Source organism: Cheilinus undulatus, linkage group 13 (genome assembly GCF_018320785.1).
Source record: "Cheilinus undulatus linkage group 13, ASM1832078v1, whole genome shotgun sequence".
Taxonomy (NCBI): Eukaryota; Metazoa; Chordata; class Actinopteri; order Labriformes; family Labridae; genus Cheilinus; species Cheilinus undulatus.
The window spans coordinates 49,637,982-49,892,981 of NC_054877.1; the positions used below are offsets into that span (position 1 = coordinate 49,637,982).

A 255,000-nucleotide genomic window follows, 5' to 3' on the forward strand; every position below is an offset into this window, starting at 1 on the left:
GTTGGATGTTAAAGGGCTGGATGTTGGGGGTGTTGGAGGCAGAAAACAAGTCTACATACAAATATGTTTGGTCCAGGAGCAGTGCTAAGAGGGCCGGCCAAAGCCTGGAAGAAATCAGGAGGCTTAGTAAAGACCAGCTCCTCCTCCTCCTCAAAATCTGCTAGACTTTTTAACAGGTCAGGAGGGAGAAGAGGCGAGCTCTTGTTGTCCTAGTGAGAGATGAAGCAAGAGGAAGAAGAAGAAGAAGAGAGCGGGAAAAAGAAGAGAAAAAGACAGAAGGCAAGCTGGTAAGACCAAGGTAGAAAAAGGAGAGTTGTGCTTAAATCTTGAGAGCTGAACAGATTTCATCCACACAGGTCCTGTTGTCCTGTCCGTGCCTACAATCATTTCTAATCCTACGTACAAACATCTCTGTGCACACTATAACCTGGAGTCAGTAACCAAAACTGTAAATAAACATCAGACTGTTGAGATCGGCATTCACAGCTTGTATTTTATCTGCTGTAGGGATGTGGGATACTGGATTAGTGCAGATATCCAGGCTTATTTTTGCTCATGAAGAAAGGTTCTGCCTCTGACTTCATGCTCACCTCATCAATCAAAACAAAGGATTTGACCAGCAACAATCATTTAATAAAAGATAAAACTTTCCAGGAGACATTCATCTTAATTTTACACTAAATTTTTTCCAGTATATATCACATCTATTGCAGGACTACCACTGGATAGTGGTTATAGAGCATCTTTCAGTTGTTTTATAACTAGAGGTGTTCATACCAGTATCAGAAATACTGGTTAAAATGCAGGTATACACAAGTTTATGCACTGATCAGATACTTTTTAACTTTATATTTTGCTTCGTTTAGCCGTGCTAACAGTTAGCGCCATAAACCAAAATCATTTCTTCTTCACTGCTAGAAACCACGTCATGCACAGGCTACCATTTTTAAAGCAGTGAAGAAGAACTAAAGGACCCTCAAGGACTGCAGCAGCAAAGAATGGTGAGTTTTTCTCTGAATATAATCGTTAAAACACCTTCCAGACCGGCGCTGTCGTTAACGACAGGAAGTGACAGTTTATCTAAAGTTAAACAACTTCTGAACTCTTACTTGTTTTTCCTCTTGAAGCTGTTGTTCCTTCCCATTTACGCTATCGGTGCCTTTGAATCCTTACAGCAGCATTTTCAGCAAGCCCGGAGTTCGTGTGACTTTTGGGGACTTAATGATTAAATCCACACCAGTAGACCTGATACTGAACGTCTTTTTATCCACTTTAATCCAATTATGATCATTTATTACCACTAGCTTGAATGCCAGTGTTGATTTTGTTGACTAAAACTATCTGTCGACAGCCTTTTTTTCCATGACTAAAACTAAAAAGGAAAGAAATGACTAAAAAGTGACTAAAACAAAAACACATTTCATTTAAAGACAAGCTAAAATTACCACTGATGAATGCTAACCGTCATATTGTTTACCCTTTGTGAGGGTATATGAATCAGGAACGAACATTGGCATGGCCTATCAGACGGCCTATCTGAGGCGGTGCAAGTTTCTTCATTTTCTAAATTCCCTCCAATTGGGCCTGCCAGCCACGGGACCTCATGGGCGGGACAGGCAAACTGTTTGCTATTTGCTAACTAGCCAGGAAAAATCAAAATGGACAGGAAGAAAAAAAACGCCCGGGTGGCGCTGAGAAACAGCGGACCAAAGAGCTAAAGCATTTCTTTATCACTTTTTTTTGCCTAAATTGAACAGTTCCAGTGGACTATAATATTGTTATGCACAGCTCTATCCAAAGGTTGTATTTTTCTTTTGCACAATGCTGTGAAGAAATTAAAATTGTAAAGAGCATTAGGCAGTAAAAACTTGAATCATATGTATTCAGTGTCTTGTACTCACCTCAGTAAATGCAGTAATTTGACATTTTTACTGTAGTTTTCAAATGGCTGTGCAAATAGAGCTGTCTTAAGCATTTTCAGGTAGTGTCACAAAGATCTGACTTTCTTGCTTTGGAAAACACTCGTAGATTGCATGAGAGAAGACGCTGTGAGATTTGTGAACTTCTAAGTGGTGCCCGCTGATAATGTAGTGGGCTGGTCTGGACAGAAAATGCCAGGGCTGAGTTTTGTCCCAGTCCACCCCTGCATCTATTTCTAACCGGGGCAGGGCCACTCAGGAAATGTTCTTGGAGACAGAATTCAGAGATTTAAGCCCTTTATGTTGATGTGTACAGCTGGTAAATCAGCTTAAATATCAGCTGACATGTCCATATCAGCGAAGCTGTTATTATACCAGCATTAACTTTCATCTCTGATATCTTAGGACACCAGAGAAGAGGTGAGAATCAGGATTCAAGTGTCAGATTGTTCATAAATTTAAAGTGTAATTTAGCACTTAGGATCAGGAGGTATCTGATTTTTAATACTTCTAAAGCTAACCCAGCTTTTCCACTGGTACACAGGAGTTAGAGTCATTTCATTAAAAGTCACCTCAGCACATGAGCTCTTCTGTCCTCTCAGTCAGATTTTTAAAGAATAATAATCAGAAACTATTATCAGACAGGATCTGATCACGTGAATAGATGTTTCCTGTGCTTTGGATCAGATCCAGATAAGCAGGTCTACTCCTGGAGAGGAGGACTCCAGCATTTTTGCGTTGCCTGTCTGAGGCTGAGTTGCAGTTCACTGGCTCCCTGCTTTGACTTTAAGATCATGCAGTGATGGGATAATCAACCAGCGGTCTGAGCATGTGTTTTATTTTGAAACTGACCAGATGCTATGAATATTCCCACATCTGACTTCCTGTTTGGGTCGATGCGCTCTGTTTAGATAGCTGCTGCTCAGCTGAAACAGCTCTTCTAGCACACAGACAGACCCTGTGGAATATTCCTGAAACTTCCATCCCTATCAGACGTTTCTAACAGAACAGAGACACTGAAGAGGAAAAGGCGGCAGAAGGAAAAGAAGCAGAGACAGAGAAGCAACACACACTAAAATACCCTCTCCTTTCAGAGCTCACCTCAAACGGGGGTCCCCGGGGCCCGGCAGAGGGGTCCTGGTCCGGACAGATTCCTCCTGGAGGAGGCCTCTTCATCCTGTCGGCCATGACGGCCAGCCCGTCTCCTAACCTGTAGGAGGGCTCCCAGTAGAAGTCCTGCATCTTGACGTTGGGGTACTTGATCTTCTTGTCCATGTTGGGGAGCTGCTGCTGGGTGGGGGGCTGCAGCTGGGACTCGTACAGTTTGAGAGGGTCCTGAGCTGCCATGTAGAAGGCCTGCTGCTGCTGCTGCGTCTGAGGCTGCTTCATGGACATCTGCAGAGTGGGAACTTTCTGCAGGGCGGCCTGAGCCTGGTTCCACATCTGAGCCGGCTGGTCCTGGACCTGCATGTACTGTTGGGACAGAAACACAAAAACATCACTGACTACTCTGAGGATCTCTCTTCTGTCTCTGTCTGAGGTTTTAAAAAGGTCAGGCTGTAAAATAACCTGTTTTACGCCTTTTACATGCTAAGAGGAGGATGTTTTAGAGACTAACCCCCCGAGTTTCAGCTCAGATCTATCCTGGAACTTCAAAAAGAGAAGAAGTTGGCACCACATGTCAGCTAGGACAACATTTAGCTGCAACAGCCGGGTTTTAACCTGTAGAGGGCAGTCACTGAGCACATTTTTAACATATGTAGAATTTAAATAACTGTACTCAGGTGTGGAGGTCTGGACCAAGACTCAACAGGACTATGAAATACCCGTACACATGCAGGTGGGTTTAGAGCTGAATAAAGGGGCTCTGAGGGTCTAGTTCCTCCTCTAGAGATCTAATGAACTGACCTGCTGCAGACCCGGGTGGTGAGGTGGACTCTTCCCCATCCCGACCTGCTGCCCCGGTTTAGTGGGAGACTGCTGCTGCTGGCTCATGGCCTGAACCTGCAGCTGGACCGTCTGCTGCAAAGCCTGCTGGGAGGGCGTCTGGCTCTGCGGCTGCTGATTCTGAGAGGCGCTCTGGGTCATTGCCCCCGGGACTTGGCCCGCGGTCCCCGGCCCCTGACCCGGACCGGGACCGGAGGGCCTCTGCTGGCTGTAGGGAATGTGGGACTGCTTCCCCGCCTGGCTGCCAGCCTGAGTGTGGACGCCCGGCTGGAGGAAGGGGGCGGGGACAGACACGCCGGTGGAGAAGGTGAAGCCTGGATTCACCTGGAGGCCAGGGAACGCCACTGGGGGAGGGATCACGTAGGGAGGGAACCCTGCGGAGGAACCAATCAGGAGTGAGATTTTAACGGACAGACAAAACTTTTAGGAGGAGGAGCATTTTAAAGTTTGTATACGCTCATGTTTGAGCTTTTATCCAAGTCTGTGACGACCAGTTTAAGGTTTCAGGAAAATGTTTTAGCTCTTTTTGAATGTTTGAAATGGCAACCTTGATCAAGACTTCATAAAAGCAGCTTTTCTACCTGATAATAGTCATTACAGTCCAGCGTGTCAAACTCGAGGCCAAGGGGCCAAATCTGGGCCCTCAAGCGGTTCTATCTGGCCCACAAGATCATATCAGGTTTGTATTCTACCTGTCCCACCAGTCTGAGGCCTGCAGATTTACTCCAGTATAAAATATAAACTTAACCATGATTATTTAAAATTTACTTGTTAAGCCATAAAAATCTGAAAAAATAAAGATAAAAAACAGATAAAAAGTCAAGAATGTGGGAAAAGAAATTAATTTGTGTTTTTATTTCATATTTTCAATTTTGCAACTCAAGATTATGACTCAAACTTATGATTTTGACTTTGCATTTCATACTTCGACCTTTTCAACTCAGAATTTGGACTTTATATGTCATATTTTTATCTATTAGATTCATACGTTTAAATTTAAGTCATACTATTACGTTTTCCACTCATTATTTTAAATTTTATATCAAATTTTGACATTTTTAACCCCTACCTTTGGCTTTCTAATCCCATATTTTGACTTTTAAACTCATGATTTCAATTTTTTTCTCATATTTTGACATTTTCAATTAATAGTTCTTACTTATCCTATTTTTACATTTTGAACCACAACTTTAAATTTTACTCATTTTCTTTTTTAACTTTTTAAGTAATCATTTGGAATTTTAGCTCAAATTTTGACATTTTTAACCCCTAACTTTGGCTTTTAAATCCCATATTTTGACTTTTAATCTCATTATTTCATTTTTTTCACATATTTTGACATTTTCAATTCATAATTCTTTCTTATTATATCATATATATTTGAACATTTTAAATTCACAATTTTAAATTTAAGTCATTTTTTTTACCTTTTTAAGTCCTTACATTGGCTTTTTAATCCCATATTTTGACTTTTAAACTCATCTTCAATGTGTTTTTCATATTTTGACATTTTATGCTCACAATTTTCAATTTAAGTCATGTTTTTTTAACTTTTAGTTAATCATTTTGGCATTTAGCTCATATTTTGACATTTTCAACCCTAACTATGTTTTTTAAATCCCATATTTTGACTTGTGAGACTCACAGTTTAAAATTTAAAGTCATATTTTGACATTTCAAACTTATGTTTTTAACTTTCTACTCACATATTTGCTTTTTAAAACATTAGTTTTTTATTTTTAATATCGCGTTCTAAAGTAATAAGTTAGACTTTCTCAGATTTTGAGCTTTTAAATTAATCATTTTTACTTTGTTGAATTTCCAAATGATTTATCACTAGTGGGTTTTTTTGTGTGTGTGTGCTGTGTTGGCCCTAGTAGGCTCTCACCTTAGACCTAAGTCCAGAATCTGGCCCCTGTTGTGACTGATCCCCCCCACTCCACCCCTGTTCTAGTCAATCTAACAGATCAGTAACTTTCCATAGGGAGAGTGGCATCTATCCCACAGAGTGCCCTGGTTGCTTTCAGCACTGTGACCTTAACAGCAGGCCAGGAGAAGTGAGTACAGCTTTACAGCATTAGTTCATACACCTTCAGCTAAAAAGAAGCCAGTTAGTACAGTTATATAAGGCTAAGAGACAGAAGAGGACGGTGACAATGAGCGAGGAAGAAGCCAGGAACCTCACTACAGGTATTAATCAGACTGTGACGTCCTGTTTTAAGGGTATATGGTGGTGGCGTGTTTGAGGAGAGAGACAACAGTCGTTCATGGTCATAGGATCATCTTTAACAGGTTCTATCTCTACAGAGGCTGGTCTGTAGAGGCGTTACTGTGTGGGGTGTGTACGTACCGGGTCTGCTGGGTAGCGGTGGGAAGGCTCCAGGATGGTGGATGGGGATGAACTGGGAGGAGCAGGTGGTTTGAGTTTGGGTCCCAGGAGTCTTCTTGGTCTCAGACACCGGAGTCTTCCTCAGCTCCGTCTGCGCTTTCACCTGAAGGAGAGGAGAAAAAGAGCGACACTTCTGGTAAAACTGGACTAATAAAGGAGCCACCACATCAGCCAATCACAGACCAAACCCTGAGCTTCTTACCTGTTTAACGGCGTCAGGCGTCTTCTCATGAGCAGCCTTCTTCAGCTCGCTCTTCCTCTTCCCGTCCCTCTTCAGCTCTCCTTTCCCAGCAGCCCCGTTTCCTTTGCTGAAGTCTCGCCGCTCCTTCCCGCTGTCCTTCAGGTGGTGGTTTCGTGTCGGCTCACGGCTCTGCTCCCGCGGTTTGATGTTCTCCTTAAAGGTGACGACGGGACGGTCGCCGCCGTCCGGCCACGAGCTCTGCGTCTTCCCCGCCGACAGCACCGACTTCAGACCGGAGTTCAGACCGTCGTTGGCCGTCTGCTCGCCGTTCGACGACTCCTGCAGCACCGGCGCCTCCTTCTCCTGCGGCTCCTCGATGGCCTGCTCTGGAATGTCGGTGAAGAAGACGAGGAGGCCGTCCTCGCTCACTCTGCACTGGATCAGCCTGCAGAGAGGAGACGGGAACGTATGGATGTGCTGTCAGGGTGCTCGATACCTGAGGTGATTTTACTTTTAATCTCTGATGTTGACTCTGGGTCCTAGTTTCCACAGTGAGACTTTAGTTATTCTAATACTGATAATGAATGTTTATAAAAGGATTTTATCACCTTTATTCTAAAGATCAATGAAGTACCAAGGCTTTAAAATCTTCAGCCTTGTTTTTATCCTAAAGCTGCTACAAGAAAAATGTCAAAAACATGCCAAAGAAATGATACCCAAAACTATCTAGGGTTTATTTAATCTTTCCGTCTGTAAATGCAGAAAGTCCAGATCTTTTATGGATAATAGAGGATATGTGCTGCACATATTGGTGATTAATCAGATGAACAGCAGTCCGATGTAAATGTGAAGCTGGACTCACCCTGGCTGGTTGTCGGCGACCCACTTCCCCAGACTGATGAGTCTCTGATGTCGGGTGTGGACAGGCAGACCGTCTCTGTCCACCAGAATCCCCTGGTGACCTTTAGTGAAGTCCAGAGCCCTGAAACAAGAACCACCGTTAACACACCAAACACATAAAACACCAAAACCTTCATCTCAGGTCTGATGAAGGAGACGAGTTCAATTTAAGCCTTAGAACCAAAAATAGGTAACTAATCACCCATCAATAGAAATAAACCTGATAATGATTAATGTTATTGAAGAGCAGCCCTAAAGCCCGGCTCCAGCCCTTCAGGTGGATTTATGGAAAAGGTGAGTTTACCTGAGCGCGGGCCGCAGTGCCAAGAAACCCTGCAGCTCAAACTCCTCTGGCAGGGGCATCACTGCAGAGAAAACAAACGCACCTTCAGCCGTAGAACAAACATCCTAGAGCTACACTGATTACAGTCATATCATCAGATATCAACAGGAACAGATCTGCTCTGGGATCATCCATGTTAACCGTACAAAGACTCGGCAGGGACAGATCCCTACATCTGAGTTTGTCCTAGGGCGGGGCTAATCTACTAAAATTAAGAGGTCCAGTCAGAGAAAATGTATTAACCCTATGGTCTGGAACATCATGTTTAACTTAAGTGAGTGTGAAATGTGGATCTGGGTGAGATTTCAAGGACTTGTTGAGCTGATAAAATATGAAAATTTGCTTTCCTTTAAAGCTGTTAATTCTATTTGAAACACACGTTTTTATTCAAACAAATCTGATTGTCATTTTAAAGCTAATTTACAAAAATTATTACTCCATAAATAAAAATAATAAATAAAATAAAGTGCTATAACTCTATCAACCAACTTAACATATTAAATTCAACAAATCTTAACACATAATAAATTGAACACACACATTCTGAACTTTTCTTTTCTCTTTCTGTCTTCCTGTCGTCTGTCTCTCGTATGAATGCAGCGGTTCAATGTCTACCACCTGGAAGCAAACACTCTATTGGCCGAGTGGCGTCACGTGAGATAGCTTAACTCCCATGCAACTGGTCTGTGCATTTCCTGATCTGCAAAACCAGTACCGTAAATCCTAGAATAGCTGTGCCAGTAAAATAGAAGGGCCTCGTCATATTTAAAGTTCCTTTTTAATCTAATGATCGTAGGTCCAGGTCCAGGTCCATATTGGATGGTGTCTTGGTTCGGACCCGGACCGCAGTCTGCCAGTTAGTGACCCCTGTCCCAGAGCAGTGGTTCTCAACTGGTGGGTCAGGACCCAAAAGTGGGTCACAGAGCAGTCTTCAGTGGGTCGCGACTAGGTGTCTGGAAAAAAAAAGGTGGCAAAAGTCCTGAAGTCCTTATTGGACATGCATCGATACCTTTAATTTTATCCTGTTTTACTGTGAAATTGGGTAAATTTAAATGTTTGATCAATATTTCAACAAATGTATCTCCTGTTCGTGCAATACATGGCTACTCTTCCCATGACAATGAAGTAATTTTACATGTTTTCTGAAAAACTGACAAAAATTGACACATAATGATGGGGGAAAGGGGTATAAAATATTTCGGTTTTGTTCCTTTTATTTTTTTAATATCAAGTGTTTTGGTCGAATTATGTTCCCAACTGCAACATATTCAATTAACTAAATATGCGTTGTTGAACATTTTTTGGAAACTTGGGTCGCGATCTGTCATAGGGCTGGGCGAAAATCAAAATCATGATTAACTGAACTTTTTACCTTGATTATGATTAATGAATGATTATTCCACCCACAACCTCTGGTTGTTCTGTAAATATTTACATAATTTTAAAACAAACAACTGAAAGGAATAGGCACAGACTAACAATTTATGTTTATCTATTGAAACATTTAAAATCAAAACACACATCAACTGAAATGAAAACGTTTTTTGTAAAATGTCAAAGTTTTCCAAGAAAAGGGGAAAAAATTGAAATAATTGACCTGCCAGGTTTTCCTCGCTTTCGATTATTTTTTGATTAATTGCAGTTGAGCAGAAACAATAAAGTAGGATGGCAGGATATATACTGATTTTGAATAACAGACGTCTTACAGCAGCTGATCATTGTAGTAGAAATATGGTACAGGAGAGATGCAGTGACTGTAAAGGAATCTTATCTGACAATGGCAGCAGCTGCAGACCTGAAAACCACCCTCTAAAGGAGACGAGGAAGGACGAGTCAGATCGGTTTCTCTTACGCCATGACCAGAAGTCCCGCCCCTTCTTGATTTTGATTGGATAGTGAGGGAGAAGGGACACTGTTGAGCACAGCGCTGTTCCAGTTGTTCCTGCAGTTAATCTGGGAATCTGAGGCTTTATTACACCAACATCTTTTAACTGAATACAGACGTCCCAAAGCTTTAAAAAAACATGGGAGTCTGGAACACAGAGCAATAATGAGCCTTAAATCGGTCTGATTAAGTCACAAATCTTTGGTCTGAGCTGGAATAATCCTCTCACAGAGCTGCTATCTCAGCCCAAAACTAAAAAATGATTCATCTTTTCTCTAAACCTGCTGAAAGCTGAAAAAAGCATTATGGGTAATAAAACTACCAAAGCAGAAGGCTTCTTCAGTGAAGGATCTATATATCAGGATATGACGTCCACATGCTGACCTCCAGCTCTGATAAAACAGCATCATCATAAACCAGATTTATTTAGTCCTGCTCCCTTGAACCAGACTAGCAGAAACCTGAGGAGGATCACGGCCCTGATTGATTAGATGAGCTAAAAATAGAATCAGAAGCAGCTGACTCCTACCTGAAGAACACGACACGTCGTCCTCTTTGGGCTGGAAACTGTTGAGGATGGAGACCAGCCAGGGCCAGATACTGAGAGAAAGAGAGACGGGGAGGGATTACACTTCATGTTCAGAGCCAATCAAAGAGTACGGAGTCTGTATCAGGACTTACTGCTGCCTCTGATCCACGGCTGCCTCACGGAAGACGCTGGGCCTCAGTCTGAGCCAGTCCAGGGACACTTTGATGGCAGGAAGAGGACACTCTCCCATGATCTCCTCCCCACGGCTCTTATTGAGCAGAGCACGGCTGAACATGACGCCCAGGAAGGACACTGAGGGGACACAAGGTCAAACAAGGTCAACAGTGAAGCGACAGACACCCTAACCCTTCATCTAGCTCCTCCCCGTCAGGTGGGTCCTGAACCTGGCTGAATGGATGGAGGGGTGAAGTGTCATTGACCTCTAAATGTCTGGTTCTAGTAAAGTAACCACAGCAGTAACAGTGTTCTTGTGAAGTAACCAAAGCAGTAACAGAGTTCTAGTGAAGTAACCACAGCAGTAACAGGGTTCTAGTGAAGTATCAACAGCAGTAACAGTGTTCTGTTCTAGTGAAGTAACCACAGCAGTAACAGTGTTCTAGTGAAGTAACCACAGCAGTAACAGTGTTCTAGTGAAGTAACCACAGCAGTAACAAAGTTCTAGTGAAGTAACCACAGCAGTAACAGTGTTCTGGTGAAGTAACCACAGCAGTAACCATTCTAGTGAAGTAACCACAGCAGTTACCAATCTAGTGAAGTAACCACAGCAGTAACAGTGTTCTAGTGAAGTAACCACAGCAGTAACAGAGTTCTAGTGAAGTAACCAAAGCAGTAACAGAGTTCTAGTGAAGTAACCACAGCAGTAACAGAGTTCTAGTGAAGTAACCACAGCAGTAACCATTCTAGTGAAGTAACCACAGCAGTAACCATTCTAGTGAAGTAACAACAGCAGTAACCATTCTAGAGAAGTAACCACAGCAGTAACAGTGTTCTAGTAAAGTAACCACAGCAGTAACCATTCTAGTGAAGTAACCACAGCAGTAACAGTGTTCTTGTGAAGTAACCATAGCAGTAACAGTGTTCTAGTGAAGTAACCACAGCTGTAACAGAGTTCTAGTAAAGTAACCACAGCAGTAACAGTGTTCTAGTGAAGTAACCACAGCAGTAACAGAGTTCTAGTAAAGTAACCACAGCAGTAACAGTGTTCTAGTGAAGTAACCACAGTAGTAACAGTGTTCTAGTAAAGTAACCACAGCAGTAACAGTGTTCTAGTGAAGTAACCACAGCAGTAACAGAGTTCTAGTGAAGTAACCACAGCAGTAACAGAGTTCTAGTAAAGTAACCACAGCAGTAACCATTCTAGTGAAGTAACCACAGCAGTAACAGAGTTCTAGTGAAGTAACCACAGCAGTAACAGTGTTCTAGTGAAGTAACCACAGCAGTAACAGTGTTCTAGTAAAGTAACCACAGCAGTAACAGTGTTCTAGTGAAGTAACCACAGCAGTAACAGAGTTCTAGTGAAGTAACCACAGCAGTAACAGAGTTCTAGTGAAGTAACCACAGCAGTAACAGTGTTCTAATGAAGTAAACACAGCAGTAACAGTGTTTTAGTGAAGTAACCACAGCAGTAACAGAGTTCTAGTGAAGTAAACACAGCAGTAACAGTTCTAGTGAAGTAACCACAGCAGTAACAGTGTTCTACTGAAGTAACCACAGCAGTAACAGTGTTCTAGTGAAGTAACCACAGCAGTAACAGTGTTCTAGTGAAGTAACCACAGCAGTAACAAAGTTCTAGTGAAGTAACCACAGCAGTAACAGTGTTCTGGTGAAGTTACCACAGCAGTAACAATTCTAGTGAAGTAACCACAGCAGTAACCATTCTAGTGAAGTAACCACAGCAGTTACCAATCTAGTGAAGTAACCACAGCAGTAACAGAGTTCTAGTGAAGTAACCACAGCAGTAACAGAGTTCTAGTGAAGTAACCACAGCAGTAACCATTCTAGTGAAGTAAACACAGCAGTAACCATTCTAGTGAAGTAACCACAGCAGTAACCATTCTAGAGAAGTAACCACAGCAGTAACAGTGTTCTAGTAAAGTAACCACAGCAGTAACCATTCTAGTGAAGTAACCACAGCAGTAACAGTGTTCTTGTGAAGTAACCATAGCAGTAACAGTGTTCTAGTGAAGTAACCACAGCAGTAACAGAGTTCTAGTAAAGTAACCACAGCAGTAACAGTGTTCTAGTGAAGTAACCACAACAGTAACAGTGTTCTAGTAAAGTAACCACAGCAGTAACAGTGTTCTAGTGAAGTAACCACAGCAGTAACAGTGTTCTAATGAAGTAAACACAGCAGTAACAGAGTTCTAGTAAAGTAACCACAGCAGTAACCATTCTAGTGAAGTAACCACAGCAGTAACAGAGTTCTAGTGAAGTAACCACAGCAGTAACAGTGTTCTAGTGAAGTAACCACAGCAGTAACAGTGTTCTAGTAAAGTAACCACAGCAGTAACAGTGTTCTAGTGAAGTAACCACAGCAGTAACAGAGTTCTAGTGAAGTAACCACAGCAGTAACAGAGTTCTAGTGAAGTAACCACAGCAGTAACAGTGTTCTAATGAAGTAAACACAGCAGTAACAGTGTTTTAGTGAAGTAACCACAGCAGTAACAGAGTTCTAGTGAAGTAAACACAGCAGTAACAAAGTTCTAGTGAAGTAACCACAGCAGTAACAGTGTTCTAATGAAGTAAACACAGCAGTAACAGTGTTTTAGTGAAGTAACCACAGCAGTAACAGAGTTCTAGTGAAGTAACCACAGCAGTAACAAAGTTCTAGTGAAGTAACCACAGCAGTAACAGTGTTCTGGTGAAGTTACCACAGCAGTAACAATTCTAGTGAAGTAACCACAGCAGTAACCATTCTAGTGAAGTAACCACAGCAGTTACCAATCTAGTGAAGTAACCACAGCAGTAACAGAGTTCTAGTGAAGTAACCACAGCAGTAACAGAGTTCTAGTGAAGTAACCACAGCAGTAACCATTCTAGTGAAGTAACCACAGCAGTAACCATTCTAGTGAAGTAACAACAGCAGTAACCATTCTAGAGAAGTAACCACAGCAGTAACAGTGTTCTAGTAAAGTAACCACAGCAGTAACCATTCTAGTGAAGTAACCACAGCAGTAACAGTGTTCTTGTGAAGTAACCATAGCAGTAACAGTGTTCTAGTGAAGTAACCACAGCAGTAACAGAGTTCTAGTAAAGTAACCACAGCAGTAACAGTGTTCTAGTGAAGTAACCACAGCAGTAACAGAGTTCTAGTAAAGTAACCACAGCAGTAACAGTGTTCTAGTGAAGTAACCACAGTAGTAACAGTGTTCTAGTAAAGTAACCACAGCAGTAACAGTGTTCTAGTGAAGTAACCACAGCAGTAACAGAGTTCTAGTGAAGCAACCACAGCAGTAACAGAGTTCTAGTAAAGTAACCACAGCAGTAACCATTCTAGTGAAGTAACCACAGCAGTAACAGAGTTCTAGTAAAGTAACCACAGCAGTAACAGTGTTCTAGTGAAGTAACCACAACAGTAACAGTGTTCTAGTAAAGTAACCACAGCAGTAACAGTGTTCTAGTGAAGTAACCACAGCAGTAACAGTGTTCTAATGAAGTAAACACAGCAGTAACAGTGTTCTAGTGAAGCAACCACAGCAGTAACAGAGTTCTAGTAAAGTAACCACAGCAGTAACCATTCTAGTGAAGTAACCACAGCAGTAACAGAGTTCTAGTAAAGTAACCACAGCAGTAACAGTGTTCTAATGAAGTAAACACAGCAGTAACAGTGTTCTAGTGAAGTAACCACAGCAGTAACAGAGTTCTAGTGAAGTAACCACAGCAGTAACAAAGTTCTAGTGAAGTAACCACAGCAGTAACAGTGTTCTGGTGAAGTTACCACAGCAGTAACAATTCTAGTGAAGTAACCACAGCAGTAACCATTCTAGTGAAGTAACCACAGCAGTAACCATTCTAGTGAAGTAACAACAGCAGTAACCATTCTAGAGAAGTAACCACAGCAGTAACAGTGTTCTAGTGAAGTAACCACAGCAGTAACCATTCTAGTGAAGTAACCACAGCAGTAACAGTGTTTTAGTGAAGTAACCACAGCAGTAACAGAGTTCTAGTGAAGTAAACACAGCAGTAACAAAGTTCTAGTGAAGTAACCACAGCAGTAACAGAGTTCTAGTGAAGTAACCACAGCAGTAACCATTCTAGTGAAGTAACCACAGCAGTAACCATTCTAGTGAAGTAACAACAGCAGTAACCATTCTAGAGAAGTAACCACAGCAGTAACAGTGTTCTAGTAAAGTAACCACAGCAGTAACCATTCTAGTGAAGTAACCACAGCAGTAACAGTGTTCTTGTGAAGTAACCATAGCAGTAACAGTGTTCTAGTGAAGTAACCACAGCAGTAACAGAGTTCTAGTAAAGTAACCACAGCAGTAACAGTGTTCTAGTGAAGTAACCAAAGCAGTAACAGAGTTCTAGTAAAGTAACCACAGCAGTAACAGTGTTCTAGTGAAGTAACCACAGTAGTAACAGTGTTCTAGTAAAGTAACCACAGCAGTAACAGTGTTCTAGCGAAGTAACCACAGCAGTAACAGAGTTCTAGTGAAGTAACCACAGCAGTAACAGAGTTCTAGTAAAGTAACCACAGCAGTAACCATTCTAGTGAAGTAACCACAGCAGTAACAGAGTTCTAGTGAAGTAACCACAGCAGTAACAGTGTTCTAGTGAAGTAACCACAGCAGTAACAGTGTTCTAGTAAAGTAACCACAGCAGTAACAGTGTTCTAGTGAAGTAACCACAGCAGTAACAGAGTTCTAGTAAAGTAACCACAGCAGTAACAGAGTTCTAGTGAAGTAACCACAGCAGTAACAGTGTTCTAATGAAGTAAACACAGCAGTAACAGTGTTTTAGTGAAGTAACCACAGCAGTAACAGAGTTCTAGTGAAGTAAACACAGCAGTAACAGTGTTTTAGTGAAGTAACCACAGCAGTAACAGAGTTCTAGTAAAGTAACCACAGCAGTAACAGAGTTCTAGTGAAGTAACCACAGCAGTAACAGTGTTCTAATGAAGTAAACACAGCAGTAACAGTGTTTTAGTGAAGTAACCACAGCAGTAACAGTGTTCTAGTGAAGTAAACACAGCAGTAACAGTGTTTTAGTGAAGTAACCACAGCAGTAACAGAGTTCTAGTAAAGTAATCACAGCAGTAACAGTGCTCTAATGAAGTAAACACAGCAGTAACAGAGTTCTCAGTGATTCTTACTGAAGAGTCCCAGCAGCTGGAACCAGCTGATCTGCTGCTCGCTGCTGTAGCTCTGCTCGCTGCTGTCGGCCGTCAGGTCTCTGAGGTGATGGAGCTCAAACAGGTTGATGACGGTGATGTGGACGAGCTGCTGAGAGCTGAAGGCTTTCTGTAGGATCAGCCTCTGTAAGAACAAACACACATAAAGGTTTTAATAACACTGTTTTAATCCAACCGTACTGAGTGAGCTCTGTTAAAGTTGTTTCACCTGAAACTGCTCCTCCAGTTTCTCTCTCAGAGTGTCCAGTTTGTCCAGACTCTTACTCAGGTACACGTGGCCGTGAAACTTGATGAAGGCCCGGATGAAATCTGACACGCTCCACTTGGTTTTCACCTCGTCACGGCTGCAGAGGAATGGCAGAAAAGTTCAAACAGAAGGTAAACTGAGTCACATATTCCTCACCGCTGTTGTCCCTGACAAGAAACCTGGAACTGCTAGGAACTATTTTATCGTGTTATTAAATAAGCAGCATCCTGGGTTGTTAACGTGTTTTCCATTTTTATTCCTGAGGTTTTACCCCCCATAATAGCACAGTTATAAAATTCTACTGATAAAGGATTTTAGTCAGAAATAAAAACTTTTTGTCCCTTATATCATTATGTAGAGATGCACCAGTTGTCAAACTGGGACAAATACTGATACTTTCCACTGGTCTGAGACTCCCATCAACATTTACTCTCATGTTTGACCATGAGAACAGATGAGAGTTTGTGCAACAGCCGAATTCCCAGTAAAACCTTTTGACTCTAGATAGATGAACCAGAACCCTTCATTAAACTGACTGGAGTTAAATCTATGATACCTAATATCAGTCATACTCAACCTGTGACTCTCTTCTGTCTTCATTTAAAATATTATTCCCCCAGAAAACCTTAAAAAAGGAGAACCTTGCCCTCAGAAATTATCCATTACTAGTCACTTTAATCAGTTTGTTTCCCACAGTTACACAGTCAGCTTTAATTGTCAAACTTAACTGTCAACCTTTATCTTTTGTCTGTACATTTTCATTGCCCTTATTTGCAATTTTTGCCACTTATAGAACATTTCTATTGCTTTTAGCCCATTTCTGACACTTCAAACCTTCTTTTTTGCAACTTTTTGCCCCCTTTCTGGCCCCTTTTCACCAATTTAATTTGCCTTATTCAAATAAAATCCACTTTTATCTCATTTCGCCACCCTTTGCTGGTTTTTGCCAATTTTTCTCACCTTTCTACCAATTTTTGCCCATTTTACTCAAATCTCACTTTTAGTTTTTTTGCCGGTTTTTGATGAATTTTTATCACTGTGATGCTCTTTTTTGACCCTTTTCACCCATTTTTGCCAATTAATTCCATTTCTATTGCTTTCAGTCCGTTTTTGACACTTCTTTTTTACATTTTTTTTTCCCATTTTTGACACTTTAATCCTATTTTTTGCAACCCCCCCTCGCTCCCTTTTTTTCCAGCCCCTCTTTTCTCATATAATTTGCCTTTTTCAAATAAGATCCACCTTTTTCTCATTTAGCCACCCTTTGCTGTTTTTTGCCAATTTTGCTCATCTTTCTGCTGGCTTTTGCCCATATTATTCACTTTTCACTAATTCTTTCACCATGTTTTTGCTGCTTTATGACCATTTTTTGCTACTGTGATCCTCTTTTTTTACCACTTTTTGCCCTTTTCTGACACCCCCCCATGTTTCTTTTCTCCCAGTTTTTGCCATTTGATGCATAGTTTGACCCTTTTCATACATTTTTGCCACTTTTATTCCATTTCTAAAGCTTTCAGCCCATTTTTGCCACTTTAATCCTGCTTTATGCTATTTATGCCCTTTTTTGCCACTTTTTGCCCATTTAAACAGCATTTAAAATTAAAATCTACTTTTTCCCATTCAGCCACTCTTAGCTGTTTTTTGCCAATTTTTCTCACCTTTCTGCTCGTTTTTGCCCATTTTACTCACTTTTCACTCTTTTTTTAACCATGTTTTTGCTGCTTTATGACCATTTTTGCCACTGTGATCCTCTTTCATGCCCTTTTCTGACACTTTTCTCCCCCTTTTTGCCACTTTTCTCCCAGTTCTTTTAGACACATTTGACACTTGAATTCTGTTTTTTGCCATTTTTTGCTCCTTTTCACCCATGTTTGCTTTTTGCAATTGAATTCCACTTTTTTCCCCCGTTTACCCACTCTTTGTGATTTTGGACCATTTTTCTCACTTTTCTGTTGGTTTTTGCTCATTTTTGCCACTTTTTGCCCTTTTCTGACACTTTTTCTCACAGTTTTTGCTACTATTTTTGCCACCTTTACCTTATTTTTATTGCCACTCTAACCCATGTTTGCCACTTTTTCGTCACTTAGATTGTGGCTCTTGCAAATGTATTTTTCAACACTTTGCCTCTTTGGTTGAGGAGGGTTGAGGAGCACTGGATTATATCATTACAATCATCCATAAGGCTCATGATGCTCCACACATACTGATACCAATGGGCGGTCTCTCCATACATGTCTGTATTTCTACACGTTTTCTAGAAGCTTACAGATAAGGACCAAACATTGTAACATCACCTGTTATCATGGTGGCAATTTAAAACAAAGTTCAGGCCAGAGCAGAAAAACACAAGACAAAAGAGAGCTGAGAGAAACTAAAACAGAACAGCAGGGCGGGGGACTGAGCAACCAAGCAGAGGTGGAGGTCTGAAGAGACAGCGACCTCTAGTGGACTCATTTCTTTAACATCCAACAAAACAAAATGATGCAGGCATATTGTTTAAAATAAATGCATCCATTTTCCTCCACACAGAGAGCAGAAATGAGCCTCTAAAGAGGAAATGAAAGCTCGTTTTCATGTTGATGGCTGCCGTTCATTTGTTTGGAAACACAGAAATAAGAACTCTAACGTCACTCTGCCAGCAGAACCTGAGAGGTTTGATTTCTGCTCAAAGACACAGATTTAAACACAGGGAGTTTAAGATAATCGTGCATCATAAATGGTTTTCCGTTACCTCTCCAGAGCCTTGGACAGCGCCTTCTGCAGGTTGGTGGAGGCTGCTGGGAAGGGGAACTTGACAGCGATGCTGCGGCAGTAGTAGAAGATGGTGGTGAGGTGATCTCCCTTAGAGGAGGCCAGGATGGCCAGCTGGTTGTAGGGCTGGCCTGCAGGAGGCACACAGGAGAATCAGCAAGAGTAAGGAGGAAGAAACTACAGACACTTCTCTACACCTGAACCTGTTAGAGGCAGAGTATCCCGGTTTAAAAAGAAGGGAAATAACAAGTCAGAGCGCCACTCTCACCGTTTGAAGGGACCAGCTGAGCTGCATGTCGGTAGTACGACTCCGCCTGGCTGGTCTGATTCCGGTAACGAGCTGAAACACAGAGACGCCATGTTTGTAGAGATGAAACCTGATTCTCCACTATAGTTAGCTCTGGTATCGCTGAGCTGGAATAAAAACGGTGCGTGCGTTCTCTCACCGATGTCTCCCAGGTGGACGAGGCAGTGCTGGCAGATGTAGGAGCAGGAGCTGGGCTGCGGCGTGACGATGGCGCTGCTGCTGCTCTGTTTATTGCTGATGATGCCGAGCTGGGACGACTTGACGCGACACGGCAGGTCCACATTGAACACGGTGCAGAGCTCCTGCAGCAGCTGGAGACCACAGAGCAGGTAAAGGTTACTGCACGAGTCAGTGAAGAGGACAGACGCACGGGTCTACTGACAGAACACGGGTACCTGTGTGTAGAAGCCGCTGGCGGCCTCCAGGAACAGCGACAGGTTGGCCTGGACCTCGCTGCGGTTGGGGTTGGCTCTGTTCTTGGCCTGGCTCTGCAGGGTGGTGATCTGGTTCTTAAAAGCATGATTCCACCTGTAGAGGACAGAAGGATGGATTGATTCCTCACAGCTCTCATATCAAACACGTATGTGCTCTCTGACAGCGGTGGGGGCGGAGCCACTTACAGGTCCTGCTCCACCTTCTTGTCCAGGGCGTACTCCAGGTCCGTGACCAGCATCTTCTGGTACAGATCCTGCAGAGCCTGCCGAGACGTCCAGACCTCTGCCGCCCCCAGCTTTGAATCTGACAGACAGAGAGGAAACAGACCAGGATCAGCTGATTGATGAGGAGGAGCATCAAAAGACTGTTCACCCTCTAGCTGACTATATCTGACCTCAAACGTGACATAAGAGAGGGCTTTATGACAGAAACACGCCTGATTCAGTCCTGTGTTTCTGCTTACCCTGCTCTAACTTCATCAGATGACCCTACCTGCTCACTGACCTGGCTTTGAGAGATCATACTAACACACTGACTCTGGTCCTCCCTGCTCTCTTGATCCCTCCTAGTAGGCTAAACTTCTGGACCGTGTGATCTCTGATCATGAAAATATCCTGGTAAGTACCCTGGTAATCAAGACCCCTGCCTCATGGTTCAGCCTCTGTGCTGTACAGGTGTAAAGAGGAACACATGGTGCAGACGTACCTGTCATGTCAGCCTTCAGGGCCTCTGCCTGTCTGCTCGGAGAGAAACAGAGAAGAGGAGGTTAGACAGCAAGCATGCTAATGACACGACACACAACACTTCCTCATAGCAGACAGAGAACAGAGCCAACAGGAGAGAATAACACTGAAGCACTGAGGCTTTTAAAGGTTAAGACTTGGCCATATCATGTGTTTAAACAGGCATCAAAAACTCCAGAAGCTTCTAGAAACAAAAGGAATGATTTGATCAGAAAACAGCCGGCAAACTCCAACAACAGCCGTCATTCCTATCTGCGCAGGTTAGACACGTGAAGGAGTTTTTCAGAATAAAAACAAGAAATGACCTGATACCAGGATACTAGGGGAAAAATAATAACCATGATAAAAGTTACTGATATTGATTTCACAAGCTGTGATCTACTACAATTAAAAACAACTACCTACTGATATTAAACATCTGCTTCTCATGTGTGTTTATAAAACTTTAAACCATGACACCCCTCTGACAACACTGAAAAATGAGCATTAGATAAAACAAACAATATTACAGCTGCACAGGATCATAATCAGGCTTCTCCTGTATTAATCTGCTCCACAGCTTAAATGACTTCTGCCTATCAAACAGCAGGCGTGTGCGGCGCTTAGACAATAAAAGGAGACAAAAACACATTTATGTCAAGTAGTAGTTCAGACCTCAAACTTCAGTCCTTGAAACACCTGAATACACAGCTGAATTATCTAAAGGTCTAAGGTCATGTCTGCTGACCCCATGTACAGAGTCCTGGAGGGCAGTCTGGGTCCAGGTCTGCCCTGTGGCTCCATCCTACATGTCCAGCCCCTGTGTTCTGACTCTATCCACTGATCTGTCTCTACAATAAGCCCAAAAAATCCCAAAACTGCACCTAAAAACATCCGTGTTTCTGTGGGAGCGGGGACCAACACTGACACTTGAACCACACGTGAGTATCGAGCACAACCCAGCACAGGACAATAAAGGGTTAATCTCCTTTATGGTGTTTTTATGACGAGTGAAGACGAAATGAGAAGTGAAACTGAAACTCAAACACCCAGCACTCCTGTCTAGGGCTTTCATTTCTGTTTCCATGGTAACTCTAACTAGAATCAAGTCACATTTAAACCACGACCCTGATAGACCGACACTGAAACTTTGAACAGCTCAGATTAAATCTGCCGTTGGTATGAAGATAACACAGACCTCCGAGCAGCCACTGGATCCTGTGATGAAAACACACCTGTGTCATTCACCTGTCAGTCCCCTGAGGCCTGAAACCACCCACCTCTGAATACCACAGCGCCAGCCTGTAACTACAGATCAGGGTTATCATAGGGATGTACCTACAGATCAGGACTGACATTATGATAGGGATGTACCTACAGATCAGAGCTGACATTATGATAGGGATGTACCTACAGATCAGGACTGACATTATGATAGGGATGTACCTACAGATCAGGACTGACATTATGATAGGGATGTACCTACAGATCAGGACTGACATTATGATAGGGATGTACCTACAGATCAGGACTGACATTATGATAGGGATGTACCTACAGATCAGAGCTGACATTATGATAGGGATGTACCTACAGATCAGGACTGACATTATGATAGGGATGTACCTACAGATCAGGACTGACATTATGATAGGGATGTACCTACAGATCAGAGCTGACATTATGATAGGGATGTACCTACAGATCAGAGCTGACATTATGATAGGGATGTACCTACAGATCAGGACTGACATTATGATAGGGATGTACCTACAGATCAGGACTGACATTATGATAGGGATGTACCTACAGATCAGGACTGACATTATGATAGGGATGTACCTACAGATCAGGACTGACATTATGATAGGGATGTACCTACAGATCAGGACTGACATTATGATAGGGATGTACCTATAGATCAGGACTGACATTATGATAGGGATGTACCTACAGATCAGGACTGACATTATGATAGGGATGTACCTACAGATCAGGACTGACATTATGATAGGGATGTACCTACAGATCAGGACTGACATTATGATAGGGATGTACCTACAGATCAGGACTGACATTATGATAGGGATGTACCTACAGATCAGAGCTGACATTATGATAGGGATGTACCTACAGATCAGGACTGACATTATGATAGGGATGTACCTACAGATCAGGACTGAGATTATGATAGGGATGTACCTACAGATCAGGACTGAGATTATGATAGGGATGTACCTACAGATCAGGACTGACATTATGATAGGGATGTACCTACAGATCAGGACTGACATTATGATAGGGATGTACCTACAGATCAGGACTGACATTATGATAGGGATGTACCTACAGATCAGGACTGAGATTATGATAGGGATGTACCTACAGATCAGGACTGACATTATGATAGGGATGTACCTACAGATCAAATCTCAGATTATGATAGGGATGTACCTACAGATCAAATCTTAGATTATGATAGGGATGTACCTACAGATCAGGACTGACATTATGATAGGGATGTACCTACAGATCAGGACTGACATTATGATAGGGATGTACCTACAGATCAGGACTGACATTATGATAGGGATGTACCTACAGATCAAATCTCAGATTATGATAGGGATGTACCTACAGATCAAATCTTAGATTATGATAGGGATGTACCTACAGATCAGGACTGACATTATGATAGGGATGTACCTACGGATCAGGACTGACATTATGATAGGGATGTACCTGCCGATCAGGACTGAGATTATGATAGTGATGTACCTACAGATCAGGACTGACATTATGATAGGGATGTACCTACAGATCAGGACTGACATTATGATAGGGATGTACCTACAGATCAGGACTGACATTATGATAGGGATGTACCTACAGATCAGGACTGACATTATGATAGGGATGTACCTACAGATCAGGACTGACATTATGATAGGGATGTACCTACAGATCAGAGCTGACATCATGATAGGGATGTACCTACAGATCAGGACTGAGATTATGATAGGGATGTACCTACAGATCAGAGCTGACATTATGATAGGGATGTACCTACAGATCAGGACTGACATTATGATAGGGATGTACCTACAGATCAGGACTGAGATTATGATAGGGATGTACCTACAGATCAGGACTGACATTATGATAGGGATGTACCTACAGATCAAATCTCAGATTATGATAGGGATGTACCTACAGATCAAATCTTAGATTATGATAGGGATGTACCTACAGATCAGGACTGACATTATGATAGGGATGTACCTACGGATCAGGACTGACATTATGATAGGGATGTACCTGCCGATCAGGACTGAGATTATGATAGTGATGTACCTACAGATCAGGACTGACATTATGATAGGGATGTACCTACAGATCAGGACTGACATTATGATAGGGATGTACCTACAGATCAGGACTGACATTATGACAGGGATGTACCTACAGATCAGGACTGACATTATGATAGGGATGTACCTACAGATCAGGACTGACATTATGATAGGGATGTACCTACAGATCAGGACTGACATTATGATAGGGATGTACCTACAGATCAGGACTGACATTATGATAGGGATGTACCTACAGATCAGGACTGACATTATGATAGGGATGTACCTACAGATCAAATCTCAGATTATGATAGGGATGTACCTACAGATCAGGACTGACATTATGATAGGGATGTACCTACAGATCAAATCTCAGATTATGATAGGGATGTACCTACAGATCAGGACTGACATTATGATAGGGATGTACCTACAGATCAAATCTTAGATTATGATAGGGATGTAACGTCTCCCAAAGGTCCGTTTACCCCCCACTCTCATCTCCACGCAGCTCCTGCTTGAAAGTGAAATTATTCAGAAAAAAACGAAACTTACTAAAACGATTGACTGGAACTGTGAATAAACGCCAAATTTAAATAACAGTCAATCAAGATGCTGCAGAAGTGTCAAAGACTCTGCAGTCCCTGTAGGAGATTGTCTGATGCTGGTGAATGTACAGCTGCATCATGAGGAGGAGGAGGAGACAGAGCAGCAGAGGCTGGTGTGTGACAGCAGAGCAGAGGTTAGTGAATGAGCTCTGTAGAGTATCAGAATAGAAGCTGAAAGCATTATTAGACTGTGGCTCTCCTTTATTTAGGAAGAAAAAATGGTTTTAGATTAAATCTGTAGCTCTTCTATGATCTGAAGAATGAAGAGATGGTTCAGTCCTCTTACTACACCTTAAAAGTTCTCCACTCAGACTTTTTAAATAATTTTTTCATGAGTTTTGAAAAGAGGCTTCACATGTGTGTTTATTGACATCATTCCAGTAAATCTACTGGACTGATGACACTCATTTCTGACTGTCAGCATTTATTTTACATTTGGACTACATTTTTTAGTTTGAAAGTAAAAATCTGATAAATAATAGCAGACATTTTTAAGTAATGACTTGCTTTTTGTCTTGAGCAGGGCAGATGTGTCCACCTTACTCACATCAGAACAGTGAAACAGCATTAGATGTGTCTGTGCCTTACTGCTGAGCTCTCAGCAGAGACTTGACTTCTTTATGTCCATGTGTGATGATGAGATCTGTTGTTCTGTGTTCAGCTGCTGAGAACAGAGGAGGAGGAGGTCTAGAAGTCTAAAGTTTGACTCTACATTATGGTATTATTCAGTAATGTTTAGGGGTGCACCAATCGATCGGCCAAAATTGGTATTGGTGCCGATTTCCTTAATTATAGAAGATCTGCGATCGGCCGATCCTTGTAAATAAGATCGGTTTCATATGCCTCTACCTACTAAAATGTGGAAAATGAAAGACTAAAGGAACTGATATCATTTAGTAGTTTGGACAGCAATGCTCTAAACTTTTCATTAATATTTGAGAGAAGTATCTCATGTGCACCTAAAACAAAAAGTTTGTATTGTTTCACAGATATTGTTCAATGTTATTCAATAAAATAAGATTGGAACATTAAAGGTGTGTGCTGTCAGTTATTAAAAAAATCGGTATCGGCCAAAATCGGAATCGGTAGGTCAGGCTTTTTAAAGTTCGGTGATCGGCCAGAAAATTGCAATCGGTGCACCCCTAGTAATGTTACATTAAGGTCAGTGTCTCCATCTGTTGGTCTTGAGTTTACCATGTTATGCTCTCAGCAGATTTTTGCAGCGGTCAGTATCTCTGAGCTCAGACTAGAGAATGTTCTGGACTTTATCTGTTGTTGTTTTGGGTTGTTGACAAACAAACATTTTCATAAAGAAAGCTTTTTGTCCACTTGTGTTGATAAGGGTATTTAAATCTTGAGAAATAGTACTGTAAGGTACATTGAGAACAGACAAATAGGTGTGATTAATTTACGATTAATCGCAAGTTAACTATGGAATTTGTGAGATTAATCACAATAAAAAATTTTAATCTATTGACAGCCCTAATATATATATATATATTTAAATGCCCATGTATGTATGTTTTTATACATACGTGACGATTAATAAATTAATTGATCGTTAACATTGTACCATGTTGTTAAAACAGGAGGAGGGACGGTGAGTTCTCTGATTGATAATGCAGAGTATGGACACAGACTACAGGGACATCCCTGGTATCTGAATGACCAAAATCTACCGACAGATGATCCAAATGATCATCATTATTCATCCTGTTATTATGTTAATAAGGAATGTACCCACACAATAATGTTCAGCTATGACGTGTTTCTGGTAAAACACTGGATATATACTCTGATACTACAGGATCAAACTAAAGCAGACACTGACAGTCAACACTGGACAGTTTCTGTTTTTCACTTGTCAATAAAACAAAGCAGAGAGCTGAATACTGTCTACTCACACAGACATGACTATGAGCATGTGTATAACTGTGACAGTGTCTGGAAGTTTAATGATGATCTGGTATGTCTGGTATCTCTATGATGATAAATCCTTTCAGACACCTGAACTATAAAGCAGAGGCAGCTGCGGTACTTTCGATATTATCGATTATCAAATCACATATCGTATTATAATGAACGCTAGTTGGGTAAACGTTATGATAAACACACAATTTTGACTATCTTTGTGTTGATTTCAACCTAAACAGCGTTAAATAAGTTCTAGCATCCCAGTGCTAACGCTAACTGACATACGCAGGAAGACGGTAGCATGCTAAAGCTAACTAGCAATAACACACTGAGTAAACATGTCTGTCTGTGGCGGGTAAAGGCTAAAATCTCCGAAATTCACCTCAACGACTGACAGAAAACACAAAGCCCGCTTAAATGTGGTCTTTCTTAGTTAAACGGCCAGGAGACTTGGCTGAATCCCAGCATCAGGCGTCGGCATCGATTGTTTGTTGATATGTGAAGCTAATAGCTAGGTGCTAACGGCTAGCTTAGCTAAGGGGGTGGTCCCCGAGACAGCTAGCTTTAGCATTAGCATTAGAACAAAACAATCCACCTCCGGGGTTTACATTAACGTCCCGGACCACATCAGAACCGCCGGGTGGAAATACAGAGGATCCCGAACACTACTCACCGCAGATACTGGGCGCAGAGGTTCATCCTGTCGGCTCTCCAGTCTCTCAGACAACAAGGAGGACCGGAGCAGAGGCTAACGCTGCTGCTAGCGCTGCTACCGCCGCCATCTTGTTCCTGTCTGACCCACACGGAGCCGGAGAGGAGGGAGGAGGAGGAGGAGGAGGGAGGAAGAGTGGGGAGAGGAGGGAGGAGGAGGAGGAGGGAGGAAGAGTGGGGAGAGGAGGGAGGAGGAGGAGGAGGGAGGAAGAGTGGTGTTTCACTGAAATAAGGAAATAATAAAGGGTATGTGTTACATCAGGAACATAAATTAGGTTTAAAAATATAATGAGACAGTATGAGACAGACTGTGACCAGCTAGACAAAAATAATATTCCAAAAATATTTGGAATACTAATGTTTAACCCCAGAATTCTGACATTCATCCACATTTCTGACTTTGATCACAGAATTCTGACTTTGATCCCAGAATTCTGACTTTTATTTTAGAATTATAACTTTGATCTCAGAATTCTGACTTTTATTTTAGAATTCTGACTTTGATCTCAGAATTCTGACTTTTATTTTAGAATTCTGACTTTGATCTCAGAATTCTGACTTTTATTTTAGAATTATAACTTTGATCTCAGAATTCTGACTTTTATTTTAGAATTCTGACTTTGATCTCAGAATTCTGACTTTTATTTTAGAATTCTGACTTTGATCTCAGAATTCTGACTTTTATTTTAGAATTCTGACTTTGATCTCAGAATTCTGACTTTTATTTTAGAATTATAACTTTGATCTCAGAATTCTGACTTTTATTTTAGAATTATAACTTTGATCTCAGAATTCTGACTTTTATTTTAGAATTCTGACTTTGATCTCAGAATTCTGACTTTTATTTTAGAATTCTGACTTTGATCTCAGAATTCTGACTTTTATTTTAGAATTATAACTTTGATCTCAGAATTCTGACTTTTATTTTAGAATTATAACTTTGATCTCAGAATTCTGACTTTTATTTTAGAATTCTGAATTTGATCTCAGAATTCTGACTTTTATTTTAGAATTCTGACTTTGATCTCAGAATTCTGACTTTTATTTTAGAATTATAACTTTGATCTCAGAATTCTGACTTTTATTTTAGAATTCTGACTTTGATCTCAGAATTCTGACTTTTATTTTAGAATTCTGACTTTGATCTCAGAATTCTGACTTTTATTTTAGAATTCTGACTTTGATCTCAGAATTCTGACTTTTATTTTAGAATTATAACTTTGATCTCAGAATTCTGACTTTTATTTTAGAATTCTGACTTTGATCTCAGAATTCTGACTTTTATTTTAGAATTATAACTTTGATCTCAGAATTCTGACTTTTATTTTAGAATTCTGAATTTGATCTCAGAATTCTGACTTTTATTTTAGAATTCTGACTTTGATCTCAGAATTCTGACTTTTATTTTAGAATTCTGACTTTGATCTCAGAATTCTGACTTTGATCTCAGAATTCTGACTTTTATTTTAGAATTCTGACTTTGATCTCAGAATTCTGACTTTGATCTCAGAATTCTGACTTTTATTTTAGAATTATAACTTTGATCTCAGAATTCTGACTTTTATTTTAGAATTCTGACTTTGATCTCAGAATTCTGACTTTTATTTTAGAATTCTGACTTTGATCTCAGAATTCTGACTTTGATCTCAGAATTCTGACTTTTATTTTAGAATTATAACTTTGATCTCAGAATTCTGACTTTTATTTTAGAACTCTGACTTTGATCTCAGAATTCTGACTTTTATTTTAGAATTCTGACTTTGATCTCAGAATTCTGACTTTGATCTCAGAATTCTGACTTTTATTTTAGAATTATAACTTTGATCTCAGAATTCTGACTTTTATTTTAGAATTCTGACTTTGATCTCAGAATTCTGACTTTTATTTTAGAATTCTGACTTTGATCTCAGAATTCTGACTTTTATTTTAGAATTCTGACTTTGATCCCAGAATTCTGACTTTGATCACAGATTTCAGACTTTGATCCAGAATTCTTACTTTGATCTCAGAATTCTGACTTTGATCTCAGAATTCTGACTTTGATCTCAGAATTCTGACTTTGATCTCAGAATACTGACTTTGATCTCAGAATTCTGACTTTGATCTCAGAATTCTGACTTTGATCCCAGAACTGGGAAAAGGTTGTGATATCAGGAACATAAATTAGGTTTAATGATATAATGAGACAGTATCTAAACCAACAAAAAAGGAAATAATAGAGGGTGTGATATTTACAAAAAGTAAAGTTTAAAGATATGTTGTGACTGACTGTGACCAGCTAAACAAAAATGAAGTGGGAAAAATATTTGGAATATTAATGTTTAACCCCAGAATTCTGACATTCATCCACATTTCTGACTTTGATCCCAGAATTCTGACTTTGATCACAGATTTCAGACTTTGATCCAGAATTCTGACTTTGATCTCAGAATTCTGACTTTGATCTCAGAATTCTGACTTTTCATTTAGAATTCTGACTTTGATCCCAGAATTGGGAAAAGGGTGTGATATCAGGAACATAAATTAGGTTTAATGATATAATGAGACAGTATCTAAACCAACAAAAAAGGAAATAATAGAGGGTGTGATATTTACAAAAAGTAAAGTTTAAAAATATGTTGTGACTGACTGTGACCAGCTAAACAAAAATGAAGTGGGAAAAATATTTGGAATATTAATGTTTAACCCCAGAATTCTGACATTCATCCACATTTCTGACTTTGATCCCAAAATTCTGACTTTGATCCTAGAATTCTGACTTTGATCTCAGAATTCTGACTTTGATCTCAGAATTCTGACATTTATTTTAGTATTCTGACTTTGATCCCAGAATTCTGACTTTTATCTCAGAATTCTGACTTTGATCCCAGAATCCTGACTTTTATCTCAGAATTCTGACTTTGATCTCAGAATTCTGACATTTATTTTAGAATTCTGACTTTGATCACAGATTTTTGACTTTGATCCCTAAGTTCTGACTTTGATCCCAGAATTCTGACTTTGATCTCAGAATTCTGACTTTGATCCCAGAATTCTGACTTTGATCCCATAATCCTGACTTTTATCTCAGAATTCTGACTTTGATCCCAGAATTCTGACTTTGATCTCAGAATTCTGACATTTATTTTAGAATTCTGACTTTGATCTCAGAATTCTCATTTTGATCCAGAATTCTCCTAAAAAGCTTTCAAATATTAAACTTTGTGACAGAAGTTAGATGTTGAGATCCCTTTGTTGCCCCCTTGTGGTCATGTAGCACACATTAATGCACACCCACTGAGACCTGAAATGACATCAAAATATTTATTTTTAAATAAACTGATTGCTTTTAGTCACAGTGTCAATGTACTTTTCCTTTTTTTACATTCTTTTTGATGACATCATTTTTGTGTCTTTGTTAAGAATATTTTTCTCATAAAGTAGTCTTTGGATCCCCCAGCTGTAAACAGCAACAGGAAAAATGCTTTCTGCCAAAGGGGGGCGCTGTTGACTCTTACACAAATATAGACGAAACAGAAAGTAGATTAACTGAAAAAGTTAAACTATACTTGAAAACAATTCCTATAGTTTCTGTTCAACTAAAAACAAATGCATTTACCTTGCTTTAAATAGTATACTGTCACATGAAATGCCTCAGAATTCTGGGAATTTAAGATAAAAAAATGCAGATAGCTTATTTAATTTGTTTTCCTTGTATTATTTTATCCCTCAGAATGGAGCATTAAAACAAGAATTTTCAAGAAAACTAACCATTCTTTTTACAAAGGAAAATGTTTTTACTAAAATCATTATTTTTATTATTAGTAGTAGTAGTAGTTGTTGTTGTTGTAGTAGTAGTGTCAAAATATTCTTCCCATGACAGAAATATCCAGTCAAATTTATTTATTAAGCACTTTAAAATATAAGACAAAATGGTCAAAAGTGCTATACAATGAAAATGAAAAACAATACAAACATAATGAAACATAAGGGTACTTAAAAAAAAGGTTAGTACAGACTTCTCCCACCACACAGCAAACTGACTCCTGTCTGATGACTGTCATCATCATGAGGCTCATGACTGATGGAGAAGAGAGCGACTACAGAGGACTGGACCAAGAGTTCATAGACTGCTAGATTCAGCCTCCAGATCAGTTATGGTTAAAACCAAAGAACTAGTGGCAGGTTTTAGCTCCACCCACTTTTCATAAGGTTGTTAACTATGGCCTACTAATGGCAAAAAAAAGGAGGAATTCCACCCGTACCTTTAAACATGATGTCATCAAAAGTAATAAAACATTCCATCTTTACCTTTAAACATGATGTCATCAAAGGTAAAAAAATTCAACCCTTACCTTAAACATAATTTCATCAAAGTTTATAAAACATTCCATCGTTACATTTCAACATGATGTCATCAAAAGTAATAAAACATTCCATCTTTACCTTTATACATGATGTCATCAAAGTTTATAAAACATTCCATCGTTACATTTCAACATGATGTCATCAAAAGTAATAAAACATTCCATCTTTACCTTTATACATGATGTCATCAAAGTTTATAAAACATTCCATCGTTACATTTCAACATGATGTCATCAAAAGTAATAAAACATTCCATTGTTGCCTTTAAACATGATGTCATCAAAGCTATTACACATTCCATCTTTACCTGAAACATGATGTCACCAAAGTTTACCAACATTTAATCTTGCTTTTATACACAACGTCATCAAAGTTCATAAAACATTCCTTCTTTACCTTTATTCATGATGTCATCAAAAATAAAAAACAAAAAAACATTCCATCTTTACCTTTAAACATGATGTCATCAAAGTTCATAAAACATTCCTTTTTTACCTTTATTCATGATGTCATCAAATGTAAAAAAAAAAACATTCCACCCATACCTTTAAACATGATGTCATCAAAAGTAATAAAACATTCCATTGTTGCCTTTAAACATGATGTCATCAGAGTTTATAAACATTTCATCTTTGCTTTTATACACAATGTCATCAAAGTCCACAAAACATTCCACCTTCACCTTAAGCATGATGTCATCAAAGATCAAACATTCCATCCTTGCCTTTCTCATCCAGGCCAGTCTGGAAGAGCATCAGAAGTCAAACCCCCTCTGTCTAGTCCAGCTGGAACTTAGAAAGATAAAAACAGATTCCCACTACTGGTCTCAGACTTAAGGATTTATTGATCCACTTTTCCACACAGTAATCCACTATCTGGTTCAGTATGTCAGTGGATCTACTGTTCTATCATTAGACTGGTATGAAGACATTATGGGGCCTTTTAGGGTTCGGGGCTTAAACCTTAAAGGTGGACCCAGGAGTCCTCTAAAGGGACTTTTTTTGAGGATCAAACATTATTTTGATGAGGGTTTTTGTTTTTCACTTTCAGCCTCCTACTAATGATTTTAGACCCATATATTCCTCATTTTTTCATGTAGGCCTAAAATGACTGTATGTTTGAAGCCCCTTGTATCTCGTCTCTTATCTTATCTTGTCTTGTCTTGTCTTATCTTATTTTTTCTTGTCTTATCTTAAACTCTAATGTTTGATGGTGTCTGACTGATTTGTGTTGGTCCATTATAGTCTGGATTGATCACTGAAAGCCATCCGTGTGTTCCTCTTTAACACAGTGACGTAGCTTCCTGCCGCAGACACACACCTCCCTCCCTCTCTCTCTCTCCCTCTCTCTCTCTTTCTGCGGCTCCCTGCTAAAAACAACACATCACCGGGACACAGACCCACGGAGCACCGGGACCGAGCAGAACCGGGACGGAGGACACCAGAGGGGACAGAAAGATGACGGAGAGCTCAAAGACTCATGTGATCCTGCTGTCCTGCGGCAGCTTCAACCCCATCACGAAGGGACACATCCATATGTTCGGTGAGCAGCTGTCTCAGCATCTTTATATGTCTGTTTTAACATGGGTGGTCTCACCTGGACCCTCCAGAATAACAGCATAGTCTCACCTTTGAGGCTAATTATCCGGAAACGATGGCCGAGCTCTGTGACGTTGACTGTCGCTGTCCAGCAGGGTGGTGCTGAAATGGGCGAGGGCTCCTGTTCCTCAGTATAGGAGCTAACGCAGAGAAATGAACGAATAATCCCCGTTAGAGATAAAAATGAGCCCCGTTAATCACAGTGTGAGCTGGTTTGGAGCTGTTTAAGACGTCAGTGTTCCGTTAAGGACGTAAATGTTCCGTTAAAGGCGAGCAGGCCTCGTGGCGCAGCCCACAAATGACGCCTCTGTGTCGGATCCTCCTGAGGGCTGCTCGGCCTCTCTGTGGGACAGAGTGGAGAAATGTTACTCACATGTATGTTCCTGTTATCAGCATTTATATGTGTTACTGCAGAGACGTTTTCATGAGCATGGGCCTCTAAAGGACTGCTGGGCTCCATAACAGGCCTTCTTGTTGCTTCTTCAATAATGATTTTCCTCTTCCATGATCTTAAATGTTGGATTATGTTTTAATCATCATCCTAAGTAAATAAACTATGAATTCACAGACAGTAAATAATCCCTGATGTTATTACATAAAATTAAAGGTGCAGAGTGTTTAATCCGAATTTTTATTTAAAACACTCTCTAAGCCTTTTATTCCAACACCAGGTAAACTACATTATTTCTGACCAATCCTTAAAATAAATACCATTTAATAGGAGTGAATGTTTGAACAATGTTTATTTATTTATAAGTGTTTCTTTCCTTTATTTTTAATATCAGGAAATGCAAACAGTTATTCAGAAGAGCTAAAACCAAACAAGCAAAAATACACATCCAGAAGTCTAAGGCAGTGATTCTCAAACTTTCCAGCCTGTGACCCCCAAAATTAAGGTCCCAAAGACCTGGGACCCCCAAAATTAAGGTCCCAAAGACCTGGGACCCCCAAAATTAAGGTGCCAGAGACCAGGGACCCCAAAAATTCAGGTGCCAGAGACCAGGGACCCCCAAAATAAAGGTGCCAGAGACCAGGGACCCCAAAAATTAAGGTCCCAGGGACCAGGGACCCCCAAAATACAGGTGCCAGAGACCAGGGACCCCCAAAATTAAGGTCCCAAAGACCTGGGACCCCCAAAATTAAGGTGCCAGAGACCAGGGACCCCAAAAATTCAGGTGCCAGAGACCAGGGACCCCCAAAATTAAGGTCCCAAAGACCAGGAACCCCTGAAATAAAGGTCCCAAAGACCAGGGAACCCCAAAATTAAGGTGCCAGAGACCAGGGACCCCAAAAATTCAGGTGCCAGAGACCAGGGACCCCCAAAATAGAGGTGCCAGAGACCAGGGACCCCCAAAATACAGGTGCCAGAGACCAGGGACCCCCAAAATACAGGTGCCAGAGACCAGGGACCCCCAAAATAAAGGTGCCAGAGACCAGGGACCCCCAAAATAAAGGTGCCAGAGAGAAGGGACCCCCAAAATAAAGGTGCCAGAGACCAGGGACCCCCAAAATAAAGGTGCCAGAGACCGGGGACCCCAAAAAAAAACTTGCCCGAGACCGGGGACCCCCAAAATAAAGGTGCCAGAGACCAGGGACCCCCAAAATAAAGGTGCCAGAGACCGGGGACCGCAAAATAAAGATGCCAGAGACCGGGGACCCCCCCCCAAAATAAAGGTGCCAGAGACCGGGGACCCCCAAAATTAAGGTCCCAAAGACCAGGGACCCCTGAAATAAAGGTCCCAAAGACCAGGGACCTGGAAAATAGAGGTGCCAGAGACCAGGGACCCCCAAAACAAAGGGGCCAGAGACCAGGGACCCCGAAAATAGAGGTGCCAGAGACCAGGGACCCCCAAGATAAAGGTGCCAGAGACCGGGGACCCCAAAATAAAGATGCCAGAGACCAGGGACCCCGAAAATAGAGGTTCTAGAAATAATTTCTAACCTGGCACTGGCAATGTCACATACCAGGGATGTTTATTTTGGAAGGAGGAAGCAAATACATTTCATATTTTGAGCCATCAATGGTTTTTAATGTGTTGCCAGCAGTTTTTAAACATGGTGCTAAAAATCTCTGTACCTTGTGCTGGCAATGGTACATCCTAGTGGCCAACAATGTTTAATATATGGCAGAGGCAATGCTTGTGAATTATGCTGGCAAGGTCACATACAGAAGGGAAAAAATCTAAACAGGAAGAAACAGCTAGGATTTATAATTGGAACCAATAATGTTTAACCTGTGGTACCAGTGAAGATTTACCCGGCACTGGCAATGTTACATAACAGGATGTTTATTTTAATAGGTGGAAGCAAATATGTTGGAGCCAATATTGCTTTTATTGAGGAGCTGGTAGTGTTTTTTGTATGGTACCAGTAACACTTCCTATGATGAGCCAGCAATGTCACTAACTAGAGGCCAGCAAGGGTTTGTATGTGTTGCTGGCAATGTTGAACACCAGGGGATGGTCATTTCTGTTAGACAGGGCCAGCTTTGTTTCAGATTTAAAGCCAAAAATGTTTTATTTGGGTATCTGCAATATTTTAGGTGTTGAGGACAAAGTCTGACGTAAGGTGCCAGCAATGACCAGGAGCCTTGCAAACTTGAATAGGTGTTGAGTGTCGTGCTTCAAATTCGGAGCCAATTCTGTTTTTTATTGAGATCCTGTCAGGGTTTTGCTGGTGTTGATAGCAATGTTTTATGCATGGTACCAGTAACACTTTGTATGATGGGCCAGCAATGTCATTAACTAGCGGCCAGCAATGTGTTTTATGTGGCGCTTACAATGTTTTATTGGCCATACTTGGCATTTTGACAAGTGAAGCTAGCTTTGTTTAACATCTTGTGCCAATAATGTTATGGAGCCAGCAATGTTTCATAGGTGTTGACCAAAGTGTTAAATGCATAGGACCAGTAACCTTGCAAAGCAGATGGATACGCCCATTTCCTTGTTTTTCACTGGCGAATCCATCTTACAAAGCTCCTGTCTGAACCGTTTGGGCCCGGTTAGAAAGTGACAGGACCAATCGGCGATGAGGGGCAGTGCTGTCAGGCGCGGCAGAGTCGTGACGTAAACAAGCAGCAGCAAGAGGGGGAACAATAATGGTGGAAGAGCTTAGCGTGGATGCTGCTAAAGCACCAGTTTTATCAGAACTTGACAACAATTCTTCTTTAAAAGAAGAACAAAGAAGAGCAGTGAGTTTTCTTTTCAAAGTGGAGTACTTACATGTCTATAGTCACCATGTTTTGCGTTTTTCCCCATAGCTGCGTACGCACAGCTCGGTAGCTGCTACGTCAGGTTTGTTGCTCTGATTGGCCTGTAGAGATGTGACAGACAGAACGTTCATCCAATCACACTCCAAGTTTTTTTCAAAGCTTCTGCCTTTTCTCAAACGTGTCCTATTGAAGCTTTCCCAGATGGATGTGTGAAGCAAATCCATCTGGCACGTCAGGTTATAGGACCAGGGATGGTTTCGATGTTCCACCGGCAATGTTGCACACCAGGGAATGGTAAGTTCGGTTAGCAGGATAGTCTAATGTAAGGTGCCAGCAATGACCAGGGAGCATGCAAACTTCATAGGTGCTGAGTGTCATGTTTCATATTTGGAGCCAATTCTGTTTTTACTGAGGTCCTGTCAGGGTTTTGCTGGTGTTGATAGCAATGTTTTATGCATGGTACCAGTAGCACTTCTAATGTTGTGCCAGCAATGTCTGATGTTGGGTGCTGGCACTGTTGTGTTGATTCTGCTTGTAAAGTCACAAAATACCAAACTTTGGTTGCTGGAACCAGCTTTGTCTGATATTTTGAGCAAATAGTGCTGTTATTATGGAATGCTGATGGTAGTGTGTTATGCACGGTTCCAGCAATGTGTTCATGTGGTGCAATGTTGCATGCTAGGGTAGAACACATTTAAATAGGTGGGCCCAGCTGTGTTTCACATTTAAAGCCAAACATGCTTTTATTTTGGAGTTGGCAATGACCAAATGGCATACAAGTTTCCATTAGAGATGCATGGGTGTTTCATTTTTAAAGCTGACAATGCTTCTGTTAAGGTGATGGCAATGTTACACCATTGCACCATTAATATTCTTATTCCAGCAGCGTCACTGAATAGTGGCCAGCAATGTTTTAAATGGGGTGCTGGCAATGTTTAATTGGCCCCACATAGAACACAGCATATAATATTTGGTGCTAATAATTCTGATATTGTGGAGCCAGCAATGTCTTTTAGGGTATTGATAGGAATGCTGTGAGCATGATGCTGGCAATGTACCACACCAGAGGTCAGCAGACTATGGGCCAATCATTTTTGAAAGCAATTATTTGAAGGCTGGGCTAGCAATGTTTCACTCCTGATTTCAGTGGTATAAAATACAAGGAGCTGGCAATGTTCTTCAGTAGCAGCCATGTTAAACACACAGTTCTTATGAATTAGAGTCAGTTTTTCTTCATGTTTTAGTACTTTTAAACACTGTTAGTCATTGAAATCAAAGCCTTTGTCAGCTTTAAAGCGTGCATACCGAGTCGTTTATGTGATGAAGACGTGGTTAGAGTGATATCTACATGTCAGCTGGAGCTGGGCTGGTTCAATATGACCTCTCTAAAGGGGCCCGTGAATCCTGGAGATGACACTCTTTCTAGGGACTGTTTTCTGTCAGTCAGCCTGCAGGGACGTCTACTGCTGACTCATGATGACCTTTAGGATTGCAGAGACAGAAACAAACGCATTAAAACCAAAGAATGAAAGTAAAACAATCAGGAGTCCTCCACTGTGGATGTGATGGCGTACTCTCTTTCTGTTTCAGACATTTCTAACCTTGTCTGTGCTGAAAACATGAGCGTGTGCTGCATTCAGATTCCGTCTCTGTTTTTATAGAGATCAGATCAAACGTCAAACCCAGCAGGTAGCGAGCATGTCAGATAAATGCAGAGCTGTTTAAAGTGATGTGTTTCCCTCTGGAGCACGGTGAAAGTTGCATGAATTCACTGACAAAGCGAGCAGAGCGAAAGTACTCTGCTGGGTGTGATGATGCAGCTGCAGCACAGCAGCCATGTTCCCATCATGACCTATTTTCACCAGCAGCTCCTTCATCGCCGCGTCTTCCTCCAGGCCATGAAAGCTTTATGAAGCTTCTCTCCTCACATGGAGAACACCAGGTGGAAAAAGAGGAAATAGACAACAACACAGAGTCAATTCTACGTTTATGCACATTTAAATATTCACTATAGAAAATAAATAACCTCAGATGCTGAAACTGAGACATTTTACCATTTTATTAAATATCGGCTCATTTTGAATTTAATGACAATAACACATCTCAAAATAGTAGGGACAGGGAAATGTTTACTATTGTGTGTCATCCCCTCTTCTTTGACACGAGTCTGTAAATGTCTGGAAAATGAATAGACCAGCTGATGGTAGAGGAATGTTTTTCCATTCTGAGTAACCCTGACGACCACTCAACAGTCACAGAGTTACCCTGACGACCACTCAACAGTCACAGAATTACCCTGACGACCACTCAACAGTCACAGAGTCACTCTGACGACCAATCAACAGTCACAGAGTTACCCTGAAAACCACTCAACAGTCACAGAGTTACCCTGACGACCACTCAACAGTCACAGTTACCCTGACGACCACTCAACAGTCACAGTCACTCTGACAACCACTCAACAGTCAAAAAGTTACCCTGACGACCACTCAATAGTCACAGAGTTACCCTGAAAACCACTCAACAGTCACAGTTACTCTGATGACCACTCAACAGTCACAGAGTCACTCTGACGACCACTCAGCAGTCACAGAGTTACCCTGATGACCACTCAACAGTCACAGAGTCACTCTGACGACCAATCAACAGTCACAGAGTTACCTTGACGACCACTCAACAGTCACAGAGTAACTCTGATGACCTGTCAACAGTTACAGAGTTACCCTGAGGACCACTTAACAGTCACAGAGTTACCCTGACGACCACTTAACAGTGACAGAGTTACCCTGACAACTACTTTACAGTCACAGAGTTACTCTGACAACTACTTAACAGTCACAGAGTCACTCTGGCGACCACTCAACCGTCACAGAGTTACCCTGACGACCACTCAACAGTCACAGTTACCCTGACGACCACTCAACAGTCACAGTTACCCTGACGACCACTCAACAGTCACAGAGTTACCCTGACGACCACTCAACAGTCACAGAGTTACCCTGACGACCACTCAACAGTCACAGTTACCCTGACGACCACTCAACAGTCACAGAGTTACCCTGACGACCACTCAACAGTCACAGAGTTACCCTGACGACCACTCAACAGTCACAGAGTTACCTTGACAACCACTCAACAGTCACAGAGTTACCCTGACAACCACTCAACAGTCACAGTTACCCTGACGACCACTCAACAGTCACAGAGTTACCCTGACGACCACTCAACAGTCACAGAGTTACCCTGACAACCACTCAACAGTCACAGAGTTACCTTAACAACCACTCAACAGTCACAGAGTTACCCTGACAACCACTCAACAGTCACAGTTACCCTGACGACCACTCAACAGTCACAGAGTTACCCTGACGACCACTCAACAGTCACAGAGTTACCCTGACGACCACTCAACAGTCACAGTTACCCTGACGACCACTCAACAGTCACAGAGTTACCCTGATGACCACTCAACAGTCACAGAGTTACCCTGACGACCACTCAACAGTCACAGAGTTACCTTGACAACCACTCAACAGTCACAGAGTTACCCTGACAACCACTCAACAGTCACAGTTACCCTGACGACCACTCAACAGTCACAGAGTTACCCTGACGACCACTCAACAGTCACAGAGTTACCTTGACAACCACTCAACAGTCACAGAGTTACTCTGATGACCACTCAACAGTCACAGAGTTACCTAGACAACCACTCAACAGTCACAGAGTTACTCTGATGACCACTCAACAGTCACAGAGTTACTCTGATGACCACTCAACAGTCACAGAGTTACTCTGATGACCACTCAACAGTCACAGAGTTACTCTGATGACCACTCAACAGTCACAGAGTTACTCTGACCACCACTCAACAGTCCCAGAGTCACTCTGATGACCACTCAACAGTCACAGTTACCCTGACGACCACTCAACAGTCACAGAGTTACTCTGACGACCACTCAACAGTCACAGAGTTACTCTGATGACCACTCAACAGTCACAGAGTTACCTTGACAACCACTCAACAGTCACAGAGTTACTCTGATGACCACTCAACAGTCACAGAGTTACCTTGACAACCACTCAACAGTCACAGAGTTACTCTGACGACCACTCAACAGTCACAGAGTTACTCTGATGACCACTCAACAGTCACAGAGTTACTCTGATGACCACTCAACAGTCACAGAGTTACTCTGACAACCACTCAACAGTCACAGAGTTACTCTGATGACCACTCAACAGTCACAGAGTTACCTTGACAACCACTCAACAGTCACAGAGTTACCTTGACAACCACTCAACAGTCACAGAGTTACTCTGATGACCACTCAGCAGTCACAGAGTTACCTTGACAACCACTCAACAGTCACAGAGTTACTCTGACGACCACTCAACAGTCACAGAGTTACTCTGATGACCACTCAACAGTCACAGAGTTACTCTGATGACCACTCAACAGTCACAGAGTTACTCTGACAACCACTCAACAGTCACAGAGTTACTCTGATGACCACTCAACAGTCACAGAGTTACCTTGACAACCACTCAACAGTCACAGAGTTACCTTGACAACCACTCAACAGTCACAGAGTTACTCTGATGACCACTCAGCAGTCACAGATCATCATATTTCTGTTGTGTCAGAATTAATCGACGTTCAGAGACTAGAGAGGGCTAACAGACCAGTGTTTAATGTCTGCAGTGAACAGTTTTATCCTGCAGAAGGCAAACAGGCAACATAAAGATACACTCACACCAGGTGATCTGGGCTGTGCCTGAGTCAGAGTCATGGGTAAAAAGTAGTCGTAGGAGGATCACAGACTCTTTCAGGTACACAGATGTTCACCTGAGCATGAGCATAAACAGATGTCCCGTTGAGTCATCACCACGGCTGTCTCTGCTTCTTCCTTCTTCCTGGTGCTGTTACAAATCAAGGACACCTACAGCGCCCCCTTAGTCTGCCCATGCACAGTACCCTGAAAGGAGACCAGTGGGGGAGGGGGGCAATCATGCCCAGACATAGTACCAAACAATCATTGCTAATGTGAAGCTGTACCCCCAGTGCCAGAAAAGTTGGGTTGCTGTGTAAAATGTAAATTACAACAATATTTGTCAAATCTCATAAACCCATATTTGATTCACTTTAGAACAGCAACAGATGGCAGCAACACATCTCAAAAAAGTAGGGACAGGGCCATGTTTACTATTGTGTAGTATCCTCTCTTTAACAACAGTCTGTAAATGTCTAGGAGTGAGGAGACCAGCTGATGCAGGATCCTAGCTAGGCCTTCTTTGCTGGATTTTTCCTTTTCTGATGTTTTCTGTTGGTGAAAGGTCTGGACTGCAGTCAGACCAGTTCAAGACCCAGACTCTCTTCCTGTGAAGCCATGCTGTTGTGATGGATGTGGTATGTGGTTTAGCATGGTCTTGCTGAAACAGTCAAGGCCTTGCCTGACAGAGACGTTGGCTGGATGGGAGCACATGTGTCTCTAAAAGCTCTCTTTACTGTCCAGCATTGATAGTTCCTCTCCAGATGTTAGAGCTGCCCACGCCATAGGCACTAATGCAACCCCATACCATCAGAGATGCAGGCTTTAGACCTGAGCCAGGAGAACCAGCTGGATGCTCCCTCTCCTCTTTAGTCCACAGGACACGGCGTCTGTGGTTTCCTCTGACCACAGAACAGTTTTCCATGTTTCCTCTGACCACAGAACAGTTTTCCATGTTTCGTCTGTGTTAAATGAGCTTTTTTGCTGAAATTGTTCCACACTTTTAGACTCAGTTTTTCACAGATTGGTGAACCTCCACCCATCTTTACTTCTGAGAGACTCTGTCTCTCTAAAATGCTCCTTTTATACCCAGCCATGTTTCTGACCCGTTAACAATTAACCTAATTAGATTCAAAACACTCCTCCAGCTGTTTTTCATAGCTAACACTTACTTTTCCAGCCTTTTGTTGCCCTGTCCCTACTTTTTTGAGATGTGTTGCTGCCATCAGATTCAAAATGAGCTCATATTTTTCCTGAAATGTTAAAATGTCTCAGTTTAACATCTGATCTGTTGTTTCTGTTGAATTGTGAATCAAATATGTGTTTATGAGATTTGACAGTGATTGACTTCTTCTCTAGGATCGGGGTTGAACTAGAGCCTTGTAGCTGGGCAGAGTTAAAAACTGTCTTCTGTGTCCTGGAGCATACAGCAGGACTAAAATCAGAGTAAGAAGCAGCTTGTGTACTCTATCATGAATGTGTTTCAGATCTGAGTTAAAGCTTCGGTTCAATCCAATCCTGATGGTACATCTGAAAAACAAAAACCAACCTGTCTCCGAGTCTCGGGGACCTTCAGAAAGTTTTTTTCGGCAGACTCTCAGGATGAAACTTTGCCAAGAAGTCAAAGAAAACCTCTCCATCAGTCACAGAGCTGCTCATGGGAACAGACTGTTCAGCAGACGGAGCTTGATTTCAAAATAAGAGCCAACGGCTACAGGCTAAAAAGCTGCTGAGGTGACAGTGGTTTGATTAAAGACGGTGATTTAATCAGATTTAAGTGAGGAGTGAGGGAGGCTCTCAGGGGTTTAAAGAATCTCAGTGAGGCTGATTGAAGACAGACGAGGGATTTACACTCTTAAACTCTGCTTTTATTTCTAAACATCCTCAAACTAGAACATGAAGCTGCTCTTTACAGACGGCACACTGGATCAGTTCAACTACTCTCAGCTTCACGTGGTGACGGGATAACCAGGATAGGACTAATGCATCTGTAATGGTATCAGCATATGTTCATAAGAGGTGCAGTGGTTTCAGACATGTCCGAGCATGCCCTGGCCCCACACACCCCACACACACACACACACACACACCCCAGCCTGAGCTCGTTTGTATGTAGACAGTCTGATATAGCAGGAAGAAGAATGAATGGAGCCGGTTTGAAGGAGGGAATGTTGGGAGCTTTTCCTCCATTTTTGCCATAAAACTTTTACAAAAAATGAGGAAATGAGTGTTTGGTAGATCCTTTCTTTCTCATGCTGTTGTAAATAAATAAATGTTATAAATAAAGTTTGATTGAGTGATTGATTGATTAAAGTCTGTTTATTTCCCTTTAAATGGGGCCACCTCTGTAAGGATCATGCATTTGTGGGATGAGCAGCAGAGCTGAGATTGTGGGTTGCACCCTTGAAAAATCGTCTGAATCTTCTCTAACTATCCTACACACTGAGAACTCTACCTGATTACTAAAACCCCGAGTTAACAGTAGGGGTGTGTGTTGGCAGGAATCTGGCAATACAATACGTATCGCGATACAGGGGTGCAGATATCGATATATTGAGATATTTTTGTAATTTAACATAAATATGTATTTGTGTATGTGTGGGTGTGTATATTTATGTTTATATAAATAAATAACAACTATGTAATTTTAAGTTAACATGGAATATAAAAGAATTAAGCTATTAATAAAGATCCATTAAAATTATATCTGTAGTATGTAAACTAAAAATTATATGGTGTATTATTAAATATACGGTCCTGCATCATCTAGAATTTGACTCTTTTTTTTTGTGCAGTATGTAGATCAGGATTTTTCTTTTCCATTTGTTGTAATGAGTTAAAATGCTTTCAGGATTTTTAGAAGAACAGTGGGAAAATAAATCATTTTAGAGTAAATCTTTTATATTTCATGGTACATCAGACTGATCCTCATGTCAGCTTTAGGACTGATGGGCTGTTGTGAGGAGGGCGTGATGGGACAGTTTTTTATGGTTTTACAGAAGTCGTCATTCTTAACGAGACTACGGCGGCTCAGGTCCTTACAAAAACAAAGTATTGACTGTAATTATGGTGGCATGAGTAAAAACCAGCAGGCTTCTTTCACGTTAGCTGTTAGCCACTAAGCTACCACTATGATGCTTACCAAGTATGTCACTCTGGCGTGACATATCTTACAAATGACTTGACCCCTGTGCCGCCAACTAGCGGTCACCACAAACTACCACACCAACAAAGTAAATTATTACTTCAAAAACTGTTGATACTGAATTTTAAAATATCGATACGGTATTGTGCAGCGAAATATCGCGATATATCAGTGTATCGATATTTTCTAACACCCCTAGTTGGCAGGTTCCAAAAGTTTCCAGTGAAGGAGAGTCGGCATAAGGAAACACTGTTAGGTGGTTTTCACACCTGATAGTCTGGTACAATGTCTGCAATACCACAAATACTGCACCAGTCCACCTGTCCATCTCGCAGTCCCTTTTACCCTCCCTCGTGAACAAGACCCCGAGGTACTTGAACTCCTTCACTTGGGGCAAAGACACTCTCTCCACCTGGACAGAGCAATCCACTGTTTTCTGGCAGAGATCCACGGCCTCGGACTTGACTGTGACCTGTTAATCAGTCATACTGTGTACAGTTCAGTAAAACTGCAGGAGCACCACGCTACGCAGGATGGAACTGTGGTTTTAAGACAGACGGTGTGCAAAGACACTAATGTTAATATTTGTTTGTGTGTTTGCAGAAAAAGCCAGAGAGTATCTGCACAAAACGGGTCGTTTCATCGTGATCGGAGGAATCATCTCTCCTGTGCACGACTCCTACGGCAAACCGGTGAGTGAAAACAGACGCAGGATTGGTTTCTTTAATGACTGAGCCAGTATCAGAGAAAACGTGAGTGCAGACATCAGACGCTGAGTTAAAGCATGAACATTTTACTGATAGCATCATATCTGGTGGTTGTGTTGCTGCTGGAGCTAATGAAGCTCTTGTCCTACTTTTGCTGTGCGGCTGCAGAAACACATGTCATGAATAATAGATGCTGCAGAAACACTTTCACTGCTCTCTGCAGATGTGATTTCAGCCCAGAGCATGACCTGCACTGTAACAAAAGCATGGTATATTAACATAATATAAATCAATAATATATTCATCTGTCAACACAGCTGGAATGAACCCAATGTCCTATCAATGCTGTACTAAGAATGGAACATTCTAGAGGTCAAAATGAACACTGATGAAGAAAAGGTGAAACAAAACAGCTCAAACACCTGACTGCCTAAATTTAGACAGATATTTACAGCTAATGTAGACCGATATTTACAGCTGATATAGACCGATATTTACAGCTGATATAGACTGATATTTACAGCTGATATAGACTGATATTTACAGCTGATATAGACTGATATTTACAGCTGATATAGACTGATATTTACAGCTGATATAGACTGATATTTACAGCTGATATAGACTGATATTTACAGCTGATATAGACTGATATTTACAGCTGATATAGGCTGATATTAACAGCTGATATAGACTGATATTTACAGCTGATATAGACTGATATTTACAGCTGATATAGACTGATATTAACAGCTGATATAGACTGATATTTACAGCTGATATAGACTGATATTTACAGCTGATATAGACTGATATGTACAGCTGATATAGACTGATATTAACAGCTGATATAGACTGATATTTACAGCTGATATAGACTGATATTAACAGCTGATGTAGACCGATATTAACAGCTGATGTAGACTGATATTTACAGCTGATATAGACTGATATTTACAGCTGATATAGACTGATATTTACAGCTGATATAGACTGATATTTACAGCTGATATAGACTGATATTAACAACTGATATAGACTGATATTTACAGCTGATATAGACTGATATTTACAGCTGATATAGACTGATATTTACAGCTGATATAGACTGATATTTACAGCTGATATAGACTGATTTACAGTTGATATAGACTGATATTAACAGCTGATATACACTGATTAACAGCTGATATAGACTGATATTAACAGCTGATATAGACTGATATTTACAGCTGATATAGACTGATATTTACAGCTGATATAGACTGATATTTACAGCTGATATAGACTGATATTAACAGCTGATATAGACTGATATTTACAGCTGATATAGACTGATATTAACAGTTGATATAGACTGATATTAACAGCTGATATAGACTGATATTTACAGCTGATATAGACTGATATTAACAGCTGATATAGACTGATATTTACAGCTGATATAGACTGATATTAACAGCTGATATAGACTGATATTTACAGCTGATATAGACTGATATTTACAGCTGATATAGACTGATATTAACAGCTGATATAGACTGATATTTACAGCTGATATAGACTGATTTTAACAGCTGATATAGACTGATATTTACAGCTGATATAGACTGATATTTACAGCTGATATAGACTGATATTAACAGCTAATATAGACTGATATTTACAGCTGATATAGACTGATATTTACAGCTGATATAGACTGATATTTACAGCTAATATAGACTGATATTTACAGCTGATATAGACTGATATTAACAGCTGATATAGACTGATATTTACAGCTGATATAGACCGATATTAACAGCTAATATAGACTGATATTTACAGCTGATATAGACTGATATTTACAGCTGATATAGACTGATATTTACAGCTGATAGAGACTGATATTTACAGCTGATAGAGACTGATATTTACAGCTGATATAGACTGATATTAACAGCTGATATAGACTGATATTTACAGCTGATATAGACTGATTTTAACAGCTGATATAGACTGATATTTACAGCTGATATAGACTGATATTTACAGCTAATATAGACTGATATTTACAGCTGATATAGACTGATATTAACAGCTGATATAGACTGATATTTACAGCTGATATAGACTGATATTTACAGCTGATATAGACTGATATTTACAGCTGATATAGACTGATATTAACAGCTGATATAGACTGATATTTACAGCTGATATAGACTGATTTTAACAGCTGATATAGACTGATATTTACAGCTGATATAGACTGATATTAACAGCTGATATAGACTGATATTTACAGCTGATATAGACTGATATTTACAGCTGATATAGACTGATATTTACAGCTAATATAGACTGATATTTACAGCTGATGTAGACTGATTTTAACAGCTGATATAGACTGATATTTACAGCTGATATAGACTGATATTAACAGCTGATATAGACTGATATTTACAGCTGATATAGACTGATATTTACAGCTGATATAGACTGATATTTACAGCTGATATAGACTGATATTTACAGCTGATAGAGACTGATATTTACAGCTGATATAGACTGATATTAACAGCTGATATAGACTGATATTAACAGCTGATATAGACTGATATTAACAGCTGATATAGACTGATATTTACAGCTGATATAGACTGATATTTACAGCTGATATAGACTGATATTTACAGCTGATATAGACTGATATTAACAGCTGATATAGACTGATATTTACAGCTGATATAGACTGATATTTACAGCTGATATAGACTGATATTTACAGCTGATATAGACTGATATTTACAGCTGATAGAGACTGATATTTACAGCTGATATAGACTGATATTAACAGCTGATATAGACTGATATTAACAGCTGATATAGACTGATATTAACAGCTGATATAGACTGATATTTACAGCTGATATAGACTGATATTTACAGCTGATATAGACTGATATTTACAGCTGATATAGACTGATATTTACAGCTGATATAGACTGATTTTAACAGCTGATATAGACTGATATTTACAGCTGATAGAGACTGATATTTACAGCTGATATAGACTGATATTAACAGCTGATATAGACTGATATTAACAGCTGATATAGACTGATATTTACAGGTGATAGAGACTGATATTTACAGCTGATATAGACTGATATTAACAGCTAATATAGACTGATATTTACAGCTGATGTAGACTGATTTTAACAGCTGATATAGACTGATATTTACAGCTGATATAGACTGATATTAACAGCTGATATAGACTGATATTTACAGCTGATATAGACTGATATTTACAGCTGATATAGACTGATATTTACAGCTGATATAGACTGATATTTACAGCTGATAGAGACTGATATTTACAGCTGATATAGACTGATATTTACAGCTGATATAGACTGATATTAACAGCTGATATAGACTGATATTAACAGCTGATATAGACTGATTTTAACAGCTGATATAGACTGATATTTACAGCTGATATAGACTGATATTAACAGCTGATATAGACTGATATTTACAGCTGATATAGACTGATATTTACAGCTGATATAGACTGATATTTACAGCTGATATAGACTGATATTTACAGCTGATATAGACTGATTTTTACAGCTGATATAGACTGATATTTACAGCTGATATAGACTGATATTTACAGCTGATATAGACTGATATTTACAGCTGATATAGACTGATATTTACAGCTGATATAGACTGATATTTACAGCTGATGTAGACTGATATTTATAGCTGATATAGACTGATATTTACAGCTGATATAGACTGATATTTACAGCTGATATAGACTGATATTTACAGCTGATATAGACTGATATTTACAGCTGATATAGACTGATATTTACAGCTGATAGAGACTGATATTTACAGCTGATATAGACTGATATTAACAGCTGATATAGACTGATATTAACAGCTGATATAGACTGATATTAACAGCTGATATAGACTGATATTTACAGCTGATATAGACTGATATTTACAGCTGATATAGACTGATATTTACAGCTGATATAGACTGATATTAACAGCTGATATAGACTGATATTTACAGCTGATATAGACTGATATTTACAGCTGATATAGACTGATATTTACAGCTGATAGAGACTGATATTTACAGCTGATATAGACTGATATTAACAGCTGATATAGACTGATATTAACAGCTGATATAGACTGATATTAACAGCTGATATAGACTGATATTTACAGCTGATATAGACTGATATTTACAGCTGATATAGACTGATATTTACAGCTGATATAGACTGATATTTACAGCTGATATAGACTGATTTTAACAGCTGATATAGACTGATATTTACAGCTGATATAGACTGATATTTACAGCTAATATAGACTGATATTTACAGCTGATATAGACTGATATTAACAGCTGATATAGACTGATATTTACAGCTGATATAGACTGATATTAACAGCTGATATAGACTGATATTTACAGCTGATATAGACTGATATTAACAGCTGATATAGACTGATATTTACAGCTGATATAGACTGATTTTAACAGCTGATATAAACTGATATTTACAGATGATATAGACTGATATTAACAGCTGATATAGACTGATATTTACAGGTGATAGAGACTGATATTTACAGCTGATATAGACTGATATTAACAGCTAATATAGACTGATATTTACAGCTGATGTAGACTGATTTTAACAGCTGATATAGACTGATATTTACAGCTGATATAGACTGATATTAACAGCTGATATAGACTGATATTTACAGCTGATATAGACTGATATTTACAGCTGATATAGACTGATATTTACAGCTGATATAGACTGATATTTACAGCTGATATAGACTGATATTAACAGCTGATATAGACTGATATTTACAGCTGATATAGACTGATATTTACAGCTGATATAGACTGATATTTACAGCTGATAGAGACTGATATTTACAGCTGATATAGACTGATATTTACAGCTGATATAGACTGATATTAACAGCTGATATAGACTGATATTAACAGCTGATATAGACTGATATTTACAGCTGATATAGACTGATATTTACAGCTGATATAGACTGATATTTACAGCTGATATAGACTGATATTTACAGCTGATATAGACTGATATTTACAGCTGATATAGACTGATATTTACAGCTGATATAGTGAAATGCATCCTGGGAGTCATAGATGTTGCTTATTTGTAAACCATGATCACAGAGAAAGAATTTTGTTGAGGTGGGCTGTGAACTCTCTCCTATCTTTCTGTGTCTCTCTCCCTCTGACCCTGTTTACTTCCTGCATTAACGATGCATTGTGGGTATTTAGATAGCAAGTAAATCCTCTTCTATATTCATCCATTCTCCCTCAGCTGTTAACATCTCGTCCAGATGAGAGTTTAACATCCTCCCACCTTTAACACACATCCACTGTGTCTATGAAGGAATCACCACCCTGTTGCTGATCACAGCTACAACCATCTGTTCAGACAGGTGGAGGTGAGCATGCAGGTCACATTTAGATCTCAGAGGGGGCTGGTTTACTCCTATTAGGGTGAACATAACATCACAGAGACTGTAAATAGCAGTCATCCCTGGATGTTTTACTCTTTTGTTGATTTTATAAATCAGTCATGGTCAAGATAATTTGACTTTTTTACTAAAAACATCCCCCAGAGTTCAGTTAAATCCATCATGAAGAAATGAAAGAATATTGTCACATGTGTAAATCTGCCTAGATCAGACCATCCTCACAAACTGAGTGGGCGTGCAAGAAGGAGACTAGTGAGAGAGGACACCAAGACACCTATGACTACTCTGAAGGAGCTCCAAGCTTCAGCTTCATCTTAGACTTATCTAGTTTGAGTCCATCTCTGTTCTCTGATTGGCTACCTCTCTGTTTTCTCTCCAGGGTTTAGTCCCCAGCAGACATCGCCTCACCATGTGTCAGCTGGCGGTCCAGTCCTCTGATTGGATCAGGTGAGACGTCTTCATGTTTTATCTGTGAAACTAAAGCTGTGAAGGTGTCAGACTCACCTGTGCTCTCTCCTCTGGAACATTCTCTGAATCAGGATGTTGTCTTTATCTTTCAGGGTGGACCCCTGGGAGTGTTATCAGGACACCTGGCAGACCACCTGCAGCGTTCTGGAGCACCACCGAGACCTGATGAAGGTGGGACATACCTGTCTCCGTCTTACCTGCAGCTAAAGTCACATTATTGTGTTAGTCAGTGTAAAACTAGTCTTTAAAGCCCATAAACATTGAAGTTGGTCTGCAGTCATTCTAAACGTCAGCACTAAAGGATGACATCAGAGGAGGAGGGGGCAGTGTTGGTGAAGCTGGGGATGTTGGGGCTTTTTCCTTATATCTTTGCCAAATAGTACGCCATAGTTGACAACCGTTGAAAAGTTGAAAAGGATGCTGCTGGGGCAGGAACAGGTATGTGGGGGGAATTTCAAAATAAAAGCGAAGCTTGAAGGTGACAGTGTAGATCGATGATTTGACTTTCTATCGATCTGATTAATCAACCAGTCGGTGTGACAATATACACCGACGTATGATTACAGCTGTGGCTGAGAGTGGCAACAAAAGAGGTAAAAGTAGGTTTAAAAATGGCAAATATAACAGAAATTCATTAAAAGTTGCAAAAAATTGCAAACTGGTCTTTTAAATGGCAATGAAGAGGTAAGAAATGGCTAAAAGTGGCAAAATGTGTTTAAAGTAGCAAAAACCAAAACGGTTGAAGAATGCAGAAATAAACAAAAACAGGTTAAAAGTGGCAAAAATGGCAAATACTGGTTTAAAACTGCAAAAAAAAAGTAGGCAAAAGGGGTTTTAAGAGGCAAAAATGGGTAGAAAAAGTGATGAAAAGATGTTCAAAAGTGGTAGAGTAATTACCACAATTACAAAAAAAAAAAATCAAAACCAGTCAAAAATGTATTTAAGCACAGATTAGTAAATAAAACTGTTAGGCAAGGTGTTAGCACCAATGCTACTGATCCAAAACACCGTCTCTGGGTCTATCAGGGTCCATTCTCTGGGTCTATCAGGGTCCATTCTCTGGGTCTATCAGGGTCCATTCTCTGGGTCTATCAGGGTCCATTCTCTGGTTTATCAGGGTCCATTCTCTGGTTTATCAGGGTCCATTCTCTGGGTCTATCAGGGTCCATTCTCTGGGTCTATCAGGGTCCATTCTCTGGGTCTATCAGGGTCCATTCTCTGGGTTTATCAGGGTCCTTTCTCTGGGTCTATCAGGGTCCATTCTCTGGGTCTATCAGGGTCCATTCTCTGGTTTATCAGGGTCCATTCTCTGGGTCTATCAGGGTCCATTCTCTGGGTCTATCAGGGTCCATTCTCTGGTTTATCAGGGTCCATTCTCTGGGTTTATCAGCGTCCATTCTCTGGGTTTATCAGCGTCCATTCTCTGGGTCTATCAGGGTCCATTCTCTGGTTTATCAGGGTCCATTCTCTGGGTTTATCAGGGTCCATTCTCTAGGTCTCTCAGGGTCCATTCTCTGGGTTTATCAGGGTCCATTCTCTGGGTTTATCAGGGTCCATTCTCTGGGTTTATCAGGGTCCATTCTCTGGGTTTATCAGGGTCCATTCTCTGGGTTTATCAGGGTCCATTCTCTGGGTTTATCAGGGTCCATTCTCTGGGTTTATCAGGGTCCATTCTCTGGGTTTATCAGGGTCCATTCTCTGGGTTTATCAGGGTCCATTCTCTAGGTCTCTCAGGGTCCATTCTCTGGGATTATCGGGTCCATTCTCTGGGTCTATCAGGGTCCATTCTCTGGTTTATCAGGGTCCTTTCTCTGGGTCTATCAGGGTCCATTCTCTGGGTCTATCAGGGTCCATTCTCTGGTTTATCAGGGTCCATTCTCTGGGTCTATCAGGGTCCATTCTCTGGGTCTATCAGGGTCCATTCTCTGGTTTATCAGGGTCCATTCTCTGGGTTTATCAGGGTCCATTCTCTGGGTTTATCAGGGTCCATTCTCTGGGTTTATCAGGGTCCATTCTCTGGGTCTATCAGGGTCCATTCTCTGGGTCTATCAGGGTCCATTCTCTGGTTTATCAGGGTCCATTCTCTGGGTTTATCAGGGTCCATTCTCTAGGTCTCTCAGGGTCCATTCTCTGGGTTTATCAGGGTCCATTCTCTGGGTTTATCAGGGTCCATTCTCTGGGTTTATCAGGGTCCATTCTCTGGGTTTATCAGGGTCCATTCTCTGGGTTTATCAGGGTCCATTCTCTGGGTTTATCAGGGTCCATTCTCTGGGTTTATCAGGGTCCATTCTCTAGGTCTCTCAGGGTCCATTCTCTGGGATTATCGGGTCCATTCTCTGGGTTTATCAGGGTCCATTCTCTGGGATTATCAGGGTCCATTCTCTGGGTTTATCAGGGTCCATTCTCTGGGTTTATCAGGGTCCATTGTCTGGTTTATCAGGGTCCATTGTCTGGTTTATCAGGGTCCATTCTCGGGGTTTATCAGGGTCCATTCTCTGGGTTTATCAGGGTCCATTCTCTGGGTCTATCAGGGTCCATTCTCTGGGTTTATCAGGGTCCATTGTCTGGTTTATCAGGGTCCATTCTCTGGGTTTATCAGGGTCCATTCTCTGGGTTTATCAGGGTCCATTCTCTGGGTTTATCAGGGTCCATTCTCTGGGTTTATCAGGGTCCATTCTCTGGGTTTATCAGGGTCCATTCTCTGGGTTTATCAGGGTCCATTGTCTGGTTTATCAGGGTCCATTCTCTGGGTTTATCAGGGTCCATTCTCTGGGTTTATCAGGGTCCATTCTCTGGTTTATCAGGGTCCATTGTCTGGGTCTATCAGGGTCCATTCTCTGGGTCTATCAGGGTCCATTGTCTGGGTCTATCAGGGTCCATTCTCTGGGATTATCGGGTCCATTCTCTGGGTTTATCAGGGTCCATTCTCTGGGATTATCAGGGTCCATTCTCTGGGATTATCAGGGTCCATTGTCTGGGTCTATCAGGGTCCATTGTCTGGGTCTATCAGGGTCCATTCTCTGGGATTATCGGGTCCATTCTCTGGGTTTATCAGGGTCCATTCTCTGGGATTATCAGGGTCCATTCTCTGGGTTTATCAGGGTCCATTCTCTGGGTTTATCAGGGTCCATTCTCTGGGTTTATCAGGGTCCATTCTCTGGGTTTATCAGGGTCCATTCTCTGGGTTTATCAGGGTCCATTCTCTGGGTTTATCAGGGTCCATTCTCTAGGTCTCTCAGGGTCCATTCTCTGGGTTTATCAGGGTCCATTCTCTGGGTTTATCAGGGTCCATTCTCTGGGTTTATCAGGGTCCATTCTCTGGGTTTATCAGGGTCCATTCTCTGGGTTTATCAGGGTCCATTGTCTGGTTTATCAGGGTCCATTCTCTGGGTTTATCAGGGTCCATTCTCTGGGTTTATCAGGGTCCATTGTCTGGGTCTATCAGGGTCCATTGTCTGGGTCTATCAGGGTCCATTCTCTGGGTCTATCAGGGTCCATTGTCTGGGTCTATCAGGGTCCATTCTCTGGGTCTATCAGGGTCCATTCTCTTGGTTTATCAGGGTCCATTCTCTGGGTTTATCGGGTCCATTCTCTGGGTTTTACAGTCCTCATATTTATGAACTGTCCGTCTCTATCAGCTGGTTCAGCAGTGAATTAGAATGTCTCTGTTGATGATGATTTTGGTGTTGATGATAATGATGATGATGATGATGATGATGATGTTTTCACTCCTCAGAGAGTCACCGGCTGTATTTTGTCCAATGTCAACACGCCATCAACGACTCCTGTGATTGGTCAGCCACAGAACCAGACCCCTCCCATCTACCAGAACCACAGCAACATGAACCACAAGCCGACAGCCAGTGAGTCATTATCCTGCATGATCATCATTAACCCACCAATCAGGGGCCTGATCTTAGAAACAGTGATGGAGGACTGTGACTTTTTATTCTTTAATGAAGGAAGATAATCCCTCTCTCTCTGTGTCTCTGCTCAGTCAAACTGTGGGGGAAAGTCAGTGAGAGTTTGGGGAGGATCTGCTGCGTCCGCCCTCACATGGAGAGATTCACCTTCGTCGGTAAGTCAGCACAACATCAGGGATATGGAGAGAGACGTTCACAATCACTTACAGATGAAAACACATCAGTCATCAGCTAAAGAAGTTAGAGAGGGTATATAAACCAGAACAACCATCACATGGTTCCCTGGAGTCGGCCTTGTACAGCAAAGATCCAGACTGAGGGTCAGGAGGTGACCTTTAATGGTCGTAGGCATTACTACAGGAGGACAGGAGGAGGGCGCTGATGTATGAAGATGGAGACGGTCTGTTTGGGAGGATGTTTGGGGGAGTAGGACAGGTCAAACCACATCCAGATTTTGGAAGGCTGCTAATAAGGGTCCCATGTGGGTTTACCTGTGAGTTCCATGGTGGCCCTTCCTGTGACTGTGGGGTCTACATGGGGTCTCTGGAGATGGGCCTTTATGGGTCTCATAGAAATAGTCCAGAAGGGTCCCATCCAAAACCCCGGTTGACTGGTCTTCAAGTCCACATGGTCAGAGTCAGCTGGGGCCACATAGACAGGCTGGTTCTGTCCAGACCTGTAGCAGGAGGTCTGGAGGACTAAGTCATCAGAGATCTGGATCACCTCCTCTCCAGGTAAACCAGGTAACCTGTGGTAAAAAATCACTTTGTGTAGCGCCACCTAGAGCTTTAACGGACTGATTTTACTGCATTACTATGGATTCAGATTCTCACTGAGTTTTGCACGCCGCCCGATCACATGACTCTAAAGAACCAATACCAGAGTGGAGGCTCAGGCGTAGCTAATAATGGACTCCTAGCTTTACTGACATGCAGATGTGTGTTTGTAGATGAACTGTGTTGGTAGCTGGTGTGTCACTGATGTAGATAACCTGCCTGCTGATTGGTCAGTTCACCTTAAATGTACCACAGACAGAAACCTGCTGAGAAGTCCTCATTATTAATCAATAATAGAGATTTGTTTTGGTCTCAGAATCTGCTCTGAAAGTGACAGTCAGCCTGTAAACATGTTTCTAATAAATATTCATTTCTAACTAAATATGCATCTTATTTGAATGTACATTGAATTAAAAATGAATTCTTTGACTGTTTCAGATGAAAATGCAAACCTTGGGACGGCAGTGAGGTACGAGGAGATCGGTGAGTCCTGACTTTGAACTCTATCCTTGAATTTGTCTGTTGTATGCTCTGGTTTCCTTCCTGCTCTGACTAACACCCAGTTTACACAACGCATCAACACGCATTTATGTTGGTTTTAGGCATTTTGATAATAAGAGGCGTTTCTGCCTCACAGGGACAACGTTCCTGGATTCAGTCCCTGTTGGTCAGGGCTTTTTCCTCTCTAGACTCTAGCGTCCTCCTACAGCTCAAAGAGCTGCTTCTGAGGTTCAGTAGAGACTGGAGGCCAGTCTGAGGAGCAGCCCTACCTCTTACCCAATGACAGCTGGGACCAGCTCCAGGCCCTCTGCAGACCCAGGCTTTAACCTTTAGATAACAGCTGGATGAACAGATGAGCAAAAACTGGATCTTTGTTTGGTACAGTTTTGCTTTTTTCTGTCTCTGAGACAACAATGCTGATAGCGGAGTGGAAAAAAGGAACTGACTCTAAAATCAGAGCCAGGTAATCTGTGAATGACACACCACGAGTCAATCATTTATTCTTTCATTTCAGTCTAACCTGTTCTTCATCTCTCTGTCATTAGTAGATCACAGATAAAACTTTTTCCCTTATGTTGACTGTCCTCTGTTGGCAATTTTTGGAAAAGTGGGTGGAATGGGTGTGGAGTTCCAGTTCAACCTACTTTCTCAAAAGTCACCTACTAAGGCCTACTATTTGGCAACAATGTAGGGAGTGGACCCAACATCCCCGGCTTCACCAACATTCTGCCATCTGCCTTTCATGATGTCATCCTGTGAAGTCTTTAAAATGGTTTAAGACATATGTTGTCCTTTGAAGTATATAAAACATTCCAACCTTGCCTTTAAAGATGATGTCATTATTTATAGTTTATAAAATATTCAATCTTTGCCTTTAAAGATGATGTCATCCTTTGAAGTGAATAAAACATTCCATCCTTGCTCTTTGAAGATGATGTCATCCTTTGAAGTTTATAAAATATTCCATCTTTGCCTTTAAAGATGATGTCGTGCTTTGAAGTTTATAAAACATTCCATCTTTGCCTTTAAAGATGATGTCGTGCTTTGAAGTTTATAAAATATTCCATCTTTGCCTTTAAAGATGATGTCGTGCTTTGAAGTTTATAAAACATTCCATCTTTGCCTTTAAAGATGATGTCGTGCTTTGAAGTTTATAAAACATTCCATCTTTGCCTTTAAAGATGATGTCGTGCTTTGAAGTTTATAAAACATTCCATCTTTGCCTTTAAAGATGATGTCGTGCTTTGAAGTTTATATAACATTCCATCCTTGCTCTTTGAAGATGATGATATGCTTTGAAGTTAATAAAATATTCCATCCTTGCCATTTGAAGATGATGTCATCATTTAAAGTTTATAAAACATTCCATCCTTGCCTTAAAGATGATGTCCTCCTTTGAAGTGAATAAAACATTCCATCCTTGCCATTTGCATCTATGCCAGTCTAGGCCTCCAGTTTTCATTCCAGTCTTACCAGTACCTCACTAGGTTTATTTTCTGAATGGTATATCAGCATGTCCTTTTAAGGGATGTTTGTGACAACACGAGGGAGAAAAGCTGTTAAAGAATCACTGCTAGCCTCTTAGCTGGTGGCTAATTGGCCTTCGTTCATTCCTATCAGCACGTAGAGAGACGTAGCCACAGAGGTGATGTAGGTGCTGTTGTTAGAATCAGAGGAGGGAGGGTGAGTCCTGAAGAAGACAGACTAGTCTGTACGTACGGACCAAAGGGACATGACTGGTATCTGAATGCCTAAAACACATTGTTAATGCAGAATGTAAACCAGGCCTCAATCCTTCTCCTTTGTTGTTATCCAGTAAACAGGTCGTTTACCAAGCAAACATGTTGTTTACTGAGTAAACAGGTCGTTTACCAAGCAAACATGTTGTTTACTGAGTAAACAGGTCGTTTACCAAGCAAACATGTTGTTTACTGAGTAAACAGGTTGTTTACTGAGGCCGTGTCTCTTTCCTCCTGCCTGTTTGTCGTCTGTAGAGTTACGCATCTTGCTCCTGTGTGGCAGTGATCTCCTGGAGTCCTTCTGCATCCCTGGCCTGTGGAAGGACAGTGATGTAAGCACACCGTAACCCTGCACCCACCCTAAATAGACCCCCCTATTTACCGTACAACCCCACCCTTAAATTATACTCCAGACACCGTCATAGCTGATAATTCATGTAGATGTCTTCAACAACAGAAACATCTACAACTGAAGAAGTTTCCCTGAAGCATGCAGTGTTTTAACTCTCTGGAAGTGCTGGTTGTTTTAGTAAGAACTCGAGTTATGTACCCCGTCATCTGTGGGTAACTGCTGGTTTGGCTGTACACTAGACAGTGTTAGGCCTGATTCTGGACCTGCTTGTCCCTCTGTCAAAATAAATTCGTCTTCATATTCTCAAGTGTGTGGTGTCTACTAGGAGGAGCTGCAGCACCAAACATAACTGTGGAAAACTATTAGCCTCTTCCACATTTCTTTTTGGCATATTTGACGGTACTAGGACTCCAAATAGCTAAAGCTTGGTTTTCACTTGGTTCTGTGGAGCACCTATTTAAAGTTGCCCTATCACAAGTTATCCTAAAGCCAATCAGTGCCCTGAGCTGAGTGGACCACCGAAGAAGTAGACCAGCCTCTGGAGTTATGGCTACAACAGGAGTGCTGAGCAGGCTGAGGATTTCATTCTCCCTCCACGTTTGTTTTTCTCACGAAGTCTCATTTGATCCTGAGTTCCTGTGTGATCTCAGATCAGTGGAATCTACACTGTAAAAATCACCACTCCAAACAGCAGCTGTGTGGTCTCACCGGGCGTTTCTGAAAGTATTCCCTCCACCCTGCAACTACACACTTCCAATCTTTCTGTCTGTGTTCTCATGGAGGGTCATGATCTGTTAAAGACTTCGATCTACCCCTGAAAGCTTGTCTGTATACAAACAGGAAGTCAGTTTCTGAACGTCGTGTTTCTGAACGTCGTGTTTCTGAACGTCGTGTTTCTGAACGTCGTGTTTCTGAACGTCGTGTTTCTGAACGTCGTGTTTCTGAACGTCTGAATGTCATGTTTTTTGAACGCTGTGTTTCTTAACCTCATGTTTCCGTGGTTACAGATGGAGGTGATTGTTGGTGATTTTGGCATCGTGGTTGTTCCTCGTGATGGAGCCGACACAGAGAGGATCATGAATCACTCCTCCATTCTCCGCAAGTTTAAGGTCAGACCTCTGAAATATCTCGCTCCTATCTGAGGGTATATGAATGTACAGTGGATTCCCCCTGGGTTACATGTCCGCCATCTTGGAGAGGGGTCCTGAAATTAATCCAAGTTTAAGTTAAGTTTATCCAATCCAATCCACTTTATTTATGCAGCACATCTCACAAAACATTTCAAGTTTACAACAGTAGGAGGCCATAAAAAATACATATTTAATAGTAGCTGAAATGTGAATCTTTCTGAGCTGCTGCACCCCTCTCCAAGATGGCGGCCTCCTGGATGCCTCTCAGAGCCTGAAAGCTGCATCTGCATGTACATATCTATGGTTGCTCACAAAGTGGCATGAACATTATGTGTTCTAAACGGTCAATCTCATCTGATTTTTTTTCTGGATTCAGGACAACATCGTCGTGGTCAAAGACGCCACGAGTCATCCGATGTCAATCGTCAGCTCAACCAAGAGCAGGTGGGAATTTTACTGCATTTACCTGCTTTAAATATCACGCATAAAGAACATCAGCCAGGTTTGACGTGAGATATCACCGACGTGACACACTGAAAGACTCTAACATCTCCATGGTGTAGGTAGATTCATTATCCATCTGGGTAACAGTCCATATATGGGCAGGGCAGAATGTTAAAGGAACCACAGGGTGATTGGACAAACCCTCTGTCCGTCACATTCATCACAGGCCAATCAGAGGAACACGGCACTAGAGCTGCATCCATGCTTTTCTCTTTACCGGCCGCCATTGTTTACAGGATTGCAGTCATCTTAACTAAACCATGCCCACGCCCACCGCCACTTTATACTCTAATGATGCTGATTGGTCAGGTCACTCCCCCTTTTATCACATTTGCTCTCTCAGTCAAGAAGCTGATGTTAGTTTGTTTCGTTAAGTTGCTGATCGGTGATGAGGTGGTTGCAGGTGTGTGTCCACTTCCTGTTTATGATGTCCCACCCTTTCTAACTAACTGTGGTCCTGATGAAGGTCTAGTACCAAACCTGGTTCATTTTTATCAGGATAAAACTTTTAGAAAATCCAGCCCTGGTTGTTACAGCAGTGGTTCCCAACCTGGGGTCCGGAGACCCCTGGGGGGAGCGCTTAAGATTTCAGGGGGACGGCGCGGGACCTGGTCTGCTCTGACGTTGTCAAAATGAGCTGTTCATTAAACAAAAATCACGATTACAAACTTAATGTACAATAGAGTATAGGGGCCAACCTGAAAGATTAAAATGTCAGGAGAAGCTGTAGATTTCTACGGTGGCGTATTGCATTCACTTAAAAATTAAAAAAAAATATCCTCCTGTTTTTATGACATAACTATCTCATATAAACAGGATTTTTTTAAATGTATTTTCATAAAAACAGGATTTTTTTTAATTTATTTTCATAAAAACTGGATTTTTTTAAACTTGTTTTCATAAAAACAGGATTTTTAAAAATTTATTTTCATTAAAACAGGATTTTTTTTATTTATTTTCATAAAACAGGATTTTTTTTCATTTATTTTCATAAAAACAGGATTTTTAAAAATTTATATTCATAAAAACAGGATTTTTTAAAATGTATTTTCATAAAAAAAGGGATTTTTTTTAGAGTTTATTTTCATAAAAACAGGATTTTTCAAAAATTTATTTTCATTAAAAACAGGATTTTTTTAAATTTATTTTCATAAAAACAGGATTTTTTTTTATTTATTTTAGATTTTCCTGTTTTTATGAGATACTATTTCATAAAAACAGGAAAATCAAAAATTTAAAAAAAATCCTGTTAGTACGAAATACTATCTCGTAAAAACAGGATTTTTTTTTTTATTATTATTTTCAAGTGAATGCATTACGCCTGCGTAGATTTCTAATCAAAAAGGTAAAAAAAAATTTGTTTCAAAAAAAAATCCACATTTTTGAGATTATGAAGTCTTAACCAACATTCAGAGTTTCAACAGTCTGGAATTTACAAGAAAAATCAAATTACAGAATTTAAAAAGTCCTAAATTGACATTAGAAACTTTAAAAGTTTTTTAAATCCTAATTTTACAACAGTGTAAAGTCAAAAATTTACAAGAAACCAAACTGAAAACAGTGGTCAGATTTTGGCTTTTGGGCTTTATAATCTTAAAAATTCTTATCCAGGCCTCAGGGACATTTATTGCTTTTAAAGTCATAAAAATGCATTTTTTTAAATGAAGTAATTTTTTTTAAACTCGATTTTTTTTCTTGAAATTAGTTTTCATTTTTTCCAAGAGTGGTCCTAATGCACCGTGATAATAATGGCTAGTTTGGACATAGATCTTTAGTTAAGAACGAGTCTATTTGGTCTGTAATGTTGGGATTCTGTCAGTGAAAACTATTTCCTATGATGTTGACTTTTTTCCGAGGGGGTCCGAGGGGGCTCAGCTTTCTTCGATGGGAGTGGGGGGGGGGCTCTGAGGGAAAAAGGCCGGGAACCACTGAGTTACAGGACAGTTTATGAGCTTTAAAATGAACTGAAGAAGTAGAGGCTGATACGTCTGCTCTCTCTCCGTCAGACTGGCCCTGCAGCACGGCGACGGCCACGTTGTGGACTACCTGTGTCAGCCCGTCATCGACTACATCCTGCAGAGTCAGCTGTACATCAACGCCTCGGGATAGAGACCGCCGTCTGCACGCATGAGAGCAGGGCGGAGCAGCAGGGAGCGGGGGGGTGTTGCCTAGAACCGCCATCATCTATCTAAACACCCCACCACCCTCCAAAAAAAATCAAAAATATCGTCCTTCTCTGTCTTCTGTGTCAAACATATACTCTTCTTTGAACTTTCCAACCGGGGCATTCGTGTCCCGCCTTCTGTCTGTGTCATGTGACCTTACCATCAGGGACTGCTGGGGGGAGGGGGGCATTCTGGGATGAGCTGGGGTCATCTCTAAGGGCTGCAGAGGTGTCATTGTGCATATATTTCCACTGCAGCGATGACGGCAGTGTTTAATCACTCTTTATTCAACTTTGGGAATGCATGACACAGCCGGGCATGCTCAGTACCGACGGCAGACCGGAGTAAACTCCTCTACTGTATCAGGGCGGCCGTTAGCTGAAGGAGACACATTTGGGCCTCATGCAAGAACCCTTCATAGTGACGAGTGGTGACAGCGGCACGGATGAATGGAAGCTTTCTCACAGCCGTCAGAGGGCTGCAGGAGAAAACCAGAGCGCTGAGAATGAGAGAGCAGAGGGTTGGCACACTGCAGGATAGATAAAGTCCACCAGAAACAGGATTATACAGAAGTTTCAGTCCTCAATTTAAACCGTCCCTCCTTAAAAACAACCGTTTTCTCAGGTTTAATCTTAGAATGAAACTAGACCCTAGAGCAGTGATTTTCAAACTTTTTCACCCAAGGCACACCGCATTCATATCAATACAAAATAGACTTGGTAAATAAAGTTACAGTCAAGGTGGCCTATAAGAGGAGATAAAGGGGAGAGCTTTCTGGGGCCAAGACAACCGGGGGATCATGGAGATGGAAAAAGTGGGCAAAAGGTGGCAAAAATGGGTTAAAAGTGATGGAAAAACATGGCAAAATCAGGCAAAACAAAGTCAGGAATGGGCAAAAATTGGTCGAAAAAAGTGGCAAAACATTGGACTGAAACTGTCAAAAACTTGTTGAAAGTGTCAAAAAGGTGGCAAAAATGGGTTACCACTGGTCTAAGAGGGTTAGATGGTGTAAAAATGGGTTAAAAATGGGTTAAAAGTGATATAAAAGGGCAAAATTGGTCAAACAAAGGCAGAAGTGGGCAAAACTCAGCAAAAGGTGTCAAAATAGATCACAATTGGCAGATAAGTGGGTTACAGTTGCTAAAAGGTGTAAAAAAGGGGTTACATGTGATGAAATAATGGCAACAAATTGCCAAAAACTTAGCAAAAATTGGTTAAATCTGGCAAAAAGCTGGGGTTAGGGTGGAAATGTTGCAAAAATGTCCAGATAAGGTGCTGAAAAAGGGTTGTAGAGTGGCACAAAGGGACAAAAATTGGCTGGAAAAGGGGTGAAAAGAGGTTAAAATGAGGCAAAAATTGGTAAAAGAGGTATAAAAGGGTAATAATTATCCAAAATGGGTTAAAAGTGACAAAATAAATGAAAAGTGGCAAAAATTGATTAAAAAAAAGTAGCACAAAGGGGATAAAACATGAAGGAAAAGTGGTAAAAAGGATAAAAGAATGGCAAAAAAATGATCTAAAAGTGGCAAAAATATACCAAAAATAGCCTGGCAAAGTGGAGAAAAGTGGTTAAAAGTGGCAAACAGGGGCAATAATTAGCAGGCAAGGCTAAAATGGTTTAAAGAGTAGTCAGATGGGCAAAAAGTGTAAAAAATGATCAAAATGGGTGAAGAATGGCAAAAAATGTTGCAGAAATGGCCGAATGAAGTGGTGAAAGGGATTAAAAGTGTTAATATCGGTGCTAAATCACAACTGGGGAGGTCCATTCTGTAGGAGTCAAAAGAAAATACTCAAACTAACACCATATTATGTCAATTAGCCCAAAATATGTATTGAATTGTTGTTTGTTTGAAAGTCTCTGTCAAAACTAAATCTGGCCCTTCTAATTTACTTGATGACCCTTGATCTAGACATTTGTGTCCCTGTGAAGATAGCTCTGAGACCCATTTTTGGGCCCTGACCCACTGGTTGAATTCAGCTGAGTTTGATGACAATTCTGCAAAACATGCAACTGTAGATGTAATCCAATACTGTAGCTGTAAACAGCACCGTTTATAAACCTTAAACAGACCTAAAACCACTTTAACAATAAGTCTGTCTTAGAAAGGCTGCTGCATCACATGACTGCTTCTGTTTTCACTGGTCTTCCTGTAGGTACAGATAACCTTCATCACCTGGCTGCTGGGTAACAGGAAGTTATGTTGAAGATTCAGAGACGTTCCTGCATGAGGCCCGCCGTTTCCTCTGACGTCTGAAGGAACATTAAAGCTGTCTGCTGTAGCTAAAACTGTACATACGACACATCCATCATAGTTCAGGTCAACTGTGTAACCTCCATGCTAACGGCATATTAACCTAAGGGTAACCATGGCAACACTATTGATGCTCTAGGATGTGGTAGCGACTGGAACAGAGCACCTTTCAAACGGTTCATCATATTCAGTCGGCGGCTGGTTTCCTCTGAGATCTCCAGGGTGTGGCGCTGACGCGCTGACGTAGACTAACCGCATTAAAACAGGTAGATGAAGGTTAGAGTGGCCATGAGGGTCAGACAGAGACAGAACAGACACAATCAGGTCATGGTCTACAGTTCAACTGGTTTCAGCAGCTCAAGGTAAAGTTCACTTTCTTTAAGTAGAAGTTCAGAACAGTTTCAGAACTAAAGAGTTATTCATCTAGAGTTTGGTTTTTAAACGCGGAGTATTTCAGGTGAAAGGAGGTCCTTCATTAAAGGCATGAAAAACAAAAATGACTAAAAGACCGTCAAAAATAATCCAGGCCCTCTTGCCTCTCCTTCAGACACCCTGAAGGAGGCGCTAACGGTGATCTGTACGGCCTTATTTTACCGTCACATGGTTGATTACTAGTTAGCTACTGATGAATCTTTGCAGATGACGCCACGTAGCAGATGGGGGACACGTAGAGAGTTCTGCATAGAGAAGCTCTACCAAAAGGACATGTTTGATCTCTCTACGTCTATGTTAAGCATTAAAAAGGTGAAAATATAAACATGATTTATTTCTAGGCATTTTGTGTCCTAAAGTAGTGAAATACTCAGGCAAGAAAAACAATCTGGAAAACTGCAGTTAAACAGCAGCAAGCAGAATTTAGAAAAATCCTGTCTAAAGCCTGAACGAGCGCTAACACGACAGTCAAGTATGGTCTGTCTCCCCAAAGTGGTCCGGTTTGGTCCAGTCCAGACCCTTGTCTTACCACTGTTTCCTCAGCTGGTGTCAGTCCAGTCTCTCTGACGGGAAATCCGTCTCTTTTGAGCCAGATCATGTGACTCAGCTCAGTAGAGCTGGTTCTACATCTGGTTCCAGTTTGTCTTTTTAAATGTGGATTAAATAATGCCAAAGGATGGAGGAAATGAAACTGGCCCTCAGACAGGAGCTAGCTACAGTGGCTCACATTAAAGAGTCGTTTAGTAGAACAGACTCATTCACTAATGGCTCGCATTAAAGAGTCGTTTAGTAGAACAGGATCGTTCATGAATGGCTCACATTAAAGAGTCGTTTAATAGAACAGGATCGTTCATGAATGGCTCACATTAAAGAGTCGTTTAGTAGAACAGACTCGTTCATGAACGGCTCACGTTAAAGAGTCGTTTAGTAGAACAGACTCGTTCATGAACGGCTCACGTTAAAGAGTCGTTTAGTAGAACAGACTCGTTCATGAATGGCTCACATTAAAGAGTCATTAAGAAGAACAGACTCGTTCATGAACAGCTCACATTAAAGAGTCATTTAGTAGAACAGACTCGTTCATAAACCGCTCACATTAAAGAGTCATTTAATAGAACCAACTCGTTCATAAACCGTTCACATTAAAGAGTCATTTAGTAGAACAGGCTCGTCCATGGACGGCTCACATTAAAGAGTCGTTTAGTAGAACAGACTCGTTCATAAACCGCTCACATTAAAGAGTCATTAAGAAGAACAGACTCGTTCATGAACGGCTCACATTAAAGAGTCATTTAGTAAAACAGACTCGTTTATAAACCGCTCACATTAAAGAGTCATTAAGAAGAACAGGCTCGTTCATGAATGGCTCACATTCAAGAGTCGTTTAGTAGAACAGACTCATTTATGAACGGCTCACCTTAAAGAGTCATTAAGAAGAACAGGCTCGTTCATAAACGGCTCACATTCAAGAGTCGTTTAGTAGAACAGACTCATTTATGAACCGCTCACATTAAAGAGTCATTAAGAAGAACAGACTCGTTCATGAACAGCTCACATTAAAGAGTCATTTAGTAGAACAGACTCGTTCATAAACCGCTCACATTAAAGAGTCATTTAATAGAACCGACTCGTTCATTACCAGCTCATCAGTCCTCGCTCTCTCAGCCCTCAAGGCTAATTCTGTTGAGGACGTCAGCATTTACATTAAAGACTGTTTGAGACTAAAGGAGGATTTTAGATGTTAAAGGCTCAGCTAGACTCTTAGCTCAGGACTAGACTCCTCTAGACTCTGGTCTACCTTAGTCTGGATAGATGACACTAGAAGGTCTACAGGACTGACTATTAGGGATCTGGATCACCTCCTGTTCAGGTGAATCCGTTAAACTGTGGGATCCTACTCCAGTATGTAGAAATGTTCTGATGATAATTTCAGGTCCAGTTAGAGCTGTAAAGTACTAACCCTCCATTCATGTCCTCTACTTCCTGTCCCCCCAATCAGGCTTTCCTGTGTCACTGAGATCATGTGATTGCAAAAAACCTATAGACAACAGCCAATGCAATCTGAGCACTTCCTGAGTTACGTTAGCTGCTAACGTTAGCTTGCATGGCTTCAGCTGGTTTAGCAGTTCTTGTGCTAAGCTAACAGTGATGCTTGAACTGTTCCTGCTGTTTTGTAGAGTCAGCTGTTTAACTTAAACTACGACCTGCTTCATGTTGAGGTGAACTTCAGTTATCCTGACAGTTACTGACTGATCTGGGCCACAGCAGTACATTTTAACACCATGAATCAGAGGAAAACCGCCTTCTGAATGTGATCAACAGACAAGTGAATGAGGTTTTGAGGCTATGAGGGTCCTGAAGGGTCCTGGAGGGTCCTGGAGGGTTCTGAGACTAATCCTCAGCAGCAGTGTCGTTGTTGTGGGTGTATGGGGTTGTTTTTTCTTCTTTGTGTGCTGCTGTTAGCTCTTCTTAGACTGCATGCTTAGACAGTTTGGTTCTGGCATGAACGTTCATCACTCGGTAGAAAACAATCTGTTGTGAATGTGTTTGCATAAAGAGAAACAACACAAAAAGTGAATATAAATAAAGAATCATCTACTAAAGAGTGGCGGCCATCGCTACTGATGTCCATCCATTTTTTATTCACTGTAAATGTACAGATCAACGCCTCAGCCACGTGACATGAACATTTGTTTGCAGAGATTTCTACATTGACTTGTTTTTATTTTATGTGTGAGTGTATTCTCAGTTCCTTAAGTTGACTTTATGTTGTACTACGTAGCTCAAATGTTGGTTTGAATCTGCCTTCTGTTGCTCTGACTTCATTTGATTGTAAACTGTAACGCACTCTTAAAAATGACGTGTCAATTTTAATGTGGATGAGTGTGATTACAGATCAGGGTGTATATTTGATTCAATGTTCTTGATTAATAAACTTCATTTATCAAACTGAGATGTGAAGATAAAAGTGCACATATTCTTATGATTTCGGGTTCTGTCCAATTTTTAAACACAACATGGGGGGGGGGGGGTAAAGTGGTAAAGTACCCTCTAGGGTTCCTCAAGTGTAAAAAATTGTGGTAAAGTGCCCTTTAGGGTTCCTCAAGTGTAAAAAATTGTGGTAAAGTGCCCTCTTGGGTTCCTCAACTGGTGAGGGACCCCATGTGCCCCAATGTTCCAAAAACACAAAGCTAAAGTGCTCTCATTGATGCCTCTATGACTCACAAAAAGTGAAAAAAATCCAATCCAAGGTGTTATTCTGCTTGACAGAAATTGATGAAGTGCCCTCTAAGGTTCCTCTAGTGTAAAAGAAATTGTGGTCAAGTTCCCTCTAGGGTTTCTTAAGTGTAAAAAATTGTGGTAAAGTGCCCTCTAGGGTTCCTCAAGTGTCAAAAAAATTGTGGTAAAGTTCTCTCTAGGGTTTCTCAAGTGTGAAAAATTGTGGTAAAGTTCCCTCTAGGGTTTCTTAAGTTTTAAAAAATTGTGGTAAAGTGCCCTCTAGGGTACCTTAAGTTTAAAAATTTGTGGTAACGTGCCCTCTAGGGTTCCTCAAGTGTAAAAAATTTTGGTAAAGTGCCCTCTAGGGTACCTTAAGTGTAAAAAAATGTGATAAAGTGCCCTCTAGGGTTCCTTACGTGTAAAAAAAATTGTGGTAAAGTGCCCTCTAGGGTACCTTAAGTGTAAAAAAAAGTGATAAAGTGCCCTCTAGGGTTCCTTACGTGTAAAAAAAATATGGTAAAGTGCCCTCTAGGGTTCCTCAAGTGTAAAAAATGTGGTAAAGTGCCCTCTAGGGTTCCTTAAGTGTAAAAAATTGTGTAAAAGTGGCCTTTAGGGTTCCTCAAGTGTAAAAAAATGTGGTAAAGTGCCCTCTAGGGTTCCTCAAGTGTAAAGAAAATGTGGTAAAGTGCCCTCTAGGGTTCCTTAAGTGTAAAAATTGTGGTAGAGTGCCCTCTAGGGTGGCCTTCAAGAGGAAAAATGTCAGAAAGTGCCCTCTAGGGTTTCTTAAGTGTAAAATATAGGATAAATATCAATCTAGGGTGCTCCCTGGCAGAGCCAACAAATTTTCTTGGCAATTTTTACGTACTTCTCGTTAATCTATGCAAATATAGCGTTCCCATCTACAGCCATTATGTGGCAGATCTCTCTGAGCTCTTTATAACCACAGGAGTAACTTACACAGAAATCACTGGAGGCTAATGCCACTACTATTATAGCCTAGTACCTCAGTCAACCCAACTTCAAAAATCCTGAACTATGCCTTTACGCCTACATTGAAACTATCACAGCTGGTGCAGCACCTCAGTTGTTAGCAGAGTGTAAACTCTGTCAAAAGTAAGAATCCAATCCAAGGTGTTATTCTGCCTGACAGAAATTGATGAAGTGCCCTCTAAGGTTCCTCAAGTGTAAAAAATTGTGGTAAAGTGCCCTCTAGGGTTCCTCAAGTGTCAAAAAAATTGTGGTAAAGTGCCCTCTAGGGTTCCTCAAGTGTAAAAATTTCTGGTAAAGTGCCCTCTAGGGTTTCTCAAGTGTCAAAAAAATGTGGTAAAGTGCCCTCTCGGGTTCCTCAAGTGTCAGAAAAATTGTGGTAAAGTGCCCTCTAGGGTTCCTCAACGGTAAAAAATGTGGTAAAGTGCCCTCTAGGATTCCTCAAGTGTCAAAAAAATAGTGGTAAAGTGCCCTCTAGGGTTTCTAAAGTGTCAAAAAAATGTGGTAAAGTGCCCTCTAGGGTTCCTCAAGTGTAAAAATTTGTGGTAAAGTGCCCTCTAGGGTTTCTTAAGTGTCAAAAAAATGTGGTAAAGTGCCCTCTAGGGTTCCTCAAGTGTCAGAAAAATTGTGGTAAAGTGCCCTCTAGGGTTCCTCAAGTGTAAAAAATTGTGGTAAAGTGCTCCTAGGGTTCCTCAAGTGTCAAAAAAATTGTGGTAAAGTGCCCTCTAGGGTTTCTTAAGTTTTAAAAAATTGTGGTAAAGTGCCCTCTAGGGTACCTTAAGTTTAAAAATTTGTGGTAACGTGCCCTCTAGGGTTCCTCAAGTGTAAAAAATTGTGGTAAAGTGCCCTCTAGGGTTCCTCAAGTGTAAAAAAATGTGATAAAGTTCCCTCTAGGGTTCCTTACGTGTAAAAAAAATTGTGGTAAAGTGCCCTCTAGGGTTCCTCAAGTGTAAAAAATGTGGTAAAGTGCCCTCTAGGGTACCTTAAGTGTAAAAAAATGTGATAAAGTGCCCTCTAGGGTTCCTTACGTGTTAAAAAAAATATGGTAAAGTGCCCTCTAGGGTTCCTCAAGTGTAAGAAATGTGGTAAAGTGCCCTCTAGGGTTCCTTAAGTGTAAAAATTGTGGTAAAGTGGCCTTTAGGGTTCCTCAAGTGTAAAAAAATGTGGTAAAGTGCCCTCTAGGGTTCCTCAAGTGTAAAAAAATGTGGTAAAGTGCCCTCTAGGGTTCTTTAAGTGTAGAAATTGTGGTAGAGTGCCCTCTAGGGTGGCCTTCAAGAGGAAAAATGTCAGAAAGTGCCCTCTAGGGTTTCTTAAGTGTAAAATATAGGATAAATTGCAATCTAGGGTGCTCCCTGGCAGAGCCAACAAATTTTCTTGGCCCATTTTTACATACTTCTTGTTAATCTATGCAAATAAAGCGTTCCCATCTACAGCCATTATGTGGCAGATCTCTCTGAGCTCTTTATAACCACAGGAGTAACTTACACAGAAATCACTGGAGGCTAATGCCACTACTATTATAGCCTAGTACCTCAGTCAACCCAACTTCAAAAATCCTGAACTATGCCTTTACGCCTACATTGAAACTATCACAGCTGGTGCAGCACCTCAGTTGTTAGCAGAGTGTAAACTCTGTCAAAAGTAAGAATCCAATCCAAGGTGTTATTCTGCTTGACAGAAATTGATGAAGTGCCCTCTAAGGTTCCTCAAGTGTAAAAAATTGTGGTAAAGTGCCCTCTAGGGTTCCTCAAGTGTCAAAAAAATTGTGGTAAAGTGCCCTCTAGGGTTCCTCAAGTGTAAAAATTTCTGGTAAAGTGCCCTCTAGGGTTTCTCAAGTGTCAAAAAAATGTGGTAAAGTGCCCTCTCGGGTTCCTCAAGTGTCAGAAAAATTGTGGTAAAGTGCCCTCTAGGGTTCCTCAACGGTAAAAAATGTGGTAAAGTGCCCTCTAGGGTTCCTCAAGTGTCAAAAAAATGTGGTAAAGTGCCCTCTAGGGCTCCTCAAGTGTAAAAAATGTGGTAAAGTGCCCTCTAGGGTTCCTCAAGTGTAAAAAATTGTGGTAAAGTGCCCTCTAGGGTTCCTCAAGTGTCAAAAAAATGTGGTAAAGTGCCCTCTGGGGTTCCTCAAGTGTAAAAAAATTGTGGTAAAGTGCCCTCTAGGGTTCCTCAAGTGTAAAAAATTGTGGTAAAGTGCCCTCTAGGGTTCCTCAAGTGTAAAAAATTGTGGTAAAGATCCCTCTAGGGTTTCTTAAGTTTTAAAAAATTGTGGTAAAGTGCCCTCTAGGGTACCTTAAGTTTAAAAATTTGTGGTAACGTGCCCTCTAGGGTTCCTCAAGTGTAAAAAATTTTGGTAAAGTGCCCTCTAGGGTACCTTAAGTGTAAAAAAATGTGATAAAGTGCCCTCTAGGGTTCCTTACGTGTAAAAAAAATATGGTAAAGTGCCCTCTAGGGCTCCTCAAGTGTAAAAAATGTGGTAAAGTGCCCTCTAGGGTTTCTCAAGTGTCAAAAAAATGTGGTAAAGTGCCCTCTCGGGTTCCTCAAGTGTCAGAAAAATTTTGGTAAAGTGCCCTCTAGGGTTCCTCAACGGTAAAAAATGTGGTAAAGTGCCCTCTAGGGTTCCTCAAGTGTCAAAAAAATGTGGTAAAGTGCCCTCTAGGGCTCCTCAAGTGTAAAAAATGTGGTAAAGTGCCCTCTAGGGTTCCTCAAGTGTAAAAAATTGTGGTAAAGTGCCCTCTAGGGTTCCTCAAGTGTCAAAAAAATGTGGTAAAGTGCCCTCTGGGGTTCCTCAAGTGTAAAAAAATTGTGGTAAAGTGCCCTCTAGGGTTCCTCAAGTGTAAAAAATTGTGGTAAAGTGCCCTCTAGGGTTCCTCAAGTGTAAAAAATTGTGGTAAAGTTCCCTCTAGGGTTTCTTAAGTTTTAAAAAATTGTGGTAAAGTGCCCTCTAGGGTACCTTAAGTTTAAAAATTTGTGGTAACGTGCCCTCTAGGGTTCCTCAAGTGTAAAAAATGTGGTAAAGTGCCCTCTAGGATTCCTTAAGTGTAAAAAAATGTGATAAAGTGCCCTCTAGGGTTCCTTACGTGTAAAAAAAATATGGTAAAGTGCCCTCTAGGGCTCCTCAAGTGTAAAAAATGTGGTAAAGTGCCCTCTAGGATTCCTTAAGTGTAAAAAATTGTGTAAAAGTGCCCTTTAGGGTTCCTCAAGTGTAAAAAAATGTGGTAAAGTGCCCTCTAGGGTTCCTTAAGTGTAAAAATTGTGGTAAAGTGCCCTCTAGGGTACCTTTAGTTTAAAAATTTGTGGTAAAGTGCCCTCTAGGGTTCCTCAAGTGTAAAAAAATGTGGTAAAGTGCCCTCTAGGGTTCTTTAAGTGTAGAAATTGTGGTAGAGTGCCCTCTAGGGTGGCCTTCAAGAGGAAAAATGTCAGAAAGTGCCCTCTAGGGTTTCTTAAGTGTAAAATATAGGATAAATTGCAATCTAGGGTGCTCCCTGGCAGAGCCAACAAATTTTCTTGGCCCATTTTTACGTACTTCTCATTAAACTATGCAAATATAGCGTTCCCATCTACAGCCATTATGTGGCAGATCTCTCTGAGCTCTTTATAACCACAGGAGTAACTTACACAGAAATCACTGGAGGCTAATGCCACTACTATTATAGCCTAGTACCTCAGTCAACCCAACTTCAAAAATCCTGGACTATCCCTTTATGCCTACGTTGAAACTATCACAGCTGGTGCAGCACCTCAGTTGTTAGCAGAGTGTAAACTCTGTCAAAAGTAAGACCTTGCGTTCAAACTAGGCTACGTTTGAACTCACGCACAGCTGGTGCAGCCCATAGCTGGGCCACTACTACTCTAGCACAGATATGTCTATGTGGCTGCCATCTTGGAGAGGGGGAATGAATGGAGATGAACATGAATGTAAGTCTGTGACAACAGGAGGTCCATCCATGATCAACACATTTTAACTGTGTAATTGAGCTCAAACTTGGGAGTAAAGAAGGGAAAGAATGGCTCTTTATTCCCTTAAATGTTTCATTTGTTCTCATCGCTCTATTTTACAAATCAAACTACTTCATCAGGTCTAACAGCTTTGAATGTGTGAACAGAGCCAAACCTGAATAAAGAGTGTCAGACAGTAATCAGTGTCAGAGGTCAAGTCCAGCTAGTCCTGTGTGTTTGTGAGACTCTCTGTGTCTCTGATTAAAAAGCTGCTCTTCATGAACGCAGCAGAACCTGAAAATCCACTTCTACCTCCAAAACTGAAGACTCCACCTCATCCAAATATTTCTCTGTTCCCTCCCTCATCTGCAGGTATGAGGATGCACCAACATGTCACTCAACACTAACTACCAATCAGAATGACTACTGTGTTCCTGCTCTGAACAAGCTCCGCCCCCTCACCTGCCTCACCTGAGACAGAGCAGGAAACTTTTGATTATTTCACCTCAGACAGAAGAGACACAGAGACCTGCAGACAAGACCCAGGAGAACTACAACTGAGAGAGGACAGACGGAGGGAATACTGGGAACACTGGGAATACTGGAATACTGGAAATACTTCCACTTTAACCAGGCACTGAATCTGAATTTAAAAGTATCAAGAACCAAATTGTCAGAACAGGGAAGACAGGGAGTAACTTCTTTACCATCTGCCAGGGCTTCAGGAAACAAAATGGCGTCCAAGCTAGAGGAGGATCTGAGCTGTCCGGTCTGCCTGGACATCTTTACAGATCCCGTCATCTGTCCTGCTGCCACAGCTTCTGTAGAGCGTGTGTGGAGAAGAGCTGGAAGGAGAAGGAGGACAAGGAGTGTCCTGTTAGTAAGAGGAGAAACTCTAGGGAATTACCTCCTAACTTTGCTTTAAAGAATCTGTGTGAGACTTTTCTACAGGAGAGAGATCAGAGATCTCCAAAGCCTGAAGTGGCCCGTTGCAGTCTACACTCTAAGAAACTCAGACTCTTCTGTCTGGACCATCAGGTGCCGGTGTGTGTCGTCTGCAGAGACTCAAAAAAACACTCCAACCACAGATTCAGACCCATCGATGAAGCTGCAGAAGAACACAAGGAGAAACTTGAGGAAACTCTGCAGCCCTTAAAGGAGAAGTTAACGGTTTGTGAAAAAGTTCAAGTGGAGTTTGATCAAACTCTGGACCACATGGAGGTCCAGGCCCGACACACAGAGAGGCAGATTAAGGAGCAGTTTAAGAAGCTTCACCAGTTTCTAGCAGAGGAAGAGGAGGCCAGGCTGCGTGCACTGAGGGAGGAAGAGGAGCAGAAGAGACAGAGGATGAAGGAGCAGATGGAGGCTCTGAGAGCACAGATAGCAGATCTTTCACACACAGTCAGAGCCACAGAGGACCAGCTGACGGCCCAAGACGTCTCCTTCCTGAAAAACTACAAGGCTGCAGTGGAGAGAGTCCAGCAGCGCCCCCTGCTGGAGGATCCACAGCTGCCCTCAGGAGCTCTGATAGACCAGGCCAAACACCTGGGCAACCTGGGCTTCAACATCTGGACCAAGATGAAGGACCTGGTCTCCTACACGCCTGTCATTCTAGACCCAAACACTACTTATCCAGAACTCATCCTGTCTGATGATCTGACCGCTGTGAGACGAGGAGAGAGACAGCAGCTTCCTGATAATCCAGAGAGGTTTGATATTTACTACTCTGTCCTGGGCTCTGAGGGCTTTAACTCAGGGACTCACAGCTGGGACGTCCAGGTTGGAGACAGTAAAGACTGGATACTGGGAGTGATGGCAGAGTCTGGACAGAGGAAGGGAGAGGAAGAGTCTGGATTCTGGGGAATATGGTTATATGATGGTAAATACATAGCAGACTCATCATTACATGGATTCACTGATCTCTCAGTGAAGAATCCTCCAAAGAGGATCGGAGTGAATCTGGACTGGAACAGAGGAGAGCTGAGGTTCTCTGATCCTGATACTAACACACACATCTACACCTTTAAACACACTTTCACGGAGACCATGGTTCCACTCATTAATACTGGGGATAAACATCTACTGAAGATTTTACCAGAGAAGATCTCTGAGACTGTGGAACCAAACTAGAACCTGATGATGAAGATCTCTGAGACTGTGGAACCAAACTAAAACCTGATGATGAAGATCTCTGAGACTGTGGAACCAAACTAAAACCTGATGATGAAGATCTCTGAGACTGTGGAACCAAACTAAAACCTGATGATGAAGATCTCTGTGACTGTGGAACCAAACTAAAACCTGATGATGAAGATCTCTGTGACTGTGGAACCAAACTAAAACCTGATGATGAAGATCTCTGTGACTGTGGAACCAAACTAAAACCTGATGATGAAGATCTCTGTGACTGTGGAACCAAACTAAAACCTGATGATGAAGATCTCTGTGACTGTGGAACCAAACTAGAACCTGATGATGAAGATCTCTGTGACTGTGGAACCAAACTAGAACCTGATGATGAAGATCTCTGAGACTGTGGAACCAAACTAAAACCTGATGATGAAGATCTCTGTGACTGTGGAACCAAACTAGAACCTGATGATGAAGATCTCTGAGACTGTGGAACCAAACTAGAACCTGATGATGAAGATCTCTGTGACTGTGGAACCAAACTAAAACCTGATGATGAAGATCTCTGTGACTATGGAACCAAACTAAAACCTGATGATGAAGATCTCTGTGACTGTGGAACCAAACTAAAACCTGATGATGAAGATCTCTGTGGCTGTGGAACCAAACTCAAACCTGATGATGAAGAACATCAGTCAGGTTATTTCCAGATGTTCTGGTTTTAATCTCAGCCTGTGATGAAGGTCACTGTGTTGTCCTGATGTGGCTGCTTGTCGTTAACACAGAGCTGAGATCAACAGAACCAAAAATCATCAGATCTAATCTGAAAGAACTTCCTGTCATTTTTCTCTGTTTGCTTTAAAGCTGAAAATAAATCAGAGAAGAAGCTTTGACTGTTCAACAAATCACATTTATTCCTTTCATGTCATTTTCTTCTGCTTTTTATTTGCTGACTTACTCTCTGTTTAACCTGAACCTTTAAATATGAATCAGTCTGAATGGACAGCTTTGAATAAAGTGACTTCTTTCATTTAAAGGATCAGAGAAATACTTGTCTTTATTCATACAGTTGGTTTGTAGTTTACATCTTTTAGTCTGACTTATTAACGTGTCTTTAATCTTCTGTTTTCTATATAAATGCAGTCTAATTATTATCAGGATATTTTGAGTCTGTTAAAGTCTTTTATATTTACTCAGGTGTCTCTGTTAAATGCTGTGTAAACTTGTCTAAATTCTCTTTTCTGTGCTTTGTTAAACATTTATACTTTCAGTTATTCTGACAGTAAAAATCTTCATTGGGGTTTAGCAGCTTTGTGATCTCTAGGAAAATCAAACCCATAAAAGCATCTGTCCCTGAGTTTCTTTATCAAAGTCTGCTCATCATTAGTCCTTCAGACAGAAACAAGCACTAAAGAAAAACTCTGACATCACATCATTCTTCTTGCTTTGAGTTTGAAAAGTCTTCTAGAAATAAAGATTATTCATATTATTCTATCATTATTAAGGTTATTTGACTGAAAAAAGAACCGTTATTACGAGTGTCCAGCTCTGACTTTTTAAATGACACACTCTTTATGTAAAGGAAATATCATGTTCAAATGTGCATTATTAGACTGAACATGGCCTAACATCAGAGCTATGACATATTACATATTATCACTGTTCTAGCTGTCTGTAATTACAGTCAATTAAAGATAAAAAGACTAAGTTAGTTATTTTGAAGTGTTATGGATGTTTTAATTAAATGAGATTGAAATACAATTTCAGCTATTATTGCATGGGGATGCTGAGAGCTGAACTGAGAAAGAACTGCTATAAAAATAGCTGAAAAGGCAAAAAATAGCTGAAAAAAGCATAAAAATCTCTTTAAAAACATGGATAAAAAAAACTAAATAGCTGAAAAACATAAAAATCTCAGAATAAATGGCATAAAATAGGAAAATACGGTAAAAATAGCTGACAATAGCATTAAAAAATGTCTTAAAAAAGCCTGAAAACTAAATAGCATAAAATAGCTGAAAAAAAGCCTGAAATCTCTAAAAAAAAATAGCATATAACAGCTAAATAGCATAAAACAGCTAAAAAAAAGCATACAAATCTCTAAAAAGAAGCATAAAATAGCTAAATAGCATAAAAATAGCTGAAAAAAGCATGAATATCTCTAAAAACAAGGATAAAAAACTAAATAGCTGAAAAAACTGAAAAGGCATGAAAAATGTCTTTAAAAAAAGCATAAAATATCTAAATAGCTTAAAATAGTATAAAAATAGCATAAACAGCTAATAGAAATAAAAATAGCTAAATAGCATAAAAATAGCTGAAAAAAAATCCATGAAAATCTCAAAAATAGCACACAAAAGCTAAATATCTGAAAAATAGCTGAATTAAAGTCCCCCCAAAAAACATAAAATATCTAAATCATACACAAATAGTTGAAAATAGCATAAAAATCTCTAAAAATAGCATAAATTAGCTGAAAGCATAAAAATAGCTGAAAAAAGCATAAAGATCTCTAAAAAAGCATAAAATAACTAAATAGCATGAAAATAGTTGAAAAAGGCATAAATAAATCTCTGAATATAGCATAAATTATCGAAATGATGTAAAAATAGCTGAAAAAAATCTTTAAAGTTGTCTAAAAACAGCATAAATTAGCTAAAAGCCATGAAAATTGCTGGGAAAAGCATAAAAAATCTCTTAAAATAGCATTAAATACCTATATAGCATTAAAATATGTGAAAATAGCATAAATTAGCTAAATAGCATGAAAATAGCTCAAAATAGAGTAAAAAATCTCTTAATATAGCATAAATTAGCTAAATTCCATAAAAAAAGCTGAAAAAACATTGGATTGTCTAAATATAGCATAAATCAGCTAAAAGCATTAAAAATTGATGGGGGAAAAAAAGCATAAAAATCTCTAATAATAGCATAAAATAGCTAGTTAGTATGAAAAAAGCTGAAAATAGCATACAAAATCTCAAGAAAATAGCATAAAATAGCTTAATAACTTTTAATAACAGCTGAAAATAGCATAAACAGCATAAAGAAATAAAAATAGCTAAATAGCATTAAAATAGCTAAAAAAAATACCTAAATAGAATTAGAATAGCTGACAAAAAGCATAAACAGCTAAAAGAAATAAAAATAACTAAAAAGCATTAAAATGGTTGAAAATGGCATAAAAGCTGAGTGAGAGTACCTGATTAATGAAACATATAAAAAAAAACAACATTTAAAAAGAGGGCCTTTTAGAATGTTATCTGCAGATTTACACTTAAATACATTGTTTTATAATATTGTTCAGATGAGTGCTTTAAAAAGGATAAATTAAAGCCACTTGTTTGTCAGTGACAAAGTTAGAACAGGGACATTCCTAAAAGTAAATGTGTCTTCTATCTGATAGCAGCCTAGCTTCTCTACTCTGTTAGCTTCAATGATGCTATATTCACACAGGCTAACGGTACTCACCTCAGACTGGATCTGACTCCACATTCCCATCAGTCTGACAGTCTGAGCTCCACTTCTACAACTTTCTGTTGGACATAGAAAAACACATGTGAATCATCAATTACTGCCTAAAGAAGCCTCTCTGATTACCCTCAATATCAATGATTATGGAGTTTAAACATCCCGCATGGGTAAACGCTGCGTTTAGGTACCACTACTACTGTCTGATTTATGATCATCAACCACCTGTTCTACATGAAAGGGTTACATCTGAAAGTAAACAGCACTTATTAAAGACTATGCCTGTATACAATAAGAATGTAAGAACAAAGATGATCATTGTATTTTTATAGCAGTGGTTTTCAAAATGTTTTCACCCAAGGCACACCAGATTCATTTCAATGCAAAACAGACTTTTAAAATAATATAACAGTCAAGGGGGCCTATAAGGGGGGGTCAAAGGGAGAGGTTTCTGGGGCCCAGACAACTGGGGGTGGCAAAAACTGGTTACAAGTGATGAAAAAAACATGGCAAAACTAGGCAAAAAGGGGCAAGAACAAGTAAAAAAGGGGTAATAATTGGCACAAGGGGCAAAAAATGGGTTAAAAGTGGCAAAAAAAGGTTAAATGTTGGGGTAAAAGTGATTAAAAATTGGGCAAAGAAGTGGCCAAACAAAGGCAAAATAGAAGGTGGCAAAATAGACCAAGGCTGAGGGGACAGGTGTGTTTTAGAGAGGACAAACATAAAGAGGTGGAAGAAAGTGGCAAAAAAGGGTGAAAGTTGCTAAAAGGTGGTAAAAATTGAAAAAAAAAAAAAAAAAAAAAAAAAAAAAGTTGTAATATTACAAGAAAAAAGTTGTAATATTACAAGAAAAAAAAGTTGTAATATTATGAGAAAAAAAGTTGAAATATTACGAGAAAAAAATTGTAATAATATGAGAATAAAGTCATAATATTACAAGAAAAAAGTTGTAATTTACAAAAATAAAGTCATAGTATTACAAGAAATAAGTTGGTATATTACGAGAAAAAAAAAGTTGTAATATTCCAAGAAAAAAGTTATAATTTACAAGAACAAAGTCAAAATATTACGAGAAAAAATGTCGTGATATTACGAGAAAAAGGTTGTAATATTATGAGAAAAAAACTGTAATTTACGAAAAAAAAAGTTGGACTATTACAAGGAAAAGTTGTAATATTACGAGAATAAAGTCTAAATCTTACGAGAAAAAAGTTGTAATTTATGAGAATAAAGTTGTAATATTACAAGAAAAAATGTGTAATTTACAAGAAAAAAGTCATAATATTACAAGTAAAAAGTTGCAATATTACGAGAAAAAAAGTTGCAATATTACGAGAAAAAAAGTTGTAATATTATGAGATGAAGTCATAACATTATAAGAAAAAAGTTATAATTTACGAGAATAAAATCATAATATTACAAGAAAAAAGTCGTAGTATTATAAGAAATGAGTTGGTATATTACGAGAAAAAAAGTTGTAATATTACGAGAAAAAAAGCTATAATTTATGAGAATAAAGTCGTAATATTACGAGAAAAAAGTTGTAATATTATGACAAAAAGGTTGCAATATTACGAGAATAAAGTCGTAATATTACAAGAAAAAAAATTGTAATTTACGAGAAAAAAGTTGCAATATTACGAGAAAAAAGTCATAATATTACAAGAAAAAAGTTGTAATTTATGAGAATAAAGTCGTAATATTACAAGAAAAAAGTTGTAATTTATGAGAATAAAGTCGTAATATTACGAGAAAAAAGTCGTAATATTACGAGAAAAAAGTCCTAATATTACGAGTTTTTTTCTCTTAATATTTCTACTTAATATTATGACTCTTTTCTCGTAATGTCAAAACATTTTTTTTTATCCTTTTATTGTTTTTTCTGGTGGTGTGGCCCCAATACTCTGTAGTTGTTAATGACATGTTAAACCATCAGAAACTTGAGTGGTAGAGCTTTAGCACCCAAAATTAGAAATTGTAGGTGTAACGTTCGAGAAAAGACTGAGAGAAAATTCTACCACAGGGTGGAAAATTTGACACCAAATTAGCAATAGCTACGTCAGAGAGCAGAGTCATGCTAGCTAACTTTGCACTGATAAACATTTAATACAAATATTGAATCTATTTTTTTTAAGTGAATTTTTTTTCCATTAAAATTGATCCCAACAGGAAGTTAAAGAGTGGCAGAGACAGATTAACAGCATAAAACTTCTGAAAAAGGGGGACAGAAAGTTGATTCTCACCTTTCTTTTCTTCTCCAGATTCCCTCCAGAAAGTCACGTCACTTCCTGAAAGTGGATTCATGGGAAATGTAGGAGTTTTGTACAGTAGGCCAATAACCACTGACTAACAGGGTGGTTTTTGGGGACACACATTTAATTATAAAAAATAATAATAATATAATTTGTTTCTATTATTTTTATGTGTGATTGGAGAGATTATAACCTGATCTACTCAATAATAAAGTTCTATATCTGTTTATTTATTTTTATATTACAATGGTGTCACATTGAAACTGAAAAAAAAATGTTCTGAGGGCATCATAAAAATGAGCATGTGTGTGGAAAAAGGCATCCAAAATAAATGAAAAATACATTTACATAGATTATTGAGAGTAATTATTCTATCGGAGACCTCAGTCTTTAAAAAAGTCTTTTGAAAAATACATTTTATTAACTTTGAGTAAAAAATTAAGAGTTAAACTCTGGGGACAGAAAAGTCACCCATAGCAGAAATGGCCCATATATGAATTGTCCACTTTTATCGATGAAATTAAATTAAACAAATCTTTCTTCGCTACTGTTTCTGTTTAAATAAAGTTTTCCTGTTGACTGTAATGATCCTGTAATTCCACCAGGTGGCGTCATTTGACAGATTAACGGGAAGTTTAGAGATCTGAGTCACAGCTAATCTAGAACTCTGACCCCACTACTCTCTGGAGTAACAGCCTTAGTATGAGGAACCATAGAGAACTATAGAGAACCATAGAGAACTATAGAGAACCATAGAGAACCACACAGAACCATAGACAACCATAGAGAACTATAGAGAACTATAGAGAACCACAGAGAACCATAGAGAACCACACAGAACCATAGACAACCATAGAGAACTATAGAGAACTATAGAGAACTATAGAGAACCATAGAGAACTATAGAGAACCATAGAGAACTATAGAGAACCAAAGAGAACCATAGACAACCACACAGAACCATAGAGAACCCAAGAGAACTATAGAGAACTATAGAGAACCATAGAGAACTATGGAGAACCATAGAGAACCATAGACAACCACACAGAACCATAGAGAACCATGGAGAAACATAGAGAACTATAGAGAACCATAGAGAACCATAGACAAACACACAGAACCATAGAGAACCATGGAGAACCATAGAGAACTATAGAGAACCATAGAGAACTAGAGAGAACCATAGAGAACCATAAAGAACCACACAGAACCATAGATAACCATAGAGAACTATAGAGAACTATAGACAACCATAGAGAACCATAGAGAACTATAGAGAACCATAGAGAACCACACAGAACCATAGAGAACCATAGAGAACCACACAGAACCATAGAGAACTATAGAGAACCATAGACAACCACACAGAACCATAGAGAACCATAGAGAACTATAGAGAACAATAGAGAACAACAGAGAACCATAGAGAACCATAAATAACCACACAGAACCATAGAGAACCATAGAGAACTATAGAGAACCATAGAGAACCACACAGAACCATAGAGAACCATAAATAACCACACAGAACCATAGAGAACCATAGGGAACTATAGAGAACCTTAGAGAACCATAGAGATCCACACAGAACCATAGAGAACCATGGAGAACCATAGAGAACTATAGAGAACTATAGAGAACCACAGAGAACCATAGAGAACCACACAGAACCATAGAGAACCATAGACAACCACACAGAACCACACAGAACCATAGGGAACCACACAGAACCATAGAGAACCATAGAGAACCACACAGAACCATAGAGAACCATAGAGAACTATAGAGAACCTTAGAGAACCATAGAGAACCACACAGAACCATAGAGAACCATAGGGAACCACACAGAACCATAGGGAACCACACAGAACCATAGGGAACCATGGGGAACCATAGAGAACCATAGAGAAACACACAGAACCATAGAGAACCATAGGGAACCACACAGAACCACAGAGAACCTTAGGGAACCACAGAGAACTATAGAGAACCATAGAGAAATATAGAGAACCACACAGAACCACAGAGAACCATAGAGAACCACAGAGAACCATACAGAACCATAGGGAACCACACAGAACCATAGAGAACCATAGGGAACCACACAGAACCATAGAGAACCATAGAGAACTATAGAGAACCATAGAGAACCATAGGGAACCACACAGAACCATAGGGAACCACACAGAACCATAGAGAACCATGGGGAACCATAGAGAACCAAAGAGAAACACACAGAACCATAGAGAACCATAGAGAACTATAGAGAACCATAGAGAACCATAGAGAACTATAGAGAACCATAGAGAACCATAGAGAACTATAGAGAACCATAGAGAACCATAGGGAACCACACAGAACCATAGAGAACCATGGGGAACCATAGAGAACCAAAGAGAAACACACAGAACCATAGAGAACCATAGAGAACCATAGAGAACCATAGAGAACTATAGAGAACCATAGGGAACCATAGAGAAATACACAGAACCATAGAGAACCTTAGGGAATCACAGAGAACTATAGAGAACCATAGAGAACTATAGAGAACCATAGAGAACTATAGAGAACCATAGGGAACCACACAGAACCACAGAGAACCATAAAGAACCATAGGGAACCACACAGAACCACAGAGAACCATAAAGAACCATAGGGAACAACAGAGAACCACACAGAACCACACAGAACCATAGAGAACTATAGAGAAATACACAGAACCATAGAGAAATACACAGAACTATAGAGAACCTTAGGGAATCACAGAGAACATAGAGAACCATAGAGAACTATAGAGAACCATAGAGAACCATAGAGAACCATAGGGAACCACACAGAACCACAGAGAACCATAAAGAACCATAGGGAACCACACAGAACCATAGAGAACCATAAAGAACCATAGGAAACCACACAGAACCATAGAGAACCATAGAGAACCACAGAGAACCACACAGAACCACAGAGAACCATAAAGAACCATAGGGAACCACACAGAACCATAGAGAACCATAGACAACCACACAGAACCACACAGAACCATAGGGAACCACACAGAACCATAGAGAACCATAGAGAACCACACAGAACCATAGAGAACCATAGAGAACTATAGAGAACCTTAGAGAACCATAGAGAACCACACAGAACCATAGAGAACCATAGGGAACCACACAGAACCATAGGGAACCACACAGAACCATAGGGAACCACACAGAACCATAGAGAACCATGGGGAACCATAGAGAACCATAGAGAAACACACAGAACCATAGAGAACCATAGGGAACCACACAGAACCACAGAGAACCTTAGGGAACCACAGAGAACTATAGAGAACCATAGAGAAATATAGAGAACCACACAGAACCACAGAGAACCATAGAGAACCACAGAGAACCATACAGAACCATAGGGAACCACACAGAACCATAGAGAACCATAGGGAACCACACAGAACCATAGAGAACCATAGAGAACTATAGAGAACCATAGAGAACCATAGGGAACCACACAGAACCATAGGGAACCACACAGAACCATAGAGAACCATGGGGAACCATAGAGAACCAAAGAGAAACACACAGAACCATAGAGAACCATAGAGAACTATAGAGAACCATAGAGAACCATAGAGAACTATAGAGAACCATAGAGAACCATAGAGAACTATAGAGAACCATAGAGAACCATAGGGAACCACACAGAACCATAGAGAACCATGGGGAACCATAGAGAACCAAAGAGAAACACACAGAACCATAGAGAACCATAGAGAACCATAGAGAACCATAGAGAACCATAGAGAACTATAGAGAACCATAGGGAACCATAGAGAAATACACAGAACCATAGAGAACCTTAGGGAATCACAGAGAACTATAGAGAACCATAGAGAACTATAGAGAACCATAGAGAACTATAGAGAACCATAGGGAACCACACAGAACCACAGAGAACCATAAAGAACCATAGGGAACCACACAGAACCACAGAGAACCATAAAGAACCATAGGGAACAACAGAGAACCACACAGAACCACACAGAACCATAGAGAACCATAGGGAACCACACAGAACCATAGGGAACCACACAGAACCATAGGGAACCACACAGAACCATAGAGAACCATGGGGAACCATAGAGAAACACACAGAACCATAGAGAACCATAGGGAACCACACAGAACCACAGAGAACCTTAGGGAACCACAGAGAACTATAGAGAACCATAGAGAACCATAGGGAACCACACAGAACCACAGAGAACCATAGAGAACCACAGAGAACCATACAGAACCATAGGGAACCACACAGAACCATAGAGAACCATAGGGAACCACACAGAACCATAGAGAACCATAGAGAACTATAGAGAACCATAGAGAACCATAGGGAACCACACAGAACCATAGGGAACCACACAGAACCATAGAGAACCATGGGGAACCATAGAGAACCAAAGAGAAACACACAGAACCATAGAGAACCATAGAGAACTATAGAGAACCATAGAGAACCATAGAGAACTATAGAGAACCATAGAGAACCATAGAGAACTATAGAGAACCATAGAGAACCATAGGGAACCACACAGAACCATAGAGAACCATGGGGAACCATAGAGAAAACACACAGAACCATAGAGAACCACAGAGAACCATAGAGAACCATAGAGAACTATAGAGAACCATAGAGAACCATAGAGAAATACACAGAACCATAGAGAACCATAAAGAACCACAGAGAACTATAGAGAACCATAGAGAACTATAGAGAACCATAGAGAACTATAGAGAACCATAGAGAACCACACAGAACCACAGAGAACCATAAGAGAACCACACAGAACCACAGAGAACCATAGAGAACCACAGAGAACCATAGGGAACCACAGAGAACCACACAGAACCACACAGAACCATAGAGAACTATAGAGAAATACACAGAACCATAGAGAACCATAGAGAAATACACAGAACTATAGAGAACCTTAGGGAATCACAGAGAACATAGAGAACCATAGAGAACTATAGAGAACCATAGAGAACCATAGAGAACCATAGGGAACCACACAGAACCACAGAGAACCATAAAGAACCATAGGGAACCACACAGAACCATAGAGAACCATAAAGAACCATAGGAAACCACACAGAACCATAGAGAACCATAGAGAACCACAGAGAACCACACAGAACCACAGAGAACCATAAAGAACCATAGGGAACCACACAGAACCACAGAGAACCATAAAGAACCATAGGGAACCACACAGAACCATAGAGAACCATAGAGAACCACAGAGAACCATAGAGAACCATAGGGAACCACACAGAACCATAGAGAACCTTAGGGAATCACAGAGAACCATAGAGAACCATAGGGAACCACACAGAACCACACAGAACCATAGAGAACCATAGAGAACCATAGGAAACCACACAGAACCATAGAGAACCATAAAGAACCATGGGGAACCACATAGAACCACAGAGAACCATAGAGAACCACGGAGAACCATAGGGAACCATAAAGAACCATAGGGAACCACACAGAACCATAGAGAACCATAAAGAACCATACGGAACCACACAGAACCACAGAGAACCATAAAGAACCATAGGGAACCACACAGAACCATAGAGAACCACGGAGAAATACACAGAACCACAGAGAACCATAAAGAACCACAGAGAACCACACAGAACCATAGAGAACCATAGAGAACCATAGAGAACTATAGAGAACCATAGAGAAGCACAGAGAACCACAGAGAACCATAGAGAACCATAAAGAACCACACAGAACCACAGAGAACCATAGAGAACCATAGAGAACCATAGAGAACCACAGAGAACCATAGAGAACCACAGAGAACCATACAGAACCATAGGGAACCACACAGAACCATAGAGAACCATAGGGAACCACACAGAACCATAGAGAACCATAGGGAACCACACAGAACCATAGAGAACCATAGGGAACCACACAGAACCATAGAGAACCATGGGGAACCATAGAGAACCAAAGAGAAACACACAGAACCATAGAGAACCATAGAGAACTATAGAGAACCATAGAGAACCATAGAGAACTATAGAGAACCATAGAGAACCATAGAGAACTATAGAGAACCATAGGGAACCACACAGAACCATAGAGAACCATGGGGAACCATAGAGAACCAAAGAGAAACACACAGAACCATAGAGAACCATAGAGAACTATAGAGAACCATAGAGAACCATAGAGAACTATAGAGAACCATAGGGAACCATAGAGAAATACACAGAACCATAGAGAACCTTAGGGAATCACAGAGAACTATAGAGAACCATAGAGAACTATAGAGAACCATAGAGAACTATAGAGAACCATAGGGAACCACACAGAACCACAGAGAACCATAAAGAACCATAGGGAACCACACAGAACCACAGAGAACCATAAAGAACCATAGGGAACCACAGAGAACCACACAGAACCACACAGAACCATAGAGAACTATAGAGAAATACACAGAACCATAGAGAACCATAGAGAAATACACAGAACTATAGAGAACCTTAGGGAATCACAGAGAACCATAGAGAACTATAGAGAACCATAGAGAACCACAGAGAACCATAGAGAACCATAAAGAACCACACAGAACCACAGAGAACCATAGAGAACTATAGAGAACCACACAGAACCACAGAGAACCATAGAGAACTATAGAGAACCACACAGAACCACAGAGAACCATAGAGAACTATAGAGAACCACACAGAACCACAGAGAACCATAAAGAACCATAGGGAACCACACAGAACCATAGAGAACCATAAAGAACCATAGGGAACCACACAGAACCATAGAGAACCATAGAGAACCACAGAGAACCATAGAGAACCATAGGGAACCACACAGAACCATAGAGAACCTTAGGGAATCACAGAGAACCATAGAGAACCATAGGGAACCACACAGAACCACACAGAACCATAGAGAACCATAAAGAACCATAGGGAACCACATAGAACCACAGAGAACCATAGAGAACTATAGAGAACCACACAGAACCACAGAGAACCATAGAGAACTATAGAGAACCATAGAGAACCACAGAGAACCATAGAGAACTATAGAGAACCACACAGAACCACAGAGAACCATAGAGAACTATAGAGAACCACCCTCGTCACGTGACGTCATTGAGCTGTACGGTGGCTCGCAGGGCTCAATCCTTGCCGCTTCGCCGCTCGTGCTGACGATGGGAGACGTTCTCTGCGAGGAGCTCGAGGATTTAGTTCATTTCTCAGTGACCGACCTGCCAGCGCGAGGCTATGTCGTCATGGAGGAGATCCGACGTCAGGGGAAACTCTGTGACGTCACGCTCAAGGTAAACAGAAGTGTTCCGGAGCTAAAGTTAGCCTGTTAGCTTCTGCCCAGCCTCCACTAGGAAGCTAGCTCGATGCTAACAGCCTGCTAACGTTAGCTGAGGCTGTGTGAGAGCGAACAGAGGACTATTACCACGAGCTAACTACCTGTCCGGACAGGTGAGTGACGTCACACTCGGGTACTATCAACATATCCATAAAAGCTAACTAAGCTAACCTCTGACCTGCTGCAACCCGGAAACTAGCGAGAGCTGCTGCTGCGCTGATTGGCTGTCCTGTTGTCATGGTGATGAGAGAACTACCTGCTCATCCCTGACCCAAACATGGCCTCACCTGGACAGGTAGACCCAGAGACCAGGTCCAGGTCCTTTATTAATCTGGACTGAGTCAGGATTTATGAACCCACCTGGAGAGGTGCACCCAGAGACCAGGTCCAGGTCCTTTATTAATCTGGACTGAGTCAGGATTTACGAACCCACCTGGAGAGGTGGACCCAGAGACCAGGTCCAGGTCCTTTATTAATCAGGACTGAGTCAGGATTTATGAACCCACCTGGACAGGTAGACCCAGAGACCAGGTCCAGGTCCTTTATTAATCTGGACTGAGTCAGGATTTATGAACCCACCTGGAGAGGTGGACCCAGAGACCAGGTCCAGGTCCTTTATTAATCTGGACTGAGTCAGGATTTACGAACCCACCTGGAGAGGTGGACCCAGAGACCAGGTCCAGGTCCTTTATTAATCTGGACTGAGTCAGGATTTATGAACCCACCTGGACAGGTGGACCCAGAGACCAGGTCCAGGTCCTTTATTAATCTGGACTGAGTCAGGATTTACGAACCCACCTGGAGAGGTGGACCCAGAGACCAGGTCCAGGTCCTTTATTAATCAGGACTGAGTCAGGATATATGAACCCACCTGGACAGGTGGACCCAGAGACCAGGTCCAGGTCCTTTATTAATCTGGACTGAGTCAGGATTTATGAACCCACCTGGACAGGTAGACCCAGAGACCAGGTCCAGGTCCTTTATTAATCTGGACTGAGTCAGGATTTATGAACCCACCTGGACAGGTGGACCCAGAGACCAGGTCCAGGTCCTTTATTAATCAGGACTGAGTCAGGATTTATGAACCCACCTGGACAGGTAGACCCAGAGACCAGGTCCAGGTCCTTTATTAATCAGGACTGAGTCAGGATTTATGAACCCACCTGGACAGGTAGACCCAGAGACCAGGTCCAGGTCCTTTATTAATCAGGACTGAGTCAGGATTTATGAACCCACCTGGACAGGTAGTCCCAGAGACCAGGTCCAGGTCCTTTATTAATCTGGACTGAGTCAGGATTTACGAACCCACCTGGAGAGGTGGACCCAGAGACCAGGTCCAGGTCCTTTATTAATCAGGACTGAGTCAGGATTTATGAACCCACCTGGACAGGTAGACCCAGAGACCAGGTCCAGGTCCTTTATTAATCTGGACTGAGTCAGGATTTATGAACCCACCTGGAGAGGTGGACCCAGAGACCAGGTCCAGGTCCTTTATTAATCTGGACTGAGTCAGGATTGCTCATCCCTGAACCCACCTGGAGAGGTGGACCCAGAGACCAGGTCCAGGTCCTTTATTAATCTGGACTGAGTCAGGATTTATGAACCCACCTGGAGAGGTGGACCCAGAGACCAGGTCCAGGTCCTTTATTAATCTGGACTGAGTCAGGATTTATGAACCCACCTGGAGAGGTGGACCCAGAGACCAGGTCCAGGTCCTTTATTAATCAGGACTGAGTCAGGATATATGAACCCACCTGGACAGGTGGACCCAGAGACCAGGTCCAGGTCCTTTATTAATCTGGACTGAGTCAGGATTTATGAACCCACCTGGACAGGTAGACCCAGAGACCAGGTCCAGGTCCTTTATTAATCTGGACTGAGTCAGGATTTATGAACCCACCTGGACAGGTGGACCCAGAGACCAGGTCCAGGTCCTTTATTAATCAGGACTGAGTCAGGATTTATGAACCCACCTGGACAGGTAGACCCAGAGACCAGGTCCAGGTCCTTTATTAATCAGGACTGAGTCAGGATTTATGAACCCACCTGGACAGGTAGACCCAGAGACCAGGTCCAGGTCCTTTATTAATCAGGACTGAGTCAGGATTTATGAACCCACCTGGACAGGTAGTCCCAGAGACCAGGTCCAGGTCCTTTATTAATCTGGACTGAGTCAGGATTTATGAACCCACCTGGACAGGTAGACCCAGAGACCAGGTCCAGGTCCTTTATTAATCAGGACTGAGTCAGGATTTATGAACTCACCTGGACAGGTAGACCCAGAGACCAGGTCCAGGTCCTTTATTAATCTGGATTCAGGTTTGTGGTTCTTAGTGGATCCGCGTTGAGCCTTATTTTTGAACGATGCTGTTGGGAGAGCCTGGATCTGAGAGGGTTAAAGTGGGACATCTGTGACGATGAAGACCTGAGTGAAGGAGGAGCAGCGCCTCAACAGTTCCACGTGGTCTAAAGCAGCATCAGATGAGTGAAGAGTGACTAAAGGGCAAAGTGCTGTAAAAACGGTGGGACAATGGTGGATCGTGGCATTAAATGGCAACAAGAAGCTTAAATGTGCAAAAAAAATGGCGAAAGCGCTGGATAAGAGTGGCTAAAACTTATAAAAAGAGCAAAAATGGGATAAAGTGGTGAAAATGGGTAGAAAACAGGAACAGAATAGGCATACGATGGACAAAACTGGGTGAAAAGTGGGTGTTAACCCCTTAAAGCCTGTTGCATCATATTTGATACTTCTGTCTAATCAATATGATCATAAATGACTAAAAAACTTTTGAATAAAATCTGATAAATGATAAAAACGCCCTTTAGTGGATTATCAGTTACCAAAAACACCTAATGACATGAGACACTAAAAATATTTAGACGTTAAAGTTTATGGAAATGTGATTTTTTTTATTTCAGTTGAAAGTTAAATAATCATTTCAGTCCAAAAAAAAAGTAGACTTTTCTGGCTATAATTTGTGTTTTCAGGGTTTAAGGGGTTAAATAGCAATTGCAATATTGTGTAAAAAACAAATGCAATTCGATGATTTTTCCAGATCATTCAGCCCTGGTTTTAACGACTCAACGACTGGTTTTAAAAGATCAGCACCAAGCTAAATATATCACAGCATGACCTTGGTCTGACCTTCATTACCTGCCCAGGTGTGTAATCTCGCTCTGACCCTGCAGGTGGGGGATCACAAGTTCAGCGCTCATCGGATCGTCCTGGCGGCCTCCATCCCGTACTTTCACGCCATGTTCACTAACGACATGGTGGAGTGTAAGCAGGACGAGATCCTGATGCAGGGCATGGACCCCAGGTGAGCACACGCCTGTCCCCACACACGCCTGTTTTAACCGTGACACCGGTGTGACGGTCCGTGTCGTCCACAGCGCTCTGGAGGCTCTCATCAACTTCGCCTACAGCGGCCACGTGGCCATCGACCAGCAGAACGTGCAGTCTCTTCTGATTGGCTCGAGCTTCCTGCAGCTGCAGAACGTCAAAGACGCCTGCTGCTCCTTCCTGCAGGAGAGGTCAGTGACACGCCACTGCACATGCTCAGTACACTCTGAATCAGCATCCACTTAAGAAGCAGGAAATAATACATCACAGAGAGTAACTCAGATCTTTATTCTAAGGCAGCGTTTCTCAACCAACGGGCCAAACTGTTGAAAATTATATTTACAAGATCCACAATCTAAGAGGTGAAAAGTGGCGATTAAGAGAGGTTAAAGGTGGCAGAAGTGGTCAAAAAGCAGCAAACACTGGGAGAAAACTGGCGAAAAAGGAAGGAATGTGGCAAAAATGGGTGGGAAGTGACCAAAAAATAAATTAAAGGCAGTAAGAAAAATGTTAAAAAGTGGGAAAAATCTAAAATATATAAATAAAAGGTGGGAAAAATGGGCAAAAAATGGCATTTAACTGCAAAAGGCAGCCTTAATGGGCGTGAAGTGGCAAAAATATGTAGAAAGGTGCAAAAATGGGGGACAAAAAGGGCAAGAAGTTGTTTAAAAATAAGTTACAGGTGGCAACAAATGGTCCAAAAAAGGCAAGAACGTGGCAGAAAAATAGGCGAAAAGTGACTAAAATGGGCAAAAATCAGGAAAAAAAGGTAGAGAAATGGGAATTAAGTAGAATTTAACTGCAAAGGGGGGCAGCTAAAATGGGCAAGAAGTGGCAAAAAAAGGCAAAAGGTGGCAAAAAATAGCAATAAGCAGGATCAAAGTGTCCAAAAGGGGAGAAAATTGACAAAAAGAAGTGGCAAAAATGCGCTAACAGCAGCAAACACTGGGAGAAAAGGGGCAACAAAGGGGAGAAAGAAGCAACAATTAGGGATGTCCCAATCAGATTTTTTCACTTCCGATGACATACCGATATTTCAGCCTTGAATATCGTCCGATACGATATCAGCAGCAATCATACACACTTTTATTACTTATTCTGTAGTATGGAATGTTAGAAAAGGCTTGATCAAGTGAAATTACTCAGAGAACAAGTCAGCAACAGTAGGTACGAGAAAAACTGACCCATTTATCATTAACCAATGGGTTACGTTGATTTTGACCTTAAACATAAGCATTCTACAGTTAAATAGAATAAACCAAAAATGAATGAGACAAGCCTGTCTATACTGTGTTTGTTTCTGTGAGCATGAATGTGTGGGGACAGGGTGTGAAAAGCTGAAATGCTTATCTTCTTAAAAAGAATCTCCACATCATGCTGGGACTGCAGACAGTGGAGATGGAGGAGTAGGAAGGGTTTAGTTCACTGACTGATTATTATTTGTGTTCTGCTCTTGTTATTAGAGTGAGATGTTGGAGCTGTGGACTCTTAACTCTGAGCGGTTGGACAGTAGACAACATTGTGTTGTTTTTTCCCTGCCCTCAGTTGTTCCCACCAGATACTGGCAGTAAAAAATAACTGAGGTGAAATTCATTTGTTATTTTGCACTTTAAAAGTCTGATTTGTTTTTACTGGATTTATTGAGGTCATTTTTCAGGCTTGTCTAATTTATGTTTGATGTTTTCTGTTCAGTTGTAGAATGTGCTCATGTTTAAGGTCAAAGTTTATGTAACCCATTGGTTAAAAATCGGCTCGAGGTTCAACCAAGCGTTTAAACCCGACATGACTCACCACTGACAGGGGCTGGTCATGGATCTTTTCTGTTATAGCTAACGCCTTTTTGCCGTCCTGTTGGAGTTTATCACGCTTTCCAAATGTTTGGGACAGCGTTGGTTGTTTGAAGGAGCCAGAGCCTTGTTGTTGTGAAAATCCTCATGCTGGTTTCTGTGATGCTTCTTCAAATGCCCGATGAGGTCGGTCGTATTGAACTTGCGCATGACAAGTTTTGCACTCAGCTGCGACGTCTTTATCTGACTTTAACGAAAAATACTGCGACACGGCCGACATCACTCCTACTCCTTGCTACTGTGTTAGCGGTTAGCACCGGTTAGCACTCAAGCACGCTGTTGTTGTGATCACGTGGGCTCTGCATGCTGGATCCTGCTGGATAGAAGTGCTGGAGCGGAGTCTGGATGGACTGCTTGTATCGGAGTGCTTAAATCAGAGATTTTAGATGTAATCTGATATAATCCGATAGTCGTTTTTTTGCTGATATCGGACCGATATCCAATATCGATATCGGATCGGGACACCTTTAGCAGCAATTGCAAAAAGAAGGATAAAAGTGTCAAAAATGGGTGAAAAGTGACAAAAGACGTGGCTAAAACCAGCAAATACTGAGAGAAAAGTGGCAAAAATAGGCAAACGTGCAAAAAATTGCAAAAAGCAGGATAAAAGTGTCCAAAATGGGTGAAAAGTGTCAAAAAGAAGTGTCAAAAATGAAGACAGAATAGAGGCACATGTGGCTCCAGAGCCACGTGTTGAGTACCACTGCTTTAAAGGTTCAAACCCTGACATGGTTCCTGTTCAGAACAGTGGAGCCTGTAGCTTTAACCTCCTGGTATTTAGCTTTCATCAACAGAAGCTCTAACAGCAGCCAGCACTGAGGTCCATCCTGCAGCAGCTTAACTATCACATGATACTGTCCTGTCTGCTCAGGCTCCATCCAAAGAACTGCCTGGGTGTGCGTCAGTTCGCAGAGACCATGATGTGTACCACGCTCTACGACTCGGCCAACAGTTTCCTGCATCAGCACTTCGTGGACGTCTCTCTGTCCGACGAGTTCCTGAGTCTGAGGACGGACGAGCTGCTGGAGCTGGTGGGCTGTGATGAGCTCAACATCAAGGCTGAGGAGCAGGTGAGGAAACACCTGGAGACTACACACCTGGAGACTACACACCTGGAGACTACACACCTGGAGACTACACACCTGAGCCAGGAGATGCACAGTGCTTAACAAATGTATTAGACCAGCTGTCATATCTGTCTCAGAGACCATCCAGCATCATGAAGTGCTTTAATGCAGACTCTTTCATTTTCAGTCAGCTCTCCACGTTTTACCATTTTGAACAGGAATGAGGAATTTCAAACTGAATTCAGCCAAATTTGAGCCGACTCACTGGGCTTCTCTGAGAAGTCAGAAATGAATCAAGCATAACATTCAAGCACCAAAACTCATTTTTCTCTTCAGGAATGACAGTAAATAACTATAATTTGACAGATTAATCAGAAATATTAATGTGCTTTACTATTTTCTCAGTTTTTTGGAAATCAGTAAATTTGAAAATTCATGGATAACAATAATAATTATATTTTAGCATTAAAGCACCAAAACTCATTTTTCTCTTCAGGAATGACAGTAAATAACTATAATTTGACAGATTAATCAGAAATATTAATGTGCTTTACTATTTTCTCAGTTTTTTGGAAATCAGTAAATTTGAAAATTCATGGATAACAATAATAATTTTATTTTAGCATTAAAAATATCATTTGGGTTAAAGAGCTTCTACATATTGGTGTATTAACCATTGCAGAAACATGAAATTGACTTTGGTAATTACCAATGCTGTTAATTTAGGGCAGCTGTGGCAGAAACCTGACTGTGGTTAGGGTTAGGGTGGTCTGATACATTTGTTAAGCACTGTACCTCTGTCTACAGGTGTCTGACGTGTCTTACCTCTGTCTACAGGTGTCTGACGTGTCTTACCTCTGTCTACAGGTGTCTGACGTGTCTTACCTCTGTCTACAGGTGTCTGACGTGTCTTACCTCTGTCTACAGGTGTCTGACGTGTCTTACCTCTGTCTGCAGGTGTCTGACGTGTCTTACCTCTGTCTGCAGGTGTCTGACGTGTCTTACCTCTGTCTGCAGGTGTCTGACGTGTCTTACCTCTGTCTGCAGGTGTCTGACGTGTCTTACCTCTGTCTGCAGGTGTCTGACGTGTCTTACCTCTGTCTACAGGTGTCTGACGTGTCTTACCTCTGTCTGCAGGTGTCTGACGTGTCTTACCTCTGTCTACAGGTGTCTGATGTGTCTTACCTCTGTCTGCAGGTGTCTGACGTGTCTTACCTCTGTCTACAGGTGTCTGATGTGTCTTACCTCTGTCTGCAGGTGTCTGACGTGTCTTACCTCTGTCTACAGGTGTCTGATGTGTCTTACCTCTGTCTGCAGGTGTCTGACGTGTCTTACCTCTGTCTGCAGGTGTCTGATGTGTCTTACCTCTGTCTGCAGGTGTCTGATGTGTCTTACCTCTGTCTACAGGTGTCTGATGTGTCTTACCTCTGTCTACAGGTGTCTGACGTGTCTTACCTCTGTCTGCAGGTGTCTGATGTGTCTTACCTCTGTCTGCAGGTGTCTGACGTGTCTTACCTCTGTCTGCAGGTGTCTGATGTGTCTTACCTCTGTCTACAGGTGTCTGACGTGTCTTACCTCTGTCTACAGGTGTTTGAGGCGGTGCTGTCCTGGGTTCACCATGACCGGGAGCGGAGGGAGTCGATTCTGCCGGAGCTGCTGTCAAAGATCAGACTTCCTCTTTGTCGACCTCAGTTCCTGTCGGACCGAGTCCAGCAGGACGACCTCATTCGCTGCTGCCATAAATGCAGGTGAGCTCTACAAGCAGCCAGAGGATCTGCAGTCATGGACCAAAGTAGTGACACCCCTGGAATTTTTCCAGAAATTAAACATTTTCTTCTAGAAATTGTTGCAATTACGAATGCTTTTGGTATACATGTGTTTATTTCCTTTATGTGCATTGGAACAACACAAACAAACAGAAGAAAAAAGACAAAATTGACATAATTTTACACAAAATTCAAAAAATAGGCCAGACCACATGATTTTCACCCTTTTAAACATGTGGGTAAATCATTTTATTTCCAGCATGTGATGCTCATTTAAACTCACCTGTGGCAGTAACAGGTGCTGGTAATCTAGAAATCACACCTGAAGCCAGTTAGAATGTCTAAAAGTTGACTCAACCTGAATGAGATGAAGCGCTATGGCAGGAGACCCAGGAGAACCCCACTGCTGACAAAGAGACATAAAAAAGCCAGACTGGCGTTTGCAAAAATGTACCTGAGTAAGCCTCAATCCTTCTGGGAGAACATTTAGTGGACAGATGAGACTAAGGCAGAGCTTTTTGGAAAAGCACGTCATTCTACTGTTTACAGAAAACAGAATGAGGCCTACAAAGAAAAGAACACAGTACCTACAGTCAAACATGGTGGAGCTTCAAGGATGTTTTGGGGTTGTTTTGCTGCCTCTGGCACAGGGTGCCTTGACTGTGTGCAAGGAATCCTGAAATCTGGAGACTATCAAAAGATTTTGGGCCCCAATGTAGGGCCTAGTGTCAGAAAGCTGGGTCTGGGTCAGAGGTCATGGGTGTTCCACCTGGACAATGACCCCAAACATACCTCAGAAAGCACCAAGAAATGGTTGGAGACAAAGCTGGAGAGTTCTGAAGTGGCCAGCAATGAGTCCAGATCTAAATCCCATTGAACACCTATGGAGAGATCTCAGAACTGCTGTTGAAGAAGCACCCTTCAAATCTGAGAGACCTGGAGCAGTTTGGAGAAGAAGAGTGGTCCAAAATTCCAGCTGAGAGGAGTAAGAAGCTTGTTGATGGTTAGAGGAAGTGATTGGTTTCAGTTACTTTTTTCCAAGGGTGTGAAACCAAATATTAAGTTGAGGGTGCCAATAATCTTGTCTGTCCCATTTTTGAGTTTTGTGTAAAATTTTGTCAATTTTGTCTTTTTTCTTCTGATTTTTTGTGTTGTTCCAATGAACATAAAGGAAATAAACACGTGTATACCAAAAACATTTGTGATTGAAACAATTTCTGGGAGAAATGATGTATTTTCTGGAAAAATTCCAGGGTAGTCACTACTTTGGTCCATGACTGTATTTTGGCGTCTTTGCTGATGAACAGGTACTACGGGGGTTTTATCTGACTGACTCTGATGGAGATCTACAGTTCTTCAGTTTTCACCTTAGGGCGGAGCCAAACTTTGACTACTTTGTTGTCCTTTTTTGTAGTTTACCAAACTGAATATTCATTCAGCCCCCACACGCCATTCACCCTAGCTCTATGATTCTCAATCTGCATATGCACCATCATCAGATCTACAAAAAGCCTCATGGACCCATGTCCAGACCCAAACAGGAAGTCCACCAGCTACACCTCTATTTCAAAACAAAGCATGTTTTATGGTGCCTCATCACTTAAACCTGTTGTAACTTTAGTAGGCTTTATTCTGTGTCTTAAACGTTTGGTGGCAGCTCTACAGCATCACACTGAACACAGCCTCCATGCTAACATCTCATCATAGCGCCCCCTCCTGGCAACAGGGACTGACACAAAAGGGTCATTTCTATGCTGGCCCTATCAAGCTCTAATTTTGGTAGAAGCCCTGAATTTTTCCTCCATAACAGACATGTTTCATTTAAGGGCGGTATCGCTGGCAATGGCGAGCATTTCTATATCTCGCCAGTTTCACAGGAAGTTGGTGTAACTTTCATGTGAAGCCTCTGATTGGCTTCAAATTTCACAAGTATGATTAAGGTCTGCTCCTCTACATATTTAAATCTTAATTTTATGTTTTTCTGTAGCGCCACCAACTGTAAGAAGCCAGTAACACCTCTAATATAAGACGTCCCATCTTCTTTTAAGTTTACCTGATAAATATCAGTCCTGCCCTAATCTACGGAGCCCCAACATGACATGGTCAAAAAAATAAATAAACTGTGGCCACAATGTAGCTATAACGTGCAGGAAATACTAAATTATGACCACAAAATACTAATTGATAATATTAATATCATTCCTGGACAGCATGGTGAGGAAATCAAACGTACCTTCTCTAAGGTCTAAGGTTTTTGCCCTTTTTCACCACTTTTCACCCATTTAAGCTACCTATTGCCATTAAATAGCACTTGTTTCCTATCTTTTTTGCCCATTCTTGCCAGTTTTTTGCCAATTTTATCCCATTTTTGCCTTTTTTTTCACATTTTTTTGCCCATTTAAGTTACATTTTGCCATTAATTACCATTTCTTTCCTATTTTTTGTCCATTTTTGCCACCTGTGACTCATTTTTTGTCACTTTTCACCCATTTTTGATATTTTCTGACCCTTCTTCCACTTTTCTCCCCAATTTTTGCACTTAAATTTATTTTTAATGCTACTTAAGCCGTTTTTGCCACCTTTCACCCCTTAGGTTGTGGCTCTTTAGGTATTTTTCAACAGTTTGGCTCTTTGGTTGAGCAGGGTTGAGTAACACTGGTCTGCAGGGTCTCTCGGTCTTGCTGCAGCATACTACAGGGGTTTTTAACACTCAGCTATTCCCACATACTAGCGATAGCAGCACACCCCACATGCTCCGGGTGTGAAGGCCCTTCAGTGCTGCTTTCAGCCCTAGTTAGTGTGTAGCTTTGGGAAAATCTGTTTTCATGTATTTTTAGATCCAAACTTTAACTTGAAGCAGTGCAGAATCTACAGTATGGATTATAATATTTTTATTGTTATTGTTTAATATGGATTATTATGGGATATCCTTCAGTTTATGATGAAAAGGTGAGCCAACCTGATGAATACTGATATCAGATTGAATTGTGCGACCACACCCTGAGAGTCGGTCATGGTTTCTGACTGATCCTGTTGTCTTTCAGAGACCTGGTGGACGAAGCCAAAGATTTCCACCTGATGCCCGAGCGTCGCCCTCACCTGCCGGCCTTTAAGACGAGACAGAGATGCTGCACGTCCATCACCGGGCTGATCTACGCCGTGGGAGGGCTCAACAGTTCAGGTACGGCGCTCACCTGTCTGTGTTTACCAGGGAGGGGTCATGATGTCAGCATATTTATCTTTTAAAGACCAATAGATCGTCTCCTAGGTTCAACAGCTGTTAGTACCAAGCTAACGAATGAAAATTAGCATCACAGTCCATTTGTGACTGCACATGCTGACCAATCACAGCGGGTGTGACGTCACTGCTGATATCTGATCAAAGAGCTGACCAATCACAGCGGGTGTGACGTCACTGCTGATTTTCGATCAAAGAGATGACCAATCACAGCGGGTGTGACGTCGCTGCTGATATCTGATCAAAGAGCTGACCAATCACAGCGGGTGTGACGTCGCTGCTGTTATCTGATTGGTGTTTGGCGACTTCTCCGTCTTTCAGGTGACTCCTTAAACATCGTCGAGGTCTTCGATCCAATTGGGAACTTTTGGGAGCGCTGCCAGCCAATGAGGACGGCGCGCAGCAGAGTGGGCGTGGCTGTTGTTAACGGGCTGCTGTACGCCATTGGGGGATATGACGGCCAATCCCGACTCAGCACAGTGGAAGTTTACAATCCAGAGACGGACAGCTGGACACGAGTGTCGAGTATGAACAGCCAGCGCAGGTATGAACACGATCAGGACACGGGTCAATAACTGGTCGATAATTGGTCAGTAACTAATGGAGGGCGTGGCTCTATATCCTCTCTGTCATCCTCAGCGCCATGGGAACAGTCGTGGTCGATGGTCACATCTACGTGTGCGGCGGCTACGATGGAAAGTCGTCTCTGAACTCTGTGGAGTGTTATTCTCCAGAGACCGACAGGTGAGTCTCACCTGGAGCCTAGACCAGACCCAGAGAACCAGGAACCACTTTAATCACTTTATTTGTTTGTCGTTTTATTTTGGAGGGTTTATTGATATTTGTATTAATTATGGAAACGATGATTATACAGTGAAGATTTAAAAAAGTTTAAAATGTTGATTTAAAGGCATCAGGATGTCAGAAACAGAGGTGTTTAATTAAGATCGGCTTTATTTGAAGTTTCTGGTTTGTACTTTTACAACTGAAGTAATATTTTATCAGTAAATGTCTGAATAATAATAGTAATGATAATAATAGTTATAATGATAATAATAGTAATAATGATGATAATAATAATAATAATAATAATGATGATGATGATAATAATAATGTTAAAATAATAAAAAAAATAATGATAATAATAATCATAATGAAATAATAACAATCATAATTATTATTATAATTAAATAAAGTTAAATAATTTAAATGATAATAATATTAATGTTAAAATAAATAAATAATAATAATCATAATGAAAATAATCATCATCATCATCATTATTATTATAAAAAAATTCAATAATAATAATGATAATAATAATAATAATGTTAAAATAATAATAATAATGATAACAGTAATAATGATAATATTAATAATAATAATTCCAGGTGGACAGTTGTGACGGAGATGAGTGCAAGCCGCAGTGCCGCCGGTGTGACGGTGTTCGATGGACGGATCTTTGTCTCCGGCGGCCATGACGGTTTACAGATCTTTAACACGGTGAGGACGATGAAAAATGTGTGATTTTATCCTGATACGTCTCAGTAAAATTCTGGTTCCACATACACACGGTTTTTAATGATCATTATTTTACACACTTTATTTTTAAACAAGTTTCATACAAAGGAACGTGACACTGCCACGCTCACATACATGAAACATGATGGACAAACTGTCCAGTTTATAGGAACATCCCTCCAGGACAGAAAACATTCAGATAATACAGACGGGGAGAAATTAAAGTACAAGCTCTCTAATCTTCTCAGATGTTGACAGGACAGATCACCTGTAGTAATTCACACTTTCAGTCCAGGTAAACTCTAATTTAGTTCATGAATGGGTCCCAGGTTTTGAGGAATTTGTAGATCCATCTAGGGTGCATCTGATTTTTCCAGTCTGATATTCTGCATTATATCCTTTGTCCATTGGTTGTTTATTTTTAATCTTTGTTTAACCTTAATTTAACCAGGAGAACAAACATCACTGAGATTAAAAATCTCTTTTTCAAGAGTCAGCAGCAGCACAGTCCAAGTTACAGACAAAAAAAATGAGTAAACATGCAAGTAAAATGTCAAACAACAGCACACTGAAAGAGAAAGCAGCAAATAATTATTTAAAACCAGCTACAATCAAACTTATTCAAAACATTTGCAGACAGATCTGACTGCCTCCGAGTTGTGTGATGGAGGATTGCTTGTTTCCATTTAAACAGAATAAAACGTCAAAGCAGAAACCTTCTGACAGTAAGGAGAGTCGACTCCTGCTGGAGCTGGGAAAACTCCAACGATACCAACAGGAGAACTGGGCACGGACTTCCAGCTGGTGTCAGATAAAGAAAGGGACCAGTTCTGAACGTGACCAGAACATACACAGTCACAGGAGTAGGAGTGTGTCACATGTTGGGCTGAAGTTAGGAAATATTCTTACAAGTTTGGCTTTTGAAAAATGCAGCTGATGTAGCACTTTAGTCCCACTCCTGATTGGACAGAGAGACCGCTGCATCATTTTCCCATTGCTCCTGAAAATAAGATACAGAGGGATTATACTTATCCATTATGGAAGAGTCCATCCTTGAAACCTGCCTTACAGTTTTTATCTTTATCTGAGTCCCAGCCTCAGATTAGAGATCTTCTTAACTTTGTGATTGGCAGTGAAGTCGGGGTGCGATGAGATCTTGTACCGCGAGATCTGGCAAGACTGAAACATCAGCAGACTTCTGGTCAGGGTGAGAGGTTTCTGCTGATTCTCAGCTGGTCTATGAAGGAGTCCAGCTGAAGAGGAAAGCTCTCTGCTCCTGGTCCTGGCGCTTAAAAACCCTTTCTGTGTTCCTGTGTCAGTAAAGAAAGCACAGCTCTCTAAAATGCTCCTTTAATGCCCAGTCATGTGACTGACCTGTTGACAGCCTCATTGGCTGATAAATGCTCCTCCAGCTGTTTTCATTAGTAACACTTACTTTTCCAGCCTTTTGTTGCCTCGTCCCTACTTTTTTGAGATGTGTTGCTGCCATCAAATTCAAAATGTGCCAATATTTCTCCTGAAATGGTGACATGCTTATTTTGGACATCTGATTTGTTGTTTCTGTTCTATTATAGATCAAAAATGGGTTTATGAGATTTGATGTAGTTTTTATTTACATTTCACACAGCGACCCAGCTTTTTTGGAATTGAAGTTGTAGTTTTATGTTTTGATTGATCTAATGAATCTGTTCCCCTCCCGTCCTGTAGGTGGAGTACTACAACCACCACACTAATCGCTGGCACCCGGCCGCCGCCATGATGAACAAGCGTTGTCGTCACGGGGCGGCGGCTCTCGGCAGTCACATGTACGTGGCGGGGGGATACGACGGCTCGGGCTTCCTGAGCGGGGCGGAGGTGTTCAGCTCGGGGTCGGGGCAGTGGAGCCTCCTGGTGGCCCTGAACACGCGGCGCAGCAGAGTGTCGCTGGTGTCGACGTCGGGGCGTCTGTACGCCGTGGGCGGGTACGATGGACAGTCCAACCTCAGCTCCGTGGAGATGTACAACCCCGACACAAACCGCTGGACGTTCAGGGCGCCCATGGTCAGCCACGAGGGCGGGGTCGGGGTGGGGTGCATCCCTCTGCAGCCCGCCTAAACCGGCCAATTAGAGGCCAAGAACTGATGTGTTACTGACGGCTGCGGGCGGGGCGGCGCCCTCCGCTAGCATTCACTGAGCTTTCACGGTACGACCGCCAGGCTCAGATCTGCACACTGACGCCAGGCCTGTGGGATTATGGGTAAAAACTGTAGAGCTAGCCTGTGGTGGCTAGCTGCTAGCATGGTGCTAGTTGAGGATGGATTGGTAGATTTTATTCTGAAAGACCAACAGGAAGTGCTTTTATTCCTGAACAAACAAACAAAGCTGCTGAAACAGGAGGATTCACTGGACCATCTGATTGGTCGGCTGTGACCAATGAGAGACAGCGATGGACAGGAAGTGACACTGCGAACACAAACAGGAACAAGAATGAAAAACAGACTTTATTTAAAACCTCGGATTCATGTTCAGCAGCGCCTCCTTCAGGCTGCAGACATTACTACAGCTAATGGAGGAGATCACAGGCTGAAACTGATTGGTCGGTTTATCGTTTACAGCTACAGATGGCCCCACTGTCTCCACTAGCTGCTACTGTTAGCCTGTTAGCAGCTACTGTTAGCCTATTAACAGCTACTGGCAACCTGTCAGCTGCTACTGTTAGCCTGTTAGCAGCCACTGTTAGCCCGTTAGCAGCTACTGTTAGCCTGTAAGCAGCTACTGTTAGCCTGTAAGTAACTACTGGCAACCTGTTAGCTGCTTCTGTTAGCCTGTTAGCAGCTACTGTTAGCCTATAAGCAACTACTGGCAACCTGTTAGCTGCTACTGTTAGCCCGTTAGCAGCTACTGTTAGCCTATTAGCTGCTATTGTTAGCCTGTTAGTAGCTACTGGCAACCTGTTAGCAGCTACTGGCAACCTGTTAGCTGCTACTGTTAGCCCATTTGCAGCTACTGTTAGCCTGTTAGCAGCTACTGTTAGCCTATAAGCAGCTACTGGCAACCTGTTAGCTGCTACTGTTAGCCCGTTAGCAGCTACTGTTAGCCTGTTACCTGCTACTGTGAGCCTGTTAGCAGCTACTGTCAGTCTGTTAGTGGCCACTGTAAGACTGTAAGCAACCACTGGTAACCTATTAGGTGCTACTATTAGCATGTTAGCAGTAATGGGTAACCTGCTAGCAGGTATTGTTAGCGTGCTAGCTGCTACCGTTTGCAGCTACTGGTAACATGCTAACTGCGACTTTCAGCCTATTAGCTGCTACTGTTAGCCTGTTGGTGGCTAATGTTAGCCCTTAGCAGTTACTGGTAACCTGCTAGCTGCTACTGTCAGACTGTTAGCTGCTAGGGTTAGCCTGTTTGTGGCTAATGTTAGCCTGTAGCAGCTACAGGTAACCTGCTAGCTGCTACTGTCAGCCTGTTAGCTGCTAGGGTTAGCCTGTTGGTGGCTAATGTTAGCCCTTAGCAGTTACTGGTAACCTGCTAGCTGCTACTGTCAGCCTGTTAGCTGCTACTGTTAGCCTGTTGGTGGCTAATGTTAGCCCTTAGCAGTTACTGGTAACCTGCTAGCTGCTACTGACTGACTGTTAGCTGATACTGTTAGCCTGTTGGTGGTTAGCAGTCACTGTTATCTGCTACTGTTAGCAACATTGGTAGCTCATGTTAGCAGCAGCTGTTAGCAGCCGTCGGACATAAATAAATGTAGACGCCAGAACTAGCTGACTCATACATCAGCGTTGCCGCCATATTAGTAGAGGCAGATCCACTCTGTAGGTTGATGAACTAGCTGACTCATACGTCAGTGTTGCCACCATATTGGTAGAGGCAGATCCACTCTGTAGGCTGATATAACTAGCTGACTCATACGTCAGCGTTGCCGCCATATTGGTAGAGGCAGATCCACTCTGTAGGTTGATATAACTAGCCGAATCATACATCAGCGTTGCCGCCATATTGGTAGAGGCAGATCCACTCTGTAGGTTGATATAACTAGCCGAATCATACATCAGCGTTGCCGCCATAGTGGTAGAGGCAGATCCACTCTGTAGGTTGATAGAGGTAGAAGATGAAAATGTTAGAATTTTCCAGTCAGAAGAATAAAAATTGACATTAAATTGGTTTAAATAAATGGTTTTATACTCAAAGATCAGTAAACATTTAAATAATAATATCGAGGCTCATTTCTGTCATTTAGAGAGGAACTACAGATGGAAATTAACTCGATAGATAAATCTGGAACAGATCTTCTCTCTTTTCAGACTAATGTTTTTTATTTATCATTCTTCAAACACATAAACTAAAGTAAAACTGGTGATTGTGAGGAGTAGTCAAACAGTAAAATTCTTAAATTGATATAATGGGATCAAAAGGCCAAATTTTGAAACAATAACTTCATTGTCACCGGTGCACACACACAAACACTAGGGATGTAATGGTTCAGAGGTCAGGGTTTGGTTCATGGATTAAAAAGGAGCTTCAAGTCTCAGACCTATAATTCTGGATTTGCCTCTCTAGGTTCTGTTCAGATGGCATCACAGCAGAGAAGTGAGACACTCTACCAAAAGGCCATGGCTGAGCTGTTTATGACGATTTTAAGAGTGAAAATTAAAACCTTCTCTAATCTGGTATATTCATATTATTATATATGCTATATATTATATATTCAGGCAAAAATTAAACACAGTTTTAAAAAGTCCCAGAGAAACAGCAGCAGACAGAGATTAAAAACCTTCCTGGATCCTGGATGAGTGGTCTAACAACACTCCTGTACGGTCTGTTTCCACAAACCGGTCCGGTTTAGTTCAGTCCGGATTCACTCTTCTGTAGGAGAAACAGGAAGCTGATGGACTTTAGCAGCAGGCACTAACTTTTCTTCTTCGTGTGTTTTGTTTTCTGCCTTTCCTCTTTTCTTTGTTGGTTGTTTAAAAGCGGTTAGCATTTATGAACACTGCTCCCACCTAGACTGGCAGGTGAATACTGTGGCCTGTTTTCTTTTCATGCACCGAACCACAACCTAAATGGGGGAACACAAACACCGTTACACCCCTAACTGTCAGCGGTTGTCATCTTTATTATTGACAGTTCAGAAAAGGATCATCAGTATCCGTTCACTGTAAATGTGCGTGCTTTTATTCTGAAATCCCAGTTTCCTCATATTTGTGTATTTAGACCTTCCTCTACCAATATGGCTGACGGCGGTAAACAGAGTCAGTGTGGCGTCTTTGTTTCTGATGTCTGCGTCTGTTTTCAGTCTCAGTCGGGTTCAGGCTACGTTCGCTGGTTTTCTCTGGAGGAAAATTAAAAACTCAAAGACTCTGACAACATCCTGACATTTATTTCTTTAAAACATCGATGATGATGATGATGATGATGATGATGTCTTCCTCTCGGCTCTGCAGCGCCCTCCTCTGCAGAGTTGAACGTGAGCAGGTTGACCTGTAGGGGGCGCTGGAGGAGTCGCGCTGGGTCTGGGTTTGTCTTCAGTGGCGTGTTACAGAATTCCCGAGTGTTCCTGAACGTCACATCAGACCTGCTGACGAGGCTGTAGAGACTCAGCTCAATGATCAGCCATTAATCAGTGATCGATCGATTGATTTTAACGCTGATTCTCTTTAATTATTTAAATGTTTCTGTTGGTCTGAAACAGAGAAGTCTCTGGAAGCGTTCGGTCCTCAGTGAGACGGCTGAAAGGTTCCAGAGCTGGAGAGGGCGGACTAAAAGCTTCCAAAGTTTTTCTTTTTACTGAAAATAAATCTGAAAGTTTGATTCCATGACCTTCTGAATAAATGAAAGGAAAGCACTGATGTTATTGATTTGTCCCTCTGCAGCTTCCATACGTGTTTTTTTATTGATTAATTTATGATTGATTAGTTCTCTTCTGAGAGGTTTGTGATCATTAAAGAGGCTGATGTTCCTGAACGCTCTGTCTCCTCTCTTTGTGATGCAGCTGATGTGGTTTGTAGTTTTTGATCTGTGTTCACAGCTTTAGCCCCGCCCCTAATTATGTTTAACTGGTATCCTTCTTCAAACCAATACAGGCGAGTTTGATTCAGCATACGTCATCTCTCTATCGTCATGAAACCACAGATATACCGACAAGTTTTCGCTCACATTGAGTGCGAGGAGCAAAGGAAACCCTCACCCCTCGCCAGTTTCACCGTTTGCCAACTATGACCTACTATTTGGTATGGAGGGAAAAGGTCCACAACATCCCCGGCTTCATGTACATTTCACTGTCTGCCGTTGATGATGTCATCCTTTAACACTTATACAACATTATATTCCTGCTTTTGAAGACATCACTTAAATTTTATAAAACATTCCATCCTTGCCTTTGAAGATGATGTCATTCTTTAAAGCCTATAGAACATTCCATCCTTGCCTTTAAAGATGATGCCCTTTTAAAGTTTAGAAAACATTCCATCCTTGCCTTTGAAGATGATGTCATTCTTTAAAGCCTATAAAACATTCCATCCTCGCCTTCTGCATGCAGGCCATGCTGTTGTAATTTGTCTAGAATGTGTCTTGTCATTATCTCGCTGCAATAAGACGTTTCCTTGTTCTCCATTATCTCTGTCAGCTTTTTTTAACTTTCTGCAGGCATTAATTTATGCTGTGCTTCTAAAGCAGTGATGCCTGTAGACAATGGTACGGATCTGAAGTATTCCTGCAATGATGTGTTCAGGTCATAGCTTTACTTGTTAATATAGATAAGAAAGTTCAGACTCTGACACAAAACAAAGATGGCCGACAATCATTATATTTTAGGAAAAAATGTTTTATGAAAAATATTTGTAATCATCAAACAGGAAGTGGAGCTCTGATGTCAGAGCTGAGATTCAGACCCAATCAAACGATCACTGAAGCTTTCTGATAAACGCCACCACCATCATTAAGGAGCGTTCACACAGCGTCCACGCACAAACACTCCCATCACTGTCCTGGAGGACCCGGAGGGTCGGTCCTGGAGTCTGGAGAAGCTCCCTCGTACTCGGCCTGCACACCTGGACACCTGCACAGGTGAGAGACATCATCTCATTACAATAGAGCTCAACAGTGCCTGCCCACTTTCTTGGTGGCTCCGGTTCTGGAAGTGAATTTCTCCACTTAAATCCCCCATAGACATTTATGTTAACCCTGGTATCAGCACTTTAAACCTATGAACAGAGCTAACGCTAGCTAGCTGTCAAACATTTGATTCAGATCAAAAACAGGAACAGAAGATTAAGGCAAAGCTACAAAGACTGTGTACATATTTAAATGAGGATGAAGAACTACATATCCCACAATCCATTGTGATTTATTGTTTTCTTACGGACAGCTTTCCATGCTTTTAAACCATAAATGTTCCTCTTTATTTCAGAGTTTATGTTTTAAAGGATAATGTAATAAATGCAAACGCCTGTTCACAACAGCAGCAGACGTTTCCATAGTAACTGAGGAACCCACCAATTACAGACATTGCTGTGGCAGTCTAGGATTGTGGGTATTTTTTTTGACAGAAGCCTGTCAGTGAGAAACTCCCAGCAGCCACTGCTGGGTCTGGTACTTGGGGGGTTTAAGGGTGGTGTTGGTGCTGACTTTGGTCTTGGTGGGGGTTTAGGGGTGATAGTGTTGACTTTGGTCTTGGTGGGGGTTTAGGGGTGATAGTGTTGACTTTGGTCTTGGTGGGGGTTTAGGGGTGGGTGTTGACTTTGGTCTTGGTGGGGGTTTAGGGGTGGGTGTTAACTTTGGGTCTGTTAGAAACTCCCAGATGCCACGGCTGGTTCTGGTACTTGGGTGGTTTATGGGTGGTGTTGGTGCTTTCTTTGGTATTGGTGGGGGTTTAGGGGTGATAGTGTTTAATTTGGTATTGGTGGGGGTTTAGGGGTGATAGTGTTGACTTTGGTCTTGGTGGGGGTTTTGGGGTGGGTGTTGACTTTGGTCTTGGTGGGGGTTTAGGGGTGGGTGTTAACTTTGGTCTTGGTGGGGGTTTAGGGGTGGTGTTGGTGTTGACTTTGGTCTTGGTGGGGGTTTAGGGGTGATAGTGTTGACTTTGGTCTTGGTGGGGGTCTAGCGGTGGTGTTGACTTTGGTCTTGGTGGGGGTTTAGGGGTGGGTGTTGACTTTGGTCTTGGTGGGGGTTTAGGGGTGATAGTGTTGACTTTGGTCTTGGTGGGGGTTCAGGGGTGGTGTTGACTTTGGTCTTGGTGGGGGTTTAGGGGTGGTGCTGACTTTGGTCTTGGTGGGGGTTTAGGGGTGGGTGTTGACTTTGGTCTTGGTTGGGGTTTAGGGGTGATAGTGTTGACTTTGGCCTTGGTGGGGGTTTATGGGTGGGTGTTGACTTTGGTCTTGGTTGGGGTTTAGGGGTGATAGTGTTGACTTTGGTCTTGGTGGGGGTTTAGGGGTGATAGTGTTGACTTTGGTCTTGGTGGGGGTTTAGGGGTGGTGTTGGTGTTGACTTTGGTCTTGGTGGGGTTTTATGGGTGGTTGTTGACTTTGGTCTTGTTGGGGTTTTAGGGGTGGTGCTGACATTGGTCTTGGTGGGGGTTTAGGGGTGGTGTTGGTGTAGACTTTGGTCTTGGTGGGGTTAAGGGGTGGTGTTGACTTTGGTCTTGGTGGGGTTTAGGGGTGGTGCTGGTGTTGACTTTGGTCTTGGTGGGGTTTAGGGGTGGTGCTGACTTTGGTCTTGGTGGGGGTTTAGGGGTGGTGCTGACATTGGTCTTGGTGGGGTTTTATGGGTGGGTGTTGACTTTGGTCTTGGTGGGGGTTTAGGGGTGGTGTTGGTGTTGACTTTGGTCTTGGTGGGGGTTTAGGGGTGGTGCTGACATTGGTCTTGGTGGGGGTTTAGGGGTGGTGTTGGTGTTGACTTTGGTCTTGGTTGGGGTTTAGGGGTGGTGCTGACATTGGTCTTGGTGGGGGTTAAGGGGTGGTGTTGGTGTTGACTTTGGTCTTGGTGGGGGTTTAGGGGTGAATGTTTTGACTTTGGTCTTGGTGGGGGTTTAGGGGTGGTGCTGACATTGGTCTTGGTGGGGGTTTAGGGGTGGTGTTGGTGTTGACTTTGGTCTTGGTGGGGTTTTATGGGTGGGTGTTGACTTTGGTCTCAGTGGGGGTTTAGGGTTGGTGCTGACATTGGTCTTGGTGGGGTTTAGGTGGTGTTGACTTTGGTCTTGGTGGGGTTTAGGGGTGGTGCTGACATTGGTCTTGGTGGGGTTTAGGGTGGTGTTGGTGTTGACTTTGGTCTTGGTGGGGGTTTAGGGGTGAAAGTGTTGACTTTGGTCTTGGTGGGGTTTAGGGGTGGTGTTGGTTGACTTTGGTCTTGGTGGGGTTTAGGGTGGTGTTGACTTTGGTCTTGGTGGGGTTTAGGGGTGGGTGCTGACATTTGGTCTTGGTGGGGGTTTTGGGGTGGTGTTGGTGTTGACTTTGGTCTTGGTGGGGTTTTATGGGTGGGTGTTGACTTTGGTCTTGGTGGGGGTTTAGGGGTGGTGCTGACATTGGTCTTGGTGGGGGTTTAGGGGTGGTGTTGGTGTTGACTTTGGTCTTGGTGGGGGTTTAGGGGTGGTGTTGAATATGGTCTTTGTGGGGGTTTAGGGGTGGTGCTGACTTGGTCTTGGTGGGGTTTAGGGGTGGTGTTGGTGTTGACTTTGGTCTTGGTGGGGTTTAGGGGTGGTGTTGACGTTGGTCTTGGTGGGTGTTTTTGGTTGGTGTTGGTTTTGACGTCGGTCTTTGTGGGGGTTTAGGGGTGAATGTGTTGACTTTGGTCTTGGTGGGGGTTTAGGGGTGGTGCTGACATTGGTCTTGGTGGGGTTTAGGGGTGGTGTTGGTGTTGACTTTGGTCTTGGTGGGGTTTAGGGGTGGTGTTGACTTTGGTCTTGTGGGGTTTAGGGGTGGTGCTGACTTGGTCTTGGTGGGGGTTTAGGGTTGGTGTTGACTTTGGTCTTGGTGGGGGTTTAGGGGTGGTGCTGACATTGGTCTTGGTGGGGGTTTAGGGGTGGTGTTGGTGTTGACGTTGGTCTTGGTGGGGGTTTAGGGTGGTTATGCCTTTGGTCTTTGTGGGGGTTTAGGGGTGGTGCTGACATTGGTCTTGGTGGGGGTTTAGGGGTGGTGTTGGTGTTGACTTTGGTCTTGGTGGGGGTTTAGGGGTGGTGCTGGTGTTGACTTTGGTCTTGGTGGGGGTTTAGGGGTGGTGCTGACTTTGGTCTTGGTGGGGGTTTAGGGGTGGTGCTGACATTGGTCTTGGTGGGGGTTTAGGGGTGGTGTTGGTGTTGACTTTGGTCTTGGTGGGGGTTTAGGGGTGGTGCTGACATTGGTCTTGGTGGGGGTTTAGGGGTGGTGTTGGTGTTGACTTTGGTCTTGGTTGGGTTTTATGGGTGGTGCTGACATTGGTCTTGGTGGGGTTAAGGGGTGGTGTTGTTGACTTTGGTCTTGGTGGGGTTTAGGGGTGAATGTTTTGACTTTGGTCTTGGTGGGGGTTTAGGGGTGGTGCTGACATTGGTCTTGGTGGGGGTTTAGGGGTGGTGTTGGTGTTGACTTTGGTCTTGGTGGGGTTTTATGGGTGGGTGTTGACTTTGGTCTCAGTGGGGGTTTAGGGTTGGTGCTGACATTGGTCTTGGTGGGGGTTTAGGGGTGGTGTTGACTTTGGTCTTGGTGGGGGTTTAGGGGTGGTGCTGACATTGGTCTTGGTGGGGGTTTAGGGGTGGTGTTGGTGTTGACTTTGGTCTTGGTGGGGGTTTAGGGGTGAAAGTGTTGACTTTGGTCTTGGTGGGGGTTTAGGGGTGGTGTTGGTGTTGACTTTGGTCTTGGTGGGGGTTTAGGGTGGTGTTGACTTTGGTCTTGGTGGGGGTTTAGGGGTGGTGCTGACATTGGTCTTGGTGGGGGTTTAGGGGTGGTGTTGGTGTTGACTTTGGTCTTGGTGGGGTTTTATGGGTGGGTGTTGACTTTGGTCTTGGTGGGGGTTTAGGGGTGGTGCTGACATTGGTCTTGGTGGGGGTTTAGGGGTGGTGTTGGTGTTGACTTTGGTCTTGGTGGGGGTTTAGGGGTGGTGTTGACTTTGGTCTTTGTGGGGGTTTAGGGGTGGTGCTGACCGTGGTCTTGGTGGGGTTTAGGGGTGGTGCTGGTGTTGACTTTGGTCTTGGTGGGGGTTTAGGGGTGGTGCTGACATTGGTCTTGGTGGGGGTTTAGGGTTGGTGTTGGTGTTGACTTCGGTCTTGGTGGGGGTTTAGGGGTGAAAGTGTTGACTTTGGTCTTGGTGGGGGTTTAGGGGTGGTGCTGACATTGGTCTTGGTGGGGGTTTAGGGGTGGTGTTGGTGTTGACTTTGGTCTTGGTGGGGGTTTAGGGGTGGTGTTGAATTTGGTCTTTGTGGGGGTTTAGGGGTGGTGCTGACATTGGTCTTGGTGGGGGTTTCGGGGTGGTGTTGACTTTGGTCTTGGTGGGGGTTTAGGGGTGGTGCTGACATTGGTCTTGGTGGGGGTTTAGGGGTGGTGTTGGTGTTGGCTTTGGTTTTGGTGGGGGTTTAGGGGTGGTGCTGACATTGGTCTTGGTGGAGGTTTAGGGGAGGTGTTGTCTTTGGTCTTGGTGGGGGTTTAGGGGTGGTGCTGACATTGGTCTTGGTGGGGGTTTAGGGGTGGTGTTGACTTTGGTCTTGGTGGGGGTTTAGGGGTGGTGTTGACTTTGGTCTTGGTGGGGGTTTAGGGGTGGTGTTGGTGTAGACTTTGGTCTTGGTGGGGGTTTAAGGGTGGTGTTGACTTTGGTCTTGGTGGGGGTTTAGGGGTGGTGCTGACATTGGTCTTGGTGGGGGTTTCGGGGTGGTGTTGACTTTGGTCTTGGTGGGGGTTTAGGGGTGGTGTTGACTTTGGTCTTGGTGGGGGTTTAGGAATGGTGTTGACTTTGGTCTTGGTGGGGGTCTAGGGGTGATAGTGTTGACTTTGCTCTTGGTGGAGGTTTAGGGGTGGTGTTGACTTTGGTCTTGGTGGGGGTTTAGGAATGGTGTTGACTTTGGTCTTGGTTGGGGTTTAGGGGTGATAGTGTTGACTTTGGTCTTGGTGGGGGTTTAGGGGTGAAAGTGTTGACTTTGGTCTTGGTGGGGGTTTAGGGGTGGTGCTGACATTGGTCTTGGTGGGGGTTTTGGGGCTGGTGTTGGTGTTGACTTTGGTCTTGGTGGGGGTTTAGGGGTGGTGCTGACATTGGTCTTGGTGGGGGTTTAGGGGTGGGTGTTGGTGTTGACTTTGGTCTTGGTGGGGGTTTAGGGGTGGTGTTGGCTTTGGTTTTGGTGGGGGTTTAGGGGTGGTGTTGGCTTTGGTTTTGGTGGGGGTTTAGGGGTGGTGCTGACATTGGTCTTGGTGGGGGTTTAGGGGTGGTGTTGACTTTGGTCTTGGTGGGGGTTTAGGGGTGGTGTTGGTGTAGACTTTGGTCTTGGTGGGGGTTTAAGGGTGGTGTTGACTTTGGTCTTGGCGGGGGTCTAGCGATGGAGTTGACTTTGGTCTTGGTGGGGGTTTAGGGGTGATAGTGTTGACTTTGGTCTTGGTGGGGGTTTAGGGGAGGTGTTAATGGTGGCGTTGGACTTAATCTTAGGCTATGCAGCCAATCAGAGACTCACTGGGCCTCGGCGGGCTGGAAGCGTCGCTCCTCTCCGTCCAGGATGCCGTGGTAGATGCCGATCTCCTGCTCCAGGCGCTGTTTGTTGTTTAGCAGCGTGTCGTAGTCACGGCGCTGCTGCTCGATCTCGCTCCGTACATCAGCTAGCTCCGCCTCCAGCTTGGCGACCACAGAGCCCAGGTTCTGAAGCTCCATGTCGTGCCAGTGACGGGCGTCGCCTAGAGAATTCTCCAGACCCCGTTTCTATGGAGACACCACACAGCATGACATCATCACACAGCTGATTGATAGGCATTAGTTTGATCATTGATCAGATTATTGATTAGGCGTTAGTTTGATCATTGATCAGATTATTGATTAGGCGTTAGTTTGATTATTGATCAGATTATTGATTAGGCGTTAGTTTGATTATTGATCAGATTACTGATTAGGCATTAGTTTGATCATTGATCAGATTATTGATTAGGCATTAGTTTGATCATTGATCAGATTATTGATTAGGCATTAGTTTTATTATTGATCAGATTATTGATTAGGCGTTAGTTTGATTATTGATCAGATTACTGATTAGGCATTAGTTTGATCATTGATCAGATTATTGATTAGGCATTAGTTTGATCATTGATCAGATTATTGATTAGGCGTTAGTTTGATTATTGATTAGATTATTGATTAGGCGTTAGTTTGATCATTGATCAGATTATTGATTAGGCGTTAGTTTGATCATTGATCAGATTATTGATTGGGCGTTAGTTTGATTATTGATTAGATTATTGATTAGGCGTTAGTTTGATCATTGATCAGATTATTGATTAGGCGTTAGTTTGATTATTGATCAGATTATTGATTAGGCGTTAGTTTGATTATTGATCAGATTATTGATTAGGCGTTAGTTTGATCATTGATCAGATTATTGATTAGGCGTTAGTTTGATCATTGATCAGATTATTGATTAGGCGTTAGTTTGATCATTGATCAGATTATTGATTAGGCATTAGTTTGATCATTGATTAGATTATTGATTAGGCATTAGTTTGATTATCGAACAGATTATTGATTAGGCATTATTTTGATTATCAAACAGATTATTGATTAGGCACTAGTTTGATTATTGATCAGGTTGTTGATTAGGCACTAGTCTGATTATTGATCAGATTATTGATTAGGCACTAGTCTGATTATTGATCAGATTATTGATTAGGCATTAGTCTGATTATTGATCAGATTATTGATTAGGCATTAGTTTGATTATTGATCAGATTATTGATTAGGCACTAGTCTGATTATTGATCAGATTATTGATTAGGCATTAGTTTGATTATCGATCAGATTATTGATTAGGCACTAGTCTGATTATTGATCAGATTATTGATTAGGCATTAGTTTGATTATTGATTAGTCACTAGTCTCATTATTGATCAGAATATTGATTAGGCATTAGTTTGATTATAGATCAGATTATTGATTAGGCATTAGCTTGGTTATTAATCTGATTATTGATTAGGCATCACAGGGCTCCAGACTGCCCCTAAATGGTCACATTTTGCCCCTTAAATTAGAGACAGTGAGAGTAAATATTCCATCTACTTGTGCATGTGCGACCAGTCAATTTGCAGATTTTTAAAACCATTATTAAATATTTTTTGTTGCTGACAAACTTCCGCTCCACACTTCAGCCCGGTTGTTGGCGATAATGCCAGATGAGCTGATTTGCCAACCGACATTAACGCCAAAAGAAGAAGGCATATTATCTGCCTCAAGGCTTCGCTTAAATCCGTCATGTATCCATATATGCTGTGGTATAAGCTTGACATTGCGCTGTGGTGCACAGCGTGCTGTGTTTCACACGGATGTTTATTTGTGTGGCACGTGTATTTGTTTTTACTGTTATTATAACGTAACATGCAGTAAACATGCACTGCACTGTGTGAAAATCATGAGTGAAGAGAAAGAAGACGATGTATTCATGTTGACAGACACTCATCCTGCTGCGTTTTTACACATTCACTGGCTGTGAAGTAATGGCAGATGTGGCACTATGCTAATGCTGTAACGATATTTTATCGTAAAAAAGTTTTAAATAAAGAAAAACAGTTTCCTACGGAGATTGAAGAGCCTTTAACGGGTGAAAGTGTGCAGAATTCTAAGAGTATGAGTAGCCTGCACCACGCGCTCATATGAGACAGCGGTCAGTTTATGTCTGCAGACTTCAGGGGATTTTATAAACTTCACTGAAGAGACACTTCATTATTCAAGCCTCGCTCAGGTGCTTTCTCCCTCTCTCTCTCTTCTGCATGTGCACGTCATGCATTTAATTACCAATTTAAAACTCAGCGCCCGCACATCTTTGTTTCAGCGTATTTTTTTCAAAATCCTTTGGCACCCTGAAGCATTTCATAAGACCACATTTTGATGATTAGATGCCAGTTAAATAAAAACGTTATTGCTACTAACAATGACTGAGACAGAGAGAGCAAAGAGGTCAGAGTTCACCATCATACAGTCAGGATTCAACAGATCACAGATGCAGCTTTACCCTGAAACCTGTTCCCAGGTCCAGATATGATGTTAAAAAGTCACGGTGGGTCAAACAAAAATGTGGTTGCAGAAATTAAAACTGAACACCTTTGAGAAGTGTCAAAGTCCAGCTTCCAGAAATCATCAGACCATTGTGTGGATAATAAAGATTCATTTCAAGCTAGAACGTGAAATATTACACTAATGCTTGAAGTAGAGGAAGTTAAATAGTGAAGTGTCTCTTTACCTCAATGACAAAGTGAAAAATAAAAGTAAACTACAATATAAGAAATAAAGAATTAGCAGCCAGAATTTCCTGGGAGATGATCCCTAAACCTCAATTATTATATAATCTGGTATTGCTGATAATACTGGCACTACACAATTAAAACACGACACTTTGAGCAAACACAATGCCAGCCGGAAACAGAAAATGTGTTTTTATCAGTAATACAGTGAAAATGAGAGGAAACGTGAATATTTATTTCGCAAGTCGATTTACAGTGTGCGCCCCTAAAATTTTAAATAGTGGCCAGTAAAAAAAGTTAGTCTGGAGCCCTGCTTTAGTTTGCTTATTAATCTGATTATTGATTAGGTATAACTGAGGTTAGGATGCTGTTAAGATAATTGTTGTGAAAACTGTTTAGAGTGAATGACAGGGTTGATTATTGATCAGATTACTGAAGGGATAAATAGTAAGATTATTGATATAGTTATTTGGTAGATCAGTGATGAGTTTAAGGATCTTGATTAATTAGAAGTATTGATAGGATTGTTGATCAGATAATTAATAAATTCATCAACCAGGCTATTGATCAGATTATTGATATGATGATTTGTCAGGTTATTTAAAATAATTGCTATAAGATCACTGATAAAGTTATTGATCAGGTCATTGATCAGATTGATCCAGGCTCTCACCAGCGCTCTGATGGACTCGGTCTCAGCCTGCAGACTCTGGATCTTGCAGCCGGCGTCGTTACACTCGGCCTTCAGCGTTTCCACCTGCTCCTCCTCAGGACTCAGTCTGCTGCTCACACACTGAGCCTCCTGCAGGAACAAACACAGTCAGCTTTAGCCCGGGTCGTACCGCCGTGGTCACCCACGCCATCGAGAGCGTTACAGACGAGTGTGTCCCCAGCGCTTGCAAAACTCCAGCTAAAGGCCAATAGAGGGATTTCTCTTCTCTGAATACCTGTTAGTGTTCAGAGCTATTCTGTTGGAGCCAGAGCTGATGAGTATTGATCAGCAGTCGTCTATACTGCAGTTATCACAGAGACAGGAGAGTTCAGAGGAGATGAGAATTATGGAATAAATCAGCGGAGGCAGAGGACGAGGGATTGTTTAGAGATGAGTGGGTCTGGGTACTAACGCCCTAAGGCTGATGGATTGTCCAGATTCCGTGTCCATCATCCGAGCCCTCAGGGGAACGTGGGCTACGTACATAGACCTCTGTGAAGGGTTCAGGGCTGTAAATCTACGTAAGTCTATTCTAAGGCAGAAGCAGGCGGTCAAGGAGCAGGTAACACACCTGTACAGGTGAGACGTCCTCACCTTACACTCCAGGTAGCTGTCGGTCTCGGCTCGGTTCCTCTCTGTCACCTTCTCCCAGTGGTTCCTGATGTAGTCCAGGATCTGATCCAGACTCGTCTCAATGGGAGCATCAGGTTCATCCACCTCACGCCCCGCCATCTGGCTGTAGAGGACCCGGACGTCCTGTAAGACGCCAACATTAAACGTTAATGAACGGACAGACTGACATAGGAAAACACCACCACACTGATGGATCAGAGTTTCCCTCAGATGACTGAGCTCTAAACCCTAGACCAGGATGCATCACTGCTCTGGTTGAGTGGATTTCCTAACAGAGTCGGGTGAAACCTGCTCATGGTTGTGCTCCAGGTGGCGTAGTTCAGCTTTCATGTTCTCCATCTGCTCCTCCAGCTCCGTCCTCGTCAGGTTGGCCTCATCGATGACTTTGTACAGAGAGCTGATCTCCTCCTCCAGCGCTCGCCTGAACGGCTGCTCGTTCTCAAACCTGCAGGAGGAGAGAGCCCGTTAGCCGTGAACGCCCACTAGAGCTCGCTCTGGTCTGGACGGCCATTTTTAAGGTGGGGGGCCTGAAGCAATGACGGCGGGCTCGGCGAGGCTGAACTAAAACGATGTACGCTGTTTGCCAAATTCTGAGAGGGAGCTTCCAGGTAATCGTGTTTTTGTTGGCACTCGTTATGGGGTAAAACCCTGATATGAGGGTCAGAGAAGATACTAGAGGACCTGTACGTACGTATGCAGTATTCCAGCGTCTGTCAGGGAGAACACGTCTCTGGTGCTGCTTCATAGAGGAAAGCTGATATTAATCATACTGATGAGGGGAATGGATCATCTGTTTCAGCTCAGAGCAGACGTACCCAGTCTGCTAAAAACTCACAAATACTCAAATGAGTGTGTTTATCACCAGCCACCGCCAGAGTTGGAGTAAAAACAGAGTAAACTCTGCTGGAGCAAAACTTTAACCACGCCCACTAACGTTTAAACTCAGCTTCCATCTCTCACCGTTTGATCTGTTGTTGTCTGATAAAGTCCTCTAACCTGACTGACGATGGTCCCGATCGTCTGTTTCCCTATTCAGCTAAACCAGTGATACTCAACCTGCGGCTCCAGGGCCACAGGGGGCTCTTTTGTCTTCATTTTAAATATTAATCCCTCAGAAATCTTTACACGTCACATTAATCAGTTTGTTTCCCACACTTCTACAGTCAGCTTCAACTATCAGCTTTAACTGCCAGCCTTTATTTTTGTCTGTAATTCTCCATTGCCCTTATTTGCAGTTTTTGACCCCCCCCCTTTTTTTAAACCAGTTTTTACACTTTCATACTGATCTTTGCTTTTTGCATTTTTCCCCATGTTTGCCACTTTTTCACCCATTAAAGCTGCCTTTTGCCAGTAAATGCCACTTTTTTCTCATGTTCACCCATTTGTCCCACCTTTATGTTGGTTTTTGCCCATTATAGTCACTTCCCACCCATTTTTGCCACTTTAAACCCCTTTTTTGCCACCTTTAACTAATTTTGATGCCACTTTCATCCATTTTTTGCCTATTTTTCACCAGTTCTGAACACTTTTATTCCTCTTTTTTGCTATTTGCAAATCTTTTATTTAGCTTTTTGACCAATTTTATCCAGTTTATGCCATTTTCACCAGTTCTGAACACTTTTTTCTTCCTTTTTTAAATTTGTAAACCTTCTTTGTTGCCATGTTTCCACTTTTTCACCCATTAAAGCTGCCTTTTGCCAGTAAATGCCACTTTTTTCTCATGTTCACCCATTTGTCCCACCTTCATGTTGTTTATTCGCCCATTATAGTCACTTCCCACCCATTTTTGCCAATTTAAACCCCTTTTTTGCCACCTTCAACTAATTTTAATGCCACTTCTAATCAATTTTTTCCAATTTTATCCAGTTTTTGCCCTTTTTAATCAGTTCTGAACACCTTTTTCCTCCTTTTTTCTATTTGCAAATCTTCTTTCTTGCCATTTTTTCACCCATTAAAGCTGCCTTTTGCCAGTAAACGCCACGTTTTTCTCATGTTTACCAATTTCCCACTCTTTTTTTGTTTTTTTTTTCTTTTGTTTTGTTTTTTGTCCATTTTAGTCACTTCTCACCCATTTTTGCCACTTTTCAAAAAATGTTTGCCATTTTTTGTTGCTTTTTTCCCATTTTCTCACCTTTAACACAGTTCATCCATCCCAAATCATTCAGATCCCAGCCAAAATCATTCAAATCCCAGCTCAAACCATTTAGATCCCAGCCCAAACCATTCAGATCCCAGCCCAAACCATTCAGATCCCAGCCCAAACCATTCAGATCCCAGCCCAAACCATTCAGATCCCAGCCCAAACTATTCAGATCCCAGCCCAAACCATTCAGATCCCAGCCCAAACTATTCAGATCCCAGCCCAAATCATTCAGATCCCAGCCCAAACTATTCAGATCCCAGCCCAAACCATTCAGATCCCAGCCCAAATCATTCAGATCCCAGCCCAAACTATTCAGATCCCAGCCCAAATCATTCAGATCCCAGCCCAAACCATTCAGATCCCAGCCCAAACTATTCAGATCCCAGCCCAAATCATTCAGATCCCAGCCCAAACCATTCAGATCCCAGCCCAAACCATTCAGATCCCAGCCCAAATCATTCAGATCCCAGCCCAAACCATTCAGATCCCAGCCCAAACTGTTCAGATCCCAGCCCAAACCATTCAGATCCCAGCCCAAACTATTCAGATCCCAGCCCAAATCATTCAGATCCCAGCCCAAACCATTCAGATCCCAGCCCAAATCATTCAGATCCCAGCCCAAACCATTCAGATCCCAGCCCAAACTATTCAGATCCCAGCCCAAACCATTCAGATCCCAGCCCAAACCATTCAGATCCCAGCCCAAACCATTCAGATCCCAGCCCAAACCATTCAGATCCCAGCCCAAACTATTCAGATCCCAGCCCAAATCATTCAGATCCCAGCCCAAATCATTCAGATCCCAGCCCAAATCATTCAGATCCCAGCCCAAACCATTCAGATCCCAGCCCAAACCATTCAGATCCCAGCCCAAACTATTCAGATCCCAGCCCAAACTATTCAGATCCCAGCCCAAATCATTCAGATCCCAGCCCAAACCATTCAGATCCCAGCCCAAACTATTCAGATCCCAGCCCAAATCATTCAGATCCCAGCCCAAACTATTCAGATCCCAGCCCAAATCATTCAGATCCCAGCCCAAACCATTCAGATCCCAGCCCAAACTATTCAGATCCCAGCCCAAATCATTCAGATCCCAGCCCAAACCATTCAGATCCCAGCCCAAACTATTCAGATCCCAGCCCAAATCATTCAGATCCCAGCCCAAACTATTCAGATCCCAGCCCAAATCATTCAGATCCCAGCCCAAACTATTCAGATCCCAGCCCAAATCATTCAGATCCCAGCCTTCCCCCGTCACTTCAGGTGTGCCTCCCTACCACTAAGCTATCGCTAAGCTTCTCATTGTTACGTCTGCTGAGGTGGTGGGAAAGCTCTGACAGGAAGGCGGCAGCCATTAACTGAAGCTGCAGCGGCCTAGTTTTACTGAGTCTATGTGGTCTCCTGCTCTGCTCCTGGGTCTTTATCATCACTATGATTTCATTAATATTAGAACACTAACTCTAAAGGTAACGTCAAAATGATGAATGTAGAAGGTCAAAATATGAGATAAAAAGCCAAAATAATGAATGTAAAAGGTCGAAATATGAGATAAAAAGTCAAAATAATGAATGTAAAAGGTCAAAATATGAGATAAAAAGTCAAAATAATGAATGTAAAAGGTCTAAATATGAGATAAAAAATCTAAATATGAATGTAAAAGGTCAAAATATGAGATAAAAGGTCAAAATAATGAATGTAAAAGGTCAAAATATGAGATAAAAAGTCAAAATAATGAATGTAAAAGGTCAAAATATGAGATAAAAAATCAAAATATGAATGTAAAAGGTCAAAATATGAGATAAAAAGTCAAAATAATGAATGTAAAAGGTCAAAATATGAGATAAAAAGTCAAAATAATGAATGTAAAAGGTCAAAATATGAGATAAAAAGTCAAAATAATGAATGTAAAAGGTCAAAATATGAGATAAAAGTCAAAATAATGAATGTAAAAGGTCAAAATATGAGATAAAAGTCAAAATAATAACTGTAAAAGGTCAAAATATGAGATAAAAAGTCAAAATAATGAATGTAAAAGGTCTAAATATGAGATAAAAAATCAAAATATGAATGTAAAAGGTCAAAATATGAGATAAAAAGTCAAAAAATGAATGTAAAAGGTCAAAATATGAGATAAAAAGTCATGATAATGAATGTAAAAGGTCAAAATATGAGATAAAAGTCAAAATAATGAATGTAAAAGGTCAAAATATGAGATAAAAGTCAAAATAATAACTGTAAAAGGTCAAAATATGAGATAATAAGTCAAAATAATAAATGTAAAAGGTCAAAATATGAGATAAAAGTCAAAATAATAACTGTAAAAGGTCAAAATATGAGATAAAAGTCAAAATAATAAATGTAAAAGGTCAAAATATGAGATAAACAGTCAAAATAATAAATGTAAAAGGTCAAAATATGAGATAAAAAGTCAAAATAATGAATGTAAAAGGTCAAAATATGAGATAAAAAGTCAAAATAATGAATGTAAAAGGTCAAAATATGAGATAAAAAGTCAAAATAATGAATGTAAAAGGTCAAAATATGAGATAAAAAGTCAAAATAATGAATGTAAAAGGTCAAAATATGAGATAAAAGTCAAAATAATAAATGTAAAAGGTCAAAATATGAGATAAACAGTCAAAATAATAAATGTAAAAGGTCAAAATATGAGATAAAAAGTCAAAATAATGAATGTAAAAGGTCAAAATATGAGATAATAAGTCAAAATAATAAATGTAAAAGGTCAAAATATGAGATAAAAAGTCAAAATAATGAATGTAAAAGGTCAAAATATGAGATAAACAGTCAAAATAATAAATGTAAAAGGTCAAAATATGAGATAAAAAGTCAAAATAATGAATGTAATAGGTCAAAATATGAGATAAAAAGTCAAAATAATGAATGTAAAAGGTCAAAATATGAGATAAACAGTCAAAATAATAAATGTAAAAGGTCAAAATATGAGATAAAAAGTCAAAATAATGAATGTAAAAGGTCAAAATATGAGATAAAAAGTCAAAATAATGAATGTAAAAGGTCAAAATATGAGATAAAAAATCAAAATAATAACTGTAAAAGGTCAAAATATGAGATAAAAAGTCAAAATAATGAATGTAAAAGGTCAAAATATGAGATAAAAAGTCAAAATAATGAATGTAAAAGGTCAAAATATGAGATAAACAGTCAAAATAATAAATGTAAAAGGTCAAAATATGAGATAAAAAGTCAAAATAATGAATGTAAAAGGTCAAAATATGAGATAAAAAGTCAAAATAATAAATGTAAAAGGTCAAAATATGAGATAATAAGTCAAAATAATAAATGTAAAAGGTCAAAATATGAGATAAAAAGTCAAAATAATGAATGTAAAAGGTCAAAATATGAGATAATAAGTCAAAATAATAAATGTAAAAAGTCAAAATAATGATTGAAGTCATAATTGTGCTATCCTAATTGAAAATATGAAATGAAAACACAAAGTGAATGTAAAAGGTCAAAATATGAGATAAACAGTCAAAATAATGATTGAAGTCATAATTGTGCTATCCTAATTGAAAATATGAAATGAAAACAAAGTTTCTTTTCCCTTAATTCTTTTGATCTAATTATTTTCACTCTTTTTTTTTCATTTTCATGACTTAAAGATATTTGATTTCATCAAGGTTTGGTTTACATTTTTATACTGGAGGAAACCTGCAGACCTCATATTTTAGGGCCAGTTATAATCAGAACAGGATTTATAATGTGATCTTGGGGGCCGAGTCTAACTGTACCACGGGCCAGATTTGGCCCCCGGGCCATGAGTTTGACATCCCTGCTATAAGGAATAAAAACAGCTGTGAAAGGGTTAAATACAATATATAATATAAAATAATATTTATAAATATATAATAAGAGAGCTTTTTGGTCAGTTTTATAACTTTGTTACAGTTTTATTATTTGGTTTATAACAGTTTTTAAATTTCACTATTAGCCTTTTTACGGCCTAAATCCACTTTGACATTCAAAATTTCTGATTTTGTGATGGAATTATAAGGAAAAATAAGAGTTATAAATAGTTTAAAAATGTGTGATTTTAGTGTATTTTTATGACAGCAGAACGGTTTTATTAAACTTAAATGGCATAAATCAGTTTTTATTTTCATGTGAGCTGAAACTCACTGTGATTTGGTATTTAGATTGATTTTAGGTTTCTTATTTAAATAAAAGATTTCCCCTTTCTTCAGTGAGCACCCTTTAAAGGGTTAATGGGGGTTTATTTTTCGTTGTGTGACCTCTGACCTGTCCTTGAAGTCCTCAGCGCTGGCCTGGACGTTCTCCGTCTGCAGCATCAGCCGAGCGTTGTCCAGGATGGCTTCACTGACCTGCAGAGAACACAGGAAGTCAGAGAACTGAGTCCCGCAGCAGCCAGCAGGGGGCAGCACCCTCCCACGGTTGTGTCCATGAGTCCCAGTCTGGAGCTCAGAAGGGTAGAGGGCCTGCACTTAACTTTACCATAACCCCTCTTGTAAAGGCCCCTCCTGGTTTAGGGCCCGGGGCCTGAAATCAGCCTGATGGGCATTTAGATCAGTGATTCTCAACATAGGGGTCGGGACCCCAGCAGGGCACGGAGGGGGTCACAAGATGCTCCTCAAAAACAAACTAAATTTTAATATGAATTTAAAATCTAAATTTCAACCTTTTTATGAGAATTTAAGCATGAAGTTAGTGAATGTTAAAGAAAATCAGATTCATGCTCAAAACAAAGTACTTTTATTTTAGAGGTCCCAAGTCTCTGGGTCTTTAATGTGGGGGTTCCTGGTCTCTGGGTCTTTAATGTGGGGGTTCCTGGTCTCTGGGTCTTTAATGTGGGGGGTTCCTGGTCTCTGGGTCTTTCATTTGGGGGTTCCTGGTCTCTGAGTCTTTAATGTGGGGGTTCCTGGTCTCTGGGTCTTTAATGTGGGGGTCCCTGGTCTCTAGGTCTTTAATTTGGGGGTTCCTGGTCTCTGGGTCTTTAATGTGGGGGTTCCTGGTCTCTGGGTCTCTCATTTGGGGGTTCCTGGTCTCTGGGTCTTTATTGTTGGGGGTTTTTGGTCTCTGGGTCTTCAATATGGGGGTTCCTGGTCTCTGGGTCTTTAATGTGGGGGTTCCTGGTCTCTGGGTCTTTAATGTGGGGGTTCCTGGTCTCTGGGTCTGTCATTTGGGGGTTCCTGGTTTCTGGGTCTTTAATGTGGGTTCCTGGTCTCTGGGTCTTCAATATGGGGGTTCCTGGTCTCTGGGTCTTTAATTTCCTGGTCTCTGGGTCTTTAATGTTTCCTGGTCTCTGGGTCTGTCATTTGGGGGTTCCTGGTTTCTGGGTCTTTAATGTGGGTTCCTGGTCTCTGGGTCTTTAATGTGGGGGTCCCTGGTCTCTTGGTCTTTATTGTTGCGGGTTCCTGATCTCCTGGTCTTGTTTAGTGGGGTCCCTGGTCTCTTGTTCTTTATTGTTGGGGATCCCTGGTCTCTTTGTATTTACTTTGCGGGTTCCTGGTCTCTGGGTCTTTATTAGTATGGTCCCTGGTCTCTTGGTCTTTATTGTTGGGGGTTCCTGGTCTCTTGGTCTTTATTAGTGGGGTCCCTGGACTCTTGTTCTTTATTGTTGGGGGTCCCTGGTCTCTTGGTCTTTATTGTTGGGGGTCCCTGGTCTCTGGGTCTTTACTTTGGGGGTCCCTGGTCTCTGGGTCTTTATTAGTAGGGTCCCTGGTCTCTGGGTCTTTATTAGTGGGGTCCCTGGTCTCTTGGTCTTCATTGTTGGGGGTCCCTGGTCTCTTTGTATTTACTTTGGGGGTCCCTGGTCTCTGGGTCTTTATTAGTGGGGTCCCTGGTCTCTTGGTCTTTATTGTTGGGGGTCCCTGGTCTCTTTGTATTTACTTTGGGGGTCCCTGGTCTCTGGGTCTTTATTAGTAGGGTCCCTGGTCTCTGGGTCTTTATTGTTGGGGGTCCCTGGTCTCTTGGTCTTTATTGTTGGGGGTCCCTGGTCTCTTTGTATTTACTTTGGGGGTCCCTGGTCTCTGGGTCTTTATTAGTAGGGTCCCTGGTCTCTGGGTCTTTATTAGTGGGGTCCCTGGTCTCTTGGTCTTTATTGTTGGGGGTCCCTGGTCTCTTTGTATTTACTTTGGGGGTCCCTGGTCTCTGGGTCTTTATTAGTGGGGTCCCTGGTCTCTTGGTCTTTATTGTTGGGGGTCCCTGGTCTCTTTGTATTTAGTTTGGGGGTCCCTGGTCTCTGGGTCTTTATTAGTGGGGTCCCTGGTCTCTTGGTTTTTACTAGTGGGGTCCCTGGTCTCTCCTGGTTCTTGACTTCTGTATTAGTTGACTTTTTACAGGGCGTCCCAACTTTTTTGGATCTGGTCTTTATTTGATCAGTACTGCAGTAAAGATCTGGGTTGCCTTGCTGTAGTTTGAGAGTTGATGATCAATACTAAATATTATTGATGAGAACCTTCCAACCAGGGCGTGATAGGGGCACATGGGGACGATTGATGTCTGTTTCACAACCTGTGTACAAACCTGATTTGGTTTCCATGGTTACTCACGTGTTACACAATGTGAGTCTGGGGGTTTCCTGAAGCTACAGTGACAGCAGCTCTGACAGGTGCCTGTGTGTTTTGGCGGTTCCTCTTTAGAAAGTGACTGAACCGTAGAGACCGCACACCACAGAGGAGGAGGGGGAGGGGGGGGGCATGTGCTTTTAGAGCAGTTTCAGTCACACGGCACTTGCTCACTGCCTGCTGCTAACTGACGTCACACCTCTGCTAGAGTGTGAAAACAACAAGACTGGGGGCAGAACTTTGTAAAGGACTACAACATCACTGATCAGCCATAGCATCTTCAGTGATCTTATTCTGACCACAGTAATCTCTCTACAGTGATCTGTCTATAGTGTCTATAGTGGTCTGTCTATAGTGTCTATAGTGTCTATAGTGATCTGTCTATAGTGTCTATAGTGATCTGTCTATAGTGTCTATAGTGGTCTGTCTATAGTGTCTATAGTGATCTGTCTATAGTGTCTATAATGGTCTGTCTATAGTGTCTATAGTGGTCTGTCTATAGTGTCTATAGTGGTCTGTCTATAGTGTCTATAGTGATCTGTCTATAGTGTCTATAGTGGTCTGTCTATAGTGTCTATAGTGATCTGTCTATAGTGTCTATAGTGGTCTGTCTATAGTGTCTATAGTGGTCTGTCTAAAGTGTCTATAGTGATCTGTCTATAGTGTCTATAGTGATCTGTCTATAGGGTCTATAGTGGTCTGTCTATAGTGTCTATAGTGATCTGTCTATAGTGTCTATAGGGATCTGTCTATAGTGTCTACAATAAACTGTCTATAGTGTCTATAGTGGTCTGCTATAGTGTCTATAGTGATCTGTCTATAGTGTCTACAATAAACTGTCTATAGTGTCTATAGTGATCTGTCTATAGTGTCTATATTGATCTGTCTATAGTGTCTATAGTGATCTGTCTATAGTGTCTATAGTGATCTGTCTATAGTGTCTACAATAAACTGTCTATAGTGTCTATAGTGATCTGTCTATAGTGTCTATAGTGGTCTGTCTATAGTGTCTATAGTGGTCTGTCTATAGTGTCTATAGTGGTCTGTCTATAGTGTCTATAGGGATCTGTCTATAGTGTCTACAATAAACTGTCTATAGTGTCTATAGTGATCTGTCTATAGTGTCTATAGGGATCTGTCTATAGTGTCTACAATAAACTGTCTATAGTGTCTATAGTGGTCTGTCTATAGTGTCTATAGCAATCTGTCTATAGTGTCTATAGTGATCTGTCTATAGTGTCTACAATAAACTGTCTATAGTGTCTATAGTGGTCTGTCTATAGTGTCTATAGTGATCTGTCTATAGTGTCTACAATAAACTGTCTATAGTGTCTATAGTGATCTGTCTATAGTGTCTATAGTGATCTGTCTATAGTGTCTATAGTGATCTGTCTATAGTGTCTATACTGGTCTGTCTATAGTGTCTATAGTGATCTGTCTATAGTGTCTATAGTGGTCTGTCTATAGTGTCTATAGTGATCTGTCTATAGTGTCTATAGTGATCTGTCTATAGTGTCTATAGGGATCTGTCTATAGTGTCTACAATAAACTGTTTATAGTGTCTATAGTGATCTGTCTATAGTGTCTATAGTGATCTGTCTGTAGTGTCTATAGTGATCTGTCTATAGTGTCTATAGGGATCTGTCTATAGTGTCTACAATAAACTGTCTATAGTGATCTGTCTATAGTGTCTATAGTGATCTGTCTATAGTGTCTATAGTGATCTGTCTATAGTGTCTATAGGGATCTGTCTATAGTGTCAACAATAAACTGTCTATAGTGTCTATAGTGGTCTGCTATAGTGTCTATAGTGATCTGTCTATAGTGTCTACAATAAACTGTCTATAGTGTCTATAGTGATCTGTCTATAGTGTCTATAGTGATCTGTCTATAGTGTCTATAGTGATCTGTCTATAGTGTCTATAGTGGTCTGTCTATAGTGTCTGTAGTGATCTGTCTATAGTGTCTATAGTGATCTGTCTGTAGTGTCTATAGTGATCTGTCTGTAGTGTCTATAGTGATCTGTCTGTAGTGTCTATAGTGATCCGTCTATGGTGTCTATAGTGGTCTGTCTGTAGTGTCTATAGTGATCTGTCTATAGTGTCTATAGTGATCTGTCTATAGTGTCTATAGTGGTCTGTCTATAGTGATCTGTCTATAGTGTCTACAATAAACTGTCTATAGTGTCTATAGTGATCTGTCTATAGTGTCTACAGTGATCTGTCTGTAGTGTCTATAGTGATCTGTCTGTAGTGTCTATAGTGATCTGTCTGTAGTGTCTATAGTGATCCGTCTATGGTGTCTATAGTGGTCTGTCTGTAGTGTCTATAGTCTCTAGTGTCTATAGTGTCTATAGTGGTCTGTCTATAGTGTCTATAGTGATCTGTCTATAGTGTCTATAGTGTCTATAGTGATCTGTCTATAGTGTCTATAGTGATCTGTCTATAGTGTCTATAGTGATCTGTCTATTGTGTCTACAGTGATCTGTCTATAGTGTCTATAGTGATCTGTCTATAGTGTCTATAGTGGTCTGTCTATAGTGTCTATAGTGATTTGTCTATAGTGTCTATAGTGGTCTGTCTATAGTGTCTTTAGTGGTCTGTCTATAGTGTCTATAGCAATCTGTCTATAGTGTCTATAGTGATCTGTCTATAGTGTCTATAGTGGTCTGTCTATAGTGATCTGTCTATAGTGGTCTGTCTATAGTGATCTGTCTATAGTGTCTATAGTGGTCTGTCTATAGTGTCTACAGTGGTCTGTCTATAGTGTCTATAGTGGTCTGTCTATAGTGTCTATAGTGATCTGTCTATAGTGTCTATAGTGATCTGTCTATATTGTCTATAGTGGTCTGTCTATAGTGTCTATAGTGATCTGTCTATAGTGTCTATAGTGTCTATAGTGGTCTGTCTATAGTGTCTATAGTGATCTGTCTATAGTGTCTATAGTGATCTGTCTATAGTGTCTATAGCGATTTGTCTATAGTGTCTATAGTGGTCTGTCTATAGTGTCTATAGTGGTCTGTCTATAGTGATCTGTCTATAGTGTCTATAGTGGTCTGTCTATAGTGTCTATAGTGGTCTGTCTATAGTGTCTATAGTGATCTGTCTATAGTGTCTATAGTGATCTGTCGAAAGTGTCTATAGTGGTCTGTCTATAGTGTCTATAGTGATCTGTCTATAGTGTCTATAGTGGTCTGTCTATAGTGTCTATAGTGGTCTGTCTATAGTGTCTATAGTGATCTGTCTATAGTGTCTATAGTGATCTGTTTATAGTGTCTATAGTGGTCTGTCTATAGTGTCTATAGTGATCTGTCTATAGTGTCTATAGTGATCTGTCTATAGTGTCTATAGTGGTCTGTCTATAGTGTCTATAATGATCTGTCTATAGTGTCTATAGTGATCTGTCTATAGTGTCTATAGTGTCTATAGTGATCTGTCTATAGTGTCTATAGTGATCCGTCTATAGTGTCTATAGTGTCTATAGTGATCTGTCTATAGTGTCTATAGTGATCTGTCTATAGTGTCTATAGTGTCTATAGTGATCTGTCTATAGTGTCTATAGTGGTCTGTCTATAGTGTCTATAGTGGTCTGTCTATAGTGTCTATAGTGGTCTGTCTATAGTGTCTATAGTGATCTGTCTATTGTGTCTATAGTGTCTATAGTGATCTGTCTATAGTGTCTATAGTGGTCTGTCTATAGTGTCTATAGTGGTCTGTCTATAGTGTCTATAGTGGTCTGTCTATAGTTTCTATAGTGGTCTGTCTATAGTGTCTATAGTGATCTGTCTATAGTGTCTATAGTGGTCTGTCTATAGTGTCTATAGTGATCTGTCTATAGTGTCTCTAGTGTCTATAGTGATCTCTCTATAGTGTCTATAGTGGTCTGTCTATAGTGTCTATAGTGATCTGTCTATAGTGTCTATAGTGGTCTGTCTATAGTGTCTAAAGTGATCTGTCTACAGTGTTTATAGTGTCTATAGTGATCCGTCTATAGTGTCTATAGTGTCTATAGTGATCTGTCTATAGTGTCTATAGTGATCTGTCTATAGTGTCTATAGTGGTCTGTCTATAGTGTCTATAGTGGTCTGTCTATAGTGTCTATAGTGATCTGTCTATAGTGTCTATAGTGTCTATAGTGATCTCTCTATAGTGTCTATAGTGGTCTGTCTATAGTGTCTATAGTGATCTGTCTATAGTGTCTATAGTGGTCTGTCTATAGTGTCTATAGTGGTCTGTCTATAGTGTCTATAGTGATCTGTCTATAGTGTCTATAGTGTCTATAGTGATCTGTCTATAGTGTCTATAGTGGTCTGTCTATAGTGTCTATAGTGGTCTGTCTATAGTGTCTATAGTGGTCTGTCTATAGTGTCTATAGTGGTCTGTCTATAGTGTCTATAGTGATCTGTCTATAGTGTCTATAGTGATCTGTCTATAGTGTCTATAGTGGTCTGTCTATAGTGTCTATAGTGGTCTGTCTATAGTGTCTATAGTGGTCTGTCTATAGTGTCTATAGTGGTCTGTCTATAGTGATCTTTCTATAGTGTCTATAGTGGTCTGTCTATAGTGTCTATAGTTGTCTGTCTATAGTGTCTATAGTGATCTGTCTATAGTGTCTATAGTGGTCTGTCTATAGTGTCTATAGTGGTCTGTCTATAGTGTCTATAGTGATCTGTCTATAGTGTCTATAGTGGTCAGTCTATAGTGTCTATAGTGTCTATAGTGGTCTGCCTATAGTGTCTATAGTGGTCTGTCTATAGTGTCTATAGTGATCTGTCTATAGTGTCTATAGTGGTCTGTCCATAGTGTCTATAGTGTCTATAGTGGTCTGTCTATAGTGTCTATAGTGGTCTGTCTATAGTGTCTATAGTGATCTGTCTATAGTGTCTATAGTGGTCTGTCTATAGTGTCTATAGTGATCTGTCTATAGTGTCTATAGTGGTCTGTCTATAGTGTCTATAGTGGTCTGTCTATAGTGTCTAAAGTGATCTGTCTATAGTGTCTATAGTGTCTATAGTGATCTGTCTATAGTGTCTATAGTGTCTATAGTGATCTGTCTATAGTGTCTATAGTGATCTGTCTATAGTGTCTATAGTGATCTGTCTATAGTGTCTATAGTGATCTGTCTATAGTGTCTATAGTGGTCTGTCTATAGTGTCTATAGTGTCTATAGTGATCTGTCTATAGTGTCTATAGTGGTCTGTCTATAGTGTCTAAAGTGATCTGTCTATAGTGTCTATAGTGTCTATAGTGATCTGTCTATAGTGTCTATAGTGATCTGTCTATAGTGTCTATAGTGTCTATAGTGGTCTGTCTATAGTGTCTATAGTGGTCTGTCTATAGTGTCTAAAGTGATCTGTCTATAGTGTCTATAGTTTCTATAGTGATCCGTCTATAGTGTCTATAGTGTCTATAGTGATCTGTCTATAGTGTCTATAGTGGTCTGTCTATAGTGTCTAAAGTGATCTGTCTACAGTGTTTATAGTGTCTATAGTGATCCGTCTATAGTGTCTATAGTGTCTATAGTGATCTGTCTATAGTGTCTATAGTGATCTGTCTATAGTGTCTATAGTGGTCTGTCTATAGTGTCTATAGTGGTCTGTCTATAGTGTCTATAGTGGTCTGTCTATAGTGTCTATAGTGATCTGTCTATAGTGTCTATAGTGGTCTGTCTATAGTGTCTATAGTGATCTGTCTATAGTGTCTATAGTGGTCTGTCTATAGTGTCTATAGTGTCTATAGTGATCTTTCTATAGTGTCTATAGTGGTCTGTCTATAGTGTCTATAGTTGTCTGTCTATAGTGTCTATAGTGATCTGTCTATAGTGTCTATAGTGGTCTGTCTATAGTGTCTATAGTGATCTGTCTATAGTGTCTATAGTGGTCTGTCTATAGTGTCTATAGTGGTCTGTCTATAGTGTCTATAGTGATCTGTCTATAGTGTCTATAGTGGTCTGTCTATAGTGTCTATAGTGGTCTGTCTATAGTGTCTATAGTGATCTGTCTATAGTGTCTATAGTGTCTATAGTGATCTGTCTATAGTGTCTATAGTGGTCTGTCTATAGTGTCTATAGTGGTCTGTCTATAGTGTCTATAGTGGTCTGTCTATAGTGTCTATAGTGATCTGTCTATAGTGTCTATAGTGTCTATAGTGATCTGTCTATAGTGTCTATAGTGTCTATAGTGATCTGTCTATAGTGTCTATAGTGATCTGTTTATAGTGTCTATAGTGATCTGTCTATAGTGTCTATAGTGTCTATAGTGGTCTGTCTATAGTGTCTATAGTGATCTGTCTATAGTGTCTATAGTGGTCTGTCTATAGTGTCTATAGTGGTCTGTCTATAGTGTCTATAGTGGTCTGTCTATAGTGTCTATAGTGGTCTGTCTATAGTGTCTAAAGTGATCTGTCTATAGTGTCTATAGTGTCTATAGTGATCTGTCTATAGTGTCTATAGTGTCTATAGTGATCTGTCTATAGTGTCTATAGTGTCTATAGTGATCTGTCTATAGTGTCTATAGTGATCTGTCTATAGTGTCTATAGTGATCTGTCTATAGTGTCTATAGTGTCTATAGTGGTCTGTCTATAGTGTCTATAGTGATCTGTCTATAGTGTCTATAGTGGTCTGTCTATAGTGTCTATAGTGGTCTGTCTATAGTGTCTATAGTGGTCTGTCTATAGTGTCTATAGTGGTCTGTCTATAGTGTCTAAAGTGATCTGTCTATAGTGTCTATAGTGTCTATAGTGATCTGTCTATAGTGTCTATAGTGTCTATAGTGATCTGTCTATAGTGTCTATAGTGATCTGTCTATAGTGTCTATACTGGTCTGTCTATAGTGTCTATAGTGATCTGTCTATAGTGTCTATAGTGGTCTGTCTATAGTGTCTATAGTGATCTGTCTATAGTGTCTATAGTGATCTGTCTATAGTGTCTATAGGGATCTGTCTATAGTGTCTACAATAAACTGTCTATAGTGTCTATAGTGATCTGTCTATAGTGTCTATAGTGGTCTGTCTATAGTGTCTATAGTGATCTGTCTATAGTGTCTACAATAAACTGTCTATAGTGTCTATAGTGATCTGTCTATAGTGTCTATAGTGATCTGTCTATAGTGTCTATAGTGATCTGTCTATAGTGTCTATACTGGTCTGTCTATAGTGTCTACAATAAACTGTCTATAGTGTCTATAGTGATCTGTCTATAGTGTCTATAGTGATCTGTCTATAGTGTCTATAGTGATCTGTCTATAGTGTCTACAATAAACTGTCTATAGTGTCTATAGTGATCTGTCTATAGTGTCTATAGTGATCTGTCTATAGTGTCTATAGTGATCTGTCTATAGTGTCTATACTGGTCTGTCTATAGTGTCTATAGTGATCTGTCTATAGTGTCTATAGTGATCTGTCTATAGTGTCTATACTGGTCTGTCTATAGTGTCTATAGTGATCTGTCTATAGTGTCTATAGTGGTCTGTCTATAGTGTCTATAGTGATCTGTCTATAGTGTCTATACTGGTCTGTCTATAGTGTCTATAGTGATCTGTCTATAGTGTCTATAGTGGTCTGTCTATAGTGTCTATAGTGATCTGTCTATAGTGTCTGTAGTGATCTGTCTATAGTGTCTATAGTGATCTGTCTGTAGTGTCTATAGTGATCTGTCTGTAGTGTCTATAGTGATCTGTCTGTAGTGTCTATAGTGATCCGTCTATGGTGTCTATAGTGGTCTGTCTGTAGTGTCTATAGTGATCTGTCTATAGTGTCTATAGTGATCTGTCTATAGTGTCTATAGTGGTCTGTCTATAGTGATCTGTCTATAGTGTCTACAATAAACTGTCTATAGTGTCTATAGTGATCTGTCTATAGTGTCTATAGTGATCTGTCTGTAGTGTCTATAGTGATCTGTCTGTAGTGTCTATAGTGATCTGTCTGTAGTGTCTATAGTGATCCGTCTATGGTGTCTATAGTGGTCTGTCTGTAGTGTCTATAGTGATCTGTCTATAGTGTCTATAGTGGTCTGTCTATAGTGTCTATAGTGGTCTGTCTTTAGTGATCTGTCTACAGTTTTTACAGTGATCTGTCCATAATGTCTACAGTGATCTGTCTATAGTGTCTATAGTGATCTGTCTATTGTGTCTACAGTGATCTGTCTATAGTGTCTATAGTGATCTGTCTATAGTGTCTATAGTGGTCTGTCTATAGTGTCTATAGTGATTTGTCTATAGTGTCTATAGTGGTCTGTCTATAGTGTCTTTAGTGGTCTGTCTATAGTGTCTATAGCAATCTGTCTATAGTGTCTATAGTGATCTGTCTATAGTGTCTATAGTGATCTGTCTATAGTGTCTATAGTGGTCTGTCTATAGTGATCTGTCTATAGTGTCTATAGTGGTCTGTCTATAGTGTCTACAGTGGTCTGTCTATAGTGTCTATAGTGGTCTGTCTATAGTGTCTATAGTGATCTGTCTATAGTGTCTATAGTGATCTGTCTATATTGTCTATAGTGGTCTGTCTATAGTGTCTATAGTGATCTGTCTATAGTGTCTATAGTGTCTATAGTGGTCTGTCTATAGTGTCTATAGTGATCTGTCTATAGTGTCTATAGTGATCTGTCTATAGTGTCTATAGCGATTTGTCTATAGTGTCTATAGTGGTCTGTCTATAGTGTCTATAGTGGTCTGTCTATAGTGTCTATAGTGATCTGTCTATAGTGTCTATAGTGGTCTGTCTATAGTGTCTATAGTGGTCTGTCTATAGTGTCTATAGTGATCTGTCTATAGTGTCTATAGTGATCTGTCGAAAGTGTCTATAGTGGTCTGTCTATAGTGTCTATAGTGATCTGTCTATAGTGTCTATAGTGGTCTGTCTATAGTGTCTATAGTGGTCTGTCTATAGTGTCTATAGTGATCTGTCTATAGTGTCTATAGTGATCTGTTTATAGTGTCTATAGTGGTCTGTCTATAGTGTCTATAGTGATCTGTCTATAGTGTCTATAGTGATCTGTCTATAGTGTCTATAGTGGTCTGTCTATAGTGTCTATAGTGATCTGTCTATAGTGTCTATAGTGATCTGTCTATAGTGTCTATAGTGTCTATAGTGATCTGTCTATAGTGTCTATAGTGATCCGTCTATAGTGTCTATAGTGTCTATAGTGATCTGTCTATAGTGTCTATAGTGATCTGTCTATAGTGTCTATAGTGTCTATAGTGATCTGTCTATAGTGTCTATAGTGGTCTGTCTATAGTGTCTATAGTGGTCTGTCTATAGTGTCTATAGTGGTCTGTCTATAGTGTCTATAGTGATCTGTCTATTGTGTCTATAGTGTCTATAGTGATCTGTCTATAGTGTCTATAGTGGTCTGTCTATAGTGTCTATAGTGGTCTGTCTATAGTGTCTATATTGGTCTGTCTATAGTTTCTATAGTGGTCTGTCTATAGTGTCTATAGTGATCTGTCTATAGTGTCTATAGTGGTCTGTCTATAGTGTCTATAGTGATCTGTCTATAGTGTCTCTAGTGTCTATAGTGATCTCTCTATAGTGTCTATAGTGGTCTGTCTATAGTGTCTATAGTGATCTGTCTATAGTGTCTATAGTGGTCTGTCTATAGTGTCTATAGTGATCTGTCTAAAGTGTTTATAGTGTCTATAGTGATCCGTCTATAGTGTCTATAGTGTCTATAGTGATCTGTCTATAGTGTCTATAGTGATCTGTCTATAGTGTCTATAGTGGTCTGTCTATAGTGTCTATAGTGGTCTGTCTATAGTGTCTATAGTGATCTGTCTATAGTGTCTATAGTGTCTATAGTGATCTGTCTATAGTGTCTATAGTGGTCTGTCTATAGTGTCTATAGTGATCTGTCTATAGTGTCTATAGTGGTCTGTCTATAGTGTCTATAGTGGTCTGTCTATAGTGTCTATAGTGATCTGTCTATAGTGTCTATAGTGTCTATAGTGATCTGTCTATAGTGTCTATAGTGGTCTGTCTATAGTGTCTATAGTGGTCTGTCTATAGTGTCTATAGTGGTCTGTCTATAGTGTCTATAGTGGTCTGTTTATAGTGTCTATAGTGGTCTGTCTATAGTGTCTATAGTGATCTGTCTATAGTGTCTATAGTGATCTGCCTATAGTGTCTATAGTGGTCTGTCTATAGTGTCTATAGTGGTCTGTCTATAGTGTCTATAGTGGTCTGTCTATAGTGTCTATAGTGGTCTGTCTATAGTGATCTTTCTATAGTGTCTATAGTGGTCTGTCTATAGTGTCTATAGTTGTCTGTCTATAGTGTCTATAGTGATCTGTCTATAGTGTCTATAGTGGTCTGTCTATAGTGTCTATAGTGGTCTGTCTATAGTGTCTATAGTGATCTGTCTATAGTGTCTATAGTGGTCAGTCTATAGTGTCTATAGTGTCTATAGTGGTCTGCCTATAGTGTCTATAGTGGTCTGTCTATAGTGTCTATAGTGATCTGTCTATAGTGTCTATAGTGGTCTGTCCATAGTGTCTATAGTGTCTATAGTGGTCTGTCTATAGTGTCTATAGTGGTCTGTCTATAGTGTCTATAGTGATCTGTCTATAGTGTCTATAGTGGTCTGTCTATAGTGTCTATAGTGATCTGTCTATAGTGTCTATAGTGTTCTGTCTATAGTGTCTATAGTGGTCTGTCTATAGTGTCTATAGTGATCTGTCTATAGTGTCTATAGTGTCTATAGTGATCTGTCTATAGTGTCTATAGTGTCTATAGTGATCTGTCTATAGTGTCTATAGTGATCTGTCTATAGTGTCTATAGTGATCTGTCTATAGTGTCTATAGTGATCTGTCTATAGTGTCTATAGTGGTCTGTCTATAGTGTCTATAGTGATCTGTCTATAGTGTCTATAGTGGTCTGTCTATAGTGTCTAAAGTGATCTGTCTATAGTGTCTATAGTGTCTATAGTGATCTGTCTATAGTGTCTATAGTGATCTGTCTATAGTGTCTATAGTGTCTATAGTGGTCTGTCTATAGTGTCTATAGTGGTCTGTCTATAGTGTCTATAGTGGTCTGTCTATAGTGTCTATAGTGTCTATAGTGATCTGTCTATAGTGTCTATAGTGGTCTGTCTATAGTGTCTAAAGTGATCTGTCTACAGTGTTTATAGTGTCTATAGTGATCCGTCTATAGTGTCTATAGTGTCTATAGTGATCTGTCTATAGTGTCTAGAGTGGTCTGTCTATAGTGTATTTAGTGATCTGTCTATAGTGTCTATAGTGGTCTGTCTATAGTGTCTATAGTGATCTGTCTATAGTGTCTATAGTGGTCTGTCTATAGTGTCTATAGTGTCTATAGTGATCTTTCTATAGTGTCTATAGTGGTCTGTCTATAGTGTCTATAGTTGTCTGTCTATAGTGTCTATAGTGATCTGTCTATAGTGTCTATAGTGGTCTGTCTATAGTGTCTATAGTGATCTGTCTATAGTGTCTATAGTGGTCTGTCTATAGTGTCTATAGTGGTCTGTCTATAGTGTCTATAGTGATCTGTCTATAGTGTCTATAGTGTCTATAGTGATCTGTCTATAGTGTCTATAGTGGTCTGTCTATAGTGTCTATAGTGGTCTGTCTATAGTGTCTATAGTGGTCTGTCTATAGTGTCTATAGTGATCTGTCTATAGTGTCTATAGTGTCTATAGTGATCTGTCTATAGTGTCTATAGTGTCTATAGTGATCTGTCTATAGTGTCTATAGTGATCTGTTTATAGTGTCTATAGTGATCTGTCTATAGTGTCTATAGTGTCTATAGTGGTCTGTCTATAGTGTCTATAGTGATCTGTCTATAGTGTCTATAGTGGTCTGTCTATAGTGTCTATAGTGGTCTGTCTATAGTGTCTATAGTGGTCTGTCTATAGTGTCTAAAGTGATCTGTCTATAGTGTCTATAGTGTCTATAGTGATCTGTCTATAGTGTCTATAGTGTCTATAGTGATCTGTCTATAGTGTCTATAGTGTCTATAGTGATCTGTCTATAGTGTCTATAGTGATCTGTTTATAGTGTCTATAGTGATCTGTCTATAGTGTCTATAGTGTCTATAGTGGTCTGTCTATAGTGTCTATAGTGATCTGTCTATAGTGTCTATAGTGGTCTGTCTATAGTGTCTATAGTGGTCTGTCTATAGTGTCTAAAGTGATCTGTCTATAGTGTCTATAGTGTCTATAGTGGTCTGTCTATAGTGTCTATAGTGATCTGTCTATAGTGTCTATAGTGGTCTGTCTATAGTGTCTATAGTGGTCTGTCTATAGTGTCTAAAGTGATCTGTCTATAGTGTCTATAGTGTCTATAGTGATCTGTCTATAGTGTCTATAGTGTCTATAGTGATCTGTCTATAGTGTCTATAGTGATCTGTCTATAGTGTCTATAGTGATCTGTCTATAGTGTCTATAGTGGTCTGTCTATAGTGTCTATAGTGATCTGTCTATAGTGTCTATAGTGATCTGTCTATAGTGTCTATAGTGGTCTGTCTATAGTGTCTATAGTGATCTGTCTATAGTGTCTATAGTGATCTGTCTATAGTGTCTATAGTGGTCTGTCTATCGTCACTCAGTGGATCACTCAGTCACATATTATTGCCATATTAATCAGCACTAACAGTCAGTCCCTTCCTCTTTCTTTTGCCTTGTATTAAATCTGATGATCTGAGAGTTTTACTGTTGAATGTCTAATCCGTGAATCACTGCAGTGACCTGATGAGAACACACTGGAATGGCCCTTTAAATGTCCCAGATTTTGTCTGAACATCATGAAAAGAAGGTCAGATAGTCCATGTAATCAGGTACTAGTCCATTCTCCTCTTCAGTTCTGTGAGTAGACCTACAGTCCACACTGGTTCCTGTCAGGTTAAAGTCTTGGCGTCATGTCGGCCTGTGTGGGTGGGGCCTAAGATAAATCTCTGATGTCCCAGAGGGGCGATTATTCTGTAACAGAAGCTCACGCAGGCCATAGTCCTAATAAAAATACAGAAATACGTTATCCCGATAGGACAGTGAGACTGGATACAGGACCTCAGCCGTCCAAAGTGTTTGGTTCGTGTGATGGCAGCAGTGACTACAGCTAAGCTCAGGTGTCTGTTAGTTTTGGCTCTCCTGGTCTCAGTAAACCTCCTCCCTCATGATCACACTGGTCTAAACTCTGCATGCGGGGGGTCTGAGGGTCTCCAGGGTGGCCCTCACTTGGAACACACGACCACGATCAGTCTCCGAGATTACGGAACCAACAAGATCATCACAAAAGTTCAACTGGACTCAATAAAACAGGAGTAAAAGATCCTTGAAAGAGATCTAGCAACGTGACAGCTTTCTTAAGGACAGCCTCTGATTGGCTCTTTAGACGGTGTCAAAGGTCAGTCTGTCATGGAGGATGGTGCGTTAGTATTCATACGGTCTCCACAGACACTCAAACAGCCCGGTGTGTAACCTCTCTTTGGTCTGGGAAGCACTCAGGCGTAATTACACTGTTTAACAAAGTAGTCCAAACCCGGACCGTGGCCCGGCTCGTGGTCCTGCAGGAGTCTGACTGAACCGAAGCCGCCCACATGACCGTGTCTGATAATGATGACTCAGCCATCCTCTCTCCTCACCTGTCCTTACCTGTCTGTACACGTCCTCCCACTCCTTGCGCAGCGCCCCCCACGCTCCGGCGCTGGACGCCTTGCGGTCCAGGCTGAGGCGGATCTGGGTCTCCAGCTGTTCGTTCAGCTGTTCCAGCGCCCTCACTTTGTCCCGGTACTCCATCAGACAGCTGTTCAGTCCCGCCGCCGACCCCGCCCCTTGACCCCCTCCTTGACCCGCCCGCGGCACCACGGGTGCGGCGCTGCTCCTCATCCCCTGCAGGAACACGCTGCTGATACCCAGAGCGCGCCGAGACACCCGCGTGCCCAAACAGGAAGCTCCGGCGATCGGAGGGGCGGTGCCGACGAAGACGCCGCGGGGGGACGCGGGGCAGCACGAGCCGATCCCCACGCAGCAGGAGGGGGCGTGGCGCTCCGAGGACGACTGTCCCAGGAAGGATGAGCGGCGTCGGGGCAGAGGCATGGCGCTCAGCAGCTCAGATCAAAGCTCACAGCCGCACGACGCCACCGCCGGGATTTATGGGAGGACGGCCTTCTGGAAACATGGCCGCCTTTGTTCGGCTGCTGTTTGTGTTGCTGCGGTGACGGGCCATTGTTCTCACGGAAACACGCTGCATCAGCACGGGGAGGGGGGTCAGGAAGAGTCCTGAAACAGTGAGAGGTCACCTCTGCAGAGGCACAGAATATACAGGTGAAAGGTCACACAGGAGCAGACTCAGGAAACTTTATTTATACAGGCCAACAGAGACAATCAGAGGCTGTCAACACAGAATATACAGGTGAATGTTAAACTTTATTTATACAGGCCAACAGAGACAATCAGAGGCTGTCAACACAGAATATACAGGTGAATGTTAAACTTTATTTATACTGGCCAACAGAGACAATCAGAGACTGTCAACACAGAATATACAGGTGAATGTTAAACTTTATTTATACTGGCCAACAGAGACAATCAGAGACTGTCAACACAGAATATACAGGTGAATGTTAAACTTTATTTATACAGGCCAACAGAGACAATCAGAGACTGTCAACACAGAATATACAGGTGAATGTTAAACTTTATTTATACAGGCCAACAGAGACAATCAGAGACTGTTAACACAGAATATACAGGTGAATGTTAAACTTTATTTATACTGGCCAACAGAGACAATCAGAGACTGTTAACACAGAATATACAGGTGAATGTTAAACTTTATTTATACAGGCCAACAGAGACAATCAGAGACTGTTAACACAGAATATACAGGTGAATGTTAAACTTTATTTATACTGGCCAACAGAGACAATCAGAGACTGTCAACAGAATATACAGGTGAATGTTAAACTTTATTTATACAGGCCAACAGAGACAATCAGAGACTGTTAACAGAATATACAGGTGAATGTTAAACTTTATTTATACAGGCCAACAGAGACAATCAGAGACTGTTAACAGAATATACAGGTGAATGTTAAACTTTATTTATACAGGCCAACAGAGACAATCAGAGACTGTTAACACAGAATATACAGGTGAATGTTAAACTTTATTTATACAGGCCAACAGAGACAATCAGAGGCTGTCAACACAGAATATACAGGTGAATGTTAAACTTTATTTATACTGGCCAACAGAGACAATCAGAGACTGTTAACAGAATATACAGGTGAATGTTAAACTTTATTTATACAGGCCAACAGAGACAATCAGAGACTGTTAACACAGAATATACAGGTGAATGTTAAACTTTATTTATACTGGCCAACAGAGACAATCAGAGACTGTTAACAGAATATACAGGTGAATGTTAAACTTTATTTATACAGGCCAACAGAGACAATCAGAGACTGTTAACACAGAATATACAGGTGAATGTTAAACTTTATTTATACTGGCCAACAGAGACAATCAGAGACTGTTAACACAGAATATACAGGTGAATGTTAAACTTTATTTATACTGGCCAACAGAGACAATCAGAGACTGTCAACACAGAATATACAGGTGAATGTTAAACTTTATTTATACTGGCCAACAGAGACAATCAGAGACTGTCAACACAGAATATACAGGTGAATGTTAAACTTTATTTATACAGGCCAACAGAGACAATCAGAGACTGTTAACACAGAATATACAGGTGAATGTTAAACTTTATTTATACAGGCCAACAGAGACAATCAGAGACTGTTAACACAGAATATACAGGTGAATGTTAAACTTTATTTATACTGGCCAACAGAGACAATCAGAGACTGTTAACACAGAATATACAGGTGAATGTTAAACTTTATTTATACTGGCCAACAGAGACAATCAGAGACTGTTAACACAGAATATACAGGTGAATGTTAAACTTTATTTATACAGGCCAACAGAGACAATCAGAGACTGTTAACACAGAATATACAGGTGAATGTTAAACTTTATTTATACTGGCCAACAGAGACAATCAGAGACTGTCAACAGAATATACAGGTGAATGTTAAACTTTATTTATACAGGCCAACAGAGACAATCAGAGACTGTTAACAGAATATACAGGTGAATGTTAAACTTTATTTATACAGGCCAACAGAGACAATCAGAGACTGTTAACAGAATATACAGGTGAATGTTAAACTTTATTTATACAGGCCAACAGAGACAATCAGAGACTGTTAACACAGAATATACAGGTGAATGTTAAACTTTATTTATACAGGCCAACAGAGACAATCAGAGGCTGTCAACACAGAATATACAGGTGAATGTTAAACTTTATTTATACTGGCCAACAGAGACAATCAGAGACTGTTAACAGAATATACAGGTGAATGTTAAACTTTATTTATACAGGCCAACAGAGACAATCAGAGACTGTTAACACAGAATATACAGGTGAATGTTAAACTTTATTTATACTGGCCAACAGAGACAATCAGAGACTGTTAACAGAATATACAGGTGAATGTTAAACTTTATTTATACAGGCCAACAGAGACAATCAGAGGCTGTCAACACAGAATATACAGGTGAATGTTAAACTTTATTTATACAGGCCAACAGAGACAATCAGAGGCTGTCAACACAGAATATACAGGTGAATGTTAAACTTTATTTATACAGGCCAACAGAGACAATCAGAGACTGTTAACACAGAATATACAGGTGAATGTTAAACTTTATTTATACTGGCCAACAGAGACAATCAGAGACTGTCAACACAGAATATACAGGTGAATGTTAAACTTTATTTATACTGGCCAACAGAGACAATCAGAGACTGTCAACACAGAATATACAGGTGAATGTTAAACTTTATTTATACAGGCCAACAGAGACAATCAGAGACTGTTAACACAGAATATACAGGTGAATGTTAAACTTTATTTATACAGGCCAACAGAGACAATCAGAGACTGTCAACAGAATATACAGGTGAATGTTAAACTTTATTTATACTGGCCAACAGAGACAATCAGAGACTGTTAACACAGAATATACAGGTGAATGTTAAACTTTATTTATACTGGCCAACAGAGACAATCAGAGACTGTCAACAGAATATACAGGTGAATGTTAAACTTTATTTATACAGGCCAACAGAGACAATCAGAGACTGTTAACACAGAATATACAGGTGAATGTTAAACTTTATTTATACTGGCCAACAGAGACAATCAGAGACTGTTAACACAGAATATACAGGTGAATGTTAAACTTTATTTATACTGGCCAACAGAGACAATCAGAGACTGTCAACAGAATATACAGGTGAATGTTAAACTTTATTTATACAGGCCAACAGAGACAATCAGAGACTGTTAACACAGAATATACAGGTGAATGTTAAACTTTATTTATACTGGCCAACAGAGACAATCAGAGACTGTCAACAGAATATACAGGTGAATGTTAAACTTTATTTATACAGGCCAACAGAGACAATCAGAGACTGTTAACACAGAATATACAGGTGAATGTTAAACTTTATTTATACAGGCCAACAGAGACAATCAGAGACTGTTAACAGAATATACAGGTGAATGTTAAACTTTATTTATACTGGCCAACAGAGACAATCAGAGACTGTCAACAGAATATACAGGTGAATGTTAAACTTTATTTATACAGGCCAACAGAGACAATCAGAGACTGTTAACACAGAATATACAGGTGAATGTTAAACTTTATTTATACTGGCCAACAGAGACAATCAGAGACTGTTAACACAGAATATACAGGTGAATGTTAAACTTTATTTATACTGGCCAACAGAGACAATCAGAGACTGTCAACAGAATATACAGGTGAATGTTAAACTTTATTTATACAGGCCAACAGAGACAATCAGAGACTGTTAACACAGAATATACAGGTGAATGTTAAACTTTATTTATACTGGCCAACAGAGACAATCAGAGGCTGTCAACACAGAATATACAGGTGAATGTTAAACTTTATTTATACTGGCCAACAGAGACAATCAGAGGCTGTCAACACAGAATATACAGGTGAATGTTAAACTTTATTTATACAGGCCAACAGAGACAATCAGAGACTGTCAACAGAATATACAGGTGAATGTTAAACTTTATTTATACAGGCCAACAGAGACAATCAGAGACTGTCAACAGAATATACAGGTGAATGTTAAACTTTATTTATACAGGCCAACAGAGACAATCAGAGACTGTCAACACAGAATATACAGGTGAATGTTAAACTTTATTTATACAGGCCAACAGAGACAATCAGAGACTGTCAACAGAATATACAGGTGAATGTTAAACTTTATTTATACAGGCCAACAGAGACAATCAGAGACTGTCAACACAGAATATACAGGTGAATGTTAAACTTTATTTATACAGGCCAACAGAGACAATCAGAGGCTGTTAACACAGAATATACAGGTGAATGTTAAACTTTATTTATACAGGCCAACAGAGACAATCAGAGACTGTTAACAGAATATACAGGTGAATGTTAAACTTTATTTATACTGGCCAACAGAGACAATCAGAGACTGTCAACACAGAATATACAGGTGAATGTTAAACTTTATTTATACAGGCCAACAGAGACAATCAGAGACTGTTAACACAGAATATACAGGTGAATGTTAAACTTTATTTATACAGGCCAACAGAGACAATCAGAAAGACAAGACTTAGAAAACTTTATTGATATAAATCTGTTTAACAGAGACTATCAGAAACAGGCACACTGATAAAACTTTATTTACACTGAAGGGTCCCTCGAGAACAGTGGCCTCCTGAACTCTGACATGGCAGAAGTTTGGACCAACCAGGACTCTTCTAGAGCTGGTCACCATGGGGGGGGGGGGTGTTACTGAGAGAGGAGACCAAGAAGCTGATGGTCACCCTGAGCTCCAGAGATCCTTGTTTAAAGCCCACTGGGAGTGCTCATGATGATGGATCTAGTCTGTAGTACTGCCAGACAGGATTAGTGTAGCATGGTCTGACACACAGCCACAGTAAAATACCAGTCCACCTGTGTAGAGTGATCCGGTCTGTAGATCTCAGAGACCAGGCCAGGCTTCAGTCCTTCAGAGGTCTAGAAGAGATGCTAACGTCCTCTCTGATGGTTAAACTGGCCTGGGCCCTCACACTGGGAGTGTGACTCAGCTGTTGTTTAGTTTCCAGTAACCTTCATCTTTGACATCAGAAATAACTGACACCTGGTGTCACCGTGGCAACACACCGATGTTTCTGGTAAACACTGAGATTCACCCAAGCGCGCTCAGATTCATCAAATCTCGGCAGCATTCGCAGCAGCAGCCTCTGTGTGGGCCGACAGGAAGAGGTTCAAACCTCAGCGCACAGACAGCCACAGAGGAGGGTTTAGTCTGAGCACCTTTATTCTGGTTCAGTCTTTCAGGGACCCACTAGTCTACATTCATGATCCATGACCTGGTAACAGAACTCTCTGTCCTGTTTCTAACAACAGCCCATCATCATCATCATCCTCTGTGGCTCTCTGACCCTAGTTCAGTATCTCTACATGCTAGTAAGAATGAATGGAGGCCAGTAGACCACCAGCTAAGAGGCTAGCTGTGCCTCTTTAACAGCTTTTCTCCCTCATATTGTCATAAACAACCTTTTAAAGGCACACTGATGGTAAATCTAGTGGGGTACTGGTTAGACTGGAATGACAACTGGAGACCTAGACTGGGCTGCATGCAAAAGGCAGAGGATGGAATGTTTCACAGACCTCAAAGGATGACATCATCATCAAAGGCAGAGGATGGAATGTTTTACAGACCTCAAAGGATGACATCATCTTTCTAAAGCTATAAAAATGAAAGGATGACATCATCATCAAAGGCAGAGGATGGAATGTTTCACAGACTTCAAAGGATGACATCATCTTTCTAAAGCTATAAAAATGAAAGGATGACATCATCATCAAAGGCAGAGGATGGAATGTTTCACAGACTTCAAAGGATGACATCATCTTTCTAAAGCTATAAAAATGAAAGGATGACATCATCATCAAAGGCAGAAGATGGAATGTTGGTGAAGCTGGGGATGTTGGGGGCCTTTTCAACTGTTCTATCCACTTTTCTAAAAGTTGCCAGTAAAGGGCAGTCAGCCTCAGAGAAAGGTGGTGGCTGTATTTCCATGAATGGTGTTAATATATTATGAAGGAAAGGTTCCATGTGTTGCCGTTAGCGTGTCTGCCTCTGCTGGCAGCCATGTTCCTCTTAGAGCGGGTCACCGTAGACCTTCTTTCTGTTGTCCATGCTAAAAGTCACCAACCAGCTAACTGGGTGTTATGAAAACGTTGATGAACTTCACTGTTCCCTAAACAGGAAATGAGTCTGGTTCTGTTTGCGGTCTCTGTCTTAGTGATGGTCTGCACCCAGGGGGCGCTCTGAGCAGTTTGGGGCTGAGCATCTTGCTTAGAGGAACCTTAACAGGACGAGGAATCAGAATCTTTCCAGTGACCAGACTGAACCGGCCTCCCTCTGGTTCCTAGGACCGACTCTCACTGCCGCCATCGCCATCACTGTCACCAGACTTCAAACCGGGGTCAGAGGTCAGCCAGTCTGTCGAATAAACAAAACTGGTGTCACATTGTGGCAGCCATGAGACTGTGAACACGTGTCTGTTGTTGATGGAGCGCCTGACTAGGGCGGCGGTAATCATGGTAACCGCCATCTCGCTACCATCTCACAGCCAGCTGCTGGGCACGCTTACATAACGCTCTGCTACTTCCTGTGCGTGTGTGCGTGCGTGTGTGTGTGTGCTTACTTGTCATGCAACTGTGCACAACGTGAAGACACTCTCACGCAATGCGGCTGATTTCTGTTTCAGTGACGTCTCTCTCTCTCACAAACACTCAACAGGAAGTGAACAGAAACAGAAACATGTTGTTCTAGGTGTTTACCAGCGGGCACACACAACTTTTACTATGAGCACCAGCTTTTCTTTAGAACACATCCACGTGTTTACCCCTAAGATTACTTCAGAATAAAAACTAGTAGAATAAACCTGAAAATCAGTCAAGATTAACCTGAACACTGGACGCATCCAGGTCAGGGTTATCCAAAGCTTGATCCTACAGGGGTCAGCTGGACCAGGTCTAGGATCTAGAAGACATTTCTGCCCTTCTCCAGAAGATTAAAGTCCTTCAAGAACCTAGCCAAAGTCCAGTTCACCCTGTTGGATCGAACTTTGGATTACAGTGAAACACAATTAGAATGAAATTAACATTCTTTAAAACAAATATTAAAATCAATCTAAAAAAAATATTAAAACTAATCTGAATACATATAAAAATTAATCTAAATAAATATTAAAATATATCTAAATACATATAAAAATTCATCTAAATACATATTAAAATTCATCTAAATATAAAAATTAATCTAAATAAATATTAAAATTCATCTAAATACATATAAAAATTAATCTAAATAAATATTAAAATTCATCTAAATACATATAAAAATTATCTGAATACATATTAAAATTCATCTAAATACATATAAAAATTAATCTAAATACATATAAAAATTAATCTAAATACATATAAAAATTAATCTAAATACATATTAAAATTCATCTAAATACATATAAAAATTAATCTAAATACATATCAAAATTCATCTAAATACATATAAAAATTAATCTAAATAAATATTAAAATTCATCTAAATACATATAAAAATTCATCTAAATAAATATTAAAATTCATCTAAATACATATAAAAATTAATCTAAATAAATATTAAAATTCATCTAAATACATAAAAAAATTAATCTAAATACGTATAAAAATTAATCTAAATATCAAAATTAATCTAAATACACATAAAAATTAATCTAAATACATGTTAAAATTCATCTGAAGAAATATTGGAATTAATCTAAATAAATATTCAAATTCATCTAAATACATATAAAAATTAATCTAAATACATATTAAAATTCATCTGAAGAAATATTGGAATTAATCTAAATAAATATTCAAATTCATCTAAATACATATAAAAATTAATCTAAATACATATTAAAATTCATCTGAATAAGTATTGAAATTAATCTAAATAAATATTAATATTAATATAAATAAATATTAAAATTCATCTAAATAAATATTAAAATTCAACTTAATACATATTAAATTTAATCTAAATAAATATTTAAAATGATCTAAATCTCATTAAAATCCCATAAAATAAATGTTAAAACCCCTTATATAAACATTAAAATCTTTTTTTATCCACTGAACCAGAAGAACAGCAGCAAAATCATTATTCTTCAAACAACAGGCTTCTATCAAAAAGCAAAAATTATTCTACAAAATACAAAAATATCAGAGCAAAAACTAGAAAAGTTTTTCTAAAATACAAAAATCCCATAATTTCACCACTGTAAATAAATCATGAATCTTTTGGAAAAACATAAAAAGATAATAATGACGCATTAACCACAGTGTCCTGGTGTTTAATTTGGTCTGAAATGTTTTTTTCTGGGTTTTATTTTTGTTCCTTTTTCTACTTTAGTCAAATGTTTTTGTGGCCGCCGTACTCCGGTGTTTTTCAGTCTGTCAGAGTTTCATGATGCTATCAGTCTCTTTTTTTCTGTTCAGGAATCAAAAGTAAACCCTCCTGCATGAGAGTCCTGAACCTTTAGGAGGACTTTAGGTGTTTTTCTGCCCGGCCGTTCTTCGAGGCGTGTTCATATCAAACTCAGAAAGAGGAACTGAGGATGACTAACACTGATGGAGCAACACGTGTTTGTGTCTGCTCAGAGAGAGTGGCGGGTTTATTTTAAGGGTTAATCGTGTCATGTAGCTCCACCCCGTCTAACTTCTGCTTTGACTCGTCTGGCGGCGGTTTAACGGTCAGAAAGTGAGACGCGGTGAGACGCAGACTGTGAGTACTCTGAGTTCCTCCTTCAGATTTCATTTATTGATCTTTAACTCTTGTTAATGCTCCTCCTGCTCTTTTCTTTCTGTTCTTATTTAAAATGAGCCGGCCTGTATTTGGGACAGGCTTTAATATGAGACAGGCTTTAAATTATTTTAACTAAATTCATCCACAGCAAAGACAGAGAAAGTTTTAAACAGCAGAGTTAGACCAGATCAATACACCTGACTTAAACTAAATCAATAAAAGTGTACTGTACCTTTAAGGCTTTTATGGTGTCTGCTTAACTCTGATATGACTCTAATAAAAATGATATAATCCTGATACAGCAGCAACAAAAGAGGAAGTCCTGGAGATAACACACAGACAGTTATGATTCTAATAATCAGGAATGAACCTGTCTGAGTGTGACTGAACCCTCTCTGCTCAGAGCTCCTCAGCTCGGACCTTCATCTACTAAAACACTGCTGCTTCCTCTCTGATAGCAAGGCTGAAATAACCTCAACGTTATTTCATGGAACTAAACTTTGTATTTAACTCCTGAACACCGTCTGAATAGTGCAGATTAGACACTGAGCTGTTGGTGAAAATCACTGTGTCTGTGCACGTTTACCACAGCCATACACAGAGAAGACCAAAGCAACCATTACTGAGCTTTTAACCACGCTGAAGTCTTTGACAAAAGCCCTGTGTTTAAGTTTCATGACTACACTTTAAAATCTATCATAAGAGATGATATAATAACAATAATAGTGATAACAATGACAATAATGATACTAATAATAATAATAATGATAATAATGGATGATACTAATAATAATAATAATGATAATAATGGATGATATAATAATAATAATAATGATAATGATGGATGATACTAATAATAATAATAATGATAATAATGGATGATATAATAATAAAAATAATGATAATGATGACAGTAATGATAATAATGGATGATATTATAATAATAATAATAATGATAATGATGACAGTAATGATAATAATGGATGATACTAATAATAAAAATAATGATAATGATGGATGATACTAATTATAATAATAATGATAATAATGGATGATACTAATAATAATAATAATGATAATAATGGATGATATAATAATAATAATAATGATAATGATGACAGTAATGATAATAATGACAGTAATGATAATAATGACAGTAATGATAATAATGGATGATACTAATAATGATAATAATGACAGTAATGATAATAATGGATGATATAATAATTACCATAATAATGATGATGATAAATATAATTAAAGTGATGATAATAATGACAGTTATAATAATATTGGGTCATATGTTTTTTGTTCCTCTTTCCTCTGACCTTTATTTTGTTGACCAGGAGGAAGTGAAAGAAGTCAGAGGATAACTGACATTTATGTTGTTCAAAGTGTGATGTCATGGTGATGTCACAGCTGTTTGTGTCTCTTTTAAAGGTCACAAATCAACAAAAACAAAGGATCTGATCACATGACCATCATGGATGACATCACCACACCGTTCACCAGCGAGGTAAGAACATGAACAACATAGCTACTGATAATCAATAATACAGTGGCAGCCATGTTTGTGTGACGCAATGCTCTGTTATGAACAGAACACTGGGGATGTAACATTCTATTTCAGAACACATGCAGCAGGTCACACATACAGGGATAGAAAGAATGTTGGAATTTTACATCAGCAGTGTTCTGTTCTTTGATCTTTTTTGAAAAATTAGATTTTATAGGATGGAAAGAATGTTGGAATGTTGCATCATCAGTGTTCTGTTCTTTGATCTTTTTTGAAAAATTAGATTTTATAGGATAGAAAGAATGTTGGAATGTTACATCAGCAGTGTTCTGTTCTTTGATTTTTTTTGAAAAATTAGATTTTATAGGATAGAAAGAATGTTGGAATGTTACATCAGCAGTGTTCTGTTCTTTGATCTTTTTTGAAAAATTAGATTTTATAGGATGGAAAGAATGTTGGAATGTTACATCATCAGTGTTCTGTTCTTTGATCTTTTTTGAAAAATTAGATTTTATAGGATAGAAAGAATGTTGGAATGTTACATCAGCAGTGTTCTGTTCTTTGATCTTTTTTGAAAAATTAGATTTTATAGGATAGAAAGAATGTTGGAATGTTACATCATCAGTGTTCTGTTCTTTGATCTTTTTTGAAAAATTAGATTTTATAAGATAGAAAGAATGTTGGAATGTTACATCATCAGTGTTCTGTTCTTTGATCTTTTTTGAAAAATTAGATTTTATAGGATAGAAAGAATGTTGGAATGTTACATCATCAGTGTTCTGTTCTTTGATCTTTTTTGAAAAATTAGATTTTATAGGATAGAAAGAATGTTGGAATGTTACATCATCAGTGTTCTGTTCTTTGATCTTTTTGAAAAATTAGATTTTATAGGATAGAAAGAATGTTGGAATGTTACATCATCAGTGTTCTGTTCTTTGATCTTTTTTGAAAAATTAGATTTTATAGGATAGAAAGAATGTTGGAATGTTACATCAGCAGTGTTCTGTTCTTTGATCTTTTTGAAAAATTAGATTTTATAGGATAGAAAGAATGTTGGAATGTTACATCATCAGTGTTCTGTTCTTTGATCTTTTTTGAAAAATTAGATTTTATAGGATAGAAAGAATGTTGGAATGTTACATCAGCAGTGTTCTGTTCTTTGATCTTTTTTGAAAAATTAGATTTTATAGGATAGAAAGAATGTTGGAATGTTACATCATCAGTGTTCTGTTCTTTGATCTTTTTTGAAAAATTAGATTTTATAGGATAGAAAGAATGTTGGAATGTTACATCATAACTTCTCTGTTCTTTGATCTTTTTTGAAAAATTAGATTTTATAGGATAAAAAGAATGTTGGAATGTTACATCATCAGTGTTCTGTTCTTTGATCTTTTTTGAAAAATTAGATTTTATAGGATAGAAAGAATGTTGGAATGTTACATCATAACTTCTCTGTTCTTTGATCTTTTTTGAAAAATTAGATTTTATAGGATAGAAAGAATGTTGGAATGTTACATCATCAGTGTTCTGTTCTTTGATCTTTTTTGAAAAATTAGATTTTATAGGATAGAAAGAATGTTGGAATGTTACATCAGCAGTGTTCTGTTCTTTGATCTTTTTTGAAAAATTAGATTTTATAGGATAGAAAGAATGTTGGAATGTTACATCATCAGTGTTCTGTTCTTTGATCTTTTTTGAAAAATTAGATTTTATAGGATAGAAAGAATGTTGGAATGTTACATCATCAGTGTTCTGTTCTTTGATCTTTTTTGAAAAATTAGATTTTATAGGATAGAAAGAATGTTGGAATGTTACATCATCAGTGTTCTGTTCTTTGATCTTTTTTGAAAAATTAGATTTTATAGGATAGAAAGAATGTTGGAATGTTACATCAGCAGTGTTCTGTTCTTTGATCTTTTTTGAAAAATTAGATTTTATAGGATAGAAAGAATGTTGGAATGTTACATCATCAGTGTTCTGTTCTTTGATCTTTTTTGAAAAATTAGATTTTATAGGATAGAAAGAATGTTGGAATGTTACATCAGCAGTGTTCTGTTTTTTGATCTTTTTTGAAAAATTAGATTTTATAGGATGGAAAGAATGTTGGAATGTTGCATCATCAGTGTTCTGTTCTTTGATCTTTTTTGAAAAATTAGATTTTATAGGATAGAAAGAATGTTGGAATGTTACATCAGCAGTGTTCTGTTCTTTGATCTTTTTTGAAAAATTAGATTTTTTAGGATAGAAAGAATGTTGGAATGTTACATCATCAGTGTTCTGTTCTTTGATCTTTTTTGAAAATTAGATTTTTTAGGATAGAAAGAATGTTGGAATGTTACATCATCAGTGTTCTGTTCTTTGATCTTTTTTGAAAAATTAGATTTTATAAGATAGAAAGAATGTTGGAATGTTACATCAGCAGTGTTCTGTTCTTTGATCTTTTTTGAAAAATTAGATTTTATAGGATAGAAAGAATGTTGGAATGTTACATCATCACTGCTCTGTTCTTTGATCTTTTTTGAAAAATTAGATTTTATAGGATAGAAAGAATGTTGGAATGTTACATCAGCAGTGTTCTGTTCTTTGATCTTTTTTGAAAAATTAGATTTTATAGGATAGAAAGAATGTTGGAATGTTAGATCAGCAGTGTTCTGTTCTTTGATCTTTTTTGAAAAATTAGATTTTATAGGATAGAAAGAATGTTGGAATGTTACATCATCAGTGTTCTGTTCTTTGATCTTTTTTGAAAAATTAGATTTTATAGGATAGAAAGAATGTTGGAATGTTACATCATCAGTGTTCTGTTCTTTGATCTTTTTTGAAAAATTAGATTTTATAGGATAGAAAGAATGTTGGAATGTTACATCATCAGTGTTCTGTTCTTTGATCTTTTTTGAAAAATTAGATTTTATAGGATAGAAAGAATGTTGGAATGTTACATCATCACTGCTCTGTTCTTTGATCTTTTTTGAAAAATTAGATTTTATAGGATAGAAAGAATGTTGGAATGTTACATCATCAGTGTTCTGTTCTTTGATCTTTTTTGAAAAATTAGATTTTATAGGATAGAAAGAATGTTGGAATGTTACATCATAACTTCTCTGTTCTTTGATCTTTTTTGAAAAATTAGATTTTATAGGATAGAAAGAATGTTGGAATGTTACATCATCAGTGTTCTGTTCTTTGATCTTTTTTGAAAAATTAGATTTTATAGGATAGAAAGAATGTTGGAATGTTACATCAGCAGTGTTCTGTTTTTTGATCTTTTTTGAAAAATTAGATTTTATAGGATGGAAAGAATGTTGGAATGTTGCATCATCAGTGTTCTGTTCTTTGATCTTTTTTGAAAAATTAGATTTTATAGGATAGAAAGAATGTTGGAATGTTACATCAGCAGTGTTCTGTTCTTTGATCTTTTTTGAAAAATTAGATTTTATAGGATAGAAAGAATGTTGGAATGTTACATCAGCAGTGTTCTGTTCTTTGATCTTTTTTGAAAAATTAGATTTTTTAGGATAGAAAGAATGTTGGAATGTTACATCATCAGTGTTCTGTTCTTTGATCTTTTTTGAAAAATTAGATTTTATAAGATAGAAAGAATGTTGGAATGTTACATCAGCAGTGTTCTGTTCTTTGATCTTTTTTGAAAAATTAGATTTTATAGGATAGAAAGAATGTTGGAATGTTACATCATCACTGCTCTGTTCTTTGATCTTTTTTGAAAAATTAGATTTTATAGGATAGAAAGAATGTTGGAATGTTACATCAGCAGTGTTCATGTTACATCATCAGTGTTCTGTTCTTTGATCTTTTTTGAAAAATTAGATTTTATAGGATAGAAAGAATGTTGGAATGTTACATCATCAGTGTTCTGTTCTTTGATCTTTTTTGAAAAATTAGATTTTATAGGATAGAAAGAATGTTGGAATGTTACATCATCAGTGTTCTGTTCTTTGATCTTTTTTGAAAAATTAGATTTTATAGGATAGAAAGAATGTTGGAATGTTACATCATAACTTCTCTGTTCTTTGATCTTTTTTGAAAAATTAGATTTTATAGGATAGAAAGAATGTTGGAATGTTACATCATCAGTGTTCTGTTCTTTGATCTTTTTTGAAAAATTAGATTTTATAGGATAGAAAGAATGTTGGAATGTTACATCAGCAGTGTTCTGTTTTTTGATCTTTTTTGAAAAATTAGATTTTATAGGATGGAAAGAATGTTGGAATGTTGCATCATCAGTGTTCTGTTCTTTGATCTTTTTTGAAAAATTAGATTTTATAGGATAGAAAGAATGTTGGAATGTTACATCAGCAGTGTTCTGTTCTTTGATCTTTTTTGAAAAATTAGATTTTATAGGATAGAAAGAATGTTGGAATGTTACATCAGCAGTGTTCTGTTCTTTGATCTTTTTTGAAAAATTAGATTTTTTAGGATAGAAAGAATGTTGGAATGTTACATCATCAGTGTTCTGTTCTTTGATCTTTTTTGAAAAATTAGATTTTATAAGATAGAAAGAATGTTGGAATGTTACATCAGCAGTGTTCTGTTCTTTGATCTTTTTTGAAAAATTAGATTTTATAGGATAGAAAGAATGTTGGAATGTTACATCATCACTGCTCTGTTCTTTGATCTTTTTTGAAAAATTAGATTTTATAGGATAGAAAGAATGTTGGAATGTTACATCAGCAGTGTTCTGTTCTTTGATCTTTTTTGAAAAATTAGATTTTATAGGATAGAAAGAATGTTGGAATGTTACATCATCACTGCTCTGTTCTTTGATCTTTTTTGAAAAATTAGATTTTATAGGATGGAAAGAATGTTGGAATGTTACATCATCAGTGTTCTGTTCTTTGATCTTTTTTGAAAAATTAGATTTTATAAGATAGAAAGAATGTTGGAATGTTACATCAGCAGTGTTCTGTTCTTTGATCTTTTTTGAAAAATTAGATTTTATAGGATAGAAAGAATGTTGGAATGTTACATCATCACTGCTCTGTTCTTTGATCTTTTTTGAAAAATTAGATTTTATAGGATAGAAAGAATGTTGGAATGTTACATCAGCAGTGTTCTGTTCTTTGATCTTTTTTGAAAAATTAGATTTTATAGGATAGAAAGAATGTTGGAATGTTAGATCAGCAGTGTTCTGTTCTTTGATCTTCCTATGGATTTTTGATCTTTTGTCTGTTCATTTTAATGATCGATCGTTATTGGTGGATTATTGATCTTTTGTCTGTTCATTTTAATGATCGATTGTTATTGGTGGATTATTGATCAGTCTCAGCTGCCTATAGTAAGAATTGATCATTATTGATCACTTTAACCCTGTCTGATGGATCAGGGTTTTGGTCTTTAGGAATAAATCTCTCAGGTGTGTTATCACAGGTGAGCTCATGTGTTGTCTCTCTCTCTTTCAGTACGAGTACGAGTCTTACTCGTTAAGCCCCTCCCCCGGCACTGAGGACTACGACATCCCGGACATGATGTGTGACCGCGAAGACGTGCGGAACTTCAGGAGACACTTCGAGCCGCCGTTTTACTGGATAATCACCTTGGTGGGCGGAGCTGGGAACCTGGCGGTGGTTCTGATCTACCTGAACTTCCGCCGGCGGCTGAAGACCATGACGGACGTGTACCTGTTGAACCTGGCGGTGGCCGACCTGTTGTTCCTGGTCTCGCTGCCCCTGTGGGCGGCAGACGCCCTGCACGGCTGGACCCTGGGATTGGTGCTCTGTAAGATGAACGCCGCCCTCTACAAGGTGAACCTGTTCAGCTCCATGCTTCTGCTCACCTGCATCAGCATCGATCGCTACGTGGTCATCGTTCAGAGCGCCAAGGCGCAGAACTCGCAGGCGGAGCGGCGCCGTTCCAGCCGGATAGTGTGTCTGGTGGTGTGGTTGGTGGCGATGGTGCTGGCGATCCCCGACCTGCTGTTCACCCACATCAAGGAGAGCGAGGAGCCGCGGTACTGCACCAACGTGTTCCCGTCCGACCTGGGCCAGAGCACCAAGATCGTGGTGCTGTCCCTGCAGGTCAGCATGGGTTTCTGCCTGCCGCTGCTCGTCATGGCGTTCTGCTACAGCGTCATCTTCCTCAAGCTGCTCTCCACCAAGAACTTCCAGAAGCACAAGGCCATGCGTGTCATCCTGGCCGTGGTGGTGGCGTTCGTGGTGACTCAGCTGCCCCACAACGGCGTGCTGGTGATGGAGGCGGCGCAGGCGAACAACACCACCTCGATGGACTGTGGCGAGATAAAGCGCTTCAACATCGTGGGCCAGGTGCTGAAGAGCTTCGCCTACATGCACGCCTGTCTCAACCCCTTCCTCTACGTCTTCGTCGGCGTGCGTTTCCGCCGCGACTTGCTGCAGCTGCTCAGCGTCTGCCGCCGTCAGCCGGTCGTCCAGACCACCAAGAGTCTGCCCAGCAAGTCCGGATTCAGGAGTCCGCTGAACTCCACCCGAGCCACCTCCGTGTCAGACAGCGACACGTCACAGGGACTGTCTCTGTAAGGACCAAAACAACTTCCTGTTTGAGCTGCTGTCACACGCTGATGACATCATCAATGAGCCCAAAAGTCTTCTGTTTGTTTTAAAATCCAGACAATTATTATCATTATTATTGTTTAAACAGACTGATGTACACTTAAGGGTCTGCGCTTTCAGTTTGTATCAAGGAATTATTATCAGGATATCATCGAAATAATCCTGTAAAATAATCCTGTAAAATTATCATTAAAAATTATCCTTTAAAATAATCCTGTAAAATAATCCTTAAAAATTATCCTTTAAAATAATCCTGTAAAATAATCCTTAAAAATTATCCTTTAAAATAATCCTGTAAAATAATCCTTAAAAATATCCTTTAAAATAATCCTGTAAAATAATCCTTAAAAATTATCATTTAAAATAATCCTGTAAAATAATCCTTAAAAATTATCCTTTAAAATAATCCTGTAAAATAATCCTTAAAAATTATCATTTAAAATAATCCTGTAAAATAATCCTTAAAAATTATCCTTTAAAATAATCCTGTAAAATAATCCTTAAAAATTATCCTTTAAAATAATCCTGTAAAATTATCCTTTAAAATAATCCTGTAAAATAATCCTGTAAAATAATCCTTTAAAATAATCCTTTAAAATAATCCTGTAAAATAATCCTTAAAAATTATCCTTTAAAATAATCCTGTAAAATAATCCTGTAAAATAATCCTTTAAAATTATCCTTTAAAACAATCCTTAAAATAGTCCTTGAAAATTATCCTTTAAAATAATCCTGTAAAATTATCCTTTAAAATAATCCTGTAAAATAATCCTGTAAAATATTCCTTTAAAATTATCCTTTAAAACAATCCTTAAAATAGTCCTTGAAAATTATCCTTTAAAATAATCCTGTAAAATTATCCTTTAAAATAATCCTTTAAAATAATCCTTAAAAATTATCCTTTAAAATAATCCTGTAAAATAATCCTGTAAAATTATCCTTTAAAATAATCCTATAAAATACCTCTTACAAATTATCCTTTAAAATAATCCTGCAAAATTATCCTTTTAAATAATCCTGTAAAATAATCCTGTAAAATAATCGTTAAAAATTATCCTTTAAAATAATCCTGTAAAATAATCCTGTAAAATAATCCTTAAAATAATCCTTAAAAATTATCCTTTAAAATAATCCTGTTAAATAATCCTGTAAAATAATCCTTTAAAATTATCCTTAAAAATTATCCTTAAAAAATATTTTTTTTAAATAATCCTTCAATAATCTCTTAAAATTATTTTATTATTTATTTTACAGGATAATTTGAAGGATTATTTTACAGGATTTTTTTTTTTTTTTTTTTGATGGGATTATTTTTATTTTACAGAATTATTTGATGGGATTTTTTAATTATTATTTAATGGAAATATTTTACAGGATTATTGGGAGGACTTTTAAGGATTATTTAGGGGATTATTTGAAAGATTTTTAAGGATTATTTAGGGGATTATTTGAAAGATTTTTAAGGATTATTTAGGGGATTATTTGAAAGATTTTTAAGGATTATTTGAAGGATTCTGTGACTCTGAACTGGACTGATGATTGAAGATTCCTCCAGGTCTGAATGTATCCGGGTTTTCCAGGACTCCTCAGGACTTTTCCAGGGCTGTCTGTAAATGAATGTGAAGCTTTAACTGAGCTGCTGTGATTGGACAGTGTTTGGTCACATGACCTCTGCTTTCCTCAGGTCTTCCTCGGTTCGGACCACATATGAATGTTACTCCTCTCAGTCAGCTGTTCTTTGTTTACATGTTTTTCAGTGTTTCTGTCCAGGTCAGCGCTGCTAAACCATGCTACCTGATGCTAGCTGACGCTAACTGATGCTAGCTGACGCTAACTGACGCTAGCTGACGCTAACTGATGCTAGCTGATGCTAGCTGACGCTAACTGATGCTAGCTGACGCTAACTGATGCTAGCTGATGCTAGCTGACGCTAACTGATGCTAGCTGACGCTAACTGATGCTAGCTGACGCTAACTGACGCTAACTGATGCTAGCTGACGCTAACTGATGCTAGCTGACGCTAACTGATGCTAGCTGATGCTAGCTGACGCTAACTGATGCTAACAGGCATCTGTCTCCAGGAGGTGGCGCCACAAGGACTGAATTTTTAGCATACGCACAAGAGCCATGTCAGTAGTTCACGCAGGACGCCGTTATCTTCCACGCCGCATGAACACCATGACGGTAAACCTCTGAGCGTAAACGCCAATGAAGGCGAAGGTCCAGAGTAACCGCTGCTCCTGTGGTTCCCTCCGTGGTTAAAAATGTCCACCGTTTCTGAAAACGTCACAGACTCAGAGCCTTTAAAACCTTTAACGTTTGAAGCCGTGAAAGGAGGAGGGCGGGGCTTTCATCAGGTCGCAGCTCCACAACATGTTGCCCGCTGTGTTGTGGAGCGGCGAGTGTAGCTAACTTCCTGTAGCGTCTCTATCCAGAGAAGTCCAGAACCTTCCAGAAGCTGAGTCCCATGATCTGAGTCCCTCCTGGCGTCCGTAGAGGAAGTGAGCAGACGCGTCTCAGCGTTGGTTCAGCCTGTAGGGATGTACCGTGCTACCGTCAGCTGATCTGGGACCTCCGGGGCTTTCTGAGGGCCTCGGCCCGCCGTTTGGGGCTCTGGGGGTTTTCCAGGGACTTTTCTGAAGACTGGAACCTGTTTGGATGTTTTATCCTCGTTTGTCTGTGTATTTATTCTCCAAGTCTACGCCTCAGTCGTGTCAGACGTGTTTCATGTGTTGTGCAGTTTAAAGTTGATGACTCGGCCCTGAGCCATGGTCTGTTACCATGGCAACGGCGGTGGCGCCGCTGCCCTCACGTGCCCTGTGATGTAAATACTGTAAACTCTCTGTTTTTCTGTATAAAGTTGAAGTGTTGAACCAAACGTGTCACTGAGTGATAAATAAACACCATGGCGTGTGAGGCGTGTTGATGGCGTGTTGATGGCGTGGGTGAAGCGTGTACAGCAGGAGGAAGTAGATGAGAACAGTCACACTCTTTCTTCACATCCTTCCTCCTCTCATCCTGTTTGTGCTCAAACTTTGTTCTGTAAAAACTTCACAAACACCTGAGACCGCCAGGAGAGGTGGAGCACGCCGGGAGTCATCTAAACACGCTTCATCATATTTTTAGGCCATTTTACAACCTCTGTTCACACTTTCAGCCCATTTTTGCCCTTTTTCAGCCCCTCTAAGCTACCTTTCATCATTAAATATCCTTTCCCACATTTTTTTGCTCATTTTTGGAACGTCTTTTTCCCAAGTTTTGCCACTTATATCCCATTTTTGCTCTTTTTTAAACTTTTTTTTGCCCCTTTTTGTCCATTTAAACTACCTTCCCTAATTACATACCACTTCTTTCCTCTTTTTTGCCCATTTTAGTCACTTTGCACTCATTTTTTTTGTCACTTCTCACCCATTTCTGCTCATTTCTGACCATTTTTCCAGGTTTTCCTCCCCATTTTTGCCCCTTTCACCCGTTTTTTGCTGCTTTTTGACCATTTTGCCACCTTCAGCTATTTTTATTGCTACTCCAAGCTGTTTTTTTCTGATGTAGTCAGCTTTAAGATGAATTTACCTGATAAACCACCGTCACTCAAACTGACATTTAAAGGGTTAAAATCTTGAATTTTTTAATTAATTTTATATAAATATTATTATTATTATTATTTATTTTACATACATTTTTATTTTATATATTTCTCTTGTTTTTATTTAGTATTTTTTATCAGGAGTGACGATGATTGAAAGATTAAAGACAAAAAAGTGGAAAAGTATAAATCTGTGATATTTTTCTAGCAGTTGTCATGAGTGGATATTTTTGTCCATGAATGTTTATTAGGAAATAAAGTTTTAAATCTGATACTAACTAAAAACCAAACATACATAAAATCAGTTTAGTTTTTAGTCCCAACAGTGATTTGAAAATCCCCCGTCATCATTATTATGTAGAAAATTATTCATTTTTGGGGGATTTAGGTCAATAACGGTGACTTCCTGGACTCAAACTGACATTTAAAGGGTTAAAATCCTGACATTACTGAATATTCGGTCGTTTTGATCAGGACTGAAGTTGACTGAAATATTTAACCCTTCAGAGTTCAGTAATATCTGAACGCGTCTCTCCTTAAACAACAAAAAAACATCCGTGTCCCTAAAACTGCTGTAAAATATGAAATATTAACATCTGATTTTATATTAAAATTTGATTAAATATTTATATTTAATTATATTTTAATATTTGACAACACTTTAAAATACCTTAGGCTGAAATAAACATTTTAAATCTTCATGATATTTTGGGGATTTTAACCCTTAAAGGCCAGAATGTTTCCACAACTCCACTTTTTTAAAAGAACAAAACCCACACAGACACACACACACACACACACACACACACTCCATTATCCAACATAAACAGTGACACACATTCATCATGTCAGCAGAGGCATCCTCAGTAACAGTCTGACATTTCCAGCATGTTCTGAATGGAGAGAGTAGCGCCATCTGGTGGACCGGTGTAAGAAGTTAGACCCTGAAAGCTGGAGGTCCAGAATGAGATGTGAAAATAAATAAAGCCCGAGTTTATGTTCAGATAAATGTGGGGTTAAAATGACCTTTCCACCGGTCTTCAACGGGACACTTTTGGTCCTCAGGAGCAGATGTGTGGGTTTTTGTGTGGCGTAGCCTTTTTAGGCTCATTTAAAGAACAGACAACATTTCTAAATATCACAGCACCAATGTTACTGTGTCCATGTCAGATACGTGCTAAATAAATAAATCATGAGGTAAAGGCTCAAAATCTGAGATAAAAAGTCAACTTTATAAGTCCTAAAGGTCAAAATACAAAATTAAATATTGAAATAAGGTTTTTAAAAGGCAAATATATGAGATAGAGACTTAAAATCATGAGTTTAAAGGTCAAGATATGAGATAAAATTCAAAATCAAAAGTTTAAAAAGAAAAATAGAAGACAAAATTCAAAATAGTGACCCTAAAGGGTTAAAATATAAAATTCAAAATAGTGACTCTAAAGGGTTAAAATATGATAAAATTCAAAATAGTGACTCTAAAGGGTTAAAATATAAACTTCAAAATAGTGACTCTAAAGGGTTAAAATATGATAAAATTCAAAATAGTGACTCTAAAGGGTTAAAATATAAAATTCAAAATAGTGACTCTAAAGGGTTAAAATATGATAAAATTCAAAATAGTGACTCTAAAGGGTTAAAATATAAAATTCAAAATAGTGACTCTAAAGGGTTAAAATATAAAATTCAAAATAGTGGCTCTAAAGGTTTAAAATATTAAATTCAAAATAGTGACTCTAAAGGGTTAAAATATAAAATTCAAAATAGTGACTCTAAAGGTTTAAAATATTAAATTCAAAATAGTGACTCTAAAGGGTTAAAATATAAAATTCAAAATAGTGACTCTAAAGGGTTAAAATATAAAATTCAAAATAGTGACTCTAAAGGGTTAAAATATAAAATTCAAAATAGTGACTCTAAAGGTTTAAAATATAAAATTCAAAATAGTGACTCTAAAGGGTTAAAATATAAAATTCAAAATAGTGACTCTAAAGGGTTAAAATATAAAATTCAAAATAGTGACTCTAAAGGTTTAAAATATTAAATTCAAAATAGTGACTCTAAAGGGTTAAAATATAAAATTCAAAATAGTGACTCTAAAGGGTTAAAATATAAAATTCAAAATAGTGACTCTAAAGGGTTAAAATATAAAATTCAAAATAGTGACTCTAAAGGGTTTAAAATACAAAATTCAAAATAGTGACTCTAAAGGGTTAAAATATAAAATTCAAAATAGTGACTCTAAAGGGTTAAAATACAAAATTCAAAATAGTGACTCTAAAGGGTTAAAATATAAAATTCAAAATAGTGACTCTAAAGGGTTAAAATATAAAATTCAAAATAGTGACTCTAAAGGGTTAAAATATAAAATTCAAAATAGTGACTCTAAAGGGTTAAAATATAAAATTCAAAATAGTGACTCTAAAGGGTTAAAATATAAAATTCAAAATAGTGACTCTAAAGGGTTAAAATATAAAATTCAAAATAGTGACTCTAAAGGGTTAAAATACAAAATTCAAAATAGTGACTCTAAAGGGTTAAAATATAAAATTCAAAATAGTGACTCTAAAGGGTTAAAATACAAAATTCAAAATAGTGACTCTAAAGGGTTAAAATATGATAAAATTCAAAATAGTGACTCTAAAGGGTTAAAATATAAAATTCAAAATAGTGACTCTAAAGGGTTAAAATATAAAATTCAAAATAGTGACTCTAAAGGGTTAAAATATGATAAAATTCAAAATAGTGACTCTAAAGGGTTAAAATATAAAATTCAAAATAGTGGCTCTAAAGGTTTAAAATATTAAATTCAAAATAGTGACTCTAAAGGGTTAAAATATAAAATTCAAAATAGTGACTCTAAAGGGTTAAAATATAAAATTCAAAATAGTGACTCTAAAGGGTTAAAATATAAAATTCAAAATAGTGACTCTAAAGGGTTAAAATATAAAATTCAAAATAGTGACTCTAAAGGGTTAAAATACAAAATTCAAAATAGTGACTCTAAAGGGTTAAAATATAAAATTCAAAATAGTGACTCTAAAGGGTTAAAATACAAAATTCAAAATAGTGACTCTAAAGGGTTAAAATATAAAATTCAAAATAGTGACTCTAAAGGGTTAAAATATGATAAAATTCAAAATAGTGACTCTAAAGGGTTAAAATACAAAATTCAAAATAGTGACTCTAAAGGGTTAAAATACAAAATTCAAAATAGTGACTCTAAAGGGTTAAAATATAAAATTCAAAATAGTGACTCTAAAGGGTTAAAATACAAAATTCAAAATAGTGACTCTAAAGGGTTAAAATATAAAATTCAAAATAGTGACTCTAAAGGGTTAAAATATAAAATTCAAAATAGTGACTCTAAAGGGTTAAAATATGATAAAATTCAAAATAGTGACTCTAAAGGGTTAAAATACAAAATTCAAAATAGTGACTCTAAAGGTTTTAAATATAAAATTCAAAATAGTGACTCTAAAGGTTTTAAATATAAAATTCAAAATAGTGACTCTAAAGGTTTAAAATATTAAATTCAAAATAGTGACTCTAAAGGTTTAAAATATAAAATTCAAAATAGTGACTCTAAAGGTTTAAAATATTAAATTCAAAATAGTGACTCTAAAGGTTTAAAATATTAAATTCAAAATAGTGACTCTAAAGGTTTAAAATATTAAATTCAAAATAGTGACTCTAAAGGGTTAAAATATGATTAAATTCAAAATAGTGACTCTAAAGGGTTAAAATATAAAATTCAAATTAGTGACTCTAAAGGGTTAAGATATAAAATTCAAAATAGTGACTCTAAAGGGTTAAAATATGATAAAATTCAAAATAGTGACTCTAAAAGGTTAAAATATAAAATTCAAAATAGTGACTCTAAAGGTTTAAAATATTAAATTCAAAATAGTGACTCTAAAGGTTTAAAATATTAAATTGAAAATAGTGACTCTAAAGGTTTAAAATATTAAATTCAAAATAGTGACTCTAAAGGTTTAAAATATTAAATTCAAAATAGTGACTCTAAAGGGTTAAAATATTAAATTGAAAATAGTGACTCTAAAGGGTTAAAACATGATAAAATTGAAAATAGTGACTCTAAAGGGTTAAAATATGATAAAATTCAAAATAGTGACTAAAGGGTTAAAATATGATAAAATTCAAAATAGTGACTCTAAAGGGTTAAAACATGATAAAATTCAAAATAGTGACTCTAAAGTGTTAAAATATGATAAAATTCAAAATAGTGACTCTAAAGGGTTAAAATATGATAAAATTCCAGATCAGGAGTTTAAAAGGTCAAAATATGAAATAGAAAGTCAAAATCCTAAGTTTGGGTCATAATCTTGGGATGCAAAATGAAACATGAAATGAAAACAGAATTAGTTTCTTTCCCTCATTCCTGACTATTTCTACTCTACTTTTGAGATGTTTATGACTTAACAAGGTTTTTTTAAATCTTCAAGGTTAAATTTACATTTTTAAACTGGAGGAAATCTGCAGACCTCGTTCAGGTGATCCACTTCTCATTAAAATATGAAATGATCTTACCGGCTGGGTAAAACTGCATTGTGAGCCACATTTGGGCCCCGGGCCTTGAGTTTGACACCCGTCATTAGGATTAGTCATTAAATCTGTTCTGCTCTCTGTCTTTGGGAATTTTAAGACATACATAATAAGTTTACAGGTGTCATGTTTATTTTTAGATGAGGTCAATAATCAACACTTTAAAATCATAGAAATTATTTGAAGAGGTTTTTTAGGTTCTCCCAAATAAAACATGTTCATTCCATGAATACAGACGGTGTGAATCAGTGAAAGTAATGTCAGTAGAGTGGAGGATGCCCCCTGACCCCCCTAGTCTTGGTCTAAGCCCCTGATGTTGGCAACTCCTAGCTCCGCCCCTGCAGTGACCAAACATTGTTCACCTCTGACCTTTATTTGGGTGTGTAGGTATCACACCAGAGTCAGGACTGATGAGCTGATGTGTCTGTGGTTCAGTGAGCGTGGAGAGTTGTCGCTCATTCTTGGCAATAAAAACCAACAAACTGTCAAACGCTGGTTACTAGACGTTTTTATTTGCTGCTGTTAAATCTGAGGAGATTATACAAACTATTCAAATTTAACTAGAACTATTTTAAACATGGTTGGTTATGATAACCAAAGGCTCCTCTCCAGTATCAAACACTTGTCCAAAGTTGCCAATGATTTTGGGCAATTTAGAAAGTGTGCCAGTGTTTTTTTCTGCAATTCCTGTAAATTTAAAAACAATTGCCCAGTTCTGATTGTCCTGAGGCGTTATTCTGCTGCAGCCACATTAGCGGGTATTGTAAACTTGAACTTTTTGATTGGTTCTGAGTGTTGCCAATGTTGCCAATGAAGAAGTCTGACTTCAACTTGTGATTGCTGAAAAAGAGAAACTGCAGAATATTTATTACTTTGGAGCTCTACTTCCACTGCCATTGTGTCAAACCAGTACTAATGTTTGATTTTTGCTAGAACTGAATGTTGCTGATGTTTTTATAGAAGTTGCTCTGGACTATCACTGCAACTTCTGTAGACAGAAATGTCTGTCCTGGTTGGTTGGCCGTGGGTTTCTGATTGTTTATGGCATGGCATCAAACCGCTCCATGTTGTTTGGTTTATAATTCCAAAGGTTGCCAATGTTGCTGTGCAGCTTGGACTGAGCATGCTCAGTGCAGGTCAGGGAGGGGTTTGGGGTAGCCAAACATCAGGTAGTCCATGCGGTAGAGGTCGTAGATTCCCTGCCTCTCGGTGGCGTTCAGCTGGTAGAAATATTTCTCCATGATGGCCGAGGACGTCCTCTCGTCCTGAGGGTGTCTGTCCTTATAGTCGGGGTAGCTGACGTTCACCGGCGCTCCGATGTGCTTCAGCAGGAAGTTTCCTTCGGTGTTGGCATTCTCTAACTTGCCGATGAAGTGGTACTGCAGCAGACAGGGGTGGCACAGCTGGCTGATGGGAGCCCAGTGTGGGTCGTCCCCAACGGGACGATGCGGGTCCAGCAGGCACTGCACAAACTCCCTGAAGGTGACACCGTCTCCAGTCTCCAGGGCGCTTTGCGAGGCATTGGCACGGTACTTGGCGATGATGGCCCGTCCAAACACATCATGGTAAGGCTTGTTGGGATTCTCCATCTTATCCCGAAATCCTGACACCAGCCGCTGGAAGGGCTCCCTGACAAACAGGATCTTAGTGAAGTTTTCCAGCCGCTCAGCGACGCCGTCAGGGCCGCACTCCTTCAGGTGTCTCAGGTGTACGTTGGTGTGCACTTGATCATGAGTGAGGTTGAGTACAGAGGAGAATTTGCCCGACAGAACCATCAGCACCCGTTTCCAGTTGGAGCAGCCGGCTTTGGGAACCTCGCAGTACAGCAGCCTGAACTGGTCTTCAACAAAGAGGTTTGACATGTGATGCTCAGAGACCTGCTGCTTCATGGCGCCCAGCTGGTACTCAGAGCACACATTGGCCAGACGACTGTGCCGCAGCTCCTGAATCTTCACCTGCTGCTGCAGTTCCCATCCAGGAAGAGCGCCGTCAGCCACCGAGGTTTTCCTCAGAAGTTCAGTGACAAGTGCTTTGGGGTCTTCGTTCATCGGAACTGAGGGGTTCACTGCTGACACGTCAGCCTAAAGAGAGAAAGAGGGAAGGAGGGGGGATCATGGTCTTGATTTAGTCAACTTTTTTTTCCTTTCTTGGGGTCCTCCTATCTGATCTCCCCACATGTCTCAGTGTTTCCTGTATGATGTGGTCTTGACTCCAGTGCCTCTGCCTCCCAGTGTCCCAGTGACTCTGCATCCCAGTGTCCCAGTGACTCTGCCTTCCAGTATCCCACTGACTCTGTATCCCAGTGTCCCAGTGACTCTGTCTCCCAGTCCTCCAGTCACTCTTTTTCCAGTGCCCCGGTGAATCTGCCTCCCAGTGCCTCTGCCTCCCAGTGTCCCAGTGCCTCTTTCTCCCGGTGATCCAGTGACTCTGCCTCCTAGTTCCCCAGTGACTCTGCCTCCCAGTGCCCCAGTGACTCTGCCTCCCAGGGTCCCAGTGACTCTGCCTCCCAGTGTCCCTGTGACTCTGCCTCCCAGTGTCGCAGTGACTCTGCCTACTAGTTCTCCAGTGACTCTGCCTCCCAGTATCCAGTGACACTACCTCCCAGTGGCCCAGTGACTCTGCCTCCCAGGGTCCCAGTGACTCTGTCTCCCAGTGTCCCAGTGACTCTGCCTCCCAGTGTCCCTGTGACTCTGTCTCCCAGTGTCGCAGTGACTCTGCCTACTAGTTCTCCAGTGACTCTGCCTCCCAGTGTCCAGTGACACTACCTCCCAGTGGCCCAGTGACTCTGCCTCCCAGGGTCCCAGTGACTCTGTCTCCCAGTGTCCCAGTGACTCTGCCTCCCAGTGTCCCTGTGACTCTGCCTCCCAGTGTCGCAGTGACTCTGCCTACTAGTTCTCCAGTCACTCTGCCTCCCAGTGTCATGTGACACTACCTCCCAGTGGCCCAGTGACTCTGCCTCCCAGTGTCCCAGTGACTCTGCCTCCCAGTTTCCCAGTGACTCTGCATCCCAGTGTCCCAGTGACTCTGCCTACTAGTTCCCCAGTGTCTCTGCCTCCCAGTGTTCCAGTGACTCTGCCTCCCAGTGTCCCGGTGACTCTGTCTCCCAGTTTCCCAGTGACTCTGCCTCCAGTGCCCCAGTGACTCTGCCTCCCAGGGTCCCAGTCACTCTGCTTCCAGTGCCCTGGTGATTCTACCTCCCAGTGACTCTGCCTCACAGTTCCCAGTGACTCTGCCACCCAGTTCCCAGTGACTCTACCTCCCAGTCTCCAAGTCACTCTGTTCCCAGTGCCCTGGTGAATCTGCCTCCCAGTGACTCTATCTCCCAGTACCCCAGTCACTCTGCTTCCAGTGCCCTGGTGACTCTACCTCCCAGTGACTCTGACTTACAGTTCCCAGTGCCTCTGCCACCCAATTCCCTGGTGACTCTGCCTCCCAGTTTCCCCGTGACTCTGCCTCCCATTCCCCCAGTCACTCTGCCTCCCGGTTCCCAGTGACTCTGTCTCCCAGTACCTCAGTGACTCTGCCTCCCAATGCCCCAGTGACTCTGCCTCCCAGTAACCCAGTGACACTGCCTCCCAGTACCTCAGTGACTCTGCCTCCCAGTGTCCCGGTGACTCTGCCCCCAGGTGCCCTGGTGACTCTTCCTCCCAGTGCCTCAGTGATTCTGCATCCCAATGCCTCAGTGTCTCTGCCTCCCAGTGCCCAGATGACTCTGCATCCCAGTGCCAAAGTGACTCTGCATCCCATTCCCCCAGTCACTCTGCCTCCCGGTTCCCAGTGACTCTGTCTCCCAGTACCTCAGTGACTCTGCATCCCAGTGTCCCAGTGACTCTGCCTTCCAGTATCCCACTGACTCTGTATCCCAGTGTCCCAGTGACTCTGTCTCCCAGTCCTCCAGTCACTCTTTTTCCAGTGCCCCGGTGAATCTGCCTCCCAGTGCCTCTGCCTCCCAGTGTCCCAGTGCCTCTTTCTCCCAGTGATCCAGTGACTCTGCCTCCTAGTTCCCCAGTGACTCTGCCTCCCAGTGCCCCAGTGACTCTGCCTCCCAGGGTCCCAGTGCCTCTGCCTCCCAGTGCCCCAGTGACTCTGCCTCCCAGTGTCCCTGTGACTCTGCCTCCCAGTGTCGCAGTGACTCTGCCTACTAGTTCTCCAGTGACTCTGCCTCCCAGTATCCAGTGACACTACCTCCCAGTGGCCCAGTGACTCTGCCTCCCAGGGTCCCAGTGACTCTGTCTCCCAGTGTCCCAGTGACTCTGCCTCCCAGTGTCCCTGTGACTCTGCCTCCCAGTGTCGCAGTGACTCTGCCTACTAGTTCTCCAGTGACTCTGCCTCCCAGTGTCCAGTGACACTACCTCCCAGTGGCCCAGTGACTCTGCCTCCCAGTGCCCCAGTGACTCTGCCTCCCAGTGTCCCAGTGACTCTGCCTACTAGTTCCCCAGTGTCTCTGCCTCCCAGTGTTCCATCGACTCTGTCTCCCAGTTTCCATCGACTCTGTCTCCCAGTTTCCCAGTGCCTCTGCCTCCCAGTTTCCCAGTGCCTCTGTCTCCCAGTAACCCAGTGACTCTGTCTCCCAGTGTCCCAGTGACTCTGCCTCCCATTGCCCCAGTGACTCTGTCTCCCAGTTTCCCAGTGACTGTGCCTTCCAGTGTCCCAGTGACTCTTCCTCCCAGTAACCCAGTGACTCTGTCTCCCAGTTTCCTAGTGACTCTGCCTCCCAATGTCCCTGTGACTCTGTATCCCACTGCCCCAGTGACTCTGCCTCCCAGTAACACAGTGACTCTGCCTCCCATTGCCTCAGTGACTCTGCCTCCCAGTGTCCCCGTGACTCTGCCTCCCAGTGCCCCAGTGACTCTGCCTCCAAGTGCTCCAGTGACACTACTTCCCAGTGGCCCAGTGACTCTGCCTCCCAGTGTCCCAGTGACTCTGCCTACTAGTTCCCCAGTGTCTCTGCCTCCCAGTGTTCCATCGACTCTGTCTCCCAGTTTCCATCGACTCTGTCTCCCAGTTTCCCAGTGCCTCTGCCTCCCAGTTTCCCAGTGCCTCTGCCTCCCAGTAACCCAGTGACTCTGCCTCCCAGTAACACAGTGACTCTGCCTCCCATTGCCCCAGTGACTCTGCCTCCCAGTGTCCCAGTGACTGTGCCTCCCAGTGCCCCAGTGACTCTGCCTCCCAGTGTCCCCATGACTCTGCCTTCCAGTGTCGCAGTGACTCTGCCTACTAGTTCTCCAGTGACTCTGCCTCCCAGTGCTCCAGTGACACTACCTCCCAGTGGCCCAGTGACTCTGCCTCCCAGTGTCCCAGTGACTCTGCATCCCAGTGTCCCAGTTACTCTGCCTAATAGTTCCCCAGTGTCTCTGCCTCCCAGTGTTCCATCGACTCTGTCTCCCAGTGTCCCAGTGACTCTGCCTCCCAGTTTCCCAGTGACTCTGCCTCCCAGTGTTCCTGTGACACTGCCTCCCAGTGTCCCAGTGACTCTGCCTCCCAGTAACCCACTGACTCTGCCTCCCAGTAACCCAGTGACTCTGCCTCCCAGTAACCCAGTGACACTGCCTCCCAGTGCCCCAGTGGCTCCGCCTGCTATGAAGATGTGAAAATTGTTGGAAGTGTTTAGAACTTTAAGTTTTACATCAGACCTTTGCTTGACCACCTGCTGGACTGAACATCCTCCAACCTTCAAAGATTGCGTAGACGAAGGGAGCTTCACTCTGACTAATTATGATTGACCTAAATCTGCTCTGTAGTTTCATAAACAGATCCTCTGGTGATGGTTGGACTGACAGGACTCCTAAATCCAACACCAGAGACCAGCCAGGCAGTGAGCCTGTGAGCCTGAGATCAGGGCTAAAAACCCCCACATACAGGTAAATGTGGATGTAGTTTGTGGATGTTTCAGGCCAGTTAAACTCACATAGTTTAACAGAGAGCCAATCAAGAGGCTGGTCTCAGCTGATCGTAGTAATGTGGACATTTCTGGCTATTCTGGTTGTAGATCTGTGGACAGGTCTGAGCACACACTCATGAACACTTTAACAACAATGAAAGACAAAACGAGCCGATGTTTGCAGAGTTCCTGTGTTTTCTGACTCACCTTCTCTGTGGACACCTGCTTGTTCACACCTGTAGAGAAATGCAGAAGAAGATGATGAAGAGGAGAGATGATGAGGATTTGTTGATGCTCATTAAAACTCCTCTTTTTGTCTCTGTAATTTTAAAAAATGTGCCTGAAAAACTACTGAGCGCTCAGATGTTTGACCCTTTCATTGATTTATACATTTGAATCATGGTCAACTTCATTTGGCTTTTTTGAGAAAAAAAAAAAACTACAAAAGCCCTTTTTAATGTCAGAGTGAAAAAAGATTTCTACAAGGTAAGTCACCTAAAAAAATCATCACTGACCTGAGTCAGCTGACCCTGTGACATCATCACTGACCTGAGTCAGCTGACCCTGTGACATCATCACTGACCTGAGTCAGCTGACCCTGTGACATCATCACTGACCTGGAGGCTGCTTTCTGGTGAGGTCCTCCAGGTGGAGCAGCAGCAGCAGCAGAGATCCAGCTCCCAGCAGGAAGAGGAGCCAGAGGAAGGAGCGAGGGGAGCAGAGATGCCTCATCACTGCAGACCAGAACACTGATCCAGGATCCAGGACCAACAGCAGACAACCAGTCTGGGAGGGGGGACAGGGTTATGATCAGATCTGGTGGAGTTTACAGAACGTTTTAAAGATGTGAAGAAGAGATCAAGGACATAACATCCTGGTTATACCTCACACTAACATTTAGGTCATTCAGACACCAGGGGCTCATCCCTGACGTCTGATTGGACAGTTCTGGACTGGATTGGTGGTGTAGACCAGTACACAGTACAAACATTCATTTAAAGATGATGTCATCAGGGCTCATTAAACCCCAGTTGTCATTCCAGTCTAACCAGTAGTAGGTTCATTGTATAAGTCAGTGGTTCTCACCTGGTGGGTCGGGACCCTAACGTTGGTCGCCTGGCTGTTTCCAGTGGGTCGGGAATGTGTGCCAGGAAAAATGTGAGCCAACAAAGAAATGATGAGTGAAAGCCCTGAGAGGACAAACAGACGAGGAAATGTCAGTCTGCAGTCAGAGAGTTCCACATTTTTGTCTTTTCCCTGAGATGATTAGGAGATTCCTCCAGACATTTCCACATTTCCACCTCCTCTTCATCAAAAATGAAGTAAAATCAACAGCAGAGCCAGAGCTGGTCAGAGGGTCAGACAGAGCTGGTCAGAGGGTCAGACAGAGCTGAGGTGGTTTTATGTGTAGGTCCATGTAGTTAAAGGTTTAGTTAAACCACCAGAACATCCTCAGGTCTCTACAGCAGAAACACAGACCCCTTCCCTACAGATCCACTCACCTGGGCTCAGATCCTGGTGGACGCTGTCACTGATGCTCAGGTGTGTTTAACCATTAATCCTCCTGCAGGTTCAGGTCTAAAGGAGGCGGGAGGAGACCAGGATGATCCCGCAGGTCCAGATCAAGAGTTTGTTTACATGTGGATCAACAAGAGTGATATATTTACATTATCTGACTCCACCCTTTAAACTGGCTTTAGGATCCTGCGTGAGAACGCTGCTGTAGATGCTGAGCTCCTCTCATATCAGAGGGTTTTAATAAAACCTGAACATTGTTTTAGACAGAGTCCATGTGGACTCTGTTGGACCATGATTTAGTGTTTTTGCTGCTTTATCTCCACACGGTCATCTAAAACCTGAGGACTTTAGGATGCCCTCATTTGTATGTTAATATATATATATATATATATTTGGCACCCGAGCCTTAAGTTTAACACCCCTGCCTTAGAGCCTGGGCTTCAGTTGCTGTGGTTTTAAAAAGAGTTGCAGTATTTCTAAAGAATCTTGCTAGAATTAATGTTGCCAGTATTTTTGTGCAGTTTAGGAGAGTCTGAGCAGCTGAAGCCATCTGACGATCCTAGACTAGAACACCGACGCCACCTCAGAGAGCGTTTGGTTTCCATTCTATCAAATACAGATCTATATCTGTCTTCTACATCTTCTGTTTCTATGTCACTGATCTGTAGTCAAACACGCTGCCAATGTTAATGTGCCATCTAACCAGTTCTCCTGCAGTTATTAACACTTGATAAAAGAACCCAGGTTGTTTCCTGTTATCTAACACGTTTCTGTCTGAAGGTTTTCACCTGGATTACAATGTTGACAATGTGTTTGTGCAACCCAGTCGCTGTGCAGGACTTTGCTTTGTCAACCATTGCTGTCAGCTGCATTTTATTTTGTTGCACTGGTGTCAACAAAGTTTCAGATTTTTCATTTTTACAGAAATCTAAATATTGCCAATAAGTTGCGTGCAATCTAGACCAGTGGTTCTCAACTGGTCCGGCCTCAGGACCCACCAGTCTGGTTTACATCGGATCGCGACCCAAGTTTCCGAAAATGTTGCACATGTTTAGTTAAATGAAACTGTTGCAGTGTGGAGCACGATTGGACCAAACCACCTGACATGAAACAGAAAAGGGACTAAACTGACACAGTCACACCCTCTTTCCCAGCTTTAGGAGTCATCTTTTACAAATTTTCCAGAGAACATGTGAAATGGCTTCATTGACATGGGAACAGTGGAGGTTTACTGCAGGAAGAGGAGATACATTAGTTGAAATATTTCACAGGAGAACAGTAAAATAAAAGCTGTCGATGCATGGCCAATAATGACCTCAGGACTTTTGCCACCGTTTTGTTCAGACACCTAGGTGTGACCCACTTTTGGGTCCTGACCCACCAGTTTAGTACCACTGATCTAGACAGTGTGTGTGCGTTTCTGTGCAGTTCGGCCCATTAAAAACAATAAATGCTTCATTTATAAATAGAATTTAGAATTCTAGACTTTTTATTTGTAAAGATTTATTTTTGGTCTTTTTTCTACAGAGGAGGACGGCGGACAGAGACATGCGGTAAAGGGCTACAGGCCAGATTCAGACCCAGGCCGCATGCGTACACGGGTACTGCCTTAGACCACGATGCTGTCTGTGCGCCCCAGAAGTCTAGAATGTGTATGTGGTTAATATTTGAATGTTAGAGTGTGTTCAGGAGTTTTTGTCCAGTAGTGGTTGGCATGGACTGATGAAATTGCTGTAGTGGTACCCAGCATGCACCAGTGCTGTTTGGTTGTTCTAAATGTTGCTGATGTCTTTGTTTAGTAATTCCAAAGGTTGCCAATGTTACTGTGCAGCTTAGACTGAGCATGCTCAGTGCAGGTCAGGGAGGGGTTTGGGGTAGCCAAACATCAGGTAGTCCATGCGGTAGAGGTCGTAGATTCCCTGCCTCTCGGCGGCGTTCAGCTGGTAGAAATATTTCTCCATGATGGCCGAGGACGTCCTCTCGCCCCAAGGGCGTCTGTCCTTATAGTCGGGGTAGCTGACGTTTGCCGGCGCTCCGATGTGCCTCAGCAGGAAGTTTCCTTCATTGGTGGCGTTCTCTAACTTGCCGATGAAGTGGTACTGCAGCAGACAGGGGTGGCACAGTTGGCTGATGGGAGCCCAGTGTGGGTTGTCATGCTCGGGACACTGCGGGTCCAGCAGGCACTGCACAAACTCCCTGAAGGTGGCGCCAGTTTTGAGGGTCCTTACACGGCTTATGTGTGGTTCAGGCTCTCCATGGAAAGGCTTGTTGGAGTTCTCAAACTCATCCCGAAATCCTGACACCAGTCTCTGGAAGGGCTCCCTGACAAACAGGATCTTAGTGTAGAATTTGAGCCGCTGCTTGATGCCCATGGCGCTGTTCTCCTTCAGGCGTCTCAGGTTAACGTTAGCGTGCACTTCCTCCTGAGGGATGTTAATTGCAGACGCAGCTTTGCCCGACAGAACCATCAGCACCCGTTTCCAGTTGGAGCGGCCCGCGTGGAAAACCTCGCAGTACAGCAGCCTGAACAGGTCCTCAACAAAGAGGTTCGCCATGTGATGCTCAGAGACCTGCTGCTTCATGGCGCCCGGCTGGTACTCAGAGCACACGATGGCCAGGCGACTGTGCCGCAGCTCCTGAATCTTCACCTGAGTATGCAGATCAGCCACCTATGTAGAGAGAGAGGGAGAGGGCGAGACAGAGGGAGAGAGAGGGGGAGAGAGAGAGGGAGAAAGAGAGGGCAAGAGAGAGGGATAAAGAGGGGGCGAGAGAGAGGGAGAGAGAGAGGGAGAGAGAGAGGGAGAGAGCGAGGGCGAGACAGAGGGAGTGAGAGAGAGGGTGAGAGAGAGGGAGGGAGAGGGCAAGACAGAAGGACAGAGAGAGGGCGAGAGAGAGAGAGGCCAATAGAGAGGGCGAGAGAGGGAGAGAGAGTGAAGGAGAGAGAGAGGGGGATAGGGAGAGAGGGACAGAGAGAGGGCAAGACAGATGGAGAGAGAGAGGGTGAAAGAGAGGGCGAGAGAGAGATGGCAAGACAGAGGGGCAGAGAGAGGGCAAGAGAGAGGGGGAGAGAGAGAGGGGGAGAAAGAAAGGGCGAGAGAGAGTGGGTGAGACAGAGGGACAGAGGGCAAGAGATAGGGAGAGAGAGAGAGAGGGCGAGACAGAGGGACAGAGAGAGGGCGAGAGATAGGGAGAGAGAGAGAGAGGGTGAGACAGACGGACAGAGTGAGTTTAAGAGAGAGGGCGAGAGGGAGAGAGAGAGGGAGAAAGAAAGGGAAAGAGAGAGAGAGGGCGAGACAGCGGGACAGAGAGAGGGAGAGAGAGAGAGCGAGACTGAACACATGGAAATGTTTGACCATGCTCTTAAAGACTCAGAGAGCTCGACCTCGCCATGAGGAGAAAGAGCGTGCACCCGCTACAGCCAACAGGAAACAGAGCTTTGAAATCAAACTTTATCAACCTGAACAAAGATCTGGAGTCAGACATCTCTGATGTTTGAGTGCAGAATAAAAAAACAGGATTAACTCTGAACCACCAACATGCAGAGTTAGCTCTAGTTTTGGTACGGTGGCCCTGAAGGTTCACAGCAAAAAATCATTAGAATGAACCAAAGCAGTGAAACCCCAACAAACTTCCATGAAACACAAAATGTTCCAACATTTGATGATTTTTGTTTTCAAACAGATCTTTGCTATGAGGAAATGTTTGTGGTGTTTTCACATGTCAGGATTTGTTTCCACTAAATATTTCTTCATTTTTTTCTGTATGCATGAAACTTTTTTCACACTTCACAAGATATTTCTCTAGGTCAGTGGGACCAGATCAGTCTAAAAGCTCAGCCTCGTCTTAGTCCAGACTAGGGCTGTCATGATATCAGATTTTCACTTCACAATTATCGTGGGCCAAAAAAATGTCACGATAACGATATTATCACAATTTCAATTTAAAAATTAAATAATAATGGGACAATTAATCAAATTTATCTTTAACTTTCTTTATGTTGTGTTCTCTCTTTGGGCAGATGAATTACACTCTAAATACCTGTCTAAGGAGGTACTGCAGCTGCTGTGTCATTGCGGGGGGTTAGTGTTTGTGTGTGAGGAGGAAGGGGGAGGGGTTGTTGGAGTGCTGCAGGGGGGAGACGGAGCAGGGCGGAAGAAAACAGGGGCGGATGTAGAAAACAAACCGTGTTCAAGTGGCACTGGATCATTTACATGATATTATCATATGCACATTTTTAACACCATATTGAAATTTTATTTTTTAATACCACGATTATCGTCAATATTGGTATATCGTGACAGCCCTAGTCCAGACCAAAACCAGGTCCAAGAATCTACTGAAGGTCCCGTTTCTGCAGACCTGGGTCGGGGTCTTCAGTCATTGAGAGAGGGATGGGGGACTCATTTAGATGACGGACCACAAGGACTGGTCAAGGCCAAGCATCAGCAGCACTTATGCCTAAAGTTCAGACCTGTCCCTAAAAGTCCACCGCAGAGAAGTTATTAAAAGTTCCAGGGAAATGTTTTTATTTCTAAAGTACTCAGCAGATCTTCAACTACTCCACAATGTTTTAACTTTATCACAATGCCCAACAACACGATCAAAAAAATCCCACAAAATTCCTGGTAAATTCCTTTAAATCTTCAGATAAATTCCCAATAAACATTCTTATCAAATTCCCAAAATAACAAACACACTGGTCAAATTCCCTTGAAGATATAAAAACATCAAAGTAGATTTCCCTAAAATTTTAACATTCCCAAACAAATTCCTCCAAATATCCCTGCATTCAGGACAGTGGTCTCAGGGCAGACCTCTGCTGGACTGTGACCTCCTCACATGTACCTGCACGTTCTTTTTCTTATCTCTGTCATGGACCAGGGTTTGGCTGCCCGCCGTGGCCCCCCACATGGCCGGGCCCCTGACAGCGCTCTCCTTTTGGGTGGCCCTCGACTTTATGGACGGCAGAATTAGATAATTTTCCTGACAAAGATAAAACATAAAATCAAACACAACAAGGAGGATCAGTCTGAAATCACACGGTGTTAACAGTAACAGATTATATCAGTGATGTTGGACATTCCCTTTATTTAAAGGTCTAATTTCCTATGACAGTGAACGCATCACGGCCCAGGAATAAAAGGGTTAATGAAGATGTGAAAACTGCTGAAGTGTTCAGAACTTTAATCTGACGTCTGCTGTCTCAACGTCGCCACCTGCTGGACTACTGAACATCCTCCAACCTTCAAAGATTAAGTAGACGAAGTGATGCTTCACTCTGACTAATTATGATTGACCTAAATCTGCGCTGTAGTTTCATAAACAGATCCTCTGGGGATGGTTGGGCTGAACGGACTCCTAAATCCAACACCAGAGACCAGCCAGGCAGTGAGCCTGTGAGCCTGAGATCAGGGCTAAAAAACCCACGTACAGGTAAATGTGGATCAGGTTTCATTTCTGGATTATTCCTGCAGATCTCTGGTTGTATGTAGATCTGTGGACAGGTCTGAGCACGCACTCATGAACACTGTAACAACAATAAAAACTCTAAAATGATCGGATGTCCGCAGACTTCCTGTGTTTTCTGACTCACCTGCTTAGTAAACACCTGATTGGTCACACCTGTAGAGAAACACAGAAGAAGAAAGAAGATAATGACAGATGGTTAGGTGAAGTTCATATCTTAATAATAATAATGATATTAACAATAATAATAACGGGGGGAGGGGGGTGTGTCATGTGACATCATCACTGACCTGAGTCAGCTGACCCTGTGACATCATCACTGACCTGGAGGCTGCTTCCTGGTGAGGTCCTCCAGGTGGAGCAGCAGCAGCAGAGATCCAGCTCCCAGCAGGAAGAGGAGCCAGAGGAAGGAGCGAGGGGAGCAGAGATGCCTCATCACTGCAGACCAGAACACTGATCCAGGATCCAGGACCAACAGCAGACAACCAGTCTGGGAGGGGGGACAGGGTTATGGTCAGATCTGGTGGAGTTTACAGAACGTTTTAAAGATGTGAAGAAGAGATCAAGGACATAACATCCTGGTTATACCTCACACTAACATTTAGGTCATTCAGACACCAGGGGCTCATCCCTGACGTCTGATTGGACAGTTCTGGACTGGATTGGTCGGGTAGACATGATGAATGCTGGTACATCTGCTGTATTCTGGCGTAAACCTAAAGCTTGTCTTTATAGACTCACTCAGAGTGACGGTTCTGTTCAGGGATGAGAGCCGTCTTTCTGCCTCCAAACAGCTCTCTATCTACCACAGTGACTTTATTGTGGGTTTAAAACAACATAAAGGGTTAAGATAGATGCCTGTTCTTTTCTAGAGGGCCAGAATAAGTGAAACAACATTAAATTATAATATATGATATGTTATTATGACATCTGCAATATACTGTCACTTATTACAGATGAGATTTCCCCTGACATCCAGTTAGGAGTGTGCCTCTGTTAAATCTGTGAGCTCCACCCCACCCCTCCGCCAACAAGAACCAGGACGCCCTACCACCAGACAGGAAGGTTGAAACAGGGGTGGGACTGAGTGGCAGGGGCAAGGGACGGGCCGGGATTGAGCCAACCACTCCCTCGTAACATTCCAGTCTAACCAGTGCTGTCTCTCTCTGTCATTGTTAGAACGCAGATATCTTTCTCTTGCATTGACAGTCCTTTGTTAGTAGTTTTTGGAAAAGTGGGTGGAGCTGGCGAGGAGCGACGGTTTCACTTTGGTCTACTATTTGGCACAAATGGATGAGAAAAAGCCCCAACATCTCCAGCTTCACTAACAGTCCGTTTTCTGCCTTTAATGATGTCGTCCTTTAACATTATAATCAGGCTTTAAAAAGATGATGTCATCAAAGCTCTTCAAACATTCCATCTCTGCCTTTAAAGATGATGTCATCAAAGCTCTTCAAACATTCCATCTCTGCCTTTAAAGATGATGTCATCAAAGCTCTTCAAACATTCCATCTCTGCCTTTAAAGATGATGTCATCAGAGCTCTTCAAACATTCCATCTCTGCCTTTAAAGATGATGTCATCAGAGCTTATCAAACATTCCATGTCTGCCTTTAAAGATGATGTCATCAACACTCTTCAAACATTCCATCACTGCCTTTAAAGATGATGTCATCAACACTCTTCAAACATTCCATCACTGCCTTTAAAGATGATGTCATCAAAGTTTATCCAATATTTCATCTCTGCCTTTAAAGATGATGTCATCAAAGCTCTTCAAACATTCCATCACTGCCTTTAAAGATGATGTCATCAACACTCTTCAAACATTCCATCACTGCCTTTAAAGATGATGTCATCAAAGCTCTTCAAACATTCCATCACTGCCTTTAAAGATGATGTCATCAACACTCTTCAAACATTCCATCACTGCCTTTAAAGATGATGTCATCAACACTCTTCAAACATTCCATCCTTGCCTTTAAAGATGATGTCATCAAAGCTGATCAAACATTCAATCACTGCCTTTAAAGATGATGTCATCAACACTCTTCGAACATTCCATCACTGCCTTTAAAGATGATGTCATCAAAGCTCTTCAAACATTCCATCTCTGCCTTTAAAGATGATGTCATCAAAGCTCTTCAAACATTCCATCACTGCCTTTAGAGATGATGTCATCAAAGCTTATGAAACATTCCATCCTCAGCCTTTAAAGATGATGTCATCAAAGCTCTTCAAACATTCCATCTCTGCCTTTAAAGATGATGTCATCAGAGCTCTTCAAACATTCCATCACTGCCTTTAAAGATGATGTCATCAAAGCTTATCAAACATTGCATCTCTGCCTTTAAAGATGATGTCATCAGAGCTTATCAAACATTACATTCCTGCCTCCTGCATACTGGCCATACTAGGCTCCCAGCTGTTGTTCCAGTCTTTCCAGTCAGAGTCAGAGCTCCTCTATAATGAGGAGTAGTCAGAGTCAGTCAGAGCTCCTCCATAATGAGGAGTAGTCAGAGTCAGAGCTCCTCCATAATGAGGAGTAGTCAGAGTCAGAGCTCCTCCATAATGAGGAGTAGTCAGAGTCAGAGCTCCTCCATAATGAGGAGTAGTCAGAGTCAGTCAGACTCATGTTGTAAAGTGTTCCAGTAATCTGATATCAGTGAGGTAGATCCTCAGGTAAATGTAGTTACAGCAGAAATTGAGAGACTCTACATAAAGACCCCCTCTAACCCCAGTGGTCTGCTCCCACTCACCTGTACTCAGACCCTCGTGGATGCTGTAACAAACGTTCAGGTGTGTTTTTATCCGTGTCAAACCCTCCAGCAGGTTATTGTCTCAGAGAGACTGAATAAGGGGAACAGGATGATCCTGTACGGGCCGGATGGAGACCGTGTTTGACTGTGGTTGACAGAAATATCATTTATTTACTTTTTCTGTCTCCACCCTTCATTTACTCACCACCATTAAAATGGATAATATGGATGTTATTCTCCTTTGTGTTTTACTCCTCAGGTGTTGTATTGGTGTGTCTAACCTGACTCACTTTTACTTTACTCAGTTTTATCTATAGGCTAATTAACGGAGCACTAGTCTAATTATTGTTTTGTTTTCATGTATCTGATCCACAGTGTCACCTTCATCCTGCAGATGTAAAGACTAGGGCTGATGATTTCAGCAGAGTAACTCTCCTGCTGCTGATCATTCAGTCATTACAGTCAGGTTTTAGCCATTTTCCTCTCCTCTGTGTTCATTGTTTGACTTTTCTCTGATATTAAACTGATCTAATCCCTCAGTGTGAACCTCCTGGATTAATAAAAGCTAGAAAATGATCATTTAAATCATGTTTTAGAGCAGCTAACCGGATTTTTGCCCTCCGCCAGATTCGTCCTCTAGGTGGCGGTAGCGGATGTCAGACCAGTAGAGACCGTAGAAGAAGAAGAGAGGAAGTAAACACCAGCAGCTTCCTGTGGTTAGCAGCAGGTGAGTTCAACCTTCGCTGTTTTTTCTTCATTAATAAATGTACCTTAAAAATTATCTCTACGTTTCTCGCCTGCAGTGTGACGTCATAACGGCGGCACTTCCGTTAATGTTCGTTAGCTCCTGCTAACTCTGTTAGCTTTCATCTTTAGCTTAGTGTTAGCATTATGATGCTAGCTGTTAACAGTGAAGGCAGTTCTGTTGTTTTTACTTCAATATTATTTTATTTTTTAAAGAATTCTGTTAAAGATTAAAGCAACAATAAATAAAATTATATTAAAACCCCTTTAGCTCAGATCTTAGACCAGACCCCTTTAGCTCACAGCTTAGACCAGACCCCTTTAGCTCAGATCTTAGACCAGACCCCTTTAGCTCACAGCTTAGACCAGACCCCTTTAGCTCACAGCTTAGACCAGACCCCTTTAGCTCACAGCTTAGACCAGACCCCTTTAGCTCACAGCTTAGACCAGACCCCTTTAGCTCACAGCTTAGACCAGACCCCTTTAGCTCAGATCTTAGACCAGACCCCTTTAGCTCACAGCTTAGACCAGACCCCTTTAGCTCACAGCTTAGACCAGACCCCTTTAGCTCACAGCTTAGACCAGACCCCTTTAGCTCACAGCTTAGACCAGACCCCTTTAGCTCACAGCTTAGACCAGACCCCTTTAGCTCACAGCTTAGACCAGACCCCTTTAGCTCAGATCTTAGACCAGACCCCTTTAGCTCACAGCTCAGACCAGACCCCTTTAGCTCAGATCTTAGACCAGACCCCTTTAGCTCACAGCCTAGACCAGACCCCTTTAGCTCAGATCTTAGACCAGACCCCTTTAGCTCACAGCCTAGACCAGACCCCTTTAGCTCAGATCTTAGACCAGACCCCTTTAGCTCAGATCTTAGACCAGACCCCTTTAGCTCACAGCTCAGACCAGACCCCTTTAGCTCAGATCTTAGACCAGACCCCTTTAGCTCACAGCCTAGACCAGACCCCTTTAGCTCAGATCTTAGACCAGACCCCTTTAGCTCAGATCTTAGACCAGACCCCTTTAGCTCACAGCTCAGACCAGACCCCTTTAGCTCAGATCTTAGACCAGACCCCTTTAGCTCACAGCCTAGACCAGACCCCTTAAGCTCAGATCTTAGACCAGACCCCTTTAGCTCACAGCTTAGACCAGACCCCTTTAGCTCAGATCTTAGACCAGACCCCTTTAGCTCACAGCTCAGACCAGACCCCTTTAGCTCAGATCTTAGACCAGACCCCTTTAGCTCACAGCTTAGACCAGACCCCTTTAGCTCACAGCTCAGACCAGACCACTTTAGCTCACAGCTCAGACCAGACCCCTTTAGCTCACAGCTTAGACCAGACCCCTTTAGCTCAAAGCTCAGACCAGACCCCTTTAGCTCAGATCTTAGACCAGACCCCTTTAGCTCAGATCTTAGACCAGACCCCTTTAGCTCACAGCTTAGACCAGACCCCTTTAGCTCACAGCTTAGACCAGACCCCTTTAGCTCACAGCTTAGACCAGACCCCTTTAGCTCACAGCTCAGACCAGACCCCTTTAGCTCAGATCTTAGACCAGACCCCTTTAGCTCACAGCTCAGACCAGACCCCTTTAGCTCAGATCTTAGACCAGACCCCTTTAGCTCAGATCTTAGACCAGACCCCTTTAGCTCAGATCTTAGACCAGACCCCTTTAGCTCAAAGCTTAGACCAGACCCCTTTAGCTCAGATCTTAGACCAGACCCCTTTAGCTCACAGCTTAGACCAGACCCCTTTAGCTCACAGCTTAGACCAGACCTCTTTAGCTCACAGCTTAGACCAGACCCCTTTAGCTCACAGCTCAGACCAGACCCCTTTAGCTCAGATCTTAGACCAGACCCCTTTAGCTCACAGCTCAGACCAGACCCCTTTAGCTCAGATCTTAGACCAGACCCCTTTAGCTCAGATCTTAGACCAGACCCCTTTAGCTCACAGCTTAGACCAGACCCCTTTAGCTCACAGCTCAGACCAGACCACTTTAGCTCACAGCTCAGACCAGACCCCTTTAGCTCACAGCTTAGACCAGACCCCTTTAGCTCAAAGCTCAGACCAGACCCCTTTAGCTCAGATCTTAGACCAGACCCCTTTAGCTCAGATCTTAGACCAGACCCCTTTAGCTCACAGCTTAGACCAGACCCCTTTAGCTCAGATCTTAGACCAGACCCCTTTAGCTCACAGCTTAGACCAGACCCCTTTAGCTCACAGCTTAGACCAGACCCCTTTAGCTCACAGCTTAGACCAGACCCCTTTAGCTCAGATCTTAGACCAGACCCCTTTAGATCAGATCTTAGACCAGACCCCTTTAGCTCACAGCTCAGACCAGACCCCTTTAGCTCAGATCTTAGACCAGACCCCTTTAGCTCAGATCTTAGACCAGACCCCTTTAGCTCACAGCTCAGACCAGACCCCTTTAGCTCAGATCTTAGACCAGACCCCTTTAGCTCACAGCTCAGACCAGACCCCTTTAGCTCAGATCTTAGACCAGACCCCTTTAGCTCACAGCCTAGACCAGACCCCTTTAGCTCAGATCTTAGACCAGACCCCTTTAGCTCAGATCTTAGACCAGACCCCTTTAGCTCAGATCTTAGACCAGACCCCTTTAGCTCACAGCTCAGAACCAGACCCCTTTAGCTCAGATCTTAGACCAGACCCCTTTAGCTCACAGCTCAGACCAGACCCCTTTAGCTCAGATCTTAGACCAGACCCCTTTAGCTCAGATCTTAGACCAGACCCCTTTAGCTCAGATCTTAGACCAGACCCCTTTAGCTCACAGCTCAGACCAGACCCCTTTAGCTCAGATCTTAGACCAGACCCCTTTAGCTCAAAGCTCAGACCAGACCCCTTAAGCTCAGATCTTAGACCAGTCCCCTTTAGCTCACAGCTTAGACCAGACCCCTTTTGCTCAGATCTTAGACCAGACCCCTTTAGCTCACAGCTCAGATTCTTTAGCTCAGATCTTTATTCTTTAGCTCAGATCTTTATTTTAGCTCACAGCTCAGTTTAGCTCTGTCAGACCAGACCCCTTTAGCTCACATTAGACCATTTAGCTCAAAGCTCAGACCATTTAGCTCAGATCTTTATTTAGCTCAGATTCTTAGACCAGACCCCTTTAGCTCACAGCTTCCAGACCCTTTAGCTCAGATCTTAGACCAGTCTTTAGCTCACATTCCAGACCCCTTTAGCTCACAGCTTCTGCCAGACCTCTCTTTAGCTCACAGCTTAGACCAGACCCCTTTAGCTCAAATCTAAGACCCGACCCCTTTAGCACAGATCTTAGACCAGACCCCTTTAGCTCACAGCTCAGACCATTCTTTAGCTCAGATCTTAGACCATTCTTAGCTCAGATCTTATAGACCCCTTTAGCTCACAGCTTAGACCAGACCCCTTTAGCTCACAGCTCATTCAGACCACTTTACTCACAGCTCAGACCAGACTTTTAGCTTCTGTCAGCTTCTGTCATTCTTTATTCTGTCAAAGCTCAGACTTTTAGCTCAGATCTTCCAGACCCCTTTAGCTCACAGCTTAGACTGTCATTCTTTAGCTTCTGTCATTCTTTAGCTCAGATCTTAGACCAGACCCCTTTAGCTCAGATCTTAGACCAGACCCCTTTAGCTCAGATCTTAGACCAGACCCCTTTAGCTCACAGCTTAGACCACTCCCCTTTAGCTCACAGCTCAGACCAGACCCCTTTAGCTCAGATCTTAGACCAGACCCCTTTAGCTCAGATCTTAGACTCTTGTTGTAATCTAAGAATTTAATAACGTGTTTTTTGTCTGACTGGTCTGGTCATGTGTCAGGGTTCTGACTGGGACTACGGCTCCCCCCTTCTCCCAGTCCAGGTCTACTGGGTCCAGTACTGCTTCTGACACATTAAACAGTTTAGAACTGTCTTATAAAGAAGTCACTGTCCAGCTGGATTTTTCTTTCATTCCTTCTATCTGTCACTGACATTCTGATTAAATGCTGTTTTTTTATTTCTCATTCTTTATTCTTTCTTCTTTATTCTTTCATTATTATTCTTCATTCTTGATTCTGTCATTCTTTATTCTGTCATTCTTTATTCTGTCATTCTTTATTCTGTCATTCTATATTCTGTCATTATTATTCTGTCATTCTTTATTCTGTCATTCTTTATTCTGTCATTCTTTATTCTGTCATTCTTTATTCTTTCATTATTATTCTTCATTCTTGATTCTGTCATTCTTTTTTTTCATTCTTTATTCTGTCATTCTTTATTCTGTCATTCTTTATTCTTTCATTCTTTATTCTGTCATTCTATATTCTGTCATTATTATTCTGTCATTCTTTATTCTGTCATTCTTTATTCTGTCATTCTTTATTCTGTCATTATTCTGTCATTCTTTATTCTGTCATTCTTTATTCTTTCATTCTTTATTCTGTCATTCTTTATTCTTTCATTCTTTATTCTGTCATTCTTTTTTCTTTCATTCTTTATTCTGTCATTCTTTTTTCTTTCATTCTTTATTCTGTCATTCTTTATTCTGTCATTCTTTATTCTTTCATTCTTTATTCTGTCATTCTATATTCTGTCATTATTATTCTGTCATTCTTTATTCTGTCATTCTTTATTCTGCCATTCTTTATTCTGTCATTATTATTCTGTCATTCTTTATTCTGTCATTCTTTTTTCTTTCATTCTTTATTCTGTCATTCTTTATTCTGTCATTCTTTATTCTGTCATTATTATTCTGTCATTCTTTATTCTGTCATTCTTTTTTCTTTCATTCTTTATTCTGTCATTCTTTATTCTGTCATTCTTTTTTCTTTCATTCTTTATTCTGTCATTCTTTATTCTGTCATTCTTTATTCTTTCATTCTATATTCTGTCATTATTATTCTGTCATTCTTTATTCTGTCATTCTTTATTCTGTCATTATTATTCTGTCATTATTATTCTGTCATTCTTTATTCTGTCATTCTTTATTCTGTCATTATTATTCTGTCATTCTTTATTCTGTCATTCTTTTTTCTTTCATTCTTTATTCTGTCATTCTTTATTCTGTCATTCTTTATTCTGTCATTCTTATTCTGTCATTCTTTATTCTGTCATTCTTTATTCTGTCATTATTATTCTGTCATTCTTAATTCTGTCATTCTTTTTTCTTTCATTCTTTATTCTTTCATTCTTTATTCTGTCATTCTTTATTCTGTCATTCTTTATTCTGTCATTCTTTTTTCTTTCATTCTTTATTCTGTCATTCTTTATTCTGTCATTCTTTTTTCTTTCATTCTTTATTCTGTCATTCTTTTTTCTTTCATTCTTTATTCTGTCATTCTTTATTCTGTCATTCTTTTTTCTTTCATTCTTTATTCTGTCATTCTTTTTTCTTCCATTCTTTATTCTGTCATTCTTTATTCTGTCATTATTATTCTGTCATTCTTAATTCTGTCATTCTTTTTTCTTTCATTCTTTATTCTTTCATTCTTTATTCTGTCATTCTTTATTCTGTCATTCTTTATTCTGTCATTCTTTTTTCTTTCATTCTTTATTCTGTCATTCTTTATTCTGTCATTCTTTTTTCTTTCATTCTTTATTCTGTCATTCTTTTTTCTTTCATTCTTTATTCTGTCATTCTTTATTCTGTCATTCTTTTTTCTTTCATTCTTTATTCTGTCATTCTTTTTTCTTTCATTCTTTATTCTGTCATTCTTTATTCTGTCATTCTTTTTTCTTTCATTCTTTATTCTGTCATTCTTTATTCTGTCATTCTTTTTTCTTTCATTCTTTATTCTGTCATTCTTTTTTCTTTCATTCTTTATTCTGTCATTCTTTATTCTGTCATTATTATTCTGTCATTCTTAATTCTGTCATTCTTTTTTCTTTCATTCTTTATTCTTTCATTCTTTATTCTGTCATTCTTTATTCTGTCATTCTTTATTCTGTCATTCTTTATTCTGTCATTCTTTTTTCTTTCATTCTTTATTCTGTCATTCTTTATTCTGTCATTCTTTTTTCTTTCATTCTTTATTCTGTCATTCTTTTTTCTTTCATTCTTTATTCTGTCATTCTTTATTCTGTCATTCTTTTTTCTTTCATTCTTTATTCTGTCATTCTTTTTTCTTTCATTCTTTTTTCTGTCATTCTTTATTCTGTCATTCTTTATTCTGTCATTCTTTTTTCTTTCATTCTTTATTCTGTCATTCTTTATTCTGTCATTATTTATTCTGTCATTATTATTCTGTCATTCTTTATTCTGTCATTCTTTTTTCTTTCATTCTTTTTTCTGTCATTCTTTATTCTGTCATTCTTTATTCTGTCATTATTATTCTGTCATTCCTTATTCTGTCATTCTTTTTTCTTTCATTCTTTTTTTTGTCATTCTTTATTCTGTCATTCTTTATTCTGTCATTCTTTTTCTTTCATTCTTTATTCTGTCATTCTTTATCCTTTCATTCTTTATTCTGTAATTATTATTCTTTCATTCTTTATTCTGTCATTATTATTCTGTCATTCTTTATTCTGTCATTTCTTTTTTTTTCATTCTTTATACTGTCATTCTTTTTTCTTTCATTCTTTATTCTGTCATTCTTCATTCTGTCATTCTTTATTCTTTCATTCTTTATTCTGTCATTCTTTATTCTGTCATTCTTTATTCTTTCATTCTTTATCCTTTCATTCTTTATCCTTTCATTATTATTCCGCCATTCTTTATCCTTTCATTCTTTATTCTGTCATTCTTTTTTCTTTCATTCTTTATTCTTTCATTCTTTATTCTGTCATTCTTTATTCTTTCATTCTTTATTCTTTCATTCTTTATCCTTTCATTCTTTATCCTTTCATTATTATTCCGTCATTCTTTATCCTTTCATTCTTTATTCTGTCATTCTTTTTTCTTTCATTCTTTATTCTGTCATTCTATATTCTGTCATTCTTTATTCTTTCATTCTTTATTCTGTCATTCTTTATTCTTACATTCTTTATCCTGTCATTCTTTATTCTGTCATTCTTTTTTCTTTCATTCTTTATTCTGTCATTCTTTATCCTTTCATTCTTTATTCTGTCATTATTATTCTTTCATTCTTTATTCTGTCATTATTATTCTGTCATTTTTTATTCTGTCATTTATTTTTCTTTCATTCTTTATACTGTCATTCTTTTTTCTTTCATTCTTTATTCTGTCATTCTTCATTCTGTCATTCTTTATTCTTTCATTCTTTATTCTGTCATTCTTTATTCTGTCATTCTTTTCCCTTCATTCTTTATTCTGTCAATCTTTAATCTGTCATTATTATTCCGTCATTCTTTATCCTTTCATTCTTTATTCTGTCATTCTTTTTTCTTTCATTCTTTATTCTGTAATTCTTCATTCTGTCATTCTTTACTCTTTCATTCTTTATTCTGTCATTCTTTATTCTGTCATTCTTTATTCTGTCATTCTTTATTCTTACATTCTTTATTCTGTCATTCTTTCTTCTGTCATTCTTTTTTCTTTCATTCTTTATTCTGTCATTATTATCCTTTCATTCTTTATTCTGTCATTATTATCCTTTCATTCTTTATTCTTTCATTCTTTATTCTTTCATTCTTTATCCTTTCATTCTTTATTCTGTCATTCTTTATTCTTTCATTCTTTATTCTGTCATTATTATTATGTCATTCTTTTCCCTTCATTCTTTATCCTTTCATTCTTTATTCTGTCATTATTTTTCCGTCATTCTTTATCCTTTCATTCTTTATTCTGTCATTCTTTATTCTTTCATTCTTTATTCTGTCATTCTTTATTCTGTCATTCTTTTTTCTTTCATTCTTTATTCTGTCATTATTATCCTTTCATTCTTTATTCTGTCATTCTTTTTTCTTTCATTCTTTTTTCTTTCATTCTTTTTTTCTGTCATTCTTTATTCTGTCATTCTTTTTTCTTTCATTCTTTATTCTGTAATTCTTTTTTCTTTCATTCTTTATTCTGTCATTCTTTATCCTTTCATTCTTTATTCTGTCATTCTTTTTCCTTTCATTCTTTTTTCTTTCATTCTTTATTCTGTCATTCTTTTTTCTTTCATTCTTTATTCTGTCATTCTTTTTTCTTTCATTCTTTATTCTGTCATTATTATTATGTCATTCTTTTCCCTTCATTCTTTATCCTTTCATTCTTTATTCTGTCATTATTTTTCCGTCATTCTTTATCCTTTCATTCTTTATTCTGTCATTCTTTATTCTTTCATTCTTTATTCTGTCATTCTTTATTCTGTCATTCTTTTTTCTTTCATTCTTTATTCTGTCATTATTATCCTTTCATTCTTTATTCTGTCATTCTTTTTTCTTTCATTCTTTTTTCTTTCATTCTTTTTTTCTGTCATTCTTTATTCTGTCATTCTTTTTTCTTTCATTCTTTATTCTGTAATTCTTTTTTCTTTCATTCTTTATTCTGTCATTCTTTATCCTTTCATTCTTTATTCTGTCATTCTTTTTCCTTTCATTCTTTTTTCTTTCATTCTTTATTCTGTCATTCTTTTTTCTTTCATTCTTTATTCTGTCATTCTTTTTTCTTTCATTCTTTATTCTGTCATTCTTTATTCTGTCATTCTTTTTTCTTTCATTCTTTATTCTGTCATTCTTTTTTCTTTCATTCTTTATTCTGTCATTCTTTATTCTGTCATTCTTTATTCTTTCATTCTTTATTCTGTCATTATTATCCTTTCATTCTTTATTCTGTCATTCTTTTTTCTTTCATTCTTTTTTTCTGTCATTCTTTATTCTGTCATTCTTTTTTCTTTCATTCTTTATTCTGTAATTCTTTTTTCTTTCATTCTTTTTTCTGTCATTCTTTTTTCTTTCATTCTTTTTTTCTGTCATTCTTTATTCTGTCATTCTTTTTTCTTTCATTCTTTATTCTGTAATTCTTTTTTCTTTCATTCTTTTTTCTGTCATTCTTTTTTCTTTCATTCTTTATTCTGTAATTCTTTATCCTTTCATTCTTTTTTCTTTCATTCTTTATTCTGTCATTCTTTTTTCTTTCATTCTTTTTTCTGTCATTCTTTATTCTGTCATTCTTTATTCTGTCATTCTTTTTTCTTTCATTCTTTATCTTTTCATTCTTTATTCTGTCATTCTTTATTCTGTCACTTTTTTCTTTCATTCTTTATCCTTTCATTCTTTTTTCTGTCAATCTTATTCTGTCATTCTTTTTTCTTTCATTCTTTATCCTTTCATTCTTTATTCTGTCATTCTTTATTCTGTCATTCTTTTCCCTTCATTCTTTATCCTTTCATTCTTTAATCTGTCATTATTATTCCGTCATTCTTTATCCTTTCATTCTTTATTCTGTCATTCTTTATTCTGTCATTATTATCCTTTCATTCTTTATTCTGTCATTCTTTATCTTTTCATTCTTTATTCTGTCATTATTATCCTTTCATTCTTTATTCTGTCATTATTATCCTTTCATTCTTTATTCTTTCATTCTTTATTCTTTCATTCTTTATCCTTTCATTCTTTATTCTGTCATTATTATTCTTTCATTCTTTATTTTCATTCTTTATTCTTTCATTCTTTATCCTTTCATTCTTTATCCTGTCTTTATTATCCTTTCATTCTTTATTCCGTCATTTTTTTTTCTGTCATTAATATTCTGTCATTCTTCATAGAGAACACTGACAGACTGTTAAACAGTAAAAGCAACACATTTTTAATAAATTAATGAATTTAAACTTTCTGTATTGATCGCACAAAAACACGTCAGCTGTGGTTATATTTCGATGGGGCCTCCTCCGATTTAGACATTTTGAGAGTTTTTAAATCTTAAATCGCTGGTGCACCGGTAGTCGAGTGTTGAAGGCGCGCGACATATACACAGGCGACCCGGGTTCGAATCCAGCCTGTGGCACCATTTCCTGCATGTCTCTTCCCGCTCTTTTCCCGTTTCTGACTCTATCCACTGTCCTATCAAACAAATGCCAAAAATAAATCTAAAATAAAAAAAATCTTAAATCGCCATCTCACGTGTTTTTTATCCTCCGTCATCAGTGAGCGCCTCCTGCTGCCTGTGATGTCAAGGTGATGTCAGAGGGATGCCGTCACTGGATCAGCGGTACCGTGACATCAGTCCAGTGACGCTACAGGTGGTGGGCGGGGCCGTGAGCTCCAGCCTGTACTGCGGAGAGGTGGATGGCGTGGGCGGCGGCTTGGTGGAGTCCTTCCTGGTGGAGCTGTACCGCTGTAAACTCTGTCAGTTTACCTGCAGCCTCAAGACTTCCATCAGTAGCCACCAGCTGCTCAGGCACCGCCCACCCACGCTCACCTACCTGGAAGACACCTGTGGAGAGGGCGGGGCTGAGGAAAGAGGCGGGGCAGAGTTGCAGAGAGGGGCGGAGCCCTATCATCTGGACCTGAACGAAGAGTCGAAGGAGAGCGAGGACGATGAGGACTTCCTGCTGTACAACATGCTGGACAACATGTCCCCGCCCACTTGTGACATCAGCAGCGAGGGCGGGCTGCAGGTCGCTCACACCTGCGAGGTAAGCAGAAACACGGCTGGGTGTGATTCATTATTGGTGCTGGAGGGCAGTGATGTTAAGTGGACATGCCCCCACAGGGTGAGGATCAATCAAACATGTCTGATAATTAGCCTGTCTCTGAATAAAGACTTCAACAGTCAATGAGAGCGAGCAGATGGGAACCAATCAGACATTGGTGCTTTTTCAGCTCACAAACATTCACTGTCATTTTATGATTCTATGATCCAACGCCGCTACTGTAAAGAATAAAGCCACTCTGGCCCCGCCCTTCTAACCGCCATCTCCTCCTCCAGGTCAGCACTCTGTTTGAGGAGGAGCAGGAGGAGGAGAAAGAGGATGAGGCGTCCATCTTCCCTCTGAAGGCGGAGCCGGATCTGTCATGTCCCATCGACCCCCCCGCCACCCAGGAGGAGATAGCTCAGTCCGCCCACCTCATGACTCTGGGACTTTGTCGAATCTCTGCCGCCAAACCTCCCCCTCCTCCTGCCCCGCCTCCTCCTCCTCCTCCTCCTCCTCTCGGCGACCCCGCCGGCAGCTTGGCGAGGAGCGAGCCCCCCCCACCACAGAAGAAGAAGAGGCGTCTGCTGTGTCTGCTCTGCCCCCTGAAGCTGCCGTCACGCCGCCTGCTGGACGTCCACGTCCGCTCTCACTGTGCCGCCGGAGGGTTCAGCTGCGTCTCCTGCAGCTGGAGGTGTGAGCGGTGGGCGGAGCTGGAAGCTCATTGGAGGAGGCATCGCAGGAAGAGGAGGGGGCGGGATCAGAGACAGGAAGTGGAGAAGAAGAAGAAGAAGAGGAAGACGAAGTCGCAGATGTTCGGCTGTCCCGTCTGTATGAGGATGTTCAGAAGCTCCGCCTCCAGAGACACACACAGAAATACACATGATGGCTGTGAGCAGCGTTTCCATGACGACAACCCAGGTTTGAACGCTCGAGTCGATCAATCAATGTCTAATCAATAATCAGTGATTAACAGCTGTTATGGTGCTTTATGCCAGATGGACAGAGGAACCGTTTGATTGGACGAGCAGAGAGAAGCAAGGCGGGGCCATCGACCAGGTAGACACCTGACCAATCAGCAGTTTCAAATCAGAGGCTTTTATTGTGAAAATCCCTAAAACATGAGCATGAGTTTATTACCAAAATAAGACTTCCTGTTCAGGTGAGTGATATGAATGTGTGGAGGAGAAATAAAGTGTTTTTATTAAAAACATCAAATAAATAATCTAAAATAAAAACCTGTAAATGTGAAAGAATAAACCATAAATATCCTCGATTCTCCTCCTCAGCCCTGAGCTTTACCAGTCTCTCACAGGAAGTAGTTCCACTAAAATAAAGTTTGGTATGGAGACAGCAGCTTTTTATAACACAAACAAAATGTCATTTCTAGCAGCAATTCATTTTTCAGGAAATGTTTCTGTGTGCTAAAGAGAGCCTTCAAAGATTTTAGATTGATTTTAATTCCACGTTGAAGCCAATTGTTTTATTATCAGCTCATTTTGGTTTGTTAGTGTAAACCATGACCTGGTTTTTGTTAGCCAATCACAGACCGGTATCCCTGTGTGGGTGTGTCACAGGTTTGTTCCCAGTCAGACCAGTGGATCTGCTCCTGCCTCCTTCCAGAGCCTCACAGAGACGAGGAGGAAAACACGCCCAGAGGAAGGAGAACACGGCGAGGAGGCGGGCCTGTACTGTTCTCTGTGTGAGAGGTAACTACATTACCCACAATCCCCCACTGCAATGGTTTCTCATGTTCTGAGAAATCCCAGATGAGGAGTGTTGAGATCTTTAAAGTCCAGGTCAGACCAGAGATTTAGACGTCTACAGAACACAGGTTAACATGTTAAACAGGTGTGACAGGTGCGTTACCTGAAGCAGAGCCGTGATTGGTCAGATCTGGAGTGTTGTTTTTATTTTTTACAGGAAGTTCTCCTCCAAACTGACTCTGAGGCGTCACCTGAGCGTCCACGGAGGAGTCAAACCGTTCACCTGTCCACACTGTTCCTACAGCAGCCGACTGAAGGCGTCACTGCTGCAACACCTGAGGACCCACACAGGTAACACACAGACCTCTGCACACATCAGTCAACCAGTCAGGTAATCAATCAATCAGGTAATCAATAAATCAGTCAACCAGTCAGGTAATCAATCAATCAGGTAATCAATAAATCAGTCAATCAGGTAATCAATAAATCAGTCAATCAGTCAGGTAATCAATCAATCAGGTAATCAATAAATCAGTCAACCAGTCAGGTAATCAATCAATCAGGTAATCAATAAATCAGTCAACCAGTCAGGTAATCGATCAATCAGGTAATCAATAAATCAGTCAACCAGTCAGGTAATCAATCAATCAGGTAATCAATAAATCAGTCAACCAGTCAGGTAATCAATCAATCAGGTAATCAATAAATCAGTCAACCAGTCAGGTAATCAATCAATCAGGTAATCAATAAATCAGTCAATCAGTACAGGTGTACAGATTAGAAGCCGTACAGGTGTACACTCACCTGTACGTGTGTGTTTGTCGTGTCCAGGTGAGAAGCCGTACAGGTGTACACTCACCTGTACGTGTGTGTTTGTCGTGTCCAGGTGAGAAGCCGTACAGGTGTACACTCACCTGTAAGTGTGTGTTTGTCGTGTCCAGGTGAGAAGCCGTACAGGTGTACACTCACCTGTAAGTGTGTGTTTGTCGTGTCCAGGTGAGAAGCCGTACAGGTGTGCTCAGTGCTCCTACGCCTCGATCGACCGCAGCTCTCTTCTCCGTCACACACGCACTCACAGCCAGGAGCGACCCTACAGGTGTGACCTCTGTGACTACAGCAGGTAACTCACCTGGATCACATGACCTCCTGCCCGCCATCATGCCGTCTCTGGTTGCCGTAGTAACGCTCTGATGTTTGTGTCGCAGCATCCAGAAGAAGAGCCTGGACCTTCACGCTCGCCGCCATCACACCGGAGAGGCGTTTCCATGCCAACAGTGCAAGTACTCAAGTCCGGATCCTCAGCTTCTGCTTAGACACGTCCGCAGACACCACGCCCCCTCCAAGCACACCGCGCTCTGATTGGACGGTGAACCTTGGTGATGAAGTGTCTGATGAAGAGGTCAGAGGTCAGTTTCTTGATTCTCAGATTGGTTTGGAACCTCCTGAAGAACTCTGAAACGTTTCCTCATCAGTGTTTTAGTTTCAGACTCTCTGAACAACCACTCTAAACTCAGACGGATCAGCCCCTCCCATCAGGGTTCTATGCCCATATAAGGACGGTCTCTTCCTCCCGATGGCTGCCATGGCCTGGTGTGAACATGTGATGTCACTTTTCTAAACGTGTTTTTCTGTTTGGATTTTAAATAAAATGTTTATTTTTGATATTTTCACGTAGAACTGACGTCTGTTTTAATTAACTGAAAAGTCCTTTAATGAACCCTTAATTAATCCTTAATTAGAGTAAATTAGCCTTAACGAGCCCCTCATTAAACCAGGAACCAGTGGCCAGCTGTTCCAGGTGTTTGTTGTTATCGGAGCTGTTCAGACCCTCGTCAGCGCTCAGCTTCACCAAGAGGATTATCTCCCCCTGCCCCGCCCTGCCACGCCCTGCCCCGCTCCCTGACCACCACAAGCGGATTAACCTGGTTCCTCTGACCTGAGGGGGTCAGGAGGTCAGCCAATCAGCTGCCTGCTCAATGAAAATCACACTATGGCTGCTTCTTAAACAAACTAACCGAGCCTTTATTCTGAAAAAGTCATCTCTAAATCAACATCTTAATTTGAAAACTTAAACAGGAAGAGAATTCCAGAGTTTAGAAATCTGGTTAAATATTTCATTTAAAGTCCAGTTTGATGGGATAGTCTGATGGAAAGTCAGGACTGGAGGGATTTTAATTAAATAAATGAATCCAATCTGGTTTTATACATAAATAAAGGGGATTCATAGATAAATTAAGGGGGTTTATATATAAATTTGGGGTTTTATAGATAAATTAGGGGGTTTTATAAATAGATTAAGGGGTTTTATAGATAAACTAGGGGTTTTATAAATAGATTAAGGGGTTTTAGAGATAAATTAGGGGTTTTATTAATAGATTAAGGGGTTTTAATATTAATTAAGGGATATTACAGGTAAATTAAGTGGTTTTATTGATAAATTTAGTGGTTTTATAGGTAAATGTTGGGGTTTTGTAAATAAATCAGGGCTCTTTCAGACTAAATACAGCTAACAGAAAGGTCGAGCTCTCTGATTGGTCAGGAGGAGTGTCTGGGTTAAAGGACCAGTACGTACAGCCCAAAGATTTTAACATGTAGTTGACTTGTTTTATCAGGATAACTCACACAGTCTTTGGATGGAGAAGTGACCCCAGAGCTGGCTGCTGATTGGCTGATTGGTCCTCTGAGTGTCTGATGGATTATTTGGATTATGATCTGAAAGTGTGACGGCTGACGGTCAAAGCTGCTTTAACTTTTCAATCCTGAACCTCGCTCAGCGGCTGACTTCTGCTGCTTCTATTCCTCTGCTGCCTCCTCTTTTTCTCCTTTCCTTTCTTTCTTTTCCTTTTCCAGCTCCCTCTTTCTGCAGCTTCTACTCCTCTGCTGCTGCAGCTTTAAGTCTCATTTTGCATCTTCCTGCTTTTCTCTCATCTGCTGCTTCTTTCTCCATCTTCTTCTCTACTTTTGTTTCCTCTCTCTCTTCTTCTTCTGTCTTTTTCTGTCCTCTTCTGCAGCTCTGTCTCTTCTTCTTCTGTCCTTTCTTTCTTCTTCTACATCTTTTGTTTCTCCAGCTCTCTTTATTTTTATTTTTCTCCTTTTTTATTTTCCTCTCCGTCCGTGTCGGAGGTCAGGTGTCGGGGGTCAGGTGTCGGGGGTAAAGTCAGTCACAGCAGGTGATGTAATAGGTGATGATGTCAGAGCAGATGATGTCATCAGGTGTGTACGTGGTGCAGGTGTGGGCAGACCTCCTCTCAGCTGGACAGGTAGAGGTGAGGGCGGGGCTATCAGACGGCAGCTTCCTGCTCCTTAAAAGGACGGATGGAGACTTGGCTCGGATGATGAAGAGGCTGGTGGACGGTTTCCTTGACGACAGAGAGACGCTGTCATCCAGCCTACTCACAGGTGAGTGAAAGACTCCGCCCACCACCTTTTCTGTCCAATCACTTTTCAGAGACAGTCCAGCAGGTCTGGGTCTTCTATGTGGTCTATGAGTGTGGTTCTGTCTGTTCCCAGGTCTGCTGAGGGTTCGGGCTGCAGACCAGATCTCAGACGTTCAGGTGAAAACGGTGGAGCTGAACAAACTTCTGCAGAGCATCATCAACCTGCCACACAAGGTCAGACCTCAAACACATCTGTTTATATTTATCTACAGACAAACCCAGCCTGATCCAGATCCTGGTCTCAGGCCGTCCGTTAAATAACATATTCACCAGAAAAGGAAGACTGGATAAAAACATATCTAGTCAAAGAGCCTTTAAAATTAAAGACCTCTCAAAAGTAAAAATCAGACTGTTAAGGATCTGCAGGAACCCTGCGTAGAGGACTCATAAAGACCAGGTTCTGGATCCAAACATGCAGTTCTTATACCTTTTCTCTTTACAAACAGCTCACTGTTGTTCCTCTTCTCGTTGTCTTCAGTTCTCACAGTCTGAGGCCGTCCTCGACTTCTTCACACCGTCTGCTGTGGACCGGATCTTCAAACTGGAACAGGATCACACTCCTGACCAGGTCATAAGCCCCGTTATCAGATTTGAGCACCAGGAAGTAGTCCAGACCATTAAATATGAAAACCAGGAAGCAGACCAGATCATAAAACATGAGAACCAGGAAGTAGACCACACCATCAAATGTAAGGACCAGGGAGTAGACCCCACCATCAAATATCAGGATGTGAAAGAAGTCCAGACCATCAGGTACGAAGACCAGGAAGTTCTCCAGATTATTAGACATGAAGACCAGGAAGTAGTCCAGACCATCAGACACGAAGACCAGGCAGTAGTCCAGACCATCAGACACGAAGACCAGGCAGTAGTCCACACCATCAGACATCAGGACCAAGAAGTAGTCCAGAACATCATTAATGAGGATCAGGAAGTAGTGCAGACCATCAGGCATGAGGTACAGGAAGTAGACCAGATCAATAGACATGAAGAACAGGAGCTAATTCAGACGATCAGGCATGAGGAGCATCAAGTAGACCAGACCAACAGACATCAGGACCAGGAACTAAACCAGACCTTGAGGCACGAGGAGCAGGAGGTGGATGTTGTCCAGGATGCGATGGTTCTGTCAGGTCAGTCTCATGGTCCCCTCAGCTCATCAGCAGATCTGATTCACTTCAGTAGAGGAGTGTGAACATCATTTCTAAGAATGTAAAGAGTTTGTGGCCTTAGACATTCCCTGTTTGTTTGGATCCCTGTTAGTCTAAGCAGCTGCTCTCCCCTGAGTCCAACATATGATTAAATCACAAATATTTCACGCAAAAATGAAGGATTTACTCAGGCAGTGTAGCATAAGTGGGTTATTTGAGCTCATCGACTAGCTGTAATACTGTAGCTGAGCACATCTACTAGCTGTAATACGGTAGTTGAGCTCATCTACTAGCTGTAATACAAGAGTTGAGCTCATCTACTAGCTGTAATACAAGAGTTGATCTTATCTATAGCTGGAATACAGTAGTTGAGCTCATCTATAGCTGTAATATGGTAGTTTAGCTCATCTACTAGCTGTAATACGGTAGTTGAGCTCATCTACTAGCTGTAATACGGTAGTTGAGCTCATCTACTAGCTGTAATACGGTAGTTGAGCTCATCTACTAGCTGTAATACGGTAGTTGAGCTCATCTACTAGCTGTAATACAAGAGTTGAGCTCATCTACTAGCTGTAATACGGTAGTTGAGCTCATCTACTAGCTGTAATACTGTAGTTGAGCTTATCTATAGCTGTATTATGGTAGTTGAGCTCATCTATAGCTGTAATATGGTAGTTGCGCTCATCTACTAGCTGTATGACAGTAGTTGAGCTCATCTACTAGCTGTAATATGGTAGTTGAGCTCATCTACTAGCTGTAATACGGTAGTTGAGCTCATCTACTAGCTGTAATACTGTAGTTGAGCTCATCTACTAGCTGTAATACGGTAGTTGAGCTCATCTACTAGCTGTAATACGGCAGTGTGGCACATCTACTTGCTGTAATACGGTAGTTGAGCCCATCTACTATCTGTTATACGGTAGTTGAGCTCATCTACCAGCTGTAATACAGTAGTTGAGCACATCTACTAGCTGTAATACGGTACTTGAACACATCTTCTAGCTGTAATACGGTAGTTGAGCACATCTACTATCTGTTATACGGTAGTTGAGCTCATCTACCAGCTGTAATACAGTAGTTGAGCCCATCTACTACCTGTAATACGGTACTTGAACACATCTTCTAGCTGTAATATGGTAGTTGAGCACATCTACTAGCTGTGATATCGTACTTGAGCTCATCTACCAGCTGTAATATGGTTTATTTATTTTATTTTTTAAATGTTATAGAATGTTTCTGTTCATTTTTTAGGCCTTTTGCCTTTTGTTAATCAGACCTGACAGAGTAGTGATTGCCCTTCTAGCGAATAACCATAGGATTTATTCTAACCACCGTCCACTGGAGGACTAGCTTCAATGATGTGCAGCGCATCTGCCCTTCTATCAGCGCCACTGTTCATTCAAGGTTTTTTATCACATGCATTTATGCACTTCATTATTTCCCTCTCACATTAACTGTTTAATAACGTCATTACACTTTTTATGCTTTGTGATTTTCTTTTCATTTTGTGTTTTTTTATTATTTATTGCTTTTCTGTTTTTAAGATGGAATTGTCTGTAATGTAAGACGTTTTTGCTTTCAGTTAAATTTTTTTGCAGTTGACTCTCAGGGCCACCGTACAGATGGAACAGATGGTAAATGACACCTCTCTCTCTCTCTCTCTCTCTCGCTCTCTCTAGAAGTTTCCTGGTGTAACGGGTTCTGTCTGGCCAACACTGAGACCATCCTGTTTGACCTGACTCCTCCCACTCCCCCTGTCACCCAATCAGAGGACTCGGCAAGCCGACGGTAAGCTGTCAATCAGAGCGTTAGTGAAGTCTGACCTCATTGAAGGGTTTAGACGCCGGCTTGGTCCACACGGGGGCGCCAAAACACAAACAACCTTCATGACCCTGACAGGAGGTTTGACACAAACAAAGGCTGGAAAATAAAAAAATTATTTGCTTATTTTAACGCAGTGACAATCTTTTTACTGTCAAATATTCATTTTTCCAATTTTACTAAACCGTTCTGGCATAAATGTTGAGGAATAATGAACAAATCATCCACAATAAAATAACATCCTAAAACAGCTTTATAATGCTAAAATGATAATGATGATGGAGAGCTGATTAAGAGAGGTTTACTAATTATTCATTTATGGAAAAGACAGACACAAATCAACCCAGACTACCGTATAACCTCTAATAAAGGCCCCTCCTAATTGAAAGCATGATGCCTGGTTGTGATTTTGGACTGAGGTTTATACCTGAACAGCCAAACCAGACCGCTCTTAGAGGTCCAAGACCAGATCTCAAAAACTGGGGGATGGGGTCTTCAGGGTGTCTGCTCAAAGTTTCCTGATCCAGACTTTGTGAATGAGTGCTCTACACGTTTCTATCACTTCCTGTTAAAGCAGCTACATTAGCGTGTCGTCTGCATACAGGTGCTGCCTTACACCATGGTTTTAAGTTAAACGACACGTGTTCGCAACCAAAGCTCCAACACTAAACTGCGTTAAACATGGAAAAGTCTGCCGTGTTTGAAGAGAGAGAGCAACGATGCTGAGAGTTTGGTCGAAGCTCTGATGTAGAGAGGAAGGTTCCTGTCCTCAGACACGCTCTTGTCCACTCTGTTCATGTTTTAGACCAGGTTCAGGACCTTCACACCATTTTAGAGAAGACCAGGACAGTGAAAAAGAATTCCCCTGATCTCTGCATGTATGTCACACTCCAGTGTTTCAAATAACATCTGTGTGGAGGTGACCTCCTGCTGCCCTGGTACCAAACTTCTCTCTCTCTCTGTCTCCGTCTCAGAGCGAGTGTCGGTCCGGCCGTCTGTCTGCAGCTCTGTCACCCGTCTGTCTCTCCTCATCTTCTCCGTGGTTTTTCAGGGATGATGGGCAGACTGAAGAGGCGGAGCTTCAAACGCGCCCCCCACACTGGCTCGGCTCCCTCCACCTGCTGCACGCCCTGACGCAGGAGACCGACATCCTGGAGTGACGGCGCCCACGGGGAGACGAGGACGGGAGAAGACCAGCTGATGTCTGCTGAAGAGTGGACGGGTGGCGTCGCTGATCACTGATGAGTGGATTTATTGATCACCCAGCTGACACGGCGTCTCTAACATTGACATCCTCGACCTTTCTTTGGGGATTTATGGCACCGTGTCGTCTGCTGCTATTGGTCCATCGTGTTTTATCGAGTCCAGAGTCAACGGCGTCTCCTGGAGCCTAGTTCACCATCAGGGGGAGTAAAGCATGACGCTCTCTGGGGGCGGGGTCATGGAGGCCGGCAGAGGCGCGGTCCATGCTGAGCTTCAGCTCTGATGAACGTTGATGCCGACCAATGAAACATCAGAATTCACGTCTGATTTATGTTTGTTTCTTCTGTCTGCAGTCTGAACCTTCCGGTGTCGGAGCGGCGTTTTGGACAGGACCGTCGACCTTTACCTAGAGGGTCAGGCATGGTCTAACATGCTTTTCCTGGTTCCTGTAGGGGGCGCTACTGTAACAGTTTAGTCAAATCTTCAGATAAAATAAAAAACAATGCATAAAAGTCATTATTAACACATTCAAGGCTGTGATTTTCATGGAGAATACAAGAATATTTTAGTTTTTTACGTTCCAAACATCAGAGTGGTCTTTACTGTTAAACCGGCACTGAAAGGGTTAAATTCCTCTAGATTAACAAGTATTTGATTTTTTTAATCAGATCTCACCCTGATAAAAAATGATTGTAGGAAATGAATGTTTTTTTTTTTCAAATCTTATTTATGTATGCGGCCATTTTGGCCCTGACTGACAGGATTTATTAAAATATTAAAATTTAAAATTATAAAAGTGCATAAAAATCTAAATCTAAAAATTTTTTTTTTTCTTGTTTTTAACATACTCAAGGCTGTGATTAACCCTTCAAAGGAAATCATATATTTTCATGTAGTTTATAAAGTTTTCTTAGTTTTCTGTTCTTATTAACAGACGTCAGGTTTACTGTTACACTGGAACTGAAAGGGTTAAACTCCTTTAAAATCAGAGTTTGATATTTATGATCAGGTCAGATCTGGATTAAAGAATCACTTTATTATTTTTTATTATTCTGCTCTGAACGTGGAGACGAGCCGTCAGCGTCTCCTCTCTCTCTGCCGCCCAGCACGGCGGTCTCGTCATGACCAGGGGCGGAGCCTGTGGTTGCCAGGATCGACCAGGGACGACCTAAAATTCTGAACAATGATTGGCTGTTTGCCCGGTCAGTCAGTGATGTCACGCTGTGACGAGGAATGTTTTTTTCTTTAATCATTAAAATTTGGACTGTTTGGTTATAATGATGGGAAAAGTGCCCAACGCCCCCAGCTTCACCAACATGGTGTCCTCTGCTTGATGATGTCATCACTACGCCTGAGCCTCTGCTGGATAAAGGTGATCACACTAAAGTCAGCCGGATATTTGTGCGTCTGTCCGAACTAAAAGGTTTTTCATGAATAAATCTGAGCTGTTGAGTTTGTATAGATTATAATCCTGATCCTGGAGCAGCTGGTCCAGAATGTTCTGTAATCTCACAAATAAAATCCTGACCCGTCCCTGGATGTCCGGATGTCTCTGAGCTCTCAGCTCTTTGTCTCTGTGTAGCTGGTGTCAATAAAGCTTGAGAGGATTGAATGGAGCCCGTTAATCTGTCAGATTAGTGCTGTCTTCAGCCTGTTAGCCGTTAGCAGATTAGCTGTGTGCTGATAATCTGAGCGTGCTCAGTTCATCATTTATCAGCCAACATGTCGACCACGAGGAAGGAGCTCCTGATCACAGGTACGTCTGACGGCGCCCAAACCTCAACGTCTGTTTACTCTGTTTATTTGTTTGTTTGTTTGTTTCAGTGTTGTTTACAGTAAATCAGCGGTTTACCTCCGTCAGTTTGGTTCTCAGTTATTCAGGTTTCCACCGTCCCTACTTTTTTGGTGCCCTTCTTTTAGAGTACCGTAGCTCCTGTCTGACCCTAAAGGGCGGGGCTAGACTCACTGAGGTCTGTTGATTGGTCGTAAAGTCACCACTTCCTGTGCCAGCAGAAGTCAGAGTCTGTAGTCCTGACTCTATAAAGGCCGTTTGAACAGTAAAGAACAGCATCGTCTGCATAGAGACGGTATGAGGCCTTTAACGGGTTAACTCATGGTAGAAAATAAACGCTGTTCTAATACTGAGCCCTGGGATCACCTACGGAGAGGTGGATCTGCCAAACCATGGTCTACAGCAGTGGTTCTCAACTGGTGGGTCAGGACCCCAAAGTGGGTCACGGGGCAAAAATGGTCAAAAAGCAACCAAAAGGGGTGAAAAGGGATCAGAAAGTAGCAAAAAATGGGTGAGAAGTGACAAAATTAGAGTTAGAGGTGACAAAATGGTCCAAACATAGGGAAAAAAAGAGTGAAAAGAAACTCAAATGGGCAAAAAGCAGTAAGGAGTGGCAAAATTGGTCAAAAAATAGGAAAAATGTGGTATTAAGTAGCAAGAGGTAGCTGAAATGGGTGAACACTGGGACAAAAAATGGGGTAGAAGTGGCAATAAATGGGTATAAAATCACAAAAAAATTGTCAAAATGGGCAAAAAAGTAGGGAAGGGTAAAATTGAAAGGCAAAAGGTGGCTAAAAAATGGTGAAAAAGGGCAAAATGGGATAAAGTGGCAAAAACAAGCAAAAAAATAGGAAACAAGTGGAATTTAATGGCAACAGGTAGCTAAATGGATAAAAAATGGCAAAAAATGGGACATAGTCGCAAAAAGAAGTGGCTTAAATAGGCATAATGTAAGAAAAACGTGGTATACAATTACATAAAGTAACTTAAATGGGAAAATATTGGAACAAAAAAGGTGAAAAGGGGCAAAAAATTAGATAAAATGGCAAAAATGGGTAAAAAGTTGCAAAAAAAAAAAGGTCAAAATGGGTAAAAAGTAGGAAAAAAGTGGTATTTAATGACATAAAGTAGCTTAATTGGGTGAAAGATGGCTAACATTTCTCTCTTACTAAGGTTTTGTGGGGAGTAATATTTCAGATGAAGACTTTAAAGAGCCACAGGGTGAGAATCCCTGGTTTACAGGATGAACACACACACACTCACACAGACACACCAGAGGAGAGGAGGCTGTCAGAGCTGGTAAAGGGGCCGACTCCAGATTAAAGCACATGGACCTGAATACTATGGTCAGGCGGCCGAATACTTTTGTCCATGTTGTGTATCTGAGGCGCTATAGACCAAACTGGCCTCTTAGTAGAAACGAACCTTCTTAATGTTAGTGGCGTTAACATTAACCTGCTGAGACTCAAATGTTTTAGGTAAGGACTGATGACCTCTGACCCCCAAAATCTAACCTAACCTCTGTCAGGGTGGTCAGCTGTGCACGGCAAAGAAAAGTTGGTCCACTCTATGAGCATGTTTCTAGTTTACATTAAACCGGTTTCAGTCAAATACGCCATCTAAACCTTTAAAAATCTGTTTTTGGAAGCATCTCGTGACCCTGCAGGGGGCCTCGACCCCCACTTTGGGAACCACTGCTCTAAAGTTTAGGAGCATGCTCTTATTTTGAAGCTGAATGTTACAGAAGCTGAAGGCTTGGATGAAGAGGTTAACAGACCTGTGCCCTGCTCTGATTGATGATTGATTATTGATGATCTGTTCGCAGCGGTCCTGGTTCTGGTCCTGGCGGTGTCGGCCTACGTGGAGGACCTGGATGACTCGTGAGTTCCTCTCCTGTCATGAATGAAATCCTGAACGTGTCCATCCTCTAACTGTGGTGTTTGTTGACAGCTTCATGGAGACCAGAGGAGCCGACGACATCTGGCTCATCAAAGTACGTCCTCATTGATCTGGTATTGATTAGTTAGACTGACCAGTGAGGTAGAGGAGGGGTCTGACTCCGCCCCCTCCCAGACTTGCATTGGCCCCTGAGAGGGGCCCCTCCGTTAAAAACATCAGTGCATCCATGCTGAACCTTTAAAATCCTCTTGACCCCTGAACCCAAATGAACCTTGACCTCAGCGAACCGCCACGCGCCATAGTTAGCACAGATTAGAGCTGGCCGGACGACTGAGGACAGAGATTAGGCATCCTCATAATGAGGCAGGTATCAGCCAATCAGACGGCCCCCTGTGTGTGTGCTGGTGCGTGTTTTTGTGTACCCGTGTGTTCTCAACTCTCTCCTGTGCTCTCAGTTCTACGCCCCCTGGTGTGAGTTCTGTAGGAAGCTGGATCCGGTGTGGCACCAGGTCGGGTCAGAGCTGAGGAGTCTGGGCTCGCCCGTCAACGTAGGAAGATCAGACGCCACCGCCAGCAAGGGTAGGCCCCTTCAAAATAAAACTTCCTTGTTTACCTCCAGAACCGGAGACTGAAAATGGGCGGTCACTGTTGATCTCTATGCTGATGACCATAATCAGGGGGCGTGGCCTGTAAAGAACCTGACCAGCCTAAATCCATTTAACATCCTTTGTTTCAGGTTTGGCTCAAGAGTTCAGGGTCAAAGGTTATCCAGCCATCCTCATGTGAGTCACACATGCATGCATTTACCTGCACACACCTGCACACCTGTACTCACCTGTCACACACCTGTACTCACCTGTCCCACACCTGTACTCCCCTGTCCCACACCTGTACTCACCTGTCCCACACCTGTACTCACCTGTCCCACACCTGTACTCCCCTGTCCCACACCTGTACTCACCTGTCCCACACCTGTACTCACCTGTCCCACACCTGTACTCCCCTGTCCCACACCTGTACTCACCTGTCCCACACCTGTACTCCCCTGTCCCACACCTGTACTCACCTGTCCCACACCTGTACTCACCTGTCCCACACCTGTACTCACCTGTCCCACACCTGTACTCCCCTGTCCCACACCTGTACTCACCTGTCCCACACCTGTACTCCCCTGTCCCACACCTGTACTCACCTGTCCCACACCTGTACTCCCCTGTCCCACACCTGTACTCCCCTGTCACACACCTGTACTCCCCTGTCCCACACCTGTACTCCCCTGTCCCACACCTGTACTCCCCTGTCCCACACCTGTACTCACCTGTCCCACACCTGTACTCACCTGTCACACACCTGTACTCACCTGTCCCACACCTGTACTCCCCTGTCCCACACCTGTACTCACCTGTCCCACACCTGTACTCCCCTGTCACACACCTGTACTCACCTGTCCCACACCTGTACTCACCTGTCCCACACCTGTACTCCCCTGTCCCACACCTGTACTCACCTGTCACACACCTGTACTCCCCTGTCCCACACCTGTACTCCCCTGTCCCACACGTGTACTCACCTGTCCCACACCTGTGCTCACCTGTCCCACACCTGTACTCCCCTAAATGGATCCTCTTGTCTCCAGGCTAAAGAAGGATGTGAAGTATAATTATTCGGGGCCCAGGACCAAAGACGGGATCCTGGACTTTGCCAACCGAGTGTCAGGGTGAGAGATTGTGACTAAACTGTCAGACTGTTATATTTAATATTTAGTGCTCATGCCCCATTAAACCTGGATTAAAGGTCCATTTCAAACTTTTTCTACTACTGGTTTTCCTTTATGTCCCGGTCCGGTCTCACCGTCAGTCTCTGAGGCCACCCTGCTTTTATTTGGGACAGGCTTCAGTGATGGTTTTCAGTCATGTGACCACGCAGAGGGAGAACAGAAAGAGCTTAGGACACCCAGCTACCACTGAACACTAGATGGCGCTGCAGTACACATGTTTACATCCATGATAGTCCCAGAAAAACCCAGGTGTTCATGTTCAGGTCTAAGTCTGCCCCCCCCACAGCACGGGGACACGCAGCAGTGAAGGAGCGCTTCGCCGAGCTGGCTGTCCCCACGTTGTCCTGAAACAGCCAGACCATGAGACCATGAGACCACAAGACCATGAGACCACAAGACCATGAGACCATGAGACCACAAGACCATGAGACCACAAGACCACAAGACCATGAGACCATGAGACCATGTCCCTGCTGGTCTTAATATCACAGTGGAGGATCCACAGACATGAGATCTCACAGAAACAGGATCAGACCTGCCTTCATAGGAAGCTTGAACAGCTCTATCACAGACTCACCTCCATGTTTAGTATTCATGTCCTCTGTTGTTCTGGAACATTCAGACCGCTGGTCCGATCCCTGAGCAGCCAGAAGCTTTTCCAACACGCCATGAGCCGCCATGATGTCATGATTGTTTATGTTGGAGCCAAAACACCTCTGAAGGTAAAATCACACACACACACACACACACCCACACACCCACACACACACACACACCGCTGACCTCTGACCTCTGACCTCTGATGATTCAGGGAAACTTCACGTCTGTGGCAGAGGAGCTCATCGTCCAATCATACTTCTTCTCTGCATCCAGAGACGTCCTGCCCAAGGTGGGTGGAACATGATCCACAAGATACCAAATATAGAAGTTACACAAGATACCTAGCATACACAAGATACAACAGACAAGATAGACAAGAGACAAGATATAAGATGGACAAGATACAAAAAGACAAGATAGACAAGATACAAGATATAAGATGGACAAGATACAAAAAGACAAGATAGACAAGATACAAGATATAAGATAGACAAGATACAAAAAGGAAAGATAGACAAGAGACAAGATATAAGATGGACAAGATACAAAAAGACAAGATAGACAAGAGACAAGATATAAGATGGACAAGATACAAAAAGACAAGATAGACAAGAGACAAGATATAAGATGGACAAGATACAAAAAGACAAGATAGACAAGAGACAAGATATAAGATGGACAAGATACAAAAAGACAAGAGACAAGATATAAGATAGACAAGATACAAAAAGACAAGATAGATAAGAGACAAGATATAAGATAGACAAGATACAAAAAGACAAGATAGACAAGAGACAAGATATAAGATGGTAAAGATACAAAAAGAAGATAGACAAGAGACAAGATATAAGATGGACAAGATACAAAAAGACAAGATAGACAAGAGACAAGATATAAGATAGACAAGATACAAAAAGACAAGATAGACAAGAGACAAGATATAAGATGAACAAGATACAAGATAGACAAGATAGACAAGAGACAAGATATAAGATGGACAAGATACACAAGATACAAGATAGACAAGATAGACAAGAGACAAGATAGACAAGATACAAAAAGACAAGATAGACAAGAGACAAGATATAAGATGAACAAGATACAAGATAGACAAGATAGACAAGAGACAAGATATAAGATGGACAAGATACACAAGATACAAGATAGACAAGATAGACAAGAGACAAGATACACAAGATACACAATATATAAGACAGACAAAAGAGACAAGATACTCAAGATAGACAAGATACACAAGATAGAAAAGATAGACAAGATACAAGGTAGAAAAGATAGACAAGAGACAAGATAGACAGGAGACAAGATAGACAAGATACAAGATAGACAAGATACACAAGATACAAGATAGACAAGATACACAAGATTCAAGATAGACAAGATACACAAGATACAAGATAGACAAGATACAAGATAGACAAGATACCAAATATAGAAGTTACACAAGATACCTAGCATACACAAGATACAACAGACAAGATAGACAAGATACAAAAAGACAAGATAGACAATATACACAAGATATAATTAGGACAAGATACAAGATAGACAAGATACACAAGATACAAGCTAAACAAGATAAACAAGTTATAAGATGGACAAGATACAAGATAGACAAGATACACAAGATACAAGATAGACAAGATACACAAGATATAAGATGGACAAGATACAAGATAGACAAGATACACAAGATATAAGATGGACAAGATACAAGATAGACAAGATACACAAGATACAAGATAGACAAGATACACAAGATATAAGATGGACAAGATACAAGATAGACAAGATAAACAAAATACAAGTTAGACAAGATACACAAGATATAAGATGGGCAAGATACAAGATAGACAAGATACACAAGATACAAGCTAGACAAGATACACAAGTTATAAGATGGACAAGATACAAGATAGACAAGATACACAAGATACAAGATAGACAAGATACACAAGATATAAGATGGACAAGATACAAAAAGACAAGATAGACAAGATACAAGATATAAGATAGACAAGATACAAAAAGACAAGATAGACAAGAGACAAGATATAAGATGGACAAGATACAAAAAGACAAGATAGACAAGAGACAAGATATAAGATGGTAAAGATACAAAAAGACAAGATAGACAAGAGACAAGATATAAGATGGACAAGATACAAAAAGACAAGATAGACAAGAGACAAGATATAAGATGGACAAGATACAAAAAGACAAGATAGACAAGAGACAAGATATAAGATAGACAAGATACAAAAAGACAAGATAGATAAGAGACAAGATATAAGATAGACAAGATACAAAAAGACAAGATAGACAAGAGACAAGATATAAGATGGTAAAGATACAAAAAGAAGATAGACAAGAGACAAGATATAAGATGGACAAGATACAAAAAGACAAGATAGACAAGAGACAAGATATAAGATAGACAAGATACAAAAAGACAAGATAGACAAGAGACAAGATATAAGATGAACAAGATACAAAAAAACAAGATAGACAAGAGACAAGATATAAGATGGACAAGATACACAAGATACAAGATAGACAAGATAGACAAGAGACAAGATACACAAGATACACAATATATAAGACAGACAAAAGAGACAAGATACTCAAGATAGACAAGATACACAAGATACAAGATAGACAAGATACACAAGTTATAAGATGGACAAGATACAAGATAGACAAGATACACAAGATACAAGCTAGACAAGATACACAAGATACAAGATAGACAAGATACACAAGATATAAGATGGACAAGATACGCAAGATACAAGATAGACAAGATACGCAAGATACAAGATAGACAAGATACAAGATAGACAAGAAACAGGATACAAAAGTGCGTTCAGTGTCTGTCTGTTAATCTCAGTGTTCTGTTGCAGGCCGTCTCGCTGCCTTCACTTCCTGCTGTGGTGATTTTCAAAGATGGAATCTTCTTCACCTTCAACGGTGAGACAGAATCCTGACCCTAGCTCTGATTTTAACTCTTCTATTGGAGCTGAGAGAGGAACTCTGAACCGTCCTCCGCCTGAAGGATCTCTGAGTGTGTCCGCATTATTGAAACCTGTAGCGTGTGCTCCGTGAGAGTGCTCAGGCACAGAACAGTGTGACTAGTATGGAAACAGACCAGCAGAGGAGAGGGATCAAATGTGGGTTCCTACTGTGAACCCATCTTTAGAGGTTCTGGTTTCTGTTCTCTAGGTTCTTATATTAAAGCTTCCTCCAGTGTTTGGTGATAGACTGAGAGGAGGGGGTGCCTGCAGCACTCACAGCTCTGACCGTCCTCACACACACGTGCATGAGGAGCAGGGCTGGTCCTTAGTGTGAGTCTACAGGATGGGAGGAGCTAATTAACTACAGAAATCTGTGCATGAGTGTGTGTGAGTGTGTGTGAGTGTGTGGGTCAGGGAGGTGGGTCAGTTCTCAGTCATAACATGCGGTCAGACTTTCACTCAGATATCCCAGCTGGTCTCTACTCCCTGAAATCATTTTCTCATATCCTGATGGTTGCTCCTCCAGAGGAGGTCGACGGAGATCTGAAGTCGTGGATCAACAGAGAACGTTTCCCCAACTACCTGAAGATCGACAGCTACACGCTGTATGCCATGGGAGAGACGGGTAACGCCCACACACCTGAGTCTGAGGTCACTGCTAACCAATCAAAACACAGATTTCACTGGTTTTAACTGATCTGTTTATCCACAGTAATATAGAATAAGTGAGGGCTGTCAAGATTAGCCGCATTAATCATGATTAATTAAGACTTACAATTAGTGCACTGATTGTTTTAATCGCGATTAATCTCATGCTTTATTGTCTCTTTCAATAACCTGTGGTTAATCGACATCAGCGTGTCCCTGCAGACAGTGATGTTAGGGTTAGTCTACTGTCAGTGATCAGGGACTCTGCTGTTTCCATGAGCACACATCATTTCCTGCCTCTACTGTAAATGATTCTGTTGTCGAGGAGTTCTCCATGTCAGTGGTTTATTTTCTCTGGGTTGAGGCGTTAGTCGTTTGTAGACCCTGCCAGCACTGTGAGGGTTAACAACAGTTAGCGTAGGTTATTTTTAGCCCTTAGCTTGTTTAGAGACAGACAGGAGAGGCAGCTCTGGAACACCCCAGGTTAAAAATGCTCATCACTGATTGGTAAGGTTAAGAGTCATACCTGTGACGATAGCTCAGTGTTGACGTAAAGCTCTGCCGGTGAAGATGGTCGACGTCTCATCCGTGTCTCTAGTCTGATCATCAGGGTTCAGAGCCACCAGAGCTGAAGACAGAGCTAACAGAGCTGCCGGTGGCCTTCAGAGGAACGGCAGCTGCTGATTGGTTGTCATGTAGTGACTCCGCCTCTCCCGCAGGTAAACTGGTGGTGTTGGCACTGGTGGAGAAGAGTCGTTGTGAGAGATGTCAGAGGTAAGACTCCAACCGCCATCAGTCAAATTTTAAAAAACTATGACATCATCAATGATGCGTTTCCTGTTCCTGCAGATACAAAAGTCTGTTGGAGGGCATGGCCACAGATTACAGAGAGACCTACAGCAGGTCAGTACCGCCTAACTGTGTTTTTATTCTTCCATCATGTCCCTCGCCATCTCACCACCTGTCCGTCTCTTTCAGGTTCTTCTACTTCGGCTTCATGGAGGAGCACGACTACATCAACGGACTCACCATGGGGTACGTCTTGTAACACTGTAACACTGTTACCTTGTAACGCAGTAACATTGTTACCTTGTAACACTGTAACACTGTTACCTTGTAACGCAGTAACATTGTTACCTTGTAACACTGTAATATTGTTACCTTGTAACGCTGTTACTTTGTTACCTTGTAACACTGTAACATTGTTACCATGTAACACTGTAACACTGTTACAATGTACCGCTGTAACATTGTTACCTTGTAACACTGTAACTTTGTTACCTTGTAACACTGTAACACTGTTACATTGTACCGCTGTAACACTGTTACCTTGTAACTCTGTAACTTTGTTACCTTGTAACACTGTTACATTGTACCGCTGTAACATTGTTACCTTGTAACACTGTAACACTGTTACATTGTACTGCTGTAACATTGTTACCTTGTAACACTGTAACACTGTTACATTGTACCGCTGTAACATTGTTACCTTGTAACACTGTAACACTGATGGTTGTAACATTGTTACCTTGTAACGCTGTAACATTGTTACCTTGTAATGCTGTAACATTGTTACCTTGTAACACTGTAACACTGTTACCTTGTAACGCAGTAACAATGTTACCTTGTAACACTGTAATATTGTTACCTTGTAACGCTGTTACTTTGTTACCTTGTAACATTGTTACCATGTAACACTGTAACACTGTTACAATGTACCGCTGTAACATTGTTACCTTGTAACACTGTAACTTTGTTACCTTGTAACACTGTAACACTGTTACATTGTACCGCTGTAACACTGTTACCTTGTAACTCTGTAACTTTGTTACCTTGTAACACTGTTACATTGTACCGCTGTAACATTGTTACCTTGTAACACTGTAACGCTGTAACATTGTAATGCTGTAACACTGTTACATTGTAACGCTGTAACACTCTTACCTTGTAACGCTGTAACATTGTTACCTTGTAACGCTGTAACATTGTTACCTTGTAACGCTGTAACATTGTTACATTATAACGCTGTAACATTGTTATCTTGTAACACTGTTACGTTTTAACATTGTTAACTTGTAACACCGTAACACTGTTACGTTGTAACATTGTTACCTTGTAACACTGTAACACTGTTACATTGTTACCTTGTCACATAGTCACAATTTTACCTTGATCTCTAACTCTTTTACCTCAAAACAGCTGTTTCTGTCTGTCTCTGGTGGATAGATAGCAAAACTGTAACATTATCACCTTGTCACATAGCAACAATGTAACAATGTAACATTGTTACATTGTTACTGGAACAAAACAGGAAGTCAAAGGCAGCCAATCCTGAGCAGCCCCCTGTTTCCAGCCAGGCTGGCTGCTGTTCATCCTCTCCTTGGTATTTAATCACTGCAATGCATATCAGTGTCCCACGCTGGTGATTGGCTGTTTCTTTACAGTGATGTCATCGTCCCCTCCTTCATGATTGTTAATCTGACCAATGATGGCTACTTCCTGCCACCTGTCACCGTGGAAACACAGCGCCACCTGCTGGACTTCATGGATGGGGTCCTAAACAGGAGCATCCAGGTGAGTCTGGATTCATTAGTAGGAGACTTTTATTTTGAAATTCTAAAAGCTGATCATGTGACTTTTTCCTGTCAGGCTCAGGGAGGAAATGGCGTTTATCAGCGCATCCTGCGCTTCATTTATGACACTAAAACCACGCTGCAGGTGAGTCCCACCTGGTCACTGTGTCCCAGACACTTCCTGTCATTCTCCTCAAACTGAATGTTTGCCACGTTTAATTCAAGTACTTCCTGAATTTATACCCTATATTATAGAGAAACCAGAACAAACAGGAGCACGCTCTTTGCAACACATTGTCCCACAATGCACTGTGGCTCTCGGACTATCATATAGTTGTGCTCACCGAGCAGCAAACAAATGTGGTATAAATAAAAGATAAAACACTTTTAAACATTTAAACTATTATCTATGAGGCTGTATCAATGATAATAGAAAGGTTTGTTGTTTAAAAGTGGCCGTGAATGGCAGAAATGGGTTTAAAGTTGCAACAAAACTGGTGGAAATAAGTTTAATTTGGCAGGAAAAAAAGAAAGAAAAGTGGTAGAAAAGTAAGAAATGGCAGATAGCAAACAGTGGAATCAGTTTGAATTTGGCAAAGTTGGAAGAAATATGCTAAAAGCTGCAAAAACACTGAAAAACTATTGTTTTAAGTGTCCATAAATTCCAAAACTGGTTAAAAGTGGCAACAAGTCTCAGAAATAGGTTTAACCCCTTAAAGCCTGAAAACACAAATGATAGCCAGAAAATTCTAATTTGTTGGAACTGAAATGTTCATTTAACTTTCTACCACAAATTTTCATAAAATTTAACAAATATATTTTTAGTATCTCATTTGATACTTTAGGTGTTTTTGGTAACTGATAATCCACTTGAGGGCATTTTTATCATTGATCAGATTGTTTTCAGAAGTTTTTTTGAGTAATTTATTGATCATATTGATTAGATAGAGGTATCATAAAAGTATGTATCAAATATGCAACAACAGGCATTAGGGGGTTAAAGCTGAAAAAAACAGAGTTTGAAATGAGTTGAATTTGGCAGAAAAAAATGGCTAAGAATTATAAAAAAGAATGTGGTAAAAGAGTGGGAATGGGTTTAAAGTTGGAAAAAAAAGTTGTGGAAAAGGTGGTGAAAAGGTTTTAAAAAGTAGCACAATTTAAACACTTTGATCTGCTAAATGAAGAAGCTGTTAGCTGGGATGCTAGCACCAATGCTAACCCAACACTGATATAAAAACCAGAACAGGGTCCATTCTCTGGGTTTAGGGGTCTAGGCTGTTCTGTGGGCAGGCCTGTGTAGTAGTAGTAGTAGGTTTAGCCTCAGCTATCTAACTCCCCCTGTCTTTGGTCCAGCCGGCATTCCTGAAGGCGCCGGTGCTCTGCTGCTGCCTGGCCAGCATCCCCATCGCCCTCATCATCCTCTTCTGCTACCTGTGCCTGAAGAAACGGCCCTCGTACGATGACGACGACGAAGACGTGGTGCTGTTAGCTCCATCGCTGCAGAAGCGCAAAAAACTGGCGGATAAAAAGTCGGACTGACGGATGGAAGAGAAGACGAAGAGATCGAGAAGAGAAGAAGCTGATAATGCAGAGTTTATGTAAAATGAAATTTAAACAGTAAAAATGAAAATAAAACAGTTTAAAAGCAACTGAATAAGTCTGGATTCTCTGCTCTGACACATATAAGTATATTTCTCCTCCAGCGATAACAGCATAACTAAAGTTTCAGCTCCAGATCTGCTGTTCTGCAGACAGCCAGCAGGGGCTGCTCAGGCTCCTGATGCTGCACTTTAAACAGAAGAAGAGGACCAGGCGACAATAAAGTAACAGTGATCAGTTTAATGTTTTTGCCCATAAAAATGACTTTGTCTTTAAAAGCAAAGATGGAATGTTTCATAAGCTTTAAGAGTAACATTTTCTTAGAAGACAAGACTGGAATGTTCGAGAGGCACGACAGAAATCCATCAACCACAGAGGACAGAACGTTGGTGGAGTCTCTTCCATTTTTGCATAAAAGTAGGCCATAAATGCCATAGGGTAACCCTGACAACCACTCAACAGTCACAGAGTCACTCTGATGACCACTCAACAGTCACAGAGTCACTCTGACAACCACTCAACAGTCAGAGAGTCACTCTGACAACCACTCAACAGTCACAGAGTCACTCTGACCACCACTCAACAGTCACAGAGTCACTCTGACAACCACTCAACAGTCACAGAGTCACTCTGATGACCACTCAACAGTCACAGAGTCACTCTGACCACCAATGAACAGTCAAAGAGTCACTCTGACCACCAATCAACAGTCACAGAGTCACTCTGACCACCACTCAACAGTCACAGAGTCACTCTGACAACCACTCAACAGTCACAGAGTCACTCTGACAACCACTCAACAGTCACAGAGTCTCTCTGATGACCACTCAACAGTCATAGGGTAACCCTGACAACCACTCAACAGTCAAAGAGTCACTCTGACCACCAATCAACAGTCACAGAGTCACTCTGACCACCACTCAACAGTCACAGAGTCACTCTGACCACCAATGAACAGTCAAAGAGTCACTCTGACCACCAATCAACAGTCACAGAGTCACTCTGACCACCACTCAACAGTCACAGAGTCACTCTGATGACCACTCAACAGTCACAGAGTCACTCTGACAACCACTCAACAGTCAGAGAGTCACTCTGACAACCACTCAACAGTCACAGAGTCACTCTGACCACCACTCAACAGTCACAGAGTCACTCTGACAACCACTCAACAGTCACAGAGTCACTCTGATGACCACTCAACAGTCACAGAGTCACTCTGACCACCAATGAACAGTCAAAGAGTCACTCTGACCACCAATCAACAGTCACAGAGTCACTCTGACCACCACTCAACAGTCACAGAGTCACTCTGACAACCACTCAACAGTCACAGAGTCACTCTGACAACCACTCAACAGTCACAGAGTCTCTCTGATGACCACTCAACAGTCATAGGGTAACCCTGACAACCACTCAACAGTCAAAGAGTCACTCTGACCACCAATCAACAGTCACAGAGTCACTCTGACCACCACTCAACAGTCACAGAGTCACTCTGACCACCAATGAACAGTCAAAGAGTCACTCTGACCACCAATCAACAGTCACAGAGTCACTCTGACCACCACTCAACAGTCACAGAGTCACTCTGACCACCACTCAACAGTCACAGAGTCACTCTGATGACCACTCAACAGTCACAGAGTCACTCTGACCACCAATGAACAGTCACAGAGACACTGACCACCACTCAACAGTCACAGAGTCACTCTGATGACTACTCAACAGTCACAGAGTCACTCTGACCACCACTCAACAGTCACAGAGTCACTCTGACAACCAATGAACAGTCAAAGAGTCACTCTGACCACCAATCAACAGTCACAGAGTCACTCTGACAACCAGTCAACAGTCACAGAGTCACTCTGACCACCACTCAACAGTCACAGAGTCACTCTGACAACCACTCAACAGTCACAGAGTCACTCTGATGACCACTCAACAGTCACAGAGTCACTCTGACCACGAATGAACAGTCAAAGAGTCACTCTGACCACCAATCAACAGTCACAGAGTCACTCTGACCACCACTCAACAGTCACAGAGTCACTCTGACAACCACTCAACAGTCACAGAGTCTCTCTGATGACCACTCAACAGTCATAGGGTAACCCTGACAACCACTCAACAGTCAAAGAGTCACTCTGACCACCAATCAACAGTCACAGAGTCACTCTGACCACCACTCAACAGTCACAGAGTCACTCTGACCACCAATGAACAGTCAAAGAGTCACTCTGACCACCAATCAACAGTCACAGAGTCACTCTGACCACCACTCAACAGTCACAGAGTCTCTCTGATGACCACTCAACAGTCATAGGGTAACCCTGACAACCACTCAACAGTCAAAGAGTCACTCTGACCACCAATCAACAGTCACAGAGTCACTCTGACCACCACTCAACAGTCACAGAGTCACTCTGATGACCACTCAACAGTCACAGAGTCACTCTGACCACCACTCAACAGTCACAGAGTCACTCTGACAACCACTCAACAGTCACGGAGTCACTCTGACCACCACTCAACAGTCACAGAGTCACTCTGACCACGAATGAACAGTCAAAGAGTCACTCTGACCACCAATCAACAGTCACAGAGTCACTCTGACCACCACTCAACAGTCACAGAGTCACTCTGACAACCACTCAACAGTCACAGAGTCTCTCTGATGACCACTCAACAGTCATAGGGTAACCCTGACAACCACTCAACAGTCAAAGAGTCACTCTGACCACCAATCAACAGTCACAGAGTCACTCTGACCACCACTCAACAGTCACAGAGTCACTCTGACCACCAATGAACAGTCAAAGAGTCACTCTGACCACCAATCAACAGTCACAGAGTCACTCTGACCACCACTCAACAGTCACAGAGTCTCTCTGATGACCACTCAACAGTCATAGGGTAACCCTGACAACCACTCAACAGTCAAAGAGTCACTCTGACCACCAATCAACAGTCACAGAGTCACTCTGACCACCACTCAACAGTCACAGAGTCACTCTGATGACCACTCAACAGTCACAGAGTCACTCTGACCACCACTCAACAGTCACAGAGTCACTCTGACAACCACTCAACAGTCACGGAGTCACTCTGACCACCACTCAACAGTCACAGAGTCACTCTGACCACCAATGAACAGTCACAGAGACACTCTGACAACCACTCAACAGTCACAGAGTCACTCTGATGACCACTCAACAGTCACAGAGTCACTCTGACCACCAATGAACAGTCACAGAGACACTGACCACCACTCAACAGTCACAGAGTCACTCTGATGACCGCTCAACAGTCACAGAGTCACTCTGACCACCACTCAACAGTCACAGAGTCACTCTGATGACCACTCAACAGTCACAGAGTCACTCTGACAACCACTCAACAGTCACGGAGTCACTCTGACCACCACTCAACAGTCACAGAGTCACTCTGACCACCAATGAACAGTCACAGAGACACTCTGACAACCACTCAACAGTCACAGAGTCACTCTGATGACCACTCAACAGTCACAGAATCACTCTGACCACCAATGAACAGTCACAGAGTCACTCTGACCACAAATGAACAGTCACAGAGTCACTCTGACCACAAATGAACAGTCACAGAGTCACTCTGACAACCACCCAAACAGTCAAATAGTGGACAAATAGTTTTTCAAATTTAATTTATTTGAGGGGTTAGTTAGCCTTCAAAGATCCATAGTTAGTGAAGTCATGGGGATTTTGACCGTTTCAGACTGGAAGGAACCCACCAAAGAAGCTCTAGTTTAACCTAGTAACAGTAACCATGGAGGGCGGGGCCTGGAAAGGGTCACTAGCCCCTGGTCTCCCCTACTGTCCCCTCTAAAGAGAAATAAAACTATCGTGTTCTTCCTCGTGGTTTTAAGAGCCTTTAGAGTCTGACTGACAAAGGTCTGTGGTAGGAACGAGGGTAAATTATAAAAGAAGTTCCCTTTCACAATAAAAGCCCCGATAGTCCCGGGGTCTTTTATTGTGGAGGTGTGTTGCTCAGAGCGGATGTTGGGGTGAAGCGGAGTGCTAAAGCTAGTTCAGAGCTAGTTTAGAGCTGGTTATCTCACATAAACTCGGTGTCTGTCGGTCATTTAGAGCTCGGTCTGTCTTTCTCTCATGCTGCTGCTTTAAAGAAGCTTCTGGAAGCTGCTCGTGCACACGCTCGGTCTCCATGGCTACGGAAGACTTCTACGAGGTGAGCGAGCTACGGCTAACATGCTAACGTCTGCTAACGGCAAAGTTGGGAGTGAACTTTGAAAACTTTCTTCCAGGGCAGGTTAAACGGCAGCAGAGAGACGGGCTAGTCAGCGGCTCAATAATTAGCCTAGTTTAGGGTAGAGAGGGAGTCACAGAGGGTTAAAAACCAGAGTTAGCATGCAGCCTTAGCATCTACTCCCTTAGCTCAGCGTTAGCTCGGCGCTAGCTCAATGCTAACTCGATGCTAGCTCAGTGAGCAGGAGTTTGACAGTTGGTTTGGCTTTTAGTTGTTTAAGCAAAATCAGTTCACTTACGAAGGCTTTTAGAGGACGGGTGGTCCGGAGAGGGGGTCGATTTTTATTGATCAGCTGTGATCGAGTGTTTTATTTTGTAATCAGCCTCAGTGACTGCTGTCTAGGGCTGGGCAGTTACAGCCGTTTAAGACTGATCAGGATCATTAATCTGGTTAAAAAGACGAGTTTTTACCCTCCATTATAAACACTGGCAGAAGTTTGACACTCCGTCAGATAGTCATCAACCCTGTCAGATGATGATTTTCTTCATTTCACGACAAAAAGCTTCATTTTTTGTTAATTTTATTCTTTATTTGCTTAAATGCCAGCTAATCTGTGTGCAGTTATAACGGATGTATCTGAAAGCCTAGTTTAATCTGTTTAATATTTAAGATAGCGATGGATAATTCGTGGGGAGCGCCTTCGACCACCAGGCCACCTGCTCCCCAATAGACCAGATATCTGACTGACGGCGCCGATCCAAGTGACCGATCCAAATCCATCCTACAGTTTGCAGTAGACCCTGAACGCACCGCAGTCTAACTGACAGTCTGTGTGACTGAGCTAGTGTTAGCTAGGATGTCCTTAGCGGTATAATTAGCTAGTAGATTAGCGTAAATCTACATGTAGAGCAGTCAAAACTAGTCTAAAGATGAGAGCAAAGAGGAGTGGGCGTTAGCCTGATATTCTCTCTACAGCGTGGCTAGCATACGTGAGCTTAACCCTCGACAGCCCACACACCACTTTATTTACGTTTACTACTTAGGAAAGCTGTCGTACCGCGGTCTTCCTGCGACACGCTAACAGGTTAGCCACCACCGTCCTTCTCAGTGTTTACATCCGGTGGAGGGTCACAGAGGAAGGCTGCGTCCATTAACTGAAGCTACAGCGGCCTCTAGTGGCAGGAGGCTCATTAAAGAGCATTACAGGCAGGGAGTTCAAGCCCGTGTTCATAAAAAACAATAGGGATTAAGTTTAACCTATATGAGTTATGCTGTTTAGGGTAAGCATTGTTGTTTATAACTTACACCCAGTTGTTGTTTTTTGGATAATGTTGATATTTATTTTTTAGTTGTAGTTCAAATAAATTTAAATTCAATTCATTTTTGTAGTTTTTTTGCTTTTTAATAAAAGAAGCTGGGTGGTTTACTACAGCCTCATGTGACCTCACACTTTATACCAACAACAATAATAACTGTAAAAACAAAACAAAACAAAATATATATGTATATATACATATACATATATACATATGGGAATCAGTATCGGCACATTTATCAGAATCGGATCAGAACTGATAAAAAGTGGATCGGTGCATCCCTAGTAGTAGTATCAGGTACAGTGAGGAAAAACAGGCGTTAATATTGAGGGCTGACTAGTTGTTTTGCAGCAGAAGAAGTCTGAGCTGTTTTGAGTGTGCTTCTTTTTCTGCCCTCTTTGAGAACTAAATAAAAAACAGATTGGCAGTCTAGGGGCGTCTGTTTTTGTTGCTATGTTTCATTTGTGTTTTTTTACCAGTGATATAAATACTCCTGAAGCATTTTACTGTTGCTTGTTTTTACTGTAGACTGTTTTTACTGAGCTGCATTACTGTTGATTATCATGAATGATACTGATGAGAGCGTTTTACTAACTTTAAATGTACGGCTATGTCTCCATCGATGGCCCAGCCCTACGCTGTATCACTCACACTCAGACTTAAACACATAAATCAGAGAGTAACTGTCTGTGTTCACGGTGCTGCAGGTGGAGCGGATCGTGGATAAGAGGCGGAGTAAGAAGGGCCGGGTGGAGTACCTGGTCAGATGGCGAGGGTACGGTCCAGACGGTGACACCTGGGAGCCGGAGAGTAACCTGTCCACCTGTATGATCTACGTCCACGACTTCAACCGCCAGCACACCGAGCGCCAGAGAGATGCCACCTTACTGCGCTCTACCCGCAGTTCTCCCAGCCCACAGTATAGCCCCGCCCACAGACCACTCTGCAGGCCATCACCAGCCACCCACAGTGACATCAGCAGTGACATTAGCGCCAGTTTATCGGGAGGCTGTGATCAGGTAGAACCTGCCATTGGTCCAGCTGTCTCGCCCTCGCCTGGCTCCACCCACCCTGCCTCCGCCAGCTCCCAGGATCCCCTTCAGGCAGGCAGGTTGGGCGGCGGTGTGATGTCATCGCCTCTAGCAGGCTCCGCCCGCCGAAGCCTGGACCTGTCAAAAACCGGCATCAAGATCCTGGTCCCCAAGAGCCCGATGAACAGCCGGCCGGACTCTGAGGAGTCGCCCAGCGAGGCCGCTCTCAGCCTGGACGCCGGCGCTCAGGATGCTCACCTGGTCCCGCCTGAGGTGGCGCTGCTGGAGAAACCTGCAGGGGTTCAGCTGGGGCCAGGACAGGAACGGGCCCGCATGGGAACCAGGCCCCGCAGCTTGAACCCCCCCCCACCACCACGGCTCCCCATCACACCAGCTGCCATGCGCTCCCTCGGAGGTTCGGGTAAGGTCACACATCACTGCATCCCCTTCACCAGAGAGACGGTCACATAAGTCTGAACTTCACCCCTGAGCACCTGTCCAATCAGAGGACTCCTGACCACCCGAAGACTACCTCCTGATTGGTATGCTCTGTCTCCTCCAGGTTCCTCCTCGCTGATGGAGGCGGTTCCTGCCAACGGGATGTCCTGCGTTCAGAGTGCTGTTACTGGGGTGAGCAGTGCAACGGGGAAACGGCGTCTGGAGGAGCGCTCAGCCTTCGACAAACGTCTGAGGTTCAGTGTCCGACAGACAGAGAGCGCCTACCGATACCGCGACATTGTTGTGAAGAAACAAGACGGCTTCACGCACATCCTGCTGTCAACCAAGAGCTCAGAGAACAACACGCTCAACCCTGAGGTGAGACTGCGTCCCCACAGTTAGACCACCACCGCAGACAGTATCACCTGATTAAATTTGTCTCATCCTTTTGTTTCATCCTTGTGTTTCATCCTTGTGTCCCATCCTTGTGTCCCATCCTTGTGTCTCATCCTTGTCTCTCGTCCTTGTTTCATCCTTGTGTCTCATCCTTGTGTTTCATCCTTGTGTCTCATCCTTGTGTCTCGTCCTTGTGTTTCATCCTTGTGTCTCATCCTTGTGTCTCGTCCTTGTCTCTCGTCCTTGTTTCACCCTTGTGTCTCATCCTTGTGTTTCACCCTTGTGTCTCATCCTTGTGTTTCATCCTTGTGTCTCGTCCTTGTGTCTCATCCTTGTGTCTCGTCCTTGTGTCTCATCCTTGTGTCTCGTCCTTGTGTCTCGTCCTTGTGTTTCATCCTTGTGTCTCGTTCTTGTGTCTCATCCTTGTATCTCTTCCATGTGTCTCATCCTTGTGTCTCGTCCTTGTTTCATCCTTGTGTCTCATCCTTGTTTCATCCTTGTGTCTCGTCCTTGTTTCATCCTTGTGTCTTGTCCTTGTCTCTCGTCCTTGTCTCTCGTCCTTGTTTCATCCTTGTGTCTCATCCTTGTGTTTCATCCTTGTGTCTCGTTCTTGTGTCTCATCCTTGTATCTCTTCCATGTGTCTCATCCTTGTGTCTCGTCCTTGTCTCTCGTCCTTGTTTCATCCTTGTGTTTCATCCTTGTGTCTCATCCTTGTGTCTCGTCCTTGTGTCTCGTCCTTGTTTCATCCTTGTTTCATCCTTGTGTCTCATCCTTGTGTCTCGTCCTTGTGTCTCGTCCTTGTCTCTCGTCCTTGTTTCATCCTTGTGTTTCATCCTTGTGTCTCATCCTTGTGTCTCGTCCTTGTGTCTCGTCCTTGTCTCTCATCCTTGTTTCATCCTTGTGTCTCATCCTTGTGTCTCGTCCTTGTTTCATCCTTGTGTCTCGTCCTTGTGTCTCGTCCTTGTGTCTCGTCCTTGTGTCTCGTCCTTGTCTCTCGTCCTTGTTTCATCCTTGTGTCTCGTCCTTGTCTCTCGTCCTTGTTTCATCCTTGTATCTCTTCCATGTGTCTCGTCCTTGTCTCTCGTCCTTGTTTCATCCTTGTGTTTGTCCTTGTGTCCCATCCTTGTGTTTCATCCTTGTGTCTCATCCTTGTCTCTCGTCCTTGTTTCATCCTTGTGTTTCATCCTTGTGTCTCATCCTTGTCTCTCGTCCTTGTTTCATCCTTGTGTCTCATCCTTGTGTTTCATCCTTATGTCTCGTCCTTGTGTCTCTTCCATGTGTCTCATCCTTGTGTTTCATCCTTGTGTCTCATCCTTGTGTCTCGTCCTTGTGTCTCATCCTTGTGTCTCGTCCTTGTTTCATCCTTGTGTCTCATCCATGTGTCTCGTCCTTGTGTCTCGTCCTTGTGTCTCGTCCTTGTGTCTCGTCCTTGTGTCTCATCCTTGTCTCTCGTCCTTGTTTCATCCTTGTGTCTCATCCTTGTGTCTCGTCCTTCTGTCTCATCCTTGTATCTCTTCCTTGTGTCTTGTCCTTGTGTCTCGTCCTTGTGTCTCATCCTTGTGTTTCATCCTTGTGTCTCATCCTTGTGTCTCGTCCTTGTCTCTCGTCCTTGTTTCATCCTTGTGTTTGTCCTTGTGTCCCATCTTTGTGTCCCATCCTTGTGTCCCATCCTTGTGTTTCATCCTTGTGTCTCATCCTTGTCTCTCGTCCTTGTTTCATCCTTGTGTCTCATCCTTGTGTTTCATCCTTGTGTCTCGTCCTTGTGTCTCGTCCTTGTGTCTCATCCTTGTGTCTCGTCCTTGTGTCTCATCCTTGTGTTTCATCCTTGTGTCTCATCCTTGTGTCTCATCCTTGTGTTTCATCCTTGTGTCTCATCCTTGTCTCTCGTCCTTGTTTCATCCTTGTGTTTCATCCTTGTGTCTCGTTCTTGTGTCTCATCCTTGTATCTCTTCCATGTGTCTCATCCTTGTCTCTCGTCCTTGTCTCTCGTCCTTGTTTCATCCTTGTGTTTCATCCTTGTGTCCCATCCTTGTGTCCCATCCTTGTGTCTCATCCTTGTGTCTCGTCCTTGTCTCTCGTCCTTGTTTCATCCTTGTGTCTCATCGTTGTGTTTCGTCCTTGTGTCTGGTCCTTGTGTCTCGTCCTTGTCTCTCGTCCTTGTTTCATCCTTGTGTTTCATCCTTGTGTCCCATCCTTGTGTCTCGTCCTTGTCTCTCGTCCTTGTTTCATCCTTGTGTCTCATCCTTGTGTCTCGTCCTTGTGTCTCGTCCTTGTGTCTCATCCTTGTGTCTCATCCTTGTGTTTCATCCTTGTGTCTCATCCTTGTGTCTCGTCCTTGTGTCTCGTCCTTGTGTCTCATCCTTGTGTCTCATCCTTGTGTTTCATCCTTGTGTCTCATCCTTGTGTCTCGTCCTTGTGTCTCGTCCTTGTGTCTCATCCTTGTATCTCTTCCATGTGTCTCATCCTTGTGTCTCGTCCTTGTGTCTCGTCCTTGTGTCTCGTCCTTGTGTCTCATCCTTGTGTCTCATCCTTGTGTCTCATCCTTGTGTTTCATCCTTGTGTCTCGTCCTTGTCTCTTGTCCTTGTTTCATCCTTGTGTCTCATCCTTGTGTCTCATCCTTGTATCTCTTCCTTGTGTTTCATCCTTGTGTCTCATCCTTGTCTCTCATCCTTGTGTCTCGTCCTTGTGTCTCATCCTTGTGTCTCGTCCTTGTGTCTCATCCTTGTATCTCTTCCATGTGTCTCATCCTTGTGTCTCGTCCTTGTCTCTCGTCCTTGTTTCATCCTTGTGTTTCATCCTTGTGTCCCATCCTTGTGTCCCATCCTTGTGTCTCATCCTCGTGTCTCGTCCTTGTCTCTCGTCCTTGTTTCATCCTTGTGTCTCATCGTTGTGTTTCGTCCTTGTGTCTGGTCCTTGTGTCTCGTCCTTGTCTCTCGTCCTTGTTTCATCCTTGTGTTTCATCCTTGTGTCCCATCCTTGTGTCCCATCCTTGTGTCTCATCCTTGTGTCTCATCCTTGTGTCTCGTCCTTGTGTCTCGTCCTTGTGTCTCGTCCTTGTGTCTCATCCTTGTGTCTCGTCCTTGTGTCTCATCCTTGTGTCTCATCCTTGTGTCTCATCCTTGTGTCTCATCCTTGTGTCTCGTCCTTGTGTCTCATCCTTGTGTCTCATCCTTGTGTCTCATCCTTGTGTCTCGTCCTTGTGTCTCGTCCTTGTGTTTCATCCTTGTGTTTCATCCTTGTATTTATCCTTCTCACCTGTCAGCCATGTTTTAACGTCTCTTGTCCTGTCAGGTGATGAAGGAGATCCAGAGTGCCATGGCAACTGCAGCATCAGATGACAGTAAGCTGGTCTTACTGGGAGCTGTGGGCAGCGTCTTCTGCTGCGGTCTTGACTTCCTGTATTTCATCAGACGTCTGACAGACGACAGGAAAAAGGAGAGCATCAAGATGGCTGAAACCATCAGGTACCAGCTTTAGTTTGTATGATGACATCATTAAAGTAAACATGACCTAACGTTTAACCCGCCTCTTTATCGCCACAGGACCTTTGTCAACACCTTCATCCAGTTCAGGAAACCCATCGTGGCGGCGGTGAACGGGCCCGCCCTGGGCCTCGGCGCCGCCATCCTGCCTTTATGTGACGTGGTGTGGGCCAATGAGAAGGCCTGGTTCCAGACACCATACACATCCTATGGCCAGACACCTGACGCCTGCTCGTCCTTTACCTTCCCTCGCATCATGGGCCCCGCCTCAGTGAGTCCGCTCTTCTTTCACCGCACATCTTTATGAGCTGTATGGCGGCGGTTCTCCCTGCTGACGTGTCATCATCCTCCCAGCTTCATATCCCTACGGCGTTCTGCCTAAGAGTCTAAGCGTTCTTCTCTGTTCCAGGCTAACGAGCTGCTGCTGAGCGGCAGGAAGTTGACGGCTCAGGAGGCGTGTTCTAAAGGTCTAGTTTCTCAGGTTCTCTGGCCCGGAACCTTTAATCAGGAAGTGATGCTCCGAATCAAAGAGCTGGTCACCGTGGACCTGCTGGTTAGTAATGGCAGTCTGTCAGAATGTTCCCTGTGCTTAAACATCCAAAAAAGTTAGGACACTGCAAAAAATATAAATTAAACCCATAAACCCATTTTTTATTCACAGTAGAACATAAACAACATATCAGATGTTAAACTGAGACATTTAACTATTTCAGGAAAATATTAGCCAGTTTTGAATTTGATCCCAGCAACACATCTCCAGGGGCAACAGAAGGCTGGAAAAGTAAGTGGTATTAATGACAAACAGCTGGAGGAGCATATTACAGCTAATTAGGTTGTCAGCAGATCAGTGACGTGAGTTTCAACATCTGATATGTTGGTGATGTTCTGTTGAGAATAAAATGTGAGTGTATGACCTTTGAGAATCTTCTGTTTTTATTTACGTTTAACACAGCAAGCCAACTTTTTTGGAACTAGGGTTGTAGAGGATTGATGGGTGGGAGAGGAATCAGAAACAGCTGAAATGTTTAAATTGCACAAATGAGTTTGCAACATTCCATGATTGGGATTGCAGGAGTTTATCTCTCCTCCTTCTCTACATCAGAACTCTTTATGGAAACAAGGCTCACTAAGCCTGGTGTTCTCTTTGTTCCTGGTGTTCTCTTTGTTCCTGGTGTTCTTTGTTCCTGGTATTCTCTTTGTTCCCGGTGTTCTCTTTGTTCCTGGTGTTCTCTTTGTTCCTGGTGTTCTTTGTTCCTGGTATTCTCTTTGTTCCCGGTGTTCTCTTTGTTCCTGGTGTTCTCTTTGTTCCTGGTGTTCTCCTTGTTCCTGGTGTTCTCTTTGTTCCTGGTGTTCTCTTTGTTCCTGGTGTTCTCTTTGTTCCTGGTGTTCTTTGTTCCTGGTGTTCTCTTTGTTCCTGGTGTTCTCTTTGTTCCTGGTGTTCTCTTTGTTCCTGGTGTTCTTTGTTCCTGGTGTTCTCTTTGTTCCCGGTGTTCTCTTTGTTCCTGGTGTTCTCTTTGTTCCTGGTGTTCTCCTTGTTCCTGGTGTTCTCTTTGTTCCTGGTGTTCTCTTTGTTCCTGGTGTTCTCTTTGTTCCTGGTGTTCTCTTTGTTCCTGTTGTTCTTTGTTCCTGGTGTTCTCTTTGTTCCTGGTGTTCTCTTTGTTCCTGGTGTTCTCTTTGTTCCTGGTGTTCTCTTTGTGCCTGGTGTTCTCTTTGTTCCTGGTGTTCTCTTTGTTCCTGGTGTTCTCTTTGTTCCTGGTGTTCTTTGTTCCTGGTATTCTCTTTGTTCCCGGTGTTCTCTTTGTTCCTGGTGTTCTCTTTGTTCCTGGTGTTCTCCTTGTTCCTGGTGTTCTCTTTGTTCCTGGTGTTCTCTTTGTTCCTGGTGTTCTCTTTGTTCCTGGTGTTCTTTGTTCCTGGTGTTCTCTTTGTTCCTGGTGTTCTCTTTGTTCCTGGTGTTCTCTTTGTTCCTGGTGTTCTTTGTTCCTGGTGTTCTCTTTGTTCCCGGTGTTCTCTTTGTTCCTGGTGTTCTCTTTGTTCCTGGTGTTCTCCTTGTTCCTGGTGTTCTCTTTGTTCCTGGTGTTCTCTTTGTTCCTGGTGTTCTCTTTGTTCCTGGTGTTCTCTTTGTTCCTGTTGTTCTTTGTTCCTGGTGTTCTCTTTGTTCCTGGTGTTCTCTTTGTTCCTGGTGTTCTCTTTGTTCCTGGTGTTCTCTTTGTGCCTGGTGTTCTCTTTGTTCCTGGTGTTCTCTTTGTTCCTGGTGTTCTTTGTTCCTGGTGTTCTCTTTGTTCCTGGTGTTCTTTGTTCCTGGTGTTCTCTTTGTTCCTGGTGTTCTCCTTGTTCCTGGTGTTCTCTTTGTTCCTGGTGTTCTCTTTGTTCCTGGTGTTCTTTGTTCCTGGTGTTCTCTTTGTTCCTGGTGTTCTCTTTGTTCCTGGTGTTCTTTGTTCCTGGTGTTCTCCTTGTTCCTGGTGTTCTTTGTTCCTGGTGTTCTCCTTGTTCCTGGTGTTCTTTGTTCCTGGTGTTCTCCTTGTTCCTGGTGTTCTCTTTGTTCCTGGTGTTCTGCTTATTCCTGGTGTTCTCCTTGTTCCTGGTGTTCTCTTTGTTCCTGGTGTTCTGCTTATTCCTGGTGTTCTCCTTGTTCCTGGTGTTCTCTTTGTTCCATGTGTTCTCTATGATCCTGGTGTTCTTTGTTCCTGGTGTTCTCTTTGTTCCTGGTGTTCTCTTTGTTCCTGGTGTTCTTTGTTCCTGGTGTTCTCTTTGTTCCTGGTGTTCTCTTTGTTCCTGGTGTTCTTTGTTCCTGGTGTTCTCCTTGTTCCTGGTGTTCTTTGTTCCTGGTGTTCTCCTTGTTCCTGGTGTTCTTTGTTCCTGGTGTTCTCCTTGTTCCTGGTGTTCTCTTTGTTCCTGGTGTTCTGCTTATTCCTGGTGTTCTCCTTGTTCCTGGTGTTCTGCTTATTCCTGGTGTTCTCCTTGTTCCTGGTGTTCTCTTTGTTCCTGGTGTTCTGCTTATTCCTGGTGTTCTCCTTGTTCCTGGTGTTCTCTTTGTTCCTGGTGTTCTGCTTATTCCTGGTGTTCTCCTTGTTCCATGTGTTCTCTATGATCCTGGTGTTCTCCTTGTTCCTGGTGTTCACTTTGTTCCTGGTGCTCTCTTTATTCCCTGTGTTCTGCTTGATTCTAATGTTCTACCATGTTCTGGTCCAGGTTCTGCGTGAGTCCAAAGCTCTGCTGAGGAACAGCAGCCGCGGCGCCCTGGAGCAGACCAACGAGCGTGAGTGCGAGGCGTTGAAGAGAGTTTGGGGGTCTTCACAGGGAACGGACTCTATCCTGCAGCACCTGCAGAGGAGGACCGAGCTCTGCTAGAACCTCACCTGGACCCACACCTGGACCAGGAGCAGACAGCTGAGACTGTTCATGTTTCTTTCTTTGATAAGACTCTAAATTATGAGGCTCCGCCCCCTGGACCCCACCTGTTTGCTTTAGATAAACCCTAAACATGAATTCTCTTTATTATTATTATTATTGTTGTTGTTGTTGTTGTTATGGTTTCTTTATTTACAGATGGAGTGTTTATGCTTTCTTTCACTTAAGACTCAGCCTCCAGTCACATGCTAAGCTAAGCTAGGCTAGGCTAACAGAGATGAACTGGATCATGTGACCTATCACAGAGGTCTATAAAATATTGGGCTGTCCCATTAAGAGCCAGTGGCCTCCGACCACAAACAGGAAGTGGACTCAGCTCATTTTTTTAAACAGATGACATCGTCACAGCGCTGGAGGTTTCCTGTAGCGCCACCATCAGGATTCTGTATGGTACAGCACTTTGCAGTGATGAATTCTGGGTAAAAGCTCATCCATGAGATACTGCAGTCATGTGACAACGGGTCAGCTGATCAGATTGAATTTCAGACCCTGATCATGTGACCAGGTGATCATGTGACCAGGTGTTTGTTGTAAAATAAACTCAGATAAAACGTGGTGTTGGTATGTTTCTGTCTCCGTGGGATGTCCAGGCGTCTTCAGGGTTAACCTTGTTCTCTGTGGTTACTATCTTAACAGGTTTTATCGCCATGGTAACTGTACTAGCAGTCTAAAAAGCCCGTCACCTACAGTGCAGTTCACTGTCTTTCCTCATTTCAGGGTTAACAGACTCAGAATTTACTGAACCTGCTTCATGAAACTGACCCCAGATAGTCAGGAGTTGAAGGTGAGTCATGAAATAAACCAGATGTAAAAAAAAAAACCAACATGCCCATCCTCCATCTACACTCCAGGCTAACTAGCAGCTAGCATTAACAGCTAGGCTAATTAGCACGTGGACACTGGAACTTCTCTGACCGTCTAAACAGGATGAGGAGATCACAGCAGAAGAAATGAGCTGAACAGCTGATAGCCAAGCTTCAGACAGCTGGTAGAATTAGGGGGCGTGGCTTCTTTGAGTGACAGTTGAGAGCTGCTAGCCGTCACCTCAGCTAATTTAACCGTTGACCTTATCCTTGGGGTCATGTTTCTAGCTACTGGATATTCTTATATTTAATCGTGTGACTTCCTGTGAGCGTTCCAGTCCTAACAGCCGTCCACACAGGTTCAGGATTTTATTCCAAACAAAAGAAAAAAAAACTCACACTTTTCAAAAATAAACGTTTTTATTTAGCACCAAAATCAGGACATGGTACAAAAACCGCTCCAACATAAAGGCAGTAAATGTGACCGTAAACGTCTGCTGATCACATCTTCATCCCACTCACAGTAGTTAGTGTCCCAACCTGAGGCCTGGGGCCCCATACAGGGCCCAGTGAAAGGCTCTGACCATAATTATAAACAATAATCCTCTGAAAAACCACGAGAATCTCTGATCCACACTGACCTCAGAAACATTTATGAAGCTGTTTAACATTTTAAATCTGAAGTGGTTTCAAAAATGAGAGGACTTTAATCCACAGAGACCTGCCTTAGCTAAACTCCAAAAACTCTAAAACTATTTACCTGAGGATTTAAACTAAGTTTTGAGTTGTATCATCCATGAAAGGAGGATTATTATGTGAACATTTAGTTCTCAAAGACATTAATAAAATGTTTATTTTACTGAACCATGCAGCTGCAAAATCAATATTTTCTTTTTAGATTTTCCCTTCTTCAAGTCTTCTTTGTGACTCAAGAGACTCTTCTAAAGTTTACTTCTGAGGTTGAGGAACCTGGTAGACTCTTCCCGGTTCACTACCTGAACCGGGAAAAGTCTACCCAGGAGTAGCAAGTACAGGCAGCTGTGGTCATGGTGGACAGCTGTGGTCATGGTGGTCATGGTGGACAGCTGTGGTCATGGTGGACAGCTGTGGTCATGGTGGTCATGGTGGACAGCTGTGGTCATGGTGGTCATGGTGGACAGCTGTGGTCATGGTGGACAGCTGTGGTCATGGTGGTCATGGTGGACAGCTGTGGTCATGGTGGACAGCTGTGGTCATGGTGGTCATGGTGGACAGCTGTGGTCATGGTGGACAGCTGTGGTCATGGTGGTCATGGTGGACAGCTGTGGTCATGGTGGACAGCTGTGGTCATGGTGGTCATGGTGGACAGCTGTGGTCATGGTGGACAGCTGTGGTCATGGTGGTCATGGTGGACAGCTGTGGTCATGGTGGTCATGGTGGACAGCTGTGGTCATGGTGGTCATGGTGGACAGCTGTGGTCATGGTGGTCATGGTGGACAGCTGTGGTCATGGTGGTCATGGTGGACAGCTGTGGTCATGGTGGTCATGGCGGTCATGGCGGACAGCTGTGGTCATGGCGGACAGGTCCAGTCATGGTGGACAGCTGTGGTCATGGTGGTCATGGCGGTCATGGCGGACAGGCGTCCTGAGCTCCTGTAGCCAGGTGAAGCTGGTAGCTCTGGTCCTGGAACATGAGCAGGCTGTAGAAGTTTTCTCCTCCCCTCAGGACGCCATGTTCGTTATGCCCCCATGAAACCGGGGCGTCCACAAATCCGTGAACCGTCACACAAGCCCAGGACTCCAGGTGAGGCTGCTCCAGGTAAGACCTGTGGAACACGAGAACCAGGTGAGGACAGCTGAAACGAGCTAACGGAGGGTAAAACTCTGATCAGCTGACTTTAGGCTAATGCTTGGCTAACAGTAGACCAGGCTAGTGCTAATGCTTAACTACTTGGCTAACATTACAGACTAAGCTAATGCTAATGTTAAACTAAAGTAAGTTTGCATTTAGCTCCCATTATAGGAGTAAATGCTAACAAAACTACAGCTTATGTTAGCTAAGCTATTATGCTAAGCTAATACTAATAACTAACCAAACTCTTGCTAACTGTAGCTCCCATCATGCTAGCTGTAGTCACTGACAAAGAAATCAGCTATTTATTTAGATGAGGTGGGCGGAGCTTCAGTTCACCGTTACCCTTGGTATAAAGCCTAACCTTCCCTCAGAGGTCAAAGGTCACACCTGATCTCCTGGATTAGGTGGTGCACATCCTGAGGCAGCAGCAGGCCGCTCACGGACACGCTCAGAGCGCGGCTTAGCGTCGTCTTTGGCTCCGGACAGACGAGCGCTGACAGGAAGCTGCTGGACGAGTTCTCACTGAAACCACAGAAGAAGAAGACAAGTCACATGACGGAGCCCACAGGAGGTGAAACCTCACAGCGTCCGTCCTCTCACCAGCTGATGTCAGCGTGCACCGCGCCCAGCCACTCCAGGAAGCTGTGAGGGTCACATGACTGCAGGTCAGAGGTCAGCATGGCGGGGCAGGACAGGTCGGCCAGAACGTGACAGCTGATCTCAGGAGAGAGCTCTGACCAATCAGAACGAGATAACAAGGCCTGAAGAGAGGCTCCACCCCCTGTAAACAGGAAGCAGGGGTTAGCTTTAGCTTTAGCTTCAGTACCTGGTAGCTGATAACCAATCACATTAGTCCTATTGTTTACCTAAGCTAGCTGAAGCTAACCACATAAGGCTAAATCAGCCAATCAGGTTCAAGGAGACATGATGACGTCACTGACCTGGGTGATCATGTCACTGACCTGGGTGATCATGTCACTGACCTGGGTGATCATGTCACTAACCTGGGTGATGATGTCACTGACCTGGGTGATGATGTCACTGACCTGGGTGATGATGTCACTGACCTGGGTGATCATGTCACTAACCTGGGTGATGATGTCACTGACCTGGGTGATGATGTCACTGACCTGGGTGATGATGTCACTGACCTGGGTGATCATGTCACTAACCTGGGTGATGATGTCACTAACCTGGGTGATGATGTCACTGACCTGGGTGATGATGTCACTGACCTGGGTGATCATGTCACTGACCTGGGTGATCATGTCACTGACCTGGGTGATGATGTCACTAACCTGGGTGATCATGTCACTGACCTGGGTGATCATGTCACTGACCTGGGTGATCATGTCACTGACCTGGGTGATCATGTCACTGACCTGGGTGATCATGTCACTGACCTGGGTGATCATGTCACTGACCTGGGTGATCATGTCACTGACCTGGGTGATGATGTCACTGACCTGGGTGATGATGTCACTGACCTGGGTGATGATGTCACTGACCTGGGTGATCATGTCACTGACCTGGGTGATCATGTCACTGACCTGGGTGATGATGTCACTAACCTGGGTGATCATGTCACTGACCTGGGTGATCATGTCACTAACCTGGGTGATGATGTCACTGACCTGGGTGATCATGTCACTGACCTGGGTGATCATGTCACTGACCTGGGTGATCATGTCACTGACCTGGGTGATGATGTCACTGACCTGGGTGATCATGTCACTGACCTGGGTGATCATGTCACTGACCTGGGTGATCATGTCACTAACCTGGGTGATGATGTCACTGACCTGGGTGATGATGTCACTGACCTGGGTGATCATGTCACTGACCTGGGTGATGATGTCACTGACCTGGGTGATCATGTCACTAACCTGGGTGATGATGTCACTGACCTGGGTGATCATGTCACTGACCTGGGTGATCATGTCACTGACCTGGGTGATGATGTCACTGACCTGGGTGATCATGTCACTGACCTGGGTGATCATGTCACTGACCTGGGTGATCATGTCACTGACCTGGGTGATCATGTCACTGACCTGGGTGATCATGTCACTAACCTGGGTGATGATGTCACTGACCTGGGTGATCATGTCACTGACCTGGGTGATGATGTCACTGACCTGTGTGATCATGTCACTGACCTGGGTGATCATGTCACTGACCTGGGTGATCATGTCACTGACCTGGGTGATCATGTCACTGACCTGGGTGATCATGTCACTGACCTGGGTGATCATGTCACTAACCTGGGTGATGATGTCACTGACCTGGGTGATGATGTCACTGACCTGGGTGATGATGTCACTGACCTGGGTGATCATGTCACTGACCTGGGTGATCATGTCACCCAGGTCAGTGACCTGGGTGATCATGTCACTAACCTGGGTGATGATGTCACTGACCTGGGTGATGATGTCACTGACCTGGGTGATCATGTCACTGACCTGGGTGATCATGTCACTAACCTGGGTGATCATGTCACTGACCTGGGTGATGATGTCACTGACCTGGGTGATCATGTCACTGACCTGGGTGATGATGTCACTGACCTGGGTGATCATGTCACTGACCTGGGTGATGATGTCACTGACCTGGGTGATGATGTCACTGACCTGGGTGATCATGTCACTGACCTGGGTGATCATGTCACTGACCTGGGTGATGATGTCACTGACCTGGGTGATCATGTCACTGACCTGGGTGATCATGTCACTGACCTGGGTGATGATGTCACTGACCTGGGTGATCATGTCACTGACCTGGGTGATCATGTCACTGACCTGGGTGATGATGTCACTGACCTGGGTGATCATGTCACTGACCTGGGTGATCATGTCACTGACCTGGGTGATCATGTCACTGACCTGGGTGATCATGTCACTGACCTGGGTGATGATGTCACTGACCTGGGTGATGATGTCACTGACCTGGGTGATCATGTCACTGACCTGGGTGATCATGTCACTGACCTGGGTGATGATGTCACTGACCTGGGTGATGATGTCACTAACCTGGGTGATCATGTCACTGACCTGGGTGATCATGTCACTGACCTGGGTGATGATGTCACTGACCTGGGTGATCATGTCACTGACCTGGGTGATCATGTCACTGACCTGGGTGATGATGTCACTGACCTGGGTGATCATGTCACTGACCTGGGTGATCATGTCACTGACCTGGGTGATCATGTCACTGACCTGGGTGATCATGTCACTGACCTGGGTGATGATGTCACTGACCTGGGTGATCATGTCACTGACCTGGGTGATCATGTCACTAACCTGGGTGATCATGTCACTGACCTGGATGATCATGTCACTAACCTGGGTGATGATGTCACTGACCTGGGTGATCATGTCACTGACCTGGGTGATGATGTCACTGACCTGGGTGATGATGTCACTAACCTGGGTGATCATGTCACTGACCTGGGTGATCATGTCACTGACCTGGTTGATGATGTCACTGACCTGGGTGATCATGTCACTAACCTGGGTGATCATGTCACTGACCTGGGTGATCATGTCACTGACCTGGGTGATCATGTCACTGACCTGGGTGATCATGTCACTGACCTGGGTGATCATGTCACTGACCTGGGTGATCATGTCACTGACCTGGGTGATGATGTCACTGACCTGGGTGATGATGTCACTGACCTGGGTGATCATGTCACTGACCTGGGTGATGATGTCACTAACCTGGGTGATCATGTCACTGACCTGGGTGATCATGTCACTGACCTGGGTGATGATGTCACTGACCTGGGTGATCATGTCACTGACCTGGGTGATCATGTCACTGACCTGGGTGATCATGTCACTGACCTGGGTGATCATGTCACTGACCTGGGTGATCATGTCACTGACCTGGGTGATGATGTCACTGACCTGGGTGATCATGTCACTGACCTGGGTGATCATGTCACTGACCTGGGTGATCATGTCACTGACCTGGGTGATGATGTCACTGACCTGGGTGATCATGTCACTGACCTGGGTGATCATGTCACTGACCTGGGTGATCATGTCACTGACCTGGGTGATGTCACTGACCTGGGTGATGATGTCACTGACCTGGGTGATCATGTCACTGACCTGGGTGATCATGTCACTGACCTGGGTGATCATGTCACTGACCTGGGTGATCATGTCACTGACCTGGGTGATCATGTCACTGACCTGGGTGATGATGTCACTGACCTGGGTGATGATGTCACTGACCTGGGTGATCATGTCACTGACCTGGGTGATCATGTCACTGACCTGGGTGATCATGTCACTGACCTGGGTGATCATGTCACTGACCTGGGTGATGATGTCACTGACCTGGGTGATCATGTCACTGACCTGGGTGATCATGTCACTGACCTGGGTGATGATGTCACTGACCTGGGTGATCATGTCACTGACCTGGGTGATCATGTCACTGACCTGGGTGATGATGTCACTGACCTGGGTGATGATGTCACTGACCTGGATGATCATGTCACTAACCTGTGATCATGTCACTGACCTGGGTGATGATGTCACTGACCTGGGTGATGATGTCACTGACCTGGGTGATCATGTCACTGACCTGGGTGATGATGTCACTGACCTGGGTGATCATGTCACTGACCTGGGTGATGATGTCACTGACCTGGGTGATCATGTCACTGACCTGGGTGATCATGTCACTGACCTGGGTGATGATGTCACTGACCTGGGTGATCATGTCACTGACCTGGGTGATGATGTCACTGACCTGGGTGATCATGTCACTGACCTGGGTGATCATGTCACTGACCTGGGTGATCATGTCACTGACCTGGGTGATCATGTCACTGACCTGGGTGATCATGTCACTGACCTGGGTGATCATGTCACTGACCTGGGTGATCATGTCACTGACCTGGGTGATCATGTCACTGACCTGGGTGATCATGTCACTGACCTGGGTGATGATGTCACTGACCTGGGTGATCATGTCACTGACCTGGGTGATCGCGTCACTGACCTGGGTGATGATGTCACTGACCTGGGTGATCATGTCACTGACCTGGGTGATCATGTCACTGACCTGGGTGATGATGTCACTGACCTGGGTGATCATGTCACTGACCTGGGTGATCATGTCACTGACCTGGGTGATGATGTCACTGACCTGGGTGATGATGTCACTGACCTGGGTGATGATGTCACTGACCTGGGTGATCATGTCACTGACCTGGGTGCTGATGTCACTGTCCTGGGATCATGTCACTGACCTGGGTGATCATGTCACTGACCTGGGTGATGATGTCACTGACCTGGGTGATCATGTCACTGACCTGGGTGATCATGTCACTGACCTGGGTGATGATGTCACTAACCTGGGTGATCATGTCACTGACCTGGGTGATCATGTCACTGACCTGGGTGATGATGTCACTGACCTGGGTGATCATGTCACTGACCTGGGTGATCATGTCACTGACCTGGGTGATCATGTCACTGACCTGGGTGATGATGTCACTGACCTGGGTGATCATGTCACTGACCTGGGTGATCATGTCACTGACCTGGGTGATCATGTCACTGACCTGGGTGATGATGTCACTGACCTGGGTGATGATGTCACTGACCTGGGTGATCATGTCACTGACCTGGGTGATCATGTCACTGACCTGGGTGATCATGTCACTGACCTGGGTGATGATGTCACTGACCTGGGTGATCATGTCACTGACCTGGGTGATGATGTCACTGACCTGGGTGATGATGTCACTGACCTGGGTGATCATGTCACTGACCTGGGTGATCATGTCACTGACCTGGGTGATGATGTCACTGACCTGGGTGATCATGTCACTGACCTGGGTGATCATGTCACTGACCTGGGTGATCATGTCACTGACCTGGGTGATCATGTCACTGACCTGGGTGATCATGTCACTGACCTGGGTGATGATGTCACTGACCTGGGTGATGATGTCACTGACCTGGGTGATCATGTCACTGACCTGGGTGATCATGTCACTGACCTGGGTGATGTCACTGACCTGGGTGAACATGTCACTGACCTGGGTGATCATGTCACTGACCTGGGTGATGATGTCACTGACCTGGGTGATGTCACTGACCTGGGTGATCATGTCACTGACCTGGGTGATCATGTCACTGACCTGGGTGATCATGTCACTGACCTGGGTGATCATGTCACTGACCTGGGTGATCATGTCACTGACCTGGGTGATCATGTCACTGACCTGGGTGATCATGTCACTGACCTGGGTGATGATGTCACTGACCTGGGTGATCATGTCACTGACCTGGGTGATCATGTCACTGACCTGGGTGATCATGTCACTGACCTGGGTGATCATGTCACTGACCTGGGTGATCATGTCACTGACCTGGGTGATCATGTCACTGACCTGGGTGATCATGTCACTGACCTGGGTGATCATGTCACTGACCTGGGTGATCATGTCACTGACCTGGGTGATCATGTCACTGACCTGGGTGATGATGTCACTGACCTGGGTGATGATGTCACTGACCTGGGTGATCATGTCACTGACCGGGGTGATGATGTCACTGACCTTGATGATGTCACTGACCTGGTGATGATGTCACTGACCTGGGTGATCATGTCACTGACCTGGGTGATCATGTCACTGACCTTGGTGATGATGTCACTGACCTGGGTGATCATGTCACTGACCTGGGTGATCATGTCACTGAGCTGGGTGATCGATGTGACCTGGGTGATGTTGTCACTGACCTGGGTGATGATGTCACTTACCTGGGTGATCATGTCACTGACCTGGGTGATCATGTCACTGACCTGGGTGATCATGTCACTGACCTGGGTGATGATGTCACTGACCTGGGTGATGATGTCACTGACCTGGGTGATGATGTCACTAACCTGGGTGATCATGTCACCACCGGGTGATCATGTCACTGACCTGGGTGATCATGTCACTGACCTGGGATGATGTCACTGACCTGGGTGATCATGTCACTGACCTGGGTGATCATGTCACTGACCTGGGTGATCATGTCACTGACCTGGGTGATGATGTCACTGACCTGGGTGATCATGTCACTGACCTGGGTGATCATGTCACTGACCTGGGTGATCATGTCACTGACCTGGGTGATGATGACAGCTAACCTGGGTGATGATGTCACTGACCTGGGTGATGATGTCACTGACCTGGGTGATGTCTGACCTGGTGATCATGCTGAGTGATCAGTCAGATACCTGGGTGATCATGTAAATAAACCTGGGTGATCAGCCACTGACCTGGGTGATGTCATGTGATCATGTCACAGAGGCTGCTGATGTCACTGACCCTGGGTGATCTCGTGACTGAGTGATCATGTCACTGCTCCAGAGATGAGTCACTCAGTGGGTGATCCATGTGACTGACCTGGGTGATGATGTCTCTGACCTGGGTGATGACAGAGGAGGAAATAACCTGGGTGACAAGATGTCACTTCCTGTAGTCTATAATAACTGAATTTGAGTAAACATGTCACCAAGTTAAATCATGGTCACTTGGGTTTGTTAGATGTCACTGTACCTGCCTCCTAAATCCTGTGGGAAACACTGACTGATCTAGACCGTCCTAAGTTTTTTGGCTCACTTCTGTTGGGGGTACCAAAATTGCCTTTACAACCCTTGGGGGTGGAGCTAGACTCACTGGTCCATTGATTGGTTGAAAGAATCATCACTTCCTGTGACAGCATGTCATGTGATCACCCAGCTGATGTACTGATATCTGGCTAACAGCCAATGAGAAGTCGGTCCGGCTGAAACTGGATCAGGGTTTACTGTATTGAAACAAACCGGGCTGCTTGGTGGAAACACATCTGTGATGTCATGATGATGTCATGATGATGTCACTGTGCTGCTGCTCTTACTGAATCTGTTTTTGGCTCTGTGGTTGAATCTGGACGGTTTCCCCTCAAACCCCAAAGTCTCAAACGAGTCTTTGTCCAGAGAGAGAGAGAGGCGGCCTACAGAGAAAGGGATGTGAGAGAGAGAGAGAGAGAGAGAGACAGAGAGAGAGCAAGGGATGAGAGAGAGAGAGAGAAAGCAAGGGATGAGAGAGAGAGAGCAAGGGATTAGAGAAAGAGATAGAAAGAGAGCAAGGGACGAGAGAAAGAGAGAGTAAGAGATGAGAGAGAGAAAGAGAGCAAGGGATGAGAGAGAGAGAGAGAAAGAGAGAGAGCAAGGGATGAGAGAGAGAGAGACAGAGAGAGAGAGCAAGGGACGAGACAGAGCGAGCGAGCATTGGATGAGAGAGAGAGCAAGGGATGAGAGAGAGAGAGCAAGGGACGAGAGAGAGAGCAAGGGACGAGAGAGAGAGCAAGGGATGAGAGAGAGAGAGAGCAAGGGACGAGAGAGAGAGAGAGCAAGGGAAGAGAGAGAAAGAGAGCAAGGGATGAGAGAGAGAGAGAGCAAGGGATGAGAGAGAGAGCAAGGGACGAGAGAGAAAGCAAGGGATGAGAGAGCGAGAAAGAGAGCAAGGGATGAGAGAGAGAGAAAGCAAGGGATGAGAGAGAGAGAGCAAGGGATGAGAGAGAGAGAAAGAGAGCAAGGGATGAGAGAGAGAGCAAGGGACGAGAGAGAGAGAGCAAGGGATGAGAGAGAGAAGGGACCCTGATATATGGTGGGCCTGATGGTCTACCATCGTGTCCCTGATGTACAGTTGCCCTGATGGTCAACCATCGTGTCCCTGATATGCGGTGGCCCTGATGGTCAACCATCGTGTCCCTGATGTACAGTTGCCCTGATGGTCAACCATCGTGTCCCTGATATACGGTGGCCCTGATGGTCAACCATTGTGTCCCTGATATACAGTTGCCCTGATGGTCTATAATCGTGTCCCTGATATGCGGTGGCCCTGATGGTCAACCATGGTGTCCCTGATATATGGTGGCCCTGATGGTCAACCATCGTGTCCCTGATATACGGTGGCCCTGATGGTGGACCATCGTGTCCCTGATATGCGGTGGCCCTGATGGTCAACCATTGTGTCCCTGATATACAGTTGCCCTGATGGTCTATAATCGTGTCCCTGATATATGGTGGCCCTGATGGTCAACCATTGTGTCCCTGATATGCGGTGGCCCTGATGGTCGACCATTGTGTCCCTGATATGTGGTGGCCCTGATGGTCGACCATCGTGTCCCTGATATGCGGTCGCCCTGATGGTCAACCATCGTGTCCCTGATAAACGGTGGCCCTGATGGTCAACCATCGTGTCCCTGATATGCGGTGGTCCTGATGGTCATCCATCGGGTCCTTGATATACGGTGGCCCTGATGGTCAACCATCGTGTCCCTGATATACGGTGGCCCTGATGGTCAACCATCGTGTCCCTGATATACAGTTGCCCTGATGGTCTATAATCGTGTCCCTGATATATGGTGGCCCTGATGGTCAACCATCGTGTCCCTGATATACGGTGGCCCTGATGGTCTACCATCGTGTCCCTGATATACGGTGGCCCTGATGGTCTACCATCATGTCCCTGATATATGGTGGCCCTGATGGTCTACCATCGTGTCCCTGATATATGGTGGCCCTGATGGTCTACCATCGTGTCCCTGATATATGGTGGCCCTGATGGTCTACCATCGTGTCCCTGATATATGGTGGGCCTGATGGTCTACCATCGTGTCCCTGATGTACAGTTGCCCTGATGGTCAACCATCGTGTCCCTGATATGCGGTGGCCCTGATGGTCAACCATCGTGTCCCTGATGTACAGTTGCCCTGATGGTCAACCATCGTGTCCCTGATATACGGTGGCCCTGATGGTCAACCATCGTGTCCCTGATATACGGTGGCCCTGATGGTCAACCATCGTGTCCCTGATATACAGTTGCCCTGATGGTCAACCATCGTGTCCCTGATATGCGGTGGCCCTGATGGTCAACCATCGTGTCCCTGATGTACAGTTGCCCTGATGGTCAACCATCGTGTCCCTGATATACGGTGGCCCTGATGGTCAACCATTGTGTCCCTGATATACAGTTGCCCTGATGGTCTATAATTGTGTCCCTGATATATGGTGGCCCTGATGGTCAACCATCGTGTCCCTGATATACGGTGGCCCTGATGGTCTACCATCGTGTCCCTGATATGCGGTGGTCCTGATGGTCAACCATCGTGTCCTTGATATACTGTGGCACTGATGGTCAACCATCGTGTCCCTGATATACGGTGGCCCTGATGGTCAACCATCGTGTCCCTGATATACGGTGGCCCTGATGGTCTACCAAAATGGATATATGTTCATGATTTAAAAAAATTTTTTTCATTCTCTTAAAATCTTTATACTTATGATTTCAATTAGATATTTTCATCACTGACAAAATGTTTTCATATTTTGTGAAATATTTCTGATGTATTTAACTTTTTCTCTTACCAAAAAGTGTGACATGAATTATTTTTGCAAATACTTAAAAGTTTTTCCAGCTGCCTTGAGGGCCACCGTACCTTTCTGCTGCACCTGGTTTGCAGGATATCCAGGAGATCTTGAGTGATTTTAACTGCTTTACCTCTGATTATTTTAATTTCTCCGTTAATTTCAGCCACTGTAGATCTGATAGAAAAATGATACTTACATAAGACAATAATCAACCTTAACGTCCGTTAACATCAGCCACAGCTGATACACACCTCAGAGCTAACGCGGCTAAAGCTACATGCTAACGCGGCTAAAGCTACATGCTAACCGGTACCTTGTAGTTGAAGTGTAGTCGCTCTATCTGAGCGTTGATCCGGGTCTTCTCATCCCGGAAGCTGGATCTCTCACAGACCAGCAGAGACCTGGGGGTCTGATCCAGATCAGCGCTTACTTTCATCTTTACCTTGTTTTAACTATAACAAACTTAGCACACATCTCTAAACACGAGCAGAGCCCGAAAAAACACGAGCGAACCCGAGTTTACACGAGCAACCTGCAGCGGCACTTCCTGTGGCTGAATTTCAGCATAAAAGCCTCCAAAGGAGAGCACTAGAACATGGAGCCACGGTGATCCTGAAGAATAATCAGAGAACAAAAACACAGCATTACTAAAATAGACAAAAATATAACGAAATAAATCCTTTTTTTTAATTGAGCAGTTCGTGCTATTTTTTTCTCCACGGTGACGTCTTTACTGTCTTTACTGTCTTTGTTTACTGTGTTTTAAAGCTCCTGGTGTTACTCATGTTCTATTTTTAACTCTTTAAAACACGCTGAAAGGTCTAACCCTCATAAAAACTATGAACTCCTCCTTTAAATAAAGATAACCGCTGTCATCTGTGCTCAGTGTTTCCGGTCTCCCCGGCAGGGGGCAGCACTGAACTGCACTTCGCGCCTCTCCTCTCTCCGTAGTGACGTGTACAGACCCGGAAGGGGAGAAAGCACGCCGTGCTGTGGGGGATCTGTGATCGGTGAGGTTCCTGAGAGGTTCTGCTGCTCTGATCGGTTCTGATACAGGTGTTCGATCTGTGACGTCATGTCGGTGGACGGCTGCGTGCCGGGACAGTTCGATGACGCAGAGGAGGACAGGTAAGAGGCGCTCAGGTGTCCAGAGAGCCAGGGATTGGTCAGAATCAGACGTATTTACACCAGTGGGTCTGAGCTGGACTACAGGACCAGAGAGATCAGGGCCCGGATCGATGATAGTGATCAGCCAAACAGGTTAGTCTGATCGATCCTTCTTCTTCTGTGGTGTAGAAAGGTAGCAGCCTCTGATTAATGAGGACGTCTGGAGCTCAAACATGTTAATGATCCATAAAAGAGCAGATCTCAGAGCCCAGCCAGCTCATTATAGAGGAGAACACCTCAGTTTCATGGAGCAGAGGCTTTCTAAGTCCAGACCTGCAGTTCAGAACCACCGCAGTAGGGCTGGGCAGATTATCAGGTTACTGATACAAGACTAAAGTTCAGAACCACCGCAGTAGGGCTGGGCAGTTTATCAGGTTACTGATACAAGACTAAAGTTCAGAACCACCGCAGTAGGGCTGGGCAGATTATCAGGTCATTAATACAAGACTAAAGTTCAGAACCACCGCAGTAGGGCTGGGCAGATTATCAGGTTACTGATACAAGACTAAAGTTCAGAACCACCACAGTAGGGCTGGGCAGATTATCAGGTTACTGATACAAGACTAAAGTTCAGAACCACCGCAGTAGGGCTGGGCAGTTTATCAGGTCATTAATACAAGACTAAAGTTCAGAACCACCGCAGTAGGGCTGGGCAGATTATCAGGTCATTAATACAAGACTAAAGTTCAGAACCACCACAGTAGGGCTGGGCAGATTATCAGGTTACTGATACAAGACTAAAGTTCAGAACCACCGCAGTAGGGCTGGGCAGATTATCAGGTCATTAATACAAGACTAAAGTTCAGAACCACCACAGTAGGGCTGGGCAGATTATCAGGTTACTGATACAAGACTAAAGTTCAGAACCACCACAGTAGGGCTGGGCAGTTTATCAGGTCATTAATACAAGACTAAAGTTCAGAACCACCGCAGTAGGGCTGGGCAGATTATCAGGTCATTAATACAAGACTAAAGTTCAGAACCACCACAGTAGGGCTGGGCAGATTATCAGGTTACTGATACAAGACTAAAGTTCAGAACCACCGCAGTAGGGCTGGGCAGATTATCAGGTCATTAATACAAGACTAAAGTTCAGAACCACCGCAGTAGGGCTGGGCAGATTATCAGGTCATTAATACAAGACTAAAGTTCAGAACCACCACAGTAGGGCTGGGCAGATTATCAGGTTACTGATACAAGACTAAAGTTCAGAACCACCACAGTAGGGCTGGGCAGTTTATCAGGTCATTAATACAAGACTAAAGTTCAGAACCACCGCAGTAGGGCTGGGCAGTTTATCAGGTCATTAATACAAGACTAAAGTTCGGAACCACCGCAGTAGGGCTGGGCAGTTTATCAGGTCGTTAATACAAGACTAAAGTTCGGAACCACCGCAGTAGGGCTGGGCAGATTATCAGGTCATTAATACAAGACTAAAGTTCGGAACCACCGCAGTAGGGCTGGGCAGCTTATCAGGTCGTTAATTCAAGACTAAAGTTCGGAACCAACGCAGTAGGGCTGGGCAGTTTATCAGGTCATTAATACCAGACTAAAGTTCGGAACCACCGCAGTAGGGCTGGGAAGTTTATCAGGTCATTAATACCAGACTAAAGTTCGGAACCACCGCAGTAGGGCTGGGCAGTTTATCAGGTCGTTAATACAAGACAAAAGTTCGGAACCACCGCAGTAGGGCTGGGCAGTTTATCAGGTCATTAATACAAGACTAAATTCAGAACCACCGCAGTAGGGCTGGGCAGTTTATCAGGTCATTAATACAAGACTAAATTTCGGAACAACCGCAGTAGGGTTGGGCAGATTATCAGGTCATTAATACCAGACTAAAGTTCGGAACCACCGCAGTAGGGCTGGGCAGTTTATCAGGTCATTGATACAAGACTAAAGTTCGGAACCACCGCAGTAGGGCTGGGCAGATTTGAGGTTATTAATCCAAGACTAAAGTTCTGAACCACCGCAGTAGGGCTGGGCAGATTATCAGGTTATTGATACAAGACTAAAGTTCGGAACCACCGCAGTAGGGCTGGGCAGATTGTCAGGTTATTAATCCAAGACTAAAGTTCGGAACCACCGCAGTAGGGCTGGGCAGTTTATCAGGTCATTGATACAAGACTAAAGTTCAGAACCACCGCAGTAGGGCTGGGCAGATTATCAGGTCATTGATACAAGACTAAAGTTCAGAACCACCGCAGTAGGGCTGGGCAGATTATAAGGTCATTAATACAAGACTAAATTCAGAACCACCATAGTAGGGCTGGGCAGATTATCAGGTCATTGATACAAGACTAAAGTTCAGAACCACCGCAGTAGGGCTGGGCAGATTATCAGGTCATTGATACAAGACTAAAGTTTGGAACCACCACAGTAGGGATGGACAGTTTATCAGGTCATTAATACAAGACTGAATTCAGAACCACCACAGTAGGGCTGGGCAGTTTATCAGGTCATTAATACATGACTAAAGTTCGGAACCACCGCAGTAGGGCTGGGCAGATTTGAGGTTATTAATCCAAGACTAAAGTTCAGAACCACCGCAGTAGGGCTGGGCAGATTATCAGGTCATTAATACCAGACAAAAGTTCGGAACCACCGCAGTAGAGCTGGGCAGTTTATCAGGTCATTAATACAAGACTAAAGTTCAGAACCACCGCAGTAGGGCTGGGCAGATTATCAGGTCATTGATACAAGACTAAAGTTTGGAACCACCACAGTAGGGATGGACAGTTTATCAGGTCATTAATACAAGACTGAATTCAAAACCACCACAGTAGGGCTGGGCTGTTTATCAGGTCATTAATACATGACTAAAGTTCGGAACCACCGCAGTAGGGCTGGGCAGATTTGAGGTTATTAATCCAAGACTAAAGTTCAGAACCACCGCAGTAGGTCTGGGCAGATTATCAGGTCATTAATACCAGACAAAAGTTCAGAACCACCGCAGTAGGGCTGGGCAGATTTGAGGTTATTAATCCAAGACTAAAGTTCGGAACCACCGCAGTAGGGCTGGGCAGATTATCAGGTTATTGATACAAGACTAAAGTTCAGAACCACCGCAGTAGGTCTGGGCAGATTATCAGGTCATTAATACCAGACAAAAGTTCAGAACCACCGCAGTAGGGCTGGGCAGATTTGAGGTTATTAATCCAAGACTAAAGTTCGGAACCACCGCAGTAGGGCTGGGCAGATTATCAGGTTATTGATACAAGACTAAAGTGCGGAACCACCGCAGTAGGGCTGGGCAGCTTATCAGGTCGTTAATACAAGACTAAAGTTCGGAACCACCGCAGTAGGGCTGGGCAGTTTATCAGGTCATTAATACAAGACTAAAGTTCGGAACCACCGCAGTAGGGCTGGGCAGATTATCAGGTCATTAATACAAGACTAAAGTTCGGAACCACCGCAGTAGGGCTGGGCAGATTATCAGGTCATTAATACAAGACTAAAGTTCGGAACCACCGCAGTAGGGCTGGGCAGCTTATCAGGTCGTTAATCCAAGACTAAAGTTCGGAACCACCGCAGTAGGGCTGGGCAGTTTATCAGGTCATTAATACCAGACTAAAGTAAAAGCAGCATAATATCAGTGACAGCAGCGAGTAGCTCACTCAGCTTCATGATCAGCAGAGATGAACATTTCTGTTAACATCAGAAATCAGCTGTTGCCACAAATAATCACAACAGAGCCACACATTGAGTATCACTGGTTTACAGTTTTAATCCATTATAGTAAAAGCTACACGTGTGTGATAGTTAAGGGGAGTGTTCATGCATTTATTTGTGTATCTGTGTAGGGCTCCTAGGTTGCTGTGGTAACGAGCGCCTGGATGACATCATAGCTAATCAGTCACAGTTGAGATCAAAGCTAATTAGTCACACCTGTGAGAGTTTCTGTTAAATACACCTCTGAGTTGAGAGGTCAGTACATGCACTCAAACAAAGTCCATTTAAGCTGTACTTGTAAAAGAAAAAAAGATTCATGAGAATCAGCAGAAGTTGCTGAACATGGTGACGTATTTTTTTATGTGTGGGAAGTGAAAAATAATGGTTCAAGGATGAGTTATAAAAATGGTTCTGAAAGGCCCGCTGAGAACCTCAGGAGGAAACTCAATATTAGTGTAGGTGAACAGCTGTAGGGGTGTGGTCACACTTTGAAGCTCCTTGTGCCAAAACCATTGATCCTTTTGACCTCAAATCTTCTTTGTGAGGAAGAGGGGATGTGTGGCTACATTTCGTTGTTTATTTCATAACTGTGGACCAAATATTTTTTTCAGGAGAGCAGTTTGTTCAGAAATTCTGCCTCTTCTCACAACTCTTCTCCTGCACTCTAGTGATGATGTCATCTCTCTAAAGGCCCAAACATACTCGGGCAGAACGGACTCCATGGAGGTCCGCGCGGACTCAAAGCGGACGTCCACAAGGCCCATACGCACAAAGCTCAAATTTTATGTCCGCGTAGACCCCGCTGCGCGTACTGGTGTCACACAAAACACTGGTCGGCATGTATTTTTCACATCGACCCGCATTAAATGTGACACTGACCTGCATTTTGTTCCCAGTGCAGCGTTGACGGGTGAGCGGTGAAGGAGTGGGGCTAGGCGCCCAACTAGATCATCAAAGTGTCAATTGAAAGTATTGAAAATGTTTTTCCACGTCAATACTTCGCATGTCCTCCACCAACATGGCATACTCCCCTTCCTCGTCCTTTTTTTTTTTTAAAGATTTATTTATGGGCTTTTTCATGCCTTTATTTGATAGAGTAAGGACAGTGGATAGACTCGGAAACAGGGAAGAGACTGGGGAGAGACATGCGGTGAAGGGCCACAGGCCGGATTCGAACCCGAGCCGTCCACGCACATGGGTGGCGCTTTAAACCGCTCGACCATCTGCGCTCCCCCTTCCTCGTCTCTTGTGGTATTTAATGGCAGTACACACCACAGTCTCTTAATTTTATGGCTTTGCAAAGCCAGAAGGCTTCGTCAGTGTAGGAAGCCATGACAGAAAGATGTAAACAACATGCAAGGATTGTGGGAAATGTAGGATTTCACGGATATTTCACAGGAAACTACTACGTGGCGGTGCGCTCAACTATGAAAGCTGTGATGACTGCGGACATTCGGCGTGGAGTCCGCTCCTCTCACAGTCTCGAGCATGTTCGGGCCTTAGTTGAAAAAGGTGCAGATTTGTGAAATTTTGCCATCTGTTTAATTTGTTACAGAAAGTTAAATGTTTAAAAAATTATGAAAGTTAGAAATGAGAAAAGTCACAGCAGTCGAATGACAAAGAAACTGAATTTTTAAAAGTTGAAACGGTGTCGATATGATGAAGGAGGAGATAGCGGACGCAAATATCAATAGTGTAAAAGGGTTAAACATGGGGGGGCTGTAAACCCCCCCCCATCAGCTGTTCTTATGTAAATCCCTGCTCTGCAGTCATTGGCACTAAAGCGACCCGCTCTCCACCGTCACACTAATGCTAACTCACCAAACACAACCCGTGCTCAGCGTTGGCACTTCCTGTGTCTGCAGCGACCAATCACAGCCTGTGCAGAGCCAGCTGAGTGATGTCACTGCGCGGCCTTCATCAGAGCCTGAGGAGGAAGAGGAGGAGGAGGAGGAGGAGCCTGATGAAGACGATGAAGAGTGGGCGTGGCGTTCAGGTGGAGATCTGACTAAACGATACATCAGGACAGGTGTGAACTGTCAGGTGAGTTTTAATAATCAGACTGTATTAATGGATAGCTGATGGTCAGGATCACGTCTGTCACAGCTTCAAGCTTCTCTTCACACCAATAACAAACACTCTTATATCTGTGTGTTACTTTAACCATCTGACTGGTCACCTCTCTTCTCATTGGTCAGTCAAACAGACAGAATCCATCCAATAAGGCGCTGCCATCGACGCCGTCTGATAAAGCCTTGAGGAAATACGAAAACAAGATCAACCTGGGTAAAACACGCCACATCATCTGATTATTGATCATGTTCATGTCATCAGTGAGAGAACAGAAATACTAGAATCTGGTCAGGGCCGGGACCAGAACCAGAACTTTCCTTTAAGCTGGTCAGGGCTAGGACAAGAACCAGAACTTTCTTTTAAGCTGGTCAGGGCCTGGACCAGAACCAGAACTTTCCTTTAAGCTGGTCAGGGCCTGGACCAGAACCAGAACTTTCCTTTAAGCTGATCAGGGCTGGTACCAGAACCAGAACTTTCCTTTAAGCTGGTCAGGGCTAGGACCAGAACCAGAACTTTCTTTTAAGCTGGTCAGGGCCTGGACCAGAACCAGAACTTTCCTTTAAGCTGGTCAGGGCCTGGACCAGAACCAGAACTTTCCTTTAAGCTGATCAGGGCTGGTACCAGAACCAGAACTTTCCTTTAAGCTGGTCAGGGCCTGGACCAGAACCAGAACTTTCCTTTAAGCTGGTCAGGGCCTGGACCAGAACCAGAACTTTCCTTTAAGCTGGTTAGGGCCTGGACCAGAACCAGAACTTCCTTTAAGCTGATCAGGGCTAGGACCAGAACCAGAACTTTCCTTTACACTGGTCAGGGCCGGGACCAGAACCAGAACTTTCCTTTAAGCTGATCAGGGCTGGTACTGGAACCAGAACTTTCCTTTAAGCTGGTCAGGGCCAGGACCAGAACCAGAACTTTCTTTTAAACTGGTCAGGGCCGGTACCAGAACCAGAACTTTCCTTTAAGCTGGTTAGGGCTAGGACCAGAACCAGAACTTTCTTTTAGGCTGGTCAGGGCTAGGACCAGAACCAGAACTTTCCTTTACACTGGTCAGGGCCGGGACCAGAACCAGAACTTTCCTTTAAGCTGATCAGGGCTGGTACTGGAACCAGAACTTTCCTTTAAGCTGGTCAGGGCCAGGACCAGAACCAGAACTTTCTTTTAAACTGGTCAGGGCCGGTACCAGAACCAGAACTTTCCTTTAAGCTGGTTAGGGCTAGGACCAGAACCAGAACTTTCTTTTAGGCTGGTCAGGGCTAGGACCAGAACCAGAACTTTCTTTTAAGCTGGTTTTGGGCTAGGACCAGAACCAGAACTTTCTTTTAAGCTGGTTAGGGCTAGGACCAGAACCAGAACTTTCTTTTAAGCTGATCAGGGCTAGGACCAGAACCAGAACTTTCTTTTAAGCTGGTCAGGGCTAGGACCAGAACCAGAACTTTCTTTTAAGCTGGTTAGGGCTAGGACCAGAACCAGAACTTTCCTTTAAGCTGATCAGGGCTAGGACCAGAACCAGAACTTTCTTTTAAGCTGGTTAGGGCTAGGACCAGAACCAGAATTTTCCTTTAAGCTGATCAGGGCTAGGACCAGAACCAGAACTTTCTTTTAAGCTGGTCAGGGCTAGGACCAGAACCAGAACTTTCCTTTAAGCTGGTTAGGGCTAGGACCAGAACCAGAACTTTCTTTTAAGCTGGTCAGGGCTAGGACCAGAACCAGAACTTTCCTTTAAGCTGATCAGGGCTAGGACCAGAACCAGAACTTTCTTTTAAGCTGGTTAGGGCTAGGACCAGAACCAGAACCATAACTTTCCTTTAAGCTGATCAGGGCTAGGACCAGAACCAGAACTTTCTTTTAAGCTGGTTAGGGCTAGGAACCAGAACCAGAACTTTACTTTAAGCTGGTCAGGGCTAGGACCAGAACCAGAACTTTCCTTTAAGCTGGTCAGGGCTAGGACCAGAACCAGAACTTTCTTTTAAGCTGTTCAGGGCTAGGACCAGAACTAGAACTTTCCTTTAAGCTGGTTAGGGCTAGGACCAGAACCAGAACTTTCCTTTAAGCTGGTTAGGGCTAGGACCAGAACCAGAACTTTCTTTTAAGCTGGTTAGGGCTAGGACCAGAACCAGAACTTTCCTTTAAGCTGGTTAGGGCTAGGACCAGAACCAGAACTTTCTTTTAAGCTGGTTAGGGCTAGGACCAGAACCAGAACTTTCCTTTAAGCTGGTTAGGGCTAGGACCAGAACCAGAACTTTCTTTTAAGCTGGTTAGGGCTGTACCATGAAGAACCACACAGTCGTCAACATCACGGCGTAATAATCAACGCTGGATTGACTCTAGCAGCATCTAAACCAGTGGTTTAGAAATGTTGCCAACCGCCTAAGTCCCAAAAATAAGTTGACAAGATTGTGCCTGAATTGCTCAATATTGTGAGACATTCTCTTTTTTTTTTTATTCTTTTTTTTTGTTCTAGTAAATTTATTAACAAAAATTCCCATAATCGTAATAATTTTGACATTTAGGGGAAGGTAGATATTGTAATAACTTCCAACAAATGTAACATAAACATGAAAACTAATGTTGGTGGTCGTTGTTGTTTGTCGTAGCCTTTTCACAACTGCCCGTGGGTTCAAGTCAGCTTAAGCTCAAGTCACATCAAAAAAGGTAGTCATGGCCATTTTTTCGCCATGAAACAGGAAGTAGTTCTATCAGAGTCATAAAACTCTGGTAGAACTTTGAATCTTAGGGCTGTGAGGAAATGACCCAGCCAGCTTTAACATTGTATCATAACTTAAAATCTCCAAACTGTCCACCCAAAATTAGCTTTTAGTCTCAGGAAGTTTGTAACCTGTGTGTTTAAGACAAAACAATTTGCTTTAGTAGAGAGTGGCATCAAATATTGACAAGCCAGCCTTGTCCTGTGAGCATTGTTCAGAAGAAAATCAAATGTTTAGAAGAGTAAAATGACTTCTATTTGGATCAGATTAACCCCCTCTGATGACCTCATTCAAGAAGAAACCCTTTAATTTTACATCATTTTCCAAATTAATATCAATCCTCCCCTTTTCTCTTTTTTTCAAAATTTTCTGAAGATTTTAAAAAACGAGGCAGGGACAGGCAAAAGAAAAGAATGAACAGTTCATGGAAAAGAAGATAGACTGTGAGACCTTCATGCTATTTAGATCTACTGTAATCTGTGCAGTGTAACGACTTCTTCTTCCGTTGTTGCACAAATAAGTCAGCAACGTTTTTTTGGAATTGCACAAAATGTATTTGGATAGAAAAACATTGCCAGTGTGTGCAATTAAGTTTAAATATTCTTAAGTTTTTAAAGTGCAGCAGCATGATTAAGATGTGATTAGATTTTTTTATTATTCCAGATAAACTGAATTTTGCTGACTCGGTGATCAATAAAGTGACGACTCTGCAGAAACAGAAAGACGCCGACACGTACGTCCCACTTCTTCTTACTGCTATTCACCAGGTCATGTGATATGTTTCTAACGCTCTGATTGGCTGCTCTCTGCAGGTACCGAGTAAAGGACAAATCAGATCGAGCCACGGTGGAACAGGTGAGCTCTGAAAGGCTTTTATTTTGAAAGGGTCTTACAGGAAGTAAACGTCAGTAACACTCGTCAAACGTGGTGTATCATACCATATGATCACTAAATGAGGAACCCACCACTAATCAGTTATTGATCCATGATCAGTCAATGAGTCATGTGACCGTGTTTCTTCTTCTGCAGGTTTTAGATCCGCGCACTCGAATGATTCTGTTCAAGATGCTGAGTCGGGGAATTATCAGTGAAATCAACGGCTGCATCAGCACGGGGAAGGAGGTGAGCACGATCAATACACCGATCAATACACTGATCAATACACTGATCAATACATGGATCAATACACTGATCAGTACACCGATCAATACACTGATCGATACATGGATCAATACACTGATCAATAGACTGATGAATTCACCGATCAATACACTGATCGATACATGGATCAATACACTGATCAGTACACCGGTCACTACACTGATCAATACACTGATCAATACACTGATCAGTACACTGATCAATACACTGATCAATACACTGATCAATACACTGATCAGTACACTGATCAATACACTGATCAATACACCGATCAATACACCGATCAGTACACCGATCAATACACCGATCAGTACACCGATCAGTATGCCGATCAGTACGCCGATCAATACACCGATCAATACACCAATCAGTACACCGATCAGTACACCGATCAGTATGCCGATCAGTACGCCGATCAATACACTGATCAATTCACCGATCAATACACTGATCGATACATGGATCAATACACTGATCAATACACTGATCAATACACTGATCAATTCACCGATCAATACACTGATCGATACATGGATCAATACACCGATCAATACACTGATCGATACATGGATCAATACACTGATCAATACACTGATCAGTACACTGATCAATACACTGATCAATACACTGATCAATTCACCGATCAATACACTGATCGATACATGGATCAATACACTGATCAGTACACCGATCACTACACTGATCAATACACTGATCAATACACCGATCAATACACTGATCAATACACCGATCAATACACTGATCGATACATGGATCAATACACTTATCAGTACACTGATCAATACACTGATCAATACACTGATCAATTCACCGATCAATACACTGATCGATACATGGATCAATACACTGATCAGTACACTGATCAATACACCGATCACTACACTGATCAATACACCGATCAATACACCGATCAATACACCGATCAGTACACCGATCAATACACCGATCAGTACACCGATCAATACACCGATCAGTACACCGATCAGTACACCGATCAACACACCGGTCAGTACACCGATCAATACACCGATCAGTACTCCGATCAACACACCGATCAGTACACCGATCAATACACCGATCAATACACCGATCAGTACACCGATCAGTACACCGATCAGTACACCGATCAATACACCGATCAGTACACAGATCAATACACCGATCACTACACCGATCAATACAACGATCAATACACCGATCAATACACCGATCAATACACTGATCGATACATGGATCAATACACTGATCAATACACTGATCAGTACACTGATCAATACACTGATCAATACACTGATCAATTCACCGATCAATACACTGATCGATACATATATCAGTACTCCGATCAGTACACAGATCAGTACACAGATCAGTACACCGATCAATACACCGATCAGTACACAGATCAATACACCGATCAATACACCGATCAGTACACAGATCAGTACACCGATCAATACACCGATCAATACACCGATCAGTACACAGATCAGTACACCGATCAATACACCGATCAATACACCGATCAATACACCGATCGATACATGGATCAATACATGGATAGGTTCACCAATCAATACAAGATCAAAACACTGATTATTGCCAGTGGCTGCAGGTGCTTGATCCTTAAAGGGGGCCGGACTATCTCAAGAGGTTCTGAGGCCTAAAGGCTCCACCTCCTGTTCTACTTTAGAACCTGCAGGTATTTAAATGGAGAATCCTGATAACAGGAAATACATCGGTTGTTCTGTGGTTGTCTTGGTAACGTTGCTGTTGTTTTTGTTGTTGTTAAAGGTCTCAT

At 41.8% G+C, this 255,000-nt stretch overlaps 13 protein-coding genes and 1 pseudogene across 16 annotated transcripts in view; 9 read left to right on the forward strand and 5 right to left on the reverse strand.

Moving 5' to 3' along the window:
• smg7 (SMG7 nonsense mediated mRNA decay factor) overlaps window positions 1–26,601 on the reverse strand; it is a 37,069-nt gene extending 10,468 nt beyond the window's left edge. The window contains exons 1-18 of one of the 2 annotated variants that reach the window (XM_041803038.1): window positions 26,481–26,601; window positions 19,913–19,944; window positions 19,393–19,510; window positions 19,168–19,300; window positions 18,912–19,083; window positions 18,734–18,805; window positions 18,446–18,596; window positions 15,676–15,811; window positions 15,429–15,591; window positions 10,246–10,405; window positions 10,094–10,164; window positions 7,641–7,701; window positions 7,299–7,418; window positions 6,458–6,881; window positions 6,217–6,358; window positions 3,828–4,240; window positions 3,021–3,392; window positions 60–209 (exon numbers count right to left, since the gene is read on the reverse strand). In XM_041803038.1, the coding sequence (XP_041658972.1) occupies window positions 60–209; window positions 3,021–3,392; window positions 3,828–4,240; window positions 6,217–6,358; window positions 6,458–6,881; window positions 7,299–7,418; window positions 7,641–7,701; window positions 10,094–10,164; window positions 10,246–10,405; window positions 15,429–15,591; window positions 15,676–15,811; window positions 18,446–18,596; window positions 18,734–18,805; window positions 18,912–19,083; window positions 19,168–19,300; window positions 19,393–19,510; window positions 19,913–19,944; window positions 26,481–26,506 (2,916 nt within the window). In that variant the 5' untranslated portion in view covers window positions 26,507–26,601. The remainder of the gene's footprint in view (window positions 1–59; window positions 210–3,020; window positions 3,393–3,827; window positions 4,241–6,216; window positions 6,359–6,457; window positions 6,882–7,298; window positions 7,419–7,640; window positions 7,702–10,093; window positions 10,165–10,245; window positions 10,406–15,428; window positions 15,592–15,675; window positions 15,812–18,445; window positions 18,597–18,733; window positions 18,806–18,911; window positions 19,084–19,167; window positions 19,301–19,392; window positions 19,511–19,912; window positions 19,945–26,480) is intronic. The other variant, XM_041803039.1, reaches the window with a different exon arrangement.
• Window positions 26,602–32,257: 5,656 nt separating this feature from the next.
• Window positions 32,258–62,189, forward strand: nmnat2 (nicotinamide nucleotide adenylyltransferase 2). The gene is made up of 11 exons (XM_041803061.1): window positions 32,258–32,407; window positions 44,195–44,283; window positions 50,240–50,307; window positions 50,421–50,499; window positions 54,065–54,191; window positions 54,326–54,406; window positions 55,466–55,510; window positions 57,523–57,599; window positions 58,627–58,728; window positions 59,126–59,193; window positions 61,260–62,189. The coding sequence occupies exons 1-11, from the start codon at window positions 32,323–32,325 to the stop codon at window positions 61,360–61,362; spliced, it is 924 nt and encodes a 307-aa protein (XP_041658995.1). The 5' UTR covers window positions 32,258–32,322; the 3' UTR covers window positions 61,363–62,189.
• A 10,785-nt stretch (window positions 62,190–72,974) lies between these two features.
• Window positions 72,975–74,371, forward strand: LOC121520276 (annotated as a pseudogene).
• Window positions 74,372–87,341: 12,970 nt separating this feature from the next.
• On the forward strand, window positions 87,342–106,256 carry klhl18 (kelch-like family member 18). Its single transcript, XM_041803043.1, has 10 exons — window positions 87,342–87,484; window positions 90,718–90,848; window positions 90,922–91,062; window positions 93,590–93,788; window positions 95,373–95,533; window positions 98,596–98,732; window positions 99,111–99,333; window positions 99,429–99,533; window positions 100,181–100,292; window positions 102,018–106,256. The coding sequence occupies exons 1-10, from the start codon at window positions 87,356–87,358 to the stop codon at window positions 102,402–102,404; spliced, it is 1,725 nt and encodes a 574-aa protein (XP_041658977.1). The 5' UTR covers window positions 87,342–87,355; the 3' UTR covers window positions 102,405–106,256.
• An 844-nt stretch (window positions 106,257–107,100) lies between these two features.
• Window positions 107,101–140,008, reverse strand: bfsp2 (beaded filament structural protein 2, phakinin). The gene is made up of 7 exons (XM_041803054.1): window positions 139,331–140,008; window positions 123,448–123,530; window positions 117,309–117,465; window positions 116,982–117,143; window positions 116,349–116,477; window positions 112,912–113,153; window positions 107,101–107,349 (listed from the first exon to the last, which is right to left on the reverse strand). The coding sequence occupies exons 1-7, from the start codon at window positions 139,772–139,774 to the stop codon at window positions 107,271–107,273; spliced, it is 1,296 nt and encodes a 431-aa protein (XP_041658988.1). The 5' UTR covers window positions 139,775–140,008; the 3' UTR covers window positions 107,101–107,270.
• An 8,590-nt stretch (window positions 140,009–148,598) lies between these two features.
• ccr9a (chemokine (C-C motif) receptor 9a) lies at window positions 148,599–157,052 on the forward strand. Its single transcript, XM_041803058.1, has 3 exons — window positions 148,599–148,691; window positions 150,153–150,228; window positions 155,646–157,052. The coding sequence occupies exons 2-3, from the start codon at window positions 150,187–150,189 to the stop codon at window positions 156,735–156,737; spliced, it is 1,134 nt and encodes a 377-aa protein (XP_041658992.1). The 5' UTR covers window positions 148,599–148,691; window positions 150,153–150,186; the 3' UTR covers window positions 156,738–157,052.
• An 8,994-nt stretch (window positions 157,053–166,046) lies between these two features.
• LOC121520277 (carbohydrate sulfotransferase 8-like) lies at window positions 166,047–166,967 on the reverse strand. Its single transcript, XM_041803650.1, has one exon. The coding sequence runs from the start codon at window positions 166,965–166,967 to the stop codon at window positions 166,047–166,049; it is 921 nt and encodes a 306-aa protein (XP_041659584.1).
• Window positions 166,968–174,165: 7,198 nt separating this feature from the next.
• LOC121519939 (carbohydrate sulfotransferase 8-like) lies at window positions 174,166–178,238 on the reverse strand. Its single transcript, XM_041803059.1, has 4 exons — window positions 178,109–178,238; window positions 177,912–177,940; window positions 177,164–177,301; window positions 174,166–174,987 (listed from the first exon to the last, which is right to left on the reverse strand). Exons 1-4 carry the CDS (start codon window positions 178,218–178,220, stop codon window positions 174,166–174,168), a joined length of 1,101 nt encoding a protein of 366 aa, XP_041658993.1. The 5' UTR covers window positions 178,221–178,238.
• A 2,953-nt stretch (window positions 178,239–181,191) lies between these two features.
• On the forward strand, window positions 181,192–195,144 carry si:dkey-154p10.3 (zinc finger protein 629). Of its 2 annotated transcripts, XM_041803046.1 has the most exons (8): window positions 181,192–181,269; window positions 191,289–191,779; window positions 192,073–192,697; window positions 192,775–192,835; window positions 193,354–193,485; window positions 193,700–193,833; window positions 194,479–194,602; window positions 194,688–195,144. In XM_041803046.1, the coding sequence occupies exons 2-8, from the start codon at window positions 191,333–191,335 to the stop codon at window positions 194,839–194,841; spliced, it is 1,677 nt and encodes a 558-aa protein (XP_041658980.1). In that variant the 5' UTR covers window positions 181,192–181,269; window positions 191,289–191,332; the 3' UTR covers window positions 194,842–195,144. The 2 variants fall into 2 exon arrangements, with proteins under 2 accessions (XP_041658980.1, XP_041658981.1); XM_041803047.1 differs by lacking the exons at window positions 194,479–194,602; window positions 194,688–195,144 and adding an exon at window positions 194,314–194,387.
• On the forward strand, window positions 194,761–202,817 carry LOC121519937 (nestin-like). Of its 2 annotated transcripts, none has more exons than XM_041803055.1 (6): window positions 194,761–194,888; window positions 196,713–196,881; window positions 196,993–197,093; window positions 197,398–198,052; window positions 199,750–199,858; window positions 200,866–202,817. In XM_041803055.1, the coding sequence occupies exons 1-6, from the start codon at window positions 194,862–194,864 to the stop codon at window positions 201,023–201,025; spliced, it is 1,221 nt and encodes a 406-aa protein (XP_041658989.1). In that variant the 5' UTR covers window positions 194,761–194,861; the 3' UTR covers window positions 201,026–202,817. The 2 variants fall into 2 exon arrangements, with proteins under 2 accessions (XP_041658989.1, XP_041658991.1); XM_041803057.1 differs by having other exon boundaries at window positions 200,943–202,817.
• LOC121520279 (protein disulfide-isomerase TMX3-like) lies at window positions 202,817–215,000 on the forward strand. Its single transcript, XM_041803651.1, has 16 exons — window positions 202,817–202,850; window positions 204,712–204,766; window positions 204,837–204,879; window positions 205,241–205,364; window positions 205,522–205,567; window positions 206,422–206,502; window positions 207,185–207,284; window positions 207,374–207,451; window positions 210,084–210,150; window positions 210,721–210,819; window positions 211,562–211,616; window positions 211,692–211,745; window positions 211,821–211,877; window positions 213,287–213,416; window positions 213,492–213,560; window positions 214,769–215,000. The coding sequence occupies exons 1-16, from the start codon at window positions 202,817–202,819 to the stop codon at window positions 214,952–214,954; spliced, it is 1,278 nt and encodes a 425-aa protein (XP_041659585.1). The 3' UTR covers window positions 214,955–215,000.
• Window positions 215,001–218,938: 3,938 nt separating this feature from the next.
• cdyl (chromodomain protein, Y-like) lies at window positions 218,939–229,887 on the forward strand. Its single transcript, XM_041803044.1, has 7 exons — window positions 218,939–219,241; window positions 221,283–222,027; window positions 222,169–222,422; window positions 225,734–225,906; window positions 225,985–226,195; window positions 226,334–226,477; window positions 229,114–229,887. Exons 1-7 carry the CDS (start codon window positions 219,218–219,220, stop codon window positions 229,270–229,272), a joined length of 1,710 nt encoding a protein of 569 aa, XP_041658978.1. The 5' UTR covers window positions 218,939–219,217; the 3' UTR covers window positions 229,273–229,887.
• Window positions 229,888–230,536: 649 nt separating this feature from the next.
• rpp40 (ribonuclease P/MRP 40 subunit) lies at window positions 230,537–242,931 on the reverse strand. The gene is made up of 7 exons (XM_041803652.1): window positions 242,717–242,931; window positions 242,472–242,484; window positions 239,869–239,981; window positions 233,142–233,145; window positions 232,570–232,750; window positions 232,357–232,491; window positions 230,537–231,940 (listed from the first exon to the last, which is right to left on the reverse strand). The coding sequence occupies exons 1-7, from the start codon at window positions 242,837–242,839 to the stop codon at window positions 231,742–231,744; spliced, it is 768 nt and encodes a 255-aa protein (XP_041659586.1). The 5' UTR covers window positions 242,840–242,931; the 3' UTR covers window positions 230,537–231,741.
• Window positions 242,932–243,361: 430 nt separating this feature from the next.
• The window catches only part of riok1 (RIO kinase 1 (yeast)), a 27,856-nt gene continuing 16,217 nt past the window's right edge, over window positions 243,362–255,000 (forward strand). The window contains exons 1-6 of the mRNA XM_041803048.1: window positions 243,362–243,531; window positions 249,108–249,285; window positions 249,441–249,528; window positions 252,684–252,753; window positions 252,833–252,875; window positions 253,050–253,142. Coding sequence (XP_041658982.1) covers window positions 243,479–243,531; window positions 249,108–249,285; window positions 249,441–249,528; window positions 252,684–252,753; window positions 252,833–252,875; window positions 253,050–253,142 — 525 coding nt within the window. The 5' untranslated portion in view covers window positions 243,362–243,478. The remainder of the gene's footprint in view (window positions 243,532–249,107; window positions 249,286–249,440; window positions 249,529–252,683; window positions 252,754–252,832; window positions 252,876–253,049; window positions 253,143–255,000) is intronic.

What these genes read in the sequence shown, in the direction of transcription:
- klhl18 (XM_041803043.1), top strand. Translation starts at nt 87,356, where the DNA reads ATGGGAGACGTTCTCTGCGAGGAGCTCGAGGATTTAGTTCATTTCTCA. An exon ending in TGCTCCTTCCTGCAGGAGAG is followed by an intron (nt 91,063 to 93,589) that starts GTCAGTGACACG and finishes CTGTCTGCTCAG; the next exon opens with GCTCCATCCAAAGAACTGCC. An exon ending in GGGAGGGCTCAACAGTTCAG is followed by an intron (nt 98,733 to 99,110) that starts GTACGGCGCTCA and finishes TCCGTCTTTCAG; the next exon opens with GTGACTCCTTAAACATCGTC.
- si:dkey-154p10.3 (XM_041803046.1), top strand. Translation starts at nt 191,333, where the DNA reads ATGCCGTCACTGGATCAGCGGTACCGTGACATCAGTCCAGTGACGCTA. An exon ending in TTTCCATGACGACAACCCAG is followed by an intron (nt 192,698 to 192,774) that starts GTTTGAACGCTC and finishes GCTTTATGCCAG; the next exon opens with ATGGACAGAGGAACCGTTTG. An exon ending in TACTGTTCTCTGTGTGAGAG is followed by an intron (nt 193,486 to 193,699) that starts GTAACTACATTA and finishes TATTTTTTACAG; the next exon opens with GAAGTTCTCCTCCAAACTGA.
- LOC121520279 (XM_041803651.1), top strand. Translation starts at nt 202,817, where the DNA reads ATGTCGACCACGAGGAAGGAGCTCCTGATCACAG. An exon ending in TACAGAGAGACCTACAGCAG is followed by an intron (nt 211,746 to 211,820) that starts GTCAGTACCGCC and finishes CGTCTCTTTCAG; the next exon opens with GTTCTTCTACTTCGGCTTCA. An exon ending in ACACTAAAACCACGCTGCAG is followed by an intron (nt 213,561 to 214,768) that starts GTGAGTCCCACC and finishes TCTTTGGTCCAG; the next exon opens with CCGGCATTCCTGAAGGCGCC.
- bfsp2 (XM_041803054.1), bottom strand. Translation starts at nt 139,774, where the DNA reads ATGCCTCTGCCCCGACGCCGCTCATCCTTCCTGGGACAGTCGTCCTCG. An exon ending in TGGAGCACAACCATGAGCAG is followed by an intron (nt 117,144 to 117,308) that starts GTTTCACCCGAC and finishes GGCGTCTTACAG; the next exon opens with GACGTCCGGGTCCTCTACAG. An exon ending in ACAGCTACCTGGAGTGTAAG is followed by an intron (nt 116,478 to 116,981) that starts GTGAGGACGTCT and finishes TTGTTCCTGCAG; the next exon opens with GAGGCTCAGTGTGTGAGCAG.
- LOC121520277 (XM_041803650.1), bottom strand. Translation starts at nt 166,967, where the DNA reads ATGAACGAAGACCCCAAAGCACTTGTCACTGAACTTCTGAGGAAAACC.
- ccr9a (XM_041803058.1), top strand. Translation starts at nt 150,187, where the DNA reads ATGACCATCATGGATGACATCACCACACCGTTCACCAGCGAG. An exon ending in CCACACCGTTCACCAGCGAG is followed by an intron (nt 150,229 to 155,645) that starts GTAAGAACATGA and finishes TCTCTCTTTCAG; the next exon opens with TACGAGTACGAGTCTTACTC.
- rpp40 (XM_041803652.1), bottom strand. Translation starts at nt 242,839, where the DNA reads ATGAAAGTAAGCGCTGATCTGGATCAGACCCCCAGGTCTCTGCTGGTC. An exon ending in GTGCACGCTGACATCAGCTG is followed by an intron (nt 232,492 to 232,569) that starts GTGAGAGGACGG and finishes CTGTGGTTTCAG; the next exon opens with TGAGAACTCGTCCAGCAGCT. An exon ending in CACCTAATCCAGGAGATCAG is followed by an intron (nt 231,941 to 232,356) that starts GTGTGACCTTTG and finishes CGTGTTCCACAG; the next exon opens with GTCTTACCTGGAGCAGCCTC.
- nmnat2 (XM_041803061.1), top strand. Translation starts at nt 32,323, where the DNA reads ATGACGGAGAGCTCAAAGACTCATGTGATCCTGCTGTCCTGCGGCAGC. An exon ending in ACCACCGAGACCTGATGAAG is followed by an intron (nt 50,500 to 54,064) that starts GTGGGACATACC and finishes TTCACTCCTCAG; the next exon opens with AGAGTCACCGGCTGTATTTT. An exon ending in GTCAGCTCAACCAAGAGCAG is followed by an intron (nt 59,194 to 61,259) that starts GTGGGAATTTTA and finishes TCTCTCCGTCAG; the next exon opens with ACTGGCCCTGCAGCACGGCG.
- LOC121519937 (XM_041803055.1), top strand. Translation starts at nt 194,862, where the DNA reads ATGAAGTGTCTGATGAAGAGGTCAGAG. An exon ending in GTCTGATGAAGAGGTCAGAG is followed by an intron (nt 194,889 to 196,712) that starts GTCAGTTTCTTG and finishes TACGTGGTGCAG; the next exon opens with GTGTGGGCAGACCTCCTCTC. An exon ending in GTCATCCAGCCTACTCACAG is followed by an intron (nt 196,882 to 196,992) that starts GTGAGTGAAAGA and finishes GTCTGTTCCCAG; the next exon opens with GTCTGCTGAGGGTTCGGGCT.
- LOC121519939 (XM_041803059.1), bottom strand. Translation starts at nt 178,220, where the DNA reads ATGAGGCATCTCTGCTCCCCTCGCTCCTTCCTCTGGCTCCTCTTCCTG. An exon ending in ATCAGGTGTTTACTAAGCAG is followed by an intron (nt 177,302 to 177,911) that starts GTGAGTCAGAAA and finishes TATCTTTGTCAG; the next exon opens with GAAAATTATCTAATTCTGCC. An exon ending in ATAAGAAAAAGAACGTGCAG is followed by an intron (nt 174,988 to 177,163) that starts GTACATGTGAGG and finishes CTCTCTACATAG; the next exon opens with GTGGCTGATCTGCATACTCA.
- cdyl (XM_041803044.1), top strand. Translation starts at nt 219,218, where the DNA reads ATGGCTACGGAAGACTTCTACGAG. An exon ending in CTACGGAAGACTTCTACGAG is followed by an intron (nt 219,242 to 221,282) that starts GTGAGCGAGCTA and finishes ACGGTGCTGCAG; the next exon opens with GTGGAGCGGATCGTGGATAA. An exon ending in TGGTCACCGTGGACCTGCTG is followed by an intron (nt 226,478 to 229,113) that starts GTTAGTAATGGC and finishes GTTCTGGTCCAG; the next exon opens with GTTCTGCGTGAGTCCAAAGC.